General features: G+C 42.5%; 3 long non-coding RNA genes across 11 annotated transcripts; 1 reads left to right on the forward strand and 2 right to left on the reverse strand.

Annotated features, from left to right (window-relative positions):
- Positions 1–10,062: 10,062 nt before the first annotated feature.
- On the forward strand, positions 10,063–226,099 carry LOC309610399. Of its 9 annotated transcripts, XR_014233891.1 has the most exons (6): positions 10,063–10,345; positions 13,703–13,779; positions 71,170–71,302; positions 172,785–172,901; positions 202,129–202,225; positions 202,417–203,009. It is a non-coding gene; the product is annotated as an uncharacterized lncRNA (long non-coding RNA). The 9 variants fall into 9 exon arrangements; XR_014233887.1 differs by lacking the exons at positions 202,129–202,225; positions 202,417–203,009 and adding an exon at positions 224,971–226,099; XR_014233888.1 differs by having other exon boundaries at positions 13,631–13,779; positions 202,129–203,009.
- LOC309610418 lies at positions 90,330–96,233 on the reverse strand. The gene is made up of 2 exons (XR_014233925.1): positions 95,096–96,233; positions 90,330–95,045 (listed from the first exon to the last, which is right to left on the reverse strand). It is a non-coding gene; the product is annotated as an uncharacterized lncRNA (long non-coding RNA).
- Positions 149,536–159,936, reverse strand: LOC309610412. Its single transcript, XR_014233918.1, has 2 exons — positions 153,806–159,936; positions 149,536–153,472 (listed from the first exon to the last, which is right to left on the reverse strand). It is a non-coding gene; the product is annotated as an uncharacterized lncRNA (long non-coding RNA).
- Positions 226,100–237,764: the final 11,665 nt, after the last annotated feature.

Consider the following 237,764-nt stretch of genomic DNA (forward strand, 5'->3'; position numbering starts at 1 on the left):
CTGCGAGCGGGGGCCACTCTTCATCGCGGTGCGCGGGCCTGTTCACTATTGCGGCCTCTCTTGTCGCGGAGCACAGGCTCCAGACGCGCAGGCTCAGTAGTTGTGGCTCATGGGCCCAGTTGCTTCGCGGCATGTGGGATCTTCCCAGACCAGGGCTCGAACCCGTGTCCCCTGCATTGGCAGGCAGACTCTCAACCACTGCGCCACCAGGGAAGCCCCCGACTCATGTTTTAATTAACCGCATCTCATCCTCTTTCTTCACAAGGGGAGGCGCACACACACACACATACACGCACACACACACACACACACACATCAGCTAAAGCCAATCTGACCTTTGATATTTAGCTAATTAGCTAACCCTCCTATTCCACATCTTTAAGAAAGTTCGTTATCTTCCCTCTGAATTTCCATGCGTGCTAAGGGAATTAAATTTCATTTTGTTTATTCACTCCATCATGTCTTTTGGGTGCCAGGTTCCGTTCCAGGCCCTGTAGTATACACAGTAGGCAAACAAGCCCCTGCATCGTGGGTCTTTCACCACAGAGGAGATTTTCCGGTGATTTCCAACTCTGTGCCTAACTAGATTCTTGGTTTCTCTTCTAACTTCAACTCTTGTTTCCTTCTCCACTGAGGCTTTCATGGGATACTGCCACTTTGACTTGATTTCTGCCTCCCAGCCATAAATTCACCCTTTTTGCTTGGACTATGGGATGGTTCATGTCAGGTGTCAACATGAATGCGCTAAGGGATGCCCAGAGATCTGGTAAAGCATTGTTTCTGTTATGTCTGTCTGTGAGGGTATTTCTGGAAGAGATTAGCATCTGATTCAGGAGACTAAGAAGATCACTGTCACCAATGGGGATGTTTATCATCCTCTGCTCTGAGGGCCCAAATAGAACAAAAGTCAAAGGAAGGGCAAGTTCTCTCCTCTGGAGCTGGGACATCCACCTTCTCCTGCCCTCAACCATTGGAACTCCTGGTTCTCAGGCCTTTGGACTTGGATTGAATTACACCACAAGTTTTCCTGGTTCTCCGGCTTGCAGATGGCAGATAGTGGGACTTCTAGGCCTCTGGAACCAGGTGAGCTAACTCCTATACTAAATCTCCTCTTCTATACATCTCTCCATATATCCAATTTGTTCTGTTTCTCTGGAGAACCCTGTATAGTACAGTCTGCAAAAATGAATCTGGGCCCTTATTTTTTTTCCCCTTTACCAGCTGACACTGAAGCTTTGTCAGTAGAGGGCGCTGGAGAGGCACTGCAGAAGACATGTATATTGCTCCTAGGTTCCAGAATGAGAGGGAGGCACTGGAGGATAGGGGTGGGGGGAATGCTTCGAGTGAGGGCCGTCAGGATCACGAAAGGCTTCTGAGAAGTTTTTAGATGCGGGAACAATGCAGTAATACAGGGGCATAGAGCAATCGCAATTGACCTTTACTGTTTCCTTCTGCAAAATGAAAATAAAAGTTCCCAAGTTGTCTAAATTCAGTGTAATTAGCTCTCTGGGGTGATGGGTTAGATGATTAAACACTTTAAAAACTCTGCCTCCTGGATCATCCAGAAATTGGCCAACGTTACCTTTCAATATTCCACTGTCTACCTGGACAGCACTCTTACTGGCCTGGGTCACAAAAAAAGGGAGGGGGGTGGATTTTGTTCAGTCTTTTTATCCTGGTTGAATTGACCAGAGCTAGATTTGTGAGATCAGAGTCAGCAGTTTAATGATCCTAAGTTCTTGAGTAAAATCAATGCCCTTTGACAAACCTAGTTTATATCATTAAAGTCAAGTCACCTGTTTGTTTTCCAAACATTGTCTACCAAATATAGTTTTCAGTAACAGCACTCACGGGTTCATGGTTAAAAATCAATGGTCCTTTTTATTTTTTTTAAATAGTTTCTCTCTCTTTTTTTTTTTTAAACTTTTGGGTTTATTTATTTATTTATTTATTTATTTATTTATTTATTTATTTATGGCTGTGTTGGGTCTTCGTTTCTGTGCGAGGGCTTTCTCTAGTTGCGGCAAGTGGGGGCCACTCTTCATCGCGGTGCGTGGGCCTCCCACTGTCGTGGCCTCTCCTGTTGCGGAGCACAGGCTCCAGACGCGCAGGCTCAGTAGTTGTGGCTCATGGGCCCAGTTGCTCCGCGGCATGTGGGATCTTCCCAGACCAGGGCTCGAACCTGTGTCCCCTGCATTGGCAGGCGGATTCTCAACCACTGCGCCACCAGGGAAGCCCTCAATAGTCCTTTTAATCATTAAATACAAATACATATATCAATATTACAAGAACATCATTTGCCTTTTTTCAGAAACAAACTCAAATTTATGATGACATGATACAGAATAAGAATAAACCTGATTTAAATGTTAAGATAAAGGTGGAATGTAAATGTTGGCTAGCTTTTCCTTTTATTTATGTAAATATTCACGTCAATAGCTTCTGACTGTTTCTCTGAAAGTTGTTAGAAAATTCTGTGGTTTTGTCTTTCCTTTTAATCATGGCTGAATTAAGAATTTTGCAGTTGACATATAATTGCAGTTGACATATAACAGTTTTTTCTGTTTATATTTTGTTGCTGATCAACCTCTCTAATCAAATATTTTCACCTCCCACTTCGTTCAAGTTGTGATATGTTTGCTAGCTTTTTCTCAAAAGCAACTCATCTAAAAACTACCGTATACCCAGGCAACCCATGTTATAGGTTGAAAGCGAGTATTTCCCTCCCACCTCTGATATGAGCTGGAGAGTGGATTTCAAAATGGCAGCCATGTTGCTAGTTCCCAGTGGCCAAGAATGCAAACCCAAAACATCAGAGTAAAGACAGCAACCCCACATCTTAGGATGGTTTGCTTCACATAAATAATAAGACCTGGGATACCCAGACAGTTACAGGTAGCATTTGGGTTACTTCCTGTCTGTGTTTGGTTTATATTTAGTACTGCTGCAATGTATGTCTCAAACAGTAATAGAAATTCTTGCAAGTTCTTGATCAAGCTAGCTTTTCCCAGATTTCATTTAATGATCCCTTATTGCCTGTTCTATACTAATAGAAATATATATTTTGGGGGGAGATACATATTTTTTCTGCATAGATGAGCATGGCCTTGGAATTTCATCCAGTTGGGTTTTATTCCCTGTCTGTGTTTTCTACTGAAATACTGGTTTTGTCTATATTAATCTGACAACCCGGGTGAGAATTCATCCAAAATTTATATTTTTGTTGGTTTTGTTGCTTGATTTACACTGACTCCAAGTACAGTACAGGAATTCATACTAATGTCATTTATTTTATAGTGTGCTTTGCTTTTTAGTTACCAGTATTCTATGAACTACCATACTGGCCTTTTGTTTTCATAATGATACATATAAGGAATAGGTTCAATGTACTGGCATATTTGTGGTATTTCTTCTGCTGTATTCCAGTATTATTCGCTGATGTATTTCTTTTAACTATGTGATTTTATAATTTTTCAGCACTGCTTGGCTATTATTTCAACTCCAGAGCTGTTTCCTCATATATAATATACAGCATATTGTATTCACATGAGCAACGTTATATATTTTTCCTACAAAACAATTTTAAAATCATTTCCCAACCGTGTATGATGTAAAGTACTTGGATTTTCCCCCATAAATATCTGTCTCAAAGAAATGAGGGTGTTTTATACTCGGTTATGTCTTATGGACTAGAAAATAAACTATTTCTGCAGGGCATACTGAATGAATAACAGGACAGTAGCATTTACCAAGCACAGAATTTTTGTAAACACAGGGCATCTAGTTAAATTTGAATTTCATAGAAACGACAACTTTGTTTCTTTTAGTATAATTATATCCCAAATATTACATAGAATATACTGACACTAAAATTATTTGTTGTTTATCTGAAATTCAAAGTGAACCAAGTGTCCTCTATTTTCTTTGTTAAATCTAGTAACTCTATCCTCAGACAACCCTGTCTGGCCCCAACTTGCATTTTTTTTCTCTTTCCTCCCCTTCTATATCCCTTTTCCTCCCTAAAGAAGAGATTTCTTTGGAGAATGTGGGAAACTTGAAATAGCTTCCAAAATAAAGACTTGGAAGCTTAAGATTTTAAATAAGGGTATTCATAGCGTTGCCCCTTATGTCTGAAAATGTAGCAAAATAAAGACTATCTTCACTTTATAGAGCATCGGATTATGGACTTCTAAATTAGAATAACAGAATGTTCACGCTGGAAGCAATCTTGGGAGTCGCGTCACCCGACAACCTTGTTTCACAGACGGAGGGCAGCTGCCCAAGGTCCCCTCTAGCAGCAGGCTATCTCCAGTTAGGGGGATATTTCCAACAGAGGGGTTTTTGCCAAAATATGATTCATGTAAAGTGTGTGAAATAATTTTGAGGTGACACACTGACAACAGAGAAAGTTACACAGGCTGAGGCCATACCGTGTGTGGAGCTGGGGAAGGAAGGAGCAAAGAAGGAAGCGAGAAAGGTGGGCTGAAGAAGACCTCATATTTCCTTAGTGGCTCCTAGACCCTTGTGAGAGGTGCCCCACGCTCTCCACCCGTTCCTCCACTTTTCTTGGGACCACCACCAATAAAAAAAGAGCTCCCTGTTTTGCACAGCAAAGGAAACCATAAGCAAAGCGAAAAGACAACCTAGAGAGAAAATCTTTGCAAACAATGCTACCGACAAGGGATTAATTTCCAAAATGTATGAACAGCTCAGACAGCTTTAATATTAGAAAAACAAACAACCCAATCAAAAAATGGGTGGAAGACCTAAATAGACATCTCTCCAAAGAAGACAGACAGATGACCAACAGACATATGAAAAGATGCTCAGTATCGCTAATTATGAGAGAAATGCAAACCAAAACTAAAATGAGGTATCACCTCACACTGGTCAGAATGGCCACCATTAAAAAGTCACAAATAATAAATGCTGGAGAGGGTGCAAAGAAAAAGGGAACCCTCCTACACTGTTGGTGGGAATGTAAACTGGTACAGCCACTATGGAGGACAGTATGGAGGTTCCTTAAAAAACTAAAAATAGTTACTTTATCATCCAGCAATCCCACTCCCTGGCATATACTCGGAGAAAAACATAATTCAAAGAGATACATGCGCCCCAATGTTCATTGCAGCATTATTCACAATAGCCAAGACATGGAAACAACCTAAATGTCCATCGACAGATGTATGGATAAAGAAGATGTGGTACATATATACAATGGACTATTACTCAACTATAAAAAAGAATAAAATAATGCCATTTGCAGCAACATGAATGGACCTTGAGATTATCATATTAAGTGAAGTCAGACACACAAAGTGAAATATCGTATGATTTCACTTATATGTGGAATCTTTAAAAAATGATATAAATGCATTTATTTACAAAATACAGACTCTCAGACATAGAAAACAAACTTATGGTTACCAAAGGGAATATCGGGGGTGGGGGATGAATTAGGAGTTTGGGATTAACAGATACACACCACTATATATAAAATACATAAATGACAAGGACCTACTGTAGAACACAGGGAACTATATTCAATATCTTGTAATAACCTATAATGGAAAAGAATCTGAAAAAGAACGTATCTATGTGTGTGTGTGTATATCTGAATCACTTTGCTTTACACCTGAAACTAACACGACATTGCAAATTAACTTCACTTAAAAAATGGTAATAAATAAATAAAGGTCCAGAGCAAAGGAAAAAAAAGTTTGCTAGAATTTACCTATTGCAGGGGAGGGAAAAAAGGAGGTCCCTGGGGACAGGGCTTTCTTTAATATCCATGTTCCTTTCAAAGAGAAGCCAAAAGGCATTTCATGTCACAGACACCTTCAGCCACTGGGATATAATTTTGATAAATCTTATTCCTCTTTTTAAAATTAACAGAAAACATCACCTGTGTCTTTGAATCTCCAATGCAAACCTAACATGTCAGCTTTACATTGCTCATGCTTGCCCAAGCCAGCTTTTAAATCCTGTTCAGCTCCAAATGAAGAATCAGCAAAGGGCTAGACTTTTATAGCTCATGATCTGTAAGCAAATATAATGCTGCGGACCAGGGGTGCTAACACTGAAAGAAAGAAAGGGAATCTTTTATTGGAATGTGAATAAGCATCACAGTATTTATTAATTCTCCAAATGCCAGCTTTCACACTCAAAGTGCTGTCAAAGTTGAGCCCAGCTGGGGAGTGATTCATCTGAGTACACATCTCCACCCCCCAGACAAAACTTGAATCTCTAATTCAAGGATAGTTACAATTGGACATGGCACCAAGTAGCTTGCAAGAGTGCAGAATGGAATACAGGAAGCACACATTCAGAGCCCTGAGGGCTTTCTGAATTGGTGGAATGATTTTTTTTTTTTTTGAAATAAATTAAAACTAGGGAGAATGTTGGTCACCCAGAGTCTGATGCCTGCATTTGTGAAAGCATTTGGAGTTTTCAAACTAATTTCTCAGTACATCTCCTGCTGATGTTTTTATCACAAGCATCTTTTCTTATTGATCTCAGTGGAGGACTCTATTCCCCACGGACATATGGACCCAATTATCAGTGTTCTTGTTACAAATGTCTCCTCTTTTTTAAAAGCCCTGGATAGAAAAAAAAAAAATGCTTTTTTTTTTTCTCCTTAACCAGGACTTTTAGTCTGTTGAAATGAAACTCAAAACCCCAGGATGTTCTGTGAAGAAGCAATACACACCGTAAAGAAGCAGACATGTTATTGGTTTGTCCTTCTAGAGTGGATATGAACAGAAATTTCAATCCATTAAAAAAATCTAACTCCTGTCACTCCTGCCCAGTTTCAGGAACAGTCACTGAGCTGTGAAGAGAACATCTTTCAAATGTTAATCTCAAATGTCCTCTTAAATCGTTAACTTTGTGACCACCTAGAGGGGTGGGATAGGGAGGGTGGGAGGGAGGGAGATGCAGGAAGGAAGAGGTATGGGGATATATGTATATGTATAGCTGATTCACTTTGTTATACAGCAGAAACTAACACACCATTGTAAAGCAATTATACTCCAATAAAGGTGTCTAAAAAAAAAAGAAAGTACAAAGTAAAAGAGAAAAAAAAAAGTTAATGCAAATGCTTGGCTTGTGTCAATGTATTCAAATTTCCACTTGAGATACACTGTAAAGACAGTTCTGAGGGAGGAAATGGGATTTGTGTGTATTTTTTAAAGGCAGACAATGGCCATTTCAAAACCCAGTTGTTGTTGTTTTTAAATAAAACCGAATATGTCAAATAATCTGACATAGGGAGGGAACCAAAGGCTGATCTTTTGGGAATCATTTGATTTTTTAAATTTAATTTTTATTTTATATTATAGTTGATTTACAACGTTGTATTAGTTTCAGGTGTACAGCTAAGTGATTCAGTTATACATCTACATATATCCATTATTTTTTTTTAAAATATATTTATTTATTTTTGCTGCGTTGGGTCTTCATTGCTGCACACGGGCTTTCTCTAGTTGCGGCGAGCGGGGGCTACTCTTTGCTGCGGTGCGAGGGCTTCTCATTGCGGTGGCTTCTCTTGTTGCGGAGCACAGGCTCTAGGCACGCGGGCTTCAGTAGTTGTGGCACGAGGGCTCAGTAGCTGTGGCTTGTGGGCTCTAGAGCGCAGGCTCAGTAGTTATGGCGCACGGGCTTAGTTGCTCCGCGGCATGTGGGATCTTCCCGGGCCAGGGCTGGAATCCGTGTCCCCTGCATTGGCAGGCGGATTCTTAACCACTGCGCCACCAGGGAAGCCCCCATATGTCCATTCTTTCTCAGACTCTTCTCCCATATCAGTTATTACAGATTATTGAGTAGAGTTCCTTGTGCTATACAGTAGGTCATCTGATTTTTACTTTTGGAGCTTGTTTGGTGCCAGAGAGTCAGTGGTGAGACGGAGGGAGGTCTGGGTGTAGGGATGTCACCTGGCCCCTGGAGCACTCAGACTGACGTCACGAGGATGCAACCCATCTGACTTCCTCCAGGCCCTGCCTCACGGCCACAGCCTGGCACACCTTTCGGAACAGCCATGAGGTGTGGCCCCTGTTCCCTGCCCCGGGCGCCCCTGTTGGCCGGAGATGAAGGACGCTGCAGGGCTGAGGACCGCTCGGCACCCAGGTGCACGCCGGGCGTGCAAAGGGTTCACACTCACCGGGTGAAACTATGACCGACGGAAGGTGGTGGGGGATGAATTCTACTTCCTTCCTCCTTCACCGTGGACCGCCTCAGCCCCCCTCCTTCCCGCCCCCCTCAGGAGCCAGCGCCCCGGGTGGAACAATGATTCCTGCTGGACGCCAGGCAGCATGGGTCCTGCCCAGCCCCAGCCCCGGTTTGCACAGCCTAATAACGTCAGCCTGTTGAGACATCACGGTGGTCTCACCCCGGATGTAGGCACTGGTGGGCCTGCCACCCAGGGTCTGGTTAGACGTCTGCTGGGGAGGACATCCCTTCCTAAATAAACCCCCAAGCTCCACAGGCAGGCTTGCTGTCCTTGTGCCCTGCTCCCCTCCACCTGCCTGGAAAACAGACAAGACACCTGCAGGTACAACAGCCATCTCACCATGGTGACATGACAAGCCAACCTGCTAATGATGGGGGCAGAAAATGGAACGGTCCTGGGTTCTTGTGAACTGAGCCACTGTCCGAATCCTGGGCTCCCTACCTCCACACTCCTTGTTATGTGAGTCAAACAAACGCTTACTTGTTTACGTAACTCTAATGAACGGTTCTGCTAACTCTGCCCCATCCTACCTCGTACCCTAGCCCTGTGTATCTTTCTGATCTCCGTGAATGTTCTAATCCACCCCAAAGGCACACTTGCTTCCTTAATCAGAGATGGAGAAGGCGGTGAGAGGCAGTTTCTCCCGGGCTTCCGAGTTCTCAGCATCCAAGGGCACATCGGGGGGAGATGAAAATGAGGATCCCTTTCCCAGCCATGCCAGGGGTCCCAGCTCCGTCACCCAGTTCCCTCCAGCTCACATTAATGACTCATCTTCTTGTCCCCTCCTCCACCCTCTACAGCACATCCGAATTCAGAGCTCCAATCCCCACAGCAAACCTGGATGGACCTAGAGATGATCATACTAAGTGAAGCAAGTCAGACAGAGAAAGACAAATACCATATGATATGACCTACATGTGGAATCTAAAATATCACACAAATGAACCTATCTATGAAACAGAAACAGGGTCACAGACGTAGAGAACAGATTTGTGGATGCCAAGGGGGAGGGGAGGGAAGGATTGGGAGTTTGGGATTATCAGATGCAAACTAGTATATATAGAATGGAGAAACAACAAGGTCCTACTGTACAGCACAGGGAACTATATGCAATATCCTGTGATAAACCATGCAAGAAAGAGCCGTCCCTGCTGCTACGTGTGGCCACGGGCAGCTACGTCCACTGAGTCCTCTCCCCTGGGTCTTGTAGCCACATGAAGTGGAGAACTGGGGAATTAGCGTACTTCGTTTAAAAATTAATTTTCTGCTCTCATCTAGAACTATAAGAGTCAGTATTTTACAGTTAACCTTTTTGGTTGGAAGCGTTTTCTTAGCTGCGCTCTGCTCCTGGCCGGCAAGTAGAGTTACTTTTTCCCCAATCTCAACCGTCCAGTCTCCTTCCCGAGGCAACCACGATCTCCCAGTGCCTGTGGCCACATAGAATTGTGTGCTTTTACACACACACACACGCACACACAGAGTTTTTACCCCATTCTAATTCCAGACATCCGAACATCTCAAAGAGTGTCGACCACCCTCCCCTCCCGCAGTGACTTGGTGAACCATATCAGAACTCACCAGGGCTGCGCAGCGGAGAGGTAAGGCAAGAAGGTGCACAAAGTAGTGTTCAGCGGCAGAGAAGCGAATTTCTGAAGGTCCTATGGGAACCGCCCCTCTCGCCTTCCCTCTTTCTCTCCCGAAGTTTCTGGAGGCCTAGAGGGATGCTCTCCCGCGGGTGGGCGCACTTTCTTACACCACCTCCGGCGGGGCGGGGCCGGGGCGGGGCACCTGTGGGCGGGGCCGGGCCTGGGGAGGGGCGGGGCCAGGGCGGGGCGGGGCCGGGAGTCCGGAGGGTCCGGAGCCCGGGAGGGCACAGAGGCTGGAGGAAAGTTGTGGGATCCGAGCCCCAGCCGCCGCCGGAGCCGGAGCCGCCGGGGCGAGGACCACCCAGCGGGGATCCGGCACGACCTTCGGACCCGCCCAGTTCGGCTGCCCGGGTCGCCCCGGGGTCGGGGGCAGCCGCGGGGGCCGCGGGCGGGAGGCGTGAACCCGGGGGCTGCATGATGCGCTCCAAACACAGGGGCCCCGGGGCTGTGCGGGGCACCCTGCCGGGCAGAGGTAAGGCAGGGGCGGGGGCGTCTGTCGCGCCGGCCCTTGGGCGGGGGTCGCTTGAACTTGGGGTTTGTTGGGGAAATCTGGAGAGGGCGCTGCTGCCACCGGCAGCGCCTCTGCGGGGCCCCTTCCCTGGATGGGCAGACCCTGGGGCAGCCTCGTGGGGGGCTGGGGCAAACGTGTCCGTTCCAGGCTCTTCAGAACCCCTACCTGAAGCCATCTGAAGCACCTGGAGTCGGACTGCGTTCTGATCCCGGAAGTGAGGAGGGGGCGTGGCTGAGGGCATGCGTTTACTGCCCTCCACTGGGGCTTTCGTGGGGTCTACCCCCAGCCCACACTGAACACATTATGACACCTGGGATCCAGTGAGCGGGGTCCGGTTATGTGAACCCCCTTTTCCGCCAAGCATAGGATCACCTCCAACCCCCCATCTGCACCTTGTCAAACTGGGACTGGCGGAGAGCCTGGCTTTTCGCGCCCCTTCTGCCCAACCCCAGGTCCCAGAGCTGCTCGTGGAGCACCGAGGCAGGCGCGCTCACAACGCAGCTACAGCAAACCCGAGCTTGGCAGAATTCGGGGACTCCCCCTGACACCCCAGATTTGGTCCGATGTGATTTGGGGGTTGCAGGTAGGGGTTGTCGGGCCCAGAGACGCTGCTGGGTGCGAGTCTCTGGAACAGAACCGGGCTTCCCAGGAGTCCCCTACCTGCAGCCTTTCACCCCAGTGCCCGGTCCGCCAGGGGAACGCGCGGCGTCTTGGAGTGGAGGGAATGTCCTGGACACGTCGGACACAGCCCAGCGCCTGGAGCATTCACTAGCAGACCAGCTGGTGATACAACTATTGTTATTTTCACTGTGCACACTTGGGGCGGGGGTCACCGTGCCGAGTCGGGGGGTGGGGCGGGAGAGTGGTCTCCAAGCTCCTGGCGCAGGTGGCATCAAGCGCCCTTTCTCGCCCAGCACTGGCTTTGGTGGCCCTGGGGACCTGCGAGGGGCCAGGCCTCAGCCCCGCAGGGACGCTGGCGGCCCACGGCTTCTGCCAGGGTCCTGGGTGCGGATGCAGGAGGACAGAAAGCGAAAATGTGTTTGTGTTGCTGCCTGCGCAGTAGCGAAGGGTCTGCAGGGCCGCGTGGGTTAAAGGCACTGGCAGCGGGGCCAGGGCATCTCTGCATCTTGCTTCCCTGCCCAGGTTCCACTCCAGCCCCTGCACGAGCTGACGGTCAAAAACTAAACCCAACTCAGTGGGAATCTATTTTTCTCTCCTTCCTGAGACTCTTTAAGCTGGGCTTGATGCACTTTGATAGAGGTACTGAGACACACCACCAACTGATGTTAAAAAGTTGCATTTGCTCTTCAGAAATCCACCTTCCTTGAAATTTGAAATTCTCCTTCTGTCAGTCTAGTCTTGAGACAGCTTTCAGTCTCTGTGTGTGTATGCACAAGTTGTGTGCGTGTGTATGTATACCTGTTGTTGTTTTTTTTTTAAAATGTGCCTAAACTCAGATTCATCTAGAGATGGGCCAAAGAAACAATAGTCTGACACAACACTCCAGAAAAAGCTGGCTGTTCTGGATTTATTAAGAGGTGGAATCGTTCTGTTCTTTATGGGCAATTTAAGGTACTTTTCAGGCATAATCCTGACTGCATACTTGCAGACTTTAGAAATTGACATCCTCATATGAGGAGGATAGATTTTAACAAGCTGTTTAAACAAACTGGAGCATGTAGTGTCCCTGTAATTTATGCTCAACTAAGCAGGCCCTTCCATGAAAAAAACTTAAGGTGCCAACATCAGGTGGAAACATAAATCTTCTAAGATCTGCTATTTGAAAGAGTCACTCCACAACTGGGCCAACACTCAGTGTATAAAACTGTCCTCATGTTGAGAAAGTTCTGTCTTCATCACTATTCTAAACCCCCTCCCACTTCCAGTGCAGATAAATATTCTTATTCAAGGAGACTGTACAGAAAAAAAGAAACCCTTTGATTCTATTTCAAGCCAACCAGTAATCCAGATCAGAGGAAATAGCTGTGTAACTGGAGCAACTATGTCAAGTGCAAGCATCACATGGGAGCAGGGATGAGGAAACGGCACACTGAATGGAAAGATTGCTAAATTCTCTCAGCTCATGGGACTACATGTGATTTATTTAGAATCAAACATCGATCATCCAGAAAGGCATATATTTAAAAGCAAAATTGTCCTTCTCCATTTCTCCCTATTTCTAGCCTTGCTCCTAAGGGGAGCCATTTAAAACTCTTTATCGGTTTTTGTTTTTTATTTCTTTTGGCGATCGCCTCCTAGTAGGGCTGTTTATTAATGTGGCCAACTCTAATGCTACTTTATCTGTAATCATTTTCCTCCCTTCTTCACTTACAGAATCCAGGTTGTGTTTGCAACGCAGCATGCCCATCTCAGGATTAAAAAAAAATAACTACATTTCCCAGACACCCTTGCAGAAAGGAATAGTCACATGACATGAATATGCCCAATGAGATGCAAGTGTCGGTTCTGGGCCGGGGCTTCTGGGGAAGCCCAGCGTCCCGGATCTAAGAGCGTGGGACAGAAGATACGCTGGCCCTGGGGAGGCCGCCTGTCAACCCCAGGGCTTGTGAGCAGTCTGCACGGTCCCGGTGGGTTTCTCTCCTTTCTGGTGCGGGCTTGCGTAGACAGCTCGGGCAGCCCCTGGGTTGTTGGTCTCCCAGCTTCTTGCATTAGCAACAGGTTTCCTCCTCAGAGAGAGTTTCCTGTCCCTGTGGGTTGCATGGGGATCGCTGAATTAATTTCTGTGGTCACGTCGGGCTGACTTTGCCCAAACCCTTGTACTACTTGGACTTCAGTGGATCCCAGCTCTGAGGCCAGGAGGCTGAGAGTCTAAGTGGGCAGAGACCCGGATTCCGTGGCAGATTTACCCAAGGACGGAGGAAGGGGCATGAGAGTTAAAAAGAAGTGATGTTTGGGCCCAGGGTCCTGGCTGCTCAACAAAAATAAACTCTGAGTGAGAGAAGAGGGTATAAAAGACCATTCGAATACATTTTAGCCATATGCAAGTGACCACTCATGCAGCTTCCACTTCACACTCATACGTAGCATGTAGGCTCTTTCCAAGGATGCTAGCACATTACTCATGTACCATGGAGAGTCATTTCCTGCAAATTACAGAACAAATTCCTTTCACATATATATGACATCACTAACGAAATGCAGCTCAGATTTCTCTACTTCATTTGTAAACTGCTTTTTGATCTAACTCAGCATCTTTCTTTTTCTTTCCTTCGTCTTCCTACTTAGCCATAGAAGACCAAGGAGACCATTGGCATCATACGAAGATTGTTCTCACTGTGAACTCTCTTCCTGTGACAGGTCACATCCTCAGAGCAGATATCACCTTCCTGGAAGAAACCAGTGTTTTCTGAGGAACTCAAGTTCACAGTGCAGAGGTAAGTCATTATTTATATTCAAAGCTAATTGGTTGCCAGCATTACATGCAAGCTATCCTTATGGGCTAGTATTTTTCTTTTGGAGAATACTTTCTTTTTGGGGATTAATGCCAGATTTAAGCTTTTGAAGGCAAACAAGTTAGTTTCATTTTAATAGGAACTCAAAAGTGCATGTGAGGTATGTAATTTGCCTGAGCTGATCCAAAGTGCAGATTATTTTCTACATTGAAGAAATAGATTAGGAAGACCAAACATGGGAAAATTGCTATGCTTTTCAGAGATGTCAGACTGTGTCATGGGATTGGAACTCCTGTTCAAATGAGGATACCATCTCCTGTCCAGAAGTTTCAGTTTTCTCACAGGGGTTGCTTTAAGATGTCTGTGGACCCATCAGAAGGGAGTCTTGAAGGCTCATTTCCAAATGCAACTAGGTGACCACTGTGCCATCAATAATAGCAGGATGGGCAGTGCCATCCAGCTAGGGAAGGAGAGGCTGGATGAAATCACGTTCCACTTGCAGAGAGGTTGGCACCCTTGGCCTTTATGGGGCCCAGGAACATTCTGAGCTCAGCGGGCTGTAGTTGGAGACAAAGTTGTCATCAGGGCATTGCCAAACAAGAAGACGTGGTGGTCAGTGCCCTCATGACTATCACTAGTTCATCACTGGTTTGTTCACTGTGAGGTACTTGCCCTGGGGTCGGCCAGTGGTTGAAGGCATGAAGCAGGTGAGATTTTGCCCAGTGCTCGGGGGATGTATATTCAAGAAGAGAAAAAATAGTTTCTAATGTCAGAAAGCCTTTGGCGTGAGACTGAAGGACAAATCATGTGCATGCACAGAAATACAGTCTAAATCTAAAGGGAGGGAGTGGGCCAGCAGGGATACCAGTATGAAGAGAGAACAGAGACATGGCCACTTAGACCTTGTGTTCTCATTAAAGGGGAAGAGGATGTTGCTTTCTTTTGTACAAATGAGAATAATAGCTGAAAGGTCGAATGCATGCAACAAGAGGGTGTAAGAAGATATAAGTATCTTGACATCACATTTTGGGTTAAAAAAACGCTGAGGCTAACACCTATTTTTTTTACTTGTTGAGATAGAGTGTTAGCACATTAAAACCTGGGAAAGTCTCAATTATTAGGGTGACATGGCAGTGGCAGACTAACAGAAGACTGTCCACAAGAAAATTACTCAGCAGAGGTATATCATGTCTTAATTAAAAAGCAAACAGTCATTTTTCAATGTATGGTGCTGGGGTCATTGGACACCAAAGGCAAAATAAATGAACCTTAACCTAAATGTCACACTTTTTACAAAAATTAACTCAGAATGGATCACAGATTTAAATGTAAAATGTAAACTAATACAACTTTTATCAGGAAACCTAGAACATCTTTAGGACCTAAGACTTGGTGAGCAATTCTGAAACTTGACACTGAGAGCTTGATGCATAAAAGAGAAAAAAAAGATAAATTGGACCTCATCAAAATTAAAGGTATTTAATCTGCAAAGGACTCTGTTAAGAAGATGAAAAGAAATTATAGACTGAAAGAAAATATTTGCAAACAACATATCTGACGGAAAAAAATCAAAGTTCAATAATATTTTTTAAATGGTGTATTTTGGCAAGACTGGGTAAACAACAAGAAAAGACATTTCGTTGAAGAAAAATATGAGTGGCAAGTAAGCATATGAAAAAGATGTTTTACATCATTAGCAATTAGGGAAGTGCAAACTAAGACCAAGATGAGATGAGAAATAACTACACACCTGTTAAGATAGCTAAAATTTATACGTGTATGTATATAATCATTTATTGCATATATATATTTATGCGCGCACACACACACACTGCCAAATGTTTGTGTGAATTTGGAGAAATGGATTTCTCATGCATGCTGGTGGGAACGTAAAATGGTACAGCCAATCTGGAAAATAGTTGGGCAGTTTCTTCGAAATTCAAACATGAAATTCAAACATTTACCATGCAAGCCAGCAATGGCACTCCTGGGCATTTACTTATTTTATTACTTATTTACCTGTACATGAATGTTCATAGCAGCTTTATTTGTAATAACCTTAAACTGGAAACAATCCACAGGTCCTTTAATGGGTGAATAGTTAATACGTAGAACATCCATACCATGGGACACTACTCGGCAATAAAAGGAGTTTTAAAAAACTTTTTTTATTTGGCGGAGCCTCGGGGCATGCAGGGATCTTAGTTCCCCCACCAGGGTCCGAACCGCAGCCGCCTGCAGTGGAAGTGCGGAGTCCTAACCACTGGACGGCCAGGGACGTCCCGGGATGTACTGTTGATACAGCAGCTTGAATTGATCTCAGGGGCTTTAGGTTGAGTGAAAATAAACCACCCCCTAAAGGCCATGCATACAACGTGTCCCCATATATAACAGTTTTTGATATGACAGGTTTATAGAGCTGGAGAGGAAATTATTGGTCACCAAGAATTCGGGGTGGTGGTGAATTGCTGGATTCCAGAAGGTCATGAGTGTTGCCCTTGAAGCTGTCTCTGGGCCTCTCCCAGAGACAGTGTCTGTTGGCACTGCCAGGTCAGGAGATCTTCGCCCAGAAGTTTCTCTCTGCCCGGTGCACACCATGGACTCTGGCTGTCTTTCCAAAACTCTGCACTTAGTTCTCTCCTGGGCTCCCAGTCAGGGCAGTGACAAGGTTGGGGTGGAAAAGCAATCTCAGGAAATATGGGACCAAATACAGCTTCATTTCTCATTCAGTACATGGACATCGGTTGTAACACCCACTGAGGGGAAAAAGACTGATGCCACTGCGCTGAATTTTGAGATTAAACGGAGGGAGGATGGCTTGTCCGAGCACGAGGTATTTATCAGTACACGTCCCTGTGGCTTCATGACATGTTCCTAAATTCTGATACAGCATTTTGTGGTCAGCTGGCTCTGGGACAAATGAGGATCTGCCAGCTGATGTTTATGACTTTCCGTATCAGCTTTCAGACAAAATTTGTCTTCCATTTTGCTTGAGGTGTGGTGGATCAGAAGCCTAACCTCCTAGGATTCCCAGAAGGATTTGCCACATGAATTGAGAGAGAGGACACAGCCTTAAATTTTTTGTAAATCGATCTTTAGGAGATGTCGTAAACCTATCTGTAATTAAAGCTTACTTAAGATTTGCATTTCCTTTAATTGTCTTTTCTGTATTTGAAACACAAGGAGAATTTAAAGATCTACTTGGAAGGTTCAATCTGAATGTTTTAGTCCCAAGTCTGTCTGGCTGTGTGTCTGCTCCCTTCAAATGGAAAATATTCTTGTGCTACAGCAGGGGTTTTAAGGAATGTTGCCTAGCCCTACACTTCCATCTCAGGGTCTCAGTGCTAGGTGTGCTGGTTGCTACTGAGGTATCATTGTTCCTAAGCCAACTTAGTAAAGAGAGCTACGAAATGTACATATGCATACTAGCCCTTGTACCCACATACACACACATCTATCTATCTATCTGTCCGTCCATCCATCCATCCATCCAACATCCATCCATCCATTCACCCATCAGCCATCCATCCATCCATCATCCATCCATTTATCTGTCCATCATCCATCCATTCATCTATCCATCCATCCATCCATCATCCATCCATTCATCTATCCATCCATCCATCCATTCATCCATCATCCATCCATCCATCCATCATCCATCCATTTATCCATCCATCCATTCATCAATCCATCATCCATCCATTCATCTATCCATCCATCCATCCATCCATTATCCATCCTCCCATCCATCATCCATCCATTCATCCGTCCGTCATCTCTCCCCTGCCAAAACATGATTCATATTGATAACACTGATTCCAATAAATCACCAGGGTTCACGCTAAACTTCCCCCTTTCCTTATTTTTAACTTCTTTTCTGACGGTGAGAAACCTGGTTTTCGTGTTCTCTTATACATTTACGTATTTCTTCAATCCTAGTGTGTGTGGTTTCAGAATTGCTAGTTGTTTATAGCCTTACACTATCCAGTCAAAATACAGTGTCTAAAGTTACTTAGACTAGATCTTTTCTTTCTCACTTCCTTTAGGGTAGCAGGTGGCTCATTTGTACTATAGTTTGGCTCATTATTACCATTTATATTCCATTTTGGGTTGTCCTACATCCTGATTTTTAAAAAATCATGTGTTTACTTTTAGAATATCTGAAACACTGCTGTGGTTCTGAGTCAGAGCTATACAAATTTTCTGCTCAGAGAGGTGTGCCTTCCGCCTTCATCCCTACTCCCCTGTTCCCTTACCCCCCTTCCACACCAATCTCTTTAGTTTCTGGTTTTCCTTCCTATAATGATTTTGCACCAATAAGTAGATACATGTGCATTTTCTTAGATCTTCTTTCTGACATGAACGAGAGTGTATTATGGATGCACTTTTGTATACTTAACAATATAGCATGGAAATTCCTCCAGTTCAGTTCCTCATTCTTTCTCCATCCCCCTTTTAAATAGATTTTGTTTTTTAAAGCAGTTTTAGGGACTTCCCTAGTGGTGCAGTGGTTAGGACTCTGCACTTTCACTGCTGAGGGTGAGGGTTCAATCCCTGGTCAGGGAACTAAGATCCCACATGATGCAAGGTGCAGCCAAAAAAAACCAAAAACAACAACAAAAAAACCCCAGAAGTTTTAGGTTCACAGCAAAATTGAGCAGAAAGTACAGGGAGTTCCCGTATACCCCCCGCCCCTGGACATGTCTCAACTTCCCTTACCGTTAACATCCCACACACACCCCATTCTTTTTTATACCTGTGTAATGCTTCATTTATAGACGTGCCACCAGCTATTCAGACCCTCCCCTATGTGGGGATATTTTTTATTGTTTCCAATATTTTGCAGCTACAAACAGTGCTACAAGGAGTAAACTTGTATGCATGGATTTTTATGTATTTGGAGGAATATCTTCAGGGTGGCTTCCTAGAAATGGGATTTCTGGGTCAAAACATGTAAGTGCATCTGACGTTTTCTTAAGTTTTGCCAAGTTTCCCTCCAGAGGGGCGGTGCCAGTCTGGACTCTCGCCATCCATATACGAGAACGTTTCCCCTCAGCCTCGCCAGCAGAATGTGTTGGGGTGCTTTTTAACTTTTGCCAGTCTGTTAGGTGAGAAATGGTATCTCAGTGTTGTTTCAGATTGCATCTAATTATAAGTCAGTCTGAACCCTTTTTCTTAGGTTTGCGAGCCATTTTTGTACCTTGTGAATTTTCTGCTCACATGTTCGTTACATTGCTGTTTCAATTTGAGAAGTGCTGATTTCAGGGGGAATTCAATTTCTTGTTCAAAAACATGTAATTGGTTTCAGGTTAAGTATTGGTACCTGAATCTGACAGTGCCCTGAGAAACTTCTAGCAGTGGCCGTGACATGTGGTTTGGAGGGTGTGTGCTGCTGGGGGCTGGGCAGCATTGCATTGGGATTGGACTGGTCTTGGTATCAAGAAAGTTTGAAAGAGATCTTGGGGAGGTTCATTCCTGATTTCTTTTTTTTTTTTAATTAATTAATTTATTTTTATTTATGGCTGTGTTGGGTCTTCGTTTCTGTGCGAGGGCTTTCTCTAGTTGTGGCAAGCGGGGGCCACTCTTCATCGCGGTGCGCAGGCCTCTCACTATCGCGGTCTCTCTTGTTGCGGAGCACAGGCTCCAGACGCGCAGGCTCAGCAGTTGTGGCTCACGGGCCCAGTTGCTCCGCGGCATGTGGAATCTTCCCAGACCAGGGCTCGAACCCGTGTCCCCTGCATTGGCAAGCAGGTTCTCAACCACTGCGCCACCAGGGAAGCCCCCCATTCCTGATTTCTAATAGCAGTGCTTCTTCCCATCACAGAGGGACCCTTCAGATCTGAGAAAGCTCATAGGACAGTGGGGCAGAGAGGTTGAGAGTGGGGACTAAATGCCAGCTGCACGGGTGTGAATGCCAGTCACCCCCCGGCTACCTGTGCAACCTTGGGCTTGCCATGTGTCCTCTTGGTGGTCAGGGCATGTTTGTTGGGGGAACAGTTGAATTTAGACGTAGTGTAAGACTCTGATCCGAAAATGAAGTATGTGGGATTGTCAACGTCAGAAGAATGGGTGACACAGGAAATAAAAGTGTAATGGATATGAAAGGTTAGGACCTTTAGGGACGTTTGTCTAATTCTGGGAAAGGTTTCCTCCTCCTGCCTGGCATTAGAGATGATTTATCATTTCAGGTGTACTGATATGCTTTGTCTTGTGTTTCCATAATGCCAACCGTCTACCATTTTGGTGACTTTACTTTTTGTCATATCAGTGATGGGCCTGATCTGTTTTCTTTTTTTGTAATTAGAGTGTATTTGGTTTACAATGTTGTGTTAATTTCTGCTGTACAAAAAGTGACTCAGTTATACATATATATACATTCTTTTTTATATTCTTTTCCATGATGGTTTATCCCAGGACATTGAATATAGTTCCCTGTGCTCTACAGTAGGACCTTGTCGTCCCGCCATTACGATCGGTCATCTTCATGAGTTTAACTATGATATGCACCCCATGTAGAATCATTTACTCACAACTTAAGTCAACTCACTTTAAAAAACATATAAATTCATCTAAACAGGAAACTTGACATCCACCACCATAAACAGAAAACTGACTTGTGATAAAGAAAAGGTTATCATAAAAATAAATACCACATATGCAAAGCAACAATATTGAGTTCCATCCAGGTACCATTACTTACAGCAGGGCCTGGGCTGGGGGCCTGCTCTCTCTATTTCAAAGGAGAAGAGTCAGTGTTACAGAAAGGTTAGCACTGAACTGAGACTTCTCCTTGACGTCTCAGTACAGAGGGTTGCAGGAGAACTTGAAGGAGATAGCTGTCTTACTCGGTGACTCGAAGGTATTTAAGATCTGGTCTGTGCATCAAACCATATCTAGAACCAGGAGCAATGTCAGGCCTTGGAAAAACTGGCCCACAATTTCTTCATCATCAGAAATTAGACAAAATGAAGCTTAGATATACCCAAGTCAACCCCTTGGTGGTCAGCCTCAGTGGTCCAAGATCCCTGATTCAGACTCAGGAAATCTAGCTGACTCCTTCAGGGTTTGTCCACCTGTCTGTGTAGTTCCTAGAGATGGCTAGAATGCAGTTTTCATTTTACAGGTATTTTCTGACTGTTTCTTATGTGAAAATTCTGGTTAATTTCACCCCTACCTCTCTTAGTTTCTTCATTCATTTGTTCGTTCGTTCGTTCATTCCTTCCTTCCCTTCTTCCCTCCCTCCCTTCCTCTCTCTCTTTCTCTCTCTCTCTCTGTCTTTTTTTTTCTGATAAATAATCCTGACCCTCATGGAACTCACAGACTCTCTAGAGGTAGAGAGAAGGCAAATGTGTAAATTAACAAATATTCTTCCCTAGGCAAAAATGTAGCTATTGAATAAATGAATCCAGAAATAGATATGATAGCAGAATTCAACATTCCATTTAGGAATTACAGAATGAGATGAAGCAATACTGATGAGCTTCTACAGAAGGCATCAGGATTTTCTTGCTGAACCAAAGAAGACTGTCCATCAACATGAGTCAGCAGAGTACCTACTATGGAGGCCCGTGTGGCAGATTCAAGGGAGATGGAAACCTCTGAGCTGGGGGTTCTCTGACCATACAAGCTGCTGTTCAAGCCCCTGAGGAAGTGATGTGGACAGAAAGTGACCTGAGAAAGAGAAGAGAGAGGACAGTGAAGTCCAGGTGGAAAACCAGAGGAGGCTTCCTGGAGGAGGAGGCTTGGGAGGATGAGTGGGGCTTGGCTTGATGAATGCAAGCTGGTGAAGGTCCACTGCTCTTCGTGGGGCGTTAGTAAAATGGGATCGGAAGTTCCACTCCCTGGAATTTCAGCTCTGCCTATTTCAGCATCTCGAAAGTTCCTAAAAACTTTTCATCCACCCATCTTAATTCCTCACAACGGTTTTCAGAAGTACTCATGAGAATGCTCCCCACTTTCCAGATGAGAAAAAGGAAGGTCAGGAAAGTGAAGTGGCTTTCACGAGAGAACAAAGTTAAGGAAGCTGGTTTGAACCCAGCTCTTTCCATCCCCGGAGTCTGATTTCACACTCTTGTGCTCTGTTCAGAAAGGCAGCATCACAGGGCGTTTAAGCTCAAATGCACACCAGCAGGCAAATGGAGACGCAGGTGCGCCTGTGTTTATCCAAGGACGCATTCACCAGCCATGGAGAGTAATTAGCGCCGCGTGTTTCAATTTGGACCAGCCTTTAAAACGTAAGACTGAATAGAAAAACGAAAAAGCGAGTTGTCAGAGTGTACCTAGACCAAGATGTCACCACACTAGCTTAGAACATGCAAAGCAATTTCATGCATTTCTGTGAGTACATGTGTATGTGGTAAAAGTAGAAAATAAAAAATATGCATGGAAATAATACATATAAACATCAGGTTGTCTCTGGGGAGGGCAGGGGGTGGGTGGGAAGAGGTGGGTGTCCCCAGGGAACCTTAGGGCCTCTCAGAGACTTACTTCCTAAGCTAGGTGGTGGGACAGAATGGTTGGTATTTGCACTATTTAGCTGCCTGATGTATTTAACAATTTTCAAGCGATGGCCATATAGTGGTCACACTGGCACATTTTCTGTAGACTTTGAGATGAGGAACTTTCCTTGAAGTGGTTGGAGACATCTAGATGAATTTACATGTGCTTTGGCTCAGTTTTGCATGTAATACACATCAAATATTTGATCCACTGGGCTGAATCCTGCATCAAGGACCCCCACCAGTCGGCTGAGGCTTTCTTAGAGGCAAAGTACAATGAGTCTATTCTTGGCACTTGTTTCTGATGGAATTAGACTGAGAAAGTTGTATACAGCTGTGTTCACTATTCCCAAATCAAAGAACCAGAATCCAAGCTAAATACTCAGCTCCAAACATAAGATCCAGGAAGAACAACAGTACTGAGGCTGGGAATGGGAGTGTCATTCATTCATTCAATCAATATTTCCTGAGTGCTGACAGGGTGTCAGGAATTCTACCAGGCATTGGGGCTACAGCAGGAAACAGTAGCAATATGATCCTTGCCCTGGTGGAAACGTACACGCTGTCAAGGGAAGCACCTCCTCTCTCCAAAGTAAGCAAACCTATAGAGATAATCAGTACAGACATTAGTTAAACCATTGCCAAAAATACATACATATATTTGCCAAATCTGATTTGCTTGCAATAAAATAACACACATCTATTTTTCATTTATTAAATATTCGTTGAGCACCTACTCTGTGGTAGCCACTGTCCTAAACACTGAGGTTGCAGCAAAGATGCTGAGGCTGCCTCTGATTGGCCTGATTTGAGGCAGAAGCTCATCTCTGAACCAATGACTGTAAACCCAAAAGATGGGATACTCTGATTGGCTAAGTCTGGTCACATGTCCACTAAGCCTGGTCACATGTCCACCCCTAGAAAATGTGGGCTCAAGTCAAACCACATGGACTGAACCAAGTCAGGGTGGTTTCTCAGAAAGAAAGTAGGAGACTTTTCCGTGAACAGCGGAGGATACTAGATGTTAGTGATGAGATGCCGCTGAAATGATCTCCAAGCTCTTTCTCTGAAGTTCACCACAGCCTTTCCTTTTGCCCTGTTATTTCAGAAACACATTCTGAACCAGAACTCCTTGCTCAAATTGTGCTTGCCGTCTTGGGCTCCTGGCTGGGTGGTTTCCGGGAATAGCATGCCAGGAGCCTGGGCTCACAGGAGACATAAAGGTCTCCCTTCTCTGGGGTGGTTTCTTTTGATGTTATGGTTAATCATACATATGCCTGTGCCTGGGACGTCTCCGAGGCAGGACGCCCCATCTGCCGCAGTGCACTCAGATGACAGAGAAGCCAATGCACTGTCTATTTTTAATGTTCCTGGCGTGCCAATCAGGTTGCAGCTCAATGATGAAGACATCTGATAACAACCCCTGCTGCTCTCTTTACAAATGCACACTGAGCGATTCACAAGTCTCCCGAAAGATTGACCAGCCCTGTCATCTAGGCAAAACAGTATTTTCTCTCTAAATCTGCAGTCGTCCTCTGCTCCTGCCGTAACAAATGACCACAGACTTAGTGCCTGAAAACAACACACATTTACTGCCTCACGGTTCTGTAGGTCAGAAGTCCAATGCGAGTCTCATCCAGGTGTTGGCAGCGCTGCATTCCTTCTGGAGGCTCTTGGGGAGAGTACGGTTTTCTGCTCATTCAGGTTGTTTCTTACGGTTGTGGGCGGAGGTCCCTGTTTCTGGGCTGGCCGTCCACTGTCCTCAGCGTCTAGAGGATGCCCTCATTCCTCGCCTCAGAGCCCCCTTGCTCCATCTTCAAAGCCAGTCGTGGCAGGTTGGTCCCTCCCATGCTTCCAGCATCTTCTGCCTCTTCTTCTGCTACTGCATCTCTCTGTCTGACTCTGGCCTTCCTCTTCCACTTTTAATGGTTCACGTGATTATATAGGGCCCGCAGGGATAATCCAGAATAACCTCCCTTTTTTAAGGCCCCTATCCTCAATTCCATCTGCAAAGATCCTTTTGCCATAGGATGTAACATATTCATGGGTTTCAGGGATTTGATCAGGGGCATCTTTAGGGGGACATTGCCTACCACAAAAGCCTCAGAATGCTGAAGGATCGTGGATGGACAGGGTCGGGGTGGAAGGTTGAGGTCATGGAGTCCCCCCACTGATGTGAGCCTCTGCCCTCCTGATCTCTCCCGTACATACTGGGAACCTGCTGCTGACGGAGCAGGTGTATTTCTGTGCCCTCTCCCCTGGGTCACAGAAAGAGCCCAGCCTGGTCCGGCAAGGCTGGCATCCTAACTCCTCTGTGAGGGCCTTGGCACTTCGGTGTGAGCAAAGGGGCGGGGCAGCCTGCTGGTTAGGACTCTCTGGGTAGGAATCCCAGCACGATACGCTCCAGCTCTGCAACTCAGGACAAGCCACCTGACTCCTCTGCCTGGGTTTCTTCTGCAGTGTGTGGGGACTCCGGGGCTTTCTCTGTTTCAGGCTCAGTTCTGGGCCACGTGGATACGGTGCTAAGCAAGGCTGATCAAGTCCTCTTCTAAAGGTGTTTCTACTGTAGTGGGAAAGTCAGCATCTAAACACAGTTGTACAGAAATCCACAGGCTGATTTCAAATGGTAGAAAGCAGTTTGAAGACTAAGCCCAAGTATTGTGAATGGAGTGATGAGCAGGGCTTAGGTGGGGAGGAGAGCTTATCAGAAAACGTCATCTAGGAAGGAAAGCTCTGTTAAGAGATGAAGCAGAGAACTGAACAAGTGGGAAGGTGCCAGCCACGGAGGGTTCCAGGGAGAGGATTACAGATGAAGCCACCAAGTGTCAAGGCCCTGAGGCAGGAGCATTTCCCACGACATCCGTGTGAGGAGGGGGATGAGAGAGGCTCAGAGCACGGAAAAGGGTCAAATGCCCCTCCCCCTGCCCCCCTGCCCCGTCCCCGCTCATGGGAAGAGTGGAGAGAGACCAAATATTGAATTTGGATTTTGGTTTTTGTTTCACAATTGCTGAAGGAAAACACCTGCCTCTGTGTAAAGGCAGAAGTGAGGCTCTGAATTCCAGAGTCCTGGAGGTGAAGACAGGGTTGTTTCCTGAGGGCCTCAGAAGGATTTCTCAGTTTTCCATGCGCATTTCCAGGAAACCCTTCTTTTTGCTCACTTGAGAGTTTTTTACTTAAAAAAACAGCAACAGCAAAAGCCAGTGGTCTGCTGAATCGACCTATTACATTTTTGCATTTGGTTCCTGTGTAGATAGCTGGTTCTCTTTGTTTCGCCCACTTTCTATAGTTTCATGGTTGCTTAACAATGATTTGTGCAGTAAACAATCTAAAAAAATTCAAAGGGGCAACGCTACTCAGGGGTATAAGGCACATATTGTGATTTTTATCCTAATTAGAGGGGTACTGTTTGGTGAGAATTGGATTTCTTCTATAAATGGAATATACCTTTATCTCTATTAATTTCATTGAAAAAAATCCCTCTACTTCTGTTGTGTTTTAGGTTGACTATCGTTCAGTGTCATTTAGACAGGACTTCAAAGACCACTTAATGAGCAAAAAGAAGAAGATAATGTATTCCATATTGTTATAATTTATAATCCCTAATTATGAAATTAGATATTTTAATTATGGTAATTGGCACAGTTTTTGAGCCACATACCCTAAATCCACAAAGCACTTTGCAAATAATTATTCACACTACCTTCTTTGTTCCCTTTATATTTTATTCAAAACACTAGAACTTACTATCTAAATTTGTGTCATCCTTTGATTATGTGCTCCTTGCTGACAGTTGCTGACTGCTTCTACATCCCCAGCCCAAGACTGGCAGCTTGTTAGAGCTCATTAAATATTTGCTGAATTGAATTAAATTTGAAATACTGTATTAAAAATCTTGCATGAAACTCCAGGGTCCTTAGTGGTGATTTTGTTCTCACCATAGCAATGCGCTTGCACTTCAGACTTAATAAATATACTGGAGCTTTCCCTCTAAATGGAAATCAAAGCTTTTATACCGTACTTGTACTTCGTTGGGTTTGGCTACAGATCCTTTCCACCTGCCCTTGGGGTCGGGACATCGGGATCAACGTTAGGAGCTGTTTCTCTGGAGGAAAGAGAAATTCTACTGAGCCAGCAAAGTGATCATTTTCAATTGCTTGGGATCTGACTTCATTTTTTTGAATACTGGAAGTTTTGAATTTTGGAAATCTGGCTTGGGTGTCAAACAGAGAGGCCAATTTTTTTTCTCTGCCAATTTGAGAAAGATTTAGCTGTGAACAGATGAGTTGTGATGGAACACGAGGAAAATTCAAACCCAGGGCTCAGAAACTCGAATACTTCTCCAGACATCGTTAACCCCCCTCACTTGCTCCCATAAGCCCCCCTCGTTGCTCCTGTGCTCCAGCCACGTGGGCCTTCTGTGGGTTCCGTGGGTCACCAAGCTGGTTCCCATCTCAAGACATTTTGTTCTTCTGCCCTTTATCTAGAATGCTGTTTTCTGGCATCTTTGCATGGCTGGTTTCTCCTCATCAGTGAGTGTAATCATGTCTTTCTAAAGAGCTTTCCTGTGCCGTCCCAGAGACACTCATCCCAGGCACTCTCTCCCATTACCCAGCTTTATTTTTTCCATAGCATTCATCACTCCCTGAAATAATCCTTTTGATGTCTTTAGTGTCCGTGGCGCTCACCATGACGTCATCTTTGTGCAGGCAGGGACGGTGCCTGAAGTACTGAAATTTTCCCCAAGGCTAAGAACACTGATTGACATGTAAATATTTGGTAAATATTTGTGGGATAAGTAATCCATGATCAACTCATGTGCTGTGGTACCTTGTGATAGAAAGGAAGAAAATATGATTTCATAAAGCCTATCAAGTTCAAGGTTCTCCAAGTCAGAGCCCCCTGGCCTTGTCCTGTCCGTCTGACTCGTATTTTTCATAATTATTCCTCACCAGTTGGAAGATTTCCGGAGGGCAGATGTTAGCTGTGGGATGGATCGATTTGTTGGTGCCTCTGCGCGGCAGAGGGATGACGTATAGGATCCTGGTCTGATCTTTGGATTTCCTAATTAGGGATCTTCCTTTAGGATGGGTGTGGAAGAAATTGTTAGAAATAAAAGAAAGGTATTCTCATGATCCTCTAGCTTCCTGAAATTCATCTCCCTGGAATATCTTCTTCCTTAAAATCTGAAATACCAGGATCTCTCCCTCTGTTAGGGAAGATCAAGGGAGTTAACGCGTGAGCCATAGACACACACAGTTCAGCCAAACCCTCAGGAAGGCACTTGACGGGTGGAGACTTGTCTGTGATTATCTTACTTGACTTTATAGCCTGTATTCTGGTTCCACTTACCAGTGGTTAGATCTTGGACGTAACGCAATTTCTTTGAGCCTCAGTTTCTACACCTTCTTATACCAAGGTTTGGTGGAGCCAGTTTAGAGACACTAAAAATAGGCCATTTGCTTCTTTTGGCAAAGTTGCCGGAGGGTTGGACGAAAGATACAAGGCAGAGGGTGTGAAGTGAAACTGAGCCAAGCAGAGCCTCTTAGGAAAGACTTTCCCACATCATGAACGTGAGACCACTGATGACTGGCCTTTTATACTCAGAGGATGGTACTCATCAATGGAATGATGTCGATCTAAAGCAGTGGTTCTCCAAACTAGTGGGTTCCAGTGGGGAGAGGGAAGTGGGGAGGGGCAATATAGGGGTATGGGAAGAAGATGTACAAACTATTGTGTATAAAATAAGCTACAAGGGTATATTGTACAGCACAGGGAATATAGCCGATATTTTATAATAACTCTAAATGGAGTATAACTTTTAAAAATTGTGACTCACTATATTGTACAACTGTAACCTATATAATATTGTACATCGACTATACTTCAATAAAAATAAATAAATAAAGCAGTGGTTCTCAATGTGGGCTCCAGGGACCCCTGGAGTCCCTAAGACTCTTTCATCATGATCATCAGCAGCAGCAAGTTGTTATTTGCTTCTCCACGTTCTTTCCTGTGTGTACTGTGAATTTTCCAGATGCTGCATGATATGTGATATTGCAACAGATTGAATGCAGAAACTGAGATGAGAATCCAGCCGTCCTCTATTAAGCCAGGCACGAGAGATGTGCAAACATGCAAAGCTATGCCACTCTTCTCACATTTTTTTGTTTTGAAAAGTAGTCATTTTTAATTAAATTGTTATTTATATTAACACTTAATGGTTTACTGCTATTTTACATTGGGTTAATAAATTTTTAAAAATTTCTCCAGGGACCTCCCTGGTGGCACAGTGTTTGAGAATCTGCCTGCCAGTGCAGGGGACACGGGTTCGACCCTGGTCCGGGAAGATCCCACATGCCACAGAGCAGCTAAGCCCGTGCGCCACAACTACTGAGCCTGCGCTCTAGAGCCCACGAGCCACAACTACTGAGCCTGCGTGCCACAACTACTGAAGCCTGTGTGCCTAGAGCCCATGCTCTGCAACAAGAGAAGCCACTTCAATGAGAAGCCCATGCACCACGCTGTAACTAGAGAAAGCCCGCGTGCAGCAACGAGGACCCAACGCAGCCAAAAGTAAATAAATAAACAAATGTCCTTGTCCTGTTATTTAAAAATGGAGGTTAATTTCTGGAACTTCCTTTGAAACAAAAATGAAACAAGGGTTTCCAACTGCATGACACAGTGGAACCCAATGGGATTCTTCATTTTTTCCCCACATTTCAGCCAAATGAAAAGAACATGCATGATGATCATTTCTCATCACTTGGTTTGACTCCTTTCACCTGGAGTCACAGACTTCCACGTTCATGGTTATGGAAATCGAGACATCCAAGATGCCAGTCGACCTGCCCCCTCCTTCCTTTAGGATGACTGTTATCTGTGCCCTTTCAAAGTCTCTCTGGGCTGGCATCTGTGTCATCTCTAGCATTTAAAGACTTTTTTTTTTTTTTTTTTTTTTAAACTTTTGGGTTTATTTATTTTATTTATTTATTTATTTATGGCTGTGTGTTGGGTCTTCATTTCTTTGCGAGGGCTTTCTCTAGTTGTGGCAAGCGGGGGCCACTCTTCATCGCGGTGCGCGGGCCTCTCATTATCGCGGCCTCTCTTGTTGCGGAGCACAGGCTCCAGACGCGCAGGCTCAGTAACTGTGGCTCACGGGCCGAGTTCCTCCGCGGCATGTGGGATCTTCCCAGACCAGGGCTCGAACCCGTGTCCCCTGCATTGGCAGGCAGACTCTCAACCACTGCGCCACCAGGGAAGCCCTAAAGACTTTTAAGTAGAGAAGGATTTCCTTGTTTATCAACATCAGAAGGACAGACAGAAGAATGTGTTGCTCAAGCACAGTTAAGTATTTTGGACTTGCAGTCAGGAGAACACCATCTCGATGGTGCAGTTTAAAAATGGGAGAGCAGGGCAGAGTCTTCAGAGGGTTAGAACCAGGGATGGGTGATCTGCTGCGGCAGGTCCTGTGAGGCGGGAAGCTGGTGGGACCTGACCCAGTGCACACATGCTGTCACCCCCCTGCTGTCCCTTGGCTGGAAGCTTAGGCAACATCAGCCCGACTCAATACTGAGCCGTAGAAACAAGAGCCAGCCCATTGCATGGCTTCACCCGCCAGGTTTCACTGTCCCTGGCTGTGCTTTTGGAGAAAAGTTTGCTTTACCCTTTGGTCACACAGAACAGTTGCAGAGCCTTGAGGCCATTGTGGTGCTGCTCAGGGGAAGGGCCACTCTGGACCAGATACGGGTGTCCACAGCACAGCACAGCGTCAGTGTATGATTATAAGCGGCATCATGTCCTGCTCTTCCCTGAGTCCCGCAATCTGTGCATCATGGGTACACAGGGTCTCCGGGCACATCCTTTGGCATTTTGCCTGGAGAAATCAATTCTCTGCGTCTCAGTGATCCCGACACACCATGGAATGTTGCACATAGTTCAGATATTCAAGAGGGGTTCTGGAGCTCATCAGATCTGCACCTTACGTCCTTCCTCCTTTCCAGCTCCACAAACCACTGACCCTCTCTCCTTGTGCCTTCCGGCCCAGCATCACCTCCTATACTATGCGTCCATCCTCACCAGCCAGTACGTTTCCTCCTGGTCCAGCAGCTCTCTCTCAGCTTAGCAGGTGGCACGCCGGGCAAAATCCCCGGATCCCTGACAGAAGGCGGTTGTCATAATCAAACAGGCTTGTTCCCTCTGGGCCCAGCACACTGGCCTGCTGCGTTAATACTACAGCTTAGGCTGTGGCTGAGTGGCGTCTCATCACAGGCAGATGTGAAAAGCTTTGCTTGTAACATTTCTGTTGTTACAGGGGCCAGGGCTCCCTGCTAGTTCTCGGGGACCCTCAGGAGGGTTCCCGAGCCGAGCTCCTGCTCCCAGCTCTGGGCACCTGTCGTTGTGATGTTGGGTTTCTGAACAGGTGTCTGACCTTCACTTACCACAAATGATATCAGAGATTTAGTTGTTAGAACCAGGTTGTAGGCAAATGGGTTTTGTTTGGTCCCTCCATCTTCAAGATAAAATGTTTCCTCTTCATCTGGGAGCAAAAGTGTTGGATTTGAATTCTTGGTTTGATGGGAATTCAAGCTAGTCATGGAACTCTCTGGAACCCTCGTGCTGCTCAATCCAGAATAGAAGAAACCCTCTGTTCCAGGTCAGGTTCTGTGGAGGCATTTGGAAGCTTTTCAGAGGAAGGCAGGCTTGTCGCGGACTGCAGCTTGGGCCCCACTAAGAATCACGCGTAGCTCCCACTCGCCGCAACTAGAGAAAGCCCGCGTGCAGCAACGAAGACCCAACACAGCCAAAAATAAATAAATAATTTATTTAAAAAATAAATAAATAAAATTTCTCCAAAAAATCTGAACTAACTTTTGAAACTTGAGTTCCACTGAAGGCAGCTGGTCTTAAAGGTGACGGTGACTTGGCAGTGCTAGTCATTTATCAATTCTATGACTCCTCGTCCAGGTTACCAGGGTTCACCCTGAAACTCGGAGGAGAGAGGAGGGCAGATTATCTCACGATGGAAGTTTATGGGCTCTTCATCCAAGGCTCCCTAATGCAGCTTCTACTGCGGTTTTCCAGTCCCCCTCCCCCCATCTGTTTTTTTTTTTTTCTGGCCTAGACTTGCTGCTGGACAGTATTTTGAAGTTTTAATTCATCAACCTGTACCTTTCTGTGCTCCTAGCCAGGGATCATTATGTACCGGAATGAAGGGAAGAAAGGAAAACATTTGTGGCTTGATGAAAATTGAGACTGGGTGGATATTTCCAATGCTTCTTCCAGCATAAATTCAATAACTGAATTTTGGCGGTTTCCTGTTGTGGAAAAAAAAAAAAAGCCCTGAGGAGTTAGATCCTATTTTGCAGCAGGGCTGGATTGCACAGCTGAAATCCATAGGATCGGATACAGCATTTCCATCACTGAGAAGGTTAATAAAGCCCCTAATAGGATTTGCTGATCCACAGACCAAGGCGTGGCAGCAGTTGTACACCACTTGTATGTAAATTTCGCATATAATGGATATTGTGTCAGAAATTTTATTGCAATTAGAACACACAATGCACTATAATATTTGAGCTAAGACCCAAAAAGAGACAGCCTGTGTGTATATGTGCATGTGAAAAACCCAGCTCATCCTTGATTTCTGTAAGAAACTCAGTCTCCGATCTCAAATCTCTGATCACCGTGATTGAGCTCTGTTAAAAATACAGCAGCCACTCACAGGCTGGGAGGCGGGGAATGAACTTTGAGTGGAGAGGAAACATCTAAGCCGTCTTATTAATAGCTCTTAGAATGCAGCGCCAATGTGTAGTATATCAGCGATGCCTCCAACGGCTGTAAAAAGTGTTGTATGCGAGTGAAGGACAGATATTTCTGGAGTTAGTTATAGCCAGTCATAGAATAGAGACACATTGTTCTTTGCTTTCTTTTTTTTTTTTTTTTTAATTTTTATTTATTTATTTATTTATTTATTTTTATGGCTGTGTTGGGTCTTCATTTCTGTGCGAGGGTTTTCTCTATTTGCGGCAAGTGGGGGCCACTCTTCATCGCGGTGCGCGGGCGTCTCACTATCGCGGCCTCTCTTGTTGCGGAGCACAGGCTCCAGTCGCGCAGTCTCAGTAATTGTGGCTCACGGGCCTAGTTGCTCCGCGGCATGTGGGATCTTCCCAGACCAGGGCTCGAACCCGTGTCCCCTGCATTGGCAGGCAGATTCTCAACCACTGCGCCACCAGGGAAGCCCTGCTTTCTTTATTCTAAAGAAAATGGACTGCCATGAGGAATTCCAAAGATGAGGGTTCAAGTATGTGGGTGTCATTTAGTTATACAATTAATTAGTTCCAAAATTATGTATGTATTTATATATATTTAGTTACATAATTAACGTCAGGAGAGGAAGGGGCAGCTAGAGGCTGCCTCCTCTTTTTAAGAAGTATAGATCGCGCTCCACACTCCATCGTTAGTCGGGTTTCCTTGCTGTAGCTGAACTATTTCATAGTGATGTCGGTGGAGAGAGAGAAAGTGATAGGCTGACTTTTAGCAAGACTGGCCTCGAAATTAAAGCACCTTCTCTGTAGCCGTGTGTTTTAATCCCTTCTTCCTCCTTCAAGTTACCACACTGGGAATTGCCTTAGAATCAGTTTTGGTGCTACTGGATACAAGAGATATCTGATCTTCTTTTTAATTTCAGGTGATAAGATCTCAGAGTGTTGAGATAATCTTAACCCGGCGCACACTGCTAATGTCTGTTCGAAATGCTTTCACTGCCAAGTAAGAGAAAACTCAAGTGGCTTAACCTACTTGAGATCATGCTTGATTTTGCTCACTTAGCAAGATGTCTGGATCTAGGCAGTTGCTGGTGTCGGTTTAGTGGTTCAAATATATTAGGCTTGCAGTCTATATGGTGGGCTCTGACTTTCCCTGCTGGTCTCAGGATGGCTTCTGGAATTCCGAGCATCACAGCCATATTTAAGGCAGGAAGTAGTATGGAAAGAGCCAACCCCTGATAGTTGTCTTACTTATCAGGGAAGTAAAGCAGTTGCAGTAGCCCCAGCAGGTACCTCGGTCTGTCTCCTAGTGTGGTCAGCACAGCCCGCCTCCCCCTCGGTCCCCTGGATGGTGCCATCCCCGGGGCTGGCACGGCCCCTGTGGCCTCTCAGACCCTCCCACCTCATGGGGGCCCTTCCCATCCCTAGGGGAAGAACCGGCCCCCAGATTCCATCCACACCTGCCAAACACATCCATCTCATCTCCATCACTTTTCTGAAGCAGAAAGTGATTTGGTTCTCAGACTCCGATTACACAGAAAATGAACACGCATGGCAAAGTGCTGGAGCTCCTACTTCAGGGTGTTGGTAAATAAAAGGACGTTTTCAAAGACAAAACCATTTTTGGTCACCCTGCCCGTATCTCCAGAGGAAAGGGGAGACATAGATTGTCTTTCCCTAGGGACCAGCTCTTGCCTCACCGTCTATTTAGAGCCAAAGGGCTGTTTGGATACATTTTCCCACGAGCACACTGAAGTGCAGGAGTAAAGATGTGGCTGGAAAAGTCAGCAAATAAGACCAGCGGGAGATCCTGGGAAACAGAAACGAGCTGCATTTAGAGAACTGCCTTCCGCCATCCCTCACCTTTGTGGCCGCAGTCCAGACGCAGAGAACAGCTGAAACCCTCAGGGCAGCAGAAAGTGCCCGCAAGACCCGATAGCAAAACGATGAATCGTTGCACTTCTGTAGCACGATGTTCCTCAGTGTGATCAGCACAGCTGAGTCCTACAGCTTCTGAATCGCTCCGTGGCAGGCCTGTGAGGCTTTTATTCTTTGGCCTTTTATACCCAGATGACTTAATTTGATTTAAGGTGGCAAGAGCTACTTGGGTTCACGTTCGTTGTAGGGGAGATTCTGGTAACGACATTGTAAAAATTTATCGTTCTTTTTTCTTTTTAACATCCTTATTGGAGTATAATTGCTTTACAATGGTGTGTTAGTTTCTGCTGTATAACAAAGTGAATCAGCTATACGTATACATATAACCCCATATCTCTTCCCTCTTGAGTCTCCCTCTCACCCTCCCTATCCCACCCCTCTAGGTGGTCACAAAGCACCGAGCTGATCTCCCTGTGCTATGCGGCTGCTTCCCACTAGCTATCTAGTTTACACTTGGTAGTGTATGTATGTCTGTGCCACTCTGTCGTTCTTGTTTTTTTACCATGTTTTGCAGTACAGAGTTGAGGACTGAAACGGAAAAATTAGACAAGGCTAGAGAGCCGAGAGCAAAGGCGCACACCTTGACGCGCAAAGCTGAGGTGGCGCCCCTGTGGGGTCATTGACCCCTCAGGCTTACGCTTGTCACCCTCATCTTGAACACCTGGGTACGTCCTGGCTTTTTACTGAGACTGAAAATATCTCACGGTTTCAGAATAGTAACCCAGGTGAGCTTTGCGTTTCTGGTGGACATCCTTTCTTCTCTGTCTTGAAGGTCATTCTTGGAGTTGATGGGGCTCACCTGGAAGCAGAAAAAAGGTCATGATGGTAGCTGCGCATCAAAGCATCCAATAGGCAAAACAAGTTGTGGTCCCTGTTGCAAAAGGCATCTACCTGATCCTCTTGTGTTTCCCATTCACTGAGTGCCTCTCCTAGGGGCTGCTTAAGCGGTCAGGCCAATGGGCCACTCTGGGCTAGGCCCTCCCCTGCTTTCAAATCACTATCAACTCACAGGCCATTCGGTTTGGGGTTTGGTGCTTATCGCCATATATTTTGTTACAATTTGTTACCTGTTCCTCTTCTCTAGGCTGTAAATACCTTAAAAAAATTTTTTTTATTATTTATTTTATTTTTTGGCTGCGTAGGGTCTTTGTTGCTGCGCGCGGGCTTTTCTCTAGTTGCGGCGAGCAGGGGCTACTCTTCGTTGCAGTGCGCGGGCTTCTCATTGCGGTGGCTTCTCTTGTTGCAGAGCATGGGCTCTAGGCGCGCAGGCTTCAGTAGTTGTGGCTCGCAGGCTCAGTAGCTGTGGCTCACGGGCTTAGTTGCTCCGCGGCATGTGGGATCTTCCTGGACCAGGGCTTGAACCCATGTCCCCTGCATTGGCAGGCGGATTCTTAACCACTGCGCCACCAGGAAAGTCCCTAGACTATAAACACTTTTAAATTCACAGTGTTGGAAACAAAGTGATGCTTAATAAGGTATTTTGTGTGAATGACTCACTGACTGAATGAATGAATGAGTGAATGAATGAGGAATTGCATGATGGATAGAACTCGCCTTTTCCAGTGGGTATAAACAGGGACGCTACATTCTTGGAAGACTGAAGCAAACACTATCCAGCGATGTCTTCTGCCTGCTTTCAAGTTTTATTTCAAAGGGAAAAAGTGACCCAGTAATCCAATGCCTCCTATTTCAAGATCTACATCCGGGTCAGCATCCATTATAGCTACTGAAAGAGACTGGCCTGCCACCTCATTTAAACTGTGGCACTTCAGGAAATCTCTGTTTGCTGCTGAACAGTTTCAAACCTTGAGTGAAAAATACATGGGAAAGAGCCCTTACTTCAGCAGTTTGCTTTCAACTGCATGAGACAGAACACCTGCTTAACAGTGGCTGAAACAAGAGGGTATTGTTACCTCTCATATTAAGTCCAGAGGTAGGTAGTTCCACGGTTGGTTGATTCTGCAGCCAAATCATGCCACCCAGAGGCTTTCTCTGTTTTTCCATTCAACCACATCAGTAGGCTGGCTCCCTCATGATCTCAAGATGGCTGCAGAGCCTCCAGATATCACAAACACACACAGCTCTTTCAGCAAGAGGGGACCTTGTCTTCAAGCATCTCATATTTAACCATGGAGGAAAATACTTCCCACAATATGAAAATTACCTTTGAAAAGAAATCCATAATTTGGTTATTTCCTAATTTGTTGCCTGGGCAATAATGTTGTAATTGACATCTCTGCACTCCTGCACAGAATAAATACTTGTAAGTTTTTTTTAAATATGTATTTTATTTGACTATATGACTGATTGAGTTGTAATATTTTTAAAAAGAAAGAGTAATGCAAAATCATTTTGGTTTGTGAGGATGAATTCTTATTCTCTTTAGCTGGGATAAAAGGTTATGTGAGGGGAAAAAAAAACCTTTAAGCAAAGTAACATAAATATGAGACCTTTAACATTTCAATATCCTTTCTTCTCCTTCTTCCTGTTACCTATTTGAGCCCACCTGGGCCATAAGAAGTGCTTTTTTTTCCTTTCGAATTATATTTTATGCCTGGCTAATATCCCTGTAAAATCCATCTAAAATGTGAATAAATAATTGCCTCTTTTTGTTGGTTGTCATTGGATGATGCTATCAAATGAGATGTGACGTGTGTGCTCACAGAATGAACGTACTGGGCCGCAAACCGGGTGGATATGAATATATTCCCAAGAGAGCACAGCACAAAAAGCTGCAATCTCTGCATTCTGTCAACCTTGGGCGCAGTGTAGTTACAACAATATAAGGTGCAAAGTGCCTGAAAGAATTTTTCAAGTGTTGTGAAGGGTGGTCATGGATGAGAATTTCCTACATCTTCTGCTCTTCTTTTTTAGCCTGTAAACCTGAAATTTATCTAAAAAAAATATAATCTACTAATTAGAAAAGAGTGTTATAAGGAAAGACTTGGTGGATTCTGTTTAAACAAAAAGAAAAAACTCTTAATTTGAAATATTTTTATGGACTCACTGTGAAGAGATGTGAAAGTATAAACCATGTAGCAAAGAGCAGTGTTGCCAAAGTGGAAGAGATTAGAGACAGCAGGCAAGGCTCAGAGTGTTCTGACAGGTAACATGGGACCAAAGGAGATGCAGGCCACCCGGGGGACTTGTCCCGTGGAGACCCTGTGCCCCCAGCTAGCACGCACAGGGCATTGTTCCCTGAATGATTGTTGTCTGTGTCATTGGGAAGCAGTTCTCAAAGGAAGTAAACTGCATCTTCTTATGTGGCCAGAAACCATCCTGCAGAGCCTGCCTTGACCTTAACAACGGGAGTAGAGACTGACTGAAAAGCTCAGTGGTCCACCCCAGGAAGAAAAGTTTGTGCTTCTTTATGGTCTAGAAGAATAGCAGAACCCTTTAAAAGATTCCCACCCACTTTGTTCTATCATAATCCCAACTCAAGATACGATTAAGACCAAAGGCATATTCTCCCTGCTATCCTGTTTGGAAATCCAAAACCAATCTTTCAGGGGGTTCTATTTGCATAGGTAGGGGTATTGATCCAGCAAAATATTTGAAGCAGTTGAGCGGAGGCTAGGATCACATTGCTGATTAACTTGAGACCCACTGCTTTTTTTTTTTTTTTTTTTAATTATTTATTTATTTATTTTTGGCTGTGTTGGGTCTTCGTTTCTGTGCGAGGGCTTTCTCTAGTTGCGGCAAGCGGGGGCCACTCTTCATCGCGGTGCGCGGGCCTCTCGCTATCGCGGCCTCTCTTGTTGCGGAGCACAGGCTCCAGATGCGCAGGCTCAGTAGTTGTGGCTCACGGGCCTAGTTGCTCCGCGGCATGTGGGATCCTCCCAGACCAGGGCTCGAACCCGTGTCCCCTGCATTGGCAGGCAGATTCTCAACCACAGTGCCACCAGGGAAGCCCCCCCACTGCCTTTTGTGCAATGAAAGCGTTGATAGTGGCTGGTAATGGAGCCTTCGGGGAGAGTGGGCCTGGAGGGGAGGGCTACTTTGAGGAGGTTAATCAGTCCGTTACTAGGGTGGGCGTAATTTTCAGGAGCAGTTAGATGCAGATACCACTGGGTTAAACATTAAGGATGAGACTCCGGAGGCCGTGTGGAGCGTTCGGATGGATTCCAGGCGGTAAGAGCCCTGTGCTGAGAACGGGCTTGATGTCACATCCCCTGTGACACATCCCATGAGGTGGGAATCCAAATCGAGAACGCTCATGCCGACAAACTCATAGATTTCTGATGGAGGTCAAGAGAGTTAATCCGGAGAAATCAGTCTCTGGCACATCGAAGGCACTCAGTACATACTGGTTTTACTCTCTTCTGTGTCTTCTCTTCACCCTTTATTCTTTCCCCACCCACCGGACATAGAGATATTTGTGTCTGTGACATGGTTCCAGGCCTCTGGGATATTCGAGATGATCTCACCAGGGAAGGACCATGCTCCTTCTGCCATCTGGGGCATTTCCTCTGGAGGGCTTTCTCACCCCTGGAGTTCAGATGCGTCCAGTTCTGTCATGTTGGGCTCTGCTACTCTCAGGCAGGTTCAGTATACGGAGGATTCATATTATACACACATTTAAGATTCACACATTTAATTTGAAACACTTGCGGAAAAGAGAGAAACTAAAATAATAAGGTAAATACAATGCAGACAATTCTCACCACCATTCCACTCGAGAGGCGTCTGCTGTAGAATTGGCGTAGGGTGAGGAAGTGACTCTGTCCTTCCCCTGTTTAATCTCAGTTTGTCCCACAAGTTCACGGCCCCCGCTTCTCCCCACGTGTGTGATTCTGGTGTTTCTGGGACTACAAATAAGCTAGTTACTTAAAACCTAGATCTCAAAAAAAACAAGTGTGGTCCTTTCCTCGTAAACGCTACAAATTAGGTGCATTACGTCCAGTTTAAGGGATATTCAAAGGAAGTGGAAATAATAGGCCCTTTTTTTTTTTTTTTTACCTTATGCACACGTAAGGGTTAAACTCTCACATAAGATTCAAATCCATTCTCCTACCTTTCCAAGACTTCTAAGAATTTGACCTATTTTTAAAAATCGAGAAGGCCATACTCTTTAACAGAAGCTAATAGGTGTGGGAGCTTTAGGTTTGCAATGGGGGTCGTTAGTCTAATAGGAAACTTAACAGGGTTTGGTACAGACAGGAGACAAGCCACGGTCAAGTCTCAGACAGGTGCAACACTTAAAGAGCCAGGGAAGCTAAGCAAAACCGTCTACTGTTAAGAAACAAAGCAAACTGGAAGCAAATAGAAAAAAAAAAAAGATAGTTACTTTCAACCATGCTATGAGTTCATAGGTGTGCCTTGGTAACAAAGGTTTCTACTAAGTAGAAATTGTGTTTTTACTTTTAAAAAAAGTTATGAATTACTTTAACCATACTTAAATATGCACTCTAGCTTTGTTACAGATTAACATTCTGCCATACTGGCTTCAGAAAATTTTTTTTTTAAAAGGCAGAAAACGGGACTTCCCTGGCAGTCCAGTGGTTAGGACTCTGCGTTTCTACTGCAGGCGGTGCAGGTTCAATCCCTGGTCGCGGAAATAAGATCCTGCATGCCGCAGAAAACATTAGAGATACGGTTGACTGTTAGCTCCCTTCCTGTAAGGAACTAAGCCTTATATTGCGGTGTGAAGGGCCATTCTGGACACAGGCTGGGGAGGGGGGTAACTCAGTGTTTTTGGATTCATTTGATTTTGCTTCCCCTTCTTTAGCACCAAGACCTGGGAAGAGATAATAAGTCCATTCCCACTGTTGTTGGCAACCCAAGTCAATTCACAAAGGCCACCTCACCAGGAGAATAAACCCTGCTATCTCTTTATTCTGGCTGTATTAATTTTATTTCCCATGCTACTTTGACATCAGGCAGGACAGACAAGACAGTAAAGATTCACAAACATTTGGTTTAGGAGGTTTGTTACATAAGAAAAGCCAAAGAGGGCCCCTGTTTATTGGCCCTCTGTTGCTTACTTCTTCACAGCTAAATTCATTAGCTATAAGGCCTGCTAGCACCCAAATCAAATTTCTATACATGCAGTTGTTTTAAATATAACCCAAATAAACAGATTTAAAAAATTTTTTTAAAGTATAGTTGATCTACAGTGTTGTGTCAATCTCTGCTGTACAGCTAAGTGGCTCAGTTATACACATGTAGACACTCTTTTTCATATTCTTTTCCATGATGGTTTCTCACAGGATATTGAATAGAGTTCCCTGTGCTCTACAGTAGGACCTTGTTGTTTATCCATTCTATATCTACCAGTTTGCATCTGCTAATCCCAACTTCCACTCCATCCCTCCCCCATCCCCCTCCCCCTTGGCAACCATCAGTCTGTTCTCTATGTCCGTGATTCTGTTTCTGTTTCATAGATAAGTTCATTTGTGTCGTATTTCAGATTCCACATATAAGTGATATCATATGATATTTGTCTTTCTCTTTCTGACTGACTTCACTTAGTATGATAATCTGTAGTTGCATCCATGTTGCTGCAAATGGCATTATTTCATTCCTTTTTATGGCTGTGTAGTATTCCATTGTATATATGTACCACATCTTCTTTATCCATTCATCCGTCGATGGACATTTAGGTTGTTTCCATATCCTGGCTATTGTGAATAGTGCTGCTGTGAACATAGGGGTGCATGTGTCTTTTTGAATTAGAGCCCAAGGAGTGGGATTGCTGGATCATATGGTAGCTCTATTTTAATTTTCTGAGGAACCTCCATACTGTTCTCCACAGTGGCTGCACCAACTTACCTTCCCACCAGCAGTGTAGGAGGGTTCCCTTTTCTCCACACCCTCTCCAGCAGTTGTTACCAAATAAACAGATTTTTAGCCACCTGGTGCCTGCCTGCTTTACATAACTCACAAAACTGCAGTCAGCATCTGCTAGCCATAGATAAGACCCTAAGCCATTGCTGCCCTTAGGAGCTCTCTGATTCAGAGATTCCCCGCCAGGCGCTGAGAGACATGGCCTAGAAATGTGAGGTCCTTTCCAATTGCCCTCTTCCCCAGCCTTCCTCTCCTTCTGGCTGGTGGGCCCTGCACTTTAGCAGGAAAGTCCTACACTGAGAGGGACTTCCCTTACCTGCCATCGCGTCCAAGTAGTGCCCAGATAAACGCATTGTGTGTTGCTGCCATCTCGTGGTTATGTATTTCACTTGATGGGCCCCCGAATCCCTAGAACACACTACAGGGATGGATGGATACTGAGCTACAGAGTACAAGGCTTGTTACTGTGCCTCTTCTATGAACAATTCAGGTCGATCTTCTGATAAATTCATCTTTTGTCTGTTATACACCCTCCTCCCAAACACGTCTGTTATCTTGTGCTCATGTGAGACTAACTAGCCATCCTGGGGCTCCAGGCATAGTTACTTACTTCAAACATGACCATGTAACGTAGTGGCATTAGAAGGAGGAGGGCACATAAGAGCTTGGGTACCGGGCACTGGAGACCCTGCAGTTCAGGTAGATCGGAGCCTCCTTCCACACTTAGTAAACCATCCGAGCTCTTCCTGGCTCGCTCACTCTGGAGGTCGTAGGAGTGCAAACTCCGTAGCTTTCTCCTTGTCGTCATGTTCTTCCAGTGTCTCCCTGGCCAAGAGTCGACCTGCAAGATTGACTGAAAACATGTTTTTTCTCACTGAATCAAACACACGGTCCCTCCTCCAGTACAATCCGCCTCATTCTTGGACAGAACCGTGTCTCCATTTCCACTTCCTTCAGCTTGTAGCCACGAGTCAGCAGGGAAGCAGCAGTGGCAAGGTGATTCCAGAGCTTCTTTGGGGGTTCAGTGCTATTAGTCCGTGTTTTCATTGGCACAGGCTTTGAAGGAAACCCGTTCCATTGGGGTCAAGCTACTTGGTGTCACTTGCAAGTTATTCACCAAGAAAGGTCTGGACCATGATTTTAATAAAATCCAATCTAGATCTCTCTCAGAAGGACTTAACATTACCAATTGTTTAAAAGGCTGTGCTAATGCAACTGATGAACGGTGTTAATGTGAAACCAGCTGAACTCCTTCTGACCTCAGGGTCTTCTAGGCTGGGAAGAGATGGGGTGAAGCTTGGGCAGCTGCAAAAGTGATGGAGGGTCTGACTCAAGTCTTCTTGGATTCACAATGTCAGATGTCTTCTTGGTGAAGTAATGTACAGCATTAACTTTTGGATTTGGGGGAAGAGCAGAAGTTAGAGGTGGCATAGAGGATGATATCGCCATTTTTTCCAAGTTGATGTTGTGACTTTTTGTAAACGCCCTTAAACAGAAAACAAACCTCTCAGCATCTTGTGTCGTCCTTATATTCCTACTTTCTAACACAGGCTGTCACATATGAGGTTCTCAGTGACCATTGCAGAATTAACAACGGTCTGTTTTTCAGAATTAAACGCAGTCTAAGTAAATATCAGGCATCCTTCATGTTTTATGGCCTGCAGCACACTGGGTAATTTTGCTGTTGCCCTAATATCTTCTTGTATGAAGCACTCAATTGTCCTGAGCATGGCTCAGAATATATTGCTCATTAAATTGAGTTCCAGACAAGACAGCAAGGGTATTAGCCTTATGCTCCAAAGTAGCAGGAAGCCTCAAGGGCATAGTGTAATTATTCATTTGCTAAATAACACACACACACAACGGCTTAATTACAGTATTTTGCAGCGAAAAAGAACTGTGGTGATTTCCACATTAGAGTATCTCATTAATGAGATTTGCTAACTGTTATTGGCAATATTCTGAAATGCCCTTTTGTTTTAAATTGTTTCTTAAATGGCTAATGTCATTTGCGGGAGAAGAAATTTCCCAGAACCTCTCATGGAGGTGAAATGTTAGTGATTCAGAGACTCCTTAATGTTAATTTCTTCCTGGTCGGCAGGACTCTATGGTATGAAAAAAAAAAAGGCATTTTTGACATCTCTGTGTCTGCACATCATCAGCATTGAAGTTATTACAAGCAGCAAGGATCCAAATGAAAGAAAGAATCCAAGTGTGAGTTTTCTTTCACCAAGAGTTCACAAACCCAAGCACACTGGAGGTCATGGGTCATGCCTTTGTGTTCCAGCTCTGCCACTAGTGATCTATGCCAGCGGTCCCCAACATTTTTGGCACCAGGGACCGGTTTCATGGAAGACAGTTTTTCCACGGATGGGGGTGGAGGTGGGGGATGGTTCAGGCATTAATGTGAGCGATGGGGAGCCACAGATGAAACTTCAGCTCACTTGCCCGCCGCTCACCTCCTGCGGTGCGGCCCGGCTCCTAACCGGTATTGGTCCATGGCCTGGGGGTTGGGGACCCCTGATCTATGCGACCCCCGTCAAGATACTTAACATTTCTGGGCCCCAGTTTACTTTTCTATAGCATAACTAGGTTCGTTCACTGATTCAACAAATACTTCTAGATTGTTCCAAATTCTTCTAGGCACTAGGAATACAGCAGCAAATGGGACTAGACCAGGCTCCTGACTTCAAAGAGCTTATTTTCTAGTAGAAAAGAAAGACAGTAAGCTTCTAACTGAATGTATACCTGAGGTAGTTCAAGCTAGGTATAATTTTATTAGGCAAATTAAATTGGGTAATTCCACTGAGAAATACTTGGGCATTCCTACTACAGGAGGGTGGCCAGGGAAAGCTTCTTGAGGATACTGGCCTCCTAGCAGAAATTTGAATAATAAAAAGGAGTCAGATTTAGAAGCTTCAGAAGAAGAACATTCCAGGAGGAGGGAATACCTAAGACAGAACCCGGGATAGGAGTTCTTTGATCTCTTAAAGTGACATCAGGCAATCAAATTCAATGGTTTTGACATGGGGCATTTCAAAATAGTGTCTCATCTTTTTCCCAGGTTAGTCAGTGATATTCTAGGTCATCCTTTTACATGCGTTTTATTTTATTGTCCTTATCTGGGCTTAGCTTTTTCATTCTTAAATAAATGTATGTGTGTGTGTGCAGGTATTTTAAGCCCAGCTTCCTGGACTCCATTTACATCATTCTTTGACAACACCCATCCCTCTTAGTTACTCACTGTGACCAGAACAAAAAAATTCTTCCAATCACACCTTCTTAGACATCACCATTTCTTGCTTTCTTCCTAGTAACTTGGAATTGCCAAGAAAATGGATGGAATTGAAAGGATATCATTTACCTATTATTTTTATTCAGTTCTGAATATAAAAAGAGCAAAACTTAGATTCTGGTCTTCATCATTTCAGACCCTGTTGCCAGCCGTGGAGTTCTTTCTGCTTGTTAATCCATGTTCCATGAAACTCTGTTGGCACCTTTAGGTTCCAGACCCTGTAGAGAGCGGTGGGTTTAGGTTTCCTCTCACTCCACAAGAAAGCCACCTCCATAAAAGCAGGGGCTGTTTTCTCCACCCCCTACCTCTGGAGTCTAGAACATTTCTAGGGCCAGAGTTAGCACTCAGTAAGCATTCATTGAATGAATGAGCGTCGTCGTCAGATCCAATGACGTTTTATTGTGATGTGGCTGGGTAAGGCCACATAGGAAGGCTGGAATTCAGAGCAATAATGACTTGAAATTATCTCACAGATAATTATCACATTCAGCTTTTTTTTTCTTTTTTTCCCTGGCTTTATTGAGATATAATTAGCATACTATGTAATTTTAAGGTATACAATGCAGTGATTTTTTTCTTTTTTTCTTTTTCTTCTATGGAAGTATAGTTGGTTTACGATGTTGTGTTAGTTTCAGGTGTACAGCAGAGTGATTCAGTTATACATGATATATATGTACCTATTCTTTTTTTATTTAATTTTTATTTTTATCAGAGTAAAATTGATTTAAAGTGTTGAGTTTTTTGTAGGTGTACAAAATCTTTTCTAGTTATACATGTACATCTATCTATCTATCTATATATCTATCTCATCTTCAGATACTTTTTTTTCCCCCGGTGACTTTAACATTTTATTTTATATTGGAGTATAGCTGATTAACAATGTTGTGATAGTTTCAGGTGCACAGTAAAGCGACTCAGCCATGCATATACATGTATCCATTCTCCCCCAGACTCCCCTCCCATCCAGGCTGCCACATAACATTGAGCAGAGTTCCCTGTGCCATACAGTAGATCATTGTTGGTTATCTATTTTATATATAGTAGTGTGTATCTGCTAATCCCAAACTCCTAATTTATCTCTCCCCCTCCCTTTCCCCTTTGGTAACCATAAGTTTGTTTTCTATGTCTGTGGGTCTATTTCTGTTTTGTAAAGAAGTTCATTTGTGTCATTTTTTTAGATTCCACATATAAGCGATATCCTATGTGATACACATCATATGTGATACAGTGCAGTGATTTTATATGTGTATATATTGCAGAATAATTACCACAATAAAATTATTGAACACATCTATTACCTGACATGATTACAGTTTTTTTGTGTGGTGAGAACTTTTAAAATCTACTCTCTCAGCGACTCTCAAATATGCAAGACAATATTGTTAACTACAGTCCTCATGCTGTACAGTAAGTACATCCCCAGCACGTATTCGTCTTATAACTAAAAGTTTGTACACTTTGGCCTCCTTCACCTACTTTCCCCTGTCTCCACCTCCCCACCTCTGGCAATCACCAATCTGTTCCCTGTTTCTATGAGTTTGTTTGTTTTTTTAGATTCTATATATAAGTGGAATTATTCAGCCAGGAGAACGAAGGAAACCCTGCCGTTTGCGACAACTTGGATGAACTCTTTATTTTTTGCTTTTGTTCCTCTTTTTGTCATTTGTTTTGCTGATGAAGTCAGGTGTGCAGATCTGAGGTAGCGAGTGTACAATATTCCTTAGGTTATTTCATGAAAGCTACTGACTAAACTTAATAAAGTCAAATTTCTGATAAATAGGTTTATTAACAACTTCCACAAAAATGAATGAGCTTAACTGGTGCAACTTAAAGAGGGGAAATTTAAGGGAACAGGATCTAATACATTTGCACTAATTTATTCCTGCCTTGTGAGTTAAGAGCGTAAAGCAAGTAGCTTGATAATCCCTTGACAGACTAATAAATGAGAACCAGATTTTTTTAAATGGAAAATTGATATAATTAGAAAGCTATTAACTTTTTTTCCCACTCCAACATCATGGAATAAGTAAGCCATAGGGAACCTGTCCTTCAAAATAATTAAATTTCCAAATGAGCTTTTTGGTTTAAGAACGATTTGATTTAATCATTGTGTTAAGCTGAAATACATAAATGTGAATATTTGGAGGTCTGTTTCCTGCTTTTCTTCCCTCCCTGTCATTTTGAGAGCTCCGAAGCATGCATCCAGGGATTCCTATGTGCTAAGCCCGAGCCTCCTGCTATATAGGGTTTTGAGGCAGCTAGTATTATTATCCCATTTACAGGCAGGGAAACTGATGCACTGAAGTTGCATTTACTAACAGCCCCGGGGTTTGAATTCATGTTCTTATCTTACTCACTACACTGTCCTGTTAAATAAATACATAAGCAAGTAGGAAAATAGAGGACAGATATTGGACTAAACCTCAGGCAGAAAAACCCAGAATCCTTGAAAGGGGCTGAATGGAGTCACCCTTGACGTTCCAGACTAATTCCTCAGGTCACAACTCGAGGAGTCCAAGAACAAATTCCATTGAGACCAGTGGCTCAAGCACCTCTGACTGTCTTTGGTGCCTCCTTCTTGAAGCTCTTTTTCAGGAAGACTTTTCTACGTTTCCTCATCTTGCTCACCCCCAAAGGGGTGCTGGTGACTGTGTGACAGTGTGTGCCTCAGGGGACAGTGAGAGGGGATTGCATCAGTGTCATGAACAGGTAGACCCAGGTGCCCAAGGAATGTTTTTAAGATTCTGACTCTCTGTGCATCTCAGAGCTCTGCTTTCTTCTGTGTTACCTTCCTTTTAAGGCAATTTCCTCATATGTTGAAAGACAGCCACCAGTATCTGTAGATTATCTTCCACCAGCTTAGTATCCAGGAGAGAGAATATATACAAAGTTCTAGAAAATAGCCCAGAGTGGATATCACTTCACGCTTATTTGTCAGGGTTAGGCCACGCCTCCTCCTCTACGGACGTGTGTAAGGAGCCTGCGGTACCGTCATCGACCACCCCTGACAAGTGCAAAATTGTTTGTAATTGTTCATAGTTACACAAGAGGCTCTCTTTTTTTAACAAAGTGCCTTACCCTCATTACATGTCAACAGGTATTTATTTATAGCCTAATAAGTGTCAGTCACTAACGGATATTAGTTTACGACAATATTATAGCTTGTTAAAGCTTTCTGCTCTTCAGTGTGTACTGTCTGCCATCACCTAGAGCCTCTTGTGATACTTGGATATGTTACTTTCCTTTTCTACTGTAGAAAATTACTATAAACTTAGTGGCTTACAACAGCACACATATATTATCTTACGGTTTTGTAGGCTAGAACTCAATAAGGGTCTCATTGGCTTAAAAGCAAGGTGTTGGCAGGGCTATATTCCTTCTGGAGGCTGGGGGGGAACCCATCTCCTTCCCCTTTCCACCTTCTGCAAGCTGCTCCCATTCTTCATCTCCCTCTATCTTTGAAGTTGGCAATAGCGGGTCTAGTCCTTGTCACAATGCCCACTCTGGTTCCTCTTCTGCCCCCTCTTCCACATTTAAGGACCTTATGATTACATTGGGACAATCCAGGACAATCTTCCCATCTCAGGGTCAGCTGATTAGTAACCTTAGTTCCGTCTGCAGCCTTCATTCCTCTTTTCCACGTAACCTAGCCTTTTCATAGTCCCAGGGATTATGATGGGGGTAGAGCTAATATAATAATAATGATAATGGCCCAGAATGGCCATTATTTTGCCTACCAGAGTGGGACAGGAACCTGACATAAGAAGCCACAGGAAAACATACAGTGACTTGTACAAGGCTTTATGAGTCTGGGGCAGAATCTCATAGGTGTTGCTCTCCCTATTTTATCTTCCCTTCAAAATGGTGAGATTTCTGTTTGTTTGTTTCATTTCACGTCATTTGCTAGTAGAAATATTCCAACTGCAACTGTTTAATGAAATGGCTGTCTGGATGTTGAGGAGTTTGTGCAAAAGGGAAAGGGACGTTATCCTTTTATTTCCACTGGGGAATCGTGTGTTAGTGTGTTGGTATCAAGAACTCAGCAGCATTTACTGTGCCTCACAGCTCTGAGCTTTCATCTATGTTTCCCATAAGAGCGTCTGTGGAGTTGGTGCAGCCAGATTTGCTCAGGGAAACATTTTCCAGCAGTAGTGAGTAGCCAAGACAGGGATGACTTCATCAGTCCCCGGCATTAAAATACAATTTATTTTATCTTCTAATCATCATTTCTGGAAGGCATGCAGAAGTTAAAAGTCCCAGTTTGCTGGTTAGAGCTGGGAACACCCCACGGCCGAGTTACATTCCTGTGAAATGGATTGTATAAATGGGTCTAATAGGAAATTTCTTTTTTTCTCCTCTAATCTCTGTATATGAGCTACTGCATGAAGACTCTTTATGAACTGCACCTTAACAGCGTCTTTACATAGAGAACAGACTTGTGGTTGCCAAGTGGGGGAGGTGGGAGAGGGATGGGGTGGGAGTTTGGGATGAGCAAATGCAAACTAGCATATATAGGGTGGATAAACAACAGGTCCTACTGCAGAGCACAGAGAACTATATTCAATATGCTGTAATAAACCATAATGGAAAAGAGTATGAAAAAGAATATATATATAGTATCAATATATTATACATATGTATATATGTATATAGTGTAACTGAATCACTTTGCTATACATCAGAAACTAACACAACATTGTAAATCAACTATACTTCAATAAAAAGTAGATTTGGGGGCTTCCCTGGTGGCACTGTGGTTGGGAATCTGCCTGCCAATGCAGGAGACACGGGTTTGAGCCCTAGTCTGGGAAGATCCCACGTGCCACGGAGCAACTAAGCCCGTGCACCACAACTACTGAGCCTGCGCTCTAGAGCCCACGAGCCAGAACTACTGAAACCCAAGCGCCTAGAGCCCGTGCTCCCGGGAGAAGCCACTGCAACGAGAAGCCCGCGCACCGCAACGAAGAGTAGCCCCCGCTCACCGCAACTAGAGAAAGCCTGCGTGCAGCAATGAAGACCCAATGCAGCCAAAAAAATTAAAAAAAAAAAAAAAGGTTTGAAAAACATCGTCTTTTATTGTTGTTAAATTTGTAGAGCAAGAAATAGCAGAGAGAAATTGTAAATAAGAGATGCTTGTTTTGAAAATGAATTATGATGGGGGAGGTCTCATTTGGGGGATTAGCCCCTTCTCCAGATTTACTAATTATTTGTAAGACAGAAACAAAATGATTTGTGTCCTTTGACAACTTTTAAGTTTGCGCTTTCCTCTGGGAGTCTTTTTTTTTGCTTTTGGAAGCCAGTCACCCCTTACGATGACAGTTTCTCCAAATGCTCCTTTTCATGGAGAATGAATTAAAGGAGAAAGACGTACTCTTGTCCAACAGACGTAAAATTGAATGGAAGGCCCTCCTTCTACCGCAGTCAGCTGTCAACCTGAGTATTTTCTTTGCAGTCCTGGCTGGAAGGTAAAAGCTATAGTTTTGAGCTAATAGACTCATGCCCGGCTGTGCCTTGTTAAATATTTTGATGGTTTCCCTACTTGGAGGTGAGGTTGAATGACATCAAAGTGTCTGAGGGTAACAGCAAGTTCTTTGTCAGTTTTCCTTTCCCCTCCCCTGCTTCTTTTGAAGGTGGGGAATATTTTGAAATGGGACGTCCCTGAGAGGCAAAGGTAACATCTTCCTTTGATACTGAGAGTAAACGCGGCTGCCAAGCCCCCGGAGCACTCACTGAGGACGGGGTTTCTTCTATGGAGGATTGAATGTGACTGTCCGAAGCAGATCTTAGCCTTTCACGTAGCATGATTGCAAGAGCTGTTGTGAAATCTTCAGGCCAAGCCAAATGACATCATACAGTTCACCAGTGCAGGGGCCCCCAGTTAAATCCACGTACAGTACGTTCCAGTAGTAAGTGTTCAGAGGACTTCTCTTTGATAGAAAGCATGAAGATGATTCTAGAGTCATAGTTGTCTCTGCATTTTCTACTCCATTGCATAATTATAGTTGAGTCATTCCGTTCCCCGTACACTCTGGGGTGTGGTGAGTTCTGCAGACAAGTCATCAGATGAACAATATGTCTTACATTACATTTGAGTAGGCCTGCGTTATACAACTCTGCACTCAAACCAGGTCATAACGGCATACACCATTGTGCCTTACTTTGTGTAGAAATTATCATAGCACTAACTGCTGGGTCTGTACCATGGAGAGAATGATACATTAGACTTCTGGGCTGCTTAACTGTTAGAGATCATTTGGCCTGGCTGAAAGAGTCCCTGGCCGGTCTCATAATTTTATGTGCAGCGGGTCGCATATGTTGAAATTATGTACCCACAAGGGGAACATAATCTACCCTGTGGGATTTTTAGAGCACATGCTATCTGGTCTACACTTTGCTCAGGGCATCACGTATATAATTCAATTGAATCCTCCAACCTCCTATTAAGGTTGGCATTAACCTTATTCCCACTTTAAAGATGTGGAAATTGAGACTTAGAAAGTGAAGTAACTTTTCTAAGGCCACGCAGGGATCGGGTAGGGTATGGGAGGTAAGAGTCAAATCCAAGTCTGACTGCAAAGGTCATGCTTTTTACTACATCTGTATGCTTCTACGTCTATATACCTATCTATATTTTATCTACCTACCTATCTATCTATCTATCTATCTATCTATCTATCTATCTATCTATCTAAATAAGTAAATAACTGGATCTTGCTTACCCTCCTGCTACAAACAATGAGAAAAATAAACAGTATGAGTTATTAGGAAAATGTAAACTAAAACCACAGTAAGATACCACTACACATCCATTAGATCGTCTAAAATTAACAGGCTGACCGTATCAAGCATTGGCCAATATGTGGAAGGGCGAGAACGCTCAGACGCTGCTGGTGGGAATGTGAAATGGCACAAGCACTTGGTAAATAACTACGTACAACATGATTGATTCACACTGCTGTATGTTATATGTGAAAGTTGTTAAAAGAGTAGCTCCTGAGTTCTCATCGCAAGGCAAAATATTTTTTTCTTTTCTTCTGTGTCTATAAGCAGTGATGGATGTTTGCTAAGCTTACTGTGATAATCATCTCATGATGTATGTAAGTCAAATCATTATGCTGCACACCTTAAACTTATACAGTATTGTATGTCAATTATATCTCAATAATACTGGGAAAAAAATGAAGTGGTTTGGTGGTTTCTCAAAATGCTAAACCTAATGGAATCCCATAAGGTCAAGGACATTAGACTACTTTACAAAAGATCTATGTAACAGATTTAAAAAAAACCTGTTTATCTTAACATACCCTTCATTACAAGACCGAAGAGGAAAACTGAAGACCAGAAATTCATGCAAGAATGTTTCTACAAATAATGAGACAGTCAAGGATCAAGGCCTATTTGGGAGAAGACAACATCATGAAAGAGCACGAATGTACCAATATGGTGTATTGATGGTTTTCCATTAAAAGCTCCCCTAGTAGGTCAGAGGACTGATGGACTTCTACAAGTGAACCTGTATGCGGGGTAGTTTCTGGCCCGTTGGTCCCTACCTCTGTGCGTGAGGTTCACAGGTGAATCAGTCATGATGACCGGTACCAACTTTGCAAAACCTTCCAAACATAATTAGGGCATCATGTGACAGTAACTAAGGAGCCGCACCAGAGTCTAAAACAAGTCAAGCCACCATCAAAAATCTCTCTCCTCCTTTTCCTCTCAAGCCCAGACTTTCATCTAAAGGTGGAAGACAAGTTTGAAGAGATGAATTCACACTTATTCTGCCAGACATCAGATGCTTCTAATTAGCTGTCGAAAAGGCATGAAACAATATTTGGAGGACACTTCAAGACACGAAGAAAAATTTTAAAAGCAGCCATTGGAAGGGATATCGTGAGACAGATGAAAGGGAGCTGCCATCACAACATCTTAATGAGCCAAAAAGCAGTTCTGACAGATGTGCCAAAGGAAAGCTTTCCGTCCCCGGTTCTGGGGTCGGGGGAGGAGAGAGAGGAGCAGGGGTGAAAGACCACAGACCTCAAATATAAGCAACCAAGTGGCCACTTTCTTTAAAAAGATGATTACCCCTCTCTGGCCAATTTTCACCCTTTTCTTACACTTTTCTGGCACTCTGATGTATTTCTTGACTTCACGGCCCTTCTGAGAGCTGCCCTTCGAGTTTTCCTTTTAGCTGAACTGTTGGCCTGAGAGAAAACCTTCCCCTTTTAGCAAATTACAATAGTTCTGCTTTAAATATTGTATTTATTTTACCCGTAATGACCTCAGGGAGAGAGTTGGTCTGATGCCTCCTCTCAAGATTATGATTAGAGGCAGACAGACTGCAGTGGAAATGCCAGGTCATTATTGAAAGCAGAGCATTGGAGGGAGGTCAAGGAATCCTTTCCTCTCGGGCTCCGGAGCTGGGTAAACTTCTGGCCTTATTATTACAACTTTCGATTTCATAAGTGAGCCCAGCATACTGTTAACAAATCCTATGCTTTGCTTAGTCTAGCTATAATGGTGTTGTGTTCTTCTCAAGGTAACAGCCCCTTTCCAGATAAGAGTCGAAGCTCTACCTAGAGCTCCAGTCAGCGTAGCGCACAAAAGCAAAGTCCATGCTATCTGCTATAAAAAAGAAGCAAATTAAAATCCCAAATACCCAGTTGATTATGTTTGAATTTTACCAAATATGTCAACAGCTGATCAACATTAACTAAAACTGAAAGAACGTAAGTTTCCCAAAACTAAATAAAATTTATTTCAGTAAGAACCATAATAAAGGTCCTAGAAACAAATGTATCTGTTTTACTGAGAAAGAAAAAGAAGGTGAATAAAGAATGATCTCCCCTAGAGAAATACTTCTGCTGAATTCTCTCTCATAAGGCCAGAGCATCCGCTAAGTGAGACACAAAGAATCTGCCCAATAAACCCTAATAGTTCTACCACTTTGCTATTTGGTCAGCTCATTTTCTTTTTTCTGATAAACTTTGAAAATTAGGACATGATTGCTTTTGAGTTTGAAACTTTTGGTAACTCATTCTCACACCTCTAAGTGAAAGTAAAATATATAGTATTCTTAAAAAAGGGGTATGAATTTGAGTTTGATTTCAAACACAGTGGGAGGAATTTGTACAGGCCCTGAAGACACAGGTTATCATTTGCGTGGGGTAGATGAGAGCTTGGTGCTAATAGAGCTGGCATAGAATAGGAATTGTTTCATTAGTCTGATTGTAAGTGCCCAGGCATCTGGGCATATATCCAGACAAAACTCTAATTCAAAAAGATACACACACGCCTATGTTCATAGCAGCACTATTCACAATAGCCAAGATATGGAAACAACCTAAGTGTCCATCGGCATATGAATGGATAAAGAAGATGTGGTACATATATACAATGGAATACTACTCAGCCATAAAAAACAATGAAATAATACCATTTGCGGCAACATGGATACAACTAGAGGTTATCATACTAAGTGAAGTCAGAAAGAGAAAGACAAATATCATATGATATCACTTATATGTGGAATCTAAAATATGGCACAAATGAACTTATTTACGAAACAGAAACAGAATCACGGACATAGAGAACAGACTGATGGTTGCCAAAGGGGAAGAGTTTGGGGGAGGGATGGAGTGGGAGTTTGGGGTCAGCAGGTGTAAGCTTTTATACATAGAATGCATACACAACGTATAGCACAGGGAACTATGTTCAATATCCTGTGATAAACCATAATGGAAAAGAATATAAAAAAGAATGTGTATGTATATATGTGTGTGTGTGTGTATAACTGAATCACTTTGCTGTACGGCAGAAATTAACATTGCAAATCAACTATACTTCAATAAAAAACTTTTTTAAAAAAAGTGACCAAGTATCCTCTTCCAAAACGCCCTCAACGCTCCACATCGAGTAAGTTCCCATCCACCCCCAAGTATAAAATGGTGTGGTGAGGAAGACTGGTTTTATGATGTTTCTCACAAATTGTTTCACACTTTTTTGCCTGTCTCAACATGATATATGAAATTAGAATAAAATTTTAGATTCCTTTCCACAGAGTTTCTCAGTGCGTGAGAAAGTCAAGCTTTAAATAGCAGTGGTTCCTAGGAGACAGATGTTCCAACTTGTATTATCTTTCTGAATTAAGCAACTATTTTATTACTACTAAAAAAATCTTATCTTTCATTCTTTTACGCTGCGCATCATATTTTTTTCTTATTTTTTTTACCCCCTTTTATCATTTTCTTTCCCCAGATAGTCACTAAAACACATAGTGATGTAATTACATGTGCAGAGTTGATGTTACATTACATTAGCACCTGATGCCAACTTAAAAACCAGCATGAATTTTACAACAATGTTTATACCCACCGGTGTAGAGTGGCAACAGTAGCAACACTAAGAGAAGCTTAACCAATGTTTCAAGCGGTACCATGATGTTCCAGAGCGTCCCTGACCAATAAAACTTTCTGCGATGGTGGTAATGTTCTATATCCGTGCTGTTGAACATGGTAGCCACTGGCCATGGAAACTTATTACTTATCTTTTAGCAAGAAGGGACTTAACGCATAATCATCTGGCCCAGTTCCCCTGTTTCAGGCTGGTCTGGTATACCGATCCCCTTTTTACGGTCAAGTCTTGTGACTATCATCAAGCAGCATGAAAGGCCTGGGTTCGATTCCCCAGACCCTTCAGATGGTGTCTGGGAGCCATGGAGAGGGCACCCCAGCCCACGTGTAATCTGGGCTGGCGCTAGGATGCAGGTGTGTGGGGCGTGTTGAACACCCCGAGAGCCACAGCCTCTGTGATGCCGCCTGCTAAGAACATCGCCTGTTGCTGTGTTCTGCCCTAGTCTCTGAAGTTGACAATTCTGTGATGCCGCACAAGGATATTCTTACCCCTCCTTAAAGAGTATAAGACAAGGCTGAGTGAAGTTTGGTAACTCATCCGAGGTCACACAGGTGGTTTCTGACCAAATCACATATAACCTGGGAAGTAACTGCACCATCAGGACTCCCATGATTACAAATGACAGAAAACCCAACTCTTAATGGCTTGAGTAATAAAGATCATTATAGGCTCAGGGAACCAAAAAGCCCAGGCACCCAAATGAGTTGAAAACTTATGTCCTCACAAAAACCTGCACAAGGATGTTTATAGCAGCTTTGTTCAGAATTGCCAGAACTTGGAAGCAATCGAGATGTCCCTTAGTAGGTGAATGGATAAATAAATGGTCCATATGCAGACACCGGAATGGTATTCAGAGCTAAAAAGACATGAGCTCTCAAGCCATGAAAAGACATGGAGGAACCTCGTTGCTAAGTGAAAGAAGCCAATCTGAAAAGGCTGCATAATGTGTGATTCCAACGTTATGACATTCTAGAAAAGGCAAAATTACAGAGACAATTATAAGATCAGTGGTTGCCAGGAGCTGGCAGAGAGGGATGGAGAGTCAGAACACAGAGGCTTTTTAGGACAGTGAAACTACTCTGTATGATACCATAATGGTAGATGCTTATCTTTATATATCTGCCAAAACTCATAGAACATACGATAAGAGCAAACTCTGTGGACTTTGGGTGACAATGGTGAGTCAGTGTAAGTTCATTGATTGTAACAAATGCAGGATGTTGCTAATGGGGAGAGGCTGTGCACGTGTCTGGTCAGAGGTAGCTGGGAAATCTCTGTACTTTCTGCTCAATTTTATTGTGAGTCTAAAACTTCTCTAAAAAACAAAGTCTATTAAAAAACTAAAACCCAGGCATAATGGGTCGACGGTCTCAAACGTTTACATCATGACCAACTTTTTAACCATCTCTGGGCCATACCTCCTCTGTGTCTCTGGCAGACTTTCTTCATGTACCAACACCTGGAAGCTCCAGACTCAGGTCCATGTAGCTCTAAATCCCAAAGGAACAGAGAGCTGCTCTTCACCGACAGCTCCTAAAAGGTTCTTTTAACGTCCTGCACGTGATGCTTTGTCCCCATAGGGTCTCATGGGCTCCTCTGCCTAGGTGGATGGGATGCTCTTCTGGGCTTGGCTGAGGCCATGTGCCCCTTCCTATGTTAGGAAGTGGGGTCAGCTCCATCCACACCACACGGAAGAGAGCAGGGCTGGGATTAGAACTATTCGGGAACCAGCTAGTGGACCCTGCAGTAACACGTGTGGCCCACAATTTATAAATGGATATATGTCTAGTGTAGAGCAGTTTCATTCCTGGCAACTGCCTCCAGCCTGGGAGAATTCGTGCCCAGATGCTCAGGAACTGTTTACTTATTGTGAGGAGTCTAAACAGAGACCCTTGAGAGCTGCATAGGAAGATCGCAGCGGTGAGTTTTTATATGAAACTGGGCAGATGCCTTGGAAGGACGACCTGTCAGTAACCCTGTTCATGTGGAGGTGGTGCTTATCATTAAAATTATGGTCTCGTGACCATTTAGCTAGTAAGCGACTAGTTTGCAATTTCTAAACTATTTGCAAAACGTGACCTTGGAAAGAAATAAAAAGTTAGGCTTTAGCAGAATGTCTATCGCCTGGTTCCATTCTGCAATTTTTTGCCTCAAGAACCAGTGTATTTTAATTATCCCTATGGTAGAGAGATGATAGCCCTTTCCCTATGGTGTAAGGAAGTGTCCTGGTCAGATGGCTGGGTAAATAATTAGGACAATAAATACAAATTTAATTCAAATGAGGCTATTAAGAGTTGAAGCTTGACATTTACCACTTAGCATTATTAGTTATATGTGTAACTATCCGTTGCACTAAAAACAAAATGATGATAGATGGGCTAGTGTAATTTAAAAGATCCCATTTACTCCACGTGTCGTTTGCAGCTCCCCTCTCTTGCTAGTAAGTCTGTTAAGCATAATAGCCATTCTTGGCTGGTGGTGTTTAATCACGTTTTGAAGGCGATTATCAGCATGTATCGGCAATAAATGGCATGAGTTTCTGACAGACAAATGACTGAGATTAGGCCATCTGTATGCAGTCATCTTTTTTACCCTGTGATTTACACACCAGCCTGGCTGGCTGGTCCTGGGTAGAGGAGCTCAGAGGGCAGCATTCAGAGTTCACGTTCTAGCTGCTAAGACTTGATTCCCTGGAGGAGAAAGGGGAGCCCTAGAAGGCACTAATCACTGCAAAGGGGCGAGGCTCCTTCACTCTGAGGTTCAGTCCTGATGCTCTGAGTTCCTTCTTGCTCAGGAGACGTTAGCATTGGCGTCCGACTGGATTAACTCCATAGGCGGCTTCATAGCAACATTAGCACATTTCCTGGGAAGATGAACACTCCCTTGGCTTTAAACTCCCCTAACTGTACTGCTAACGTCTGGAGACTTTCACCTGCACCTCTCCCTGCCCTGACTATTTTGGGTTGAGGTTTCTTATATTCTGCATGACCAAAGGCAAAAATATATATATTAAGGTTGGGCTTCCATCATTTAGATGTTCTGTGTCTTATTTTCATTTGTCCACTCACATGGGAACTGCAATGACAAGAGTTTGGGATGGGAGCCAAGAGCTGGCCGCCCACAGGTACAAGAAATCAAAGTCATCTTGTCCTGCACTCGGGGAACGTGTTCAGTCATAACTCTGTGTCCCGGATGAAAATAACAAATGAACAGAGTGAACTAGGGAGGAATTCAAGGTCAGGATATGCTGGAATGCTTCAGGGAGATTTACTATCGTTCTCGCTTTTACTTTGAACAGGGAAGTCCTAGATTAGTTTGGGCTTGAGAATTGTAAATATCCAAGGGATCACTCCTCCCGAAGAAGGACAATGATACTTTGAAATGTTAGAACAGGAGTGCAGCAACAACTTTCATCCGTTCTGCAGTTAGTTGGATTCCTGGAACTCTGCAGAATGGCTCCATCAGAGGGAAGGGTGACACGTCACATAGCACGGTCAGAATTACTACAGATGGAAGGAGGTGATGCCTGCTATGGGTTAACCCCGACTTTTGAGGGATGAGAGAAATCTACTGGTTGAATTCATCTGAAGGTATGCAGATCCTGTATTGTTTTCGGGAGTGCCAGGAAAGTAAGCCCCCAGAGTGGATGCAGTTCTAGCTCAGAGGTAACGTGGTGCAGTAGAAAGAACATGAACTTTGAAGTCAGAATTGTTTTGAATCTTGGCTCAACTACTTATTGGCTGGGATACCCTAGGCTTGCCACTTAACTTTTCCAATTCAATTTCATTTTGTGCCATTTGATTGTAATAGTAGCTTCCTCAGAGGGTTCATTTGAGATGTAAATGAAAAAGGCATCTTGCCCAGCTACTTGGGGGATACAGAGGGATGTGATTTAATTTAAAACACTAAGTTTCAGGGCCCTCGTTGGAGTGGTAAATAGCACCTGATGGGGGAAACCTGCACAATTCTTGGTTGTCTAGTTATTTTAGTAGTTGAGATGTATCCTGCTATTAATCTGTGCCAATGGTCAGTCAGAAGGTGTTAGATCTCTGCATCCAAAGGGGGACCACAGTTCAGCCTGCTCCCTGGAAAATGCAGCCAGTGCTTGGATGGTGCAATCTTTTACCAAATTGACTTAACCACCGATGGACTGGATCTCCTGGATGTGCCTGCAGGGGGGCCAAGGGCAGCCCTTCCTCATCTCCTGCCTCCTTCTTGTCTCTTTCCATCCGAGTGTTTGTGTAAGGGTGTGAGTACAGATCGCTTGGGCATGACATGCTGTTCCTACCCCAGGACCTTTTCTCCTGATGTTCCCATGTCTCCAACCCTGAGATTGCAGCTCCAGAAGCAGGCTCTCAGAGAAGCTTCCCTTCACGACTATATCTAAATTATCCTTCTCTCCTTCACATCTTTGTCTTTGCATTCTCCCTGTATCAGTTAAACAGACTAGTTTATGCTGAGATGTCAAACAACCTTAAAATCTTTGAATAACACAGGCTTATTTCTCCCTTATGCCACGGGGCCATCTCAGGTCAGCTGTCTGACCCGAGGACCATCACACGGCCCACGACCCCTCATTAGTGCAGCATGGGCAAAGTCAGTCCAGCTCAGCCATGGAAAGGGACATCACCTTGCGTTCTGGGACCTTCATCCTCCAGAATCTGGCCTGGGACTGACTCCCATCCGGATTTTGTTATTACCTGGAATTCTTGTCGTCTGAAAATGCACTACTGATGCTATCTCTAAATCCATCTTTATCAGCTCTCTTATGTGTTCCGGAGCACTGAGTGAATTCATTTTCCCCTCTCCTGGAGTCCAGAAAAATAGCTCCTCAAGTAATGAACATGGAGGCCATTCCTTATCCTGAGCCTGTTTCTGTTTTTATGTCCCATAACTGGAGCCATGAGCAAGTCTTAAGGGACAAAAGAGAAATGTATTACTTTTTATCACTACTTGCCATCACCTCATACAGGCATTTCACTCATAATTACTCAGAACAAATGCACTTTTCCGAATAAAACTATTGCAGATGGAAGTGTGAGCACAATCTCATGGGTGATATTTCAGGGGCGTTTGAGTGGCTGTAACCAGCAAAGAACAAGTAAGAAAAGTTATACCCCCATAGTCCCTTCTAACTGTGTGGTTAGATTGAATTACTTTAGAATAATTGTCCTAGGTCAGTGGTTTGCAGAGGGGGGCATTTTGTCCCCAAGAGGGCAGTGGACAATCTGTGGCTACATCATTGGTTGTCACACTGGGATGTTACTGGCATCTAGTCGGTAGAAGCCAGGAAAACTGTTCAACATCCTACAAGGCACAGGACAGTCCCCCTTGCAAAAAATAATGATCTAGTCTATTGCATCAATAGTGCCCAGGTTGAGAAACCCTGTCTGGTAAGAACGAGTTTGAAACTACAGTGTCATCCTTTGTGTGTGAAGATCTTGCTGCTGAGATGCCAGGGCAAGTGAAGAGTGAGAACAAATTGGTACTGATGTCAGATGCAGCTGCTATTTCATCCCCTGGTGACCAGCACAGCCTGCAGGTGGCTGGAGTTTTGGTCACCCTCCAAGGTCTCTGTGGAGAAGCTAGCTAACCAGCATGCAAAGGTGTGGAGTTGGTACTCCGGCCACATTCACAGCTGTTCTTATCTGGAGAAGCCAGCCTGCCCTCTAGGTGATGAAGGCACCAGAGCTAGTGAGGCTCTTCCTAACGCCGGGGCAGAGCAACCTTGCTCAACATAGCAGAGGATCGCGTCATGTGGAAACAGACATTTTTGGAAAAGTTGAGGGTGCTCTGCTTCCTTAACTGTATGTGCTACCATGACTGAGATGGGGCCGGGTTCTCAATAAAAGGGAAATCCATGAAACAGTGACGGGAGAGTTACGATCAGGTTCTGGGTCCTTGGAGAAGGGTGTGGTCTCTGGCTTCTCTAAGCCTTGATGTCCTCATGTTAATGATGCTGTTCACCAAGCATCCCTGCTCTTTTAACTTCTGGGCAGATGGTAGGGTTGAGTTGCTGGCTTCTTTGTGGTCAAAGGTGGCATGTGGCTGCTCTGGCCAGTGAGGCTGTAGTGGAAATAATGGGCATCACTTCCAGACCAGGGCTTTCCTTGGCCTGTGTGGAGAACTGCCAGGGCACCTTCTACCTTTGGGCCAGACCAAGTGTTTACAGATGTGCACAGTCAACACCATTGTTTTAGATGCGCTGATTATCTCTGTCAGATTCATAAAGAAACTGATAATAACACTGCTGACATGAAGAGGGGGTGTAGAGGAGCTAGGGTACAGGAACGGAAGGCAAACTTTTCACTGTGTAATATCTGAACTTCTCACCATGTGAGAATATGTTATTTATTTGAAACATCATTAAATGAAACAAATCAAAATGCAAATCTCCAAGATCCTGGCTCAGACAAATCCCATAACATCCACCTCGGGGATAATGAGGAGAACCACTGAAGTCACACCTACCCATTATGGATATTGTGAGGATCTGTCACATTCTTTCATAAGCCAATAAGCATGGGTTTCATTTTTTATGTTAGGAGCCTTAAAAGGAGTATATGCTTACAAAGGAAATTTAAATTATTATGCACGATAAGAGGTTTCATTCTGGACATTAACGTGGAGAATGGAGAGAAGAACAGCTCCTATAGGCTGCATTTAGAGAATCAACGCGAGATGCTTTCTGTGCCTGCATTTCCTAGAAGGGGTTGGGGATATCATCAAAGACAAAGAGAGACAGAAAAAACTGTATAATTGGGTCACTTGTCTAAGATGTCCCCAGACGTGTCATGGTGATTTCTACACAATCACGTGAGCTGGAAGTTAGGACGAGCTATTAGTATGAGAAACAGTTGTAGATCTGGCAGAGAAAACTGAAGCCCCTGACGTTTGCTCGTTATTGGGATTTATTGTTTTGGATTCTGGAGAAGTGTCGGCTCAGCAAAAATAAGGTCACTCAAACCAATCCGCAAGGTAGGTGCTTCTTTAATGGAAAAAAATAAAAAGGAGAAGAAAAAGAAAAAGAACCCCCAATAATTTTCCTATGGTTGTAAAATATTATGAGATGAATTAGGAGTCAGATAGAAGTTTTCTTGGAGAATTTCTGATAAAAATATGTTGTTTAGACTCAAACAACACCAGTGCGATCCACCAAACCACAGAGGGTTGGGATGATGATAGCTTTCTATTTTTAAATTCAGTATTTCCAGTTTACAGAACACTAAAGGGTAGAGCATAACAAACACCCATGGACCTATCATTCAGTTTGTCAAATCCTAATACTTGGTCAAATATCCTGTAGTTTCTTTAAAAGAAAGAAAACACGACAGATAAAATTGAAGCCTTAACATACCAATTCTGACTATTTTCTTATCTCCCTCCCAGGAGGTAGCTATTCTTCCAAACTTGGTCATTCTGAGGAATGTATGTATATATATATATATATATATATATATATATATATATATATATATATATATATATATATGATGCTGTATTTATAAATAGAAAGCTATCATACCAACTCTCTATGGTTTGGAGGTAATAGTATTGATATTATACTATTATACTGTGAAGATCCATTTGCAATTAGCTTTCTCTTTAAAATTCTTATGCTTTACGTGTGTGCATGTGTACAAACACATATATGTAAGCATAGATACACATATACATGTATCTGTATGTGTGCACACATATGTACAGCCACATACATACAATCAGGAGTAGGATTTCTGATTTGCAGGACAAGCGCAGCTTCAACTTTACTACATATTTCTAAATTGTACCCCCAAAGGGTGATGCCGATTTACCCTCCCATCAGCAATGTGTGAGCGTTCCTCTTCTCTACATCGTCTCCAAAAATGCCTGACATTTTCATCTTGGCACATGTTCACAGCTGAATCCTCTTTCGTGAGCATCTTTCTAGGTTTTGGCAGACGTGTTACACACATTAAGTTCCTGGGAGAGGGCCTGGCAGGGCTGGCAGGGCTGAGTCAGTCAGAGCTCTTCAGCATCAGGCTTTTGGAGAGATTATTCCTGTTCCAGGGAGAAGACTCTCCTGATAAAATTTCTGGCACAGAGGATCAAACCATTTTTGCTAGTAATGGCGTCCTCTCTTGTGATGCGTCCTGAAGGCTCGACTTACAGAACACGGGCGCCCATTTGCTGGGTCAGACCTCATGGTGTGGGAGCTGATTGAAATGTTATTCAGCCCAACACAGAGAGGCAAGAGGAGAGAACTGGGAGGGAAGGAGCCTATGAAACTTTGGGAGAAGGAACGAAGCAGACATTGAGTGCTTTGTTTTACAGAGGGACAGGGGAAGTTGGGAGGGGCTGTTCTAAACAACAAGTCCATTGGAGGAAACTGGGAGATTGATGTATAGTGGCTTTTCATTGGCTGAGTTGTGATGGTCTCTCATTGGCTGAGTTGTTGCCAGGCGTAGAGAAAATTTTTCTTCCTCCTGCTGCAGGTGGTAAAGTAGTGCCATTTCCTGATGGAGATGCAGAATTTGTCTCTTCTTCTTGGGATCTGTATTGACATTTAGTGGTATGTGCATAAGAGCTCCCCTTTCTGGTCTTCTGATTCCATCTTAGTGAGGTTTCCCTTTATTAATTTTCACAATAGGAAATATGGTTTTCTCGGAATTGCAAAAATGTGAATGCATTTCTTCTTTTTGACTTTTCTGTGCTAAGTGTTATGCAACTAAAACTAATTATGCAACATAATTAAAAGATTATGTTTTAAAGTGGCTATATCTCTTTTCCAACTAGAGTTTGGTGAGCTTTTTTGGTACCTCTTAGTTTATATTTGCACTATGAAAACTGAGAGAGTTATGATCTTTTCTTAATGATTTTTTAAACCGTAATGAAGTAAAATTGAAGTAAACTAATAAGCACAATGTGTGCAGTTTGCTGTTTTGACATATGTAAACACCCAAAGCTACATCATCACAATGAAGATAAGAAATATCACCTATCGCCCCCAAAAGTTCCTCATACCTATTTTTACTCAACCAGCCTCATCCCCAGGCAGCTACTGATAGATTGGTATCAGTAGCTAGATACCAAGCTAGATTGGTTTGCTTTTCCCAGAATTTTATACCAATGGGCATTATGAAATCTAATTTGCATGGCTTCTTTCACTCAGTATAATGATTTTGAGACTCACCGATGTTTTTTCCTTTTTCTTGCCAATTATATACTCCATTATATGGACATACCAAAATGTGTTTTTCCATTCATCTGTCAGTAGACATTTGAGTTGTCTCTAGTTTTTGGTTTCAAAAATAAAGCTGCTATGAACATTTGTAAACAAGTCTTTGTGGGCATGTGCATTTTTTTGCTCTTAGGTAAAGAAGAGGAATATGTCAGTCATATGCTATATATTTACTTAACATTAAAAAATGCTGAACTGTTTTCCAAAGTTGTTGGTCATTTAATAGTTCCACCAGCAGTATGTCAGAGTTCCACTTGTATGGCATCTTTGCCAACAGTTGGCAAGGTCAGTTTGTTTGTTTTAAAATTTAGCCATGAGAATAGGTTTGCTGTGTAATCTCGTTTTGATACTAATTTGCATTTCTCTATTGTCTAATGATTTTGAACATCTGTGCTTACTGACAACTCATGTTTCTTTTTTATAAAGTGTCTTTTCACATTCTTTGTCCACCTTCTTATTGGGTTGTTTCTTTTCCTGTTGTTGATTTTAAGAGCTCTTTATAGATTGTCTTCATCTGATACAAGTGTTGTGAATATTTTCTCTAAGTTGGTTGCTTGCTTTTTTGTTTTCTTAATGGTATTTTAAAAAGATCAAAACTTTAACATTTTTATGAAGTCTAATACATTTTTTTTGTGATTCATACATTTAGTGTTTTATCTAAGAAATATTTCCATAGTCAAATTTGCCCCAAAAATGCCATATATTTTCTTCTATAAATTTTATACCTTTACAAGATTGTACTTAGTTATATGATACATTTATGTTTTATCTGTGGTATGAAATAAGGGTTTTTTTTTTCTAATATGGATAGCTAGTTGATCCATCACCATTTGTTGAAAAAACTTTCTTCTCTCTATTGAATTCCCTTGGCACCTTTGTCAAAAATCAGGACCATTCATAGATGGATCTATTTCTGACTACTATCCTGTGATGTTGATGATTATATCTGTTTTTTTTAAATGTATCTGCCCTGAGTATTGTAACTTTAGAGTAAGTCTTGAAATCAAGTAAGTCCTCCAACTTTGCTCTGGTTTGGGTTGTTTTGTTTTGTGGTTGTTTGAATTTCCATGAGAATTGTAGAATCAGTTTGTGAATTTCTACCAACAGCCTGCTGGAATTTGTACGTGGATTACACTGAATTTATAGATCAGTATGGGGAGAATTAACATCTTAATCATACTGAAGTTTTCCACCTCAGTGAACATGGTATACATTTCTATATATGTAGGTCTTTTTTTTTTTTTAGCATTTTTAAAAAATTTATTTTTACCTGTGTTGGGTGTTCATTGCTGGGCCCAGGCTTTCCCTCTAGTTGCGGTGAGCAGGGACTACTCTTCGTTGAGGTGCACGGACTTCTCATTGCAGTAGCTTCTCTTGTTGCGGAGCATGGGCTCTAGGTGCAAGGGCTTCAGTAGTTGTGGCACGTGGCCCCTAGAGCATGTGGGTTTCAGTAGTTGCGGCGCGTCAGCTCAGTAGTTGTGGCTCATGAGCTCTAGAGCGCAGGCTCAGTAGTTGTGGCTTAGTTGCTCTGTGGCATGTGGGATCTTCCCGGACCAGGTATCGAACCCATGTACCCTGCAATGGCAGGCAGATTCTTAACCACTGTGCCACCAGGGAAGTCCCTATGTAGGTCTTCTTTAATTTTTCTCAGCAGTGTTTTGTAGCATCCAAGTCTCAAATGTATCTTTTAGACTTATTCCTAGGTATTTTATATTTTGGATCTTCTATGACTTTAAAAAAATTTCATTTTCCAATTGGCTGCTGCAAGTAAATCCAACTGAGTATTTTTTAACCTTGTATCCATAACCTTGCAAAAATCTTTTAAAAAATTTAGTAACCATTTTGTAGATTCCCTGGGATCTTCTATCACCTGTAAATAGGGACAGTTTCATTTCATGCTGACTACCAGACCGATTTTCCTCATGTTATGATATTTTATTTTATGCTATTTTTTGTATCTTAAAATTATGTTATGTTATTCTATTCTCTATTTTAGAATTAATAGAATAATTTTTTTTTTTTTGCAGTGGCTAAAATCTTCAGAACAATGTTGAATAAAAGTACTGTAGTGAGAGCAAGTATCTTTGCCTTGTTTCTGATCTCAGGGGGGAAACAACTCAGTCTTTCATCGTTGAGTTTGATGTTTATTAAGGTGTAACATAACTGCCCATTTCCATTTTTTTTGGTAGGGTATCCTATCCTATTCCTATTTTCTTAGAGCTTTTATTATGGATAGTATTAGGAGTAGGGCCATTTCTAAGAAATCTGCTTAGAAAAGCTGCTGTGGAATTCCAGGCCGACTTGTCAACCTTCCCAATTTCCCATGAACCATCTCTGGCTCTGGAACATTTCCACCCTTGGCTGATAAACCAAATCATTCTAAGTGATGATTATAAAGTCCTGCTCTCTCTCCAAGGGGGAGAGGAGAGCTTGCAGATGGAAGCAGTAAATTAGCACACTAATCTGCCTTTCTGGCAGAAGGGAACCTAATGGGACAGAACACAGTCTAATCTCCTAGGATGGAAGGGGCCTCCACACTGTGATTTTATGTCCACATCAGAGTTTGCCTGTGAATCTCCCTTACGAGCCTATTCAATATTTACATTGCAGATGTAGCCATGCAAAACAGCCAGATTTTTTCTGGGTAGTGGGTTGGGACAGGGTATGAGAAGGCTGTCCTTGGTGCTGAATTTCAAGCTGGCTCTCACCTTTCTATTCCTCTGACCTGCCAAGTTTTGTGGAAATGGTCCCAGAGCTCTGGCCTCTCCAGGTATGGCTGCATCAGCTTTCATCTCTAGGAGGGTGTGCTGACCGACCCTGCTCGGCGTAGTGATGAGTCTATGGTAGGAGGAAACTGCGATTAACTTAGAAGAGAGAGGATCTCCAGGGAGGACTCACCATTCTGAATCCCCTCACTGTAAAGGGCAGTGAAACTCAACTAAGCAGGAACACTGGTCTATAGATTTCTAAGGCACTCACTGGGTCTCCTGTACCATCAGCTCCCACGGGCATGACTGTGGTCAAATGTTCATAAAATTCTCGTGGTGCTCAGCACAGGGCTTCACACACCGTCAGTGCAAGAATCTTACAATAAAATTTCCTGAGAATCAGGCGTGTAAGGTGGATGAGTGAATGGGGTGGGGTGTAAGCGAAATTTTAAGGAATAACAGAGACAGATGACCTAGAGAACACTTTTTCCATTTAAATAAAAGAGGCACCAGGACTGGTTCCAACTGATTGTTTCCATGTGGGGATAGGAGTGCAGGATGGCCAGAGCCTCCAATTGTTTTTTTTAAGACAAGCAAAAACCAACTGGCCATTTATAGAAAGTCCAACAAACATACAAGCAAGCAAACAAACAAAAAGCACATTTGCAACCTTTGGGGGTGGTTATTTGTCAATCCTAGCCCTCTTAGAGAGCACAGACTCTGCATTTTTTTTGTTTTTTTCATCTCTGAAGCCTCCAGAGCTGCTACAACAATGCTAAGTGTAGGGACCGCAAGGATTGGGTTTGGGGGTCCCCCGGGGAGTGGTTGGCAGGGTCCTTGCAGCATCTGTAAACGTGTCTCAGGGTCCTGCCATATTGCTTTAAAATCCTGTACAGGTGGGACCTGGTCTGGCTGAGACTTGAGGGTCTGTTACCCTCACTTAACAAGACATTGAAACAGGGCACTTGAGCCACCCCACAGCTGAAAGGAGGGTGTGAAATAGTCTCTGGGTCCAAGGAAGCACGTGCTGGCCCCAGGGCGTCACTGCAGGCGATGCTGGTGGGTGACTGCCCGCAGCGTCCTCAGGATAGTTGTAGGAAGATCATGAGGGGAACCCAGTATGCTGAGATTGAAGCCAAATCCAGCCTCTGCGCCCCAGCACCGAATTAAATCTCAGAGACAGGGTTTTGGGTAAAGTAGACAAGAATAGCTTCATTGCTTTGCCAGGCAAAGGGGGCCACAGCGGGCTAATGCCCTCAAGACTGTGGGTCCCAACCTGGAGGGGGGTAGTGAGGAGTTTTATAGCAATGGCTCAAAGAGGGCGTGGTCAGCTCGTGGACCTTCTTCTGATTGGTTGGTCGGGAGGTAAGTGGGAGTCGGCATCATCAACCTTCTGTGCATAAGTGAAAAGAAACGTCTAAAAGGATAGACATTAAACTGACAACACTGCTTACCCGGAAGTGACAGTGACTGAAGGAGAAAGGTCAGGAGCGACTGACTTCATCTGTAATGCTTGCGTTTTACAACACAAATGTAGTCATGCAATACTTCTGTAAAGAAAAATATTTAAAGATTAATACATTATAAAGAAAAAACAAAATATTTATCAGTTTAATACAGATTTTTAAGAGTTTAGATTAATATTACTTCAAACATTTCTCCCACAACAGTACCGTTAATTATAAGCCCTTTCTCATGGCCTGGAACAGATGAATCTAAATACTTATTATTTGCCAATGAACATTGTGAAGTATTATCGTGACTACATTAATTATAAAACAAATTGAAATTGTTAGGAAGGAGAAAACATTTATCTATGCTCTGTCGTGGGCCAAGAGCTGAGCTGGGTGCATTACAAACCGGTCTGGGGTCTACGTGCTTGTGGGCAGCATGCAGTTAACTTCTCCCACCTGACGGGGGTTTCAGTATCTGCAAAACAGCTCAGAGATATTGTTCTGTGTATCCCTTGAGGGGGAACCAGGACCCTGCCCCAAGGCTGCACTCTTGTCTCCTGACTGCTCCCCCCTTGTCTCTGCATACCCTCCCTTCCCTGATTAGCAACTGTTTGAACCTGCCCTTTGGAACTCAGGGAAGGTCATGGAGGCTGAATGAAGCCTATATCCTGTAATTAAGAAATGGGGGACACAGGAAGGCTTTTGTGCCCAGGAGCCCCACAGGGTCCTGCTCAGTATCAAGATAGGTTCACAGATTGTAGAGACTGGACCTCCCTGATTGTGGACCTCATGGATTCTTCCAATTGTAAAGCCCTCTGTGAATGTGCATTCTGATAAACCCCTGTATCGTAGTTCTCAACTGGGGTGATTCTGCCACCAGATCGGGCTTAGCGATGTCTGCAGACATCTTTGGCATTCTCCCTGAGGGTGGGAAGGTTGCTATTGGCACTCAATGGGTAGAGACCACGCAAGCACCCGACCCTGCAGAGGACAGCCCTTCGTGACAGGGAAGCGCATCTGGCCCCAGAGGTCAGCAGCACCCAGGTGAAGAGAGCCTGCTCCAGTCATCCCAAGACCATGTTATGTTGTGGTCACTCTGGTTAATTTGCATACAGGGACCTCGTGTAAGTGTTTATTCAGGTTTTTAAGTAGAACTCAGTGAAGACAATGAATTCAATCCTTTGATGAGAGAGCTGTAGAAACTCTCTGGATCATTCTGTATCTGCACAGGCTGGAATCAGTGTGTGGACCTCCAGCTTGCATGAGCTGCTTTCTGCATTGTTCCTTCCGCAAAGGGCTGAGCTAATTTCTCTTTAGTGTCAAGAGGTTTCCATTGAGCTCCACCATGAATCCTGTTCTCTAGGAGCGTGGACATCGATGGCCTGGTTTGGGTCTCAGTAGTGGTACCAGTTCCCATCCGGCCAACACTGTACTGACTTTTCCTTCAGCCACTCCAGCTGAGCCCGGACCACTTTTCTAGCCTAGAGGTTCAGTGCACAGACAACTGGCTACCACTTACTAGGCTTCTACCATTGGAGAAGCTGCGAAATGCCTGTGTATTAGTTTTCACATCTGCAAAATGGGATTGGTATTAATACCCAGTTCACATGTTGGTTGCAAAGATGACATCAGTTAATTCAGTGCCTAGAACAGTGCTGGAAAACGCTCAGTATATGCTCTTTCATCATCGCTATTATCTTCTAAAGGCAAGTTCTTTATCAGGGGAATTGCTGGCGAAGAATCAAAATAACAACACGATAAAATCTTACTATTTTGTGGAATTTCTCAACATTGTTGGGCAGACCCTCAGGCATCTTCCAGCGTGAAGTACCCGACGGGGGGGGGGGGGGGGGGTGTACTACTCTCTTACTTTAGCTCAGGTAAGGACCGACTTTGTAGAGTCCTGTAAGGAAGGCCATGTCCCTCTGGACACAAGCTAGGTTTGGGGGGAGAAAGCAGATATTTCTTCCTTTTTCTACCAATTCTACCACCTTCTGAAAAGTATGGACTTGGGACATACTTTTAAGAAAAAAATTCTTTGAAAAACATAGCTCTGAAAAGCCAGCTAATTTTAATCCTCTAATGAAGTTTTCTAGACCTAAAGGAGGGTTGTAATGTGTGCCTGGAGGGAAATTATAAAAAAGGAGACAGAGCAGTCTCTGCCTGCGGCCTGCTGAGCCAGCAGCACGGCCATGCAAATAACAATCAGAGAATCATTAGGAGCTGGGGCTGAGAGAAGGAGAAATCCGTTAGCGTTCTTTCCTCTTTGGGACTGAACCCTGCTTTGGTGATGAATAATTGTCCCGCTGAGAATGAGTCTTGGAAAGGCTCCTTGTCTCTCCAGAGACCTTTCAGAGGGCAGCCCTGAGCCCACTGCTTTAAGGAGAAGTCTCCAGTCTCTTCTTAATACTTGTCGACTGAAAACAAGAAAGCACAACCTAAAAGTTGAGACTCATGTTTTCCTTGGCAGACAGCACTGAGGACTTAAGCCCAGGACACAGCGTCTCAGAGAGCTCTGAGGGACCGCTCTGAAGAGGCAAGGGGGAAGTCAGGATGTGCAGGAGTTTTTGCAATAAAGGCCAGGTCATCGGAACATCGAAAGATTACTGTTCATGAAAGAAAATCAGATATCTCATGTTAAGGAATTTAGCACTCTTCTATGTGTGGGAAGATGCAAGAGTCTAGGCTCACTGAAATCATTCCTTTGATGTGCACCTCAGCTCTCTGGGGCCAGTGTCCTGTGCTTTCTCATCCCGAGTCTCCTCAGGGTGCATGTCGAGGGGAGACTGCAGTGGCCGACGGCTTGTTGGAGGGGCATCTTGTTTCTTTTTTTTTTCTTTTTGGGCTGTGCCTTGTGACTTGTGGGATCTCGGTTCCCCAACCAGGGATTGAACCCGGGCCATGCCGGTGAAAGCCTGGAATCCTAACCACTAGGCCACCAGGGAACTCCCCAGGGCATCCTGTTTCTATCCTGACTTCCCTCAGGGCTCACCACTGGGGCAGCTGTAATGTGATGGCTTGATGCCTGCAGCATGTTTTGTTTACCGATAGGGCAGGCAATGTTTTTCATTCACATACTCTCTACAAGCGTCTCTGAAGATGGAGAAATAACAGTTTCAGTTGGCAGGCAATTCCCATTCGTGACCACTGACCCTTATAAATGAAGCCCAGAGAGTGTGTTTGTCTTTTTCAAGGAGCATGGAAAAGCCAGAACTCAAAATAAGTGATAAGTGATGAGGTTTATTGAGTGAGTACAAAAGCCAGTGATACCTCTGCCACTTTCAATTCTTTCTATTAAGGAAGAAGGGATGAAGAACAGAGAGAAAGAGAGAGAAAGCCCTTGCGTCCTCAGGTCCTAACAGCATCGTCAGACAGGGTGAGTAGGATCTGCCCCAGCCAGCACCTTCCTGGGACGTTCCAGCAGGAAAGCAGGTGAGGATGGGAAATGGTACCTTGCAGTCATTCAGTAGGCTCTGAGCCAGCTCACTGTGTTTAATTAAACACGGATGTAGCACGTGATGTATACAAATCCAAACAGAGATGTCTGTAGGAGAAACAACAGCTTTTACTTAATACTTAGCAGGCACATTGCCAGCACAGGCTGCTGAAAGCTCGGTCATTCCATTACGGGCTGTTTTCTCTGTGCTAAAGGCAGAGGCAGGCAGGTTAGGAAGCAGATACTCCTGCCTGGGGCTGCGTAAGGCCCGATGGAGACATCTGGCCCGGTTGTCACTTCGGCTGTTGTCTGTCTCTGGGCAGGGCAGGTTGAAGAGCAGATGAGAGGCTTGCAGCCCCTCCTTAAGAGGATGGTTTGGGGATTCGGGAAAACCTAGCTTCAAGTGCCTGCTTTGCCCCTTACAGGCTACGAGCACTGGGCATGTATCTCCATCTCCCTGAGCCTCAACATTCCCAGCCGGTTCCGGGGGTGATTCTGCCCGGCTCAGAGGGCACGTCAGAGCCCCTGGTGCCTAGTGAACAGGATAAACTGTAGAAGGAGCCGTGTCGTTGCCAGGCTTTCGCTAAGCGCACGCGCCTGCCTCACTGCAGGGGATGTGTGTTTCAGGTTCTGAGGCAGGTGTGACCTGCAGGTGTGTTTTATTTGGCCCACTCAGCATATTTACATCTCGTGCATTCATTTCCAAGATTGGAGGTTAGGAATGTCACTTGTATTTGAGATTTCTGACTTGAGCTATTTCAAGGTCTGGTAAGTCTGAGCTCATCGACTCCCTGTCAACAGCCAGCTGGGGCTGAGAAGACTCTGCCTCCTTCTGACTGGGCACGTGCCCTCCGGTCACAGTGACACGGAGGCCAGCCAAGCACACAGGAATATTTACTATGGACGACAACAACCGCGCAGGGTGGGGACCAACAGGACCCCCATGTTATAGATGAGGTTGTTGACAGGGAGATAGAGATAGATAATAGATAGAGATGTTAGGTGGATGGTAGGTGATTAATAATAGATAGATAACACATAGATAGATAAAGATGTTAGATGGATGGTAGGTGATAAATAATAGATAAAGATGTTAGATGGATGGTAGGTGATAGATAATAGATAGATAGAGATGTTAGATGGATGGTAGGTGATAAATAATAGATAGATAGTACATAGATAGATAAAGATGTTAGATGCATGGTAGGTGATAGATAATAGAGAGATAGATAGATAGGTAATAGATAGATAGAGATGTTAGATGGATGGTAGGTGATAAATAATAGATAATAGATAAAGATGTTAGATGGATGGTAGGTGATAGATAATAGAGAGATAGATAATAGATAGATAAAGATGTTAGATGGATGGTAGGTGATAACAGATAAATAGATAGGTAGATAGATAGATAGAGATAAATTATGTGAAATTGGCTCACATGATTATGGGGGCTGAGAATTCACATGATCTGCAAGCTGGACACCCAGGAAAGCTGCTGCTGTAATTCAATAGAAGTCAGAAATTATGAGAGCCAAGGGAGTCGATGGTGTAAATTCCAGTCCAAGGGCAGGAGAAGACAGATGTCCCAGCTCCAGCAGGCAGGCAGGAAGGGGATCACTCCTTCCTTCCTCTTTTGTTCCATTCAGACCCTCAGCAGATTGGATGAGACCCACCCACCCACACTGGGGAATCCACCATTTCAAATGCTCATCTCATCTCACATACACGCCCAGAACTAATGTTTAGTCTGGGCACCCAGTGGCCTTGTCAGGTTGACACATCACATTTGTCAAGGACCAATTGGAAACTTTTACTGATGCAACTTTTAATAACAAAAATGCCATTACAGTCCCACTGCCTCTCAAAATCCACGCAGTGAAGCATGGCCCGATTTTGGAAACATCTGTGCCAAAATTCTTTTTAAAGCCTGCTGTCCATGTCACATGACGTCACCGTGGTCTGTGCATGTGGGGCTCGGCTGGCCTTCTAGCAGATGGAGCCGCGAGATTCTAGTTTGATGCCAGTGGCCACCGTGTGGTGTGTGTCCTTCGAAGGATGTCTTTCTCTCCAAATTGCCCTGAAAATTCAGACGTCTCAATAAGCAACTGACTTCCTTGGAGGGACATTTGTTTTGACCATCATTCTGTAACTGAAATGGCCAACTGTTTACATTTGACTTGGGGTTTTCTAATTTGTCATCTGTTTAAAGCCTCCTGGAGATTTCTGTTTCTGGATTTTGGCCTGTGATGTTCATCCCAAGGGCAGAGCTTACTGGAAGCTGTTGATCTCAGGTAGAGGCAGTATAGGTGGCCACTTACAAATGCCACTTTGCATTATTACATTGATTTATAATTTCCAAAGTGCTTGGTTACACATCTTCATATTTGATTCTCCCTTGTGAGGGGGGTGGAGAAGAAGTGATGATCCTTTTACTCAAAGTAGAACTGATAACTGGATCCTTCTTCAGACATTCTGTTCACTTCCCATCTGGGACATTCCTCTTTTTCTCAGTTCTTTTAAAAATGTTCTGTCGGCGGGGGGGACCTCCCTGGTGGCACAGTGGTTAAGAATCCACCTGCCAACGAAGTGGAGATGGGTTTGAGCCCTGGTCCAGGAAGATCCCACATGCCACGGAGCAACTAAGCCTCTGTGCCACAACTACTGAGCCTGAGCTCTAGAGCCTGCAAACCACAACTACTGAAGCCTGTGCGCCACAACTACTGAGCCTGTGCTCTAGAGCCCGCAAGCCACAACTACTGAAGCCCGCGTGCCTCAACTACTGAAGCCCACGCACCTAGAGCGCGTGCTCCGCAACAAGAGAAGCCACCGCAGTGAGAAGCCCGTGCACCGCAGCGAAGAGTAGCCCCCGCTCGCCGCAACTAGAGAAAGCCCACGCGCAGCAATGAAGACCCAACACAGCCAAAAATAAATAAATGAATAAATTTATTAAAAAGAATGTTCTGGGGTCCAGTAAAGCTGAAGGACACCTGAAAAAATGAACTATATTCATTTCCTCCTGCTGCTGTAACAAATTACCACAAACTCGGTGACTTAAATAAAGCAAATAATTATCTCACTGTGCTGTGCATTAGGCATCCAACATGGGTCTCATAGGGGCTAAAATCAAGGTGTCAGCTGGGCGGTGCTCCTTCTGGAGGGTCTGGGGGAACCCCTCTTCCTTGCCTCTTCCAGCTCTAGAGGCACCTGCATTCCTTGGCTGGTGAGCCCTTCCATCCTGAAAGACAGCAATGGACCCGAGTCCTTCTCAAGCGGCATCTCTCTGACACTGGCCCTCCTTCTCCCTCTTCCAGTTATAAGGACCCTTGTGATGACATTGGGCCTGTTCACACAATCCAGGATAATCTCTCCATCTCAAGGTCCTGAAGTTAATCACATCTGCCAAGTCCTTATACCCTGGAGGGGAACATGTTCACATGTTCTGAGGATTAGGATGTGGACACTGGGGCCGGGGGCATTATTCTGTTTATCACGTGAACTTAAACGGGTCTCATTACTCGTGAACTACTCAGAGCCTTTAATAAGCAAAAGGCATGTGGTCATCCCTAAAGGTGAGAGTGGTTAGTGGTTCCGCTGGCCACAGTTCTCAGACACTGTCCTCCTTAACACGCTGTCTTGTGTCCCATCACCCTCAGAAGGCAGCGCAGATTCCTTTCCATAGTCTGTGTGGCCCGTCAGCATCAGTCCCCTGCCTCCTACTGCAATATCCCCTTGAGACTACCTGCTTGTCCCCTACTAAGTGGCAGAAGACAATGGCTTTCTCCCACCTTGAGCATCCCAAGGTGCAAGCGATTTTTGAGGCAGATGATCCCCGCAAGCCTGGTGAGGAAATGGGAGTGAGACAGGGAAAGGGCCAAGGGCCAAGGGCTGTGGTCCTAACCAGCGGGTCACCATGCAGGTGCCTTCCACAGGGGGCGCTCTGACAGTCTGTGTACAACTCAGCTCTGCATTATCCCACCAACGGTGAGAAGCTGGGGTTTTAATGCACCGAGTCTCATCCGTTATTGGGTGAGAGTCGGCTGCAAATTGACCTCAGACAGAGTTTGGAGGGCGAAATATTAGGGGCCGAGATCTGTGAACGGAAAGAGTTGAGGCAGGATTGGTCAGAGGGAGGTATTGTTCTGTGCTGCAGAACCGACAGCTTCGGCCATTGACAGGGTTCCAGGTGGGGACCGCTGGTCAGTTTCCAGCATCAGGCTGGGAGGGCGTGGCCTCGGGAGGGCGGCTCTCAGGCTGTCCCCTCCGTTCCAGGGGAGGTCCCGCTGGAGGCTGTCCCCTCCTTGCAGGGACCCGGTTCCCCCAGGTTTCTGACTTGAATACCTGCGTAGGCAACCCTAACAGACAGCTGCTATGCTGCTCCTATGTTAGTGTGAAAAACACCCAAAGAGGAGGGAAGACTTGTTTCAGACCCCGTGGCGGCCTCTTAGGAGCAGAGGCAGAGAGCCTAAGTTCCCAACCTGCACAACTTCAGTTAATGACATGTGGCATTTGTCTTTGTCATCTCACAAATTGTCTTAAGAAAACAACTGAGGTCACGGTTTCTTTTTTATATATTAGAACCTAAAGTAATATGTCTCAGAAGCAAAACCCAATCTTCTCTAAGACAGCTTCTCTAGAGAAGCTATTGTGTCCCTTCTTGAAATAATGAGTTTCTCTTTCTGACCCGTCCTAATGAAACGGGCTTTGCTAAACCACCTGAGGGTGTTTGGAAGGGTCCAGTCCTCCAGCCACCGGCATCGCAGGCACAGGAGCGTTTGTGGCATGGCATCTTGGCTGCTGGTGGGGCCTCTGGGGCAGACAGAGGGGTCCTGTCCGGAGCTGTGACCTCCATGGGGACCAGTGCCTTGGAGTACAGTAGAGGCACTTGGGCTATTTCCTTTTTTTTTTTTTTTTTTTTTTCAAATTTTCAGGAATATTTTTTAAGAAATTAAGAAACAGAGTTAGAATTGGGGTATCATTTAAATGTTTGCATTTAACAAAGTAACACTTTTAACACACATAGAAAACAATGGTTCTTGTTAAAAATTATTATGGGTTTTATTAAAATATAGAATTTCCCCAAAGTGTAGGGCTGGTGTTTTGCTCCTCTGAACTGGTGTGTTTATGCCGGACTACTTTAGATTGTTCTCTCCCCAAACATGCAGATTGTATGTGGTGATAAGACCCCAGCAATGAGCTGTGTGCTGACCATGCCCTTGTCTCGGTTCTGTCCAGGCTGTCTTGGTAGTTGTGTGTGCACAGCCTGATTCAGAGATAAAGTACCCAACCTAAAGGTGATGAGCTTGGAAGGTGAGACCTGGGTCCATTGGTTCTTTCGACTTTAGCCGCCACGCAAGTAGGTTCTGCTCAGGGAAGCCCAGCTCCTTGGCCTGGGTGGAAAGCCTGGAATTCAGGGAGAGGTAGAGCAGCGCAGTGGCGGAGCGCCTAGTCTCCTGAGCCAGGCTGCCCAGGTTCAAAGCCCAGCTCCCGCACTTCCGGGTCTGTGATTCTGGGCGAGTTGCGTCGCCTCTGTGAGCCTCAGTTTCCCCATCCTCCAGCAGGGCTGATGATGGAGCCTACATGTGACAGTCATCGGTGCTCTTCACAAATATTTCTCAGCTGGGGGCACATGAAGTATGACGGGCAATTGTCACAAGTGGGCAAGTGTGACCAGACGTCAACCGTATTATCACTTCTGGGCTAGAATGTGTTTTTGCCATTGCCAGAAACTCCACAGTGTTGTTTCCACATGAAGGTCAACTTTCTGGATAGAGGCTGTTCCATCAGCCTGGTTGCTGACTTATGGACCTCACGCGCCCTCGTGTGTGTGTGTGTCTGTCTGTCTGTCTGTCTGTGTGAGAGACAGCCTTCAGCTAAACTGATCCACACATACGTAAGCGAGAAAGAAACCTTTGTTGTTTCAAGCCACCGCTATGGTAGGGATTTTTTCTTCCAGCAGCGTATCTTATCTACCTGTCTGATTTACCATCTCAGAGGACTTCAGCAGTATTCACAAAGTTAATGCTGGCAGAGGGCCAGATAGTGCTTAGCATGTGGGAATCACTCCAGATCACAATGGCTGTTAGTATTCTGGTCCGTTTGCTGGAAGGCTGTCTTCGCTCTGCACGGTGATCACAGCCTGTCACAGCTGGATGGGACACAGCAAGAGTGAGAGTGAAGTGCACTCTCCTTCCTTAAAGAAAAGTCTCTACATTCAGAACAGGGTAGTGAGCCTAATCCACAGTATATGCTCTGAAGATGCTGTCTGCATCCCGATTCCCTGGAAGGAGCTCTGAATGGGGAAGCTGGGGTCAAACACTAACGTTAGCTAAATCTGTGCTCTGGGGAGACCCTGTATATCTCTAGTTTTATCGTCCACCACTGTGATAGGAAGGGGTTAAAGTAGGGAGGTCTGATCGTAGGTGCATCCAGAATGCAGTTTTCAAACACACATGCTTATTCATACCAGAACAGCTGCTCTGTCTGCATGCAATTCTGTGAAAGCTTTAGTTTGATGAAAGGGGGACCCACCGTGGTCCCTGACAGGCAGAATTCAGGCTGGGAGAGCGTGCGCTGTGGGACCAGCCAGGCAGGCATTTGCATTCTGGCTCTTCTACATCCCAGCGGTGGTGTCCTTGTGAAGTTATCCAAATCCTTCAAGCATCAGTTTCTTCATTGACAGAATTCATTAAGTTCGTTATTCAGTGAATTATTTCTGGGTCCTTATGACATCCAAGCGCTGTCCTAGGCACAGTGGATAGAGCAGGAAACGAAACAAATGTGGTCCTTGACCTCACAGAACTAATAGCTTAGTGCTGTAGTATCTTTTTTTCTTTTTAAACATATGTATTGGAATATAATTCTTTACAGTGGTGTGTTTCTGCTTTATAACAAAGTGAATCAGCTATACATATACATATATGCCCATATCTCCTCCCTCTTGCATCTCCCTCCCACCCTCCCTTTTTGTTCTGCAGATCCTTTTGGTGTCTGATGGAAGCTGTAGACTCATCTCACATTAATGCTTTTAAATGCATAAAATAAAGCACATAACATTACAAAGGGAATGAATTATACTAGGATGTAGCTATCAAAATCTGTGAAATAGTAAAATATGCACTTCTTTATTACTATGTTACTATATTAGTAACAAGCTCTAGTGGCAGGTCTAATAGCTACTATAATTTTGAAGTAGTGGTGAGCATAACTGATATTTTGAAACATCTGTTATAACTGTAATATGATATGAAAATATCTTTAATTTCTCCTGGTGACAAAGTCATAGACACTGCTAATGCTACAATGTTTTGTTGCCTATATTTATAATAGAATATTTGAAGGAAATGTTACATTTACAGTAGAAGTCCATGGACATAAAATTATCATTTTTATTGCACCCAAGATTATGAAATCCATCCCTGGACTCCCAAGTGTCTTCAGGTTAATGACCCTTAGAGTGTGAGGAGGTACACAATAGATAGATTAAAAAATATATGCAATGGCAGGATTTGTAAGTATTATAAATACAAATAAAGCAGGAAGGGGGATACAGTGATGGGGGTGACGGTGGTACTTTATGAAAGCGGTTCTGGATAGCTTCTCGGATAAGGTGGTACCTGAGCAGAGAGCTGAAGGAAGTGAAGGAGTGAGCCATGTTTTCATCTGGAAGGGAGCCTTTCCCAGGGAGGGAGCAGGAAGTGCAAAGGCCCTGAGGTGCAGGTCGTGTTTGGTGTGTTGGGAGAATGGCAAAGGTGTCGGCGTTCAGGGTGGGGTGAGCTAGGGGGAGAAAGGGGGCGTGATCAGACCGTCCACATGGGGGTCGGCATACAGCGTGGGCTTACCAAATGCGGATGCTTGTACCCCCATCAAAGTGCTGTTGAGGAACCAAATATGCTGAGTGACCATGGACTTTGAGGTTTCCATGGGTGCTGACACCACCGGGACAGGGTGCCGCGTGGCGTTCCAAGTGGGACCACGCAGACTACAGTGCTTTAATCTGTGTCAAGGACTCTGTAAGAGGAGTTAAGTGCCCTTTCAGTTCCCTCTTTCTCTCTAACAGATTTTAATGGTTAGAGCAGTTTTAGGTTCGTGACAACATTGAATGGAAAGTCCAGAGAGTCCCTGAATACACCCCCGACACACACACACACACACACACACACACGCAGTCTCCCCGACCTTCGACATCCCGCAGCAAAGTGATGCTTTCGCCACCGTCTGTGGGCCTACATTATTTAGCCGCCACTGTCAACTCCGCTTCCTGTCATTTCTGGTTGTTAGCTCAAGGAGTCACAGCTGCTTACTTAACTGTCTTGGATAAGCGACAGGACCCACTTTCCACTTAATAGCCCTGTTCTTCTTTCGTGAAATTCAAGTTTCTTTTATTGATGACAAGTGATACTGACGTTTTCCATTGATGCGAAGGGAGACTTTATTTAAGAACACGTTTATTTAAGTGAAAATAAAGAAAGAAGGCAACTGAGAGGAAAATACGATGTGAGTCATAGTAGCCACACGGTGATGACAGAGCTGTCAACGGTACGTGGACGCCTGGGGTGAGGGGAGGGTTGCTGTGGGTGTACGGAGCTAGTGCAGCGGGCTGAGCATAGGTGTGGCTGCTTCTCCGAGGTGGTGTCTGCTTAGAAAATCCAGCCTCTTCCCAAAGCTCCTTCCCCGGATGCCACCTCAAGGATGGCCTGGCCCTAATCTAGGCGGCGGTTCAGCAGCTTTCTTTCCAGGCTCCCTGCTCTGATGAAGAAGCCCATGCAGGGGGCCCTGCTGCTCTTAGCACGGACATCCTCCCACGGGGTTGGTCCCAGCCGAAGGTGAGCCATCCAGGCCTGGGGTGGGGGGTCAGGGGTCACAGAAGATAAACATTCACCTGCTCAGGTACAGTGGTAGATGCTGGGTGGGGGTGAGAGGTCTTGTCTTGGAAAGGAACACACTGCTTAACACAGGAATTTGGAGGGTGTGAGGACTGAAGGAGGCTGCGCCCTATTCACTCTGAGGGTGTTTTTCTCTTCCACCAGCACCTCTGTTAGGTCTGCACTCCTGTCTACCTCGCTGTGTGACCTTGGGTGAAATACTCCCTGTCTCTGGGCCTCAATTTCCTTTTCTGGGAAAAGAGAGCTTGAATCAGATGGTTTGTTTCTTTCATTTGTTGTTGTTTTTGTTCTCCCAGTTTTTCTATATTCCCCACATACGCAATGTATCCCACCCTATGTGTATCCTTCTGCAATTTTCTTCATGTCTATAGAAATGTATTCAGAGAGATTAGTTCAAGATAGCAGAGTAGAAGGATGTGCGCTCACTCCCTCTTGCGAGACCACTGGAATCACAACTAACTGCTGAAGAACCATTGACAGGAAGACACTGGAACTCACCAAAAAAGATACCCCACATCCAAAGACAAAGGAGAAGCCACAATGAGACGGTAGGAGGGGTGCAATCACAATAAAATCAAATCCCATAACTGCTGGGTGGGTGACTCACAAACTGGAGAACACTTACACCACAGAAGTCCACCCACTGGAGTGAAGGTTCTGAGCCCCATGTCAGGCTTCCCAACCTGGGGGTCCGGCAACGGGAGGAGGAATTCCTAGAGAATCAAGACGTTGAAGGCTAGCAGGATTTGATTGCAGGACTTTGACAGGACTGTGGGAAACAGAGACTCCACTCTTGGAGGGCACACACAAAGTAGTGTGTGCATCGGGACCCAGGGGAGGGAGCAGTGACCCCAGGGGAGACTGAACCAGACCTACCTGCTAATGTTGGAGGGTCTCCTGCTGAGGCGGGGGGTGGCTGTGGCTCACCGTGAGGACAAGGTCACTGGCAGCAGAAGTTCTGGGAATTACTCCTTGGCGTGAGCCCTTCCAGAGTCCGCCATTAGCCCCACCAGAGGGCCCAGGTAGGCTCCAGTGTTAGGTCGCCTCAGGCCAAACAACCAACTGGGAGGGAACCCAGCCCCACCCATCAGCAGACAAGTGGATTAAAGTTTTACTGAGCTCTGCCCACCAGAGCAACACCCAGCTCTACCCATCACCAGTCGCTTCCATCAGGAAACGTGCACAAGCCTCTTAGATAGCCTCTTCCACCAGAGGGCAGACAGCAGAAGCAAGAAGAACTACAGTCCTGCAGCCTGTGGAACAAAAACCACATTCACAGAAAGACAGACAAAATGAAAAGGCAGAGGACTTTGTACCAGATGAAGGAACAAGATGAAACCCCAGAAAAACCCCAGAAAAAAGTGAAGTGGAGATAGGCAACCTTCCAGAAAACAGAAAACGAATTCAGAGTAATGATAGTGAAGATGATTCAGGACCTCAGAAAAAGAATGGAGGCAAAGATCAAGAAGATGCAAGAAATATTTAACAAAGACCTAGAAGAATTAAAGAACAAACAAACAGAGATGAACAATACAATAACTGAAATGAAAAATACACTAGAAGGAATCAATAGCAGAATAACTGAGGCAGAAGAACGGATAAGTGACCTGGAAGACAGAATGGTGGAATTCACTGCCATGGAACAGAATAAAGAAAAAAGAATGAAAAGAAATAAAGACAGGCTAAGAGACCTCTGGGACAACATTAAATGCACCAACATTCACATTATACGGGTCCCAGAAGGAGAAGAGAGAGAGAAAGGACCCGAGAAAATATTTGAAGGGATAATAGTCGAAAACTTCCCTAACATGGGAAAGGAAATAGCCACCCAAGTCCAGGAAACACAGAGAGTTGCATACAGAATAAACCCAAGGAGAAACACGCTGAGGCACATAGTAATCAAATTGGCAAAAATTAAAGACAAAGAAAAATTATTAAAAGCAACAAGGGAAAAACAACAAATAACATACAAGGGAACTCCCATAAGGTTAACATCTGATTTCTCAGCAGAAACTCTACAAGCCAGAAGGGAGTGGCGTGATATATTTAAAGTGATGAAAGGGAAGAACCTACAATCAAGATTACTCTACTTGGCAAGGATCTCATTCAGATTCAACGGAGAAATCAAAAGCTTTACAGACAAGCAAAAAGTAAGAGAATTCAGCACCACCAAACCAGCTCTACAACACATGCTAAAGGAACTTCTCTAAGTGGGAAACACAAGAGAAGAAAAGGACCTACAAAAACAAACCCATAACAATTAAGAAAATGGTAATAGGAACATACATATCGATAATTACGTTAAACATGAATGGATTAAATGCTCCAACCAAAAGACACAGGCTCGCTGAATGGATACAAAAACAAGACCCATATATATGCTGTCTACAAGAGACCCACTTGAGACCTAGGGACACATACAGACTAAAAGTGAGGGAATGGAAAAAGATATTTCATGCAAATGGAAATCACAAGAAAGCTGGAGTAGCAATACTCATATCAGATAAAATAGACTTTAAAATAATGTTAAAAGAGACAAGGAAGGACACTACATAATGATCGAGGGATCAATCCAAGAAGAAGATATAACAATTAAAAATATATATGCACCCAACATAGTAGCACCTCAATACATAAGGCAACTGCTAACAGCTATAAAAAAGGAAATTGACAGTAACACAATAATAGTGGGGGACTTTAACACCTCACTTACACCAATGGACAGATCATCCAGACAGAAAATGAATAAGGAAACACAAGCTTCAAATGACACAATAGACCAGATAGATTTAATTGATATTTATAGGACATTCCATCCAAAAACAGCAGATTACACTTTCTTCTCAAGTGCACACGGAACATTCTCCAGTATAGATCAAATCTTGGGTCACAAATCAAGCCTCAGTAAATTTAAGAAAATTGAAATCATATCAGGTATCATTTCCGACCACAGCGCTATGAGATTAGAAATCAGTTACAGGGAAAAAAACATAAAAAACACACACTCATGGAGGGTAAACAATACGTTGCTAAATAACCAAGAGATCACTGAAGAAATCAAAGAGGAAATAAAAAAATACCTAGAGAAAAATTACAGCAAAAACATGACGATCCAAAACCTCTGGGATGCAGCAAAAGCAGTTCTAAGAGGGAAGTTTATAGCAATACAAGTCTACCTAAAGAAACAAGAAAAATCTCAAATAAACAATCTAACCTTATATCTAAAGGAACTAGAGAAAGAAGAAAAAACAAAACCCAAAGTTAGTAGAAGGAAAGAAATCATAAAGATCAGAGCAGAAATAAATGAAATAGAAACAAAGAAAACAGTAGCAAAGATCAATAAAACTAAAAGCTGGTTCCTTGAGAAGATAAACAAAATTTATAAACCTTTAGCCAGACTCATCAAGAAAAAGAGGGAGAGGACTCAAATCAATAAAATTAGAAATGAAAAAGAAGAAGTTACAATGGACACTGCAGAAATACAAAGCATCATAAGAGACTACTACAGGCAACTCTATGCCAATAAAATAGAAGAAATGGACAAATTCTTGAAAGGTATAACCTTCCAAGGCTATACCGAAGGTTATAACCTTGAAGAAATGGACAAATTCTTAGAAAGGTATAATTTTCCAAGACTGAACCAGGAAGAAAGAAAATACGAACAGACCAATCACAAGCAATGAAATTGAAAGTGTGATTAAAAATCTTCCAACAGACAAAAGTCCAGGACCAGATGGCTTCACAGGTGAATTCTGTCAAACATTTAGAGAAGAGCTAACACCCATCTTTCTCAAACTCTTCCAAAAAATTGCAGAGGAAGGAACACTCCCAAACTCATTCAAGGAGGCCACCATCACCCTGACACCAAAACCAGACAAAGATACTACAAAAAAAGAAAATTACAGACCAATACCACTGATGAATATAGATGCAAAAATTCTCAACAAAATACTAGCAAACAGAATCCAACAACACATTAAAAGGATCATATACCATGATCAAGTGGGATTTATCCCAGGGATGCAAGGATTCTTCAATATATGCAAATCAATCAATGTGATATACCATGTTAACAAATTGAAGAATAAAAGCCACATGGTCATCTCAATAGATACAGAAAAGCTTTTGACAAAATTCAATACCCATTTATAATAAAAAATCTCCAGAAAGTGGGCATAGAGGGAATCTACCTCAACATAATAAAGGCCATATATGAAAACCCACAGCAATCATCATTCTCAATGGTGAAAAACTGAAGGCATTTCCTCTAAGATCAGGAATAAGACAAGGATGTCCACTCTCACCACTGTTATTCAACATAGTTTTGGAAGTCCTAGCCATGGCAATCAGAGAAGAAAAAGAAATAAAAGGAATACAAATTGGAAAAGAAGAAGTAAAACTGTCACTGTTTGCAGATCACATGATACTATACATAAAGAATCCTAAAGATGGTACCAGAAAACTACTAGAGCTAATCAGTGAATTTGGTAAAGTTGCAGGATACGAAATTAATGCATAGAAATCTGTTGCATTCCTATACACTAACAATGAAAGATCAGAAGGAGAAATTAAGGAAACAATCCCATTCACCATTGCAGCAAAAAGAATAAAATACCTAGGAATAAACCTACCTAAGGAGGTAAAAGACCTGTACTCAGAAAACTATAAGATACTTACGAAAGAAATCAAAGATGACACAAACAGGTGGAGAGATATACCATGTTCTTGGATTGGAAGAATCAATATTGTGAAAATGACTGTACTACCCAAATCTACAGATTCAATGCAATCCTTATCAAATTACTAATGGCATTTTTTACAGAACTAGAAGAAAAAATCTTAAAATTTGTATGGAGACCCAAAAGACTCCGAATACCTAAAGCAATCTTGAGGGAAAAAAACAGAGCTGGAGGAATCAGACTCCCTGACTTCAGACTGTACTACAAAGCTACAGTAATCAAGACAATATAGTACTGGCACAGAAACAGAAACATAGATCAGTGGAACAAGATAGAAAGCCCAGAGGTAAACCCAGACACCTATGGTCAACTAATCTATGCCAAAGGAGGCAAGGATATACAATGGAGAAAAGACAGTCCCTTCAATAAGTGGTGCTGGGAAAACTGGACAGCTACATGTAAAAGAATGAAATTAGAACACTCCCTAACACCATACACAAAAATAAACTCAAAATGTATTAAAGACCTAAATGTAAGACCGGACACTATAAAACTCTTAGAGGAAAACACAGGAAGAACACTTTTTGACATAAATCACAGCAAGATCTTTTTTGACCCACCTCCTAGAGTAATGGAAATAAAAATAAAAATAAACAAATGGAGCCTAATGAAACTTAAAAGCTTTTGCACAGCAAAGCAAACTACAAACAAGACGAAAAGACAACCCTCAGAATGGGAGAAAATAATTGCAAACAAATCAGTGGACAAAGGATTAATCTCCAAAATATATAAACAGCTCATGCAGCTCAATATTAAAAAAACAAACGACCCAATCAAAAAAAAGGCAGAAGACCTAAATAGACATTTCTCCAAAGAAGACATACAGATGGCCAAGAAGCACATGAAAAGCTGCTCAACATCACTAATATTAGAGAAATGCAAATCAAAACTACCATGAGGTATCACCTCACACCAGTTAGAATGGGCATCATCATCAGAAGATCTACAAACAACAAATGCTAGAGAGGGTGTGGAGAAAAGGGAACCCTCTTGCTCTGTTGGTGGGAATGTACATTGATACAGCCACTATGGAGAACAATATGGAGGTTCCTTAAAAAACTAAAAATAGAATTACCATATGACCCAGCAATCCCACTACTGGGCATATACCCAGAGAAGACCATACTTCAAAAAGACACATGCACCCCAATGTTCACTGCAGCACTATTTACAATAGCCAGGTCATGGGAGCAACCTAAATGCCCATCGACAGACGAATGGATAAAGAAGATGTGGTACATATATGCAATGGAATATTACTCAGCCATAAAAAGGAACGAAATTGAGTCATTTGTTGAGACGTGGATGGATCTAGAGACTGTCATACAGAGTGAAGCAAGTCAGAAAGAGAAAAACAAATATCACATATTAACGCATATATGTGGAACCTAGAAAAATGGTACAGATGAACTGGTTTGCAGGGCAGAAATAGAGACACAGATGTAGAGAACAAACATATGGACACCAAGGAGGGAAAGCGGCGGGGGGCGGGGTGGTGGTGGGATGAATTGGGCGATTGGGATGGACATGTATACAGTGATGTGTATAAAATTGATGACTGATGAGAACCTGCTGTATAAAAAAATAAATAATATAAAATTAAAAAAAAAGAGAAATATATGCAGACATCTGCATATATATGTGTATACACACCACACACATACACATTTACAGGGTTTCATTGTTTCTGATATTTATTTTTTATTTATTTTTGTACAAAAATGGTGCAGAGAAGAAGCAGCTGGTCCCCTGAGGGGCAGATCAGACTTGGGCTCCAGGGGTGGTGATGGAGGGGGGCGCAGAGCAGTGACAGCTCAGGTCCCACAGGTGGCAGTGCGCCATGGCATCCCAATCCTGGGGAGGGGGGCAGAGCAGCCTCTGGGGCTCTGTGGGCAGGTCCCAGCACAGCCCCAGCTCCAGCCCCAGAGAGAAGACCCAGAGGCAAGGACTCACCTGCTCTGTCATCTGGGCTCAGCCTTGGTGAGGACTGGGGCCTTGGTGGGTCCTCGGTAGCAAAGGCCACAAATGTCCATGGTGCTGAGACTGGTGGGGTTCCCCTTCCCCCTTTTCCCTGTGGGTGAAATCCCTCCAAGGGGATCTCTCTTGGCATTGAGTGGCTCTGGGCTGGCGGTGGGGTGACACAGGTAAAATGCTTCCTTGGCTTTTCTACACAGCCATTCTGGGTTTTGAATTCTGCAGCATTTCTACTGCTTCTTTGTTGTAGCCCAGAGCTTTCCCAGAGCTATTTTTTGTTGGTTATGGTTATCTACCATATTTATTGTTTTTATGAGGGAAATGAGCATGGGGACCTCCTGGCCTCCATCTTTCCTTGTCCCCTATATTTTCTTTAAGGAGTTTCAGGTCTTATATTTAGATGTTTATTTCATTTTGAATTGATTTTTGTGTATAGTGGAAGATGGGGGTCCCATTTCCTTCTTTTGCATGTGGATATCATTTTCCCAACACCATTTGTTGTAGAGACTATCCTTTCCCCATTGTGTGTTCTCAGCTCCCCTATCAAAGATCACTTGACTGATGCATGGGTTTATTTCTGGGCACTCTATCCTGTTCCATTGTTCCATGTGTCTGTCCTTATGCCAGCACCATGCTGATTTGATTACTATAGTTTTGTAATATATTTTGAAGTCAGGAAGTGTGAATTCTTCAGCTTTGTTCTTCTTTCTAAGGATAGGGGGTTTTTTTGTTTGTTGGTTTTTTGAAGACAGTTAGATTCTGTGTGAATGTCAGCAGTTTGAACACAAGGCGAGCGTGCATTACACACTCTAATCACTAGGTTTGGTCATTTTGCCTCTATCCTTCAGTCATGCATCCACTGCCTCCCAACGTCTGACAACAAGTCTTTAAATTGAAGTATCGGGACTTCCTTGGTGGTCCAGTGGGTAAGACTCCACGCTCCCAAAGCAGGGGATCCCTGGTCGGGGAACTAGATCTCACATGCATGCCACAACTAAGAAGCCTGCACGCTGCAATGAAGATCCTGCATGCCACAACTAAGACCCGGCACAGCTTAAGTAAATAAATAAATAATTTTAAAAATAAATAAATAAATTGAAGTATCAAGTGAGAGCATGGATTTTTTTTGTCCTGTCCAGTAGCAGGATCAACTCGAATAAAGTAACTAAAATTGCTGGCCTGAGGTCCCCCCTTCAAATGGAATTTACAAGAGTTCGTGTCCATGAGCTACACACCTGACAGAAACTGCCAAACTGCTTTTGGTACCTTGCCCCCGTTTAATTAATATTTCTTCTCATTTCCATCGCTAGCAGAGGCTCGCACAGCTGGTACACACCCCAAAACAAAGGTATTTAAAACCTTCAATTCCTGTTGATCCCTGCAACCCAGCTGGTGGCCCCTTTTAGAGAAGAGCATGTGATTATTAGTATTGAAGAGGAAAGAATTACTTCTTGGGCAGTGCTGAATTAATGGTCCATTTCTCTTATAAAAGTAGACAGGCATCCTATTCCAGGGTAAATTCTTTGAAAGCGATAGTAAAACCTTCCAGATGACTAAGGGTTTGTAAATTGCTGAATACCATGATTCCCATTTAGGAAAAAGAGACACCTGCATTGGACAATCCGTCCTTCTGCATTTTAAGACTCCTTTGTGAAATAAGAAAAGCAAGCAACCAAAAAAACAAAAAAATGGTTTCCTTCTCTTTTGCTAAAGAATTAGAAAGAGTGGGCTTTTTTTTCCCCCCCTGTACTATCCAGGACAGTATCCACTGATCACATGTGGCTATTTACATTTAAATCATTTAAAAATTTTGTTTCTCAGTCATTCTAGCCACGTGTCAAGTGTTCAGTAGCCACAACTCTGCTTTGATAAACAGATTCTAGAACATTTTCATCATTGCAGAAAGTCCTATTAGGCAGCACCGCTCTAAGACTTAAGAAATGATAGGGTTGGATTTGATGTGATGTGGGAAAATGGAAACAGCTTTGCAGCAAGCAATTTCATTAATATGTATCTATGTCCTGAAATATGTGTAAATGTATGAAAAGCACATCAGAATTTCTTTGAATTATAATAATTTGGCAAAGCATGTGATTTATATTTTAAGCTGACTAACCCGATTAATAGTGCTTTACTTTTCTATCTGAAGGAAAAGGTAGTGAATAATTCATCACACAGAAAAAATACCTGTCATCATTGTGATCGTAATTTTTATTTTTAGATGAAGCACTAGAAGAATTCTCTCATAGTATCTCTGATCTGTCCGGCTCCTCCTCACTTCACGTGTTTCCTTTTGGTGAGTTCAATGAGGAAGAAATAGTTATATAATTTATAGTATAGAATTATATATAATTTATTGAGAGTGTAATTTTCAAAGAATCCTATTCCTTATTATTTTCTTTCTTTTTTTACAGCTTTATTAAAAAGTGTAAGTGGCCTAGTTATTCTACATCATGTAAACTCCTTATCCTATTCAAATATTCGCCCATCCCCCAAAATCCAATTTTGTGTCTATTTATTGCAGAAGTATGTGCAGTCTTTTAAGATTTGAGGGTGACATTTGACCCACCCATTCTTTTATTACATGTACTTTGATTTTCTCTGTTGGACATGGTTTATCTGTTTTCCACTGAATTTGATAATTGCCTGAGTCCATGTTAGCGGAAAATGTACACACTTCATTTCCCAAAGCCTAACACTTACATTTATTTATCTATATGTTTGTTTGTTTATTACCTTTTGAACCCCTTCACGCATTTCTCCCACCCGTTACCACCCCATCGCTGGCAACAACCAATCTGTTCTCTGTATCTATGAGCTCGAGGTTTTGGTTCTACATATAAGTGAGATCATACAGTATATGTCTATCTGTCTGTCTTATTTCACTTATTTCATAATGCCCTCAAGTTCCATCCATGTTGTCGCAAATGGCAAGATTTTATTATTTTTGTAGCTGAGTGATATTCCTTCGTGTGTGTGTGTCTGTGTATGTGTACACATCTTCTTTATCCATTCATCCATCCATGGACACTTAGGTTGTTTTCATATATTGGCTGTTATAGATAATGCTGGTATGTACACGAAGGTGCATATATCTCTTTGAGTTAGTGTGTTGGTTTCCTTTAGCTATATTTCCAGAAGTGGAATTGCTGTATCCTCTGGTAATTCTATGTTAAATTTTCTGAGGAACCTCCTGTTATCCTGTTTTCCATAGTGGCTGCACCAATCTACATTCCTACCAGCAGTGCACGAGGGTTCCCTTGTCTCCACACCCTGGCCAACACTTGATATTTGTTGTCTGATGATAGCCATTCTGACAGATGTGAGGTGGTATCTCAGTGTCGTTTTGATTTGCACTTCCCTGGTGATTAGTGATGTTGAGCACATTTGCATGTACCTGTTGGCCAGCCATCTGTATGTCTTTGCCATTTTCTTATTTAAAAGAAAGAAATTAAATTGTTTTGGGGGAATGAGAGGGATCAGAGTTCTCTCTCAAATTTTCCCTAAAGGACATTGTTTTGTTTTGTCTTCTTTGCTCTGCTTTGCTTTTCTGCAGTAGTTTATTCCGCAAATGATTTTTCATTATTCATGATCTTCTAAGATGCATCTTAGATGTCGGGTCTTGGGTCACCGTGGCAGGTCCAAGTTTAAAGGAGGGGACAGCAGGGTTTGTCCTTCCGCCAAGTTACTCCCACTTAGTACCTCAATCTCAGACAGTTGAATCTGTTAGAAATGAGAGGTTGCTGTGATATTTTGTGTTATGTTTTGAAGCTCCCTCTCACTTTCAAGCCCTTTACTGCGCTCCGACTTACAAAATTAATTTATACCCATTCTTTACCTTGAAGGGGCTCCCAGTACAGCCAAGAGGCAGACAGAGATGGGGCCTGTGTGAGGGACAGAAATCTCAGCCCAAGACTAGCCGTTGGAACCCACATGGCACCGACCAATTTACAGTTTCTACTACTTATTTAAATAAAGTCTTTATTTCAAGGCTTGATGTTTCACAGTTTTATGCTTTCCCTTTGGAGTGTTTCTCTCTGTAGAGCCAACTAATCAAGTTTAAATTTTAATTAAACAGCTGTCATTTGCTTGTTAGTCCTGTGACAACCTGATGTTTTATGAAATTTTAATTTAGCCCAAACTGGGTAAGAAGATTTCTTCCGACAACAAAAGAATGCTATTAATAGGGTACAGTTGAGATGAAGCAGAGTTTGCTCAAGTGCTAAGAGATTCAGGTACAGGGAAGGAATGAAAAGTAAGCACTTGAGTAATCACTGTTAAGCGTTGGGGCCGGGGTGTGTGAAGGCCAGACTGAATTGGTGGCAGCACGGGTCAGAGAAACACAGGTGATCTAGATCCAAGTTTACACTCGCATGTTCTGTGCCTTCCTTTGTCTTTATTTCCTTCTGCTCCAAGTCTCTGTCTTTCTCTCTGTCTCTGCCTCTGAGCATCTTTCAGCCTCTCTTTCTCTCTCTGTCAGTCTGTAGCTGTTTGTCTCTGTTTATCTACAGATCTAATGGTTTACACGTTTTCTCCACCCCCCCCCTTCTTCTGTCCAGGGTCCTGATCTGAGCATCCCAGGCTCCAAAGGGCTGGAGGCCAAGCTGGCCACGATGAGGAGTGAGTGATGGCAGGGACTCGCCTGGGATCGGGAGGGGGCTGCAGCTGGTGACGCTGCTTCCCTTCCCCTGGAACAGACAGCTTGTGCATGAGCAGAAAAAAACCCCCTCAGGGGATAATGTTTTCTAAAGTGCATTCTCACCACCATCACAGTTTTTGCCAACTGGGCTGCACATAACATTGTGCCTTTGTGTACTTATTATTATTTTTTTTAATTATTATTTATTTATTTATTTATTTATGGCTGTGTTGGGTCTTCGTTTCTGTGCGAGGGCTTCCTCTAGCTGCGGCAAGCGGGGGCCACTCTTCATCGCGGTGCGCGGGCCTCTCACTATCGCGGCCTCTCTTGTTGCGGAACACAGGCTCCAGACGCGCAGGCTCAGTAGTTGTGGCTCACGGGCCCAGCTGCTCCGCGGCATGTGGGATCTTCCCAGACCAGGGCTCGAACCCGTGTCCCCTGCATTGGCAGGCAGATTCTCAACCACTGCGCCACCAGGGAAGCCCTACTTATTATTTTTTTAAATTAACTCACCTTTTATTTTTTAATTGAAGTATAGTTGATGTACAATATTATATAAGTTTCAGGTGTACAACATACTGATGCACAATTTTTAAAGGATATACTCCATTTATGGTTATTATAAAATATTGGCTATATTCTGTGTGCTGTATAATATACCCTTGTAGCTTATTTATTTTATACATAGTAGTTTGTACCTCTTATTCCCCTTCCCCTAGATTGCCACTACCCCCTTCCCTCTCCCACTAGTTTGTTCTCTATATCTGTGAGTTCTTTTTTGTTATATTCACTAGTTTGTTTTATTTTTTAGATTCTACATATAAGTGATAACATACAGTATTTGTCTTTCTCTGTCTAACTTATTTCACTAAGTGTAATACCCTCCAGGTCCATCCGTGCTGTTGCAAATGGTGAATTAATTCATCTTTTAGACTTTAAAAAAACCCTATATTTAGCCACACTCCAAATCTATAATCCATGAAGACATGAGTTTTGTGTGTTACATTTCTTAATACACATTAAAATGTTAAAAGGAAAAAAAAATAAAATAAAAACCAAAACCAAATTCATCTATGCATCACCTAAAATAATGTTAAGTATTACCAGCGTTAAAAATCCCATCATTTGGGGACTTCCCTGGTGGCGCAGTGGTTAAGAATCCGCCTGCCAATGCAGGGGACACGGGTTCGGGCCCTGGTCTGCGAAGATCCTACATGCTGTGGAGCAGCTAAGCCCGTGCGCCACAACTACTGAGCCTGTGCTCTAGGGCCCATGAGCCACAACTACTGAGCCCACGTGCCACAACTACTGAAGCCTGTGCGCCTAGAGCCCGTGCTCCGCAACGAAAGAAGCCACTGCAATGAGAAGCCCGCGCACCGCAACAAAGAGTAGCCCCCGCTCGCTGCAACTAGAGAAAGCCCGCACGCAGCAGCGAAGACCCAACACAGCCAAAAGTAAATAAATTAAATTAATTTTTAAAAAAATTCCATAGTTTGGCAAACTTCTTATAAAGCACTTTCTGCTTTTTGTTTGTTGGCTAGTTAAAAGTCTTAATTTTTCTTCTAATTCTATTTGGCTATGTCTACAAATATGCCAGAATCCCATCCCTGGCTCTGTCATGCTATTTGCAGGAGTCTGCTTGAACTCCAAACATTTCTGAATGTTTTGAACACACTGGTTGGAGTTTTCCTTTTGCCCTTAAAAGATCTGGGAAAAATGTTGAATTTTCAGTATCACCTGTCCTCCTTTAAGTTGTTGAAAGAATCTCTTAAGTTCCAATCTATTAATTCATTTTAGGAAAATCAGAACAATTCTGAGTTCTGTTACCATAAATGATCCACCCGCTCTTAATACAGCACTTGAGTTTAGATTTGGCTCAATCATAGCCAAATCAATCTTTAAGATAGAAATAAAAGCCTAATTTCAGCTCCCTTCCTACAGTAGATCTGGGGAGGAGATGTTTTCTTCCTGTTTCAGCCTACTCTTCAGGGTGAAGCATTTGAAGGAGGCTGCACCTTGAACCAGAGACAACTTTGATAGCCGACCTATACAAATGGGCCCTTTCAAACAGAAAACTCAATTTCTGCTTTTCTCAAGAAGCTTGAGTTAGGCTTGCATTCCTGCTTGGTGACGTCACCTGGGATTGAATAGCCACCGAGCCTGTTACACAGCGCCCAGTTGACCTCAGTCCCCACCAGGCCCTCTAGTCTCTCCCACATGAAGGCTGGGGGACACACGTCATTTCTCTTCCCGCTTGCACTGCTTGTTTTCTAAGAGTAGAGTTCACGGAAAAATGGAAACTCAGTGCACACTGGTCTCTATAAAAAATGGGCAAATAATGAATAGCCCTCACTCTGCCACTGTGTCCTAGAATTCTGTTTCATTCCAGGTTATAAAAGTCACACTGGGAAATTGCAATGTGCTCATTCAGAGAGTGTTCAGGGGGCTGAGGGTCCTTGAAATCAGATTACAGAAGAAACAATCTGAGGAAGTACAAGTGCTCAGCTGAGTGAGGGGAAAGCAAAAGGGCCCAGGGGTGAGTGATGGGGGAGGCGTGGGAGTTTTTTTAAGCATTGAAAGGGCCATTGTGTAGATGATGGAGGAGAATTATTCTTTCTTTCTGGATCTCTAAAGTAGAAACTCAAAGGAAACCAACTTTGGCTCATTGTAAAGAAATAGACATTTCAGAAGCAGTGTCTTATGATGGCTAAATTTTTTAGACATTGGTTCAAATGTGACTTCATCACTTTCTAGCTATTTAACCTTTTGGCAAGTTATGTTAACTCCTGAGATCTTAATTTCTTATGTGTAATGTGGAGATGTTAATGGTCTAGTGGTTTGTACCTTATCCAGAGGTTAGTTCTAAATCAGAGTGCTTACGGCCTAAACTACCATTAATCATAATGAACCTTCAAAATTCCTTCAGTTAAACTTAAAATATGAGGACTTGAGCACTTTGAAAGTCAAAACCAAAGAACTAATTTTCTTTTCTGTCCTTGCATTTGGCTGTTGCTTATTCCTTAGGTCCTTATAGGTCAAAGTCTGGTTTAAAAGGGGGCGTAGGAAGAGCCACACATAGGTTTTCTATTTTTCTCACTTTCTGTTATTCTCAGCATATATAATTGAATTGTCACATGTTATATGTGTGAGTCATGCACACATTTAATGCCATTGGGGGAGAATAAAGTAAGACTGTGTTTGTAAAAGGACCTCACAATGTTTGACCTTCAATATGTGGGTATTTGTATGTACGTCGTACGTTGTAACGTCCGCTTGATTGGAAGCTTCATGGACTCTTGGACTGTGTTACATTAAGTAGTGGACTCTCCATGGCTTAGCAGAGCGCCTGGAATACTGTGGGGATTCAGTGAAAATAGTTGGAAGAAGGAGAAGGAGGAAGGGAGGAAGGAGCCAATGATGGAATGAGTGGCTTGCCTGCTGTGTGTTTTCTGGAACAACTCCTGTGAATTCCTTTTCACTGGAGGTAAGCGAAGGAATATGGAACCTGTCTAGTCCAATGGGTTTTCACTGGAGGTAAGAAAAGGAATATGGAACCTGTCTAGTCCAATGGGTTTCCACTGGGTGCAGACTTAGATCTAAGTAGTTATCTCAGTTTTCTTTGGTTCTCATGGAATGCGTTTATTCCACAAATACTCACTGAACATCTGTGTGCAGGGTAATGCTTGTAAAATTTAGAGAGCTACAGAAGTGGACTCCTCTGGCTTCTGCCCTTAGTAGCTTACAATGTAGATGATGGATATCAGTAGCTAAATTTTATTATTGGCCAAACACTATTATAAGCACGTTATCAGTATAGACTTATTTAGGCCTCAAACAAGACTTTAAGAGAGGTAATTACTATTTACATTCGGGTGGGCGAGTAGGGGTGCAAACTCTTGGGTGTAAGACAGGCTACAAGGATCTATTGTACGACACAGGGAATACGGTCCGTATTCTGTAATAACTGTCATTGGAGTGTAACCTTTAAAAATTGTATAAAAAATAAATACATTTAAAAAAATTTATGGATGAGGCATCAGAGCAGTAAGAGGGTAAATAACTTCCCCAAGGTCACCCAGCTGGTGGGTGGTGGAGACAGGGTTCCCACCTATGAACCAGCTCTGAGCCTGCCCTCTTAACCCCTGTGCATTATCGCTTTGTCAGCCTTTGAGGCTGTGAACAGCATGGCGAGAGGGGTGTCTTACGAGCCATAGCAAAGTAATAGTCCTACTGCTTCTCCCTCTGAAGGGTTGGTTGGTGGATAATGAGCTTTTCTGAATTTTATACACACTGCTGTTTTCAACCACTTCACCTAAAAAGCATGTTTTCTTCTCATTGCCAAGTTTCTTTGAAGGTCTTCACAGGAAGCATGAAAAATATATTTCTGGGGTGGTCATCTTTTCATGTTTCTCTTTCTGACAAAATGATGGGTTTATGCTTTTATGGGCTGGTAATTATAGTGTTTGTCCATAAATTGTGGCTTCCAGGACCCCAGAAGCCTGTCCCACATCATTAGCAGGTGCTAAGCTATTTTCATTCTTGAAAAAGAAATGGAAATAAATCCATGCTGGCACAGAAATAGTGCCCACCAACTTATCTCTGCCATCATTGTGTCCAGGGTTCTGGTTTCAGCTGGACTAGACAATAGTGAGCTGCTAATGACCTAATAAAAAGATGTTAATATGTTTAAGTCTCCCCTTTGTGAATCTGGCTTAAGGCAGTGTCTTCTGATGGAAGGGCTGTCATATTGGAAAATTAAAATTGTCCTGCTCCTTGCTTAGAAATGTGTAACAAGCTGGCTCCTAAATAGAAAACAAAACAAAACAAAACAAAAAACTTTGGCTTTGAAATAGCATCTGCATTGCCTGGATTAAGGCACAGCATCTAGAAAGAGCTCGCTGGCCAAGGTTTCCGGAAGGGTTGGGTTTACAGAGAGGGGAAGATGGCAGGTGCACGGTTTCTGAATGGGAGCCTCTAGAGGCGACACTTGGAACTGCAATAATGGAGTCAAAGGCATCTTTGAAGGTTTAGGAGAACGTTGGTAGATGTGGCAGACAGCAGGATCTGTCAGGTCTCACACACATCCCTACGTTCATTGGACTTCTTTGGTTACAAATTATGAAAACTCAAGTCAAAATTTGTTAAGCCAAATAAGGCAATTAGTTGGATCATGCACCTGAAAAGGGCCATTATGGTATATTGCAAAGTTGGACTGAGGGCTTTCTTAGGACTTGGTTTCTTTCCATTTCTCAATACGGATTTCCTCTGTGTTGTGTTCAGACCCAGTCAGGCTCTTACTGTGGGACGGCCCCCAACAGTTTCAGGGTTTATATCTTTCTAATTTCAAATCCAGCAGATGGAAAGATTTTATTCCCAGACATTTCACCAAGAATTCCCCCTCTCTTTTTTTTTGGAGCAGTGAAAGGTTTATTGCAGGGCAAGCAAGGAGAATGGGTGGCTCATCCTCAAAAATTCTGAACTCCCAAGAATCCCTTGTTGAACAGACTTTGTTCTTGTGTTCATCCCTGAACGAGTAGCACCCTGGACATATTGTGAATATTTAAGTCGTGTATCCAAATGTGGAGCCAGGAGTGAGAGTTCAAACTCTTCATCCTCAGGGTAAAATTGAGAAAACAACAAATAAGAGCATACGGACCAGACAGGCAAAGAATGACCACTATTCATTAAGTTTCCCATGAAGACTCCCTATGAATATTACCTACATTCTTTTAGGACGAATGCAGTCAAGAGGGTTGATAGAAAGTCTGCCACGTGGCAGGCACCATGACAAGTCTTCAGAGACATCCGCAAACTGTTGGAGAAGCGCTTTAACCACTAAATACTTACTGAGTGTCTAATTGTGTTTGTTATGTATTGCTGCATCACAAGTCACCCACAGTTTAGCAACTTAGAAAAATAAGTGTGTATTTAAAGAAACCTTCTGTGGGTCAGGAATCTAGGAGCGGCTCCAATGCGTGCCTCTGGCCCGGGGTCTCCAGTGGACTCGCAGTCAAGATGTGATGGGGCTGCAGTCAACTCAAGTCTTGTCTGGGGCTGGAGGATCCCCTTCCGGAATGAGTCCCTCACGGAGCTGTCAGGTTCACGCTGGGTGTCATCAGGAGCCTCTGTTCCTTACCCCGTGGCCTCTTCATGGAGCCACTTAAGTGTTCTCATGACACGGCAGCTGGATTTCCCCAACGTGAGGGATTTAAGAGAGAAGGGAAGGAGGGATTCGCAGTGATTTTCATGTCCTAATTTCAGAGACACAGACTGTCCCTTCTCACATGTTGCGTTCATGACAAGTGGGTCATTAACTCAGCCCACGCTCAATGCCAGGGGAATTAGTCTCCACCTATTAGAGGGGAGGAGAGTTGAAGAATTTGTGAACATATTTACAAAGAACCACAGTCTACCCTCTGGCCATAGATTATTCCTATTCTTCCTCTGTGCAAAATACTCACCTCCCAAGATCTCCTGAAAAGCTCACCCTTTCACAGCATCAACTCAAAATCCAAGACATTGGGATCAACACGAGGTCCAGGTACAGATGAGGTCCTTGATCCTAAGCAGTTCAGTGTGATCCATTAGGGAAGCATATTTATTCCAGAAAACTATACCCCTAGTTATGGGAAAAAGACAAAGATTTAGAGGTAAGTTGACCTCAGTTCTAATCTTGGCTCTGTCATCACGGTCTGAGGAGTATTATGTGATCCGCTGTACACAGTGAGCTGCAGAGACCACCTTTGTATATAACAGTATCCATGATGGTTTGCACTGATGGGGCACTTACTGTATACCAGGCACTATTCTCACTGCTTCCTATGTTTTAACTCGCTTAATCCTCACCACAACACCATGGGGGTAATACTATTATGAATCCCATTTTATAGATGGGAAAACTGATGCACAGAGAAGTGATGTCATTTATCATAGGTAACCCAAATGGCCAGGGGCAGAGTAGGGGTTTGAATTCCAGAGTGTGTGATCTTACCCGTCATGTGAAGAGAGCACTCCAATTTTCCACCAAACACAGCCCAAGGTGAAGAGTGACGTTACTTATTTCGAGGACACTTCTGTTTCTTTTATTTTCTTGCTCTTGGATTGTCCACGAAATGACTTGTTTTAAGTAAGATGTGAGAGTTGAAAGTTATTGTCTGTCAGAGATGAAAATGTGTTCTTTTTCCCCTAAACCATTGCAAATGAATGAATATATACTGGCTTATACTACGAATTCAGGAACACACAAAGAAATACCACAAAGAAGAACCTGAAATTCTTTTCTAGTCAAAAAGTATTTGCACCAATAGAGGCAGAGATGAGAGAGAATTCTTTTGATTAAATCATATTGCTCCCCAAATCTGCAGGGAATTTAGTGACGGAATGTCTTTTTACTGATGTATCTCACTTGGATAATATGGTTGCTCAAAAGGAATTCCTGGCTTTAGGAACTCGAGGAAACAGAAATCATGGCTGAGCTGAGAACCCCATGAGATTATAAAGCAAGGGGAGAATTCAGATTTACACAACTCATCCATTAAACAAAGAAGAAATTCTCTCTTCTAGTTTTATTGTCAAGTGGGACTAACAGCAAATGATCATTTCTGTTCATATCCTTTATTCATTCTTTTCTAATCACATCTTCTAAACTGCTGTTTAGATTTCATTTACCAATGAAGTTGCATTACCACATATGGGCTAAGCTACATGGGCAAGAAACTCACACAGATTCCAATGTGCTTCTTTGTTTTTAACTTCCCTTCTTCCCTGTAGGATCAGGTTAACCTTCACAAGGATTCACCTCTCCCAGAAAAATAAATAGGTCGGCTAGTAAAGTGTCTTTATGTTATTGGTCTCTTCTAGAAGCAAGTTTTCCAAGCCCTGCATGATTTTTTTTTTTCCAAATTAAAGCAGTGACCCCAAGGACTGCCCAATAAAGACAACTTTTTATGGTCTTTCCTGCCCAAAGCGATTCCTATTAACTAAGCGTTTCTATCTTACGATTTCCCGGTAAATATGTTACCAAACTCAGTGTAACAAATAAATCAAATACTACCTAACATCCTTTGAGTGCATCATTCAATGAATATTTGGGCTACTATCTTAACTTTTTTTTTAGTACAGTTGTGCAAAAACACACTAGTCATCCATTTTCCGAGTTTTCTCTGTATCTGAAAACCCACTTTGGGGGACTGTGCATTTCCCATACTCCTTATTGACAGCCCTGTGGGGTGGTGATAATAATGCTAAGAAAAACTGAGGATTTGCCAGCTATAGTTACCCTTCCTTTCTCCATAGCTACAACTGGGGCAGAAGGAACTGTGGTCTAGCATACTGGGTCTGTACCAGAAATGTTTGACAGTATAAGCAAGATGGATAAAATAAGCAATTGTATTAGGGTTCTCCGGAGAAACAGAACCAAGAGGATATATGTTTGGTAGTTATATAGAAAGAGATTTATTATGAGAGATTGACTTAACGTGATTATAGAAGCTAAGAAGCCCCATGATCTTGCATCTGCAAGCTGGAGTCCCAGGAAATCTGGTGGTGTAATTCCAGTCCAAACCCAAAGGCGTGAGGATTAGGGGAGCCAGTGGTGTAAGGTCCTGTCCAGTCTGAACACCCACAAACGGGGAGTGCTGATGTCTGAGGGCAAAGGGAGATAGATGTCCCAGCTCAAGCAGAGAGAGCAAATTCACCCTTCCTCTGCCTTTTGGTCCTATTCAGGCCCTCAACAGATTGGGTGATGCCCAACCCTGTTGGTGAGGGAGATCTTTATTCAGTTCACCAGTTCAAATGTTAATCTCATCCAGAAACACCCACACAAACACACCAAGAAAGAATGTTTACCAGCTCTCTGGGCATCCCTTAGCCGAGTCCAGTCAACACATAAAATGAACCATCGCAAAAGTATATTAAAAAGACCTATTACAGGGTCTGACATGTGGTAAACCATTAATATTTGTTCCTCCTCATCATTATGGTTCCACATTGTTTTCATACGGATGTGTTTATAAACGGACAGTGGAAAAGACAAGCGATCAGGGTGTCAGGAGATGATGCTTCACCTCCTTTGCCACTTGGATGCTGTCTGCCATCAGCAAGACACTTAGCATTTCTGGCTTCAGTCTACTCTTCTGCCAAAAAGTGGTGGTAGTGTCTGGTCCATTCCTATGGCCCCTAACCATCTCCAGAACGTCGAGGAGGCTTCATCTCCCCATACAAAATGTGTGCTATCATGTAATTGCAAGAAAAAGACCATTACAGTTGTACATTGTCATACCATTATCCTATGATCAGAGAGCAGGGGCCATGACCAACACTTTTTTGATTGTCTGTAGTAAAGTACTAGGTCCATATAATATATTAAATCCAAATGAAAATTTGTCAATTTCCTTATTAACAATTATTTGTTGAAAAAGTCCCACTTTCTGCCTTTTCATATCACTCTTCCTCAGCCTCCTTCATTCAGAACAGGAGAGAATGGAGACTCAAATTTGTTGAATATCTTCCAGGTGCTTGACACTTCTAGAATGTCCTCTGGGTAGGCTGTTTCATGGGAAAGTCCTTATAATGAGTCATATCATCTCTGTCTTATGGACAAGGAGCTAAAGGCTTAGAGAAGTTTAATGTCTAATGGAAATGGATCGTGATTTTGGGTTTACCTTATTCCAGGATATGTGTTCTGTTGGGTGTGTGATGCTGGTCATAATATGTTCTAAAAAACTTACGAAAGAGTAAAAACTTATGAAAGAGTTGATGGAGCTCAAGGAATTTTCACTGGGGTTCAGGGATGCTCTTTGAGGTGTGGAGATGATGGGAGGGACCCAGCAAGTTTAGCTGAACAACAGCTTTACAATGAAGGCTGGATTGTGGTACCCATGTGTGCTATGACTAATCACAGCTCTAGAATGAGAATTTGATTCCCTCAAAAAGACTGGGGAAGAACAAACATATATATTGGACCACACCCAAGACAGAGTTATTCTCTTCATAGAGCAATTGCATTTTACTGTTTTGCTGAAATTAATTACACAGAAAACTAAACAGAGACGTTTCCTTGTTAAAGGAGACATGCCTTTTATTTGAAATAGTGGGAATCTGTTTGTGTTCTGCATTGTTCACTGGTTCACTAGAAGATCAAGTAATTGGTGATTCACACCAATCTATAGAACTTTAGTGACCGACGCCTCTTAGACAACACAGACCCTGCAGATTGTAGAAAAGTAAACATCCACTCTAAACGAAGAATGTGATATTTAAAGTTAAATCAATAGGCCCACATTTCTAAGCTGAATAAAACGTTAATCTTTAATAGAGTTATTTCAGAAAGTCAATTCTAATGGTCGCTGTAGTTCAAAGATTTAACTGTAAAGATAGGGCTGTAATGACTACAAGAATAGGAACGAAATAAGGGGATGAAAGAAACGCATTTGACATTTGCTCCAGTGTAAGCAATGTGCAAATGAAAACCAATTTACGTGAAGCAGAATATTCCCCCTTTGTAGTATAGATGCGTGAGGTGACACCATTTGTTCCTGACAATGTTTATTCTCTCCACCAGGGAGAGCAGAGTATGCAGCCGCAGGGCATGACCTTCAGAATTAGAAGTAGAAGTGAATTAATCCAGTGTCCTAGTAATAAGTGGAGGTCAGTGTAACTCACCTCCCAGAACAAATGGGCAAGGAGGAATTTATCCATTCTCAAAGTAAGTAGAAGATCAAATGGCCTTCACAATGAGAGTTACAAGAAAATGATCCAACCTAAGTGTCCATTGACAGATGAATGGATAAAGAAGATGTGGTACATATATAAAATGGAATATTACTCAACCATGAAAAGAAAGGAAATTGAGTTATTTGTTGTGAGGTGGATGGACCTAGAGTCTGTCATACAGAGTGAAGTAAGTCAGAAGGAGAAAAACAAATACTGTATGCTAACACATATATATGGAATCTAAAAAAATGGTACTGATGAACCTAGTGGCAGGGCAGGAATAAAGACTCAGACATAGAGAATGGACTTGAGGACACAGGGAGGGGGGAAGGGGAAGCTAGGGCAAAGTGAGAGTAGCCCTGACATATATACACTCCCAAGTGTAAAATAGATAGCTAGTGGGAAGCAGCTGCATAGCACAGGGAGATCAGCTGGGTGCTTTGCAACGACTTAGTGCGATAGGGAGGATGGGAGGGAGGCTTAAGAGGGAGAAGATATGGGGATATATGTGTGCAAATGGTTGATTCACTTTGTTGTACAACAGAAACTAACACAGCATTGTGAAGCAACTGTACTCCAATAAAGATGTATAAAAACTAAATAAGCTACAATATGGTACAATATAGTACAGCACAAGGGATATAACCAGTACTTTATAATAACCATAAATGGTGTATAATCTCTAAAAATTTTGAATCACCATGTTGTACACCTGAAACTAATATATTGTAAATCAACTATACTTCAATTAAAAAATGAATGCTATAAAAAAAAAAAAAAGAAAATGAGCCATGTCAAGATACTTTCTGGGTTCTTCTTCTTTGTTGTTTTGTTGCTGTTGTTTTTGTGCCTGGTCTTCATTTCCCCAGAGAAACTTTTCCACAAGGAAGGGATTGAGGCCAAATACAGACCTAGGCTCACATTTGTACCACCTTGTAACAAAAAAAAATTTTTTTTCATACCAGTTTCAGTTCAAAGCCTCCTAAAGAAGAGCTCTCATCTGCTTGGGTTACCAACCTTGCCCCTTGGCCAGTTGCCATGGTGGGAGAGGGGTGAGTGCACTGAGGGGCTGGTGACTGGTTGGTCCTTCTTGGGTCATGTGTCCATTCCTGTGTACAGTGGTTTATGGCTGGAAGGAAGTGGAAGAATTGCCATGCGGTCACAAAAGATGAGATCCCTTCTGAGGTTTTTGGTTCAGAGAAGCAAGATGAAGACTTTAAGCTGTTTCCAAATTTAGCCCTTGATTTGGGAAATCAGCACATACAGACATTACGCTAAATTACCTGGACCTACTCTGGAAATTTAGACAGGGAAGAAAAGTAGACATAGAACAGAGTTTACTGAACTTTATTTTGGGGAAAAGTGGAACTTGGTCTCGATGGTTATAGGAGACTTAACTAGTAGTTAGTGAAAAAAGAATTCCTCCTCCAGGAGGACCAGCTTTAATAGAATCATACCTCCCTGGCAGAGATGCATAGATTATAGGGGATGGATCAGGAGGTGAGATTGGAAGGACATATAGGGCTAAACTGTGATGGTCACTTCAGCCAAGGCAAGGACTTCGGTGTATTTTGTCACCACTGGAGAAGCACTGGCATATTTAATCAGAAGAGAATTTTGAGAAAATCCCTGAAAGCAGATGAAATTTTGGCAGGATGTGGATTGGAGAAGAGAAAGAATCCTTGAAAAGTTTCTTCCTTCTATCTTAGGAAAGAAAAATCCACTGGACCACCTAAATGGGGAACTAAAAAATATTTATGAGATAATTAGGTTGAAAGGTTAAAGACCCAGCAGAAAGGGAACCACATGGTCATTACAAGTTCACGTTTTCCTTTATGTATACCATGGCCAACAAGGCCCTGCAAGACCCACCTCTGCGAACAGCCCCTGGTCAGTCTCTCTCCATCCCACTGTCAAGAATCATGAAGAGTCTGAGATTCTGCTCTACTGACAGTATACCAGTTACTCTTCCACAGTCTCAGGAATGCCAGCAGAAGACACGAGACTCCAGGGTCAGAGACAAAAGACTCTACTACTCACAACATACTTCATCTTTACCACAGTTTCCTTTGCCCCCCACAAATTTCCACAGGGGTGGTGCAGAAGGGCATCTGTTTATATGGAGAAGCAAAACTCATTCCTCTTGCAATGTTTCTCTCAGTCACTCTAGACAAAGCTTAACGTTGTACCGGCTAGCAATGGAGAAATATTCAAAGGGCCCATGTCCACTTTTGCAATGCAGATGATAAAGGGTGAATTTGGCAATGAAGGAAAATAAATTAATAACTAATGCACTGCTCCCAAGACTCTCTGGTAGTCAAGTGACATAGTTCAGTGTTCTCAAAAGTGAGGTGAAACGATTTTAGAGGATGCTGAGACCAATTTTTTAAAAATAATAGTTGGGTAATTGTTTCATCATATACAGTCACTGATGAGTGCTTTAGCCTTTGGTTAGAAACAATAAGGTCAACTTAAAGGAAATTCTTATGAAGTATTGAGTGAGTAATATTAAAAGTGGTATAAGGGCATGGAAAATTCTTGAATACCGTATGGAATCACCACGGTGATTACATGAACTCATCTTAAAATGTGATTAATTATTATTAAGATGAGGGAGAGAGAAAAAGAAACAAAGCAGCAGAGATTTTAGTAGCCGGCGGCACATTCGAGATTTTTGTGTGACGTGAGTTTCCTTCATCTCCTTTTGGAACAACTAACTGTACTCTTGTTGGGTAAAGGGAGTGGGACACGGACTGGAGCGCAGAATCTCTGTGAACAAAATCCAGGCAAAGAACCAGAACCCATTTGCCTGAGAAAGCTCTATCGTGTGTGTTCTTCAGGCTCTTCTGGACCCTGAAGACGCCCAGCCTCTCTGCCTGATGGGGCATCTAATTGGGCAACTGGCCTCATTATGGCAGGCAGTACTGGTGATTTATTCTGACAAGGATACCTAGAGGCTATTGGGCATGGGTGTCCATGTACTAAAAATGACTACTGTGATTTCAAATTGTACTTCTGTGTGATAAAGGGGAGAATCAATAACTAGTTCCATTTGTATAGGAATAAAAGGGGATCATGCAGGCTGCAATCTTGTTAAAATAAATCTGCTCTGCACAGGGCATTAGTGGCTGGTATTTAGGGTATAAGAATTGTGTGTCACACCATCTGTTTGAGCTACCTTCATGACGCTCACTAAGGAAATGCTGTATACGCGGGGCTTCAGTTTAATCATCCATAAAACAGATATCCTCAAGTCAATGGCATCTTCACAGTGATTGATGGGTCATCCATGTGATGTGTCAAATGGTGTGCTTTCAAGAACAAATCACTTAAATCATTGTTTCCTCAAGCATGGTGCATGTGCCCTGATGGTTTATAACATGGCTTTCAATGATAAAGGGACAAACTTTAAAAAAAAATGATTTAATACTCATATTTATTTGAATATGTATTGGAAATTAATGTAAGTATAACATGAAAACAATGGCTAATGGATAGTGTTGCTTGAATTATAGGTGTATAGTCAGGTGCGCACAGGGATGTAAAACTTTGGCAAGTTGCTTTCTGCCTCAGAAGGATGGAGAGATCTGATCACACAAATCACAATAGAGTTTCTCACTTTCTAAATTTAAAGCACCACGCTATGCTGTGTTCTTTTCAGTGACACTTAAAACTTGTAAGTCACTTTTGGAATGCTGATACAGCAGAAATTGTGAAAGTACCACATGAATAACTGAAGTCTGGGGAAGTTTGACCTAAGAGATGCCATTGAATCAAATTTGTGTGTCATCCAAGGTCACTGCTTCATTCATCTGCTCATTCATTCAACAAACACAGAATCTGGTTTTGTCTAGATGCTAGGTATACACAGGTAATGAAGACACAAGTTATGACCTTGAAAGGCTCACGATGTATTAGGGGAAGCATAATACAATTTGAAAAAATTTCCTGTAAACGTGGACACAAAATTTAGCAGGAGCATAGAGAAATTGAGATCAGATGTCTAGGACAGATATACAAAGTATATATATATATATATATATATATATATATATATATATAGGGGAGGGTGGGGGGAGGGACAGCTAGGGAGTTTGGGATTGACATGTACACACTGCTGTATTTAAAATGGATAACCAACAAGGACCCTCTGTATAGCACAGGGAACTCTGCTCAATATTCTGTAACAACATAATTGGGAAAAGTATTTGGAAATGAATAGATACATGTATATATATGTATAACTGAATTACTTTGTCATAAACCTGAAACTAACACAACATTGTTAATCAACTATACTCCAATATAAAGTAAAAAGTTAAAAAATGAGATATATATATATATGCATATATAGAAAGGATATACAAATATCACCATATTTGAGCTGAATGTTGAATACCTGGCAAACAGCAGAAAGAATGGATTGCATGTTAGACAGTGGTACTCATTATCAAAAATTTGGAAGAGTGTGGGAACATGGGGAGTGAGAAACCTCTTCTTACACACGTGTGTGGGGAAGGAGAGGTTGTGTAAGATACATATTGGAAGAAAGGGATCGGCAGTGTAGTATGCTATAAATATAAGTAGGGTTTTCTAAAGCTTTGAAATATATGTTGGAATTTGGATTTTATTTGTGAGCCCAGATGGTAGAGATAAGACTTGCATGTCACCACTACCTAGCATGTGCTCATGGTAGACATAACTAATCGATCCCAGCACTGCTTCCTGCTAGAGCCCACTCCATCTCAAGACAGAACTCTCTCCAGCTGCCACTACTACTTGATTTGAAATGGCAAGTGAGATGAAACCTACTTCCTATCTCTGGCAGAGTTTGTGGAGCTGGAAAGAGCTTTTAATAAGGATTGGAGCATGATGCAAAAGAGGCCAACCAAGATCTGTACCCCAAAGTTCTATATATTTAAAACAATCAAACAAACTTGAAAAACAACATATCCACCTCAGAGCCTTTCCAGTGGAATCACAATCACACAATCAGGATAACCTTAGGCCAGAGGTTAAAATGCAGTGACTGTTGAGGCAAATACGGCTCAAGATTTGCATTGTTTGCTTTAAAAAACATTTAATTACCTACTGATAATTTTAAAAAATAGATTATCAATGTCTTGTTTTTCTTGAAATTTTTGAAAATTCAGAAACACTGTGTCAGCATTCCCGCCTGGCAGCAATCCAGTTCATCTGATCAGTGGCTGTCCCTTTGGCAGTATGTTCACTCCTGTTTGCCACAGTTGATGGCATTCCCTGTTATTATCTTTTATTTTTTGGTTCTTCCTTATTTATCTTAATAGTATCTCATGAAATATTCCTGAATACGGGTTCTGAGAATATTATGGATAAATGGCAATTTGTAAATGAATTCTGTTACAGATACATTAGATAAAATTGTGATGTTTGGGTTTTTGTTTTGGTTTGGTTTTGCCTTTTTTTTTCTTCTCATGCAAATTCAGGTTTTCCCATGTCAGAACTTTTCAAATTAAGGAACTCTTACATTTTGTTATGGGAGGTTAATTTCTCCAGCTTTGTTGAACAAGAATGTTTATAGGTAGAGATTTTAACCAGTCCTTCTAATAATAAATGCCACTGAATGTGGTATCTTGTAACAAGGCTTTCATTTCCTTTGTATAAAATGAGCCTTAAGATTTCCAAAGCTTAATCTAAAAAATGGTACAAATGAACCTATTTACAAGACTGAAATAGAGTCACAGATGTAGAAAAAAAACTTACAGTTACCAAAGGGGAAAGAGGGGGAGGAGGAATAAATTGGGAGATTGGGATTGACATATACACACTACTATATATAAAATACATGACTAATAAGGACCTACTGTATAGCACAGGGAACTCTACTCAATACTCTGTAATGACCTCTACAGGAAAAGAATCTAAAAAGAGTGGATATAGGTATATGTATAACTGATTCACTTTGTTGTACTGCAGAAACTAACATAACATTGTAAATCAACTATACTCCAATAAAAATTAATTTAAAAAAAGGTTTTCAAAGCTGGCTCTGATCCTATAGTTAATGGGATGGAATGAAAATGCCTTGAGATACTGGTCAAAAGGTACAAACTTCCAGTTATAAGATGACTAGGTTCTGGTGATCTAGTTTATGGCATGTTAATAATACTGTCTTGTGCATTTGAAATTTGCTAAGATCGTAAGTGTTCTCACCACACACACGTGAACTATGAGGTGATGGCTGTGTCACATAGCTTGATTGTGGTGATCATTTCACGATGCATACATATATCAACTCCTCACACTGCACACCGTACACATACACACTTTTACTTGTCAATTATACCCCAATAAAGCTGGAAGAAATGTCTTGAATCAGGAATTTGCGGGGTGGGGGGAAGTAAACAGACATGGAACATATAGGGGCAAATAAGAATGAGAAATCCTTCAAATGAAGTAATATAGGCAGTATTCCTAGGAAGGGGAAAGTTCTAGAAATAGATGATGAAACCTGAAAAAGAAGGGAAGGTGAGGGGCAGAACTCAAGTGATACATTTTATTTCATGAACACAAAGCCTGTCTCACTGGTAGGTGAGGACAGAAGATGATGGTAAGATGGAACCCTGAGTCCTGGCATCTGAAACAGGTGTCATCACCCCAGCTGCTCCCAGCCCAGGCTCTGGAGAGGGAGAGGGGTGCCCTAATGGGGTGTCCTCAGTCTCCCTGTTACCAAATGCAAGTTCACGTGCCTGATGCACAGTGAAGCGAAACAAACCAAAACGTTGGAGTTTGGGGTAGAGAAAGGTTTATTGCAGGGCGCAGCAAGGAGAATGGGTGGCTCATGCCCAAAAAACTCCAAACTCCCCAGAGGGTTTCAGGAAAGCATTTTTAAAGGCCAGGTGAAGGAGGGGCTTTCCAGGCTATGTGATCAGCTCATGCAAAATTCTCTGACTGGTTGATGGTGAGGTAACAGGGCAGTGTCACAGGGGTTAACACTATCAATCCTTAGGTGCCAGTAGGTCTAAGGGGGGCTGTGAGCTCATGTTCAAGTAGTTAATTTCTTCCATTTGGTGGTGGTTTTAGCATCTGAAAAACTCAGGAAATACGCATGAGATGCTATTATAAAGGTACTTCAGAAAGGAGCAAAAGCAGAGGATATGGGAGACGGGTCTGTCTGGGGAAGGTCCCCTAGGGTCCTGCTTGGTTACATGCACGCAGTACCTGAAGCAATGGCACCTGGGCTCCTCGTTGTGTCAGCAACACGTGCTTTTAATGTAACAAGAAAATAGTCAGCTCTTCTGCCTTGAATTCTCATTGAAACCCCTGTTATCATTTCCTCTTTACAATCCTGGACACAGTAATGAGGTTTTAAATCCTTCAAACACATTCTAAAAGGCAGCTACAGGCTTTGTTAGCATGACCTTTTCAGCGCCACATGACTTACATGGTTGGTCATTTGTCTTCTTTCTTTTTAAATAATGGCCATCAACGGGAGGGATGGGAGAGTCAGGAGGGGTGTTCAGTGGGGACAGGAAAGGTTCATGAATGCCTCACTCCCAATCACAGCCTTTGGTGTTTAAACGACCCGACCAGGTTTTATTTGACAGTAGGTTGTTTCTAGGAAACCTGTGTAACTGCAAATCTAGGAAAACAGAGACATCCACGTTCCTATGCTGCATCATTGGCCTTGGTGTTTGACAGACACCATTTATTCTTTTTTTTTTTCTAGGAGGGAATTGAATTCTTTCTCGGATAGCCTCTGATAATATTCTTTTAAAAAATTTTTATTTTATTGAAATATAGTTGATTTACAATGTTGTGTTAATTTCTACTGTACAGCAAAGTGATTCAGTTTATATATATATATATATATATATATATATATATATATATACACATTCTTTTTCATATTATTTTCCATTATGGTTTATCACAGGATATTGATTATAGTTCTCTGTGCTATACGGTAGGACCTTGTGGTTTATCCATCAAGATGGATATATGGATAGTATTATATACTATCCACATAATAGTTTGCATCTGCTAATCCCATGTCTGTTCTCTATGTCTGTGAGTCTGTTTCTGTATCATATATAAGTTCATTTGTGTCATGTTTTAGATTCCACTTGTAACTGATATCATATGGTATTTGTCTTTCTGACTTCACTTAGTGTAATCACCTCTAGGTCCATCCATGTTGCTGCAAATGGCATTATTTCATTCTTTTTTATGGCTGAGTAGTATTCTATTGGATATATGTACCACATCTTCTTTACTCTGATAATAGCCTTAGGAGACGCTGAATCTTCAAGTAATTGATTTAAAAAAAAATCCCAGTCTATTCAGGTATGATTAACATACAAAATGCTTTGCATATTTAATGTATACACCCAGATGACTTTGCAGTTAAGTATCCACCCCTGAAACCATCACCACAATCTATGCCATAAGCATGTCCATCCCCTCCAAGAGTCTCCTCCCACCCTCTTTATTATCATTGTATTCCTTTTTTTGTGATGAAAACACTCAAGGAATTCTAGAGTCTCCTGCTTTAATAACTGCTACTCTCAGGAGTTGTGCTATAATCAGTTTAAGAAGGCTCTTCCTGTCTTAATGTGAATTATTTTGTTTGGGAGAAATTTCTTCAATTGTTGTCGTTTATCTTTATACAATTGACCCTTGAACAACACAGGTTGGAACTGCCTGGTCCATTTATACTCGAACTTTTCAATAGTAAATATTACAGTGCTACACGGCCTGAGGTTGATTTGAATGCTTGGAAGCAGAATCTCGAATACAGAGGAAGAGGACTGTGTATAAGGAGGGCTGACTACAAGTTACATACTGATTTTTGACTGTACAGAGGGTCAGTGCCCTTAACCCCCAAGTTGTTCAAGGGTTAGTAGTCATAGAAATTGGATCTTTTTAAAATCTCAAGAAACCCCAGCCAATTTTGATGGCCATAGATTCGAGTACCTGAACTGTAACCCCACTGATTTACTGTCTATCTTATTCTCCGATTCTTCCTTACATCTTTTTCATAAACGCCTGTAGGAGAAGGGCTAGACGTTACCCTTCCTCGGTGCCTGGTCCCCGTCCCAGTTCCAGGTGAACAAGTATTGAGCAAAGATCACAAAGCCTGATGCCTATAGGAGTTGGGGTGGGGATAGCACATTGGATGAAAAGGATCAATTTGCTTTGCTTTATTTTTGCATAAAAAAGAGACCTATTATTCGCTTTATAAAGCACTATGTCAACTCTACAGTTTTTCTTCTAAAACACATCCCTCTGTGGTTACCTGTGATTTCCCCACACTTGAGGGGAGTGTGGACACAGAACTAACATGATGATAAACAATAGCTCAGTGGTGAAGCCCCATCAGGACCCCAGGGCCCTCATGTTAAAACAGACAGTTATCTGTTCCAGCCAAGTGGTGCCATGTGGGGTTGCTGATTTCGTTTCCAATTATTCTACTTTTTCAAGAGAGTCTAACATTTTGAATTTTTAAGTGAAAGAGGCCAATTTAAAAATATTCTCTCAAATACCTTTGAACTGCTCAGTATAAACAAAACAAACTGTTGGGCAAGATACCTCCGTGAACCCAACACATTGACAACTCCTGGTGCAGACAAATGCCTGAAACTAGTATCATTAAATATCTGTGCATGTGTGCTCATGGAAATTCTGTGCACAGAATTTCATTTTGAACAGATTTCCAGTTACTTTTGTTAGCTTACAGTGTATCTGTATTTATCTGACATATAGAAGTCATATATCAAAGACTACATATTCAAGTAGATGTTAGAGGCATATACATGAATATTTGTTTGTATATGTAATACATGTGATCATATATTGTTTTAACATAGAATTGGGGTCATATTTGGTTCTCAAGAGTACATGCTGATTGCGCAGTTTAATTAGGTTTGGTGAGAACCTAAAATGAAAAGCATGACCTATTATTCAAAATAGATTTTATACCCTTGGTTGACATTTTTTCACTAGTCCTTATCACTGCCTCATTTATTTAACTTATTTTTTTGCCTGTCTCAGATCGTTGGAGTGTCTTTAAGCCATAATTTTTTTCTGAAGGGATAGGAAGCCAAAAACAAACTTGTGCAGCCAAAAGAAAGAATAACTGTTTCCCCTGAGGTAAGGTGTGTCAGTGTGTGTTTCAGGCAAAAAAAACACTTCAGGGTCTGGGGAAAAAAAGATAAAACACAAATTACAGGATGATCAGTTTTCACAGCACTTGGAGATATTCAGCAACTTGGCCTCAGAAGCATATTACTAACACAGCTCAGAAAATATTTTTGTTCCTTGAATTGAGATTTTTTTCCTTGACGAGAAACCTTTCACAATGGTATTAGATGAATACAATCCACCTGCAGTAGAAGAGAATCATCTTAATTTGGTTTGATCCTGAAGAGTCTAGGCAGGTATATTTTCTCTGTGCCCTGACACTGCAATGTTTAAGAATGTGATCTATGGGGGGGAAAAATGTGATCTATAGCCTGAAAAAGGGAAGGATTTAAGAAAATATGGTTCTTGATTTTTTTGAGACTCAATTTAAAATTTTTGACTCAAAATAAGAATATATGCATTGAGAAATATTATTTTTATCCCATTTATCCCCGCCCTATGGTCTCCCATCTGAAAGGAAACACATCTATTAATTCATATATAGTCTTTGTTTTATTACGCAAATAAAGGCAAATAGGGATGTATTTATCCTTATATCCCCAGCCCCTGGTTCTTATACAAGATGTAGCGTCCTGTACACGTTTCTGTACTTTGTTTCGCTTCATAATATATCCTGGCAAAGAGGAAATGGGACAGGGGAGGGATAAATTGGGAGTTTGGGATTAACATATACACACTACTGTATATAAAATAGATGAAGAAGCACCTACTGTATAGCACAGGGAACTATATTCAGTATCTATCTATCTATCCTGAAGATCTTTCCACGGCTATAGATAGTGACCTGGTTCCCTTGTTACAGGGCCTGGTGTCGCAGCGTGGGATGCCCCAGACCAGGCTCTCGATTTGTTAATCCCCTTGTGTCAATCAAGCTTGTTCTGTTTTCACCGCTCCAAGCAGGGCGTGACCTGATACTTATTTAGGAAGTCACCATTTCCAAACTCCCCTGAGTTCCAAGAGCCTTGTAAAGCTAGGCATCAATACTCACTTTCACAGGTGTAACTGAGGCCGCACAGCTGCTAAGTGATATCGTCACGGGTCCCGCCCCGCCATCCTGCGTCCTCTGTCCTCCGGTCTCTGCGCCCTGCGCCCCTCTTGCGGGGGCCGCATCTTAGCCCTCCCCGCACGCTCTTGGACCTTGATTTGTTACTTGCCTTTGAGATCTCCAACTCTCATGAAAATTTTGGTCTTTTGAGTCCCAAATGTCCATTGTAACGGAGTGGGCTTGAAGCCCCCCTGGTTCACGAGGCCCCCTGACATTCAAGTATTCTTCAAGGACAAGGGACGGCAGTCAGCTGATGAACAGCTAGAAGCCAGAGGACCAGGTGGCGGGTCGGGGAACGGGCGCCCTGGTGGGGCTTGGGGGGCCCCGCCGGACACCCCAGGCCGCCCCTCTTCCCGCCGCCAGAGCATGCGTTGTGATCCCCAGGTGATTCCCGGCTGCCTAAGGAGGGGCCCGGGCAGGTGGGCACAGCAGAAACGCTGCCCTTAGGGGTGCGAGGGTACATTATGGAGACCTTTCCAGAAGGAGCCTAGAGCCAGTCGAACCTCTTCAGCTAGAAGTCAAGGAGACAGATGAAAGTGACAAGAGTTGAAGGAACAGATGGAGATGGGGCTGCAGAGAGGATGCAGAAATGCCAACGGAATGCGTTTGTCTGGATTGAACCGGAAATGACCGTTTATTGGCAAGAGCCATGCAATTAAAGGGGCTGCTTGAAATTAAACAGTTAAGCAAATGCTTGCCTAAATGGAGTCACCCCTTGCATATTGGTTTTCTTCTCCTTTCACTTTCTCTGGTCCCCTCCTTCCTAGAGCACAAAGATGGGTCCCTGGCCTCAGATAAAGAAGGATTGAGCTAACTCTTAGTTCTGAGTATAAAGGATTACCCACCTCCCCACCCCAAGTCAAAATCACAGCAGTGACCTTCTTCTGCATGTCTCTGCAGTTCATAAAAAGACTTCACACATTGACTTATTTGATCCTAAGGACAGGCACGAGATAGGCAAGGGATGGTCATTATTATCTTTTCCTTTACAAGGTATAGAAATGGAATAGTTTCAGAGAGGTGCAGTATCTTGCCGTGGTCACACAGCTCGTTAGTGATGGAAGCAAGCATCCAAACAGGTCTTCTGTCTTAGAATCTTATGTCCCCCCAACTAGACCAGGGTTTCTGCGTTGCAACCACCTGAAAAGGCTTTTTTGTTTTAATGGAAATTCCATGACCTCATCCCTTAGAGAGTCTAATTTAGTTGGTATGAGCTGGGGCCCTGGAAATGAGAGATTTTTCAGAAGATTCTCCCTGGTAATGATAAGATTTGGAAATCACTGGATCGTCCACAATTTGTCCCAGAGCTGAGCTTCACGTGGAGAAAATGTTTCCCTACTCAACCCCAGGATGATGCTTTTACGGCAAACGTTCTCCTTCCCAGCATTTAGAAAAGAAATGAGTAATATTTTTGTGATTTCCTACTGTGCCCTTTCTCGTGTGATTGTCATTCTTGTGCTCTGAGTTGCACAGTCTTTGTTTTTATTTTCGTTTTTGTTTTATAATATTCACTGACTTATTCAGAAATAAATATTTTAGCTGTTTCTAAGAGCAAACCACTGGGATGCCACAATAGGGATAAACCAATGAATAAATCATGGTTCCTTCACTCAAAGCCTACATGCATCATGTAGAAAAGAAATATACCATTAATAATGTCCTTGCCAGTGTCAGAAAATAGTGACTTATTTTCCAATACACCTTAAACTCTGGGAGTGAACTTGCTGAGGGCTCTGCCCTACCTTGCATTTGAGGAGGCTCTGAAGAGTTTATCCAAAGGAATTAGGGTGACCAGACTGGGAGAGTGTGAGTCAGGAAAGGATGTGGAACCAGGGGGAAGTAGACATGGCCACAGAGAGGACACCCAAGCTGAGTGCAACACTGCAACTCTCTGTACATTCCCTGTCAGTTGCAGTGGGTTAGCAGTAACAGATGGTTTTATCTGGGGGAAAAAAAGAATGAGCTGGAAATAAAGATGCAGCAAAGAGATATAGAAAACCTAAACATCTTTTTTTTTTTTAATTTGTAGAAAGTTTAAAAAAATTTTTTAAGGTTAAAAATATTGAAAGAACAAATGTGATCATGAAAGTGCCCAATGCAGGGATGATTGCCTCAACTGGGAATACACACGCATGCATATGAGTGTGTGTTGGTTTTGTTGGGGGAGGGGATGGAGCAGGTAAGAGAACGCTGTTGGGAGACACAGAAGTGTCCTCCGGACTACCAGCCAGTGGTGGATGCTACAAGCCTCCAAGCATCCCCGTCATGGAGTTGCAGCCTCTGGCCGGAGGACCAGATGGGGCTCTGTGCGGGGGAGGGGGGAAGATGGACCCTGCTTGAGGTGGGAGATTGGGGTCTCAGATGCCTTCCTGCAGGCCCACCATCCTCTGAAATGTCATCCTTCTCTAGGATCCGAACCTCTCAGTGAGTGGAGAAGTGGGTCGAGCAGGACTTACCTGGAAAATAATTACTTCATTTTTGTCATGTGTATGGATGTTAAGAGAGAACGTTTTTGGGGTCGATTTCTGTTGTGTTGCCTTTTAAAGCAGCAGGGATAGAGTCTGGATGGGCGCACTCAGGAATCCTTCTTCCAACCTTGGCCTCTTGCTGGGTGACCACATCTCATCCACCCTGCACTTCTGCTGCATTTGCATACCCAGGACCCAGGCGGAGTTCTTAGGACGAGGCAGGGGATGCACTTGGGATAAGACCCAGGGTGTGTGCCCTTCCTCTCCTCTGTGATTAGTCAGTGCTGCACATCGGGACGGCATATGGGATGGATGTGAGCCCAGAGTCACAGCCCCACTTTGCAGAAGGTGAATGTTGTGCCCCAAAGCAGGAAAGTGACCAGTTTAGACCTGGTTGCATGGGCAGTGGAAGGCGGGGCACAGTTATATATACCAATATATGTATATATGTCCCTGGTTAACAGATGGGAGAGTCCACATACTGGGGGCCCTGGTCCCATAGAACAGCAGAGCCCAGAAAGGCTGCAGAGTCGGGCGATGGAGGACTAAGGTGTGGGTAGAACACAGGATTCAGGCCAGTTTCCCAGGCTGTGCCACTCAGATTATTGTACTCGGGCATCCCCTTCACCCAGAGGACTGATCACCTGGGCTACAACCTACCTTTCACGGCAGGGCATCACCTCAGGCTTGGAGCTCGAACCTGGGGCGGGGGTGGGGGAGGGTGACTCAGATGGGGTAGTGTGGTTTCAAGTTTCATTTCTAATTTTGCCATAAAACAATTTAAAGCCACGGCAATTCGCTTTTATAGCAGCAGTTCCCCAACCAGTGTGTCAGAGAGCCTATGAAAGGGAGATGCATTGTAAACACATTAGGAATAAAAGAAAAAAAAATTCCCCAAACACCATCCGATGTAAGTGTTTTACTTAGTTTTGGAAATCGTTATCTGCTCAAGAAATCAAATGTTTTGAGGCAGGGGAGTCCCCAGCATGGGGGCGTAATGAGAGAAGATGCCCGCCTCGGGAACAATAGCTGACTTTCAAGGCAGGAAGAAAAACGGGGATGAAACGCAGAATCTGCTCTCCCATTGGGCAAGAACAGAGTGAGTTCAATGAGAAACGCTTCGTGCTGAATAACGTCTTCGAGTTCCTTATTTGGATGGTGCTGTCTCTGAGAAGACGAGGTTTGCTGCTAATGCTCTCTCTGCTCGTCCCTCAGCTTGGCAACTGCTCAGGTTATAAAAGGAAAGAGAGAAGGGTCATGCTTTCTGATCAGGCCATTCCTGAGGCTGTGAGTGACGGGCTACCTGCCTCTGTACTAGATGATTCTGCTGCCTCTCGCAGGTGTTGTGTGACCGGGACGAGGAAGTAAGGGCAGTTATGATAAAGGCTAAGATTTTCCCAAGAGCTGACCATGTGGGTCTTTCTACACCCTCTGTTTGTGTTAACTTATTGAATGTGTCACGATAACCTCAGGCAGTTCATATTTTATTAGGCCCATTTTACAGATGGGGGTCTGGAGCAGATAGCTGAAATATCCTGCCCCAAACCCTCAGTTGAGCTGTGTAAAGATGGGGTGTGAAGTCAAGCTGTTTGGCATCAAATTGTCCTGTCTCTTGGTAACAGACCTTTCCAGGGAGATCAGAGGCTTATTCGTGAGCTCCTGATTCTCTGTGGGTTTTTGTCTCCCCTCCTATTTCTTGTTCTAATTTTCTCTGCCCGCAGATTTGCCTCTGGCCTTGGTTATAGAAGATATCTCTGGTGTTTCCTTCAGCCTTTTCTGAAGTTGTCTTTTACGCAGGATATTCACAGGGGAGCAGTCACGGGGCACGCAGCCGCTCTCTGAAGATGATGCCCTCACACCTTGAGACTTATTTCATGTTTAAACTATGCCTGGGAACACTTGGTTTCCCCAAGAGGCTCCATTCGCATTCAGCCTAACAGAGTTTAGGAAAACTCATCTGAAGTAGTTAAGACTCTGATTGCAACTCAAGGAAATCCAGCCCAAACCAGCATAAGGAAAAGGCGTGTTTTATATTGGTATTATCTGTAGACTGTTGTACAGGCAGAGATTGAGTAGAGACTCCTATTTGCAGCAGGGAAGAAATGGCATCTATGAACTGGGGTGTGTTTACGCCTCTCCAATCAGGAAATCACTCGTTTGAGAAGGAGAATCCGAGAACTGAGGTTGCAGTACATAAAGGTGTCAGTTGAGTCTGGCGGCTGGTAAAATGTGACCTCTAATACGTGGACCACGTTAAAGGTTAGCTTGTTGTCATTTATTTAAAACCATCCAGCAGCTTACATAAGGAAAGGCAATTTTGAGGAACATACCCATGTTGAAGCAGTGTAATGATGCAGAGTTTGAGATTTGGACTAAAAACCCGTGTTCGAGTTTATCCAAGCCATTGTTAATTGGATGACTTTGATTTAGGTCAGGGACTCGCTGTCTCTGAGCCTCACCATCAGTTCTCCCCGGGCTGTTCTCACGGCCCGACTCCCCCTCACCGGGACTGTCACATCGCCATGCCTTTTCCAGCCTGGCCTTCCTTGAACTTCCTCTTTGAAGCAGCACCCACTCCCATAACCCGTTACTCCCATAACCACTCGGCCCATTACTCTCATCCTCCTTCATGTATTTGTTTATGTATGTATCTCCCCCAGCAGGCTGTTAGCTTCCTGAGGGTGGGACCTAGCTTGTCCTTCCTTGTATTTCCAGTGACTAGAACAATGAGTAGATGTAAAAAAAGAAAAAGAATGCTTTAATTTTACCAATAAGAAATCTGAGTTCCAGAGATGTTAAATCTTTCTGCAAATCTAAAAAATGGCAGAATTTGGATTAAAACCTACCTAGTCTTTCCTGTGCTCTTTTCACTTTACAGTATTTCCATTATATAGTATTTTTTTCAACTTTTCTGGCCATGGCCTAGAACGAAATACACAGTGAAGTAAGCAGAAAGAGAAAAACAAATACTGTATGCTAACACATATATGTGGAATCTAAAAAAAATGGTTCTGAAGAACCTAGGGGCAGGACAGGAATAAAGACGCAGACGTAGAGAATGGACTTAAGGACTTGGGGAGGGGGAAGGGTAAGCTGGGACAAAGTGAGAGTGGCATGGACGTATATACACTACCAAATGTAAAATGGATAGCTAGTGGGAAGCAGCTGCATAGCACAGGGAGATCAGCTCTGTGCTTTGTGACCACCTAGAGGGGTGGGATAGGGAGGGTGGGAGGGAGGGAGATGCAAGAGGGAGGAGATATGGGGATATATGTATATGTATAACTGATTCACTTTGTTATACAGCAGAAACTAACACAACATTGTAAAGCAATTATACCCCAATAAAGATGTTAAAAAAATTTTCGTATATCACACAAAACACACAGACACAATTTTTTAAAAATCTTATAGAAAATAATTCCACTTACTAATTAGACTAAAATAAAATGATTTAACTTTAATACCAAATATGATTTTATTACTATTGAACTATAACATGCTCTTCTATGTTATCTTTTTGATAGTTCAATCAAGTTCACGACCCACAAATGGTTTGTGATTGCTAGTTTGAGAAACACTGCATTGCTTCGTCTTTAGGAAGGTCTCTGAGTTGGACGGTAATCTAGAATATGTCTTATTTCTCTTCATGTGGACATTAGCTAGTTGAGGACCTTACTCAAGTCACCATATGCAGTTGGTCTGCAAATTCTGTTATTCCGTCTCCTAAACATCACTTGGATCCATCTTGTCTTCTCTTCCTCTGCCTGTGTTTGTAAATAAACTTCTACTGGAACAGACCTGCTCCTTTGTGCTACCACAGCAGAGTTGAATAGTTGTGTCTGAGTCCACACGGCTCATAAAGGCTAGTGCATTTATTCTTAGGCCTTCTTCAGGAAAAAGTTTGCCTGGCTGATTCCAAACACGTGGCCACCGACCTCAGCACTGGAGCCTCTGTTGCTCGTCAGGAGTCACGTCATTCAGATGCAGGGTCCAAACCCGCTCACAGGCCCACTGGTCTAAGACTCAAGGGAGACCCTGTCTTATCGTTCACTGCCGACGTTCAGCCCTTTAGATCTGGCACGTGGTAGGCGTGGCGGGATCGCTAAATGTCTCTCCAAGCTGGTCCCCTTTCCTGAGGTTCAGCCTGCCCCCGAATCTCTTTCTGACTTTCTCCAGCGTGAACTCTCCCTGTTATAATCCTGATAATGCCATTCCCTTGCTGAACATCCTGCAGTGGCTTTTCATTTCTAGCACACTAGAGCCAAAACAGACGGGCCTGTGCAAACCTCTCCATCCCCATTTCCAGTACCCACCCCCCCCACCCCAAATAACAATAACCATGGTGACAGCTGGCATGGATGCTGGGCTGGCCAGAAGCCAAGTGTTCTGCTAAGCACTTTGCGTAAACACAGTGAGGTTGGGCAGTGAATGCCCTGATTATCTATTATCTCCGTTTACACATGAGGACACAAGCTGAGCCGGGATTGGCTTACCCAAGGTCACTCAGCTGGCAACTGATAGAACCTGGCGTCGTGGCCCCCTCTCTGCCTCTTCAGCCAGACTGACTCTCTTTGGGTCCCCAGATGGACCATGATTTCTTTCTTTTCCAGAGTCCTTTCACGTGTCGTTGCCCTTCCTAGAATATCCTCCCACCCCTCTGCCTGGTAGGTTCTCTTATCTTTTAGAAAGAGAGTCTAGAATAGAGTTTAAGATCATGAGTGCGGGGACCAGACTGCCTCTGTGTAAACCTAACTCTGCGTCTTCGGCTAAGACGCATCATCTCTCTGAGCCTCAGTTTCCTCATCTGCAGAATGGAGTTGATAGGAATATCCACCTCATAGGGACACCATGTATCACGATCATGGACCTGGGCGTGCAGCTGGGGGCCGACTTGTCTCTTTCCCTGGAGCCTCACAGGGTGGACTAAAGAGCCATAATTTCAACAGGGGTTGTCCAGGATGTTCCACAAGCCCCACACAGCTGGGATTCCCAGAGGTCCTCTGTCCCCTGTCAGATGAGACCTCTTCTCTCTCTTGGTTATCACATCCTGCAAAGGTGATCTAGAGCACTCATAGCTATGACTGGTGATTCTTGAAGCTTCTGTCTGCCTCTTATCCTGTCTGTCCTGTCTCTGAAAGACATACGCAGTGGACACAGATCACTTTTACTCTTACGTGCTTTTATCTGCCAACCACAGGCCCATGTGCCGTGTGCTTTCCCGTGGGCTTATCTGTGCGAGGCCCCGTCTGCTGCTAGAGTGTGGCTGGAGAATTACAGTTTTCTACTTTTTTGTTTACCACTTTGATAGTGGGGAGTTCAATTTCACCTCCTTGAACAAGCGTAACTAATGGCCTCCGAATTGCTGTAATAATTGTCAACACTCAAATGTCCCTCCATCTTTAAGATTTAAGCAAATAGTTATAAAAAAAAAAAATACTTGGGTCACTGTGTCTTTCAAACATACCAATCTCCCACAAGTATCTTTCCCAGGTACTTCAGGTCAGCACGTATGTTGTTTGTTCAGGTACCAACATCTGGTTCTCCTGGCCTTTGACATTCTTTTTTGTTTATTTATTTACTTTTTATTCTATTTTTTCTCTTGTAAATATATAGGGGGAAATGTTCAGGCTTTTCTTAGTGATCTGTTTGATTTACATAAGTGGTTTGTTTGGTGGAACTTACCATGTAATGTGTCCATTTTTATTTAGTTTGCTCCATTTTTTATACGTTGGTGTTTAGAGACAGTATCCAAGAAGCTTGCTTTCAATCTGACCTGCCTTCTTTTCTTCTTTAAAGCCTCTGTATCATTGGACAATGGGATTTTTTATGTCATCCTTACGTTGTATGATAAACACAATTGGCAGTCACATCAGGACAGAATTACTGCAGTAATAATCAATGTTCTGAGAAAGCAGGACATAGTTGCCCATGGCCAGATACACAGATTTCACAATGTACAAGCAGATTCTGTCTAAAATCTGTCCCTGTGTCAAACTCAGAAGCACATGCAATTTTTTCAACACTTTTATGCAACTTTAAGTTCAAGAGGGGTGCAATTTTAAACATTTCTTGTAGAAACTCTAAAATTAACATAAAACAGATTTACTAAGAAAACTCAGAGACACGTACAAACTCTTGGAAACAGTCACTGCTTGTCAACTCTTATTATCTTTACTTATCATTAAACCAAACCATCATGGTATGGTTCTCATGCCATCCAGAGAGTAATCACGAGATAAGCCCGTCTGGTTGAACTCCCCTATATAAACAGAAGACTGCTTGCTAGGGGCTCTGGTTCTAACATCTCAATGGGGATTTTTAAAACCACTAATTAACCTAACCACTAATTGTTAATGAGGATTGCCTTTTAGCAACTATTTTTTTGCATGTAGTTTGGGAAGTTTAGGAGACGCTTGTGAGCCACCAGCAGGCTTATTTTTGTCCTCTGACAGTTGGAAAATGATGGGGAAATAGTGGAGCACATCTCTAGGAGGAGAATAAAGCTTCAATTAAGTTGGCTGAATTTATGAAATCACTTTATAGTTAATATATGGTATTACCCAAACCAAAGTTACCGTTGATGAGCATGAAAGAGAAGTTGTCTAGGAAATAACTTCAGATCAAAGCTGTCAATACACCAGAAAGAAAAGAATGATGGTTCTATTTTCCTGCATTTACAAACCCATCTGTGAAATGATCGCAATTGTGCTTCTGAGAAGAGACAACTTTACAGGTTGTGCAATAAGGGGGAAAAACAATGGGTATTTTCAAAAGTTGTAAAACACAAATGGCTTCCAAAGTTTAAGAAGCAGCTGTTGTGAAAAACACAGAGAATAGCACATCAAAGCACAAGGGAAAAAGAAATATAAGGAGCTGTGCAAAAATTTTTTTTTAACATCTTTATTGGAGTATAATTGCTTTACAATGGTGTGTTAGTTTCTGCTTTATAACAAAGTGAATCAGTTATACATATACATATGTTCCCATATCCCCTCCCTCTTGCGTCTCCCTCCCTCCCACCCCTCTAGGTGGTCACATAGCACCGAGCTGATCTCCCTGTGCTATGCAGCTGCTTCCCACTAGCTATCTATTTTACGTTTGGTAGTGTATATATGTCCATGCAAAATTTTTAAATAGAAAATATTCATGAAAGAATAACATAAATGGTCTTAAGCAAAATAAGGATTCCAGATTAGGAATATGGTACAAGATGTCCATTGTTTACGATGGGCTAGCTGCTAAAACAAGCATTGGCCTCCAGTGGCTTATTGTGGCCTCTGCTGGGCCATTGGCATCTCTGAGAAATAGAATGTTAAGGAGTCAGAGTTCCTTCCAGCATCTGGATGTCATCGGAGTAGGCGCCACGACTCCAAGTGACTGATGACTGAGCTATTCAGAGGAGCTCAGCCTTCCTCTTGTAATAGCTTTTCATGGGTGGCAGCCCCACAAACCAGCCTCTTCCCAAGTCTCATGACACTGACAGACCAGAAGATCTTTCTTCTCCTGTTGATGGCATTACCTTGTGTTTATGAACCAGGTACAAATCCCAGTCGTCATTTAATTTTATTGTGGCTTCTTTTTCACTTGTTGGTTTTTCTTTTGATGAACAAAAGTTCTTAATTTTAATGTAGTTGAATTTATTAACTATTTTTCTCCACAAATTATGTGTTTATATTTCTTGTTTAAGAAATCCTCTGTAAACTGAGATCATGAAGATATTTTCCTGTCTTCTAAATATTTTAAAGCTTTCTTTTTTTTTTTTTTTAAGTTCTTTACAGATCCTTTCGGTAAGAGTTTATTCCATTCTTAATATATCCAAATTAACTATTGAGGAAAATAGATAAACAACTTTCAAATCATAAAGCAATACTCCTGGAAGCAGGACTAAGAAATTGTCCCTATCTTTGAACAAGATAATACTTTTATCTATTTTAATGGGAATATATATATATACAGATTGGAGTATAATTGCTTTACAATGTTGTGTTAGTTTCTGCTTTATAACAAAGTGAATCAGCTATACATAAACATATATCACCATATCTCTTCCCTCTTGCGTCTCCCTCCCATCGTCCCTATCCCACCCCTCTAGGTGGTCACAAAGCACCGAGCTGATCTCCCTGTGCTATGCAGTTGCTTCTCACTAGCTATCTATTTTACATTTGGTAGTGTATATATGTCCATGCTACTGTCTCACTTCGTCCCAGCTTACCCTTCCCCCTCCCCATGTCCTCAAGTCCATTCTCTATGTCTGCGTCTTTATTCCTGTCCTGCCCCTAGGTTCTTCAGAACCAATTTTTTTTTTTTTTTTAGATTCCATATGTATGTGTTAGCATACAGTATTTGTTTTTCTCTTTCTGACTTACTTCACTCTGTATGACAGTCTCTAGGTCCATCCACCTCACTACAAATAACTCAATTTCATTTCTTTTTATGGCTGAGTAACACATTGTATATATGTGCCACGTCTTCTTTATCCATTCATCTGTTGATGGACACTTAGGTTGCTTCCATGTCCTGGCTATTGTAAATAGAGCTGCAGTGAACATTGTGGTATATGACTCTTTTTGAATTATGGTTTTCACAGGGCATATGCCCAGTAGTGGGATTGCTGTGTCATATGGTAGTTCTCTTTTTAGTTTTTTAAGGAACCTCCATACTGTTCTCCATAGTGGCTGTGTCAATTTACATTCCCACCAACAGTGCAAGAGGATTCCCTCTTCTCCACACCCTCTCCAGCATTTACTGTTTGTAGATTTTTTGCTGATGGCCATTCTCACCAGTGTGAGCTGATACCTCATTGTAGTTTTGATTTGCATTTCTCTAATGATAGTGATGTTGAGCATCCTTTCATGTGTTTGTTGGCAATCTGTATATCTTCTTTGGAGAAATGTCTGTTTAGGTCTTCTGCCCATTTTTGGATTGGGTTGTTTGTTTTCTTGATATTGAGCTGCATGAGCTGCTTGTAAATTTTGGAGATTAATCCTTTGTCAGTTGCTTCATTTGCAAATATTTTCTCCCATTCTGAGGGTTGCCTTTTCGTCTTGTTTATGTTTTCCTTTGCTGTGCAGAAGCTGTTAAGTTTCATTAGGTCCCATTTGTTTATTTTTGTTTTTATTTCCATTTCTCTAGGAGGTGGGTCAAAAAGGATCTTGCTGTGATTTATGTCATAGAGTGTTCTGCCTATGTTTTCCTCTAAGAGTTTTATGATGTCTGGCCTTATATTTAGGTCTTTAATCCATTTTGAGTTTATTTTTGTGTATGGTGTTAGGGAGTGTTCTAATTTCATTCTTTTACATGTAGCTGTCCAGTTTTCCCAGCACCACTTATTGAAGAGGCTGTCTTTTCTCCATTGTATATTCTTGCCTCCTTTATCAAAACTAAGGTGACCATATGTGCGTGGGTTTATCTCTGGGCTTTCTATCCTGTTCCATTGATCTATATTTCTGTTTTTGTGCCAGTATCATACTGTCTTGATTACTGTAGCTTTGTAGTATAGTCTGAAGTCCAGGAGCCGGTTTCCTCCAGCTCTGTTTTTCTTTCTCAAGATTGCTTTGGCTATTCGGGGTCTTTTGTGTTTCCATACAAATTGTGAAATTTTTTGTTCTAGTTCTGTGAAAAATGCCATTGGTAGTTTGATAGGGATTGCATTGAATCTGCAGATTGCTTTGGGTAGTATAGTCATTTTCACAATGTTGATTCTTCCAATCCAAGAACATGGTTTATCTCTCCATCTGTTTGTATCATCTTTAATTTCTTTCATCAGTGTCTTATAGTTTTCTACATACAGGTCTTTTGTCTCCTTAGGTAGGTTTATTCTTAGGTATTTTATTCTTTTTATTGCAATGGTAAATGGCAGTGTTTCCTTAATTTCTCTTTCATATTTTTCATCATTAGTGTATAGGAATGCAAGAGATTTCTGTGCATTAATTTTGTATCCTGCTACTTTACCAAATTCATTGATTAGCTCTTAAAGCTTTCTTTTTTTCACATGTAAGTTCTTATTCCATTTGAAATTAATTTTTATGTATGGTGTGAGATATAGATCCAATTTTCTTTGTTTGCTTGTTTTGTTTTGAAATAAGAATACCTCTTCTTCCTGAGCCCCGGATGAGTTGTTTCCAAAATATTGTAACTGCGGTTGGAAACTGAGACAGATAAAGCCAAAGTACTTTCAAATTGATTAGAACATTTCTTAACCTCAGGGTGATTTTGTTCCCCAGGGGACAGTTGGTAATATCTAGAAACATCTTTGACGGCCAGGATTGGGGTGGAGGGGAGCTGGAATGGATGCCACCAGCATCTAGTCAGCAAAGACCAGGAATACTGCTAACCATCCTACAGCATACGGCGCCGCTTGCCACCTCTTAAAAACTAAAAACATAAAAAAATAATTTGCTGGCCCCATATGCTAATCGTGTGAGGCTGAAAAACCCTGGTCTAGAGAAAGAATCCAGGAGATCTATATACTTTTCCAAAACGGAGAGGAAGCCCTCAGCCCACTGGGATCGACCACAAAGATGTCATTCTACTTGCTCTTTTTTTTTAAAGAAGTATTTTTTTAAAGTCTCTATTGAATTTGTTACAATATTGCTTCTGTTTTATGTTTTGGTGCTTTGGCCGCGAGGCATGTGGGATCTTAACTCCCTCACCAAGGATGGAACCCGCACCCCCTGCATTGGAAAGGGAAGTCTTAACCACTGGACTGCCAGGGAAGTCCCTCCACTTGTTCTTTTCAAAAGATGTTTTCAATTTTTCTCTATTCAGATCCTCAAGAATGGAAAAGCCATTATAGGACGCCATTTCTGTAATCAAATCGCCTAAGCAAAATAGGGGCTGAGTGGCACAGCCGGCCACCTCTGCTTGGAAAGTGGACTTTGTTGGGGGGCGGGGCACATCGTAGATGGAGGACCAATGGGAATTAGGTAGCGATGGGGGCTGTGATTAAAACCACGTGCAAAATACAGCAGTTCCCATGGATGACGTATTGTAGGAAGCCAACTCAGGGCACTGAAAGGTGGCAACGATTCTCAACAGGGCTGGGGATGCATCGCCTGGGAAGACCGCTGTGTGGAGATGGGTAAGAGAGGGTTACCAGGAGCAACGCGGGTATCAGCACAGTCACCATTTTTACTCTTAGAACTTGATCTGTTCAAAGTGAAGAAACAAACAGCAGGTCTGAGGATCAAACGAAAAATCAGTGGGAGAGAAGGGTCACTTTTAACTCGTCTCCGTATCAGCACGGATAATAATCAGTCCGACAGAAAGTCGTTAACTGTTGATCGGCTCTAATTGTTTCTGGCTACTTTAATTAGGCGTCCGAGTTGTAGCTGTCCTTCCTTTTTTTTCCCCCAACAAGTGTATCTGAGACAAACAGGCACCGTATCCTGAGATATCTAAACTGGAGGGGAGGAAAAGAATCTAAGATGGTTCTTTAATGCAATTCTAGGGGAGTCATAGCTCATTTTCCCTGAATTTATCTGGGTTTTTAGTGTCTGAGATGTCAAATTATTTTTCGAAAGATCGATTTGATTCTCCCCAGAACATATCCTGTCTTTTCTACTGGTTGGAATGGCTTAGACTAACGCTGAGGCAGGTACTAATATTCCTCTTAAGAGGACAAACCGCTTACTTCCTGAGGTCACAAGATGGGCGGTACAGATTCTAGAAGAAGACCACACCCAAAACGTGGGAATAGGTGAGGCCAGGTTTCCTGCCTCAGAGATGCTGCTTTAGAAATCTACCCAAACGTATATGGATGGAGAAGTGGTGGCCCCAGGAAAGTACCAGAGTTTAAACTCAGAGCTGAGTGAAATTGGAGAAAAGGCAAATTTTGACATTTGTCTTTTCTAGGAATGAACAGCTTCTTTAGCAAGCCACAGAACTGTGAAAGATGTCTTTACGTTTTATGTGACGAATGTGAGGGTCACAGTGGTGACTGTATCTTTGGGAGAAGAACGGCTTGTTCCAAGAGCAGCAAATACACGTGGATCATCCCACCTGGAATTTACATGTAATTGAGACAGTTATTTTCTCCACTCAGATAATAAATCTACTTTTCATTCTTTCTGTGGATACAGCACAAATATCTCTTAAACCAAGCAGACCTTCTTCTATAAAATCAGCCCTGTATAATGTAATGCATATCATCTTTTCCACAAACGAGTGTTATTTAAATGGATGGCGGAAAGTTACACACAAATATAAATGATAGAGCTTCGTGTATGCGTTGTAGGGAATATACTGAAACACTAAAAGGGGCATTGGAATAGGAGTGTCTCTAAATAAAAACCTGCATTGGAAGGACATCCTTCAGGCTGACTCTGTAACTTAAGGCATTTATAGTGCCTGAAATATAGTAACTGTGACCTGCAAGGCAATCACCCTGCAGCAAGACAAAAATCTCACCTAATATTGTTGCCGTCTTACTATGTTTTAGCTACATTGACCTTTTTCCAGTTCTGTCTTTGTGCTTTAAAACATACCCAAATCACTGCCAACTAAGAATCTTTTTATTTGCTGTTTTGTTTGCCTAGTGCAAACTTCCTGATCTTTGCCTAGTTGAGCCTACATTGTATTTATTTCTCAACTCAAATGCCATGAGTTTTGTAAGTTTCATCATAAGGGCTTCCCAGGTACCACCATCCACCACCACTGGTCACATTATTCTAGGTCCTGGCTTTATTTTCTTCACATCATGTGACACTTGCTGACATAAACTTGTTACATTTAATTTTAAAATAAAATATAACAGTTAGTATAGTTATATAATGTAGATCATATATCAACATATTCAACAGCATATGCCATTTATATAACCTATAGTATATTTACAAACATATAAATATGTTCTTATACTATATTTATTATTATATATTAATACATACATATTGCATTTACATCTCATAACTCCCAAGGAGTGAATACGTTTGGATAGTAAGAATCATTGGTTGCTAAGATTAAATAACAGATTAAAGCTGCACTTTGAAAAACACTATAATTTTTCCAAATACCTTGAACCTCAGTCTTACCCAGTCTCTGGATTCAGCTGCCCATATTCAGGGAACATAAAAGAAAGAGAAACCTGGGATCTGGGAAATCTTACAGGCCAAGGGGTTCAGAGTCTTCATTAGATAAATTTTTTTTTAATTTATTTATTTATGGCTGTGTTGGGTCTTCGTTTCTGTGCGAGGGCTTTCTCTAGTTGCGGCAAGCGGGGGCCACTCTTCATCGCAGTGCGCGGGCCTCTCACTATCGCGGCCTCTCTTGTTGCGGAGCACAGGCTCCAGACGTGCAGGCTCAGTAGTTGTGGCTCACGGGCTTAGTTGCTCCGCGGCATGTGGGATCTTCCCGGACCGGGGCACGAACCCGTCTCCCCTGCATTGGCAGGCGGATTCTTAACCACTGCACCACCAGGGAAGCCCCATTAGATAAATTTAAAGGAACTAAAGGGAAGGGATGGAGGAGAAGTCTTTTGTTAAAAGAGATTTAAAGGATATCCAATTTTTGAAAAAGTAGGCAAGACTCAAGTGCTTGGAATAGGGATGCAAAGTGAGTGATAAACTGTAGAAAGAAAAGGGGCTGCTCCTTAAGGCTGTAGGTGGGGACTCGATTACACATCCGCCTCTTGGCAAGAAACCGAGTCAGTGCCAGGTCTTCAAGGGTCCTTCCGTCTCATACTCGCCCTTCTGAGGGGCCCAGGAATCTGAAGAAATAAACAGTGACAAGAGTTCTGAGCCTTTTCTGTTACTGTAGCAAGTAGACCACAGTCACTGCCCTTCTGGTTCTTTTCCGTCAGGAGCTTCTCCATGTGTCCTGATGGACGCGGATGCGTTCGAGCCAACCCGAGCCCAGAATGTTTCACGAGGTGCAGAACTTGGGAGGGCACACATAGTCAGACTTGGGGGCTTCTGCTCATGTGGGTACGGTACTTATGGCAAGCTTTGGTGAAGAAACAAATATTCTTTATTAATAAGTTGTACTTCTTTATGGAATAATCTAACCAAATCAAATGCTGTTGAAAGAATGACCTAATCATAACCCAATGATAGCTACATCTACATCTACATGTGTATATCATCTATATCTGTATCATCTATATCTCTCTCTATATATCATCTGTATCTATATCAGTATCTGTATATCTGTATCTATAGATCTATTTGCTGATGGGTAGAGACTATATATATATATATATATATATATATATATATATATATATATATATATATACACACACCCACACACCCACACACACACATTTGTTCCTCTTCTAAAATACTGATTTCTATCCAAAAAGCAGAAGAAATAAAATAAAATAGCAAAATGTATTTAAGGTGGTTTTATTGGTAACCCCAATCTATTCACAATTGGGTGAGATCACTACCACAGTATGTCACTGTGTCTGCCCAAAAGGCAGCCATGGGCACATCTCACAGACAACTTGCTTTGTCTGAGCATCAGAGCAAGAGCCCCTGAACTGACATCCACAAGGACAGTATTTATATGTATAAAGTGGGTCAAGGCACTACACGCTGATAGAAGATGGAAGGCAGACTAGAAACTTCTCTTTGGAAATTGCTTTTAGGGACTCAATTACTATGGCAATCCCACACTTCTAGCTTCCTATGGAGGCTGCAATCGCTTCAGTTTCATCCCGCTTTTAGGGGAAAAGTGCTCTTAGGAAAGGTTACAGATATTCAAAGGAAAGTAGAAAATGCTGTGTTCATGTCTTCTCTGGAAGCAGCATAGGGAGAAAAAGAGGGGGCAGGGCAATCATTGGAATGTGAGTTGAGTTTGTATATTCGCTGTTCATTCATTTTTTCTTCTTTCTTACAGCAAATATGCACTGAGTACCTACCATGTGTCAGTCATTTTTCCAGGAATTAGGGCATGATGTTAAGCAATTAAAGATACTTCTCTCATGGCGTTTGTATAGCTATGGGTGTGCATGTGTGTCAGGGGCAGGAAAACAATAAAAACGTAACAAGTGAATGCATTAGGTCAGGTGGGGTAAAGGTCTATGAAGAAATACAAAGGAGGGAAAGGTGCATTGAAAGCACCCCGTGGTGGAGACAATAATTGAAAAGGGAATGATTAGAAAAGCCTCACCGAGGGACTTCCCTGGTGGTCCAGTGGTTAAGACGCCGAGCTTCCACTGCAGGGGGCACGGGTTCAATCCCTGGTCTGCGAACCAAGATCTCGCATGCTGCGTGGGGCGGCCAAAAAATAGAAGAAAAAAAAAAAAGTGTCGCTGATAAGCTGACAATTGGGCACGGACGGACCTCCAGCAAATGAGTTGATAAGCCAAGTGATAGCTGGAGGAAAGCCTTGCTCAGGAGAGAGGGAAGAAAATTTCAAAGGTCTTACGTGGGGAGCATGACAGCTGTGTTCAAGGAACAATAAAAGATCCAGTGCTGTACCCAAGGGGAAAGGGTATGAGAGGAAGTTAGATGAACTGAGGAAATGGTTCCGAGCGGGTAGGGTTTTCCAACCCACCATAGAGGCCATAATGATGGTAGTGATGTCGGTGATATAAACAATTGTAAATTACATCTCTCCACCACATACTCCACCCCTACCTTACAGCATACATAACACCTGCTCGCATGAATAGGGCAGGAGTAACCCCATGCTGACACATAAACACAGGGTGCCAGCAATTATAATCTTATCATCATGATTCTTGTCAGGAAAGGGTGGACTCGACTAATAGTCATCATAACAATGATATTAGGAATTCTACACAGACTTTGTTTTTCGCTTAGATAATGGGCGAGCAAAAATCTTTGGAGACTACTACCAAGAGAAATAATACAGCATTTGAGCAAAACATAATTATTATTACCAACCAAGTAATACCTGGCCTTCTGATGTGACTGGAGCAGACTTGGGGCCTTCTGAAGTGATTTTGGATAAATTGATATCAAGTAACACCATCAGTAAAAGTGCATCATAAGAATTTCCTGTCTAGTCCAAAAACAGGATAATGTAACCTAAATTTGAAGAGAGAAAAATCAATAATTTAAAACGGACTCAAATAACTGAATTAGTAGAGAAGGATATTAAAACAAATATTATGACTTGATTATACACAATTAAGAAGCTATAGGAAAGACTGAACATATTAAATAAAATCATGTATCTTTTAATTTTTTAATTTTTATTATTTAATCTTTATTGGAGTATAATTGCTTTACAATGTTGTGTTAGTTTCTGCTGTATAACAAAGTGAATCAGCTATATGTATACATATATCCCCATATCCCCTCCCTCTTGCGTCTCCCTCCCACCCTCCCTATTCCACCCCTCTAGGTGGTCACAAAGCACTGAGCTGATCTCCCTGTGCTGTGCGGCTGCTTCCCACTAGCTGTCTATTTTACATTTGGTAGTGTATATATGTCAATGCTACTCTCTCACCTCGTCCCAGCTTACCCTTTCATGTATCTTTTTTTTTTTTTTAATATTTTAGGTTACAAATACAAATTGACTCTTTTTTTAAATTTTTATTTATTTATTTATTTTTGGCTGCGTTGGGTCTTCGTTTCTGAGCGAGGGCTTTCTCCAGTTGCGGCAAGCGGGGGCCACTCTTCATCGCGGTGCGCGGGCCTCTCACTATCGCGGCCTCTCTTGTTGCGGGGCACAGGCTCCAGATGCACAGGCTCAGTAGTTGTGGCTCACGGGCCCAGTTGCTCCGCGGCATGTGGGATCCTCCCAGACCAGGGCTCGAACCCGTGTCCCCTGCATCGGCAGGCAGATTCTCAACCACTGCGCCACCAAGGAAGCCCCCATGTATCTTTTTAAAAATCACATTTTAGGGACGGAAACAACAATATCTGAGATGAAAAATACATCAGGCAGGATGAATGGTAGATATTGAGGGAGAATAAAAGATTAATGAAATTGAAGATATATCAGTAGAAACTATTCAAAAATGGAACACTAAGAATAAAAAACTTGGAAAAATATAAACAGAGCATTAGTAAACAGTCCAAAATTTTCAAGTGGCCAAATATACATGTATTTGGATTTCCTGAAACAAAGGAGAGAGAAAAATAAATAAAAGTTTGAAGAACTTATAGCAGGTCATTTTCCAAATCTGATTTTATAAAAGCAAAAAACCAAAGAACAAAACCACCTATAAACCTAGAGAATCAAAAAGGTCAATGGACACCAGCCAAGACACATCATAATCAAATTGCTTGAAAGCAATTAGCTCTCTGATAAACAGAAATCCTAAAAACAGACAGAATAAAAAGATACAGTTCCTATACAGGAACAGAGAGAGATGACGGGAGATTTTTTTTTATTGGAAACAATGCAAACTAGAAATGAGAACAACATCTTCACAGCACCGAATAAAACAAAAACCGAAAGCAATTGTCAACCTAGAAATTTTGCCCAATGAAAATGTCTTTCAGAACAAAGGTGAACATTTTCTTCACCAGAATTACACTACAAAAAAAAAAAAAAATTAAATTTCTTCAAGTAGATGAAACCTGGAGTTACCAAAAAGAAATTAAGAGCACTGGAAATAATACTTTACAAGTAAATATAAAGACATTTTGTCTTATGACTTAAATAACTTCAAAATATGATCGATTGTTTAAAGCAAATATAGCAAACATATATCATCACACAAAACCACTGCTGATGCATTCATCTTACATGCAAATATATTTTGAATGATACATCAGATTTACAACTATACCAAAAGACGATGTATTTAATATTGTAAATAACTATATTTAAATGACAAACTTTTCCTTTGTTCAGGAAATCAATACACTCTTTCATTTTGTTGGGCTAATACTCATCATGTGATGACACACTGTAATTACTGAGGATTTGATAGAAAGTAACATTTCCTTTGTTACCTGTAGCTCTAGCACATAGAATGTCTTAGGCCAGCTCAGAAGTCTTCCAGCTCTATCAGCTTTCTTGATACTGCCAGGTAGAATGTCAAAGTGATACCGACCAGGGCTCTTGGCCTTCCCCAATCAATGGAAGTTGATTAGAGGCCAGACAAGAAACTCAGGCAAGGCTTTTCTGGGACCCCTGCTGCAGCAGGGGGGTAGTGAAAACAGGTGACAGTTTCCCTTGCTCACTGGCTCGGGGTGGGGCAGGGGGGTGGCGAGATGTTTCCTTAAATCAGATGAGGGTAGAGGTGGGTTCAGGGGTCAGACCAGAGGGATGGCTTAGGTGGTCTGCCCGCCCCTTTGGTGGTGTCGTGTGCAGGGGGCATGCACAGTACCCTGCTTTTCTCCTGACACCCTGTTTTTGCTCGTGGCTCTTCAGAAGTGGCAGCTGGGTTTTTTTGTTTGTTTGTTTGTTTGGTTTGGTTTGGTCTTTTTGTATCTTGTCCATAATTTGCCCCAACTGCGCATGCATGCAGATATTTTTAGTCCCTTATAATTTCTTTGTATTTTGTTGCTGGAGGAGACATTTGTCCGGGTGCAAGCCCTGCAGCAGAGGGTCCCAGGTCCCAGCCCGTCTCAAAAGCACGTTGAGAATGGCTTTCCAAAGCTCCCTGTGACATTCTAGACCTGGGTCATGGGATCAACAGCCAGGTATAATTATGAACTGATAATAGGATAATATTCAGGTTGATTAGCTATGAAAATCGTTATTTGCTCTAATGGAAAGTTTACATTTCTCTTCTTGAGCACAATTTGAGTCATGGAGAGGTCTGTGGGTGTGCGTGTGTGTGTGTGCGTGTGTGTGTGTTTGTCCTACAGACTTCAGCTCAGCCAGAGCACTGGGTGTTTGGGGGTGTGTGTGGGACAAACACAGCCTGAATCAGGGTGAGGTGAGTGGGGATAGAATGGTGCAAGTGCGGGTTCAGAGTCTGCTCTTATTTAACATGTGGACACTTTGCCCATCATAGATATTTTATCTGAATTTTGATTTAAAAAACATTTCATTAAAATGTCCTTTATCTAGATGACTGAGTTCTTTGGTGCCCCCTTAAAATTTGCACCTGAGACTAGCCTCACTCTCGTCACCCTGGTCCTGGCCTGAGCACCAGGGGCTGTGTGTGTGAGCTACATGCCCAATCCGATTTCCTTTTTTTTTTTGGCCGTGTCTCACAGCATGTGGGATCTTAGTTCCCCGACCAGGGATTGAACCCACGCCCCCTGCAGTGGAAGTGCAGAGTCCCAACCACTGGACTGCCAGGGACGTCCCTGATCCTACATCATAATAACCACGACAGCAGTGAGAGGCACACGGGCTGCTTGACTGTGCTCCATTCAATACGCAGGACTCCCTGGAGGGGCTGCCAGGAGAAAACAAGCCACGAGTGTTTTCCTCCGGACAAGTTCTGCTCCATCAGGACTGAACTGCCTTGTACTTCTGGTTTCACCATCTACCCCTAGCAGCCCCATCTCACTGCAGGGAGGTGCTCCAGGGAGGAGACAGGAGAGCCCAGGAACTACAGGGGCTTCTCAGCTGTCCAGGAGAAGGCTCAGGACTCCCAGGACACGTGGCTGGTGGGGCTCTGGCAGTGACGGCATAAACTGGGAGGATATTAGTCACCCTCCAGAGTTCTCTGGTTATTTTTTTCGAGGTTGTTTTGCTTTTGTTTTCGTTTTGTGTGTGTATTTTGTCCAGGTTTTACTTGTAATCTATGGGAAAAATAAGCTGTGATGGACTTACTCCATCTTCCCCTGAAGTGTTAATTACGAATGGAAACAATGGTCAGGACCCAAATTAACCAAAGTTTGGTCTATTACATAACAGTAAGCATAGAAGTCATGAGGTCTGCTGGACTTTTCATGCAGGGACAGGGGAAAATTATCCTTTATTAATACATGTGAAAGGTCCGGGGAGAAAAAGTTGTGTTTTGACACATGATGTCTATTTATGTTCAGTGTGTCATATACTCGTGGAATTGGGAGGAAATATGAAGAGACATTGTGTTACAAGCAGCATCGTGATGTCAAAATCATCATCAGCATCCCCTTCTCTGGTCCAGCCTGTCCTTGGGAGTCCCCGTCCCGACGAGGGTACAGCATGGTGAGATTGGCTGCGGCTTTGGGGCCAGAAGAGTAGGACCTGATGGAGGTCAAACCTTAGAGCCACTTAGCACTTTGAGAAGCGCTTCGCGCACTCATCTCATGCGACTTCCTCAAGGCCCTTGGGAAGGTCAGACTAGAGTTAACATTTACTTTATGAGTGGGGAGACCAAGCAGGTGTCGCTTGCCTAAATTTCCCATGAGTAGATGGAAGATCCCTGGTCAGAACTCAAGTCCTCAGGCTCTCGGGTCATTGATCGTTCCGCTAATCCCCGAGTGGTACTAAATAGAGAATGAGGCTATCAAGCTGTGGAGATACGGACAATGATGGTTCAGCACCACTCTTGTGCCGTGCATGAAATGCTTTGGTTGTGGGAAGGACTGGGGTTGTCTTCAAGGATGCAAATCAAAGAAAACCTCAAACTCCCTTGAGTTGAGACACTTCCCATGCAGCTCAGAAAGTGTATGCAAAACCCATCAATTTCACCCTGCCCCCGACAAAGAGGCAGGGAGATACTGAAGTTGGAAGAGGGGAATTAAGACATTTCAACAGATCCCCCAAACCACAGTCCAGCAGTAAGACATTTTCCTCCCATCAGTATCGTCAGATGCAGTCTATTTAGCATGACATGACAAGCTGGAGGAAGAAAAGCCCCGAGAATCCGTGATCCTGAGCGGTCTCAGAAAGTTTGGGAACTAGTTCTGAATTGATTAAAATTTTATTTGAATAACGTGCACATGGTTATATATTTTATTCTCAAGCCTTTCTATAATGTCCAGCGAGGTTTTCTCCTGTGGATTGCCTGGTGACAGTTGGCTGGCTGATCATCACCCAGAGGAAGAAGTGAGAGTGTTATTTTTAATTCCTCATTATCGGCGGAAACACACATTTGGAACGTCGTGTGGGTGACTATCAGCTGTTCAGCTGAGAAATGGCCTGGGGTCGGCCATGCCTCACTTCCCAGCTATTCTGATACCACTCACTGATGTACACACTTATAGGCATCTACACTTGATCTTAGCCAAAAGGCCGAGAAGCGATTGTTATAGGCATCTAAAACCCAGACTGTTTAATCTCCCTAAATTATATCCTCTCAATCTGTCATGCAGCAATTTTTAAATGAAATCTCTACTTTCATCAGGCAGTGAAACTAAGACGGATGACATTCTGACAGGTGTATAAGCCCACGGTGGATGCAGTAGGAGACTCAGCTGGAGAGGAGGGCAGCCAATCACACAACATGTCTAGACAGGACTGATGTCAGCCTGGGATCTGAGAAAGGATGGATATTTCTGAACTGTAAACAAAAAATATTTTTGTATTTATAGTTAAGGGGGATTGGATTTTTTACAAGTCTATTTACCAGGCAGACAAAAGGAAGCTTCATGTGTATATTTTCTTCCCCCTCCACCTGCCCACCACCCACCCCCACCCCGCCCCGTCCAGCTTTATTGAGATACAATTCTCAGATAACATTGTGTAAGTTTAAGGTGTACAATGTGATGATTTGATACACATGTATATTGTGAAATGATCACCACAATCAAGGTAACACATCTTCTATGTCACATAATTACCATTTTGTTATTGTCGTTACTGTGATTACATTTAAAAATTACTCTTGCAGCAACTTGCAAGTATACAATACAGTATTGTTCATTATAATCACCTTGCTATATATTCGATTCCCATCACTTTAACTAGAAGTCTGTACTCTGTGACTAACATCACCTCATTCCTCCCCACCCACCCGGCCCCAGCTCCTGGCAACAGCCAATCTACTCTGTTTCTATGAGTTCAACTTTTTTAGATTCCACATATAAGTCAGATCACGCAGCATTTGGTTTTCTCTATCTCTCTTATTTCACTTAGCATAATACCCTCTAGGTCCATCCGTGTTGTTCCATTGTATATACACATACCACATTTTCTTTATCCGTTCAGCTATTATTGATGGACACTCAGGTTGTTTCCATGTCTTGGCTATTATGATTAATGCTGTAATGAATATGGAGGTGTAAATATCTCTACAAGATAGTGATTTTATTTCCTCTGGGTGAATACCCAGAAGTGGGATCACTGGATCCTCTGGTAGCTCTATTTTTAATTTCTGAGGAAACTCCATACTGTTTTCCATGGTGGCTGCATCAGTTTACATTCCCAGCAACAGCGCACGCGGGTTCCCGTTTCTCCACATCCTCGCCAGCATTTATCTCTTGTCTTTTTGATGATGGCCATTTTAACAGCTATGAGGTGATATGTCATTGTGCTTTTGACTTGCATTTCCCTGACGATTAGTGATTTTGAGCTCCTTTTCATGTAATTTTTGGCCATTTGCATGTCATCTTTGGAGAAACGTCTGTTCAGGTCCTTACCTGTTTTCCAATCAGATTTTTTGGCTATATTGAGTTCTAAGATTTCCTTATATATTTTGGATATTAACCTCTTATCAGATATATGATTTGCAAATATTTTCTCCCATTCCTTACGTTGTCATTTTGTTGATTCTTTTCCGTGCAGAATCTTTTTAGTTTGATGTAGTCCCACTATTTATTTTTGCCTTTGTTTCTTCTAGTGTCAGACTCAAAACAATCCTTGCCAAGACTGTTGTCAAGGAGGTTTTTCCATATGTTGTCTTTTAGGAGTTTTACACTTTCAGATCTTATAGTTAAGTCCTTAATCCATTTTGAGTTAATTTTTGTGAGTGGTGTAAGAGAGGGGTCCCATTTCATTCTTTTGCATGTGAATATCTAGTTTTCCCAATACCATTTATCGAAGAGACTGTCCTTTCCCCATTGAGTATTCTTGGCTCCCCTGTCAAATATTAGTTGACCTTATATGTATGGATTTCTTTCTGGGCTCTCAATTCTGTTCCATTGATCTATATGTCTGCTTTTATGCCAGTACCATATTGTTTTGAGTATTATAGCTTGGTGATAGAGCTTGAAGTAAGGAAGTGCGGTGCCTCTGGCTATATTTTTTTCTCAATGTTGACTTGGCTATTTGGGGTCTTTTGTGGTTCCATACAAATTGTAGGAATGTTTTTTACAATTTTGTGAAAAATATCATTGGAATTTGGGTAGGGATTGCATTGAATCTATAAATGATTTTGGGTAGTATGGACATTTTAACAATGTTAACACATAAAACTTGAACATGGATATCTTCCTATTTATTTGTGTTCATGTGTATATTTTCTATGTGAACTTCTGACAATTGATGGTATAGCATGATTACACCTAACACATGGGATCGAAAGAAGTCAGGCAGATTCCTTTACCCATTCAGCTCCACACACCCATGGTTTTGTCTACATCTGGCAGTCTTCGTTGAAACTATCCACTTCATGCCTCCACGTCAGAGTTCTGAAATATGAATAAGAGCATCCGAGGTATCTGTCCACATTCATGTGTTTCATGAGGACACACAGCAGCCTTCACACTCACACAGGCAGGGGATAGCATTTGGAAATTTCTCTGAGAAAGACAGGACTATTGTGTCAGGGTCAATTTCATGCTTAACATGCATAGGCAGTGTTTTACCTTTTGCATTTTTAGGGTCTCAGGAAAGGTCACATCCAACCCTTGACTATCTTCTTCATTCACCTCAAAGATTTTGGAATTTCACACTGGAAGCTCAGCTCCTTTGTGTATCCTCTGATGCTAGCTTGTGACAATAGCTATTCAACCAGAATGTTTCAAATGAAAAGTTATTATTAACACACCAAAAAGCTTAAAGCTGGGCAGTTTCAGATTAGGTCCAACAGTTCTCCCAGGTCTCCAAGAACCCAGGTTCCCTCTGTCTTTCTACTGAACCCACTGCATATTGGTTGGTCATTAGTCTTGTCTCCTTATGGTCACAAAATGGCTGCCAGAGATCCTCACATCAATCACATCCTCACTTGTTTACATTCAAAGACAGGAAGATGGCAAACTTTTGTTTCCTTTTTTTTTTTTTCTTTAAGTAAGGAAAAGCTTTACTGCAGCCCCCATCGATGCCCTCTAGTATTTCCGGCCACATTATTGATGTGATGACCAAAGGTCTTGGCATAAAGCTTGGGGCATTGTTGGAGCTTAGTAATGGCAGCCTGCAAGCTGGCTACATTTTTCTTAAAATACAGTCACCTATTTGTTGCTCAGGATGCCATCAGCCTATCAATTAAAGTATCTCTGATATAAAACTCATGGTAATGAACAGGGTCATGTTATAAGTTTATTAACAAAACATTTGGTAAACAAATCCAAATTAATTGTACAAACAAGGGTAAGGAGTGGGAATATTACAACATCCAAGGGAAAATAATCATGGAAAGAAAGATGAAAACGGGCTATTGACCCAAAAGGATAATGAGAATTCATTGTCATTACTCATTATCATCATTCATTATTCATTGTTTCCTAATGTTGAACAGCCTTATTTGAATTATCTTAGCTACTGTATTTGACAGCAAAATCATATCTCTTTTCAAAATTTCATAATTCAAACTTTAACACAATCTTAAATTCCCCTCTATTAACACTGAAGAGGTTTAGCTGAACTTCCGAGACCGTAATGGAGTTTTCCTTGAAAAAGAGACGCGAGACTCCAGAAAAAGAGGACCCTGCGTTCAGTCACACTCACACCTGCCTGGCCCCGTCAGTTCTTCCAGAAAAATGTCTTCTCCTCTTTCACATGAAATCTTAGGCTCAAGATCAGTGAAGGGGTAACAGGAAGTTGTCCATCCTTGAGTCGTAACCTGTGCTGCAGCCTGTCTTGATACAGGGGTGAGCCCGTGTTTTGTCTTGGGGAAGGGCTTAACTTTGGCTGCGAGTTTCATACTAAAGACACAGCCTCAGATCCAGTGTGGTGCCCAGGAGGCCTCTGAGGACAGAAGGGGTTCTCTGCTCTCGGAGGGATGGATTCAGAGCATTCCTGCCTGAGACAGGACGGTGGGCAGTGAGATAAACACCGAGCAAACTTCATACAGGCCTGGGTCCTGCTGGAACGGGGTCTTCCCCCTCCCCTGATCCCTAGAGGTACAAACTATTATGTATAAAACAGATAAGCAACAAAGATATATTGTACAGCATAGGGAGATATAGCCAGTATTTTGAAATAACTTTAAATGGAGTATAATCCCTAAGCCGTGGTGACCCCACCCCCTTTGCTCCGTGCCTGGACCACGATTGGGCATGTGATGCAGTCCTAGCCCAAGACAGACAGGGGCTCAGAGGTAGGAGGAAAGCTCCTAGATAAACCAGTCTTTTCAGGAGAAAGCCTTTCCGGGGCTGAGGGAAGGGGTGACCTTACCCATCACATTTCATGTTTGGGAGGCTAATGCCTGCGGGTTTGATGTTTGAAGTCACCCATTTCCAGCCGTTCTGGAAAGACTAACAGAAATGCAGAGACAGGGCCCGAGATCTCTGATACCTTCCAGGAGCTGAGAAACCTTGGAGACCCCCTCTCCCCACCTCTCCCCACAGGCTGCTGCTCGTGGGAAGAATTTTTTAAAATCTCTGTTATTATGGCACTGTCCCTTGGGACTCGGATCAGCTCAGTGCCACAAAATGTAATTGCTACTAACAGACTTTTCTAGTTAGATTCTTCTGCTTCTTGCAAAGGCTCTGGGCTTAAGGCCAGGTCTCTCTAGGTTAAAAACGGTATTAGCAAATGTTAGAGCTGTTCAAGATTTCTGCCTTCAAAATGATTTTTTCCCCCTTGTTATAATGGAAAGAGAATTGAAGAGGGAATACAATTTCTCACTGTGTGATTCTCAGTTCTAATGTTCTGTCTGGGGCAGGGGAGGCAGGTCCCCTAAAATGACACTGGGCACCACCCAGGGGAGTCCCAACACTTTAGGAAATGCTGTTTAATATATAGTGAGTAGAATCAACATTTTTTTTTTACAATACCGAGGAAAATGAAATATTTAGGTCAAAACAGAAGGTTTCAGAGGGTATGAACTCTTGCATTACTCATCACGACTTTTGTAAATGGTGGTTTTAGTAATTAGGGAATGCACACAGGCACATGAGACTGTGGATTCTTTTATTTTATTTATTTTTATTTTTTTGATTCAATAGTTGTATAGATTATACTCCATTTAAAGTTATTACAAAATACTGGCTATATCTCCCTATACTGTACAATATATCTTTGTTGCTTATCTGTTTTATACATAATAGTTTGTACCTCTTCATCCCATACCCCATCTTGCCCCTCCCCGCTTCCCTCTCCCTACTGGTTTCTTCTCTGTATCTGTGAGTTTGTTTCTTTTTTGTTATATACATCTTTTTGTCTTCTTCTTACAGCTTTTCCTAACTTTCAGCATTTTAGGTCACGTTGTTGACTTTTGCCTTATTTACCACAATACAACAAATAATAGTATTAATGTTACTTAAAATTATCTTGGGGCTTCCCTGGTGGCGCAGTGGTTGAGAATCTGCCTGCCAATGCAGGGGACACGGGTTCGAGCCCTGGTCTGGGAAGATCCCACATGCCGTGGAGCAACTAGGCCCGTGAGCCACAACTACTGAGCGCGTGTCTGGAGCCTGTGCTCCGCAACAAGAGAGGCCGTGATAGTGAGAGGCCCGCACACCGCGATGAAGAGTGGCCCCCGCTCGCCACAACTGGAGAAAGCCCTTGCACAGAAACGAAGACCCAACACAGCCATAAAGAAAGAAAGAAAGAAAGGAAGGAAGGAAGGAAGGAAGTCATTCTCCTACATACCACAATACCATTAAAAAAAAAATTATCTTGAAACACGCTTATTTAACTTAAATACAGATAATTAAGAAATGGCATCTACCCTACAGATGGAAAACCATTGTCGCTCACTGTAAGAAGACAATTATAGATTAAATACAACTTGGGCAGTCTACAAATAATAAATGCTGGAGAGGGTGTGGAGAAAAGGGAACCCTCTTGCACTGTTGATGGGAATGTAAATTGGTGCAGACACTATGGAAAAGAGTATGGAGGTTTCTAAAACAACTAAAAATAGAGCTACCATATAATCGAGCAGTCCCACTCCTGGGCATATATCTGGAGAAAACTCCAGTTAGAAAAGATACATGCACCCCAATGTTAATAGCAGCCCTATTTACAATAGCCAAGACATGGAAACAGCCTAAATGTCCATCAACAGTTGAATAGATAAAGAAGATGTGAGATATATATATATATATATATATATGTGTGTGTGTGTGTGTGTGTGTGTGTGTGTATAATGGAATATAAATATAATGGAATATTACTCAGCCATAAAAAAGAATGAAATAATGCCACTTTCAGCAACATGGATGGATCTAGAGATTATCATGCTAAGTGAAGTAAATCAGATAGAGAAAGACAAATATCATATGATATTTGATCACTTATATGTGGAATCTCAAAAAGTGATACAAATGAACTTACTTACAAAACAGAAACAGACTCACAGACATACAGAACAGACTTGTGGTTACCCAAGGGGAAGAAGGGGTGGGGAAGGGATAAATTAGGAGTTTGGGATTAGCAGATACAAACTACTACATATGAAATAGATAAACAACAAGATCCTGTTGCATAGCACGGGGACCTAGATTCAGTATCCTGTAATAAACTGCAATGGAGAATAATCTGAAATTTGGAGACTGGTTATCACGTTTGAATTTTTGTCTTTATTTCAAAGTCAGTTTTCACTGCCAATGAGCAGCCACGTTAAGACAGTGTAGGTCCCGTGATGTGATCATTTCTTGCTACAAGCAAATGCCCTGTGCATCTGGGTCTTGATTCTAGAAAAGGTTGCGGTAGAAGGTGGTTGCCCCAACTCTTTCCAAGAAGAAAGATAGTAACTGGACTCCTGCAGTCCTCTGGGTTGAGCTGAAGGGGAGGAGGAACAGTAAAAGAGAGGAAAGTGAACACATTTCTCAGGCAGGGTTTCCACGTTTGTTTTGACAGTTTGACAGTTTTACGTTAGTGACTGCTACTGCTGCTGCAAATACCTGCATTTATGTTCAGATCACACTGACAGAGCGGAGAGCGCGAGGCAGCAATTTCTGTGCCGTAAGTGGAGGATGGCTCCCGGTGAATTTCAGATCTTAAAGTGTTTTACTTTAGTGGATCCATGGCACAAAGAATTGGGGGAGAAACATATTAGAGGAAAAACACATCCTAAATGAGAACAGTTGAGGATAGGAGGCTCCTGCCATTTCTTGGATTCATTATAGAACTTTACAGCCGGCTGTAATATTTGTTCTGCTGCTGTGGAGTAACTGGTGAAATGAAAAGGTGTGTCAGGGGAGTGCGCAGAGGGCGTTGTTCTTATTTCTTTCATCTTCTTAAAGGGCTGGGCGGATTCTACCAAGGCAGGGCTAGAAAGTCATATCACACTCATTTAATATGGGAAACAGCAGCCAGGTTATGAGCCAGAGATATTTTGGCCTCAGAACAATAACTGTATTGATGGGGTCAAATGTGTTTAACTCCGACAGCAAGACGTCCCGTCTATGTGAAATTATCGTGACTGCAAACAGCCAACAGAGGCAGGTGCAACCTCTGAGCTCGAGAGAGTGTGGCGGGTAAACCAGATGTCCGAATGCCTGGATTTCTGTTCTTGACTTGTGTGTGGATATTGATGGATTGACCTAGATCCCACAGATACTGGAGGATAGTCCCAAAGTCCCCCAGTTAGAATTTCTCGAGCGCTTTAAGGTTGGAACCCCAGCTACCAAATCCAGGTGGGTGCCTGGGGGCCATTTTGAGACCATGTGTGGAACATTAAAAGCACAACACGTAACATTTCTCTCCACATCCACAATAGCACATACAGGGGGCATCTGGGATGGAACCATCTCACGTCTGTATAATCACATTCAAAGGTGATGGGCCCAACTGGCCTGTGGGTTGAAATTAAATCAGAATTTTGCCCAAGAGGGAGAGGAAGAGCGAAAGGCACATAGGTAATTGGCTCAAGTAACACATTACGTTTCTTGACAGTCACAAGGAATGGAAATTGGAATGTGTAAATGGGAGAACAGTGGTTAGAGCTCACAGGAGCCCCGCTCACACACCTGAGAGATCCTGCTTCTTCCCCATCCTTCAGCGCAGCCTCACTCACTCCCTGCCATACATCAGACACTTTTCCTTCCCTCTCATGTGCCCCGTCAGTGGTTGGAGTCTGAGTTTCTCAGTCAGTAAAGTTTGTTGAATTTTGTCAGAGGCTGCTGCTAAGAAAAGCAGGGACTATTCCAGAGTGTAGCTAGAGAGGAGAAATAAAGTGTGTTTCCCTGGGGAACATAACAGGTGCTCTCGTGGTCCTAGAAGGTCCAAAATAAAGGTAAGACTCTCTAGGTTTTCCTCTTTTGGGCTCCTGGCCCCATCTTAGGCTAGCATTCTCTTTCTGTGGGCATTTAACAAGTTATTGCCCATAGAGGCTGCAGGACGGATGGTCCTGCTAAACTTTAAAACCAGAGAAGTCATGACACCTCCCTAAGCAGAGAGAATCATGGAATATTAATGCTGTTGTTAATATCAAGCATCCAAACACCCATGTAACACCATGGGTTGGTGTTACAAGGACACATGCCTCTCCTTGTGGGACCCAATGGGGCCATCACAGGACTTCCTTCTCCTCCACTTTCCTCCTGTTTGCACATCCCATCTATCTCTGTCAATGGTCAGGACCAGAAGGACCAATCTCTTTGGACACGTTGTTTATCGGCTGAAAAAGTAAGAAATGTGGAAAGGTGGGTCCTTGTGGAAGGCTCCCAGAGAGGACAGATCAGTGTTTCCTGAACTTCTCTCCACCAAGGATGACTTTATTTTCCCCTACACCATACCCATGATTTAAAAGGGAACAATCATAGTGATGATATTAACCTTCTTTATGGAGCACTTACCATGGGCCAGGAACTCTTTTAAGAGCTGTATATCTATAGCTCATTTTAACTTCACAGCAACCCTGGGAAGTGGGTCCTGTTATTATCGCAGATGTTCTGAAAAGAAGCAGGAGGAAGTAAATGACTTCCCACGTCACGGGGACAGTGGGAAGCCAAGGCAGGACTCTTGAGTTCTGTCTGTATGTTTCTGGACACACAAATGTATCCATTCTCTACTGTATTATAAGGAAGACGGAGGGTGCTTCAGAGCATGGACACTAGAGCCAGATTGGCTGGGTCAAAGCCTGTCTTTGCAGCTTATCGCCTGTGTGACCTTGGGCAAGCTTCTTAATTCTCTGCTCCTTAGTTTATTTATCTGTAAATGAAGACTCAATGAGGTAAAGTGTTAGGACAGTACTGGTACCCACTAAGTGCTATATAGGTGCTTATTATTATTGTAACTATTGTTATCATCATAATCATCAGTTTATTTGGTTTTTCTGTGTTTCTACTCCCAAGCTGTTCCAATGTCACCTTCTCAGGGAAGCATTTCCAAGCTACCTGATTTAAAATAGCAATCTCCACCGACAAAAATCCCAATCCCCCTTATGGCTTTATTCATCTGTATTTGTGTTCCTGTGACGTACAATATACTTTATCTCATTGGCTTTTCTGCCTTCCTCCTCTCAAACGTAAGCTCCATGAAGGCAGAATCCTTTGTCTGCTTTTCTCCCCGCTACCACTGCCTGCCTAGAACAGTGCCCCATGAAGGCGTTCAATCAACATTTGGTGGATAGATTTAACCCAACACTGGGAGCCCAATCAGGGTTGCTCACTGCCAACCTCAGAAGCCCTCGCTAGGCTTTTCCCAAAAGGCACTGCTTCGGCAAGATGGCCTTTGGGGGAGCCACTTGGCCCTCAAGAAATCCCTCCTCCCTCTTGGCAAAAGATCCTGCGCACCATCTGGCACCATTTTGCTACATCCCGCAACTTGCAAATTGACCATTTTCCAGCCAACTGTAATATGAATCTTGCTGTCTGCTAGAGGAAAATGCCTTCAACAGCAAGATTTTCCAAACTTTAGAGCTCCAGGATCAGAATGAATTCAGTGACAACGTCATGACATTCTGGCTGCATGGCATTACATTGGTTTCTAGGAAGCAAGGTGACAATGCTATAGCAACCAAACTGAAGAGTGTGTGCATGAAAGGAGACTTCACAGATACACAGAGGCTTGGCATGCGCGGGTTAGACGGTATAGGAAGGCATGTTGAATATAAACTTTGCCTTATGCCCAGCTGGAGAGTAGGACAGGCATGCCCCTTGGGGGAAGGAGTCAACATGATCTTCTTGAGGACCCTGAGGAGTGAGAAGGGCGGGGGCCGCCCTCAGCTGTCATTTCACAGAGCCCCCTGGCCTGTGGGCTTTCAGATGAGGGCTTGGAGCCCCTGAACAAACCTCTTCAAAAGGCTGGGGTCGGGTGTGGGGTGCTGCCTTACGTGGAAAACCAGACAACAGAGCAGTGAGCGCCGTTCACATGCCAAGCACAGTTGTGTCAGTTTTATCCCACTGAGATCTTAGATCGTTAGCAGCTAATCATTCGTTCTCTGTCTCTGGCACCAAACGGTATCTTTTTATCCTCTCTGTGTTTTTCATTCCCAAACTGTGCCTCGGTTCTCTAGTTTGCAAAATGGCTACAACAGTACCAACTTCACAGGTGGTTGTGAAGATTAAATATATTAATATTTAAAGTACTTAGAATAAAATCTGGGACCCAGTATGTGCTTAAGGAGTCTATGCTATTACTGTTATTATTATCCTTTTTTTTTCATGCTGTCATCGCGTTTTCTCCGTCTGGTTTCTCAGCTGCCCCTTGGCTTTGAGGTTTCCGGGTACAAACTAAGCCCATGTCACTGATGGATGGAATATCAAGGAGACAGAATCTGATTGGCCTGGCTGAGGTCAGGTGTTTACTTCTGGACCAGTCATCTGGGACCGGGAGATGAGGTCACAATGTAATAAGAGTAGGGAGGTTTCCGTCAGGCCCGGGGTGGGGCTAGCTTTCTAAAATGCAGTAATGGAGGGGACAGATGATGGGCATTTCTTGTTCAGCAGTTCTTTAATTTCACGTAGTTTTTCCCTATCTGGAGTGCAAGCTCCTTAGAGGTCATAACTATGCACCCGTGTTCTCGAGCACCTGCGCAGCCCAGGGCTTTGCATATATTACGTGCTTAGCACTCTAGACCTCATGGACACACGTGTCTCTGCATGACCTGCTCCCCATCCACCTCTCTGCTCACTGCTCTCAAGCCACCGTGGCCCTTCCAGCTCTTTCATCAACAAGCCAAGCTCATTCCTACCTCAGGACCTTAGCACATGCTATTTGCTGTTCTCTCCCCCTGAAATACTTGTACTCCTCATTCTTACATTGATGACTTTTTCTGACATCTTAGGTCTTACCTGGAACGGCAGCCCCTCAGAGAGCCCCTTCCAAAATGGCCTGGAACTCAGTCTCTCTCCTGTCTCATGCATCTCAAAATAATCACCATGCTCTGTAATTATCCCACCCCTTTAATTTTTACTTGTTCTCTTTCTCCCCTACCTTGACTGTAAACCCCATAAAGAGATGGACCCTGTTTCTATTGTTTGTCATCGTTTAACCCAAACAATGCCAGACATATAACAGATGCCCTAAAAATAATTCTTAAATAAATGAATAGACAATTATAGATTCTCTCTTATCAGTTGAAAATTCTTTACACCGTCTGTTTCCCCCCTCTTTTCCTAAAAATATCACACATGACTTATACTGCAGATTCTCATGACCTTAGTTGTGGCAACAGCCAATAATTTTTCATGTTTTCACTCAGATTCCCATGTACCACCTCAACCTGAAACTGAACTGAAACTGCACCTTTTGGTCAGTCTTTATCTTTACTAAGTATTTGGAGTCAGGATTAATAACCCCGATTCCCATGCATCCAGAATCACCAGGAATTTCTGTTGAACAGAGAGGTGTTGACATCCCTGAAAAGCCCACCTGGGCTCGCAGGACTGAGGACCAGCCCCTCTGCATCCTGAGTGTGATGTTCTTGGACTTAGCAGCCCCTGCCCCACGTGATGTGGTGACCCCTGTGCTTGGCTGACTTTTTAATTATGGGGGACTCAGGAAGTAGTGGGTCTGACTGACGTGTTCTCTCTGGCTCAGGACCCAGTGCAGAGCTGGTGCCCAGTAAATATCTGTTGAATAAATGAATGTGAGAATATGTTTGAATAAAGTCTGCACTTGTTTTTCTTTTGCAAGAAACTCAGTAAGTGTATTAGTTACCCATTATTGTATAAAACTCACCTCCAGAAATGAGAGGTTTAATGTGGTGATCTTTGATAATCACTTATGGTGTCTGTGGGTGAGGAATTCAGGAATGGCTTGATCAGGCTGTTCTGCGTTTCCATCTCTCATGATGTTGGTATCAGGTTTGGGCTGGGGCTTCAGTCATCTGAAGGTTTGACTGGGGTTAGTTACTAGGTAGGAAAATCCACTCCCAAAGTGACAGTCACCTGACCGGGAAGTTAGTGCTGACATGTTAATCAGAAGCTGTCTGTGAACAGCATTAAAAGCGGATTAAATACAGCCTTTTAACTAAATATGGCCATGCATCTGACAATTTCCCAAAGCCAACGCAACCGTGTTTGGTGTTTCTCTTTTTACTTTTATCTGTAATTTAAAAAAAAAAACTTGCCTGTTGAGGAAATGAACTTTGACAAATAACAGAATAAACAGACAGTCCTCACAAGCACCAGATAGATTTCACCTTTCATACAACTCTAATTATATTTTCCTCTTTAATGCCTATCAACAAATACTATAAAACACAGACATCAGCCTCCGATAATACATTTTCCTACCTTCCAGGCACTGGAAATTCCGCAGAGTTGAGAGAGAGTAAACACCAGTTTGGCCAGACCCTCTGGAAAGCTAACTGCAGCCATTTTTCATTTGTCCTGGGGCCAAATGATATTTCAACAATTTATTCAAATATAGTTATCCCCAAATAACACTTGATTTGGTTCATCTGAGATTAGAAGAATGGAAAGAGCGGGGAACTTCTAACACTGACCTCAACCTCAACTTGTGCCCACCACGATATCTGTGCCCTGAACCTTATGTTCCAGAAAAATTGGAAAGACCTTGTATCTCACTGGACTGGAGTCTGGCTTGGGTCCCTTGTCTGAAGACACTGAAACGTGGGCCAGGGGTGTCCATCTCAGGTACTTACAAGGGCTTGATCGTATCTCTATATAAAATGTTCTGATGTTTCTAAAAGGGGCACATTTTGGGGGCATACAAGACACTCAGGGTAATAATTCTATATTTTCACAGAAACATATGAGCTCTACCCCTTTTCTGTAAAAAATCGACCCTATTGGTCTAGATTTTGTTTATCCACTTTGGAAAGGAAACATAGGAGAAAAAAAACCTCACTTTCCCCTTAACTCGATTTCAAGTAAAAGCAAAAGTAGAGCCTAAGGATGAATTGGAACTCACCTCCCCCCTCAGATGAAGGCACATGGTGGGGGGGGAGGGACCTGGTAACTGGAGAGCCCCGACCCCCTGCTGTTGTCCTGGTGTCTATCTGGGGATTGTCGTACATATATAAGGACTTACCAGAAATAGAATCACTATGTTTGCCTTTCTGCCTTGTTTCCACGTTAGACACAGATTGCATCCGTTGGCGCTGTGTTCCATCTGGCCAAGTCCCAGGAGCGTCAGGGACGTGCCTGACGTCAATGGCTGATCACTCCTATTATTTCGTACCTCTCCCAGCTCTGCCCTGTCTCTGAGAGGCTCGTGTCATAGGTTGTGTCTCCTAATCTTGCTTCTCTTCCATATCCCAGGGTCTGGACCGGGATGGTTGGGGGCTGTCAGAGGAGAAAGGTGGAATCAGGGGGCTTGAAGTTGGAGAGAGGAAAAGCGTGGAGCCACCTCTCTCCATGTAAAGCCCCCTCCCTGGATCCTAAAAATGGGAAAAGGCAGAAAGACAGATTTCCCCTGGAGCGTCCAGAAGGATCCAGTCTTAGCTGTATCTTGACTGTACCTACTGAGACCCTGGTCAGACTTCTCGCCTCCAGAACTGTAAGAGGATAATTTTGTGTTGTTTTAGGGAGGATGGAGTTTCACGAGGATAGATTTATTTGGGGTCCGTAGACTACTGTTGCCATCTTGAGGGCAACTGGGGGAGAGTGTGAACCATGGGAAGAAAAAGGGACAGAGAACAACTCCCCCAAACTCCTGCAAAGTACTTGTTCAGACCAGGGCAATATTTTTGGTATCTTTATTTTGTGCCCAATCTTTGGCGCATTGTGGATGCTCAAGTCAAAGGGAAGAATGTTGAAACTTCCCTTAAAGTGAAGTTGAGGTCTTTTCTCTAGAGACTGAGACAAATGGACCTACTTGTTGCTAATGCAGCTCTGGGATTCAAACACACATGGATATTGAAAAATACTTCCATGTCCAAATAAAATAAGTGCCGAGATGTACCAAACATGAATTGTGTGTTCCAAAGAGGAAATGCAGGTTGTCAAGAGGCACAAGAAAAGACGCTCAACATCCCTAGTCATCGGGGAAATGCAAATCAGAACCACAATGAGGTCTCACCTCACACTTGTCAGAATGGCTATCATCACACAGACAATAAATAATAAATTCTGGCAAGGATATGGAGACAAGGGAAGCCTCACACACTGTTGGTGGGAATGTAAGTTGGTGCAGCCATTGTGGAAAACAATATGGAGGTTTCTCAAAAAACTAAAAATAGGACTACCATATGATCCAACAATTCCACTTCTGGGCTTATATCCATAAAAAACCAAAACCACTGACTTAAAAAGATACCTGCACCCCAGCGTTCATAGCAGCATTATTTACAATAAGCAAGATCTGGAGGCAACCTGAGTGTCCATCAACAGATGAACGGATAAAAAAGATGTGGCATACACATACACACATACACACACACACACACACACACACACACACACACAATGGAATACTACTCAGCCATAAAAAAGAATGAAATTTTGCCATTTGCAGCAACATGGATGGACTTTGAGGGCATTATGAGGTAGGGGAGGGGAGGGTACAAGCTATTGGGTGTAAGGTAGGCTGAAGGATGTATGTACAACACGAGGAATATAGCCAATGTTTTGTAATAACTGTAATGGAAAGTAACCTTTAAAAATTGTATAATTTTTTTTAATAAATTTATTTATTTATTTTATTTATTTATGGCTGTGTTGGGTCTTCGTTTCTGTGCGAGGGCTTTCTCTAGTTGTGGCAAGCGGGGGCCGCTCTTCATCGCGGTGCGCGGGCCTCTCACTGTTGCAGCCTCTCCTGTTGCGGAGCACAGGCTCCAGACGCGCAGGCTCAGTAGTTGTGGCTCACGGGCCCAGCCGCTCCGCGGCATGTGGGATCTTCCCAGACCAGGGCTCGAACCCGTGTCCCCTGCATTGGCAGGCAGACTCCCAACCACTGCGCCACCAGGGAGGCCCTAAAATTTTTTTTTTTAATTAAAAAAACCCAACAAATAACATTACCTCATTAAAACAACCTTAACTGTGTGATGGGCACTGCCCTGGGCATCTTATGTATTTTATCTCATTAACAACCCTCACACACCAGTGAGAGTTTTCGGTTTTATCATGTTATAGATGAGGCCACTGAGGCTTAAAGGGGAAACGAAAGGTCCCTTGGGTCACAGAGCAAGTTAGTGGTGAAGTCGGGATTGAGACCCAAGCTTCTCAAATCCAGAATCCAAGATTTTAACCACAAGGTTTAATCTTAAGGGCGACATCACACAGAATAAGGTCATAATGCCACCACTTCCCTTTCCAGGCCAAATACAAATAATCAGAGAGCAGAAGATGAAAGATAATCAGTCAGTGGTTTTCTGGATCGTAAAGGATCCCAGTCTTAAAATTGTGAGTAACAATTACACATGTGACTTTTACACTTGTTTTCAACTTTTTAAGATATTCCCTTTGGTTCTTAAAATGTGGTGAGAGATTAGTACTTAGATAACCTGGAAGATAATAATTGAACTAGAAATTTCACGCTCAGGGAGCTTTCAGGGTGAACTTCTGGGGAAGGTCAATCATGGAGACATAACAGCAACCTTTCCTGGGGCCTGAAGGGAACCAACACCCTGAGTTCACACACCCTGCATTCCCTGGAGGAATGCATTTGCGACTCATACATATTTATATCAAGTAACGTATTAGAGGAAATGTCAGCTTTTTTTTTTTCTCCTGTTAACTTAACATGCAGGAAAGTAAATGACCCATAAAGAAGAAGAAATGATTTTCTCTACCATGAAAACCTTTAAATATGCAAACATTTCAGTACCTGATAGAGCGGGTCATAAAGTGAGTTTGGTGCATTTTCTTGACAGAGGTTTTACAAGGTTTTACAAGGGTTTTGGTTGCTCCACAGTGTTCAGTACTTTATACGACTGCATTTTGAAACCTGGTTATTGGGCAACACATACGGCAAGGCATTGACAGCTCTATAAATGTTTGGTGTGTGTTGGTATAGAGACTGAATACTGATCGGTTGCTGGACCCATAATAAGTCTAATTGGGGTGACGGGGATTATTCTTTTAAAGATGCCTGGCAGGGCTTCCCTGGTGGCGCAGTGGTTGAGAATCCGCCTGCTGATGCAGGGGACACAGGTTCGGGCCCTGGTCCGGGAAGATCCCACATGCCGCGGAGCAACTAGGCCCATGAGCCACAACTACTGAGCCTGTGCGTCTGGAGCCTGTGCTCCGCAACAAGAGAGACCACAATAGTGAGAGGCCCGCGCATCGTGATGAAGAGTGGCCCCCGCTCGCCGCAACTGGAGAAAGCCCTCGCACAGAAACAAAGACCCAACACAGCCAAAAATAAATAAATAAATAAATAATAATTAAAAATGAGTATCTGCTTATAAAAAAAAAAAGATGCCTGGCAATTTTAGGGATTGAAGCTTTAATTTAAAATTGAGGGTGCAATTGCTTATGCATGGGACACTGATTTATTATTCAGGTCTGCCCTGTATTAGTTTAAAATAAGGGTGGCTATAGACACAGATACACTCTTGCATCTCAGTGGCTTAACCCAGACAGAGTCAAATGAGCTCAGGTGGTATGGGGTATTCTGTTCCACACAGTCACTCAGGGACCCAGGCCCCTTTCATGCTCTGGCCCTGTCATCCCTAGAGCTGAAAGTCCTCTGCTGGGTCTGTGCGTCCTGCCAGCTGAAGGGGAGAGAGAACAGGAAGAGGACTGTGTGGGAGGAGTCTACGGGGCCAAGCCCAAAAGCAGCTCATGTGACTCTGCCACTTCCATTGGACAGAACCTGGTCACGTGACATCTCCTAACTGCAAAGGATGCTGAGACATGCCGCACAGCTAGCTGCGTGCCCAGGAGGAAATGGAATTAGATTCTTGTAACCATCTATCACTTTACTCCAGTTTAAGACTGTACCTCTGGCTAACATCTGTTGTGAGTCGATATCCCCAACACAGAATCCAGAAGATGATGTTATCAGTTTCCTGGGGGCAGCGCTGTGGGCATGTGAACCCAGTTCCAGTCTTCAGGCACCCCCGCGGGAGGCATTGCTGAACAAGCAGACAGAAGCACAGAGCATCTGTTTGTGGGTATAGATGGTGGAAGCAGCGTATTTCTGGGGTCAAGGATAGTGATGGGGGCTTCCGTGATGGCAGAGTCTTTGGGATTCCCGTCGCAAGCCAGTCCTATTAAGTGGTTCTGGGGGATGTTCCTGGAAGCTCCGTCTAGAATCTCTCCCTCCCTCGCCTTCAGTCATTCTGTGAGACTCTTTATGCCCATCAGTAAATCTCTACTGCTTCAATGAGAGTGAATCTACTTTCCTGCGCTTACGAATGTTGTGTTTTTACCCATTTGTTTTTGAGGGGAAAAAAGCAACAAAACACATATATATATCTTAGAATTTGAAACATGAAGGCTTTGGCCAGCCAAGACGTTTTATTTGAATGTTTTCATTGATTTATTTACTAATATTTAATGGTTGTGAGATTTCATACGGTATTTTGGTGTCTGCCTTTTTTTGAAAACTAAAAGATTTAGTAAATTTAAGAAAAGACAAAAAGGACTTTATGAGGAACACATACTCAGTAATTGATTTATTCTCCCAGAAAACATGTATCAGATGCCCCGGTGTTTCCCAGCCCTGGGCTACAGAGGTGAATAAGGCTCAGGGGGCAGATGGAAAGATGCCCCCTTTCCTGGCCTGAAATTGACATCTACGGGGGATTTCATCTACTCAGGATTTCGACAGATAGTAATAATAGCTCACTAGAGGCTGACTCTTAACAGACATTCTTGCAAGCTCTTGATAATCTTGACTCTCTTATAATCTTTATAAAATAAGTGTTATAACTTCCTTTCAGTCAACTAATTAAGAGAGGCACACAGAATTTAGATAACTTCTCTGATCCACACAGCTGGTAAGGGGAAGAATTGGGATTGAAACCTAAACAGTTTCAGCGCCAGACATGGTCCTAAGTGTTGTGGAGACTGGCCCTCTGTCCTAATACCCATGGGTGTTCAAACCTAACTGTCCATTAATATCACCAGTTAAGTGTTTTAAAACATCATGAGTTGTACGGATAAACCTTGAGAACAGGATGCTAAGTGAAAGACGCTAGACACAAAAGGCCACGTACTGCATGATTCCTTCTATATGAAATGTCCAGAGTATGCAACTTATTTTTAAAAATTATTATCTCATAACTATTCCAGAAGGATATTTCCAGGAATGGGTCAGTGGATCAATGATGTCATCAAGACATAAGATTATTTCATCTTTTTAGCTCATAAGTCTTATAGTCAGATTGTTTCCTCATGGTGTCAAAGTGGCTATTGCTGCTCTAGGGCAACACTCTCTCCCATGATAATAACACCAAAAGGAGGGAGAAGGAGGAGGGGAGGAAACCTCAGAGTGCGTTTCTGTTTTTATTGGACAGAAAAAAATTTCCCAGAAGCACCGAAATGCTCCTCAGCCTCTCACTGGTCAGAATTGAGCCACTCGCTCACCTGCGCCTTCAAAGGAGGGTGCAGATGTGAGTATCTGTGATTTTTAAGCCAAAATTGTAGGAGGTGGGCTCAGCCTACAAGGGCTAGTGTTGGCCAGAGCACCTCAGGTAGAAAAAGTGATGAAAAGCCTCCAGATGAGGCCTGCCAATCTTATGTTTGTGGCGATTTTCACTTTATGATTTTGTTCTGGATCTTCTCAACATATTTAGGAAGGCAGAGGAAAACGACAGAGGAAAAAAAGGTTTCCCTTGTTAATTTAAATAAGTACAGCTCACGTTCAGTGGTGCAGGCCTTGTCAGTGACTTTATGGGAAACATGGAGAAGAGCAACCAACCTCTGCTCTCAATGCCGAGTGGAGGTAGGCTTACACGGGATTTTGTAAGTGTTGCCGTAGGTATAGGATGGGATGGGGGCTCCCACAGTCCTCTATGAGAAAGACGGAATATAGGAGGGGGCTCTGGAAGCATCTTCACGGTTGGTTGGCTAGATTCTGCCTGTTGGAGATGGAAAGAAGAGTGCTCCAGGCGTAGGCAGGAGTGAGGAAAAGCCTGGAGGTGAGGGAAGGCCTTGTCTTATTTACCAAATGTTGACAAATCCAGTTTATTTACCTTTTGTTTTTGTTTTCTTTAACTTTTTATTTTATATTGGAGTATAGTTGATTAACAATGTTGTATTAGTTCCAGCTGCACAACAAAGTGATTCAGTTATACATATACATGTATCTATTCTTTTTCAAATTCTTATCCCAATTAGGTTGTTACATATTATTGAGCAGAGTTCCCTGTGCTATACAGTAGGTCCTTGCTGGTTATCCGTTTTACATAGAGCAGTGTGTACATGTCGATCCCAAACTCCCTAACTATCCCTCCCCCCACCCTTCCCTCCTGGTAACCATAAGTTCCTTCTCTAAGTCTTTGAGTCTGTTTCTGTTTTGTAAATAAGTTCATTTGTATCATTTTTTTTAGATTCCTCATATAAGTGATATCATAAGATATTTCTCTTTGTCCAACTTACATCACTCAGTATGATAATCTCTAGGTCCATCCATTTTGCAGCAAATGACATTATTTCATTCTTTTTAATGGCTAAGTAATATTCCATTGTGTGTGTGTATGCATATATATGTGTGTGTATATATATATATATATATATATATATATATACACACATATATGTATATACCACATCTTCTTTATCCAGTCTTCTGTCAATGGACATTTAGGTTGCTTCCATGTCTTGGCTATTGTAAATAGCCAAGACAAATCCAGTTTAGAGGGAGTAGGAGGGAGAACTCAGAGGTGGGGCAGAAAATGCAGGCTGGGGCCATCTTTAGAAAGTCTTGGAATCCAGTCTCAGAAGAGAGTAGGTATGTAATAGTCTAGGGAATATAGAATATAGAGGTGACAGTAAGGGGCACAGATTTCCACAACTCTGGCTGCTGAACTTTGCTTGTGGACATTGCCAGGGAAACACATCTGTACTCTGTGCCTGTGCATGGGTATATGTTGTGTCTGTGTGATGTGTGTGCATGTACATATATGTAGGTTTGTGCAGGTGTGTGCAGGTGTAAGTGTGTGCACGGGTATATGTTGTGTTTGTGTGACGTGTGTGCATGTGCATATATGTAGGTTTGTGTGCACATGTGTTTCTGTGTGAGTGTATACATGCATGTGTGTGTGACTTTGACCTTGACCTTGAGATCACTCACTATCATTTTTTGAAACTTACCTTCTGGCTGAACCAAAGTCCGTGGTCATAGCAAAGGCACAGACCCCCGTGAATCAGCTGAGCTACCTCACAATTGCTTCTATGGAATCTATAGATTTAGGTCTCAGGATCTTCTGTTCTAAGCCTCATGCTTTGAATATTGGGGGAAATACACTTTTCAGAACATGAGTTTTTATTTGTGGCTGTTTGGACCAACACATGGTCATTTTAAAGTTCCCCAAACTAATCAAAATTTATCAGTCACCCTTAGACATCATTTAAAGACCAAGAGGCCTTCTTCTGTCTTAGAGGTGAAAGTTACCATGCACATAAAGTTACATAATGCAGGTTTTCTAACATATGACAACCAAATAAACGGCAAATGGAGAAGAAAGTGAATCAACACGGCCTCCCCTTCAACAGGCTTCCGTTTTAGGACTACCCTCATTTTGTGGAATCCTATTCTTTTCAATGAAGATGATTAAATAAATATATAATTAAATGTGATTCGGGGCTTCCATCATTGGAAATCTTTTCCTTGTTATCCATTCGCAATGTAGAATATAGATGGCACATGGCCTGTGTTTTGTTTTGGCAAATAAGATCAACTCAGTTCATCCAGGTTGTCTTTTTTTTTTTTTTTTTTTTTTTGCAGTTTTATGCCCTGTTTCTTATACAGGTTGCCCAGGGTTCGGCTGGGATCTGCTGGACCTTGGCATTTGCATAAGATTGTTTGAAAGTCCCTTTTTTCTCTGTGGACGTCTAAAGCCTTCCCCCAGTGTTATGAGGATTCCTGAAGCTTATCATCCTATAGTCACGTCTCCCTTTGGCTTTTATTTCTAAGCTTTTCTCTCATTTGCAAGCTGTAAACCCCAGGTTTAAAACTCAGTGCCTTCCTTCATTTTCACATCATCTTTACTTACACAAAGCATTTATGAGTTGTGTAGAATCTGGTGAAGTGAGGTGGTGGGCAGAGGAGGCAAAGGAAGAGTTTCCATTACAGAAACACACAAATTGAATGTAAGGCATCTCTGTTCATAAACCTACACTTAAAACATTCTCTGGTTACTCACCCATAGGGAAACGCCTTCAGAATCCCTTGTTCCAACTATCTATGGGACTCTTCTCTCTTGGCCATGTCCACTAACCTTGAATATGCAGGGTGTAAGGGCATCAGCAGAAAGGCTAGGCAGGGGCAGAAATTCACCCCATGCTCTGCTTACCAACATCCTGGGGTGGGCTAGCCCGTGTTCGGTGCCTCCCCTGCCCTTCCCTGCCTAACACGCTCTATTCCCACCCTAAATCTTAGACGTAGTGCCACAATTCTTATTTTCTCATGAGGAACAGTCAAACAATGCTTTTTGTTTTGCTTTGGTTTGCTTGTTGCTTTTGTGTTAATACCTATACTCCCAAGATATTCAGCCCAAACACCTAGCCATGTGTGTTCTAACGCAAAAGGGATTGAGAATACAGGAGGGACACGATAAGGAACACAGGTTTCCAAGACTGTAAGTAAACTGTGGGAAACACCAACAGAAACCCTTTGCCTAGATACTCTTTTTTAATGGCGGCCCTACAGCAGGGACTAATTCTACCTACTTTGACCATCTTTACATTTCATAATTCCTAGTACTAAGCGATTTTTTAAAGATTCTTGTGTACTAGAATGAATGTTCTATCAAAAGCAGCTTCCTTTCTGCATGAATATTTTTTATCTGCAGGATGTCTTTGAGTTTCAGCAGTAATACTTTAGCCTTGCATCATCAATTTGATATCTCGATGTTAAACACTTAAATTGTACTCCTTGAAGTTGTTTTGAAATGGATTCTGTCCAATAATGGGATTGAACCAGCTGGCTATGTGCAGCTGTTTTATAATTTCACTTTTTCACCTTTGAGCTGACTGTATTCTGATGAATCTGGACTCGCCTTGGCCATAATCCCACAGAGCAGGGTAAATTCACAGATAAGATTATTTGAACTATGAGAAGTCAGACTCCTTTAAGGCATTATCAAATGATTCAACATGTCACAAGGCGCCTTAACCATTTTTAAATGAAAATCTAAACTTTTGGAAGAAAACTTGGAAAGAAATGGCATGAATCATTGTGTTTAAAAAAAACCAAAGTTAGACATTTACAACCTCACAGAGTCAAATAATTCAGTAAGGCTTATTATTTATATTTTTTACCCCAAACTCTTACTAATTCCTCTACTCAGAGACAACCATTTTCAATACTTCTAAGTGATTTGTTTTTAGAGTAATTTCGACATCCAGTATATTCTGATTACATCCCTATGTCTTTTTTTTTTTTTTTTTTTTCTGCTGCGTTGGGTCTTCGCTGCTACGCGCGGGCTTTCTCTAGTTGCAGCGAGCAGGGGCTACTCTTTGTTGCAGTGCACGGGCTTCTCATTGCAGTGGCTTCTCTTGTTGTAGAGCACGGCTCTAGGCCCGTGGGCTTCAGTAGTTGTGGCACGTGGGCTCAGTAGTTGTGGCTCACGGGCTCTAGAGTGCAGGCTCAGTAGTTGTGGCCCACGGGCCTAGTTGCTCCGCGGCATGTGGGATCTTCCCAGACCAGGGCTCGAACCCATGTCCCCTGCATTGGCAGGCGGATTCTTAACCACTGCGCAACCAGGGAAGCCCCCATCTCTATGTCTTGATCTTTATTTTTTTTTCTTTTATAAATTTTCTTCTCTCTGCAAAGCTGTAATTCCTTCAGGTTGCTTTTTTGTTATGTGCTTGCTTGTTTTGGCGTGTACCTTTGGGCTAGAAGATTTCCTCATGGATGTGAACCCCACTGACTCCCATTTAGGAGTAAGGGACATGGTGGAGAATGTTCAGTGCAGGCTGGGCTGGGCTATTTCATTGAACCGTTGATGCCAGTACCTTGGTGTCTTTCCCCGTTAGCTCCTGCAATTCCTCAGAGGTGGATCTTGTGAACACGGTGTGCAAGGCGTGGTCTGGCAGTCGTCATGCTGGAGCCCAGCTGGTGAGGAGGGCTGTGCATCTCATCAGGGTTCAGAATGCCCTGCTGGTATCGAGTGTAATAGCTCACCTTCAAGTGTACCTGAGCCCCCTCCCTTTTTAGTCATCACAGGAAAGAAATCATGTGTTCTGCCACATTTGGGAAGATGAAAGGAGCTGGAGAAGGGATCCAACTTCTTAAGCAAATGCTCTTGTTGCCAGCCCTGCCTGTCTAGCTGCTTCTGGAAGCTTCTGGTGTCAGGATTCCTGAACCTCTGAGGGGTTCTTTGGAATAAACTGGGTTGAGGCTTAGCTTTTCCCTGTTGGAATATGATTTAGCTTAGCGTCCAGCAGTTTTTCTTCCTGTGGTCTCCTTTGTCTCTCTTAGTCCTTGTTGATTTCCTCCTTAAAAATAAAATCAATTCACAGTTATTGTTACAGCAATTTGGGAGGGAGTGAAAATAATTCACGGAGGCAACCTTCCACTTTGATCAAACACAGATCCCCTGATTTTTAACACATTTTGTCTGCATGAATGAACTTGGCGTAAACAGCATTCTAAAGCAGTGTTAATTTCAAACTTTTCATATGAATTAATTCAACTTAAAGTCTTTTTTAGCCCCTTAAGTTAATTGTCAATCTCGCCTATTCCACGATGTCCTAGTTTCACCTTTTAGTGACTTTTAATCAGAAAAAAAAAAGAACAAAGACATAAGTATTTAATACCATAGCTTCTTTGTTTAATTTTCTTTTTTTTTATTAGTTGGTCAGAGTTTGAATGCAAGCCAAGGTTTCTAAGAGGAAAAAAAGAAAGCAAAGAGCAAGCATAAAAGTAAAGACATATTGTTTTTCTTCTCTGACTTGCTCTCTGTAAGTTTCCCTGTGCCCTTCATTCTGGCAAAAATTAAAATTCATCTCAGTCAAGGAACACACACAGCACAGCACCTGTATAGTCTAGGGGGACCAAGGCAAAAGGCCACTGATAACGTGCATTTTCCATCTAAAAGACACCTTCATTCAATGGGTTTTTTATACTAAATAATGATAATTAATCCTTGGATCTAAGCACACTAATACCACATGCTGATTAATTATCCAGTGACAAATAAGTAACATTTACATTATACTGGACAGAATCAACCTAACAGAAATAGCCTTGGCCGGTGAATAAATGGATCCTTTTTTCTCAACAATTCAAATTATTACTGAACGTCTGTTAACTCCCTTGCCTTTTAAGAATTATTTTAAGCACTCTCCCCATCACTTACCTCATGGAAGAGGATACATGTACAAAGTGATGGATTGTTGATTTGTTTTTACACCTTTTACACTAAAAAAGTTCATAATTTACTGGGAAAATGAAAAAGAAGCATTAGAGGGAAGACTTTTACCCCTCCCTCCCTCCTTCCCCTTCTTCTCTTCTTTTTCTCAGTCTTAGGTTTATGAGAAAGAGAAGAAGAAAAGAGAAAGAGAGCACGAAAACAAAAAGGGAACGTTGTACGTTACAGTTAATTCCCTCTTGTGAATGATAAACCTGCCGTCTTTCACTTTACATCCATGGTTTGCATTTTCTCAAGTCACAGCATTGTTTCACCCCATCCACTTTACCCTTTCTCTAGAGCTATAACCTTACTTTTATTTTCTCCAAAGCTGCCCTTGAAAACTTCCTGAGAAAGTCAGATTTTATCTTAATTTTACAGTGATTGCTATCTTGTTTCCAAAAAAACCAGACTGAGTCAGGAGAAAAACCAGATGACCATGCTGATGGAATCTCACACAAAGAGATTAATTGCAACTCTGGAAGACTTGGGTGAAGTGATGAGCCACACAGAGTGCAGAGGGAACTAGAGTTAGCGTGTGTTTGCAATGTGCAGACTCCTGGGTATTTGAAAATATCCTCACTCTGGGCTGGTACATTGGGAACAGCCATCTGGATGTTCGGCTACATTTTTCATTTTTTTAGGTGGATTTTTAAGACTGCTGGATAGAACTTTCAGCTTGACTTCTTATTCTTTTGGGTTTTGATAGCAGCAAGGCATGATACAATACATTCAACAATATTTTAAAATTCACACAGTACCAGACAACGAAATCCACAGTGTGGTATGAATCGGTATCTGGTAAGTGGTGTAATTGTATGTGGCTAGCACAAGAACCTATGTAAAAATATTGTCATGTGTTAAAAGTATGAATTCAGAGAATATAAAGTTGAAATACATCAGTTTCTGTAATCTGATTTTGGCATCTCACTATTAAAAAATTTAGTTTGTTATGTCAAAATGGAATCACCTAGGCCTCCATCAACCTTTGATGGGACCGATTCCTTAAGAAACCCACTTATATATACACTACTATATATAAAATAGATAATCAATATGGGCCTACTGTATAGCACAGGGAACTCTACTCAATGTTCTATAATAACCTATAATGGAAAAGAACCTGAAAAATAATGGATATATGTATACTATAATTGAACCACTTTGCTGTACACCTGAAACTAACACAACATTGTAAATCAACCATACCCTAATATAAAATAAAAATTAAATTAAAAAAAAAAGAAATCCACAGATAATTCGATGGAATGATGGTGCAAGAAGTCTAGTGCCTAGAAGTGGGCTGAAACTTTTCCTGTTCTGTGTTTGTTCACACATAATCCTGAATTTACATCCACACAACAACACAGGAGAGTCTGCACGCAGAAGCCTGGAGCCCCCAGCACCCTCATCTTCTCTTGAGCAAGAACTTTCTTCCCCATCATGGGGTGAGGATGACAGCCTCCCTCTGCACTGGCTAGAGAGGCTGATGACGAAGAAAGCGCCACTGTGTCTGTGCAGATGAGTGAACAGCACAGCGGATGAAGAGCAGTCGTCACTCGAGAGTGGCGTGGCCTCCACACCCCAGGGCTGCAGCCCTGGTCTCAGGACTTTGAGCTCCGAGGACCAAGTGGAGACAGAGTAGCGCAGAGATGATGCCCAGAGATGCCCTCCAGCACCTTGGCACAGACACAGCTGCCAATGACCCACAGCCGTGGCAGACAGTGCTGATTCCAGCCTCACGTGTATTCCGGAGCACTGTAATAGCTCTTACTTCAAGAGTTCCTATATTTAGTGAAATCTATTTTAATTAGAGAGGGGTGATGCCTCCCGTTCCGATGTTCCTTCAAAATATGTAAAATATTGACCAGAGTAGCTTTCACAGATTGCTCAGAAACAGACTCTTGAGGGGTGATATCCCTTTCATGTGTTTTAAAATTATATTTTTTCCCAGGTCCAAAGAAAAAAATTGGCCAGAGTATACAATAGCTTCTAAAGATGAAAGTGTCGGATGCAGTTATTGCAGAGTGAAAACATTTTCTTCTGAGATTCTATAGATCTCAGTTTCTACAGAGAGTGCTTCTCTATACAAAATGTAAGCAGTCAACATTCGGTTTCCTAAAGAAGAATATTCATTCTAGGATCAAATATTTTCTAATGAAATGTTTATTGCATGCTCCGAGGCTTAAAGAAATGTTGGCCTTTGACAGTCAGGTACAAGGGGATGTTTCCACTTCCCTTCAAGTATGTTAAATGTTCCCTCCAAGAATGGCATGTGAGAGCCCCTCCTCCACGATGCCATATGCCCGTGGTGTTGCTGCCCATCTCCTCACCCCATTTTCTGGATAAGTTAGAAATGAAGGATAAATGCTGATACATCCTATTTATACTCAAGACACCCACAAAAACACGTATTTACTTATACATTTCCCAGAGTTTCCAATTTACCTGCCTGTATATACAAAATAGGTGTATGGATTTTACCCAAACATTATTTTTTATAAGTTCTATTGCCACCAACCACTACAGAACACAAGTTAATATTTTTGCTGAATTAAGCAATGTGAATTCTCCCTGCAGCTTTCTGTGACTTTATCACACATATCAGTCATTTCAACTCTCTCCTCTGCCCCCCATAGAGTATTTTAAATTCTTTTCCCATATCAAGTGCGCTGCCAGCAATACTGTAGGACTGGAAAACAGGGCACAGAAATCACTAAAACCTGTAATTAGAGAAAAAATTCCCACTTTATATTTAAACAAACCTTTTCCTTTGACAGAAACAAGCACTTTGTCACATGTTAAGTTAATATTAATTATGAACACTGAATTATTTGCAAGAAAGCAATGCAAAGGTAGATTCTGTGTTTCTATCTGCGTTAGCGTGAATTCATGACAGATACGATATAGATCATTTTTTAAGTCTCTTAATTTGTCAGTGTTCCTGGTGGCAAATGAAGTATTAGACCAAGTAATTAAAAAGGTAATGAAATAGATTGTCTCTTTATGATATATTAGTATCCATTAGATCTGATAACCCTGAGCCTAAATGTGAAATCTCCCCTTTCTGAATCATCTCACCTGGTATTGAAGGTGATGTGTTCAAAGCCAAGGAGAATTGCAAACTCCTAATTAAAGGAGTCCAAGAGGATGCTTAAAACCAGATTTAGGAGAGTAGTTCCATCAAGGGAAAAAAGAGAGAATAAAATTGGAGAAGGGCACCCAGGAGGCTTCAACAGTATTCATAATATTTTAACCAAATTCTGCCCCGTGTATATGGGCATTGGTTATATTATTCTTGATTCTTGTAACATCTCTATGTGGGAATTCTTTCTGGATCAAGAAAACAATGGGAAACAAGTACACCCACTTTCCGAAGCGAGGTGCTGACTACCATGTGTAAAGTAAACTTGAGAATATAAAAGGATTGAAGTTGAAGAGTTCTGAAAATCAGGCCGAAGAGAGGGCACATCTTTGGAGAAAGTTGTCTGTGTGCTGAAGTTGGCTCTGAGGGTCAGCAAGACCTTCTGATTGCTCTTCTCAAGTTTGCTCAACTTAGGGATGACTTGAGTGAAATTTTAGGTGGAATATTGGGGGAATGATGGAAAAGTTGCTGGATTGTGATCTAGAGCAGAACAAAAGAAGACAGGCTGGGGATTCAGATATGTGAGATGGTGGAGATCACAGCTTCTAGAGTGTGACTATAGAAGAAACCACACAAACATAAATTTACTGAGATTTTGCAAATATCTTAAAGAGAGCACTGGACATCCCAGAGATTGTGGAGAAGAAAAATCATTACTTTTCAATGTCAAGGACTGCATGACCACAGGTACGATTTGAATTGTACAGCCACTGTGATTTTACTTTTAAATGGAATGGCATTTACCGACTAGCCAGTAAACTCCATGTGGGTAGGTGATATCTCTATTTCCACTGTTGTATTCCTAGTTCCCTGCGCGTTTTGTGGATTGAAGGGCAAAGGAAGGCAATGATGTTGTTACTGAACAAAAGGTTCGGTTGCTGGTCACTCAAGAATCCAATACTGAGAGTCAAGTGTTGGGTAAAAGGAAAGATAGCTTTATTGAGGAAGCTGGCAATCCTGGGGAGAAGGTGAACTCATGTCCCAAAGTACCAACTCCCCACTCCTCAGGTTTTACTTGGAGATAATACAGGGAAAAGAGGAAGGGGCTACATGCTGAGGAGAGGGTTGTGGGGTGTGTGATCAGCTTGTGGACATTCTTCTGATTGGTTGGTGGTGAGGTAACTGGGAGTCACCATCATCGACCTTCTGGTTCCAACTGGTCTGGGGTCTACATGCTTGTGGGCATCATATAGTTAACTTCTTCCATCTGGTGGAGGTTTCAATATCTGCAAAGCAGCTCAAAGGACATAGCTCAGAATATTATCTGTAGTCCTTGAGGAGGAACTCAAGGTCCTTGACTTTGTTAATGTAGCCATTAACTATTACTATTTTGTCCCGTTTGACTGCTTTCCTTTGCTTCTGAATTTTCTTACATCTCTGATTAAATTTATTCTTTGGCTAAAGTCTTTCTACTGACAAGAGGCAGGCAGAGGGCATGGGTGTGGGTGGCGTCTGTCCTGGTTACAGAGGGTCCTGCTTAGTTACAGTGTTACTAAATCCCAGCATCACCCAGTGGAGCTAGACCCTCAAAACGCATGTCAAGTGGGAGACAGAGGTTGGAGGGGAGTCGGCCACTGCTGCAAACCTGGCCTGAGGAATAGAACAAAGGGGAGGAACACCCTGGACTCCTTCTTCCTCCTGCCTGCCAGTCTAGCATCAATGCCTCCCATTGGCTAAGTCCAGTCTTTAATTGAGATATAATTCACATACCATTAAATTCACCCTTTTAAAATATACAATTTGGGCTTCCCTGGTGGCACAGTGGTTAAGAATCCGCCTGCCAATGCGGGGGACACGGGTTCGAGCCCTGGTCCGGGAAGATCCCACATGCCGCGGAGCAACTAAGCCTGTGTGCCACAAATACTGAACCCGTGCTCTAGAGGCCGCGAGCCACAACTACTGAGTCCACGCTCTAGAGCCTGTGAGCCACAACTACTGAGCCCATGTGCCACAACTACTGAAACCCGCACACCTAGAGCCCGTGCTCCGCAACGAGAGAAGCCACTGCAATGAGAAGCCCACGCACCGCAACGAAGAGTAGCCCCCACTCGCCACAACTAGAGAAAGCCCGCGCACAGCAACAAAGACCCAACACAGCCATAAATAAATAAATAAATTTATTTTAAAATATATAAAATATACAATTTAAGTCAAAGTTTATTAGTATATTCACAGAATTGAGCAACCCCATCAAACCTGACTTTAGAACATTTTCATCGCCCCAAAGAGAAACCGTGTTCCCATTAGCAGTCATTCCGTTTCACCCCGCACCCCATCCTTATAGAGCCAGAGAGATAGAGCTTTTATTTAAAATGATATTATAAACTATTTGAATTATCCCAAGTTTGGGTTTGATACTGTTTATATTGGTGATCTTTTCTATTTCGGGTTAACAATAGCTGGTTGAAATTTTCTTTTTTTTTTTTTTCCCTCAAGAGCCAAGGGTCAAGGCCTAAGTATTCAAATGTGACACCTCTTTTCCTAAAAATAAATGGTGCTTTGGGTATTCACTGTTATATTCATGCTGTTTTCTTGGCCCTGTAGCCAGACATCCATTACTGAGATAGAAATGGTTGGGGGCTTTTTTTTTTTTAATGAAGCACCAGCTGGAATAGGTACCGATTCACTCACCATCAGAAGTCACCAGGGCATCATTCTAAGTGACCCTCTTCACCTCTTTCTCTAAATATTTCCCCAAGTGTAGGCTTGTAGAGGGAACTCCTGTCACTCTGAATAATAATCAAATCCTGTTCGAAATCCCAGCTATATCGTTATTTTGTCAAATTCCCAGAATGCCCTATTTTAAAGAGTATCAACAGCTCTCAAAATAGCTTCACAGGCTTGTTTTTCAGCCAATGTGTGGACTTTCTCCCGTTGTTCACGAGCTGGACACATGGGCAACTCATGGCCTGGGAAGATGCCAACCTTAGTCACTCCGGAGACCTCTTTTATTTTATTTTATTTTATTTTTTTAAAGATTGATTGATTGATTGATTGGTTGCTATGTTGGGTCTTCATTTCTGTGCTAGGGCTTTCTCTAGTTGCGGCAGGTGGGGGCCACTCTTCATCGCGGTGCGCGGGCCTCTCACTATCGCGGCCTCTCGTTGCAGAGCACAGGCTCCAGACGCGCAGGCTCAGTAATTGTGGCTCACGGGCCCAGTTGCCCCGCGGCATGTGGGATCCTCCCGGACCAGGGCTCGAACCCGTGTCCCCTGCATTAGCAGGCAGATTCTCAACCACTGCGCCACCAGGGAAGACCCCGGAGACCTCTTTTGCTCGCCCTTTTAAAAAAAGTAAGCGACTCACAGCCCACAGAAATTCTAATCAAGAGCTCCAGGCTGCCAAGACAATGGAGACATGAGGCACCTGACACCCAGTGGGTTCGTCCCTCTCATCATCCAGTCATTTTCACGCACCATCAGCATGGCTACTGCAGAGCCGTATTCTTCACCCCCAGAAGGATTCGATTTAGGGAACCAGCAAAGTACCACTCAGCCCAATTATCAAGAAAGCTTTTTTCAAACTTCAAAAGAGAGGAGGAAGTTAAAACCTGAAAAATGATGCACCACAAAGCAAAAGGACTTTTTGTTTTGTTTCCATATCACTTTCCCATCAACTCTGCTTTCTTAAATGACCTGAAAAGCTGCTTTATGGCGGGAAAAAATGTATTTTCTTCAAATAAGTCCACCCTCCTATACGATTCCTAGTCCTTTTTATTTTGACTGTTAATGCAAAATTTGATTTGTTTTCCGTACTATTAATAGTTGCTCCCTAAATTCAGACAAATGATTTTTTAAAAATAAGAGATAATTTCTAGAGTAATGTAACACCATTTAAATGGGCATGGAATCATTCTCGCTCATAAAAATATCTGTAACTAGGTAACTGAATTGCTCATCTGTCAACTACATGTGATGCAGACCTATTTATGCCTATCGTCCTAGCTAATTATTTATAGCACTCTCCTTTCACACTCAGAAATGTCCAAGTGTAGGGAATAAGTTATTTCACCATCCTAATTATAAGGTTCTTTCAGGGCTTTGCTTTCTTGGGGTTTTACTATATCATTTGATTTAAGATGCGTTTTGGAATCCTTTTGGCTGAGAATAAGAGGTACATTCTCTGACCCTGTGTATATGACTTTGTGCTTTGTGAGTAGGAGGAAGTAGGGTGAAGGCTGGGATGCTGGCGCAGTGTGGGCAGCGACATTTAGGTGTGAGGTTCACACACGGGGTTAAAGGCTGGGATGCTTCACGCCAACCAGGCTATCAGGCTTATGGTCCTGGAAACGTGTGACATATAGTGATACGTAAGGGCCAACGTTCACCAACGGAACTTTTTTTTAAAAGAAAACAAACAACAATAGCAACAAAATTAATATTTTTTTCTTTACTCCACCCACCTGAGAAGTAATTAATAGTTTTGAGTGTTCCGTGTTTATGGTGTCCTATCTGTTTTGCCACAGGGAGAAAGAAGGCTCTTGGTCATTATAGTTGAAGGCCATTTCAAAGCAGTCAAGCTTCCCCCCGAAAGGCCAGTGCACCCCACCTTCATCAGTCCTCGGAGAGAACAAACTCCTTCAAAGACCCCAGATGAAACTTGGTTTCACTGACCCTGTTACCAGACTCAGGTTCAGCTGCCCGCTGCTTGAAAGCCAATACTCAAAAGACAGTGTTGGTAGGAAAGGAAAGGTTGCTTTATTCAGGAGGCCAGCAACCTGGGGAGAAGGCAGACTTGTGTCCACAGCCAACTCCCAACTGCCCATCAGGGGGCAAGAACTTTTAAAGGGACGTTTCAGGGGTGCACAGGCGGAGGGAGGGGCTATATGTAGAAACAGCACAGGCAGCTCCGACGGGCATCTTGAACTTGGTTATTGGTGGTCTGACCAGCGTCATCTTGATGGTTTTAGATACAGTTAGTCTTCAGTTCCAGGATCAATTCCCATTTCCTTGAGGCCAGTTCTCAGAATTGTGGCAGCTCATGTCATGGCTACAGTCCGGTCATCATGTAGTTAACTTCTCCACGTGGTAGGGGTTTCAGTGTCTACAAGATAGCTCCTAGGACATGGCTCAGAATATGATCTCTAGCCCTTGAGGAGGAACTAAAGGGCCCTGACTATGCTTAGTGACTAAACTATTATTATTTTGTCTTGTTTGACTGATTTTCCATCGCGTCTGCATTTTTCTCATTTCTCTGATTAAATTTATTCTTTGGCTAAAGTTTTTCTACAGACAAGAGGCAGGCAGAGGACATGGGGGGTTGGGGTCCTATGCCAGGAAAGCCCCATAGGGTCCTGATTGGTCACAACCTGGCTACCTGATCTGAGGGTCCCGAAGTGGCCTGCGGTTGGCACCTCCCCCTGGGCAGGTGGCATCAGGTTCACTTCCTTACAGGGCCCTGAGGCTCACGATCTAGGGTTCTAGCTGGCTGTTCTCCCCTGGCACTCCTTCTTACACTCTGTACAAATTTATTTATATGGTTTTTTTGTTTGTTTTTAAATTTATCTATTATTTAATTTTGGCTGCATTGGGTCTTCGTTGGTGCATGCAGGCTTTCTCTAGTTGCGGCGAGCGGGGGCTACTCTTCGTTGCGGTGAGCGGGCTTCTCATTGCGGTGGCTTCTCTTGTTGCGGAGCATGGGCTCTAGGCGCACGGGCTTCAGTAGTTGTGGCACACGGGCTCAGTAGTTGCGGCTTGTGGGCTCTAGAGTGCAGGCTCAGTAGTTGTGGTGCACGGGCTTAGTTGCTCCGCGGCATGTGGGATCCTCCCGGACCAGGGCTCGAACCCGTGTCCCCTGCATTGGCAGGCTGATTCTTAACCACTGCACCACCAGGGAAGCCTTATTTATGTGTTATGTGTCTGTTTGTTTAAGCTCTGTCTCTCTAGGGTATGAGGGCTGGGATTACTTTGTCCGTTTTTCTTTTTTGCTTATTTTTCACTTTTGTTTTTTTTTGGGGGGGTCATTTGTCATCAAATCACCGAATGCTGGGCACAGAATAGGTGCCCATTGAGGTAGGTGGCCACAAATTTTACCTCCACTTATTCACACTCCTTTGCAAATGACTTTTCCACTGCTCCCATCGAAAGTGGGACTGTTTCTTCACATCTTGTGTCTGGACTTGGCCTTGGGGATTGCTCTGGCTGTTAGTAAATTAGTAAATATTGCTTAAACAGAGGATTAAAGAGCACTTGCCCTTTGAAGCTTGGCCTCTCTTGCTCTGGAAATCCTGTTGACTGCCCCCCACCCCCCAGTAAGCCTGGGTGAGCCCGTGAATGACAACAGCACATGGCCTGTGACCTCCATCACCTTTGCTGAGAGCCGGCACCAGCTGCCAAGCACCTGATGAGGCCACTGGACCCTGGTGACTGTCAACACAGGTTAAGCCCATCTCAGCTGAGGCCAGACCACATCTCCAGCCTGGTGCATCATGTGTAAACAAATAGTTGTATTTAAAGCTACTTTGGTTGTTCATCGTTTGTCATGCAAGAAAAGCTCATTGGCATACCCAATAAATATTTATGGAACGAAAGAATAATGGTCTCAGAACTTACAAAAAACAAGACATCTGTGTATGTATATTTATTCATTTTTGTACATATAAAGAAAGGTGGATATTATACATATTTATTCCCTTCTGGCATGCACAGAGGAAGTACAGGATTCCTATTTGTATTAATCAGGGTTCTCCAGAGGAACAGTCCCAATGGGAGATATACATAGACGTATGGAGATTTATTATGAGAAATTAGCTCACGTGATGATGGAGGCTGAGATGCCCCAAGATTTGCAGGGTTAAGGTTAGGGCTAGGGTTAGGGTAGGATTAGGGCTAGGGCTAGGGTTAGGGTTAGGGTTAGTTTTAGGTCTGCAGGCTGGACACCCAGGAAAGTTGGGGTGATTCAAGTCACAGTTTGATGGCCTGAGAAGCAAAAGAACCAACAGTGTAAGTCCAGTCCAAGGCAGGGGAAAAGGGTGTCTCAGGTGAACCTTAGGCAGGCAGGAAGAGGCCCTTTGCTGTATTCAGGCCCTCAACATTGGCTGATGCCCACCCACACTGGGGAGGGCCATATACAGAGACACTAATTCCATGGCTAATCTGACCCGTGAACACCCTCAGAGAAACACCCAGAAACAATGTTTTATCTGGTCCCCCACCCCGGCCATGGCCCTGTCATGTTGACACATCCAATTAACTCTTGCACAGTTAAAATACTCACTTTACCAGTTGTTTCTCTATAGCTATTGCCTACCAAAAATGACTAGGATAGATATTTCCAGCTGGTATCTGAATATTGTCAACTGCAGGATCCAGAATTTAGAGGTGAAGAAATTGAGAGGTCAAGGGAGGATTGGGGGCAGGCCTGAGGTCATGGGGCCATCAGCAATGGGCAGGTCTCAGATCCAGAGGCTAGAGCTCACAGTCTGGAGGCTGTCAGGTGTTTAAGGACAGTGTGGCTTCCCCAAGTTCCAAGGGAGGCAAAGTCCGCACCCCTCGCCCTCGGGCTTGAGTTCGGGATACGCTAGAAGGCCTTGAAGAATCAGAAGGGCAGGTGTGGTGGAGATGACGGTGGTGGTCAGGGGTAGGATGCTGTGTTTGCTTGTGTGTCCTCCTCCCTTGAAACTTGTGGAAGATTCCAGTGTAGAATGTCCTGTTACTCAGAGAAGAGCAATATGCATCCCTGGTCCCTGTAGGAGTGCAAGCAAAGCTGCTCATTCCATCCCTGTGTTTTCTTAGCAGCTTCTACAAACGGCCACTTGTTGACAAGGTGTAGGTGCAGCGGTATCATTGCAAGAGGAAGAATCTGTGAGAAAAAGAGAAACAAATGTTTACTGAAAGACAGCGGCCTTTGGGGTATGTATTTAGTATTATCAACTCATCTGATGTTTTATTGACTTCTTGCATCGACCTCCATCTTTTTCTCTTTAGAGTTCTGAATTTTGTCTCCATTTGTTCAGGAGAAAGAATTCTGATAATGCATGTAATTTCAGAAGGAAATTCCACAAGCAAACAATATAAAATCATAATTTGTCCATATGCAGAATTCCCACTAGTGCATGACTTAAGATATGCATTTTGCTAATTAAAAATACTTTTTTTCTGGCTCATTAGGTTTCTGGTAAATAATGTGTATATATATTTTGTTTGTTTGTTGTTTTGGGTGTTTTTCAATTTTTTATACAATTTTAAAAATTACTTTCCATTTACACTTGTTACACAATATTGGCTATATTCTCTGCGTTGTACAATACATCCTTTAGCCTATCTTACACCCAGTAGTGTGTGCCTCTCAACAGCCCCCGACCTTTATCTTGCCCCTCCCCCTCACCACTGATAACCACTAGTTTGTTCTCTAGATCTGTGAATCTGATTCTTTTTTTGTTATATTTGCTACTTTGTTGTATTTTTTAGATTCCACATACAGGTGACATTGTACAGTATTTGTCTCTCTCTGTCTTATTTCACTTAGCATAATGCCTTCCAAGTCCATCCATGTTGCTGCAAATGGCAAAATTTTGCATGTATATGTATATTTTATTGTGATGGTCAGATGCAGCCACAAAAGGAGACACAGGGGAGACTCAGGAAAAACAAAGGTTATTATACTCACAAGTCCTAGAGTTGGGAGACACACATAACATGCAGGACCACATGGAAAGACACCAGGGCAGTCAGAAGGCGTAAGACAGTGAGGGGAAGTTTTCCCCAGGAAACTCCCATGACCTTTATGGGTGTTCGCTGGGGAAAGGCAAGGACAGCAGGGTAAACAGTTCAAGGTTGACTCATTGGGAAACTTCTGTGCTACAGGAATGGTCCCCTGCTTAGGGCACCTGGCCCTGGGATGATTAAGGCAGGGGAAGAATGCCTCCTGGGGTGTAGGTCTGGCTGTGGGTTGGTTATTTTGTGTATCAGAGGCATACTCCCATCTGGGCCTTTTATTATCTCTAAGAATTGTCTAGTCCCTGGAGGGGTGGTCCTTTCTCAGCCAGAAAGGATTTTTAATGCGCCAAAATATCATAATGTGCAGAAAGAATTTAAAATATTTATAATACAGTTTTGCATTTCTTATTTAAAAATTTATAATAAAGACAAAAGAGAAGATGACCAAAGAAAAGTCAAATTTATAAATACCCATACGTAATCAGGTTTGTTTAAAACTACTATTAATTTCTGGGTGTCAGAGAGGCTCAAGGATGTATCGTACACCATGGGGAATAGAACCAAGATTTTGTAAAAATTGTAAATGGACAGTAATCTTTTAAAATTATATAAAAATTAAAAATAAAAAATGCTATTAATTTGAAGGAAGAAAGGAATAAATACCTTTTACAAAAAAGTTCACAGTTCAATTGATATAAATTGTTGCCAACTGCTGGCCCAGTACCCCCGACACCCCCTCTCCCAAAGAGAGAGAGAGATTTTTAAATTTCTACACAATAATTTCTTTTTTTTTGGTGTGTATGGGGTCAGGAAGAGGTAGGAAAATTGCTGTGCAGTCTTAGTTGTTAAAGATTTTACTGAAGTCCCCTAACGCCTGCCTGCCTGGTCCACAGCTCTGTCTATAATCAGCATGGGGTCATGTTCAATTGGCCGTTTCTAGGAGTCAGAAGGCATCCAGTCTTACAGTGACAATGCGTCATCCAGATATAAAGCAGCTGGCGATTCTGTGGACAATGGATTATTGATCTCAATAGAGGAGACATATTTAGAAGGTATAGGTTGGCCTCGGGAGGATTTTACAGCGGATTGTAAAATTGTGTCTGAGAAACAGAGCCACAAAGGGCTACAAGCCTAACAGGGCTTCCCCTGGCATGTGACTGAGCTCAGACACAAGAGATGTAAACAGGTGGTCGCAGAGGCCGGGCTGTGGATCACGTGTCCATCCCATGAACTCCTTCGGTCGTCAACCAGGGAAACGTCTGACGCATTGCTTTTCCATATGTGGGTTGAAATTTCATGTTTCTGTGTCTTGGAAGAGTTATGTGAAATTGCATTTACTTGAAAATTGTTGCTGAAAACAAACCAACCTGTATAACACTATATTTTAGGTGTATATTTGAGAAAAGTCACCAAAATATCAACTGTTTTTGCCTCTTGGTGACAGATTATTAGTGACTTTCAATCTTCTTCCTTTTAAAAAATAATCTGCATGTTGTGATGATTCTAAAGCGACGGCATTTCATGTAATTCAGAGTATTTACAAGAAAATGGAATGGTGTTTTTGTTGTTTGTCTTAAAATCTTCTTCAACATGGAACCCTTAGCGAGTGAGTGGCCAGTAACCAGACTGGCTATACTTCCCTGTCCAGGAAGGGCCAGATGGCTTCCGTTCTCGGAGAAGGGCCATGATCTGTAATTCCTTGCAGCCTGCGCTGCTGTTTTATGAAATCTGCTGCTACTTGTTCTGTGTGGGACAGCAAGTGACCTGTCAACGACATAAAATATAAACACAGCAGGTCTCCCTCCCCCCCAGGAGCCCAGCCTCAGTCTCATGTCACAGCTTCCCTTGGGGAACAAAACCGAGCGTATACATGACAGCATCTTTTTTACCCAAGTTCAGATGAATGGCATTTGTTAGCGTCCTTCAGCCTCTGTGACATTAGAGTGTCATTTTCCTGTTTGGAGCATGAGAAACACAGGCAATGTTGAGTTACTGGAGTGTGAGATTTTGACTTTCGGTTCCCATTGATCTCTTCCCCAGTTGCGTTGCCATGCTCCTGCAAAAGTGTCTAGATCGATCTTGGAGAGGAAGGCACAGCAGGTCCTTAATCTGAATGTCTTGGAGCCAATTGGAGGCAGTGTTCTCAGCACCAGTGGCGTGGGCGAGTTTCCAGCAGTGCACTTTGCTCTGCTCCAGCAGATGGGCTACTTTAGCACCAGAGCACAGAGGTTGCCATGCATACAGTTGCCCTCACAGGAGTGTAAACCTCCCCGCTGGTGAGTGACCCAAATGCAGGAGACTCAGGACCATCTCACAGAGGGTATTTAGGGTTCTGATTAAGAAAATTCACAAGGTAGGGCTTCCCTGGTGGCGCAGTGGTTAAGAATTCGCCTGCCAATGCAGGGGACACGGGTTTGAGCCCTGGTCCAGGAAGATCCCACATGCCACGGAGCAACTAAGCCAGTGCGCCACAACTACTGAGCCTGCGTTCTAGAGCCTACGAGCCACAACTACTGAGCTCACGTGCCGCAACTACTGAAGCCCACGTGCCTAGAGCCCGTGCTCCGCAACAAGAGAAGCCACCGCAGTGAGAAGCCCACGCACCGCAACGAAGACCCAATGAAGTCAAAAATAAATAAATAAATACATAAATTTAAAAAAATTCACAAGGTAGAAAAACTGCAAAAGGCAAATATTTGAAACTAGGGGACTGTAGCTTTCATTTACTTTTCCTTTACTCATTTTTTGTTTGAGGGGTTTCCTTCTCTGAGGAGGCAGAGGAAGAGGAGAGGGCTGTCAGGGAGATGCAAAAATAGAAGAGGGGTTCAACATAAAGCGATGGGGAAAGAATAGACTTCTGAAGTATGGTGGCTGGGAATGTCAGTGAAGAGAAAGTGGTGAAGGATGGATGGGACGGTCTCTCCCTTTGACTCCGATCGATGGACAGTATTCAGGGGTACTCAGCAGTCAGTAAGAAAAGGAGAAATGCTGAGCAATACAATACTGGACCAGGTGTAACGTTCTCTGCAGTTTAGCGTAAGGAAAATGATTTCAGTGACACTTCTAACGTAACCGAACCAAGTTCATTTACCCCCATACATAGGAAGCCAAATGCTGAGACACCAAGGTTTTGCAGCAGAGAAAAGGTTTATTCACGAGGCAGCCAAGCAAAGAGACGGATCTCAAACAGATCTCAAATCCACCTCCCCGAAGGTGAGGGGTTCAGGATATTTATGGGATAAAGAAGCAGGGTGGCTATATATAAAATAGATAAACAGCAAGGTCCTACTGTACAGCACAGGGAACTATATTCAGTATTTTGTAATAAACTGTAATGGAAAAGAATATGGAAAAGAATATATGTATAACTGAATCATTTTGCTGTGCACCCGAAACTAACACATGGTAAATTAACTATACTTCAATATAAAAAAAAAGAAGCAGGGTGGGTAGTCTGAGGCATGAGGAGTGTGGGAAAAGGTGATTGGAGATAAGGAAAAGGTGAGGGCACCTGTGCAGGTGCAGCTAAGCTACAGGCCTGCATGTTCAGAAAATGCAGGCATTATCATGTTCTGAGGGCGGGGTTTTGGCCTCTAATGCTGAGGTGGTCTCGACCAATCTTAGCCGGCTCAACTCAAACTGGAACAAGCTGACTCCAAGTTCCTGAATATCAGCTTGGGCAAACATCTTATTGTTTAGGCTACATGATGTTTGGAGGACCCGCAAATTTTTGTAAACACAATTAAAATTAGCTTGATAAGTGAAGGCAGGTTAAAACTCATTATTTATTAAGCAAGTTACAGTTTAATGGGTCTGATGACCACCCTCAGTTTCATTAAGTGAGCTGGAACTGATGCAGTCCCACCACTTTGGAAAACTGTGTGACACAATTAACTCACGTTAAAGAGGTGCCAGAAATTCTCTTCCAAGTTATCTGAGTGCCTATCAAAACATAGTTACAGGGTTGGGTGAGGGATGGATTGGGAGTTTGGGATTAGCAGATGCAAACTAGTATATAGAGGATGTCATGCTGTTCTAGTAAATAAAATCTTAAGTTCCACACACAAACTGTTTTGTCGGGAGTGCATTTAGCTTGGTGACATTGCCTTGGACCAACACCAGGAATCAGTGGTATGTAGACTTGATAAGAACACAGCCGCTAGTCAGAGGGAACTTTATGTGGGACTGCATTCAGTTTTACCACTACATGAAGGGAAAGAAGGTGTCCTGTAGGCTGCAGGCAGACTGGAGAACGTTTATTAGAAAAGGAAGCAGAAAGAATAAAAATATCCTATCATTCCACAGGACAGAAAGAAACATGCCATTGCTATTTTTTATTAAATATAAGTTAATGTCTGCTTAATGAGTCCTATTGCATTTACCTTTTCTTTCTGAAAGTCTAACATTTCTGAATGTCTGACACTTAGGGATCTTAAGAATATTCAAGGGCATAGCCTATAAAATTTAAATCTCGAATAAAGAGTTAGAAAGCCGTTAAAATAAATTGTTTCGGAGAACAGAGACATTACGAAATATCATTACATGTTCTCACACATGTTATTTGTTTAATTAGTCCTATATTAATTACTCTGCCACTTTTATTTATTTATTTAATTTTATTTATTTATTTTCTTTTATTTAAATAATGCCATTTACATAACATAAGAGTAAATGATACAAAATAATATATAATTTATATGATTATTATTTTTAATATACAATGTGCAGATATCCACTTTATATTTAAGTTAAATTTTAAGAAGTATGTGCATAATTATTTATTACGTTTATATTATATAATTTATTTATCAGTTAGCAACACTAATAATGATATTATACTCTTATGTAATTATATATCACATTATATTTATTTCATATTATATTACTATGGTTTCTTTTTAAGTCTGATTGGTTATGTACTGGCTTTCTTAAAAGTCAGTTATCCTAGTCCTATTCCCAGAGACACATAATTAAGTAAAACCTTTTGCTTTGACTCTGGTCATCCAGAAGAGAAAATGTAAATAGTAGAATTTTTCCCTTAAAAGTATTTATGTTGTAAATACTTCATGAACATGTAAGGAAAAAAACTATCATGGTAAGTTGTAATCTTTATGCAACAGTCTAATTGCTCATTCACTGTAGGTAAAAAAGTAGCTTCCATATTGTCTTATTTACTATGGAGAACCTACCTGATGTGAATGAGATCGTTAATGTCTCATTTAAAATAAACACAACTGTAAACAACGTATCACTAAATACTGTTGCATAAAATATCCATAATGAATATATACAATGTAGCTGTAGTTAAAAATCCTTAGGGCTTCCCTGGTAGTGCAGTGGTTGAGAATCTGCCTGCTAATGCAGGGGACACGGGTTCGAGCCCTGGTCTGGGAAGATCCCACATGCCGCGGAGCAACTGGGCCCGTGAGCCACAACTACTGAGCCTGCGCGTCTGGAGCCTGTGCTCCGCAACAAGAGAGGCCGCGACAGTGAGAGGCCCGCGCACCGCGATGAAGAGTGGCCCCCACTCACTGCAACTAGAGAAAGCCCTCGCACAGAAACGAAGACCCAACACAGCCATAAATAAATAAATAAATTTTAAAAAATAAAAATAAAATAAAATAAATAAATAAAAATCCTTAGAATTAAAAATCTCTTTGCATGAAATATATTAGTAGAAGATTTGCTTCCAAACAGGAGCTGTATATTTGAATGAATGGTACAATGTAGAGAGATCAGGTGTTCGTTTATCTTACAGAGGGAAATGCCAAATTTAAAATAATGTTTACACAAAATCTGGAATAGTGCTTTTTGAAGTTAAATTTGCTAATTGCAAATAAAACCAGGTAATCATCAAAAAAAAAAAAAAAGGGAGAAGAGAAAATGTACTTCTGTGTCTACAAGGTCTGCTGGAGAATAACCGATGTTCTCCGAAGCTGCAGATACAGACAGGAAACAGGAGCCGTGGTGAGGACTCCAGCAGGTCGGCCATGCGTGGCTGAACAAGGACGAGAGACACAGCGTCCGTCTGGTTCTGTCAACACCCCCAGCAGGTCATTCCTCTCCACTTCAGAGAACTAGTCAGTCGACAGCTTAAACAGTGTGGCTTTTAAGACCCATGTACCCCAAGACACAGGGAAATGAGAATATGAGATGATTCACAGCAGGTTTGGGTTCAGACTCTGCTGGGGCCAGATAATGCCCTGCTCTGTCCCTCCCACCCCAGAACGGGACACTTGGAAATGGAGAGATCTGAGTTGTCACATTGACTACGGAACCCTTTTGGCATTTAGGGCCTGGGACGGTGAGAGCCTGAAATGACCAGAATTGGACCTCACTATGAAAATGGTGCACCCCAAACACCTGTAGTGTCTCACACAGAAAAGCACCGGAACAGGGACAATGGGATCATTCGCTTTTCTTGCCTGGGAAACTCTCACACAGAAAAGCACCGGAACAGGGACAATGGGATCATTCGCTTTTCTTGCCTGGGAACCTCTCACACCAACAGGTGAACCTACTGACCACCTCCCTGGTGAAGTTCAACTGCATCCATCATCCATCGTGATAATATAAACACAATTACTACATGAATCACTTTGCTGCACACCTGAAACTAACACAATATTGTAAATCAGCTCTACCTCGATAAAAAAGAAAAATTATTACTATAAAAATATCCAGTCTTTCCCATCCCACTCCCACAAAATAAAGAAGATTCCGACATGGCCTGTTAAGTTTCTGACCCTCTCCCTACAGAGGGATCAGCCTGGCCAGACGGCCCCTTTGAGATTTGTAGCAGGAAATAAGAAGGCAAGTGAGAAAAACAGGGAGTATTCGGGCAAGAGCAGACAAGAAAGTTTTCAAGGAGTTAGGGTGACAGAGGAACCACAGCAGCATCTGTGTGTGGAAGAAGAGACCAGCGAGGAAAAAGGGAATTTAGAAAATATCACCATGGTTTACAAGGACCCTGCATTCTTGGTGTCTGTGAAGTATAATATAATACATGTGTTTTGAAATGAAACTTTAGTTTTTTTTTTTAACAGAGGTATAGGTTAGCAATTATGAAAGAACTTTTTAAACTTTTTATGTTTTCTAGGATTGAAAAAATACATAAATATGTTGCAGAGCCAGATTTCTTAATGTTGGAGAAAAAAGTTACATATATGGAAATGGAGAGGATGGGAGTAAATCCTGTGGCATTAGATTGGAATCAGGTACTAGTATAAAGTACTACACACACACAAATATAGATATATGTGTGTGCACAAGTTGGTATACACACACGTATACCAACATTTCCTAGCTCTGTCCTCTAAGAGGACTTAGAAGCAGTGACACCCCAGTAACAATGAGAATATCTAGTGCCCAGATCTTGGTTTCTAATACCATTCTTTAATAATAGGAATCAGGGCTCTTGGGAAAAAAATGCTGACCCCAAGGCTGAGGCAGAAGAATTACTGCATGAACCTAGAGCATCTTGTGGTACAAGGAAGGTACAAGGAAGTACTCAAATGTGACAGAAATACATGGAAAGATTACAAGAACCAACTTGAAGGAACGCAAAATGTTCAAAGCCAGAACAATGTGTACAACAAAATAACTATGACAGTGTTGGATAATAACCCATAGAATAAAATAAGTATCCATGAATGGATATAATATCAATCAATCAATTAATGGTACAGAAGAGTCAGGGTGTCTGAGAGTAGAATCCCAATGAAAAGAGCAAAAACTATGTGTGAAATGGAAAATCCTCATTAGACTAATGTTACAGGAATAAATGTTGTGAGCAAGTACCACCAAGCGATGCTAAAATAACACATGCACCAGACCCCGAAGAGCTACCCATGGGAAACAGTGGAGTCACTAAGGATCACAACGGCTCTATAGACATCTGGGAAATTCAGCAATGAAGCTCCCCTAGAAGGAGTCATTAATATCCAAAAACAGCTTCCCAGCCTCTAGCATTAAACCGTTGGGCTGTTTGAAGGCAGAATGTATCTTATTTGACATACGATGAGCAAAACATCTGGAGAAACAAATTGGGGTGAGGCCTTTCCAAGTGTGCTAATGAAACACGTGTTGTCAGGATAAGGCAGAAGAAAACACAAGGTCAGGAAGCCCTGGGGCTTAATTGATTTGTCTTCTAGGAAAAGATGGCAGTGGGCAGAGCGACTCACCCCCAGGTATCAGGGGGAACATCATTAAAAGCTTATTAGGACACTAGACCCAGGCAGCAGACCAGAGCATAAAGTTGGTCCACCACCAGCTCTGTCAGAATCTTGTTTTCTCATACAAGCATCCTGTTGTGTTTATGTTCTCAAAGTCATTAACATAACAGCTTCAAGTCCAAGAATTTCTGTGCTTGAAGCCGGAAGCTGCTGTATAGGGAAGGGAAAATTAAGTTCTCAGACTCTGGATTTTGAATGCACAAAACTGAAAAGGGAATTTTTCTCCAGGCATGGGGTTTATTCCAAATGGCCTGTTAGGATGCCTTTGATGAATGACATCTCAAATATCTGGGAACGTGTGGCAGAGATGGGAAGTGCCTCACGTATATCGATATACCTCCCTATACATCTTTCCTTGCTTCTCTTGCAGCTGCACTGGGGCTGGTGACTTGCTCTGGAAGGGCAAGTAACATATATGGCTTCTGAGAAGAGGTATCTAAAAGCCAGTGTTTCTTCTATCTATCACTCTTTCCCCTGCTGCGAGGACCTAGTGGACCACTTGCAGTTACTGGGGAGGAGATGCCAGAGCCACATCACACGTGCATGAAGAGTCAACCTTTACAATTTCAAGCCACTGAGATTTCAGAGTGTGTGTGATTCTGGTGATAAACACCCTGACTCTTCCAGAATGCCTCCTCCCAAGCCCACTGCAGCAAATACAGGAATGCCTGTTTTTCAGTCAACACCATCCAGGAATAAAATTTCTGTGCTTCAGCCAGAGGTGACTGCAGAGGTGACAGAAATGTTAGTTACCAGACTCGAAAATAGCCTTTGTCTGGTCACAAGGGCACGATTCCCAAATCTGACAGAGGGTTGGTGCTCCCTGGACTTGGAGTGATGAATTATGTTCACGTGAGCTAAGCAGATTCCATAAATCATAAGAAATTTTTACCGAATCTACTGTGAATACAGCTGGATCCCCAAGTCTGACATTTCACACATCTTAAATTGAGAATAATGGGTCCTTCTTTGACCATTTACCCAATAGGTAGAATAAAATATCAGAGCTGAAAGGGCTTTTAAAAATGATCTTAATGGATCCCTTCAGTTTATTGCAAACGTTTTATTATGTGCCATGGGCTGTAGAAACTGGGAATTCAGGAATAAGTGGGACCCACTCCCTTTCCTCAAGGAGTTTATGTTTTAAGTGAAAACCGAATACAGAAACTACATAATGAGATGCGTACAATAGACATATAAAGGGTATGATGGGGCTTGGTGGAGGGGTAATTAGTGCAGCTTGGGGTAGAGAGAAAGCTTTGTGAAGGGGTGATGCCCCATTGGGTCATAAGAATGTCTGGCAAAAAATATGAGAGATTTGTGCAAGCAGAGGCATGAAAGTGTGAAAGAGCACGGTAGGGAAAGAGATAATAAAATTCCCAAACACTTATGTGGTCAGAGCTTGGTCTGAGTTCTTTGTACCCATGCCTGCCACCACATTTAATTGGCTGTTGCTTGACTATAAGGTGGAGAAATGGCAGTGTGTGAAGCTGGAAAGTATTGAACAGAAGGAAAATCTATTTCTGTGAAGATGCGTTATAATCTAGGTTGTTATTAGTAAACAATAAATGTGTTTAAAGGGATTCAAGGGCACTAGTATGTGACACTACAGGATAGGAAACACTGTATAATTTTAAATAGATTGAATTATACCAGTATTTTTAGAAGGCGGTATCTTGGTTTGTAGTACTTTTTTTTTTAATTGCTCATCAATTTTTACTCCTGCTTTTTTCATCCAGAACATAGTATATTTAAATAAAGATTTTACCCCTTATCCATTTTGTTTGTACATTAAGATAATTTAATTTGCTTCTAAGCCAGACTATAACAATGCATGTATGAAAGCTTGCAGGAAAAACAAGCTGGGGGGAGAGAAGAAAGAACTAAGTATAGTTATTCTTTTTCTGAAATTAACTTCTTTGTGTTGTCGGGTCCCAACCTCCACTTATGCATTTAAAATTGTTACAAAGACTTGTAAAAAAGTTCAATGGAATTTGGCACCTTCTGCAAAATCAAAAGAGAAACTACAATTAAAATGTGCAGAAAGAAAATTCACATTTTTCCCAGGCAAGGGAGTGAAGAGGCAACTGTGCAGAAGCTGCATTCTTCTAATGACAAAAAGTAAGTGATTCGAATAGGTAATTGGACTTGGATCTGGTGAATGCAGACGTCTTGGCTAGAAGGGAAGCATCTCTCTAGAGGGTCCCCCAGTTAAAAGAGCTCCTCCTCATGCTAATGACGTCATGCGCCAAAACCAAGCTGGTGACACAAACAGAAATCAGTGCTGCAATGATGTTGCAGGCTCCCCTTTGGGAGAAGGACTCGGGTAGAGTCTGGGAAGCATTTCAGCTAGAGAGAAAGAGTGGATTCCTATGGGAATGGGCTGGGCAGTTAACACATGAGCTGAACTGAGCCTGTTAGGGTAGAACACTCGCACCAGGTCTCCTCAAATCACATGGGGAGTCAGAGCTATTAACCAAGGACACGAAAGGATAAGGAGACAGAGAAAGAGAAAGTTGAACCCCCTCTCTTAGACGGAGAAGCCCTGAGTGAAGAATGTATCCCAGACTTTAGACAACTTGGTAACAGCTGTTCTGTGAAAAGCATCACAGCCTGGGAATGCGTGTGTGCCGCCATCAGGATGCACATGCTAATTTCAGGATAAAGACTATTGCGCCGTTTCATGGCGGAAGAAAGACCGTAATCTGATTTTGTACTTTCCTAGTGCTTTGTTTTTATGCTTCTCATCTAGCTTTTTCTTATCACTGAGACATGATACATTCACCCTGTGCAAGTAGCAAGATCATATGTGAATAAAACATCCCTGATCGTACGCAGATGGCCCGATTCTCAAATAGTGTCCTTGTGTTTTGGAATGTAATGTCATAAATTTCAAACTGTGGAGCATTTACAATGAGGAGAAAATCATTGTAAGAAATATTATGTCCATATTGTTAAATACGAAATCTGTGTTAAGATGGAATTTTATGTGTTTCCAAATATGGTATAGACTATAAACCCTTGGTTGATGTCTAATAGATAAAGAACTCTAACAAATGGAAAAGGAAAAAACAAAGATATAGATAGAAAATATTACCAAGAAGAAAAAGAATTGAAAAATAAACTTTGACCTTTCCAGTAACAAAACGTATTAAGTATACCATCCCTACTGATAATATTTTAGTTATATATAAAATTATATGCACAAACATGTAACAATCCAACTTTGTAGCTATGTCACAGCAAAAAGAAATGCTCTGAAAACTAATATTTCTGACTAAAAAGAGGGGAAAAAAGAAAGAAAAAAGAAATCAGGTGATGGAATATTGAAGAACTTTCTAAAATAATTTATGGTTGTTTGTCATTGAGTTCAGGTATCCAGACTGGATTCACTGCGCTTCTAACGGCCAATTGTATCCCGCTGGATTGCACTGCAGGTTGACCGCCAAAGCAAACACAAGTCAACATTTTAATTTATGGTCTTTAAAGGAAAATATATATTAAAGTGTCTGTTGTGCTGTACCCCTCAATGGAAGGTATTTGAAACTAATTACTCTAAGTGCTAGAAGAAGTTTGATTAGTACAATGGCTTTATCCACATTAATCAACATCACTCTCCAGAAACTGTGTGCTCTTTCGTGTCACTGGTTGAAGCTTTATTAAATTCAAACTCAAGTTATTAAACCAAGGCTCAGGGGCTCCCACTGTCTGGCCAGTAGAGAACTCAGGTACCACCTATAGCTTTAGGGGTTTCTCTCTGTTATCCTTGTGTTTTCTCATAAAGGTGGGCATTTACAGTCTACAGTGGGAGGGGAGGGGGCAAGGGGGGCTCTGCACCCCAAGACCCAGGCCCAAGGGTGTCAAAACTCATCCGACTGTACTTAACATGGGTGCATCTTATTGTCTATTAATTACACTCCCCAAAGTTGATTTAAAACAGGTAATGGAGAAAACACAAGATTCTTGGCAACTAGTAAATGAAATGAGCTCCAATTTATACAAAACATCTTTTCTATGCTGGGTAACATTCTTTCCAATTTTCTGTAAATGCAGAAGAGGGCTGTCCTGAACATCATTTTGTTAGTTGAAAACTCCCAAGTTTCTCTCCCCAAACCTAGAGCTGTACACTGTTGCCCAAATATATTTACTAATTTTGGAACTTAACGGCTGCTCCTTGGAGTTGCACGTTATTTACTTCATCTGAAGCACAGCAGGGTCCAAGGAAAACAAGGTTATCTTTTCTCCAATCTCTAGAAGCAAGAAGAAGGAGGAAGGAAAATCAATATGTCTGATTATCATTCTTCTCCACATAGAGTATATAGGTTGGGGTGGGTCATTATTCATCTGTGCTGGTGGAAATTGGATTCTAAATATTGGAGAAGCAGAAAACAAATTTTGAGAGCAAAATATGCCGTTAACTTCATGGCTGAACGGCCTGCTGAGGGATCTTTAATTGCATACGCCACAGTTTCAAGATCCGCAGCACATTCCAAGATGATCCTGGGTCTGTGGTTTCTAGGTTGTTATTCCTTTCGAAAAATCAATTATGAAAATTACAGTCTATCATCTTCCCCACACATAAGTATCTTCAGGTGGACTCCCGAGAAGTGTTTGGAGTTAAATATGGGAAGACCTATTTTTCAGTGTAGCTTTTGCCACCGGTGAAACAATGCAAAGAGCCCAAAGGGATGCATTGTTTTTGCTGTGTTTTGTTGTTGTTGTTTGCTTGCTCTAGATCAAGGGTCAGCACATTTTTTTTTCCGTAAAGGGCCAAATAGGAAATCTATTGGTGGGCCAAAAAAGGCAAAATCGAGAACATTATATAATTATTTCTATATTCATTTAAAAGGTAAAAGCATTTTTAGCATGTGGGCTTTGCAGGACTAGGGGCTACCCACAGGCCATAGTTGCTGACCCTGTTTTCGATGGTCTCTAAGGCCTGAACCGACCCTGACCATGGAAATGTATGTGGCTTGCTGCAGACTACCCACAGCTAATTAGAGCAGTTAGACTAACTCAGGTCCCTGTGATTTTCCCCAGTACGCATAGTTCATTAGCTGTCCCTTGGTGCTATAACAAATTATCACACACTTAGTGGTTTAAAACAACAAATTTATTGTCTAACACTTCTGGAAATCAGAAATATGAAAGGGGCATTTTGTGGGTAAAATCAAGGTGTCGGGCAAGGCTAGTTTCTCCCAGAGGCTCCAGGGGAGAATCTGTGTCTCACCTTTTCCAGCATCTAGAGGCTGCCCGCGTTCCTTGGCTCGTGGCCCCTCCTCCATCTCGAAAACAAGTACTGTAGCATTTCAAATTCTTCTGTGACATTGACCCCTCTTCTATTTCCTCTTTCAATTATAAGTGTAACAGAGAAGAGCAAACGTGACTCTGTGTTGGATCTATTCCTTTACCTGTAACCCTTGTGCTCTGTTGCCTGTGCTGAGTCACGCTGGCTCTGCACCTTTTGTAAAAGAATGTTGCCTAGAGCCTGAAATACACATGGTAGCCTAGTACATATTTGTGGATGATATGGACAACAAAAAATACATCAGAAGGGACTTTCAAAGCTAGCAAACATCTGGATTTCCCTGGCAGTCCAGTAGTTAAGACCTCGCGGTTCCACTGCAGGGGGCACGGGTTCGATCCCTGGTCAGGGAACTTAAGATCCCGCATAATGCGCGGCCAAAAAAAAAAAAAAAAAATGCTAGCAAACACCTGCTAACATTTTGCCTTTACATTTCCCATCCCATCCCTAAGATGAGAATGGTGAGCTAACCATTTTGATATTTGGAGCTCAAGCAATCTGCCAGTGTTGGATTCTGGAGCAGTTTTGTGTAATCTTGGAACATTTGAATGTCCCTTCCCTTGCATGCCAATGTTGAGTTTAAAGCTTTGTGTTTGCATGTGCGATGGGGAATCCTCTCATGGCTTATTCAAAATCACAGGTACAAAAAAGCCTTGGAATGAACCGTTTGCCCCTAGTAAGACATTCTTAATGAATGAAATAAGAGTCAGTTTTAAGGAGACAATATAAATAGACCGTTTCACTTCCTCTTGCAAATCTTCTTGGGAAAATGATGGGAGGGCACGTCCTCCTGATCAAAGAGACACTCTGATGGGTCCTGAGGGATTAGAGGTTAGAGAGAAAAATTAAGAGCCTTTGTTTCAATATCCACCCTAACCTTCCCACACCCTGACTGCCGGGTCCCATGCCTCTCCGCCGAATGTTTACAAGTGTAGTTGCTGTTCTGTGATGAATTCATTACACGCACCTCATGTCAAGCTGTCTAGGACAGAAACCATTACAAATGAGCTCCTTTGTTTTAAATTCGACACTCGGAAAGCCCATTTTCAAGTACAAGTAAATAGTGGTGTTTTTACAGCCAAGGAGAATTTGTTTTCCTCGTGCCACCTTGTTCGAGGCACAGTCATCTGTTCACTAATTTTCATTTTTCTGGATGTTCATTTTTCTAAATTGGACCCCCCCTTCTCTATCGCGAAACTTATTCAAGTGGCAAAGCATCGAGAAACCACAGCACTCTTTGCAGAACAAGAAAGAAAGATCCATGATATTGTCAGAAAATAGCCAAGTTAGTGTTCTGTGCTAAATTAGGTGCCATTGGACACTGGGTTTTTAACTCTGCTACGGCAACAAAACCCCTGTCTTTCCTAGAGTCCTTCCCCACTTTGTGTTATATTAGCCAAAATCAATTTTTGTTGCTTTTACTAAAGGTTCGGCTCAACTTCCTTCTCCGTGCCATTGTTTTCTGTCATCCAATCTCCTTTTCATAGATATCTGAGATGAAGCCTTCTCATGTTCTGGAACTTTCCCCAAACAAGCCATCAAAACATAAACAGATAGAGGATCAGGAGGAAATGCACAGAGGCACAGAAAACTGGAGCATGGTTTGAAAGCCATTAATGAGGTTTCATCTCTCTGTGCAGTATATAAAAGTGTCACCTAAAAGTATGGCTAGAAAGACATCCTAGTCAAGATAAAGCCTTTCAGCACAGTTAGGACCGGGGAGAGCATATTAAAGTGTCACCACTAGTAAAGATGGAGTTTGCCAGTCCTGCAAAAAAAAGATTTCCACAAATGCCGTAGGAGATACTACACTTAATCTCCATCTTAGTCTACATTTAAAATACATTTTATTTTTTAAGACAGCCTTTGGTTTATAGAAAAATTGTGCAGAAAATACAGCAAGTTTCCATATGCTCCTTTTCTCTACACAGCTTCTTCTGCTACTAGTGTGATGCATTTCTCACAAAGGATGAACTCGTATCAACGTGTCATTATTAACTGTAGTCCATAGCTTACATTAGGGTTCACTTTTTGTGTTGTACATTTCTGCGGTTTTGACAAATGCAAAATGCCCTGTATCCACCATGACAGTGTAAGTTGCACTGCCCCCAAAATCCTCTGTGCTCTACCTCTTCATCACTCTCCCCCCAACTCCTGGCCACTACCGATCTTCTTACTGTCGCCATAGCTTTGCTTTTCCCAGAATGACAGGGGTTGGAATCATACAGTATGTAGCTTTTCAGATTGGCTTCTTTCACATAACAGTCTAAGGTCCTTCCATGTCTCGCCATAGCTCTGTAGCACATTTCTTTTTAAATCTCTTATTCTAGTCTATGAGTATTTTTTCCAGTTTTATTGAGAAATAATTGACATACATCGCTAAGTTTAAGGCGTACAGTGTGATGGTTTGATTTGCATATACTGTGAAATGATTATTGCAATAGTACATGTATTATTTTAAATGAAAATCTGACTTTTTCTTGTCACCTATTTGTTGGGGAACACTCTTCCATGGATCTCTTACAGGTCATAATGGCTTGCTGCCATTCAATAAGAGTTGAAACCAACATTTTATGTACGTATGTGTATGTGTATTTCTTTATTTATTGAAACCAACATTTTACATGAAGTATAAAACAGGACAGAACAAAATAGAACAGAAAAGAAAGAAGAAAATATTGAAGCTCATTGCATGTAACAAAGAAATGAAAGATTTGTAAAATTTTGCTTCCGTTGTACAAGAGTGTGTGTTTGCATGGGTAGTGAGACATGAAATATATTTCTTACCACAGTTGTCTGTGGATCTGTGTATCTAGGGGATTGATTCCAGGACACCCCTCCGTGGAAAACAAATACAATGGATGCTGGAGTTCCTTATATAAAATAGCATAGTATTTGCACATAACCTATGCAAATTCTGCTTATACTTTAAATCACCTCCAGGTTACTTATAATACCTAATACAATGTAAATGGGACGGCAAATTCAAGTTTTGCTTTTTGGAACTTGCTGATATTTTTTTCTCAAATATTTTTGATCCGTGGTTGGTAGAATCCACAGATATGGAAGCTGTAGATACGGATATGGAGGAGTGACTGTATGTGTTTTTCACTGTGAGTTGTAGTAAACAATCAGATCACTAAGTTTTGGTGGACTGTTACAGAGATACAGTAAAGTAGAACAGGTGATGATATGACGACTTTTATAATTTTCTTATATTGTTATCTACATGGCCATTTTTTTAAATAAAGTGAACATGCTTTGGGTTTTTATGGAGTAGTGAGAAAATACACATAATTGTTAAACATATATATGTGTATTCCTATATAAGTTTATTATGAGTTGTTCTGATGTAAAAGATGTGTAAAACACCATTTATAATTAATAATAAAAATATGATGTTATTTACTGTAAATTCCATATAGCTAATTGATACTCAGTTCATGTTTTTGTTGATTTTTGTGGATCTTGTGTCTCAGTAGACAGAACTTCGTTGCAGCTTAACCATGACTTGACTGATGGCGGAGCATCTCACTCTGTTCTTCCCATTAAGCATATTGTCACTGTATCTGATCTGTGATCTACACGAAATGATTTTTCACCTTCAAATGATTTAGATTCATTAGACTGAAACCTCTTTCAGCTTCAGCACTGCTCATTGCAGTAGTGCTATCTCTATTGCCTTTGGAATAGTTGCGGGGGATTGGATCATTGTTTGGTTTTAAATTAGTTGATAATGGTTGTATTTACGACAAGCTCACAGAACGCTTGGGAATCAGCTCTTGCAAGCTGGCCTGAGCTGGCTTTTAGCACATCACTCTCACCAACTAAGTTGCCTTTATTTTGAAATATGGGAAGGCTTCGGTGTAAAAATGGCTGTGAATTTTTTTATTACCTCCATCAATTTGTGAAGGGGTTTACATAATCCTCTTTCATTATATATAAATCATCCCTGTTCCTGCCTGGTTTTGCATTGTCTGGATAAGAGAAAGTTAGACGCTGCACACTAATTATTCATTCATAAGAGCAGATTGGTTGGTGCACAGCAAAAGCTTTTCTAATGGATTCATTGAAATATCATTGGGTGCTTGGAGAACTCAGCAAATGACTCTGAACAAGCACTTCTCACAGTGAATGGTGATAATGAAAAGTAAATTGTGTAATAAATTCCACCACTGACATTGCAACTGGAAAAATCGCTAGCCTGAGAAGTCCCCATGTCGGACTTTAGAAGTAGAAAACTGCAATTTCCTGAAGCCAAATTGTCCCAGGTCAAATCCCAGATATGATACTTACTTACTTGCTAGACTTTAGGCAAATTACAATCTATATGCCTTAGTCTCCTCATCTGTAAAATGGATGTAGTATCAATAATTCCCAAGCATTTATGACAGCATGGCATGAAGTAAGCAATATGTAAGTGCCAGCTGTAATTATCATTGTGTTACTGGGTCCAAGCTCATCCTGCTCTCTGCATGACAGGCCAATCAATCAAGAAAGGAGGTGCTGGGGCAAGGAATAGCAACTTTATTCAGAAAGCCCTCAGACCTAGGAGATTGTGGACTCGTGTCCCAAAGAACCATCTTGCCCAGGTTTGGATGCTAGTTTCTTTTATAGAACAAAAAGGTGGAAGTGAGGAAGGAAGTAAAGTAAAAAAGGCAATACGTTGCTGCAAATATTGCCTGGTTCTCCTCAGACTCCAGAGGGGATGCATTAATTTCTTCTTTCCTGCAGCCATTCACAGGTGGGTCTGGTCAGGATGTTTCCTGTGAGCTTAAACGAAGATATTTTAGCTTAGCACTCAGGCATGGGAGGCAGGGGACTGGAGATGGGCCATTATGTATACCTTAAGCAATACGCAACATCTCTTTAGTGATTAACTTGTAACGAAAGCAATAGAACACAAAGGTTAAAGTAAAACAAACAGATCCATTATGGAGTCAGATTTGTTCCTCCATATTGCAATTGTACATGAAATGTACCAGTCATGACCCTAGAAAGACCATATGTCACACTCAAGTGGGTGATCAAATATTAATACGCAGGACCCCTTAAACAGGTGTGGACAGGATTAAGGTAACCAATGAAGTATGATGAAGCCCCCAAGACCTAGCAAAAGTGGGAAGCAGTTACTCCTCCAAAGCTTAAAGGGCAAGAGGAAAACGTTATTCCCAGAACGCAATGAGACGCCCGTCGAGAGCTGTGGCCTTTGCAAAAGGAGGCAGACACCTTGAAACTATGCCAGGCACACGGTTGGGTGTAACACTGTTGGGGACTGTTCCATGCTCTCCCTTCCAAGTGGTGACTCAGAGATAAGGCTCTTTCTATTGTGTGGCTCCACCATCTCACCAGCCTTTAGTCCAACCCTGCAAGCAGAAGAGACAGGACAGCACAGGACAGCAGCCCATGCATTTTTGAAGCCTGAAAGTGACATGTATCACTTCAGCCCATATTTCATTGACTAGAATTTAGTCATATGGACCTTAAAGAATCACAGGAGCTACAGAATATAGTCTTCCTGTGCTCGGGAAAAACAATGACTGAATTTGGTGAACATCTGGCATGAAAAATGTAGACCAAAAAATTAATCAAGAGCCAATCTAAGAAAGAAATTGAAAACTTTATTTGAGCCAACCTGAAGATTAAAAGCTGGGAGACAGCCTTTTAGAAAGCTCTGAGGATATTTCCAAAGAGGTAAGGGGTGGGGGGAGATCAGTATAGATGTGATTTTGGCGAAGGGGTACCTCTAATCAAGGGGTATGTGTAATCACATCTTGGTAAAAGGTTACTATGTACATGAGGAACAGATATTTTAGTTCATGGTTTTAGTGCTTTTCCAAGTATGGGAAGATGCAAGAAACTGGGTTCATAACATTTTCTCTTTGAAAATATCTAACTGTCTTATGGCCAATTCTGCATTTTCCCAGAGCACAAAATATCTCATCCTGATCTTCACCCTGAATTCCTTTCAGGGTGTATTGTACGTACGTCAGCAAACACAGCGACTAATGACTTGATTCTTGTCGAACTGGATGGTGGGCAACATTCTTTATTTTGCAATCCCCTCCCTTTTGGTCTTAATTTCAACCAAGGTTTGGGAGGCATTTCAGGACCTATTTGTCTCACGGTGCTAGGAATGCTCATTCCCAGTTCAGGTGAGGATTTCGTTGATCGGCCGTTCAGTGTGCTCTTACTGTACTAGGCCCCTGTTAACAGTAATCAAAGGCCGCTGAGCCACCTGTCATACTGGTCTGTTATGGTCCAGGAAATGGTTCTTTTGTTGCTTCTTCCCATATTTAGAGTTACACTATTACAATCATTGATCTCATAGAAATATATAGTTGGTCAATTGTTCCAAGCTGCATAGACATCATTATTTTTATTGGAGGCTAAATGCCAGAAACAATGATCCTGTAAAATAGACAGAATACAAGGAATATCGCTAGTGACACTAATAATGTCATAAGTAAGTATTTAAGCTAAGAACTTCCATTAGGTGTGGCCCAGTATCTCCCCAGGTCGTCTGACCAGCCTGCTTTGCACCAATCTTTATCTTTTTTTAAAAATTTATTTATTTATTTATTTATTTATTTATGGCTGTGCTGGGTCTTCGTCTCTGTGCGAGGGCTTTCTCCAGTTGCGGCAAGCGGGGGCCACTCTTCATCGCGGTGCGTGGGTCTCTCACTATCGCGGCCTCTCTTGTTGTGGAGCACAGGCTCCAGACGCGCAGGCTCAGTAATTGTGGCTCATGGGCCTAGTTGCTCCGTGGCATGTGGGATCTTCCCAGACCAGGGCTCGAACCCGTGTCCCCTGCGTTGGCAGGCAGATTCTCAACCACTGCGCCACCAGGGAAGCCCCCCAATCTTTATCTTTAAAGGAAATGATACATTGGCCTTGTACATAAAGCTCACCAAAGATGTCTCCACGAACAAGGCGAATGGTGGGTCATCATGAGCCTTTATAGGATTGAAAGAGGAATCTTATCTTCTAACCAGTTACATGGCTGATGCCAGAAGGAGAAAAATTGATCTTTATGGTTGAGCAGGTATTTCTGCCGTTGGGGAGGTCTGGTTAATGCATACTGCAGATGCACAAGGCACACTGGAGGGGAGGGAGGAGGTCAAATCGGGCAGAGAAAAAATTTTGTTTAATTTTTTTTCTCTTGCTTTTGATGAATTTTTTTTTTCATCAGAGCAAAACGGTGAATTGCCTACATGATAAGCAACTGATAAAAATCAGCACTCTCTTCTTGTTTGCAGTCTTTTGACTGAGATGCGCAAGTGTATATTTCAATGACCATAAAATAGAACTATATGCATTAAAGGTAGGATAAACAAGGTATACTTTCACTTCCTGCGTAAATTTAATCTGCTATCCTACTGGGGTTTTATACCACAGGTCATTAGTTCTTACCATGTTTACATCATATACTCTTTAAAAACATGCTACATAAAATCAGTGTCAATGTAGTAGAAAGTTTCCAAGTGAAGGTGCCAGCGGGACAATTAGACTTGCCAATTTCAGATCATTTGAATCAATATCAGAATTTTGTAACATGTGACAGCATTTACGGCCTTTGATTGCCTCAGTCTTCTAATTTTATTTACTTTTTTATTAATTTTTATTAGAGTATGGTTGCTTTACAACTTCTAATTTTAAAATAAGGATAAAGCACCTATCAGGATTATTTTCACGATTTAATGAAATAATTCCACATTTGTGTGTATACATAGATATAAACATTCAACACATTTTAATCACTTGTTTACTTTATCTCCATTCTTAAAATTAGGGAGAGTAGGATATCAGCTACTGCTTGGCAACTGCTATGCAGATCGGTGACCTTTGAAAAACTTTTAAAAACACATTAGTTTTAATTTTTTTTAAAAAATGAAGCAATCAACCATAGAGTTTCACCTTGGGCAGATTTATAATATGTTTTTAAATCTCAAAACTGTGTGTTTATAGTAGCATATTTATGAAAAGGCTGTGGGGTCTTTTTTCTATTTTACCATGCTACCATAGAAATTCTTTTGAAAAATTAAGCAATAGATGAGGCTTCCATTGTACCTCAAGTTCTGTTGAAGGAAATAAATGAGATTAGGAGGATACTGAGAGAGGATATTCTTTAACGCGCTTTCAGCCAATGCCATTCATGGCTAAATAAGGAAAGAAAAACCAATGTGAACAGGCTTAAACCCTCCTACTCTGCCTTCCTGCCTCTCCACGCTTCCTCTGTATGTGTGTGTGCATATGTATATGCGTATATGAATGTGTGTGCATACACACACGTGTATCTATGTGCACACACAAACACGGGTATTGTCACTTGGAGTGTAGAGAATACTTAAATTCTGCAGAAACACAATGGAAATGGACAGCTATGGAAGGACTTTTTTTTACTACATGTTCAAAGGCAGAACTCATGCTGAAAATGTAGTCATGGGTTTAAATGGACAAAGGACACCTCAGTTTTGGAGATTTTACAAGAAGCACACAGCTATCATAGAGATCAGAGTACATTTGAATACGGCATCAAAGAGAATGTTGGAAAGTAGCCGAAGGACCATTGAACAGGGCGGTGATGTATGCTGGTGTGAGGAAGAGCTCTTGAACTGGTCATGTTAAATCGTGTTTAAACTGGGATGACTGATTTTCCAATCAGCCTGTCCAAGCCCTGGTGGCAATATGGCGGCCTTCGCAGCGCCCAGGACACAAGCCAATGGGATATGCATGAGTATTTTAGCAAAATAAATGGAGGCGACCACAATAGTTGACCGGTTTGTGTCTTTTTTGGCAGATCTTACTACGAATGGACTATCTTCCTTTTTGTGATTTCTCCCACTGTGGAAACATGAACTGTGAACACCCTGGAAGGATCTGGAGACTCAGTCCTTGAAATAATATATCTCCACTCTTAGCTAAAGGGACTTGTCTGTTCTTTTTGCCTCATTACCCACTTCTTCAAACTCTATGGAAATTCACGTTCATCATATAGTTTCTGTCTTCCAGAAAGACTCTAGGTTAAAACAGAGAGAAATCTGAGCCTTTGGGAATTCACATTGGGAAGGGGGAGGAAGAATGGGACAATGTTAGTCATGCATTTTGCCTCTGAAGCTACTTGTAAAAGTTCTTCTTCCTCTTCCTTGACACAGCCTAGGTGTAACGGGAAGCAGCCACTGGCAGAGACCTTGAACTTCAAGTACATCTCATGTGGCGTGTCAAATACCACAGAGACAGGGAGGGCTAAATTCACTGCCCCTGAATTACTCCCTCGGGATAGTTCAAGAATATCCTGCGGTACCAGAAATACTATGGGACGGCAAGTTAGGGGACCAGCTGAGTGAGTTTCTAATCCAGCCAATTCAGCTTGCTGGACCTCAGTTTCCTTGTACGTGAAGTGAGAGGTCTCTAAGATCCTATTTAGTACTGAAACTATATTATTAAATTTTAACATCAAAAAAGGCAAATTGTCTCATGTAACTGGAAATTGTCTCATGTAACTGCAAATTGTCTCATGTAATCAAATCTATGAAGTTCCTTCAAATTAGTGGCACTGATGTCTTCAGAGAATTCCAACCTTCATCTTTATAGCTTCTGATCCAAAAGAGATAAAAAGTGTATTTAAAAAATAATCATCTTGGGCTTCCTGGTGGCACAGTGGTTGAGAGTCTGCCTGCCAATGCAGGGGACAGGGGTTCGAGCCCTGGTCTGGGAAGATCCCACATGCCGCGGAGCAACTGGGCCCGTGAGCCACAATTACTGAGCCTGCACGTCTGGAGTCTGTGCTCCGCAACAGGAGAGGCCACGATAGTGAGAGGCCCGCGCACCGCGATGAAGAGTGGCCCCCGCTTGCCACAGCTAGAGAAAGCCCTCGCAGAGAAACGAAGACCCAACACAGCCATAAATAAAATAAAATAAATAAAATTTTTTTAAAAACCCATCATCTTAAGTTCAAAAAGTCCTATGCAGTTGGTTACAGATCATCATTACCAACATCTTTATAGCTTATGATCCAAAAGGAAAGCTACAATAATCCCTAAGAGAAACGATAGACATAGTGCTATGGGGACCAGAAGACTCAATATTGTTAAGATGCCATTTTCCCCCAAATTGATGTATACATTCAGTGAAATCCAATCACAATCCTGGAAGACTTTTGTAAGCTGAGTGTGGTGTCAGGATTCAAGACACCCCCATGACTGTGTCCTCCACATATTCATGCCTCTGTGTATCTTCTCCCCTTGAGCGTGGATCGAATCTGTGACTTGATTCTAACAAAACTGATGGATGCCGCTCTGAATTGCGTATTAGGTAGGACTCCATCTTGCTAGTAGACATTGCTAGATTACTGCTACTTGCTAGTAGTAGTTCCTAGATTAGCTCTACAATCTCTCCTTTGCTGGCTTCGGAAGAGCAAGCTTCTGTGAATTTCTGCAAGGAAATGAATCTGCCAACAATCTGAGGGATCAGGGACGTGGACCCTTTACTAGTCAAGCTTCCAGATGAGGACCCGCCGCTGGCAGCCTCCTGCAATCGCGGTCTGGTGAGACCCTAAGCTGAGGATCCAGGAACCTGTGCCAGATTCCTGACCCACAGAACCTGTCCGACCATAGATGAACTGTTTTAAGTTGCACATCTCTGGTAACGTGCTAGGCAGTAATGGATACCACTATACCAAGTCTAACATTCATGCAGAAATGCAAAGGCTCCAGGATAACCAGGTAGGGTGGAAAAAAATTTCCCTTCTTCTAGGTTCTATGGCTGGTCTAATAGTTAAATTGACATAAGACGGTAACAGGAGAAAAACAAATTTTGTATGTATAGGTGCCCAATAAAAACGTGAAACTCCCTGGCTGTAAGGTGATTGGGGCCTATATACCATCCTGAGCTAAGGTTAAGCAACTGCTCTTAACCACGAACAGCAGTTGCTTTTTAAAATAGAGGGTCGTACATCACGTCATTGAATACGTGATCGAGCTGCAGGGGAACAAAATTTGCCACCCTGCAATGTTTTGGCATGTGGATGATTTCCAGCCGAAAACAATCAAGGCCGAAAAGACTCAGGAAGAAACTTTGACCTTCCCCCTAACTTCTTAAAAGTCTATAGATTGAGGACCTGTTCCAGGAAGGGAGCGTCACCATAGGTAACCACAGTATGAACTAGGTGTGGAGACAGGGGGGAACCCAGCAGTCTGTTTGCTAAAATTCCTCTGTGTCCCACTGTCCCTGCTTGGCTCAGCAAACATCTATTTACCAAACATTTGCTCTTCTATCTCCATGTGAATTGCCTTCCTCCCCTTGGAGGTCCCAAACCCCTACCCTCAACATCTTCTTTGGTCTTTAGCTGAAGATGGTATTTAAGGAGAGGGTCTCGGCCATGTTGGCAACTTACTCAGTTTTCCTGGGTCTCTCCCATGTATACATGGGATTAAACTTGTGTTTGATTTTTCTTCTGTTCATCTGTCTCACGTCAATTTAATTCTTAGATCAGCCAGAAGAACCTAGAAGGGGAGAGGAAAATTTCTTCCTCTCCAACAGGACTCAAATAAGACAGGTGAATATGAAACTCTGCATCTGGGTGGTATATAGAGAATTAAGAACTTTGAACCCACATTCTTGCTAGGACAAGACAAGTAAAAGTAAATTGACCAGACGAAAGAGAAAGCAGTAAGGCCCCTGGGGATGCACATTCCACAGCCGTCTAGACACAGACACTGTCTCTTTACTTCTCAGGTTTGTTGCTCTGCAGATATGAAGTCCCAGGGTTACCAGATAAAATCGTTTCTCCAAGAGAAGCAGAGTTGAATGTGAAATCTCCCAGTTTCAAATTCAGACTATCCAACTCTCTTTTGCTTTTTAACATGGCACAGGTTAACACTGAAGGGGTTATGAGAAAGAGAAAGCAGCCCTTAGAGAAATTACGGCCTGCAGAGATCAGTTTAAAACCTCCAGATTCGGTGTCTGGTTTGGGATGTGGGCTGCAGGGAATAGTTTCAGACGAGTGGTCTGTATGCTGTGAGCACAGCCGGATGGGCCCAGGGGCTGTGGGTTCTGAGTGTTTTTGGTCATCCTCTTGATTCAAAGCCATAGAGAGGGCTCCAGCTGCTTAAGACATGAACTTCACATCTGAGCCCAGAGGCGTGGAAGAATGAACTTGCATAATTGATCATTAGCCACAGAGCACAAAGCCTCCCAGCATATTAAGGGCATTATCAGTTGAAGATGGATGGATGTCTTTCCATCCTCCGCTAATGTCTCAGCTCTGCGAGGAATTTAAACCTCAGCTTTGAATTTAAAATTTAGGAAGAATACCAATGATAGGGGAAAAGTAAGTTTAAGTAAGTACACAAATTTCTCCTGGGTTAGATTCAGGGCAAGCTTCCTTGCCTATGAGTGGGCATAGTTCCTGTTAAACGAGTAAGATTTACAAGTGCCACTGAGGTCCATATGCGAATGAGGTCCATAAGCGAACGAGGTCCATAAACAAATGAGGTCCAAAAGTCTGATGCTGCCCTTCTATGAGGCCACTGATCTCAGCTTGTCCCCATTTAACCTTTCCCCTGCTCTCTTGTAATCCTAAATACAACCATGGCATATGTTTTAGCAAAGCATTGAAAATAAAATCAAGTTTGACTTGAAAATCTATTGATTTTTTTTCCTGTGGAAAGAAATAAAGTAATTTCGTGTTTTTTTAAACTCAAAGAAGTACTGTTCTCTGCCAGTTCCAATTGAATGTCCAAAGAAGAAAAATGATTCCGTATCTCAGTGAAAGACTGAGTCGAATCGAGGGTCATGGTCTTTTTTTTAGGGATTGAAATCCATCAATAAATACCCACAAAAAGAAAAAAAAAATGTCAGTGCAATTTTTTTTTATTTGAAGTAAACTACGTGCTTTTACTTTGATGTGGAATAAGAATTTGTGTTGTGTGGTTGCTGTTATTATTAATCTTGTTTCACTGTACTTTTTAAACAAATCAACCATTAGGTTTTACATTCCACAAGGGCAGGTACCAAAAACCATTTGATAAACCAAAGTCTAATGCAATCACCGTGTAGAATGCTAGGAATGTAGCTGGTTTCCAAACTCAAGTGATGTCGTGCTGTGGTTGCTTGGGGCCTCTTAGCTCGTGTTCTAGGGTCCAAGAGTCATGCATACCTGAACACCTTGACACTCTTAAACACATATTGGGATGTTCATGAATTTAGAGATGTCCGAGATTTAGAAAATACAGAAATTACGGAAATGTGTTACGCCTCCACCCAAATCTTGGATAAATCTCCTTCCCTTCCTGGGCTTCCTTTCCACCTGTTAGAGCAGATCAGTGTTGCCTAGCACGGAGAAGCGTGGCTCAGTCACCATACAAGCTAGTGTTAGGTGGCACTAGGCATGGCATAAAATAACATTAAATCACTTAGAGAGAAATTATCTCCATTTCAATTACCTTTTGATTTTGGTTCCATTAAGAGGAGAGTCTCTTTGGTCCTGGCAGGATTTTTACACTTTTTAATCTCCCTATTTAGCCAAGAGAGACGCAACTTCAGGCTTGGAATCTTTTCTATGTAAGAGTCCCGCAAGAATTTTATATTGTTGCATAGTTTTATTGTATTTTACAATCATCTTCTGTATCCATCAGAATCCCATCAGAGAAGCATAGCTAAAATGAGTATTGTAGAATAAGAATCAATTATAGGAGTAAGAGTCGATACCAGTGTTTCCATCAGGGAAACATCGGCTGCTCCCCGAGGAGACATTTTTGCTTGTGGTACTGGCATTTAGCATCTTATGGTGGAGACCAGGGGTGCTGCTAGACGTCCTACCTTGTCTAGGACAGATCACCACAACAAAGAATATCTGCTCCCAAATATCGATAGTACTGTCAGGAAAACTATGCCTGATAGAGTTGTGAGAGTAGCCGGGAAAGTGTGGAAACATCTGTAAAGGGCTGTGTCTCTGCCCTAGGGGCAAAGCGGTTTTCCATTTACTGTGTAATATAAAGTTCTTTTTGCAAGCAAAATCAAGTTAAACAAATGAGTACATTCAAAGGCAAACACTAAGAAAAGGAAAACAGACGTCGTACTCAAAAAATGTCAAAAATCTGTAAGTCGTGCATAATTAACATGCTTGTGAAATATTAAAATTAACTCTAATATTCCTCCCAGTCTTACCTTAACATTCAGTCTTTTTGAGGCCAACGCTCCAATGTTACCTAAGCAATGTCCATTCATCCTGGGTGTCATAGTTAAGGTGCTCTGACAGGTCGGGGTAGCCATAGGCCAAGGTAAAAATAAAGACTAGTATTCACAGTCTTGCTTACAGACAGAAACGGCCACGTGACTATTTTTGGACAGTGAGATTTAAACGGAAGCTATTGAGTAGGGCTTCTAGGAAAGCTCCATAGAAGAATGCTGACTCCGTTTGGCACTTAGCCTTTTATAGTTTTCCCATTCCTCGGGATGCTGATGCAATGGCTGGTGCAACAGAAGCCTGTTGCCACAATGAGACAACTGTGGGGATAAAAGCAGGTGATAAAGATGGCAAAGTGGAAAGATAGAATGAGTCTAAAAAATAATGGCAATGAAGTTCCTCTGCACTAGCTCTGGACTCCCCACTGCAGGATTCTATGTTAGATAAGAGGAAGAAAAAACAGGTCTGTCTTATTTAAGCCTCTCCTGTTCTATGTTATTAGTATATGCAACTCTAACTCTCATACTCACTGTGTTCTAAGTCTGTGGCTCATAAATCTCCCTCACTTTCCTAATTTAAAGCCTGCACAAACTGTTCACCATTATTGCGTCTCCACCTTTCAGCTTCACCTTTAAACTCTCCATTTCCAGTAAATAATACTGAGAACTTTTGTTTTCCCTTTTTCTTTCACAGTTTGGTGAGAAGTACTATTTATTTGCAGAAAAACCCTGACTGCTTCACTTTGATATTCCAATTGCTAAACCAGAGGGACTTGCCGCCTGAAAAAAAGGTGAACCTTGCTCATTGTCTGTCTCTAAACTTTACAACGACCAGAACCTCAAATCTGTATCTGCTATTGTACCTGAGCAGGACCCTCTGGGATCTTCCTGGGACAGACCCTCCCCCATATCCTGGGCTTTAACTCCTCTTTGAAGTACCCAGATAATAGTATCTGATGCACATTCCTGAGTTATCTTACAGATGCTAAAACCACACCAAATGGAAGACGTTAACCACTTGATGACCACGAGCAGGTAGCCCCCAGATCTACTGGAGCCTGAGGATTGATAACGCGAACCCCTGTGACACCACCCTGTTACCTCACCATCAGTCAATCAGAGAACTGTGCATGAGCTGATCACGCACCCTGGGACCCTCTCCTTCACCCGGCCTTTAAAAATGCTTTGCTGGGCTTCCCTGGTGGCACAGTGGTTGAGAATCTGCCTGCCAATGCAGGGGACACGGGTTCGAGCCCTGGTCTGGGAAGATCCCACATGCCGCGGAGCAACTGGGCCCGTGAGCCACAACTACTGAGCCTGTGTGTCTGGAGTCTGTGCTCCACAACAAGAGAGGCCACGATAGTGAGAGGCCCACACACCGCGATGAAGAGTGGCCCCCGCTTGCCGCAACTAGAGAAAGTCCTAGCACAGAAACGAAGACCCACCACAGCCATAAATAAATAAATAAAACTGCTTTGCTGAAACCCATTGGGGAGTTCGGGTCTTTTGAGCACTAGTGGCCCCGGCCTCCTTGCTTGGCACCTGCAATAAACGCTGCACTTTCCTTCACCACAACCTGGTGTCAGTAGATTGGCTTTACTGTGCACGGGTGAGTGGACCCGAGTTTGGTTCAATAACACTGTTATTTAATGGGAAAAAAAATCAGTGGCATTACATACCACTAAGCATCTAATCCAGTGCTTCTCACCTGGGGGCTGGAAAGTTGGTCCCCTTGAGAAAATCTGGCAACTTGAAGACATTTTTGGTCGTGCCCATGTGGGGTTTGGAGTGGAGGGTAGAGCGCAGGGACACTGACAACATCCTACAATGTACAGGACGGCCCCCAACAGAGAACCATCTGGCCCAGGGTCCATTGCTCACATTGGGAAACCCTAAACGGTCTAAATGTTAGAGATTTTTCACTTGAGGGAGACATGACCACGTGAGAATCAGGAAGCCACTCTCTTTCCATGAGGTGAAAACTATTTTAAAAACACGTTCTTGTCAGTGGTCATTGCTTCTCCAAGTCCTCCCAGGAGACAACGACCAAATTTCGGTTCATTCCCAGAGAGAAAGGTGAAGTGTTCCTCTCTGCAAAGAGTTTAAATTCTCAGCACCTTCTTGGCAGCAAGAATTAGCAGTGGCTGACCGAATTGTACAGGGACTTGTAATCAAAAGCTCCAAGTTACTGTGTAGACAGTGTTGAGATTGGGTTTTAAAGATTAGTCTGGGTAATAAGGAGGGTTCAATAATTGACAGCTTTCCCTAAGGGCTCTCAATTGCAAATCAATGTTCTTTGCTTCCATAAATGTATGTATTAAGGAGAAAAAAAAAAAATCCATATGTGACCCTTGAAAAATTTTGCAAAAACCTAATTCAACTCTTTAAGAAACAAAACCTTGGCATCACGCATACCAGATATTTTCAGAGAACGAAAAGCTAAAGATGATTAAACATTATAAGGAAACCTGTATATTCCTGCCCAAATATTAATTTTTTTTTCAACCATCAGATAGTTTGGTGAAAAATGTCAGTTCATAGAAGTGACCGGCAACTATTGAATTTAGTTCCCTAAATTTTCTATTAGAGTGAAACAGTGAAAGAACATTTCTGACTCTTCTCACGATCATAGTTTAATTTGACCCTCATGGATATTTTGACCATATTCCCAAACAGGCCTACGGTAGGGGGACAGCCCCGTAGTGGTGAATATCCGTGAACTTATCCCCAGAGGCCACATAAGGAGGAGCTTAGGAGGACCCCCGATGATTCCCCCTGAACATAAGGGGGTGGGACGCCTGTAGGGTCTGCTCTGAGACCACCCCCCGTGGCATTTTGTCCCACCTCCGTGAAAATGGAGACGAGGCCTCAGGAACAGGGTGGCAGTCACCTGGCCCCTTGAGGTGTAGGACAAAGCTTATGAGCAACTAGCTCTTACTGTCACCGGAAATGGGATCCAGCTACTCGATGCTTGAAAGCTAATGAAGAGGCCAGGTTGTGGTTCCTATGTATATGGAAGAATCCTGGCTTTTATAAGTTTAGGTTATTTCACATATAAAAAAAATTAAAATAACAGAGATTTGAATTCAAACTGCCTGAAGCAAGAAGGAAATTTGTCTTTTCACATAATAATGAGTCCAGTGTACAACAGGCAAAGGGTTCCATGGCCGGTTGGTTCAGGGGCTGGAGGTTTTAGACAAGGCAATTATGCAAGAAAGTAAAAATGTAAGGTATCCAGTTTAAAAAGGAAGGTGGTGTCATAAAAACATACGCTGTCAGAGGTAAAGAGAACTTTTAGAATGATCTCCTTCCTACTCTGCACTGGGAAAAGGCAATGGCTGAGCCCAGAGAGGGCGCTGAGTCACCAGGACACAGAGCTTGAGCAGAGAGGGCAGATCAGGGAAGAGCATAGATTACGTAGATTGAATTATACATTTAAAACCTTTTCATAAAGTAAAGCCCAGGCCCAGACACAGAGCTTCACTGGTGAATTCCAAATATTTCAGAATAATTAATACTAATTCTTCACAAAATCTTTCCCAAAATTTAAAGCGGAAGGAACACTTCTCTGTTTATTCTTGAGGCCCAGATTACCTGATACCAAATCCTGCAAACACCTCACCAGAAAAGAAAACTACAGACCAATATCTCTTCAGTATAGATGCAAAAATCCTCAACAAAGTAGTAGTAAACTAATCCAGGGACATAGGGAAAATAATATGTACCATGGCCAATTGGGATTTATCTCAGCAATGGAAAGTCATTTTAACATCTGGAAACCAATTAATGTAGTACACTCTACCAATAGAATAAATGTCAGTGACCCAATGATTATCTCAATAGACTCATAAAATATTCTGTGAAATTCAGTACCCTATCATAATAAAAAGCTTAACAAAATAAGAATGTAACAGAGTTTCCTTGAAACTGAAAATATCATCTACAAACATTCCACAGTTAACATCAAACTTGATGGTTCTGAATGTTTCTTCTTAATCATGAAAGACACAGATGTTTCCTCCTGTAGGTTCCTTTCAACACTGTACTGGAGGTTTTAGCCAAGGCAATTAGGCAAGAAAATAAAAATGTAAGGTATCCAGATTAAAAAGGAAGGCGTGAAATGGTGCAATTTGCAGGTGGCATGACTTTGCATTTAGAAACTGCTTAGAAATTCATTTTTAAAAACGTTTTAGAACTAATGAAAGAGTTCAGTAATGCAGCAAGCTTGCAGGAGATAAGATACATATACAAAAAATTCGACTGTATTTCTATACACTAGGAATGAATAATATAAATTAAATCAAGCAAACAATTCAATTTGCAACAGCTTCATAAGAAAAAAAAATGCTTAAGAAAATGTGACAAAAGAATCATGAAACTTGTACTCTGAAAGCTATAAAACAGTGTTGAAACAATAAATACTGGAGAGGGTGTGGAGAAAAGGGAACCCTCTTGCACTGTTGGTGGGAATGTAAATTGATACAGCCACTATGGAGAACAGTATGGAGGTTCCTCAAAAAATGAAAAATAGAACCACCATACAACCCAGCAATCCCACTACTGGGCATATACCCTGAGAAAACCATAATTCAAAAAGAGTCATGTACCACAATGTTCATTGCAGCTCTATTTACAATAGCCAGGATGTGGAAACAACCTAAGTGTCCATCGACAGATGAATGGATAAAGAAGATGTGGCACATATACACAATGGAATATTACTCAGCCATAAAAAGGAACAAAACTGAGTTATTTGTAGTGAGGTGGATGGACCTAGAGTCTGTCATACAGAGTGTAGTAAGTCAGAAAGAGAAAAACAAATACCGTATGCTAACACATATAAATGGAATCTAAAAAAAAAAAAAGAAAGGCTCTGAAGAACCTCGGGGCAGGACAGGAATAAAGATGCAGATGTAGAGAATGGACTTGAGGACACAGGGAGGGGGAAGGGTAAGCTGGGATGAAGTGAGAGAGTGGCATGGACTTATGTACACCACCAAATGTAAACTAGATAGCTAGTGGGAGGCAGCCGCATAGCACAGGGAGATCAGCTTGGTGCTTGGTGACCACCTAGAGGGGTGGGATAGGGAGGGTGGGAGGGAGACGCAAGAGGGAGGGGATATGGGGATATGTGTATACGTATGGCTGATTCACTTTGTTATACAGCAGAAACTAATGCACCACTGTAGAGCAATTATACTCCAATAAAGATGTTGAAAAAAAAAAGTGTTGAAAGAAATTAATTTTCTAGCTCAGGCATACAGTCAAGAAAATACAACACAAGACATCAAAATTGGAAAAGAAAAAGTAAAACTACACCTACATGCAGATGTCATAATCTTATACATAGAAAATAGTAAATGAGTTCAGCAAGGTTTCAAATCAGTTGTATTTCTAGACAGTAGCAATGAGCAAACTGAGAATAAAATTCCAAAAAGCCTATTTATAATGGCAGGAAAAATATGAAATACAAATACATTTTAACAAGAAGTACAAATATATACTCAAAGCTAAAAACATGGTTGAAAGAAATTAAGGACGATTTAAATAAACAGAAAGATAGCCCATGTTTCTGGATCAAAAGATTTAATACTGTTAAGATGATAATACTCCCAAATTGATCTAAAGATTAAACACAACCAAAATTTTAGCTGACTTCTTTGTGGAAATTGACAAGCTCACTGTAAATTTCAGATAGAAACACAAAGGACCCAGAATAGCCAAACAATCTTGAAAATAGGAGAACAAAGTTGGAGGATTCACATTTCTCAATTTCAAGACTTAATACAAAACAACAAGACAGAAGCAAGGGACGAACTTACAGATAAATGGAATAGAAGACCGATAACAGCAAGTGTTGATGAGCAATTGGTAAAATTTCAACACTGGTTCACCGTTGATAGGAATGCAAAGTGGTACGGCTGCTTTGGAAAATAGTTTGGCAATTCTTCAAAATAATAAATATAGCATTACAATATGACCTAGTATTTGCCCAAGAGAAGTGAAGACACTTGCACACAAAGACGTGGGCCTTAATGCTTATAATAGTATTATTAATAATAGCCAAAAATGGAAACAACTCAATGTCCACCAGTGATGAATAGATAATGAAAATACAATGGAATAATATTCAGCCATTAAAAGGAAAGAAGTATGTGCTACACCATGGATGAAACTTAAAAATGTGATGCCAAGCGAAATAAGCTATTCACAGAAGTTCGCATATTGTATGATTTCATTTGTGTGAAATGTCTAGAACAGGTAAATCTACAGAGTCAGAAAGTAGCTTAATGATCACCTAGAAGCTATGCAAGGACACTTTTTAAAATAGGTGATGAGGAGGTGTCACATTTATTCTGTTTTCACAGATTCCATTCACTGGGTGAAACCTGGAGCAAAAGGCATTTTAATGAAATGCTTGCAAACCAAAACTGAAAAAAAAATGATCCGCATCACTAGTCAACATTGTTGAATTGACTAAACCATGATTACTTTTCTGAAAATAAAAATCTTTGCGTGAATACAAAAAATAATTGTAATTAGGACTGGGAAGAGCAAGAACTGATTTAAAAATGCTCATCTTTTATTCATCACATACATTTTTCATCAGGAGACTATTTTTATTAACTCAGGCTAATATAGAAACCATTATTTTATGAAATTGTGGTAACAATTGGCCCATGACAATTTAATACTGTTTTCCAAAACCCTTGTTTTGCAGGAGCTTAGATAAGCCAAGTTCACATGGGTGTTTTCTTAATTTCTTAAGCATAGACCCTCTGTGAGGCAGTTGTCACAAGCCAGTAATTGACATGCAGTCATGGTGTGTTACTATCTCCCACGTAATAATCCTTAATTTCCACTAGGATCCTCTGAGTAGGAAGAGAACAAAAAGCCACGACATGGGGAACTGACCATAGGGCTTCCTGGGATATGTGCCCCCCAACATGAAAGCTCATGTTTTCTGAGCTAAATCACATAAAAAAATGCTTCTCCTTCTTGAATGCCTGCAGATTAGAAGGGCAACACTGAATGCTTAGAGAACTGGAATATTTTAATTATCCATGATCTGTACACTGCGTAAGACTTCACAGACACAGAACAACCGAGAAATAAAGCAATTCGCACAAACTTGGCAGATACTGCAAAGGAGACACAGATAAACTTCAACCTTCGCTTATCGTCCTCTTTCCACTGTACCCCATGCACCTGTGTTGATAGGTAGGAAATGGAGTTTTCTAGTAACCATGGAGAAGGATAATAAGAAAAGGTATGCTTTGGGGAGATTCTTTATTGAGAGAACATAGAGAATTAAGTCCAAGGCTCTTAATGAGGGGGAGGTATGGTAACATTATGTTTTCAGCTCTGGGTAACATAAATACCTGTTACAGTGTATAAATATATAAAGAACTTAGGTTTTCGTGTAATAAGAAGCCTGGATATGGGCAGTTTATAGATGAAGTAGTCGTTCATGTTGTCATCAAGAGTCCAGATCCTTCCTTCATTTCCCCCCCAATTCAGCAGGTGATTCCTGCCACATGGTCACAAAATGACTGCTATATCTCCATCCTTTACATCTATATTCCAGGGAGAGAAAAGTGGGTGGTGCCAACAGACTTCTTCTCACAAGTCTTTGCTTTTTATTTGAATAGGTTTGTTTTCCCTAAAAAATTTCAAGTATGTGACCTTGATTCAAACTGGGTCACATGACACCTAGTTACAAGAGAATCCAGAAAATATTTTTGCTTTCTGGTCTCTGTGGTTAAGAACGGCAGGGAAGGAGCAGGATGGCTGTAAGGTGGCCAGCTCAAAGTGTTTACCACTGAACTGAGTCCTACAGCAAAATAAGGAATGCTCCCAGGACCGTGAAAGAGTGAACAAAAAGTTTAATCTCTACTTTCAGTGAATTTGATTTCATCTTATCTTAGAAATGATCATGAATACCGATGGAACTCGATTTTGACAGTTTCCTTTATAAACATTCCATTAACCAAAAGCAATTGATTGTTTTGGGAGGCACACATCCATTAAAATGAGTGTGTGGGGGGAGAAGACAATCAGAAGACAGAAATGAAGAATGATTGAGAAATGTGAAATCGTTGCCCAAAGAGAAATAGCAAAAAGAATTGCTGGCATTAATTACTAGGTATGTAGCACTTCAACGCCACTCAAAAATAAATGAATAACGTGTGGAGAGCTAATACAGCTAATAGTGGTATGATGGTTTGCCATCCAGTGGAGACCTGAGTGTGTTACAGCATTTAAATAAAATCTGCTTTCTGAGAGAGGCCGTCATTCACCCCAACATGATGGGATGCTTCTTTGGAATGAACTCTGTTTATTTTGCAATCAGATGGTAACTTCTACACTTTTGCTTTTGAAGGTCAACAATCTATCTTTGTTTTGTGGAGGTATTTTTGTGCTCAGTAGAATGGCTTAAAGGAATGATAATTAACAGGAGGTGAGGACCAGGAACAAAAGAATTGTGAGTTTCTGGAAAAGCACCAGCTGTATTCTAAAAGAAGATGTTTGACTCAAATTGGCAGTAAATCAAGGTCTTCTGAAGCTTGAAGTGGTGTGTTCCCATGCTGACCTATCAGGTTCCTTTGAATCTTCTGTCACTGTTGCCTTCATCTTCCCTGGTCAACAGGAGAAGGACATTTGCATTGAAAGAAAAATGGAGCCCCAGGACACGTTAAGAGCAGAAGAATGGGTGCTCTTGATGGAAACTGAAAACCAGTTGAATGTGCTATCTTTTTCCTGGAATGTTCTTCTCAGTCTTCAACTAGTGTCTCCCTCTTACCATTCGGGTCTCCATCCAAATGTCACCTCCTCAGGGAAGCCCTCCCGCCTAGCACACCACTATTCCCAAGCGACCACATTTATATCTTTCCTAAAGTTTTCACAGTTTGTTCTTAGTTTGTTAATGTCCCTGTTTATCTGTTTAGTTTGTCTCTCCCCCTAGTTTTCCAATGAATTGACAGCACGAACCATGCTCATTTATTATTTTAAAATATGCATTTGATCGTCTTCAGTTTCTTTCATCCCTGTCTTATATTTTTCAGAGTCCAGGTCTTTTGCCTCCTTAGGTAGGTTTCTTCCTAGTATTTCATTATTTTTGATGTGACGGTAAATAGGATTGTTTTCTTAATTTCTCCTTCCGATACTCTCTAAGGCTTATATAGGCATCAGTTTACAGCCAAATTTTGTATTGGGTTTGATTCTAAGTGCACCTAACTCCTAGACTGCCACAAACAATTTAAAATCTTATTGGGGCAGTGAACACTTATACCTGAGTGAGAAGCAAGGGGTGAGAGGCATGAGAAACCATCGGGACTGGGGTGAACTGGGGGTCCTTATTTTCAGATCCAGCTGATTGTTGCCACATAGGAATTCAGGCCAAGATTAAGGAAATCTAACAGAAGGAGAGAGGGCTGAAATATGGTTGTTTATCTGAAATCTCACTCTTGAAAAAAAATTGGGAACTAATTAAGATCAAATTTAAACACAGTGCATCTAAAGGGTGCTTTATAGAGCACCTATAGTTTATCTGAAAATTGCCAGTTTTCAATCTCTGACCTCCATATTTTCACTCTTTCAAAAAGCCAAAGTTTCTTTTAGAGACTATGGTATCATTAGATTAAAGCTCCCCTTCCATCCCATGAAGTCGATATAATGATTCCAACGTACTTTGTACTCAACTTTTAAAAATGTTTATATGGCTAGATGTAGTTACATGGGGAAATTCAATTTCTATCAGAAACCACACTTTGTGTTAGAAAATTAAGTAAATCCAGTGTGAGAAATCAGAGCTACAGTATGTACCATGTAAAAGAATTACGCATGTATTTAAATCTGTTCTGCTCATTCAGCCAATAAAATTGTAAAATGCTATTTTGCATTCATGGTTACAATCAGATGTGGGGTGAAGGGCTTTCTGGAAAACTGTGTATAAAATTACTTATTTGGCATATTTAATTTTAATATTGCAAATAGTGCGCTGCTTTTTAAGAGTTTGTACTTACATGAAGCTGGCTTAAAGAATAAGAATTTGAAAATAGGCCTGCTTCCCCTAGACAGGCGTTGCTGCAGTGCATATCTGAATCGAATGAACTTAATTATACGTAGGCATCTTCACTGATTGTTAACTCACCGGCATTTTTATTACATTATCCAGAATTAAGGATGGCTGAATAATCTTTACTATCACAAACAAGGTTGTAAATCATGGTTTTAGAATTTTTTTTTTCACAGTGGAAACTCTCTTGTGCTTCTGGTATAATTCCTAATTTTCTTAGAGTTCCATCACGAGTTGAAGTAACCAAGCAGGGACATAGTTCAGAGAGTGAAATCCTTTCTGCTATAAAATACGGTGGAATAAAGTGCTTGGATGTTACATTTTCAGCTTATTATTTTCTATTTACAAATCTTAATTTCCTTGTGTTGAATTTTATTTATTTATTTATTTATTTTTGGCTGCGTTGGGTCTTCGTTGCTGCGCGCGGCCTTTCTCTAGTTGCGGTGAGCGGGCTTCTCATTGCAGTGGCTTCTCTTGTTGCGGAGCACAGGCTCTAGGTGCCCAGGCTTCCGTAGTTGTGGCACGCGGGCTCAGTAGTTGTGGCTTGTGGGCTCTAGAGCACAGGCTCAGTAGTTGTGGTGCACAGGCCCAGTTGCTCTGCGGCATGTGGGATCTTCCCGGACCAGGGCTCGAACCCGTGTCCCCTGCATTGGCAGGCGGATTCCCAACCACTGCGCTACCAGGGAAGCCCTGGGTTGAATTTTAAAAGTTTTATTTTATATTTTAATAAGGATTGTCATTTCTATCTTTTCCCCCCCTTTTTTGGAGTAATTGATGAAACACTACTGAAATGTTTAACAAGAATGTGGTGAACACTTGTCAGGGTGAAAGATAATGGCCTCATTGTGGTCCTGATGGCCACAGCGGTTTGCCCTGTGTCCTCCCCTTTCTTATGGATTCAAGGAGAGTTGTTGATTTTTCAGTCTGTTCAGGTTTTTACTTGTTAGGAGGGAGGGGCAACTTCTTTACATGCAGAACTCTTGAGTGTAATTGATGCACAAAAGAAGCTGTGTATCAGTCACGCATATGATTTGATGAGTTTGGACATATGTACGGTAAGCCCCCTACATATGAACCTTCAAGTTGCGAACTTTCAAACATGCGAACGTGCGTTCAGGCGTGAGTGAAATTGCAGCTTGCCCTCCGTCCCCTATTGCTGACCATCCTTCAGCTCTACCATCTCCCACCTCCTCTCCCTCCTCCAGTCAGTAACTCTTCTTGCCTGTTCACTCGATGCCAGCCCCTGGATGCCAGCTGCTGTACTGGACTACTGTACTCTTCAAGGGACTGTAATGTAAGATGAAAAATGTTTTCTTTATTTTTGTGTGTTTTTATGTACAGTGTATTATTTGTGTGAAAAGTATTATAAACCTATTAGAGTACAGTACTATGTAGCCGATTGTGTTAGTTGGGCACCTAGGCTAACTTTGTTGCACTTACGAACAAATTGGACCTCCACATGCGCTCTCGGAACAGAACTTGTTCGTATGTAGGAGACTTACTGTATATACCCATGATACTATCACCACCATCAAGGTATTAAATATGTCCATCACCTCCAAAAGTTTCCTCTTGTCCCTTTTATTTGGTTTGGTTTGGTTTTGTGTTAGCATGAGATCTACCCCCTTAAAAATATTTTAAGTATACAACATCGTATTGTTAACCATAGAACCTACATTGTACAGCAGCTTTCTAGAATTTATTCCTCTTGTATAACTGTGACTTTATGCCCATTGGACAATAAGTCACCATTTTTCCCTCCCCTCTCCCCACTTCCATCTATGAGCTTGTCTATTTTAGATACATCATATAAATGGGATTATGCAGTATTCGTCCTTCTGTGTCTGGCTTATTTCACTTAGAATAATGTCCTCCAGGTCCATCCCATGTTGTCACATATGGCAGAACTTCCTTCTTTTCAAATACTGAATAATATTCCATTGTATGTATGTATCATGTTTTCTTTACCCATTCATCTGTCAATGGACATTTGGGCCTGTTCCATGTCTTGACTATTGTGAATAATCCTGCAATGAAAATAGGTGTAAAATATCTCTTTGAGATCCCCTTCAGTTCTTTTGAATATATACCCAGAAGTGGAATTGCTGGGTCATACAGTAACTCTATTTTTAATTTTTTGAGGAACCTCCACACTGTTTTCTATAGTGGATACACCATTTGACATTGCCACCAACAGAGCACAAGGGTTACAATTTCTCCACCTCCTCACCAACACTTGTTATCTTTGTTTTTTTGATAATAGCCAGCCTAACAGGTGCGAGGTGATATCTCATTTTGGTTTTGATTTGCTTTTCCCTAGTGTTTAGTGATGTTGAGAACCTTTTCATATACCTGGTGGCCATTTGTATATCGTCTTTGGAGAAACATTTATTCAGGTCCTTTGCCCATTTTTTAATTGTCATTTTTAATTGTGTATTTGTTTATTTTTTCTGTTACTGAGTTGTAGGAGTTCCTTAGAAGCTGTTTTATCAGGTTAAACTTGAAGGCTGTAAGCTGGACTCAGCTGGTGGGCCCCAGTATAAATTATGAAATATAACACATCTGTAAATGTTGGTATGTCAAAAAGTCTATAGGCACACAAATATGGGAGACATTAACTCTGCCTGTGTGTGTATATCCACAAGGAGACAGGAAAGGTTACATAGCGAAGATGCTCTTGGGAGTAAGTCTTGTAGGTTGGCCAACAATTTGCAGAGGAAGGAGAATCTGGAGCTCCTGGAGGCCCAGTCACCCTCTAAGAGGGCTGGAGATGTTTCCATTGCCGTGCCCTTATCAGTTCACTTCAGAACAGTGGAAAGAAGGAAAAGACTTGTCAGGAATGATTTGCAGAAGTGATGGAGAAGTGCCTTAGTACAAATATTAACCTGGAAAAAACAAACACATGCATTTCAAGGGTGAAAAGATACACAGCTTTTTCTGATGTTTTCCCCTCTCCTCTTAATGAAGGTGAATTATTTAACGCAGTCAATAATTCTCCAGTTTCCAATTTAATGAGACTTACCAGCCCTACGTTTGGCACCTTCTTTTCTATTAAGCTTTCAACTAAACCCCAGAGATAAAAGGTGTTTTACTTCAAAGAAATCTGATATTTTTTTCGTCTAGTAAATTCAACTGGCATAAATTCAAGCATGCCATATCAGACCTCAGTGAAATCCACGTTAGCTGTTTCCCTGTTTTCAAAGTCCTTAGGAACAGTTCTCTTCTGGGCTATAATTGGCCTTTGTGAATGAAATCAGTAACATTTGAGTGTGTAGATAAACACATTTGTAGAAGTCTACAGATTGAGGGCCTGGACTATTAAGGCAGATCTGGGAAATATAAGAGAAGAGCTTAGAGAATTAACAAAATATTGGAGAATATAATAGGATTAAAAAAACCCAGAAAGTCAAATTTATCTAGATTGGTAACCGTGAAAAGTCTAGTCGCAGTTGCTGGATTGAAAGGTCGCTGTATGCTTTGGGGGTTCTGTTTCCAGGGTCCCCCCCAGTGCTGCCTACAGCAGACACAGCTCGGGGTGGAGGACAGGAGACAGAGGGGAGGCAGGGACCACCTTTGTCACTGACCCACCGGCGTCCCACTCGTGCCAGCAGAGTGGGAACCCCACAGGCTTGAACTATTTGTGCTGGGAGATGTGATGGAATTTCCTTTCCCTGATCTTTGCTGGAATGGAATGTGCGTCCTGTACCTTCATGCCCTGGGGTCGAAGTTCAGTTCGAAATTAGACGATAGAGCTGCTCACTGACCCCACTGCCCGTGATCCCTTGTTCAGAGTCAGAACACAAGCACGATCTTTGGCATGGAGAAGATTTGATTCAGACTTGGCCTTGGCAAGCACCGTTAAATGTCTGTGATCACGATACTTCTCTCCTCTCCTCTCAACTTTCTCCTTAATAAATACAGGTGGAAGGAAAAAGTGGGGGGGCTTGGGAAAGTTGGAGGAGAACCAAGGTGAAAAAGAAATGTGACAACAGACAGGATGCCCTCAAGACTGTCACACACTAAGAGACATCAAATGTAACGACTGTATTTATATTCTTGTGGGAGAATAGATGGCGAAAGGGCAGAATTTAAAACCCATACTTTTGATTCATAAAGACTGAACAGCAAGAAAGAAGGAGACCACAGGTTGAGTCCATCATAATTTACATCCCAAGACGTCAAAATTGCAGACTTTCTTTTCCACCTGAATTTGCCCCAAATGTCTCCCATTCCTTGACTCATTCCAAAGATTCTTTGTGATCTTCAGGGGAGAAAGAGCTTTTCATTCATCAGCAAGCTGGCTTTGAAATGAAATTTAATATGCATTTGAAAGGAGGTCAATATATATTTTTTAAAGAGATCAAATATACCTTTGAAAATAAAAGGAGTCCCAGTATTTGTGCAGAAGAAGAAAAAGGACTGACTTTTGAAGATCTATAAAGGAGCCATAATGGCTGTTTGATGGAGAGCAAGAGTAAAGATATTTTTTTTAATTAATTGGGTTTTTAAACAAATTAATGACAGGAAATTCTTTTGACTTATGGAACCAGTTGCCCACGTCAGTATTCCCAGGGGCTAAGTGTTCGATAAAGAAATCTTGGCTAGAACCATCAAAGCCAAGAATTCAATATTCGCATCAACCTCATGACCTGTGTTACTGCTTATTATCAACTATTTCCAGGATGAGCTAACTGGGGCACTGAGACAATAAATAATTTGCCCAAAGTCCCCAGGTGAGAAAATAGTAGAGCTGGGATTTGAACCCAAGAAGTCTGATCTCAGAGTCTGAGCCCTCAACGTCTCAAAGTGACGTGTCTGGAGGGGAGCGAGAAAGGAATCAGAATAAAGCAGGAGCAAGATATGTGAGAAGAGAGAAAAGAAGGGCACATTGCTTTGGCCACCAGAAGGTCATCAGTGATCTTCTAGGGGCAATTTCAGAAGAATGTCTGGATGGGAAGCATGAGAATGAGAATGGGAAGAATGAGAAATAAATGAGAAGACAGGATGTTGAGGTGAGACCTGGTCCATTGAAACCAACAAGGTGATAATTTCCCAATAAGGACAAGGAGTGAGTCAGGAGATGAAGGGCCAACCCACCTGATAGTCTCTGTTGCTTCAAAGAATTGAGAGGCAGGAGTTTCCCTGAGAGCTGGAGTGTGGGAAATGATTCAGAGAATGGGAAAGGGACTTGGTGAGGAAGATGCCTGGATTCATGTCCTAGGAGAATTGAGTGGCCTTGGGGGTCAGCTCAGGGCTGGAGACCAGGAACTAGTAGAGAAATCAAGAATATCTTGAGAGATTCTTCTCTAGCCCCTGATGGCCTGGGCATGGGTATGGCCTAGGTAGATGTTTGAAGTCCTCAGGAGTTTTTATTTGGCTGGGTAAGCATAGTGGAAAGACGAGAGGACCAGGTCGTGGACGGTCTTTGTACAAGGATAATTAAGAGGATTGCTTGTGAGATCCACACAGGACAGAAAGTTCATCAAGAAGGGATGTAACGCACAGGAAAAACAGGGAAGGGTTGAAAGAGAATGGGGCTTTGTGAGGTTTAAGGGCAGATATAATGAAGGAGGGCACGAGAGTGGTGCTGCCTATAGGGGGTGTGACTTGGGATGAGGGTTCACTGTTACAGCATGTCAGTGGGGGTCTGCGTGGGTGGGACAGGGCTTAAGTCTGACGTGCAATCCGTAGGATTCTGTAGGCTTCCCAGGGACACGCCAGGCTGGGGTGAGGTTCTCAGTTCATCTCCGCATCTTGCCTAAGGGGTTCCTTGTCTCTCTCCCGAGGCTAAATGTGTCAGCGAGGTGCCCATTTAGCCAGTAAAAAGAAAAAATGCCAGTCATTCCTGGATGACTTTGGATTTACTCACGTCCTGAATTGTAGGTTTTTGGGTTTTTTTTCAGGAATGATCCTCTCAGGTGAAATATTTTCTTTTTACATGTTTATATATTTTTAACTATTTAATTTTATATAGATGAGATCATATGAACTGATTTAGAAACTGTGATTTTACTACTCTGAGTTTGGGTTAAATGGTCTGTAAAATAAAGATCATCATAACACCCACACCACCGAGTAGCATAAAGATAAACTGAGATCATATTTGTTAAAAAGACTCATACATAATGTCTCCCCTCTCTGGTTCAGTTCCCAAGCCCTGACGTCAGAGAGAGTTAGTTGAAAATTGCTGGTGTTTTTATTTTCCTGGCGAAATTGGTACCATAAAGGAGCAGTATCATTAGCTAAGTTTACAATCTATTCAGCCAATCAGCTGTGAAATAACTTGGTTCTTGAAGACTTATTACTAATTTGGGTGATACCCATTATTTCCAATTATTCAAATACAGTCCTATTGAATTAGCATTTCCTATCACACGCTGGGTAAACTATGTTTCAAATTTGAATAAAATATAACTTCCATATGTATTTGCAAAGCTGGAAGTTTTCTGCTCCCTTACTGGTTTACATGAAACCTTTTCCAGGGAAATGTCTTGGCAAGTCCCCTTGGGCTGGGGACGTCTCTGTGGGACCAGTTACTAAGCGACCGGCTATAAAGATTCAGGGAGGGCAAGGTGATGCCCAGTGGGGAGGGAGCTCTGGCAAAGAGCCCATGTGTCCTGAGGTCAAGGGGAGTGGAGAGCTCTGAGGGCAGAGGGATGTGAGGGTGGAGAGAGGCGGGGTGGGAACCAGGGGGTTGGCAGGAGGCAGAGTGATGCGCCTTTTCCCCACAGCCCTGGATGCTGTGGGAAAGGGACTAAATAAGAGTGTGTCCACTTTGGCACTATTGACATCTGGGGTCGGACAACTCTTTGTTGTGGGAAGGCTGCCCTGTGCATTGTAGGCTGTTTAACAGCATCCCTGGCCTCTATCTACCTGCCGTCATCCCCTTCCAGGACACGACAACCAAAAATGTCTTCAGAGAGTGCCAAATATCCCCTGGACAAGGGTGCAGAATCTACCCCGTTTGGGAACCACTGAACTAAACCTCTGAAATCCTTGTTGGGATGGGACATTATTGAACCAGAAAAACAGGCTCAGTCTGGTGTCTGGATTGACACAGGGAAAAGAGAAAGAAACACTGGACAGAAGAATTGCACAGAAGTGACCATGGGGAAGTGAGGCCCTCAGGTATTTGCAGACGGGGTGTGTGAGTGGGGGAGGAGTGTTTGTGGGTGCAGGGAGGGGAGTATCACATGTTCTGGCCGAGGGTCGCCACGTACAGTTGTGCAGGTTGCAAGCAACTCTGGGGGGGTCAGAGTTCATATTCACAGTGATCTTAGATTTTCAGAATACTCAGGACGATAGTCTGGCAGACCATGGCAAACTTTCTTGAGAAAGGCGTTTTTCTATTTGTCTGTCTTTTTTTTTTTTCCTAATCCACCCTTTAAAAGTACCACTTGGGTGAGCTATGGAGCTGTATATGAGAAATCAAATTACATTGATGTAAATATTTAGGGAAAGGGAGCTTTATTAGAAATGGCCAGGTGGGCTGCAGAGTGAGTGAAAGAGTGAGATTTGGAAGAACGTGTAAGAAATTCTTAACAGTACTTCCAACTAGAGTATGAGCTCTGGGCCCAATGATCCTTGGGCCACTTTCTCCTTATATATCTATGAATCAACTGGGTATGACTTCTGCAATTAAAAGCAATAAAAATCAGTTAAAAATGCAATAAATTTGAAAAGTACCTTTATAATTAAAATCACGCGAATTATCTATGTGTTTCAAAGAAGCCACAAGCACGTTGGAGGCTTTGAGTGGCATAAATGACTTCAGAGAATTAGAATTTTCCCCAAACGACTGCTTCTGCAGGACAATTTTGAACATTTCCAGACCCCCATCACAGGCTTGCTATGACTTGTTTCTGCAAAGCCAAATGGAAGCTCTTTTACGCGGAAACTGACTGAGGATTTCCTTCTGGTCCACGTGTAACAAGGAGATGCTGCCTTTCCGCACCTGCTCCCAGTTTCCAGGTGATGGATGTGCTGGTTTCATCCCATTCATTTGCAGTTGTATTTAGGGAATGCGATCGAGTAAACGGAAGGGTGTTTGATGATGACAATGATCCACTTCTCACATCCACAGACTCTATGAACTCGCATTTTATTAGGTGTCAAAAGTTAGTCCATCGTAGGTCAAACTCACCCTCAGATTTCCCATTAGCTCCTAAGAAGTTAAGATCCAGCTAAGGGATCCAGGCTTCTTGAAGGAAAGGGATGGCCAAATATTGCAATTTTATCCACATACTCATCAAGAACCTTGTTATAAGACAAAAAGAATGGAAATTACTTCCTATACCTCCAACTCAATGGTGCAACGGGGGTGGCCTGGTGCCTTCCTGCCCCCTTATGTACAGCTCAGAAGAACATTTTTCAAGCGTTTTAAATTGGTTCCTGAGTTTGTACATCCCTTTCAAAGGAACCTCTTATTTAGATTCTTTGTCTTTTAAATCAGACTCCAACGTTTATCAGGCAACCCAGCAGGATGGGTGGAATGTTCCTTATTCCATGGGACTTCATAGGCTTTGAAAACTTGTCTGTTGTTTTTTTTAGTCGTTTTTGATGCCTGTGCTTTGAGCTCCTGCCCACACATCTCTCACATAAACAGAAGCCACTACTGAAATCTTTCTGCTATTAAAATATATATATATGGAAGAATAAAATGTTTGGGGTATTACTTGGAAAAACAATACACCCAAGAGTTGCCTAACTGTGGTCTTGAACTAAGGGTAGGAAAGAGACTCACAGATCATCCATTCTTTTTTTAAAGATTTTTATTGGAGTATAGTTGATTTACAATGTTGTGTTTGTTTCAGGTGTACAGCAAAGTGAATCAGTTATACATATACATATATCTACTCTTTTTTAGATTATTTTATGGCTAAAAAGCACATGAAAAGATGCTCAACATCACTAATTATCAGAGAAATGCAAATCAAAATTACAGTATCACCTCACACTGGTCAGAATGGCCATCATCAAAAAATCTACAAACAATAAATGCTGGAGAGGGTGTGGAGAAAAGGGAACCCTCTTGCACTGTTGGTGGGAATGTAAATTGATACAGCCACTATGGAGAACAGTATGGAGGTTCCTTAAAAAGCTAAAACTAGAGCTACCATCCATCTTTAAAACAAAATTATGTCTTTGCTCAGAACAAAGAATTTAAACAATCTCATGCAATCATTCATTCTCTAAGCATTTATTGGGTGTCTAATACTACCCCCTGGTTAGGTTTCCTGATTCATAAGCTCCTGGGGACAAAGACTAGTGAAGAGACGGTTCTATTACACGATGAGTACTTTATCCGGACCCTGAACATGGTATCTCAGGAATCCCTAGGAATGTAATTTGGAGGCTTCTCAGGAAAATCTCAGTTCCCAAATTGGACTCCCATCTGCCGTTTATTTATGTTTTTTTACCCCTCCAAGGGAAGAGATGAGGGTCATAGATGGTGTCAAACTCATCACACTCATTCCTATAAAATATCTGTATTGCAACACACAGGGCACATGGATAAGATGCGATTCGTTTCTTAAATCTCCTTTGATGTGTTCCAGCACTTTTGGCAGAAAAGTGGCCCTGAATAAATCAGAGAGGGACATAGCCCTTTGTGTCTCAAATGATGCAAAAGAAAGTTGGAACTGGATTTTATGGATGCAGGAAATAATGGATTTGGGCTTAGATGGGGGATGTTGACAAATATCAGTGATGTACAGCTTCTTCCCTGGAGGAAGTTATTAAGGGTACGAAGTTCCTTTGATTTCCAAGAGGGCAGAGGGTCTCCCACGGCACTTAGGTAGTGGGCTGCAGTGTCCCCCCTGTCTCCCACCCACAGCTGTAAGAAAAGCCAGCTCAGAGACTCAGGACTGACAACCGGAAGTTTCTCCTTCCATGGAGAAGGTAGCCGTCTGGGTCCTGCATGTGACAGCAAATGAGTGGAGGGTAACCCCGTTGGACCACATTCTGTCTCCATCTCCTTGGGATCAAACAAATGAAATTATTCAGGCCAGAAGCATTTTTAACTTTGACATCTCTTTAAAAAAAATTTAGGAAGGGTCAAGGGACAATTCCTCTAAGGAAGATGCCTCTAGGTTGAATAATAGAAAATTAAGGTTGGAGGAGAAACAGACGGGGATGTATTTGAATCGTGAAGGGTGGACCAGGCAGAAGGAAAAGGACATGTTCATTCTTCAAAGATGGGAGTTGCTTAGCTCAGGACCTGCGGAGATTTCAATGTGGCTTGAGGCTGGACCCCAAAGGAAACAGTTGTGTATCACCAGACAGGACGGGAAAGAGGGGCTGGATCTTTCAGGGACCTATAAACAATGAAGGCATTTGGACTCTAGCCGAGAGCGATGAGGAGCCTTCAAAGATTTTTTAAAAAATAGATGGTCAAGGTCAGAATTCAACTTTGAAGCATCACTCTGGAGACTGTGAAAAGAAGGAATTAAGATGAATCAACAGAGGAAGCCAGGAGAAGTGCTAGTCTGTCCTGAGTCTCCCCAGCTGCACGTGTGTCTTCTCCCAACTTCTGGCCAAACTCAAGCAGCAGGGGCTGAATCCTTACATAGGATTCTTAGGCAGTTCCCAGGACTCATGTGATCTCATCCCTACAATCCATCTTATATTTTGTTTGTATCATTTGCTTTATCTCTTCTTCTCTGATAAAACCCTGACTTCTACAGACATGCATAAACTTAAAAGAATATTTAGCCCAGTGTGACATTTATACCACTAGGTGTGAGAGATATTAAGATATATGGATAAACACTTGATTTCATCATTATGGTGACGTTCATTCTTGTTCTATATAAAAAGAAGCATAATTGGGACATCAGATGCATAATTGTATAGATGTTTTGGCCTATTACAAAGGGAAAATAAGTATTAAAGTTTAAAAAAGTCAATTTATAGTAAAAAAAATATAAGAACAAGGTAAATAATAGAACATGTGGTCCTTGTCCAGAGCAGAGTATGACACATGAATGACCTCAGTGTGGGAAACCGAGTCTCAGAAAACTAAGAACCGTAAACAGAGGGTATTTCACCAAAGCTTTGAGTTTCTCAAATTTTCCACGTGATGCAATATTATCCTATAAACAGAAGCTCTTCAAAATTAAAATGAATGCTCTATGCACTTGCACTACACTTCAGAAAACGTTAAAATTATTTATTTTGTAGATTTAGATGTTCTTTCCTAGTGGTTTTTCTGGAGCAGGTGAATTTCAGCAGGACCTAGCATCCAACGACACACAGGAAGTGCTCATTTGGAAGCAAGAGTACCCACAAATCTGACCACGTGGCCCCCTTGTCACTGATGGGGGGACGGGGTCTGTGTTCTGGGGGGCAGGGACTGGGGTAACTATTCCGACGTTCTCAGGAATTTCAAGAGCCTGGGTGTAATCGAGGCCCTGACTCAGCCCAGGCAGCTGGGTGGGGACCCCCTCACCTCCTGCTGTGCTTTGTTCCTGACGCTTGGAAGTGGTGTCACATAATAAACCTTGTCACCAAAATCACAGGCAACAAAGGCAGAAATAGAGAAGTGGGACGCCATAAAATGAAAAGGTTTCCGCACAACCGAGGAAACCATCAACAGAATGAAAAGGCAACCTGCAGGATGGGAAAATATATTTGCAAACCATCTATCTGATAAAGGAGCTAGCATCCAAACTAGATAAGAAAACAACTGGGTTTTTTTAAGGTAATTCCACAAATGTTCATGGAACGGCCGTTGCATTCCCAATACACCCCCAGATACTTAGAAGGATTCAATACGATGTTTTCAGACTCTTGATGCACTAGGAGCTGGCAGTAGGGAGATGTCTGGGGGCTTGGTGTGATTGGGAGGTATAGGACATATAGGATGGAGAGACATAGGCTGGAGATAGAAGGAGCCTCCTTTCTCCACAAGGCCTTGGAACAAGCATTTCTGTCCTTGTTACAAGGCAGCAGGGAGGAGCTTACAAGCATCTCAACAAGAGAAGTTATCTGCAGATCTAAAGCAAGGGAAAGGCAGGAGGCATGAGCTTTCGAGACTATGACCCTTCCTCTTTCATTTTGCCTGGAGTAGGGTCCTGGGGAGTGGAGTTGGCTTGTATCAAAAGATAGTTTTCATTTCTGGATGTGCACGTACTGTTGTGGAGGTTCTGTGGTTAAGAACAGGCTTGAGAATGCTCATTACGCCTTTCTTAGCCATGCTAATTTAACTTCCCTGAGGGCACTTATAGAAATGACTGCGAGTACATGACAGGGTAGAAAACCCAGAAAATAAATGTACTTGAATGTACTTGAGAAAACTCCAGTGTAGAAATCACATATTAGGCATGTTGGTTATTTGTGGTTTTAGCTTTAATTTCTGCAAAGTGGATATCTTCTCAATCACCTCAAGATCCTAGGACTTTCTGGTCAGTGAGGGCTTCATTCTCATCTAAGTCATAGCAGTTATTTTTATTGTCATCTGGTGCAAGTCGTTAATATTAACATTTATTTGCCCAGACAGATTTCGGGAGCTTGTTACATCGAATGGTGAGTAAACTTCCCAATTTGAATGAAGAGGTGTTTACAGAAAATGAAGAATCTAAGGAAAGAATCTATTATAATTACTCAATGTCATCTCTCTGTTTGCAATCAAAGTGCATGATTAATTTTGGACCCACGCAATCAGGCTTGAGTAGGCTAGATGCGTAAATGCACCTGCTAACAAATGTCTCACACACACACACACACACACACACAAATGAATGGAAGTTGAAAGCATATTTATAATAGCAACTGCTTGGGAACCATAACCCAGACCCACCCTGATGGGACGTGGATCTGGAAGACCGGTGGTTGCTTCATCCGTAAATCCTTACAGATCCCACGGGAAAGGGACATTGATTTACATGAACTCTGGAGAGGCAGGGAGCTACAAGAGTCTTGGGATGTTAAGGAGACCCAGATTCAAATCCTCACATTAACTCATTAGCTGAGACCTTGAGCGATTTGACATCACGGAGTAACCTCTTACCAATCTCTGAAATCCAGATGATTGTTATCTCCTTCGCACAGGGATGAGAAAATTAAATGATATTGTCCATGAAAATAGTAGAAATGTGCTTTTCACGTGCCGCTCAAGTAACACTGGCTACTGTTACTATTTTTGTCCATATTATAACCATTCTTTCTAGAGTATAAAACCCCCATGGACTCTTAACACAGAAGCAGATTTACATTGGAGAGGGAAGTGTTTTCTCTGAAAGTGTTTTGTAACATTTTATGTGGTTTGTGCCAATATTCACGGGCTTCATTTGTTCCATTTCTTATCAACTGCAGAAAGTTTGCTGTTTCCCGACAGGCTCAACCCCCATCGGGGCCTCACAGGAGACCTCCATGAATAGTTTATTTTCCTAAAGTTTCCGGAGGTTAATTTACTTCATAAGGCTTTTTAATTGATATAATTTTTTTCTGTTCTCTTAGGTACCAAGAAGCTGGGGTCTGGGAATATCGTCCTCCATTGATGATCCTCTAAGTGAGCTTGTTTCCGGAAAAAGAAAAAAAAAAAGCAGCAATATTTCTAAGGCTGCCCAGCCAGCTTTTCCCTTAATAAGAGTGAGCTCCCCGACAAGTTATGGTGGTTAGGGATAGAAATGCATTAGCAAAATAAACAAGCTGATAAACTTCTACTAGACCCCGTGGAGAACTTTTTCCCCCCGTGTGTTCAAAATTGAAAGCTGATTGCCATATCATCTGTACTTACAGGACCCTCTTACACAGGCAGGCACTTAAAGAACTTGTGCAATTGCTGAAATTGAGAGGATTACCCTGATAGCCCTGGTCAGAGCTTAGTGGAAAATGCACTTTCTTAAATGCACTATTCTTAAAATAGATGAGGCAGACTCTTCTTGGGCCAGGAGGTGAAGCGAGAGTGTATATAATTTGAAGGTGGCAGGTGGCAGAGGGGAAATGGTTTTTGCTTTTTCCTAATTTTCGGTCATCATTGTCTTGAATGTACAGGGTGGTTTTAGTCTCAGCCCTAATGGCATACATTGAACCATCAACAGTACCACCAAACAAAGGATGGTGAATTCTACACATCGTCCATGGGAAGTGTTCACAGAAACTCATTTCATGTGGTTTTCCAAAGCGGAATGGAATCCAGTTATTTTGAGTGGCTTAAGCAAATATCTGCTATGTTTCTCAGGCAGACAAACATGGCAAATATCTGCAGAGGACAGACGTCTGTCCTCTTTCCGAGGGACATCCAAGGAGACACAGTAGCTGGGCAGCCGACCCAAGGCCACACTTCCTGGGGACACAGGGCAGAAATTAGAAGGCAGGGCTGCTTCAGGGGACAAGGAAGGCAACCTGGAACATTTGTCTTCCTGTGGAACAGAATCCATAGATAATTTGGGGCAAAAATAACACTCCTGATATTCATCAACTGAGTCAAAAAGCAGAGCTATCTAGAATGGGGTGAATTAGGGTGAATTAGGATATCCTCAACATCCTTGTGAAGTTGCAAGCACAGCCTTTCTTTCTCAACTCTTTTTTTTTTTTTTTAAACCGGGTTGTCCTGTTCTAATAAATTTATTTACTCATTTATTTATTTATGGCTGTGTTGCGTCTTCATTGCCTCATGCGGGCTTTCTCTAGCTGTGGCGAGCGGGGGCTACCCTTTGTTGCGGTGCGCGGGCTTCTCATTGCAGTGGCTTCTCTTGTTGCAGAACACAGGCTCTAGGCGTGCAGGCTTCAGTAGTTGTGGCCCACGGGCTCAGTAGTTGTGGCTCGCGGGCTCTAGGCGTGCAGGCTTCAGCAGTTGTGGTGCAGGGGCTTAGTTGCTCTGTGCATTTGGGATCTTCCCGGACCAGGGCTCAAACCCGTGTCCCCTGCATTGGCAGGTGGATTCTTAACCACTGGACCACCAGGGAAGTCCTCTTTTTCAACTCTTAATGGAAAACGTCTTCTGCCATAAGGTGATGGAGAGAGGTTACCCGTAGTCTGGATCTAATGGGCAGGGTAAAATATTTTTAAATTAGTTAATAAAAATAAGGGTGGGAGGTGTCACATAAAAATCGAGGTTTCTAGATTCTGTTGAAATCATAGGATCTGGTGCCCCAAGTCCATCTTCTCGCATGACAGTGGGGCCCAGGACTGGGTCTCAAGTCTCCCTCCCCTTTAGATGGTGCATGGTCCCTACTTGATAAACTTGTAACCTGGTGAGGCCGGTAAGGAACCCAAGTTTAGATGCTCGCTGCTTGAAAGGCCAATACTTGAGAGGCAAGTGTTGGTAGAAAAGGGAAAGTTGCTTTATCCAGGAGGCCAGCAACCCGGGAAGATGTTGGACTAGTGTCCTAAGACCATCTCCAAGTTACCGGTTGGGAGACAAAGGTTTTAAAGGCAGTGGGAGGGAGGGGGAGGGGGCTGCAGGTGGCATGATCAGCTTGTGCTCAGTTCTCGGATGGGCTGGCATCAAGGTGAAGCTTTGAGCATCGTCAATTTTCTGGTTTCAGCTGGTCTGGGGTCTACGTGCTTGCGGTCAGAAGTTTTCAGCTGATGGGGGTAAAAAAAAAAACAACTTAGGAATGTGTGTTAGATCTTTATCTCCATCTTTTAGGAAACTGGGAGCTCAGTGACTCTACTATGGGGCTGGTTTGTAGTCTGAATTGTTACCAGTTTCCCGGCGCAACAGGCATTCTTTGTTTTCCCATCTTCACATTTCCTAATCACTCACTCTTGAGCCAGTGTTTTGAGACTCAGGGGAGGCCTGGGAGACTAAAGCAAAAGCCTTTACTTTAAACACAGGGACACAGGGGCTTGTGTGCAATTTCCATCCCCTCTTTTCTCTGATACTCCTCAGTCTTGAGGGGAACAGTGCTGGATGAGAAAGGGAATGACATTTTGGGTAGAGAGGTTAATCATAAGCTCAGCAGAGGAACTCAGTTTTAGGGAGACTTGGTTTCACACTCATCACTTAGTGGGGATCATTTACTTATATTTTGGGTCTGGATCCTCCAGGCATTTGAGTCCCCAGAGAAAAAGGGATGTATAAAATGGCTTGTTACATTTACTTGGTCCTTCCGATTCTGGAGGCTCTTGTAATTCTCATTCCATGTGGTTTTTCCCAGACCCAGAGCATGGCCGGGGCTTCAGCGGGGTAAAAAGACAGCTTCTCTTGGAAGCGGCTATTTTATGACTGTGCTCTGTGTGCTTGTTGGTTGTATTCTGTCAGATCAATGCTTTTTGGGGGAACACCGTTGCCTAGAATGTTATCACTTTTCTTAATAACCGCTTGTATGTTACCTGGGGAAAACTAACACAATTTCCTTGCACATCTGGCAAGTTAATCCATTGGCTGTCACCTTGTATTTTGAGTCAAAACAAATACATAGACTAATCTTTAATTTATAGCAGGAATTTCTTTAAATCATATGGGGCTAAAGGAGATGCTTTATTTTTTTTATCCCAAGATGCATTCTGTGAGCACCACTTAAGATCACATTTGTTCAACAGGTTGAATAAATCCGACTGCTCTGTTTGCTGCCAGGGTGATTAAATTTACTCTTTTAATTCTCCTAGTTCTTCCCAAATTGTTTGCTGAGAAAAAAATTCTCCTCTGTCAAAAAGAAATATTTAGGTCACTTACTGAAGTCATCTTTGCCCTGAAAACTTAATTACAGAACGGTTCAGATTTTCTTGTATGTTATTAAATGATGGCATGCCTTTTTTGGACTTAATAGGTCTGTTCCACAATCAAATGAAAGCCAGTTAATAGGAAGTATAATTATTGCTATTATGCTGTAGTTATCACATCATGAGACAGCTACTCTCCCAAATGCGATCCATTTCATGAACAAGTGGCTCTTTTTATTTAAAAAATAAATAAATTTGGAGCCTGAACTGCAGAGGGATCTAAGTTTTGTGAATTTCCCTAGTTTGGGGATATTATTTCTAACCCATTAGCACACACACAGACAGTGTTTGGTGCCATGATAGATGGGTCCCCGCATTTCTGCATGCACCCACTTTCCCTGGGCCATGAGTTTCTGTGCATGTGTCCACTAAAAGGCAGCAGAAGTGGGTATCATGAAAGGAGGCACTTTTTGCACTGAGTGCATTTTTTTTTTTTTAAGTCTACTGTGAGTAGACCTTTTTTGTTGTTTTTAATTAATTAATTTATTTATTTATTTTTGGCTGTGTTGGGTCTTCGTTTCTGTGCGAGGGCTTTCTCTAGTTCGGCGAGCGGAGGCCACTCTTCATCGTGGTGCGCGGGCCTCTCACTATCGCGGCCTCTCTTGTTGCGGAGCACAGGCTCCAGACGCGCAGGCTCAGTAATTGTGGCTCACGGGCCCAGTTGCTCCGCGGCATGTGGGATCTTCCCAGACCTGGGCTCGAACCCGTGTCCCCTGCATTGGCAGGCAGACTCTCAACCACTGCGCCACCAGGGAAGCCCAGGAATTGCTCTCTTTTACTAAAGAATGCGAAGACCATAACGGGGCGGGGAGGGTGGCACTTGTCTAAACCTCCAAGGTCCACCCACAGGTATTCAGGTGGCAGAGACATAACAGAGAGTTCAGCGGGACACAGGAGTCACAGCTGATGGCCCGTCTATCCAAGCCACTGTGAGGGGGACCGGGAGCATTGGTGTGGCGTGGCAAAGCTAAGCCAACGGACTCAAGACCAAGGGCTTCATATGCCATGTGGATGCAGCACACACGTAAGACAGAGCCACGGGCTGGACTCAGGGAGTGGCGGTCTTCTCAGGTCTCTGGGTGAAGGGAGGGTGAAGACGGAGCTGACCCTGGGTGGTCACCCCATCCATTATCTCCCTTTTTAACTCTCTCTGAGCAACGACGTGTCCAGCCTCAGGGTGTGGATTCTGATTGGCTGTGGTTAGTCATGGCGCTCCAGATGGCTTTGCTGGACATTTCCTTGCCCTTCCTTGCAGCGGTCAGGTGACCTGAGAAGATACAGCAGGAAGTGGCCGAGACCCAGCCCCTACCTGATAAAGCTGACGCCACGCTTTGTCTTCAGGTTTCCTTCTCCAGGAGACACAAATGTCAGGAAGTTACGTTTGGACCTGCTTCCAGCATCTTGTTTCTGTGAGGCGACAGCATGAGGATGAAAAGCCAACTGGGAAAGTATGACAGCAAGAAAGGAAGGAAACAGGCCAAGTGACATCAAGGAGAGGCTGAACGGTCACAAAACCACCACCCTCTGCAGTCCCTGCAGAGGGAACATTTCTTGGTCTATGGCTTAATCACCACTGCTTGAGTTGTTTTGTTGTTATAGGTGAAACATCCTACAGGATACAGATGGGATTTTGTTTTTCTTTTTTTCTTAACCTTGGATGTGTCGACTTAAAAAAAAAAAAGCACAACGTGAGAGCTGTGAGTTAAGTTTTATTTGGGGCAAAATGAGGACTGTAGCCCGGGAGACAGCATCCCAGATAGCTCTGGGAACCTGCTTCGAGGAGGCGGGGAGAAGGTCAGAATATATGTGATTTTGGTGAAGGGGGTGTACATGCAACTGAGCATATATTTTTTGCAGAAGGTTTCTCCTAGTTACAAGGAGCAGTCGTCACCATGAAGGATTTTAGTGCTTTTCTAGATATGAGGAGATACAAGAATTGGGCTCATAAAATCGGCTCCTGAAAATATCTAACATCTGAAGACCTATTCTGTCAGTTTTTCCCAGAGCACAGAGGGCCTCCTTCCTGACCTCCACCCTGAACTCCTTTCAGGGGGTGTTGAAGGTCAGCGGCTGCAGAAGCTCCTGATTTAATCCTTGTAGAGGCAGATGGCAAGTGCCAATGGTGAGTGCCAATTTGTAGTTGACAGAGGTAAAACATCTTTATTCCTGAAAATTTAAGAAAAACAACAAAGTAGGAAAGGAAAACAATCACCTATGGCCTCGAGATGATAAGGCTTCCCATGCTTGTATGCCTGATATTCACATCTCTCTAATTTCCCTTTCTCTGGATCAAAGCAAGAAACACACATCATCGTGCTGTCTCTCCCCTCAGGCTTCCCCTTGATCCTTCAAATTCCAAAGGAGAAAAATGGAAACATTAAATAAATGCAAAATCTTAGCTTTAAAATTCCTCTTTCCTGAGTAGCCTTCTCCAAGGACCCTTGTCCCGTAGTTCCTGGCACGTAAAAGTCACCCAGTAGCTGTTCTCTGGATGAATAAGGACCATACTGGATTCCCCATCTTCCTCAGCTGAGAAGCTGGCACTTGCTAATTGACACATAAAGAAAGTCACTCATTGGCCTTCTTTCAGGCGCAAGTCACTTTGGAAGATTAGCATGCTTAGGTGATCCCATTTTAACAGCGAGATAATCTTGTACAATGACAGGCAGCTCTTCAGAAAGGCAAAAATCACCAGACACTAAAGATTTGGTTCTGAATAGCAATTGATGAACAAGGCACAGCTCTTTCAGGAACCCTCACTGGCCACACAAAGGAAACAGTCTTGGTGCCATGAGGGAGGACTCTCAAATAAATGAGGGTGATAATTAAGTGGCCTTTTCAGAAAGTTCGTGTGTTCACTGATGCAGTTTTGAATATTTGACTTTAAAAAGAAAAATAATCTAGAATGCGAAAATACAGACGCTGATTCTATGACCACTGTTAATGTCAACTGCTTGGAAACCCAAGGCTAAAATAAGCCACGCAAACCTTTGATTTAAGCGCTATTATAAAAATGTGGCTGTGCTTGACAAAAGCTTGAAAGGTACTTTTGTTGAGTTTTGTGATGCTTATGTATGTGCCTTGCTGAATTTTTAGGTATGTAAATCTGTCCTCCATAAGGATGGAGGCTATTTATTTTTTAAAATGCCCTGACAGGCATTTTAGAAAATAGAGTTAGAATGGAGAGAAGCACATTGGCCAGGATACACCCACGCCAGAGGTAGAAATTGCTTCATCTCTAGACTATACCAGGGCAGTGACAATGTTAAAAATCGTCACCTTAACTACTTCAAAACACACGAGGCTTCTAAACTCTGCAATTAGTTCATTACACTATTATAGGTAACATGGCTCTATTAATAACATTTATTTCTGCACATTCTAATTATTTCACAGCAAACTTATTATTCTATATAATAGCTGAGTAATTGCTTGAATCTAAGTAGCTGCAAAGGTTAGTTATGTTTACTTTATGTGGTTAAGTGAGTTTAGGGAGTGTAGCAGTCAGCAAAGGCTAGCATATACAGAGTAACAAATAACCCACAAATCACTGCAGCCTAACACACACCAGAGAAGGCCAATTTCTCACATATTGTGGATGTCCCTCTAACTAATCTCAACTCTGTGGCTCTGATTACCAGGAGGTAAGAAGTAAACAGATTCATATACAGCAGCCAGACTTTGTAGAGTGTGGTCTCATTTGAAGTGATCTCCAAATTCTGTAAGTGAAACTGTAAGGCTCCTTTGATTATGGAGAGGACCACACTTTGGGAAAGGAGGGGTACAAATATGAATCTAAAGACCAAGATGTACAGAAAATAGAATCTTAAAAAAAGAAATGGAATCTACTTTAATCCCATTGACTTTCTCATTTAAGTCTTGAGAGTATACAATTTTAGGGACCATCTCTAAGAAAAAAAAATTAAAATTACAAATAAAAATCAGGAATGGATGTGCGTATTTACTTAGGAAGAGAACCTAAATCACAACAGGTTAAATATTTTTAAAAGTTGATCAATGCCACAAATATCACAAAATTTCAGGAAATGAATGCAATATCGTTAAGTAATGGCCTGACGCACCTCTATAATACTGTTCTTACACATATTTTGTTGAGTACTCCTTGAGAGCTTCTTTACATGACAATGATTTTGAAATACAATTTTTGTATAATGATATACAAATCAAGCATTCCTCTACATTTTTTAACATTGATATTTATGATGTCTGATACATGTGACATGTCTGCTATTTGCTGTATGGCTTCGCATTTTCTGATAAAGTTTATTTTGTGCAATTTTCATAAAAGAAGAAAAAATATATGATGTGTTATCCTCGTACATACTGCGTAGTCAGGTAAACTCTTTTTTATTTATTTATTTATTTTGGCTCTGTTGGGTCTTCGTTTCTGTGCAAGGGCTTTCTCCAGTTGTGGTGAGCGGGGGCCACTCTTCATCGCGGTGCACGGGCCTCTCACTGTCGCAGCCTCTCCCGTTGCGGAGCATAGGCTCCAGACACGCAGGCTCAGTAGTTGTGGCTCACGGGCCTAGCCGCTCCACGGCATGTGGGATCTTCCTGGACCGGGGCATGAACCCGTGTCCCCTGCATTGGCAGGCGGATTCTTAACCACTGCGCCACCAGGGAAGCCCAGGTAAACTCTTATAATAGAGAATTTCCATTTTGAGTAGATGTCAAAGAGGATTGAATTCTCTACTTGTTTAATATTTTAATTTTTTTAACTGAAATATAGTTGATTTACAATGCTGTGTTAATTACCACTGTACAGCAAAGTGATTCAGTTATATACATTCTTTTTTTTATATTCTTTTCCATTATTGTGTATTGTAGGATATTGAATATAGTTCTCTGTGCTATATAATAGGACCTTGTTGTTTATCCATTCTCTATATAAAAGCTCACATCCGCTAACCTCAACCTCCCACTCAATCCCTCCCCCAACCCCCTCCCCCTTGGCAACCATGAATCTGTTCTCTATGTCCGTGTGAATCCTCTACTTTCAATATTCCTTGCCTGATAATTGGGAAGGACAACCACCCCTCGCCCATGGTGCTGGACCCAGTCCCAGCGAGGAGACCCAGGCCTCTCTTCCAGCTCTTGCTAATGCATGTGGGCAAATCTCAGCCACACAAGAGAGTATTTAGTGCCTTCTTTTGGGTGGGAAACAAGAGGGCTGGAGGGTTACACCAGGCCCCTCTGCCAGAGACCCACATGTGGCCATTACTACCCTTCAGTACCAAGGAGGCATGAGGGACTCCACGTGGGAATGGAAAACAAACAGGATGGGTAACAGGCTGCTTCTGTTTTCAGACTCCCAAACTATTTAGGGGATGCATCACCCAACCACCATCCGCTTAGAACACCTCCTAATCTTGCTTGCTTTTCTCTCAGACTCTCTCTCACCGTCCCCCAGGCATGTGGATTGTTTATTCCAGGTGAACAAGAGAAACTCATTCTGACAAATCACATTTTCTTCTTTCCCTACTGCTTAGATCAGAACCTAAAATCTGAAATTCAAGAGAACAAGATTCTTCTAACTCAACGCCCACCCCTCTCCCCATCCTCTGACTTTGTGCTGTCTGGAGAGCATTGGCTCTGTCTTGAGTTTAAAATTTCTGTGATGAATCTCAAAAGTTGGCCATAGACTTGTTTGCCTTTTATTTGCATCTCTTTCATAACTGTTGTCATTTGGGCAATAAGCCAGAAATGCCCCAGCTGCCTGGCTGTAAACAAAAGTACAAAGGAATGTGGGGAAAATGCATACCCGGTTTAATATTTCATATCATCCAGACGCAGATGTAGTTGTGTGACGACAGAAGGACCACAAACGCTTGGAAGGCAGCCAGTTCCAACAAAGTTCTGTATCCCAAACCCAGATGCTCTCTATCTGGGTGGGCCTGGTTAATTTCAGTGTGGCTCCCCCAGGGCGGGAGATGCTGTGGTTAATAGAAAAATCAGCCTATAAAGGGAAAACCAAGATTACTCCCAGAGAGAAGATAGACGGGATTAAACAAGCCTCTTCCTTCCCTAGTGTGTGTTATATTCATTTAAATATTTACTTAGAGCAAATACATTTTAATGAATTTTCAGTTAAAGTTAAATCGACTCATTAAACCACATTTAAGAGATGAGCAATGTACAATCAGCCCTGGGAGTGACTTTGCTAATTTCTGAGTCTGTTTGACTTGAACCCAGGGGAAAACGGTCCGTGTGAGGGTGCTGATCTTCTTAGAACAGACAGCCCTTTTTAGTATATAAGGCATTTCACACCCATCACTGAGCAAGGGGTGAGCATCCCCAGTATTCAGGACCTCAGAGAAGTTGAATAACGGTGGGGATTCTCAGCCAGCAAATACCAGAAAGCAGACAGAAGTGACTCAGAAGCTTTTCAGAACCAGCCTCCCTGCCCCCAAGTGGGAAAAGCCCCGTGGAAAACTCAGTCTCCATTTCCTAAACATTCTCAACAAGATCTATTTTCTGGCCTTTTTTTTTTTGTATGTCAGATTTGTAATCCTGATTATTTAGCATTTACCAATCCAGATGTACTCTATTACATTGCAACTATGACATACTTTTTTTTTTTTATTGGAGTATAATTGCTTTACAATGTTGTGCTAGGTTCTGCTGTACGATGAAGTGTACAGCCCTTCTGAACCTTAGAGAGTTGACCTTTATCTTCTGACTTCCAGTTGGGTTTGGCCAATGGGAAGCACCAACCAGACCGCAGACAGCAGGAGGAGAGACATATCAGGGTATTTCTTTCCTGATTCTTCTCTGATTTGGTGACAAGACTCTGACAGTAATCCCACCACTCCAAGATTACAGCCCCTAGAAGAAGATTATCCCTCCTCCAAGGCTCCAGCCCTGAGTTCTGGTGACACTGGCTTCTCCTCTTGCCCTTTCAAAAATAAATGAAATATATCATATGAAAAATGCTAACAATAAAAATGCTTATCATAAAAAGCTATAGAAATTTTTTTAAATGTAGCTGGTGTTTCACCAGACTCAAATGTATTTACAGAGTTGTAAAAAAATATCATCACCATATATATTGAGTTTCAAAGATATGACCAATGTATGAGGATAAAAATAATTTCTCTCCAATTCCTTGCTCTGAACTCAAGAAGACATAGTTCTGTCTCAAAGAAGATTTTGCAGAAGCTGGACTAATAAAGCAGGTCACCTCAAAGATCATTGGAAGAGCCTCAACGTATAACACGAGGCAGCCTTCCCAAGGTTTGTATTTTAGAACATTTACCTCTGGTTATGAGAGCTATTCTCCTAATAGTGTTGTATATGTCTGCACATGTGAGAAAACCGGTGTTGCTGCTTTATTTCTCCAACAAGAGAATGTAATCATTCCATCTGTAATCTATGTTTGTATTTTAAAATCACTGGATAAAAGACCCTATAGAAGAGAAGAGCAAGCAGTGTGTGGTCAGACCTAGCCCTGGGAGTGAGTGCCGGCTGTGTCACTCGCCAGCTGGGGGATTCGAGTTGAATTTCATGTCTCTGTACCTTGGTTTCCTTGTCTGTAAAATAAGGATTAAAAATACTGGTTTTACGGAACGCTCCTACACTGTTGAGGGGAATGTAAATTGGTGCAGCCACTGTGGAAAACAGTATGGAGGTCCCTTTAAAAACTGAAAATAGAGCTACCATGTGATCCAGGAATTCCTCTCCTGGGTATACATCTGGAAAAGATGAAAACTCTAGTTTGAAAACATACATGCACCCCAGTGTTCATAGTAGCACTATTTACAATAGCCAAGACATGGAAACAACCTAAATGTCCATCAAGAGATGAATGGATAAAGAAGATGTGGTACATATATACAGTGGAATATTACTCAGCCATAAAAAAGAATGAAATAATGCCAATTGCAGCAAAATGGATGGACCTAGAGATTATCATACTAAGTGAAGTAAGTCAGACAAAGACAAATACCATATAATATCACTTATATGTGGAATCTAAAAACTAATACAAATGAATCTATATACAAAACAGAAATAGACTCACAGACATATAAAACAAACTTATGGTGACCAAAGGGGAAAGGGGGGCGGATAAATTAGGAGGGATTAACAGATACACATGACTATATATAAAATAAACAGCAAGGACCTACTGTATGGCACAGGAGGTTATATTCAATACCTTGAAATAACCTATAAGGGAAATGAATCTGAAAAAGAATATATATATGTATAACTGAATCACTTTGCTGTACACCTGAAGCATTGTAAATCAACTACAATCTTTTCTTAAAAAAGTAAATTCAGCTCAATTACAAAAGCGTTTTATTTTTCATTAGAAAATTGTGAGAGATTCATAAAAGAATAAAATAAGGAAGTAATGCTGGTCCCCATGTGTTTCAGGGGTTCCCAAGACCAGCCCCATGTTCAGAGATCCTCTAGAAAGACTCACAGGAATCGGCAGAGAGATGTTCACACAGCTGAGGTGTATCTCAGTGGCGCAGATATGATATCCCGGGGGGTTGTAAGGGACAGTGGCGGGTCTGGGGGTGTCCACGTGCAGCCCCCTTGTGCTGTCCCTCCAGTGAGGGTCACACAGACACACTCACTCCTTGCTGTAAGAACGCAGCAGCAGGCACGCTGGGTTTCTGCCCAGACTCAAGACTCAGGGCTTTTATTGGGGGCTGGTGACTTAGGGCACCGTCTGCCTGGCTTGGACCAAAATTCCAGACAATGACAAGGAAAGCAGGTGTCCAGCACGAACCATACCGTTTGCACAGATAGCCTAGGTACAGTGAGCCCCTTTTATTCACTATCGGCTGGGAGGCATTCGACATTGAGAGTCAGCTTAGCTCTCTGATGCCAGCCAACCTCGCAAGCGGTTATCCTGTTCCAAGGCTAACAGTCTCGGGCCCCCTATGATAACTTCCGTCTGCACACGATGTATTCAGAGCCCACCTTGAAGGAGACCCCTCCCCTGTGCCATATCATTAAATGTAATCCTCGCACACTTATAGACTAGGAGCTGGTACTGTTCCCATTTTACTGACAAGGCACAGGGGAGTCAAGCACCGTAAGCAAGATCACACAGCCAGCAGGAGGCGGAGATGGGATTCAAAGGAGGGGGTCTCACTCTTGATGAGACCCCCCTCTTCATGCCCCACCAAGAAGCCTGATGGAAAAGGCAGGGTAAGAGCCTCCCATTGCCTTTCAGTTGGCCCTTGTGGCAAAGCCCTCCTTTCCTTTGACTTCTCCCAAAATGAAAATACAAGGTGTCTTGCCAGCTGTGTGATTATGGGTCGTTTCCCATAGGTACACCCCTGCAGGGGTTAATCGTAAACCGAGGGACCACCTGTCTCATGGCGTTCTTCTGAGTGTTGAAAGCCAGTGTGTGATAAGGATGGTTCTCTTTCTTTGGCAGTACTGGAGGGTAGACAAAGGCCAGGAATCTGCAAAGTACCCACCTCTGCATAGGAGGTGGACGGGAAGGCAGGAGAAGGGCAGGCTAAGGTTCCAGCGCTGGGGCTACTCCACTCTCTCACCCAGCGTCCAGGATCCAGACACCTTCGTCCAAAAGACAAAGT

This window comes from Balaenoptera borealis (genome assembly GCF_965194805.1).
Source record: "Balaenoptera borealis genome assembly, chromosome: 14".
Classification (NCBI taxonomy): domain Eukaryota; kingdom Metazoa; phylum Chordata; class Mammalia; order Artiodactyla; family Balaenopteridae; genus Balaenoptera; species Balaenoptera borealis.